Genomic DNA, 288358 nt, shown 5'->3' with positions numbered 1-288358 from the left:
ATCCCAATCTCTAAGGGTGGGGCTCAAAAATTTGTCACCACACATGTCACTTTTATCTTTTAACAAGCTCTCCAGGTTAAGGTCAAGGGAAGCTAGTGGGAAAAAGGAGCTTAAAGTTTGAGATACACCGATCTAGCCAATTTCCTTTACAGATATACAGATAACTACTCGGTTTTAAAGATCACTGGAAAGAAGGACTCCATTACTTCACTTTCCTTATGAAAAACAAATCCCGTGGTTTGTGAAACCTTCTTTCTTACTTAATAAACCTCTTGTCTAACATTCTGGTCCTACATGAGAGTGCACAGTATCGTTAAATATATTCTTCTGTCCTTTTCTAAGGCCATTCCAAGTGTTCTTTATTATCACTTAACGATCACTTAATGTCCAGAAGGAATCCTTGTCACAAGCTGTAGGACCTCAAAAGAACCACCTTGCAGTTCCAACGTGAATACTCGTGAATCTTTAAGAAAATCACTTGTCAAGTTATAACGTATCAGACACTATAACTGTATAAGAATTATGAAGCCTAGAAACAGAGAAAGAAAGAATAGTTCATCTGGATCACAGGAGAAGGAAAAACAGATGACAGCTTGGCATAAATAGGAGGAATTTGCTGAGTGAGTATGCTAACAGGGGCTGGGGTCAGGCCCCCCAATTTGTGTTCCCTTAAGGTTTTGTGTGACTTGGCCACAATCCATCTACATGGTTTGTTTCTATTCTGTTCCAGGACAGAAGGTTGCCCTCAACTCCAATCCAGCTTCTCATTGTCCATTTATTCTAGGCTCTCTCTTACTTCCCTTTCCCCTCATTCTTCCCCAGGGAGGGGTTGCCATGGAGATGAAATCATAGTAAGCCCGTTGGTAAGAAAGGCAGTGACAGAAGTGGAATGGGAGAGAGTGCATAGAGAAAAATAAAAGATTAAGGCAAAAGGAAAAGACATAGACACAGGTAAGACCTGATACCGTCCAAGGAGGAACTGCACAGGTGATAAGATGCCATAAACAACTTACTTATGGAAATGGGTGGAGACATACTGCCCAGTAAAAGGCACACAGTGGAGGTTCTAAGGCAACAGACATAAGCAAACCCAGGGACCTGAAATATACGTAGACACACAGGAGGGGAGGAGACACACAGTCAGGGGTTGAAAAAGATCATACAGGATTCTGGTGAAAACAGCTTCGCACAGAACTTTGCCGCGAATAACAACAATTCCACGAAAACGTTTATTTATCCTTATATGTAACCTCTTTGAGTCATTCCTATTTCCAAGGAAGGGACCAGTGGGAGGTTATACAGAGGACACCCTTACTTCTATGTTGTTTTTCACTTCCTTTTCTTGCCTGCACACAGAAAGGACCTCCCAAAGACAACCAAAGGCTGGGCTCTTTCTCTTAGACATAACCCTTTTAGTCTCTTGACTATTCCTCCTCCCATCTTTTCAATATTTGGATCTCAAATATTTGGACCTCAAATTTTCTACAATTCCTTCTCTTTCTTGCTCTCTTTTCTTTTCTTTGCATTTATCCCAGGTTATAAGCCATCTTCTTAATGCTCCTTTTGTCTAGCCCACCCTCTTTTCCAATATCTCCCTTCACCTAAAGTCAGACTTGTCCCCACACCCTAGCCAGAAACTTGGCCTCTTCCAATTTCACTCTTCTTTTTCGCTCATTAGCTGCATTCTTACTTGGACCTCTCCATCTTTGGATAAGACAACATCTAATAAAAACAGTAAGAAACAAAGGTTTTCTAAATACAGAAAAATTTTAATGAGTTTTTTTTTTAAATGCAATGTTGAGAAAAGTGAAGATATACACATAAACATGCATTGAGAGAGCCTACAAAATGCACGGCTGAGTAATGCAGAAGACCCAAAGTGCCCCCCCCCCCCCAGAAGTTGATTATGATCTGGCCACGGAGGGGACAAGATAAAAAAAGTTCTGAAGGAAGCCAAAGGATTCTGTTTGTGCGGGAAGAATCGAGAAAGTCTTCATGGAGTCAGAATTTGGAGTAGATCTTGAAAGACGAGTAAGGTAAGAGACAGGTAGACATGAGAGAAGGGCGTTTTGGGAAAATGGAATGGCCTTGGCAGAGGTATGGTGGTAGGAAGCTGGTGTGGAAGGTTGGGTAATAGTGCTTCGACCAGTTGAGCTGAAGAGCAGGATGCCTATAGGAGTCTAGTGAGAGAGAATGCTGGAAAAGCAAGTTCAGGCTACGCTGCTGGAGTCTTTGAATACCACACATGCTATTTTGACTGTAAGCCCTTGGGTGTGGAATGAAGTAAAATCTTATTGCATTTTTTCCTTTTTTTTTTTTTTTTTTACAATACTACCTGTAGTCCGGAGATACCAGACTTATCACTTTTTTTTATTTATTTAAAAAAAAATTTTTTTTAATGTTTATTTTTGAGACAGAGAGAGAGCATGAACGGGGGAGGGTTAGAGAAAGGGAGACACAGAATCCGAAGCAGGCTCCAGGGTCCAAGCTGTCAGCACAAAGCCCGACGCGGGATGAACTCACGGACGGGGAGATCATGACCTGAGCCGAAGTCGGACGCTTCACCGACTGAGCCACCCAGGCGCCCCACTTGTCACTTTTATCTTATATGCTTTGTCCCAACTAAAATATGGTCTCCTCATTCTGTTGCTTTTTCTAATCTCTTCTTTCCATTGCTTCTCTCAACCCCACCCCTGAACTCCAAATTCCGTTGTTTCATTTCACTTTCCTGTCCATTGTTGCAATCAGAAGGCTTTCTGGATAGAAACCAACCTGGGGTGGTTTTGCATTTTCTGTAAACAATCTTCTCTCAGTGCTATTTTCAGAGCAAAGACAAGGTTGAAAATTAGAAAATCCAGGTAGTAGTTCAGTCTATGGTAGTGACCTGCTGTGCTCCCACCGTCTAGGAATTAATTAAGTCATTCAACCTGTGTCTTGGGCCTCTCATTCTAAAAGATGGTCCAAGCTGTTTTATTCTCTGCAATCTCAAGAGTTCCACAAATAGACAGCCTATACAAATATTTAGTGGCTTATTACCATGGAAGAAAGGTGATAAGTTATAGGACTATTTTGACTATTAATGGGGTATTCACTTATCATTCTTCTTTCAAATATACACTTGAAATTTCCATATTTTTAGAAGCTTCCTTGGGTTCATTTAGGTACCTGGTACATATAGGCACATTCAATAAATATCTGAATGAATGAATGAATGAATGAATGAACTTCCAGCTCTAAACACAAAGATACTGGGGAAGGATGACTTTTGCCACTAGATTCTGAGTGGTAACACAGTTGTAATTTGAAAATTTAGAAGCATCCAAAAAGAACTACCTGGCTGTTGTCTTAGGGTATGGCTGAGGAAAGAATTTATTTCTTCCCTTTGACTTAAAAAAAATTTTTTTAATGTTTATTTCTGAGAGAGAGAGACACACAGAGACAGAGTGTGAGTGGGGAAGGGGCAGAGAGAGAGAGAGAGACACAGAATCTGAGGCAGGCTCCAGCCTCCGAGCTGTCAGCACAGAGCCCGACATAGAGTTGGAACTCACAGACCGTGAGATCACGACCTGCGCTGAAGTCGGACACTTAATTGACTGAGCCACCCAGGCATCCCTTCCCTTTGACTTTTTAGTTTCGATTCAGCCCTGCTCCTTTCAGGTACTCAGAGAATGAAGAATTTACTCTTGTCTCATTATTTCCCCTTTGATCTTGACACCTGCAGTCAATACCAAGAAACAAAACAGCCCCAGGAAGACTGGCATGTTCCCACGGCGGAGGACGTGCACCCAACTGCATTCTTCTGTCTCCCACACCTCTACCTCTAAGTACAACCAGTGACAGGACACTGACTTCTGCCGCCGTCTGACTCACTGGTAACAAACTAGTGAGTAGTAAGTAGTAAAGCCACATCCCAAAATAGCTGCGTGCCTCACTGGGGCACCCGAAAGATAAGGAGAACAAAGCCTCTAGTCCAAGTTGTATTGTATTTATCTAATATAAAGAGATGACAGAAGAAAAGCAGGGTGATTCCTCTTCTCAAGAACCACGACCTTTCTCCTGGAAAAAATGAACAAAGTATGGACAAGAGAAAGTAAAGGCCAGAAAGGGCAAGGAGAAAAGTGAGAGTGTAATTTTGCCTTAAATAAATGCACATAGAAATGCCCAGATTTGATCACTGACCACCTGTTAATATTCTAACAATTGCAGAGACTGAGAGAGGTGCCAAAAAAAATTGGAGGGGCGCCTGGCTGGCACAGTGGGAAGAGCATGTGACTCTTGATCTCGGGGTCGTGAGTTCGAGCCCCACGCTGGGAGTAGAGATTACTAAAAAAAATTAAAAAGTAAACTTAAAAAACAAAAGAAATTGGAGTTATGAATTTTTTTCAGTGAAAAAGGGTGGGGCTTCATTATTTTCCCCTTCAATTCTAGAAAGATTACTAACAGATAGTTGGCATGCAACAAAAGGAAGGAGTACTAATTAATTGGATGCAGAATTAATTTAAGTTTAAGTACATCATGTCAGTTTTTTTACCGAAGGTTTTCCTAACCTTTTTCCAATAAGGTTATTTAAAAAAATTCAGAGAGGGGCGCCTGGGTGGCGCAGTCGGCTAAGCGTCCGACTTCAGCCAGGTCACGATCTCGCGGTCCGTGAGTTCGAGCCCCGCGTCGGGCTCTGGGCTGATGGCTCAGAGCCTGGAGCCTGTTTCCGATTCTGTGTCTCCCTCTCTCTCTGCCCCTCGCCCGTTTATGCTCTGTCTCTCTCTGTCCCAAAAATAAATAAACATTGAAAAAAAAAAATAAAATAAAATAAAAAAATTCAGAGAAATACCACAGACCAGCGTTTCTAAATCTAGGTACTATTCTGGGCTTTGTCTTTGGGGCAGTTCTGTGCATTGTATGATGTTTACTAGAATCCTTGGTTTCTGACCACTAGATACCGGTAACATTCTCTTTGCCGCAGTAACAGCAACCAAATATGTCTGCAGAAAATACCAAATGTCCCTGGGGAGCAAAGTCGCTGATGAGTGAGAACCATCATTCCCTTGGAAAATCTCTAATGAGATCCTTGGGTGAAAGACCTCACCTATCTGGAACTCAATTATTTGGAATACTAACTTATTTTATTTTATTATTACTTTTTAATGTTTCTTTTTCGAGAGAGAGACAGAGCACAAGCAGGGGTGGGGCAGAGAGAGAAGGAGGCACAGAATCGGAAGCAGGCTCCAGGCTCTGAGCTGTCAGCACAGAGCCCAATGCGGGGCTCAAACTCACGAACCATGAGATCATGACCCAAGCTGAAGTCGGATGCTTAACCTTAAGCCTGTGCCACCCAGGCACCCCTCTCTCTTTTTAGATCACTGGAAAACATTGCAAACATACAACGCAAAATGTTAATCTCTGATACAGAGCGTAAGTTTTTTACCTGATGCCCAAAGCAGCAACATATTAGAAGAAAATTAGAAGAGATGTCTTATGCCACAGGAGGGGACCCTAACACGCTAATGATAGCAAGAAAAGAGACAAATTATAAAAAGTGAACAAACATATTTAAAAAAATTTTTTAATGTTTATTTTTTGAGAGTGTAAGTGGGGGAGGGGCAGACAGAGAGGTGGACAGAGGAACCGAAGTGGGTTCTGTGTTAACAGCGGCGAGCCTAGTGTGGGGCTCAAACTCACGAACCGTGAGATCACGACCTGAGCCGAAGTTGGATGCTCAATCAATGGAGACGCCCAGGTGCCCCATAAACGTATTTTTTAAAAAGATTTTATTTGGGGGGCGTCTGGGTGGCTCAGTCGGTTGGGCGTCCGACTTCCGCTCAGGTCATGATCTCGCGGTCTGTGAGTTCAGATCCCGCATCGGGCTCTGTGCTGGCAGCTCCGAGCCTGGAGCCTGCTTCGGAATCTGTGTCTCCCTCTCTCTCTGCCCCTCCCCTGCTCATGCTCTGTCTCTCTCGGTCTCAAAAATAAATAAAAACATTTTTTTAAAAATTAAAAAAAAAAAGATTTTATTTTTAAGTAATCTCTCTACCCAACATGGGGCTTGAATTCACAACCCCTAGATCAAGAGTTGCGGGCCCTTCCAACTGAGCTAGCCAGGGGCCCCAAACATAGTTTTGAAAGAACAGCAAGTCAAAAAGCTATTGGTCCTATGTTTGGGATATGTTATCCAGGTCACTTTAAGTCCTTGGCGTCCTACTTCACAAAAGGTGTGACCATGATGATGAAGTATTTGGAAACAAGGTAATGAAGAGAAGCTGAGGGAACTAGGGTTATTTAGCTTAGAGATGAAGACGATGGGTAGAACATGAACGTGTTCTCCAAATATTTGGTGTGCTTCCCCAAATATGTACTTTTCAGTATCCCGAGAGAAGTAGGCATCACATTTATATTACAAATATCATAGAAAGAACTTTCTAGTAATTAGAGATATTGAAAATATAATGAGCTGCTTTGTAACTGTAAGGCAGTAAGTTTCTCATTACTGACTTGCCTCTTGATTTCCAAAGTCATGAATCTATTGCCTGTCTCATCTCTCTACCTGAGTGGCTAAAAGGCAACTTGAGCTAAGCGTAGCCAAGATAGGAGTACTGATTCCTCTTCCAAATCTCCAAATGTTTTCCTTCCTTAGTCTTCTCCATCTTAGTAAACATGATCACCATTCGCCCTATTGCAAAAGCCAAATTGCTAGGGGCTATTCAGGATTTCTCTCCTTCTCACACCTTCCACGTTTCATACAGTGGCAAGTATTGTCAGCTTTACCTCCCAAATATCCCAGATTTTCTTCTACTCTCCCATCTCCACTGCACCACCCTTGTGAAAACCATCATAATTTGTCACTTGCTCTATTGCAATAAGTCCTTCTCCTTTTTTAAAGATTTTATTTACTTTTTAAAAGTAATCTCTACACCTAATGTGGGGCTCAAACTTATGGTCTATGATCCAGGACACTGTTCCATCCATTCATTATTCCCATTTCTGCCTTAAATTTCTCACCTTCTGCTTGTCCTTTCCTATTACCAATGAAAGTCTAAACATTCTTTTATTTTAACGTTTATTTATTATTGAGAGAGAGAGACAGAGCATGAGCATGGGAGGAGCAAAGAGAGAGGGAGAGGCAGAATCCGAAGCAGTCTCCAGGCTGCGAGCTGCCAGCACAGAGCCCGACGCGGCGCTCAAACTCCCAAACCGCGAGATCATGACCTGAGCTGAAGTCGGACGCCCAACCGACTGAGCCACCCAGGCGTCCCATTACCAATGCAATTCTAAAGTACCCGCTTCTGAAATACTCTCATCCTTCCTATACCTCAACTTCTCTAGCGGACTCTGTCAAGGTACTCTCCATTGTCAAATTCTTCCAAAGAGGACTCTATACTTCCTGTTTCTATTTCTTTCTCTCCTATTCAGCATCAACATAGATCAGAATAGCTAGTGGTCTGCATAGAAGTTCGGACCTCTGTATGAAATTACACACCTGCTACTTAGCGATGTCTTTGGTATGACTGAAACTTTTATTTATTTTATGGAAATAGGCTACGGCCTGTGCCTATGGCGACATACTTGTGAGAAGGTATGGTTTCCTTCAAAGAAGTAGACGTTCTTTTATCTGGAGAAAAGAGGTTAAGTCCAGAAAAAGGAAACCAGAGCTCTTACACATATGTACGAGGAAACTGGACCTCGTTCCCTGAGACTTTGAGTTTGATGTGTTTGAGGACCCTCCCAAGAGGTACAAGGGACAGTTGGCCTCTGATAAATGGAACGAGGCCAAGAGCTTCTCAGGAAGATAAGTCTTCAGTGAACCACTTCACTGAAAGAGAAGTATGTATTAAAAAAAATTTTTTAAGGTTTATTTTTTGAGAAAGACAGAGCGCGAGTGGGGGAGGGGCAGAGAGAGAGGGAGACCCCGAATCGGAAGCAGGCTCCAGGCTCTGAACTGTCAGCACAGAGCCCAACGCGGGGCTCGAACCCACTAGTCAAGAGAACATGACCTGAGCCCAAGACAGCCGCTTAACTGACTGAGCCACCCAGGCGCCCCAAGAGAAATATCTATTAATCGTAAGTTGCAATCTTCTTTTTTTCTTTTTTTCGTTCCTCGTCTTTGGAAAGTCTTGCTATGACATTCCAGGCTTATCTGAGCTGTTTTAAGTTTTGGAGTATAGGGACAGGATTAGAGCAAAAGAAAAGCACTCTGCCCTCCTTGTGCTCCTTCCTTGAGGCTACCAAGATGGTAGGTACAGTCTTTAGCAATAATTTCCAAAGGAAAAAACGTTTTTTTGCTTGAAGGTTCAAGCACTCTTCCCCACATTCCACTGCAACCTCTCTGTTGAAGCTTCGGGTGCAAAAGACATGAATAACCTAATGTAAAACCAGTGACCTTCCTAGCTATCGTCCAATGCATACTCTTTTCATCATTAAAAAAAAAATAATAATGATTATTTATTTAATTTTATTTTTAGGTTTATTAGAGAGAGGACAGGAGGGGCAGAGAGAGAGAGAGAGAAGAAATCCCAAGCAGGCTCCACATTGTCAGCACAGAGCCTCACGTGGGGCTTGAACTCACGAATCATGAGATCATGACCCGAGCAGAAACCAAGAGTCAGACGTTTAACTGACTGAGCCACCCAGGCACCCCTAATGTCTATTTATTTTTGAGAGAGAGAGTGCACAAGCTGGGGAGGGGCAGAGAGAGAGGGAGACAGAGGATATGAAGCAGGCTCTACACTGTCAGTTCAGAGCCCAACACGGGGCTCAAACTCACAAACCATGAGATCATGACCTGAGCCAAAGTCCGATGCTCCACTGACTGAGCCACCCAGGTGCCTCCTTCTTTTCATCATTTAAACTGTTAATGAGCCCCACCCCCCACAACCTCAATCTCTCTCAGCTCTCATACCATTTTCTAGGTAGTCTTCAACTTTTCTACTTTCTACTTTTTTTCTTTCTCCATTGGGCTCTTCTTCAATGACTCTTAAACATCAGGTTCATCTTTGAACCGATTCTCAAGTGGTCTCAACCTCACTCACAGAAGGGACTTCAAAATTTGGCTTTTACTCCAAACGTTCTTTTGATTTCCATAGCAAATTTGTAATTGCCTGCTGTGAATCTCCACCTGGATACCCTGTAAGTACCTCAAGTTCAGTATGCTCAAAACAGATCTTCCAAATCTGCTTCTGCTTTTCCTCCCCTAATTGATTTCTCCACTTTGATTAATGAAGTTACCATTAATGGTTAATGAAGTTAATGTTAGTTCTTAAACTAAAATTTCTGATGTTTCTGTCTCCTTCACTTTCCAACTGTCAAGTACTTTTAAGTCTGCTTTAAAAAAATGTCCCTAGGGGCGCCTGGGTGGCTCAGTTTGTTGAACACCTAATTTCCACTCAAGTCATGATCTTGCGGTTCATGAGTTCGAGCCCCACGTCAGGCTCTGTGCTGACAGCTCTCTCCCCCTCTCTCTCTACTGTCCCCCTCTCTCTCTACCCTTCCCCTGCTCATGTTCTGTTTCTCTCTCTCGGCAATATTAAAAAAAAAAGAAAGAAAAAGTTTTAAAAAATGTCCCTCAATACTGGCCTAGTTATTGATAAGATCAAAGTTTATTTTGAAAATGGTGCCGTTACAACTGGATATCCATGAACATAAAAATGAAGTTGAATCCCTTCCTCACTTAAAAATTAATTCAAAATGGTTCACAAATCTAAATATAAACACTTTTGACTTGGGTTAGACAAAGCTTTTTGTGTTATAATATCAGAAGTACAAGTAAGGAAAGAAAAATTTGATAAAGTGAACTGCATCAACATAAAACTTTTGTGTTTCAAAGAATACCATCAAAAACAAAACACCAAAGAATACCATCAAGAAAGTGAAAGAACAACCTATACAATGAGAAACTATAATTCATATATCTGATAAAGAACATAAACGGAATATACAAGAGATTACAACTCGGGGCACCTGGCAGGCTCAGTCAGTAGACCATGCGACTTGTGATCTCTTGGGGTTGTGAGTTCAAGTCCCACACTGGGCACAGAGCTCACCAAAAAGAAAAAGAAAGAAAAAGAAAAAAAAGAATTTACAACTCAACAAAAGATAATCCAATTAAAAATGTGCAAAGGACTTGAACAGACATGCCTTCAAAGAAGATGCACCAATGGCCAATAAGCAAGAAACATCTTTAGTCTTTGAGGGAATGCAAATTAAACTCATATTGAGATGCCAATTTATATGCACTAGAACAGCTATAATAAAAATGACAAAATAACAATTGTTCCAAGGATATGGAGAAATGAGGATCCTCGCATATGGCTGTTGTATATGTAAAATGGTGCACTGCTTTGGAAAATAATTAAACGCAGAATTACTGTATGACCTAGCGATTTCACTCCAATGTAAATACCCAAGGGAATTGAAAACCTATGTCCACAGAAAAACTTGCACATGAATGTTCATAACAGGGGCGCCTGAATGGCTCAGTTGGTTAAGTGTCTGACTCTGGATCTCAGCTCAGCCATGATCTCATGGTTTGTGAGATTGAGCCCCGCATCAGGCTCTGTGCTGACAGCCCAGAGCCTGCTTGGGATTCTCCCTCTCCCCCTCTGCCCCATTCCCTGCTTGCCATATACTCTCTCTCTCTCTCTGAAAATAAAAAAAAATATAATAATGTTCATAACAGTATCATTCATAAGAGTCAAAAATGGAAAAAAAAAAACCCAAGTGTTCATTAAGCTATCAATGGATAAACACGTGCAGGATTATCATCGTATAATCAAATATTATTTGTCCACAGAAAGGAAAGAAGTACATGTTACAACATGGATGAGCCTTGAAATATGCTAAGTCAAAGAGGCCAGTCCCAAAAGGTCTTGTACTTTATGGTTCCATTCATGAAATGTCCAGTATGGGCAAATCTAGAGAGACAGAAAGTACCTTAGTGGTTGCCAAGGGCTGGGAGAGGTTAAGGAGGAATGCAGAAAGACTGCTAATGGTTGTGGGGCCCCTTTGGGGGTGATGAAATGTTCTCACATTGATTAATGGTTGTGAATCTCTGGGAACATACTAAAAACCCTTGAATTGTAACACTTTTTTTTAAGTAGGTGAATTATATGCTATGAACTGTATCTCAATCAAGCTGTTATATTTAAAAAAAAATAAAAAAGATCCCTCAAATCTGTCTTCTATTCCCCACGCTCATAGTCAGTCACTGCTTCAATTTGCAGTGAATACCAACTGGTCCCATTTTCTTCAATTTCCCCAGGTATAATCATATACTTCATTATCACTATAATCGCCTTTTTAAAATACAGATCTGTTCTCAGCAAAACCTGTATCATGCAAGTTATAAAGAGTAAACCTTATAAACATGACCACAAAAAATTAAAACTTTCCATTTTTTTAAGTTTATTGATTTATTTTGGGAGGGGGTGAAAGCTGGAGAGTAGCAGAGAGAGAGAAAGAGAGACAATCCCAAGCGGGCTCCGCACTGCCAGCAGGTAGCCCGGTGTGGGGCCTGAACCCAAGAACCGTGAGATCATAACCTGAGCCAAAATCAAGAGTTGGGTGCTCAACCAACTGAGCCACCCAGGTGCCCCTAAAATTAAAATTCTCTATGTGATAAAACATGATCAAATTAAAAAAAAAAAACTGGGGCACCTGGGTGGCTCAGTTAGTTAAGCATCCGACTTGTCTCAGATCATGACCTCATGGCTGGCGGCTTTGAGCCCTGCATCAGCCTGGATAGGGTCAGTGCGCACCCTGCTTGGGATTCTCTCTCCCCTCTCTCTGCCCCTCCCTGACTTGCTCTTTCTCTCTCTCTCTCAAAATAAATAAATTAATTAATTAAAATAAATTAAGGGGCCCCTGGATGGCTCAGTTGGTTAAGCGTCCGACTTCGGCTCAGGTCATGATCTCACCGTTCAGGAGTTCGAGCCCCCGTATCGAGCTCTGTGCTGACAGCTCAGAGCCTGGAGCCTGCTTCTGATTCTGTGTCTCCCTCCCTCTCTCTCTCTCTCTCTCTCTGCCCCTCCCCTGCTCGCACTCTCTCTTGCTCAAAAATGAATAAACATAAAAAAATTAAAACTAAATAAATAAATAAATAAAATTTAAAAAAATTGGCAAAGAAGTGTGCAACTCATATGACAAAGGCTTAATTTTCATAATATACAAAGAGCTCTTTCATAGCAATAAAAGAAAGTGAACAATGAAAGACAATAACAGGCCAAGCACAGGAACAAGCACGTGTACAGGAAGATTCAGTAATGGCCAAAACAAAAAGACATCCAAACTTAGGAACAAAACAAATGAAAAGAAAAAGGGTTTTGTTTTTGCTTTTGTTCTCCCTACCGAGATTGTTAAAAACTACGATGACTGACAATCCCCAGGCCTGGCTAAGGTTTTGGAGAATAGACACTTGCAGGGTGCCTGTCTGTGCTGACAGCATGAAGCCTGCTTGGGATTCTGTCTCCCTCTCTCTGCCCCTCCCCTACCTGTGCTCTCTCTCTCTCTCAAAAAACAATAAACATTTAAAAAATTAAAAAAAAAAAAAGAAAATAGACACTTGCAATACATGTAAAGTTTGTAAACATTCATTTTATTATTTTTTTTTAAATGTTTATTTATTATTTCGAGAAAGAGAAGGAGAACGTGCGTGGGAGCCGGGGAGGGGAGAAGAGAGAGGGAGACAGAAGATCTGAAGCAGCCTCTGCACTGTTAGTGCGAATCCCGATGGGGGGCTTGAACTCATGAACTGTAAGATCATGACCTGAGCCAAAGTCGGACGCTTTACCAACTAAACCACCGAAGCGCCCCTGTATATGTTGTTTATTTTTGAGAGAGAGAGAGTGACAGAGTGTGAGTAGGGGAGAGGCAGGGAGAGAGGGAGACACAGAATCTGAAGCAGGCTCCAGGTTCTGAGCTGTCAGCACAGTAGAGCACACAACTCTTAATCTCAGGGTCCTGAGTTCAAGCCCTACATTGGGTGTGGAGCCACCTTAAAAAAAAAAAATGTTACCTATAATCTCACCTTGCACTATATATTCTCCCTAACACACCAGTCACAACTACATCGATATTATTTTCAATTCCCCAGGAAACACCAAGCTCTCTTGCACCTTAGGGCTGTCTATATATGTTCCCTCTGCCAAGAATGCTTTTTTCTCCCATGGCTAGCATATTTTTTTTTAGGTCCCAGGTTCCATGTCACTACTGAGAAAGGACTTCCCTACTCACTCTTCCTAAAGAAGACCCTTCTCTGTTAATTTGTTTTAAGTGCTTGTTGTTTCCTTCAATGCCCGGCTTGGTATCTGCCGTAGAGTAGGCTCTCAATAACTGCAGAAAGAATAAACAGTATAGATATCAATAAAATACTATGTCCTTATTAAAAAGAATAAAGTATAAGTATATATATGGACTTGAAAACTTGTCTAGGTAGGGGCGCCTGGGTGGCTCAGTTGGTTAAGCATCCAGCTGCAGCCCAGGTCATGATCTAGCGGTTCATGAGTTCGAGCCCAGAGTGCAGCTCTGTGCTGACAGCTTGGAGCTGGGAACCTGCTTGGGATTCTGTGTCTCCCTCTCTCTCTGCCCCTTACCTGCTTGCACTCTGTCTCTCTCTCTTGAAAATAAACATAAAAAAAAAAAAAATGGTTTTAAAAAAAGAAAAAAGGAAACATGTCTAGGTATATGCTTCTTCCCTGTATATATATATTTTAATGTTTTATTTACTTATTTATTTTTAAATTTTTTTTTTAACGTTTATTTATTTTTGAGACAGAGAGAGACAGAGCACGAACAGGGGAGGGGCAGAGAGAGAGGGAGACACAGAACCCAAAGCAGGTTCCAGGCTCTGAGCCATCAGTTCAGAGCCCGACGCGGGGCTCGAACCCACAGACCGCGAGATCGTGACCTGAGTTGAAGTCGGACGCTTAACCGACTGAGCCACCCAGGAGCCCCTTTATTTATTTATTTTGAGAGAGAGCATGCACATACTCGTGCACAGGAGCACAAGTGGGGGAGGGGCAGAGAGACAGAATCCCAAGCAGGTTCCATGCTGTCAGCATAGAGCCCGTCTCAGGACTCCGACCTGCAAACCGTGAGATCATCACGGTAAACCGAAATCAAGAGTCGGACGCTTAACCAACTAAGCCACCCAGGCGCCTCTCTCTACTGTATATTTTACCTTTTTTTCTTTTTTTTTCCAGGTAAGCTCTATGCCCAGCACAGGGCTCAAATTCACAGCTCTGAGATCAAGATCACATGCTCTACTGACTGAGCCAGCCAGGTGCCCTTCTTCACTGTGTATTTTTAAAATAACGTATGTTCATTTTTGTAAATGTATTTTTTTACTTAAAAATATGAAAAGCAAAAAGTGAAAGACACACTGCATTCCTGTTCAATTTCAAGATTAACAAGGGTTAAACTTTGGGGGTGTAATACACAACACATGAGCACACATATACATACACACGTTATAGACGAATGCATACCCATGCTTTCTGCTTGTCTAGATGTACGATTTTTAGAACGGTTTCTATAAATACATATACCATCTTACCACTCGGGTATTTTTTAACAACATACCAAAAACATTCTTTTTGTATCAGTGCATTTCGATATGCTACACAGTAGCCCATAATATGGTAGGGGACACCACAATTTATCGTTCCTTTAGGATGCACTTCTATCGCAAATAAGTCTGCAATAAACATCTTTGTGCATTTATACTATGAACGTCTCTCAGAGAATCTTATAGGAAAAGTTTATAGATACGACATTGTTATCTCAAAGGTAGATACAGATTTTTTAAAAAGTTTTGAAGCGTATTTATTTTGAGAGAGAGGTAGAGCACGCACATATGCTTGGGAGTGGGAGAGGAGCAGAGAGAAAGGGTGACAGAGAAGATGCCAAGCAGGGATCTGTGCTGTTAGCAGAGAGCCCGGTGGAGGGCTTGAGCCCACAAACCGCCAGATCATGACCTGAGCCGGAATCAAGAGTCAGATGCTTAACTGACTGAGCCACCCAGGTGTCCCTTAAAGGTAGATATACTTTAAATTCTGAATAGAATTGCTAGATTTCCCTTTCCTAAAGTCCTGATTCTTATTCCCACCACATCCATAAAGAGTGTCTTGTTATATCCCCGCCAAAACTAAATATTGATCATTCTTTTAAATTTGTCTCGTCTCGTAGGTAAAAATAGGATATCATTTCTATGTTGAATATTATTAGTGAAGTAGGATATAGTTACATATGCTCACGTTTTTGTTGCAGTTGATCATGTTTGTATGATCTGCCTCCTCATAGAAGATACTTATTACTTCCAAAAAGGCAGTGGCCAAAAGCATGGTTAGAATGATCTCCTTTCTGGGGTGCCTGGGTGGCTCAGTCAGTGGAGCATCGGGACTCTTGACTGTGGCTCAGATTATGATCTCAAGGTTTGTGAGACTGAGCCCTGCGTCAACCTCTGTGTTGACAGCACAGAGCCTGCTTGGGATTCTCTCACTCCCTCTCTTCTGCCCATACCCTGCTGGTGCGTGCACGCGCTCTCTCTCTTTCAAAATAAATAAACATAGGGGCGCCTGGGTGGCTCAGTCGGTTAGGCGGCCGACTTCAGCTCAGGTCACGAACTCGCGGTCCGTGAGTTCGAGCCCGGCGTCGGGCTCCGTGCTGACAGCTCAGAGCCTGGAGCCTGCTTCCGATTCTGTGTCTCCCTCTCTCTGACCCTTCCCCGTTCATGCTCTGTCTCTTTCTGTCTCAAAAATAAATAAACATTAAAAAAAAAATTAAAAATAAATAAATAAATAAATAAATAAATAAATAAATAAACAAACAAACATAAAAGACAGGAATGATCTCATTCTTAGGAATGAATGAGATAGATAAACACATGCACATGTGCACAGGAAAAATATGGAGCATTATACGAAATGGTTAACTCTAGTGAGTGGGATTATAGAGGCCATTTGCTTTATCTGATGTATATTTTTGTGGAACAAATGAAGAGAGAAAAAAAAGAATAGGTGTGCTTTGTTTGGTAGTAAAAAATAATAGTGAAAAATATTTTTAAACAGAACTAATTGTATCACTGGTTGTACTCAAACCTCTTCAATGACTGCTGCCTACAATATAAAATTCATATTGATTAATGAAGCACTCAAAACCCTCCACCATTGACTTTATTTCCAGCCTCCTCATTCACTCCTATCTAATCGGGTCACACAGACTACCTTTATGCTCTTTGTGTTATATTTTCTCTGTCTGGAACATGGTTATTTACCGTATCCGCCAGTAGCCATCCCTTCAAGGCCCAGCTCAAATGTCCCTCCACTTGTGCTCTTTCCAATGCCCAGAAACAATAATCTCTCTGGAGTACTTACACAGAACTTTTTTTTTTTTTTGACAGTTACAGTTCCATTATGGGACTATCCACAACCTTGTTATGTTTTAAAATTGAATATACACATTAATTTCTTTAGTTTCCCTTTGTTTTCTCCCAGCACTCAGTACAGGGCCTAGAATTATAAAGGAGCCCTCGTGTGGGGCAGAATGGCAATAGGCCATGTCACTACTGAATTATCAGACTTATGAGAGATGGAAACACGGGAGACTTAAAAGACTCATCAACTCCCATGATGACACCACATGACTGTGCAGAACGTGTCTGCACGCCCCATGTCACCATGCACAACAGAGTTATGTGAATAAACTCCCCCCACACCCTCAGCAGTGCATGACTTCCGGTCTTGCATGGGGGACTTGGGGAAGAAATACAAAATTCAGGCAGAAGGAAGGGCGTGGTAGTGACCAGGAAGGTTTCCTCTTTGAGAAGATAAGTTGAGAAAGACCTGAAGGCCTGACAATTTAGGAGGGAGAGAGATAGGAGAAAATAGTGTTCTAGGTTGAGGGTACCGTGTGAGAAAGAGCTCGAAGGATAGAGTATGGTATGTTTGTGAACCTGCCAAAATGTCTGCATGGCTGAGGTGTAGAGGGCCAAGGAAATGAGAAGAGGCCGGGAAGTTAAGTAGGGATCGTATCACAAAAGGCTTAATATGCTAGGTGAAGGAGTTTGGACTTTATTCTGAGTACCACAAAGACAGCTAGCAGGTTCAGCACTCTAATAACATGAACACAAATTTTAGAAAGATTACTAAGATTACTAAAACTAGTTAGGGGCTTTCATACTAACAGAGGGTGATGCCTGGAAGGTGGGCTCAGAATATCAGGTAAAGATTGGGAGCCTGGCTGGCTCGGTCAAAGGAGCACGCGACTCTTGATCTCGGGGTTGTGGTTCAAGCCCCACACTGGATGTAGAGATTACTTAAATAAATCTTACATGGGCGCCTGGGTGGCTCAGTCAGTCAAGCGTCCGACTTCAGCTCAGGTCGTGATCAGGTCAGTGAATTCAAGCCCTGAGTCGGGCTCTGTGCGGACAGCTCAGAGCCTGGAGCCTGGAGCCTGGAGCCTGCTTCGGATTCTGTGTCTCCCTCTCTCTCTGCTCCTCCCCAACCCATGCTCTGTCTCTCTCTCTGTCTCTCAAAAATGAATAAACATTAAAAAAAAATTTTTTTTTAGGGGCACCTGGGTGGCTCAGTCGGTTAAGCATCCGACTTCGGCTCAGGTCATGATCTCACAGTTCGTGAGTTCGAGCCCCGCATCGGGCTCTGTGCTGACAGCTCAGAGCCTGGAGCCTGCTTCACATTCTGTGTCTCCCTCTCTCTCTGCCCCTTCCCTGCTCACGCTGTGTCTCTCTCTGTCTCAAAAATAAACATTAAAAAAAATTTTTTTAAATTTGTTTTTAAATAAATGAAATCTAAAAAAAAAAAGAATATCAGGCACGAAAGGACTTAATACGTACATCTGATGTAAACCTCTATTTTCAAGTAAATTTCCCTGAGAGGCAGATGGTATGATTACTTGTTCGATTTTGTTTTTCCTAAACTACAGACAACAAAAATAATCCATAGAAATAGTTGTGACAAAGCAGGAAAAATAATACAGAACCTGACCTGGGGGTGTTTATTCAATAAACATTTACTGATCAACTATTATATATTGAGTCTTTGGCACTAATCTCTGTATACCCATAGAGATGTGTTATGGATTAAAGCCACTGTAAGCTTCTAGACATGTCCTATCTGATCATGGAGAAAACCCTTTCTGAGAGCTGGTGACCCTCCTCGTAGAAGAAAGCCTTTTAGAAAATATTTCAGCTAATCTCAGTTTGTTTCTCCACAACAAAGGCAACTTGGTTACATATTCATTAGAGATCAGGTGCTGACTAACTTGACATTTACTGTCCTTTAGCATTCACGGCCTTGAATCCCATTGGTTTTGGAAGAATAACCTCACGTTTAGCCACTACAAGGAGCCTGTGCAGACTGACCTTTCCCTGTCTCTCTCTCCCTCACTGGGAAGAACTATACTTCTTCAGGCCTGTCACAGTTTCACCAAGGGGATTATCTCATGTCTGGGGCATGTTTATTTTCATCTCTAATTGTTCCATATCACTTTCCTTCTCCTTTATCACTGCCACTTTGGAGCCATAGATAACATATTACAACCTAAGAACAAAAAACATTTGGAATGTTTGGTACTCAGACAGGGAGAGGTGTCTGGGAGGGAGCATAGGCAAGAAAAGGGGAAAGGTAAGGTGTGCTGACACTCCCTGGCAGTAGGCATGGGAAACCCCACCTGCAAAGTCCTGGAGACAATGGCTCTTGCTTAAGAATCAGAGTCAGGGGCGCGTGGGTGGCTCAGCCGGTTAAATGTCCGACGCTTGATTTGGCTCGGGCCATGATCTCATGGTTCCTGAGTTTGAACCCCATGTCAGGCTCCGTACTGACAGCACTGGGCCTGCTTGGGATTCCCTCTCCCTCTCTCTCTGCCCCTCTGCCACTTGTGTTTGCTCTCACTCTCTCTCAAAATACATAAATAAACTTAACAAAATAAAAAAAATAAATAAATAAAGAGAGAGTCAGAGCCCGGTTCTGGAAACTGCAAAAATTACATAATCTGTAAGGTCTCTTCCAATTTAAAAAATTTACAATTCTCATTGTAAGACTTCACCAACATGTCTATTCATCAGATTGATCGGTAAAGAGAAATAAATCATTCTCCACTGAAGTTAGGACTGAGGACTCGAGCCTCAGAAAAATCTTGGAATAGTAGAAGGTAAATTTCTGGGATTTCCTACAGTTCCCGCAGTAGAGTCCTGTAAAAGTTATCTAAAGCATTAACAACCCTCCGCCTCTAACTTTTGGCTCCTCTGCCAATATAATCGTCAGTAGGACAAAATTACAGGCATACCTTTTTTTTTTTTTTTAAATTGCATTTTGCTTTATTGTGCTTTGAAGATATTGTGTTTTTTATAAACTGACGGTTTGTGGCAACAGTGCGTTGAACAAGTCTATTGGCACCATTTTTCCAACAGCATTTGCTCCCTTTATATCTCTGTCACATTTGGTAATTCTCACAATATTTCAAAATTTGTCGTTATTACCATACTTCTTTTGGTGACCTGTGATCGGTGATCTTTGATATTACTACTGTAATTGTTCTGGGGTGCCCCAAACCGCGCCGTATAAGATGGTGAACTTAATGGATAAATGTGCGCGTCCTGACTTGCTCCACCGACTGACCATTCCCCCAACTCTCTCCTTCTCCTTGGGCCTCCCTATTCCCCAAGACACAAATTCCCCAAGACACGACAATATTGAAATTAAGCCACTTGATAACCCTACAATAGTCTCTAATTGTTCAAGTGAAAGGAAGAGTTGCACGTCTCTCACTTTAAATCAAAAGCTAGCAATGGCGAAGCTTAGTGAGGAAGGCATGTTCAAACTTCAGACAGGCTTCTTACATCAAAGGGTTATAAATGCAGAGGAAAAATTCTCGGAAATGAAAAGGAAATGGAAAGTGCTACTCCAGTGAACACAGAAATGACAAGGAAATGAAACAGCCTTCTTGCTGATAATGGAAAAAGTTTTAGTGGTCTGGATAGAGGATCAAACCAGCCATCACATTTCCTTAAGCCAAAGCCTAATCCAGAGCAAGGCCCTAAGTCTCTTCAATCCGATGAAGGCTGAGAGAGGCGAGGAAGCCGCAGAAGAAAAGTGTGAAGCCGGCAGAGGTTGGTTCAGGGGGTTTAGGGGAAGAAGTCATCTCTATAACATAAAAGTGCACGGTGAGGCAGCAAGTGCTAACGTAGAAGCTGCAGCAACTTGTCCAGAAGATCTAGCTCGGATAATTCATGAAGGCGGCCACGCTAAACAGCCAACCGATCTTCGGTGTAGACAGACGGCCTTCTACGCAGAGAAGATGCCACCTAGGACTTTCAGAGCTACAGAGGAGAAGTCGGTGCCTGGCCTCGAAGTTTCAGAGGACAGGCTGACTCTCTTGCAAGGGGTAATGCGGCTGGTGACTAAGCTGCAGCCAGTGCTCGTGCACATTCTGGAAGTCCCAGGGCCTCAAGAATTCTGCTAACTCGACTCTGCCTGTGCTCTGTAACTGGAAGAGCAAAGCCTGGACGACAGCACGTCTGTTTACGACATGGTTTGCTGAATATTTTACCCGCCGCTGAGACCTACTGCTCAGAAGAAAAGTCTTCTTTCCAAACACGACTGCTCATTGACAACGCACCCGGTCACCCAGGAGCTCCGACGGAGATGTCCGACGAGATTCCTGCTGTTTTCATGCCTGCTAGCACAACAGCCATTCTGCAGGGTGCGGATCGAAGAATAGGTCTACTTCAAGTCTTATTTAAGAAATACATTTTGGGGGCACCTGGGTGGCTCAGTCGGTTGAGCGTCCGACTTTGGCTCAGGTCACGATCTCGCGGTCCATGAGTTCGAGCCCTGCGTCAGGCTCCGTGCTGACAGCTCAGAGCCTGGAGCCTGCTTCTGATTCTGTGTCTCCCTCTCTCTCTGCCCCTCCCCTGTTCATGCTCTGTCTCTCTCTGTCTCAAAAACAAATAAAACATTTAAAAAAAGAAATACATTTTGTGGGGCACCTGGGTGGCTCAGTCGGTTAAGCGTCCGACTTCGGCTCAGGTCATGATCTCATGGTTTTTGGGTTCGAGCCCCGCGTCGGGCTCTGTGCTGGCAGCTCAGAGCCTGGAGCCTGCTTCAGATTCTGTGTCCCCCTCTCTCTCCGCCCCACCCCTGCCTGTGCTCTGTCTCTCTCTGTCTTTCAAAAATGAATAAACATTAAAAAAAGTAAAAGAAAAAAGAAATACATTTCATGAGGCTTTAGCTAGCATAGACAGTGATTCTTCTGATGGATCTTGGCAAAGTAAATTGAAAACCTTCTGGAAGGGATTTACCATTTTAGATGCCATTAAGAACATCTGTGATTCATGGGAAAGGGGTGAAGTATCAGCGTGAACAGGAGTTTGGAAGATGGTGATTCCAAATCTCTTTGATGACTTTGAGAAGTTCAAGCCCTCGGTGGAGAAGGACCTGCAGGTGTGGTAGAAACAGCAAGAGAACTACATCGGAAGTGGAGCCTGAAGCTGCGACCGAGTTGCTGGAATCTCAAGATAAACCTTGAACAGATGAGGAGTTGCCTCTCGCGGATGAGCAAAGAAAGTGGTTTCTCGAGATGGCATCTACTCCTGTTGAAGACGCTGTGAAGCCTGTCGAAATGACCACAACCGATTTCGAACATTACATATATCTTAGCTGATAGAGCAGCAGCAGGGTGTGAGAGGACTGGTTCCAATTTTGAAAGAAGTTGTACTGTGGGTGAAATGTTATCAAACGGGCATCGCATGCTCCAGAGCAATCATTTGTGAAAGGAGTCAATCAATGGGGCCAACTTCACTGTTTTCTTATTTTAAGAAAATGCCACGGGTGCCCATCTGGCACAGTTGGTAGAGTATGCAACTCTTTTTTTCCCCAAGTTTATTTATTTTTAGAGAGAGAAAGAGAGAGAGAGAGAGAGAGATCTAGAAGGGGAGGGGCAGAGAGAGTCGGAGAGGGCGAGAATCCCAAGCAGGCTCCATGCTGTCAGCACAGGGCTTGATGTGGGGCTTGATCTCACAAACACTGAGATATGAGCTAAGCTGAAGTCAAGACTCAGACGCTTAACCAACTGAGCCACCAGGCGCCCTGAGCATGTAACTCTTGATCTAGGATTCTTAAGTTCAAGCCCCACATTGGGCCTACAACTAGAAAGAAAGAAAGAAAGAAGGAAGGAAAGAAGAAAGAAAGAAAGAAAGAAAGAAAGGGAGGAAGGAAGGAAGGAAGGAAGGAAGGAAGGAAGGAAGAGAAAGAAAGAAAGAAAGAAAGAAAGAAAGAAAGAAAGAAAGAAAGAAAGAAACTGCCATAACCACCCCATTCTTTAGCAACCACCACCCTGATCAGTCATCAACATCAAGGCAACACCTTCCACCAGCAAAAAGCTCAGAGGATGGTTAGCATTTCTAAGCCATAAAGTACTTTTTTTTCTTTTTTTAATAATTTTTTAAACGTTTATTCATTATTGAGAGAGAGAGACAGAGCATGAGCAGGGGAGGGGCAGAGAGAGGGGGAGACACAGAATCCGAAGCAGGCTCCAGGCTCCGAGCCCGAAGCGGGGCTTGAACTCACAAACTGTGAGATCATGACCTGAACTGAAGTCGGACACCCAACCGACTGAGCCACCCAGGCACCCCTAAAGAACTTTTTTTCTTAAAATTTATTTTAGCGGGGTGGAGAGGAGCAGAAGGAAGAGAGAGAATCTCAAGCGGGCTCCACACTCAGTGAAGAGCCCAATGCAGGGCTCGATCCCATGACCCCGGGATCATGACCTGAGCCAATATCACAATTCGGACACTTAACCAACTGAGCCACCCAGGTGCCCTTACGGTATTAAAAAAAAAAAAAAAAAGCTGATTTATTTTCGAGAGAAAGAGCAAGCAAGCAAGAGTGCATGAGCCGGGGAGGGGCAGAGAAAGGGAGACAGAGAATCCCAAGCAGGCTCTGCCTGTCAGCCCCACGTGGGACTGGAACTCATGAACTGTGAGATCATGACCGGAACTGAAAGAGTTGGATGCTTGACAACTGAGCCCCCCAGGAGCCCTCTGAAGTATTTTTTTAGTTAAGGAATGTACATTGTGTTTTTCAGCCATGAAGCTGGCGCACACTTAATAGACTATAGTATTGTGTACGTATAACTTTTATATGCACCGGGAAACCATAAAATTCATCCGACTTAGCGGATTGTGATATATGCTTTACCGTGCTGGCTGGAACTGCACCTGCAGTATCTCGGAGATAGGCCTTTATTAGCTAGGCAATTCGTTGAAGGAGTGTAATGTGTTGCAATGTGTGGTTTTGTGTGTTTTTTTTGCAATGAGTTTTTTGAAGAAAAGTAATTCATTCTAAGCACGAGGGATAACAGAAACAGGGAAGAGTTGCCAGATTTAGCAAAAACTGAACAAACAGAATGCTGTTACCTCTGAATTTCAAATGAATAATGAATACTTTTTATAGTGTTAATATGCCCATGCAACGTTTGACACACACCTACACCGAAAAACTATTTTCTCTGGCAACAACCCTAACCAGGGAGCTGAAGTTCTGTTCCATCTCATACATTGTCAAGAGGATTAAATCGGAAAAAGTGGCAAAGTACCTAATGCAATTATCAGTAAATAAAAGCTCTCCGTGTCTTCTCCTTAGGCTGAGGAATATGATGCTATTAATTTTCAATTATCTGTGTCGATTACACGTGTACATTGTCCCAGTCACCCACCATACTTCTGGGTCATTCCCCGCCCCCATCCATCTCTCTCAGCTACAGCAATGAAAAATAGGAAAAAATACTTGGAAGTGAATGAAACATAATTATAAAAGAAAATCTGCTAGTGGATATCGAAAAAGTCATAAATCGTTATGTTTTAAGTATACAATAGCTTCCATTATGACAAAGAATTCGTTTTATACTTTGCAGCTTCAGATGTTTGAAAGAATTTATTGTATAAAGTGAAAGGGCCTATTACAAACCTGTATACCTTGGCTGATTTGGGCTTTATGGATTAGTTCTGTAGCATCAGAGCTAGGCATTGAGTTATTGAGAGGATTAAATAACCTATATTAAAGTGCTTTGGAAATCGTAAAGTTCTGAGCTGTTGGTGCCGAGGGCCACAAAGCCCCGGAAGTGAAGGTTCCTTGCCAGAGGTCAGTAGACAGTTCATCCCACAGGTGGACTTTCCTCAGGGGCCTTTCTCTTTGTTTGTAGCGTTGGAAATCAAAGAGTGTCATTTGCTCAGTAAAATGACTTCATCACTTCCTTGGGTAACCCCTTACCTCCCACTCTGGACACTAGGCAACCCAACATGGGTTACACCCTTTTAAGATAGTTGTGTCAATTGCAGTGCTTATTTATTTCCTGATGACAGGGCTTTTGGTTTGTTTTTTTTAATTTTCTTTTTTAATGTTTATTTATTTTTGAGAGAGAGAGAGGCAGAGCGCGAGTGGGGGAGGGGCAGAGAGCCAAGGAGACACAGGATACGAAACCGGTTTCAGGAAGCAGGTTTCAGTTGTTAGCACAGAGCCTGATGAGGGGCTGAATCCAAGAACCATGAGATCGTGACCTGAGCGGAAGTCCGACGCTTAACCGACTGAGCCACCCAGGCGCCCCTATTGTTTTTTGGTTTGTTTGTTTCAAGATCCATTACCAACATCCCTCCCCAGAATGTTACATTTGTTACAGTTGATGAACCTATAGTGGCACATCATTATCAGTCAATGTCCACAGTTTACATTAGGGTTTACTCTTGGTGTTTGGACAAATGTATAATGACTTGTATCTCCCCTCTGTATCATACAGCATGGTTTCACTGCCTCAAAAATCCCCTACGCAGGACCTACTCACCCCTTCCTTCCCTTCCAACCCATTTTTTTTCCAATATATGAAATTTATTGTCAAATTGGTTTCCATACAACACCCAGTGCTCATCCCAAAAGATGCCCTCTTCAATACCCAACACCCACCCTCCCCTCCCTCCCACCTCCCATCAACCATCAGTTTGTTCTCAGTTTTTAAGAGTCTCTTATGCTTTGGCTCTCTCCCACTCTAACCTCTTTTTTCCCCTTCCCCTCCCCCATGGGTTTCTGTTAAGTTTCTCAGGATCCACATAAGAGTGAACACATATGGTATGTGTCTTTCTCTGTATGGCTTATTTCACTTAGCCCTTCCAACCCATTTTTAATGAAATAATTTTCCTGATCTCCAACTTTCATGTGTTTTCTTTCACAAGACTGCTTTTCTTAAGAATGTGCGCCTAGTTTGGTGCACCTGGGTGGCTCAGCCTGTTAAGCATCTGACTTCGGCTCGGGTCATGAGCTCATGGTTCATGGGTTCGAGCGTCGAGTTGGGCTCTATGCTGACAGCATGGAGCCTGCTTTGTATTCTGTCTCTCCCTCTCTTTATGCCCCTCCCCTGCTCACACACAGGCTCTCTCTGTCTCTCTCTCTCAAAATACATAAACTTAAAAAAAAAAAGGTTTGCTCTTTTTTCTTTCCCACTTGTCACTACTTTCACCTACTCGGCAAGAGAAAAGCTAATCTCTAACCTATCTTAAATTTTTACAGTGGTGCAACAGGCAAAATCTGAGAGCACATCGCTCCTCAGGGACAGCACTCTGACAGTCATTATGGCATTGACGGGAAATATTAAAGCAGCCAATGCCTTATTTCATCCAGTGTTATTCAAAGTGTGATCATCCATGGAGGGACCACATGAGCATCTCCTGGGAGCTTGGTAGACAAGCAAATGTCCAGCTCCTCCCTAGACCTGCCGAGTCTCAGAATGCCAGTAGGGTGGGACCACGAAATTTGTATTAACAAGTGACTCTCCCAAGTGAGTCTTAAGGGTGCTAACGTTTTAGAAGCAGCAACTGGCAAAGAAACCCGAAGCAAAGTTCCACAGCATCTGTCTGTCTTAGAACTAAGTATGATGGTTGACACAGGGATATAAATTAGCATTTTTATTTGAAATGAAACAACTTAAGACTTTTTCTGACAGAACATAAGTGTGAGTGGGCTTCCTGGCTTTTCCATTTAGTCTGTATTTCTGCAAAGGTTTTTATACGCCAAAAAAATCTACAAGGCCGTGTGGATGGCTGTGTGGTTGAGCGGCAGGTGGAGGGTGAAACCTAGTTGTGCAGTTTCCTGGGGTAAGTAGAGGCTGAAATATAGTCTGCATCCCGCTGGCCAGGCCCTGCTCCTTGGCCAACAGGGGATGCGCCTTTTTTCTTTGCACAGGGCCCCATCCTTAGAAAATCTGCCCATTCTTTTTTTTTCCCCAGGGAATTCATTTCCAAATTTGCACAAAGGCACTGGAAAGTCCAGCATTGGCCCTGAAAGCACGTATTTCATATACTAGACAGCAGAAAAATTAATCCCCGGAAGCTATTTAAACATAGAAAATTTTTCTTAGCTGTTAACTTAAAAATGTGTAAGGGTATGTAGTTTTTCAAAACTGCTCCAAATTGTGAGTAAATAAGTAAAAAAAAAAAAAAAAAATTAGGAGGAGGAGGAGACCACTGCTTCTGTCTTTCAGTATTGCTCTGGTACCCACTTCCCGCCCTGTTACCACAGGTCCGCAAGTCTCTTCCCTTCGCTGTGCTTCCTTCTTTGGGACTTTACTTCTTTTTTTTTTTTTTTTAAGTAGAGTTGACACACAGTGTTACATTAGTTTCAGGTATACAACAAAGTGATTCCACAAGTCTGAATGACAAGCTACATTCACCACAGGAAGTGAAGTTCATCTGTCACCATATGACACTGTTATCATACCGTTGACTCTATTCCCCAAGCTGGGCCTTTCATCCCCATGATGGATTCATTCCATCACTGGAAGCCTGTCCCTCCCACTCTCCCTCACCCATTTTGCCCATCCTCGTGCTCTCCTCCCTTCTGGCAACCGGAAGTGTGTTCTCTGTCGCTGTGTGTCCACTTTCCCTTTGTGTGTTCATTTGTGTTTTAGGTTCCACATAGAAGTGAAATCATATGGTATTTGTTTGTCTCTGTCTGACTTATTTCACTTAGCATAATACCCACTAGGTCTATCCGTGTTTTCGCAAATGGCAAGATCTTTTCTTTTCTTACGGCAGAGTACTATTTCATTGTATATAGACACCACATCTCCATTTGCAAACATCCTCTCCCAGTCAGTAGGTTGCCTTCTCGTTTTGTTAATGATTTTCTTCTCTGTGAAAATCTTTTTTGTTTTGGTGTAGTCCCGAGAGTTTATTTTTGCTTTGGTTCCCCTTGCCGGAGGAGACGGATCTAGGAAAATGTTGCTAAGGCTGACTGATGTCAAAGACATGACTGCTTATGCTCTCCTCTAGAAGTGTTTATGGCTTCAGTTTCCACATTCAGGTATTTCATTCACTGAGTTTATTTTTGTGTATATGGTATAAGAAAGTGCGGCCTTTACTTCTGACACATCATACCTTTGTCTGGAGACCGCTTCCTTTCATCTTCTTCCTGATCTTTTGCCTAAATGTTCTCAAGTTTATTCTCTTGACGGCTTTGCCCCTTTAATGCTAAGACCGTGACAACACTTTGAAGCCTTACTAAATACACCAATCCACACATCACTTGCCTCCCCTCGGCAGTGCTGGGGCTAGATTTTCATTTCCAGCCTTCACAAAAACCCACAGTCCCAAGGAGGACTGTACATCCTCAAGGATATGCACTGCCACCTAGTGGCCTATTGACACCCTACCGCAGTTAACAACACAGCAACAGGCCCAAAGGCAGAAACACCAGTCATGGGCGGAACAGTCGGTGTTAACTCCCTCTTCTTTCGTAATAATATTTTCTCTGGCTGGTGATATCTTTCCAAAACGATTTCTCTCAAAATTCATTTCACCTTTCAAAGTCCCCCGTAAATGCCATTTTTTCCATGAGCCCCTTTCTGAACTTTCGAGTCAGAGTTTCTCACTCCCGTCAAAGTACTACGGCCCGGGTTAGCATTTCATTTGTAATTCTTAACGAAGCTCCACAGTGTCGCTTCCAAACTACTTCTCATCGTCCAGTTTCTCAAGACTCGGATCCTTTGAGGTACATGCCATCAGGATACTGTAATCATCTGCTGATCTCCTGGCTTACTTCCCCTCATTCCCTGGACATTTTAAAACCTGATTCACTCTCTTGGTTACACCCCTCCTACCATCATCATTCCTAGGCACTCTGTCATCCCTGGAAACAATGTGCTGGGCTCTCAGTTCCTTGTTTACTCATTTCCAGTCATTTTATTTTCCAACCCACCTCAGTCACTTAATCCCATGGTGACACCCCAGGCCTGGCCATTAATGATAGATGTATTCCTTCCAAAACCTCTTTCTGGCATCTCACACTGTCCATCACCTCCTCTGCATTCTTTTTTTTTTTTTTTTTTTAATTTTATTTATTTTTGAGACAGAGAGAGACAGTGAGAGCAGGGGAGGAACAGAGAGAGAGAGAGACACACAGAATCCAAAGCAGGCTCCAGGCTCCACGCTGTCAGCACAGAGCCCGATGCGGGGCTCGAACCCACAAACCGTGAGATCATGACCTGAGCTGAAGTTGGATGCTCAACCGACTGAGCCATCCAGGCACCCCATAAATTTTTTAGTGTTTTTTTTTTTTTTTTAATTTATTTTTGAGACAGAGAGAGACAGAGCATGAGCAGGGGAGGGGCAGAGAGAGAGGGAGACACAGAATCTGAAGATGGTTCCAGGGTCTGAGCTGTCAGCAAAGAGCCTGACGCGGGGCTCGAACTCACAGAGTGTGAGATCATGACCTGAGCTGAAGTTGGATGCTCAACCGACTGAGCCACCCAGGCGCCCCTAACAATTCGTAATGCAAGTAGGATCTCTAAGCCATCGACCCCATCAACTTTTCACTGATGAGCACTTTTCTGTTTTTATTTCTGACATCACCCAGCTTGAATCATTTCATTCGTCCCTCTACAGGCTCCTTTGCACAACCTGCGACTCTGGCACTCCTTCCCCTCCCGTTGTATTCCTTGGTAAGATCCCAGCCCTTGGTGAATTCCAACTCTACTTACTCTGCTTGCTTGCACTCACTAACTAAACAAATGGCTGGGGAAAAATCCACAACCCTGTTTAGGGGATTAATTTAGATTAGGTGATGATCTTAAGTGGGCTCTCAGCACTGCTCTGCAAAGCTTTCTTTTTTTAAGCTTATTTATTTTGAGAGAGAGAGAGAGAGAGAGAGAGAACACGAGCAGGGGAGGGGCAGAGAGACAGAGAGAATCCCCAGCAGGCTCCGTGCTGCCAGAGCAGAGCCAGACTCCGGCCTGAAACTCACAGACCATGAGATCATGACCTGAGCCAAAATCCAGTCCGGACACTTAACCAACTGAGCCACCCAGGCGCCCCACAAAGCCTTCTTGTCTGAAATCAGTTCACTCCCTACTCTGCAAGAAAACAAGTTCACACCTTTTCCTCACTCTTCAAATGATAATCTCCTTTCTAATTTCACTGAAAACCGGAGACGAGAAATTCCTCATCTTCCTACTTCACTACCAAGGCTACTAACTTGACCGTGTCTGAATCCAAACACTCAGCACCACCCCCCCCCCCCCCCCCCCCCCCCGTTGAAATGCTTGTGTCTCCTGCTCCCATCTGGTGAGGCCGGCCTCTCGGCTAGAGACCTAGATCCCTTTCCCTCTTACCTTACTCAAGAATTCTGACCTGAAAGTATTTCCCTTATATCATCAAATTTTCCCTTTCTACTATATTCATACCGTCATATCTCTTAATAAGACTTTCACTTAGACAGACAAAAATTCAGAAACATGGAGACGTCTAGCATGGTAAGAAGCTAGAGGAGACTCTTACGTTACCTGTAAGATTCTATTTCGCAAGCAGGGAGGTGGTTCTCAAGATGTTCATTTTAAAAAATTCTTGCCTTTTGGGGGCACCTGGGTGGCTCAGTCAGTTAAGCATCCAGCTCTTGATTTCAGCTCAGGTCATGATCTCAAGGTTGTGAGACTGACCCCTGCATTGGGCTCCACGCTCAGCCCGGAGCCTGCGTGGGATTTTCTCTCTCACTCTCTCTCTGCCCCTTCTCTGTTCGTGCTCTCTGTCTCTCTCCAAATAAATAAATAAACATTGAAAAAAAAAAATTCTTGCTGGGCACCTGGGTGGCTCAGTTAGCTAAGTGTCCAACTTTGGCTCAGGTCATGATTTCACAGTTTATAAGTTCGAGCCCCACGTTGGGCTCTGTGCTGACAGCTCAGAGCCTGGAGCCCGCTTCAGATTCTGTGTCCTCCCCACCCCACCCCCCGCCTCTCCCCCACTCACGCTCAGTCTCTCTCTCTCAAAAATAAATAAACATGAAAAAAATTAAAAAAAAGATTTATAAAGACGAAGTTTCATTATAACACAACCTTGCCGTGTTTGTTTATATAATGTCTCTGGCTGCTTTAACATATGACAGCAGAGTTGAATAGTTGTAACAGAGACAAAGGGCCTACAAAGCCTAAAATATTTGCTATCTGGCTCTTTACAAAAACTTTATGGACCCCCTGCTCTAATCTGCTAAGCCTTTTTACTCCAGGACCTTTACATCTAGTCTTCCCTCTATCTGAAACGCTTTCTTCAGATCTTCTCATGGTTCGCTCCTTATTGTCCTTCTGGTTTCTGCTTGAATTCATGCTGGACAGCCCTTCCCTGACCACAGTATTTAGAATATGCAACCCTACCCTCCTATTCCAACATCTATGTCTTTACCTTGCTTTCTTTTAATTTGTTTTAAAATTTTGAATGTATATTTATTTTTGAGAGACAGAGAGAGAGAGAGAGAGAGAGAGAGCATGAGCAGGGGAGGGGCAGAGAGAGAGGGAGACAGAATCAGAAGCAGGCTCCAGGCTCTGAGCTGTTAGCACAGAGCCCCACTTGGGGCTCGAACTCACGAACCGCTGAGCTGAAGTCCAACACGTAACCGACTGAGCCACCCAGGTGCCCTTGCTCATTTTCCCTCACAGAATGTATCACTTCCCGGGTGCCCGGGTGGCTCAGTCGGTTAAGTGTCTGACGATTGAGCCTGCATCGGGTTCTGTGCGGACAGTGTGGAGCCTGCCTTGGATTCTCCCTCTCCTTCTCTCTCTGCCCCTCCCCTGCTTGCATTCTCTCTCTCGTAAAATAAACAAATAAACATGAAAAAAAAAGAACTATGTATCTGATTCCCATCATAGTTTGTATAAGTGATGTTTGTGTACCTCCATACCTCCATGGTATTTCCTAACATAACAAGCTGAAGAGTTACATAGGGCTAGAGGGCAAGGATGTTTGACAGTCTTTAGATTTAGGTTTTGTTTTTTTTTAAGTTTATTTATTTATTTTGGAGAGAGAGAGCGCACGAGTGAGCACAAGCGGGGGAGGAACAGAGGGAAAGGGACCCAGAGAGAATCCCAAGCAGGCTCCTCGCTGTCAGTGCGGAGCCCCACGCGGGGCTCGAACTCACAAACCCATGAGATCATGACCTGAGCTGAAATCAGGAGTCGGTTACTCAACCGCCTGAGCCACCCAGGAGCCCCTAGGCTTAGTTTTCTAACTCCATATTCCTTCTCGATCTCCTCTTGAGCCTAAACTAAAACCCAGTGGGTGAATAATAATGTAGGTTATCTTTTTAACACTGTGATTGGTTTCACCTAATTGCTTTTGAATTCTGAACCTCTTGATCTGTCTACTAGAACAATGTAAAACAAAAGGAAAGAAAGAGGGTTATGGTATAAAGACACCGATCATAGGCCAGCTATAGCATGCTCTAGTTGTCTAGTTGTATGACCTAGAAAACTTATCTCTAGATAATAACATCTGCCCCACAAATCAATGTATTTAAATAACGGCAAGTTCCCAATTATTTAGTATTTCCTATATGCCCAGTCCCTGGCACAGAGTTCCTAAAACCTTTGTGATTTCCCAGGTGATAAGAACATTGCGAGCATCTATTGTTCTAATATTTGTCTTTGACCCTGTCCCTGACACGGAGATCTTAAAACCCTTATAAATTCCTAAGTGATGAGAGCACTCGGAACATCCTTTGTTCTAAAGAGGTGACTCTTCAGGTTAATGAGTGGATTCCGGATGGGGGCTGGTCACCAGAAAGACCAAGCCATGGTTAAAAGCTTGGAATTTTCAGCCCTACCCCCTCACCCTCCAGAGCAGGGAGAGGGGCTAGAAAAGGAGTTAATAATTGATCACACCTACGTGAGGAAGCTCCACACAATCCCCATAGTAGGGGGTTCAGAGAGCTTTCGGGCTGGTGAATACATGTCCACTGGGAGGGTGACTCACCCCAATTCCAGGGGGATAGAAACTCCTACGCTCAGGAACCCCCCAGACCTGCCCTATGTATCTTTTCATCTGACTGTTCATCTATATCCTTTATCATATTCTTTAATAAACTGGTAAACACAAGTGTTTCCCTGACTTCTGTGAGCTGCTCCAGAAAATTAGTCAAACCCAAAGAGGGGGACATTGGAATTCTGATCTACAGTCAACTGGCCAGGAGTACAGGTATAGGGGCGCGTGGGTGGCTCAGCTGGTTGAGTGGGACTTCAGCTCAGGTCATGATCTCATGGTTCGTGAGTTCGAGTGCCTGGTCGGGCTCTGTGCTGACAGCCCAGAGCCTGGAGCCTGCTTTGGATTCTGTGTCTCCTTCTCTCTCTGCTCCTCCCCTGCTCGCACTCTTGTCTCTCTCTCTCTCTCTCTCTCTCTCTCTCTCTCTCTCAAAAATAAATAAACATTGAAAAAAAAAAGTACAGGTATAACCAGGGCTTGACTGGTTTCTGAAGTGTGTGTGTGTGTGTGTGTGTGATGGGGAGGTCTAATGGGACTGAGTCCCTAACCTGTAGAATCTGACACTATCTCCAGGTATAGTGTCCGCATTGAATTAAACTGTAGGACAACCAAGTGATGCCACAGAAAATTGCTTGGTGTGAGGAAAAACCTCTACACATGTGACCAGAACTGAAGTGTTTTATGTGAGTAGTAATGAGACCCACAGGAGACAATCATAGTAGGGAAGAACTGGATGTTTCCCTCCATAGCCCAATGCCTTGCCGAGAGCTTAGAACATATGATCTAATTTAACTGTCACAATAATTGGCAAAGAGAGATGTCATGCAAGGAGCTAACTGTAGTGTAGCTAATAGATATGAAATAGGACAAACTTTCAGAGCCATTTATATCTGGCTATGTCAAAATGACCATGTCAAAAGAAAAGTCACTGTTTTTAATGCCAGTAACAACACAAACAACCATCTAAACCTTTGCTTATCCTTATTTACCACCAAAATTTAAGAGACTTTGTCCTTTGATTTCCATATTGTTGCAAGGTTTTGTGGGCATGTACTTCTTTTAAATTAAAACAACAACCATGATATATGGTATCTTTAAAAATTTTTTTTTAACGTTTATTTATTATTGAGAGACAGAGCACAAGCAGGCGAGGGGCAGTGAGAGCAGGAGACACAGAATCGGAAGCAGGCTCCAGGCTCTGAACTGTCAGCACAGAGCCCGACATGGGGCTTGAGCCCATGAACTGTGAGATCAGGACCTGAGCCGAAGTCGGACGCTTAACCAACTGAGCCACCCAGGCGTCCCCATGATATATGGTATGTTAATAATGACAAGATCAGCGTAAGTAGAAGCCCACAATTAACAGAGGTAGACAGTCCTGTGATTTTTGAAATGGAAAACAAAGTAAGGAGTCAAATCTAATTATTAAATTAAATAAATACGTGGCAGGGGGAGCTGGGTAGGGGTCTGGGATGGCAGGGGCACACTGGCTTTGCTCTTGATAGGTATAGAGGTTTTAAAAATAATTAAAAAAAAATAATCACTCTAATTTCTGTGTTTCATATCTTGCTGTTACAGAGCTTCCTCTAATGTCTTTCTAAAATAGTCCTAACAGGGACCTCTGGGTGGCTCAGTCGGTTAAGGGTCCAGCTCGACTTTGGCTCAGGTCATGATCTCTCAGTTCGTGGGTTCAAGCCCCTCACTGGGCTCTGTGCTGGTAGCACAGAGCCTGTTTGGGATTCTGTCTCCCTCTCTCTCTGCCCCCTCTCCCACTTGCTTTCTCTCTCTCTCTCAAAATAAATAAAAATAAACTTAAAAAGATAGTCTTAATAATTGTCATATAAATGCATCATCTTTTAAAATGGGTTGACTGGGGTGCCTGGGTGGCTTAGTCGGTTGAGCGTCTGACTTCGGCTCAGGTCATGATCTCGCGGTCTGTGGGTTCGAGCCCCATGTCGGGCTCTGTGCTGACAGCTCAGAGCCTGGAGCCTGCTTGGATTTTGTGTCTCCCTCTCTCCTCTGCTCCCCCCCCGCCCCGCTCATGCTCTGTCTCTCTCTCTGTCAAAAATAAATCAACATTAAAAATAAAATTAAAAAAAATGGGTTGACTTTAAAAATTTTCCAAAATGTTCATCTTTTGGAAAGTATGCTAAGGAAGAGCAATTGCTTCCCCAGGTTTTCTTCCCTTAGCGAGACTATTAAAAAGTTCAGGAGAAAATCTGGCAGGTTGAAATGCCAGCCATGCAAGGTACCAAAGAATTCCCAGAAGCAACCTTATTTAAAGTCTTTCTAGACGTGATCACACGCGGTAAACCACTCACTTCAAGCAGTATGTAATTTTAGCCACCAAATGATGTCTACCCTACCCCCATCTCATTCCAAAGGGTCAAACGTGACTTAGTACCTTTTTGGGGATTTTTACCGCGATGCTTTGTAACTGACAGGCTTCAGTTACACTCTAGAGCCTGCTCTATAAGAAGAGTTCTTATTATTGTACGTTCATATATCGTATCAGTCTTCACATTTACACAGCCACAGCTCTTTGCAAGGGCATTCCTCTAAGACTGCTTGCGTATAATTTTACCAAGGCCTATTTGCCATTACAATGCTGAAACGGATATTTTGTCCTTCTAATCGTTCTCGGTGACATCAAAGCACAAAACACCCCAAGTGGCAAATGCTCATTGATTGTGAGTAGAGAGGATGTGGGAACGGACCAAGTCTATGGGCTGCAATCGTCTCTCCCACCACCACTCGGGTGTGTCATACATGATCAAGACAACAAAAGTTTAGGGAGATGATCGGTATTAACATAACCACGACAAAACAGTTGGACACCAATCTGAAATACATTCTCAATACTCACATCCTGTTTGCTGCTCTCCATCTCTCTGCTACACTAAGAATTGACTCTCCCTCCACTTCCTCTTCAAGGTACTGCTTCCTGTAAATTGCAATTGGCTAGTTATTTATTCGCTCTCTCGACTTAAAACTCCTTGAGAGCTAAAAGTATGACTTAGCCCGCTGGCCATCGGGCATACCAATAAATAGTTGTGGAAGAAAGTGAAACCTCATGTGATTCTAACGATGTCTTAGATGAACTCCACTCTGGGGTCTTCAAACAAAGCTCTTTCCACTCGTTCGGCAGCCAGTGGGAAGAATTTTATCAAGTTAAGGGTTCCAGGGGAGAGAAAAGGGACAGAGGTGGATGTGGTAAAAATGGAACCTTTACATTTTGAGTCATTGTTCTGTCACCAACCAGCAGTTTCTCCATCAGCAAAATAAACGGGGGTTAGGTAATCTTGCTGTTACAAAATTCCTTGATTTAACGTGGCTTATTTTGCCATTTAATGTAAAATATTTGAAATGAGCCACCTTTGGCCTAAACTGCTCTAGTGAGCTGCGGTTGACTCATGTCTGGTCTGTTCCCTCCTCTCCTGTGTATAGTTGTGGGGATTGGCTGGGATGTTGGAGCACCACTATTTCCTGAGCTTAGGAGGCAGAGAATTAGGACAGATCATTCCCTTGACTCTCCCACAGCCTTCTTGTGACTTCTCCTTTCCATTTTGCTCTTCAGACTTCTTACCCCAGCCTCTTCTCTCTCCCTTCCCTTTGCTACTTATCTCTTTTGGGGAATGGGGCGCAGGGGAGGAAGTGGGAACAAAACCAGAAACAGAGGAACGCAAACAAAATTCATTCAGGTGATCTCTTCCGGAAAACAAATGGAAGTTCTAAATTTAGTCTATGCATTCCACTGGAACAAAATTATTAAGAGTGTATTGCCAAGGGCACCAGGCCTTACTCTCCTTCTCTCACACTTAAGGAATAAGGCACTAAATGAATGGATGACCCATAATTTTCTAAGAAAATTCCAGATTTCACCTGCAAAGCTAATCTCATCTGCATAGCAGTTAAACTCCTGGTAGACATCTTTCAAGGTCAACACAGTCCCCTCGGCCTGAATCATTCTTGGAGGCTTCCTCACTTCTTTCTGGTCTCTGGCCAAAAGACACTTCCTTGGAAAAGACTTCCCAGACCCACCCCATCATCTTCCTCTGACTTGACATGCGACCCCTTCTCCCTCGCCCAGGTTAATACACCAGTCCCCTCCCCATTCCTCACTGTGCATTTTCTTCATAAGATTTATCATCGTCTCTCTGTGTTTTCGTGTCTGTCCCTTCATTAGAATACAAGCTCCAGGAGGCCAGGGCCATTGTTCCTACCTGGTTCCCGGTAGGCTTCCTAGCACTTAGAGCAGGGACTGGGACATAATAGGCGCTCAGGAAATAATCAGTATTCTTTCCAAAGCTCTGAGACGACTTGCCAGTTTCTGCAGAGCCGCAGGACCCCCTTCTCCCTCAGCCCACCCAACTCTGGGTCACCACCCACCTTCACCTGGTCCCAGCTCGCGGGCCGGTCCTCCCACCTGCCGGCCACGGGGGCAGGGCCACTGGGACAGCGCAGCGCGCCCACCACCCGGACCCGGCAACTGCAGTTAGGCCCTGCGGCTCGGCTCAACCGCCCATCTTCAGGGCCCGCCACGCTTTCCCGCTGGTCCCAGGCCGCCGCGCCCGGGAGTGGCAGCGACGGCGACGGCGCCACCGCGCTTCCGCCGCGCTCGCTGAGCGGCCGTTAGGACGCCCGCGCTGCTACCAAATGCTAAGGATTCTTTTTGGACGGATCCGTTGATGTGGTAGTAAAACGTGACTCGTTTATCCGGCTCCCTCCGGAAGGAAGACGCATGCTTCCCCCCGCGGGAGGCGCAGGGGCCCCGCTCCCGAGCCCCAGCCTGGCCGGCCCCAGCCCTGCTTCTCACCTCCGCATCAAAACTGACCAGCCCGGGCCTCCGCCGCAAGCCCATCCCGCGTCTTCGGACGGAGCAGCAGGGGCGACCCTTTACGGGGAAACGGCGCTGGGCCCCCGCCATCCTCAATGTCGCCGTTAACAGGGTGTTAACATTTCTGCTTAAGAGATACCGGTTCCCCCCTCACCGCCCCCTCGCCCCGGAGATGATGCCCCCAGATATCCCTGCGGGGCGGGCCTGAGTGCTTGCCGAGAAGGCGGGGGTGGGGGGGGGGGGCGGCAATTCCTGGTAGTTCTTTTGGCCCCATTAGCTGTCTTCTGATGGGAAAGTCAACTGTCTACCTTGCCGCCTCCCAAAAGGACTTTTCAGAGTTTGGGGGTTAGGAGTAATAAATAAAGGTCGTCCCTGCTGCCTTTTTGTGGGGTGCTCCCAAGGGAGGGGAGGGGCCAAGAGACAGAACACAAAAGTTTTAGAGAGATTATTCTTCCCCGAACCTAACCTGGAATTATTTGGAGCTCCCCATGGTGGTTTGGCCTTTAGTAAAGAGGCGAGGCACATGGACCAGGTGGTTTTTTGGCTTTGGGGTTTTTTTTTACAGATCTACACTGCCCTTCTCAAAATAGACCGTCCTAATGAACAATAAACGCGTGAAAAAGTGTGCAGCTGAGTTGGTCCTCAGGGCACCCCAGATTAAAACTGCTTGAGAGACCACTGCACACCCACCAGAAGGGTTAAAATGAAGGTGGAGGAAAAGAGAACAAAGAGGAATGTCAGTCGTGGGAGGGAGGGTGAGGAATCAGGAACTCATACACTGTCCAGGGGAGTATACATTGATCAATTGGGTGCAATCACTTGGGGAAACTATTTAGCAGTATTTATTAAAACAGAACCTAGGCCTAGCCTATGACCCAACAGTTTCATTGCAAGGTATTTCGACATAAATGCATATACATGTTCACCAAAAAAAAACACCAGGTACCGAAGTGTTCATCTCAGCAGTGTTCCTAATAGCTTCAAAACTGGGAATAATCCAAATGTCATTGAAAGAAGAATGATAAGTACATGGTATAGTCACTCAATGAGAGTGTAATAGAGCCCTGAGAGCAAATGTCCTACAGTGGCACGCAGCCATATGGATGAGTCTCGCAAAGTTAAGTAAAAGAAATCGGGGTGCAAAGAATGTAGTCAATGATTGTGTGTATATAAAGGTCAAAAACAGCAAAACTATGGTGTCATAAATCTAGATTGTGGTTACCCTTTGGGGGATTTGGACTGGAAGGGCTTTTGGAGTATGTTCTGTCACTTGGTCTGAGTGCTGTTAACTTTATAAAAACAACCATCCAATGAAAAATGTTTCCTTACCTGCTTCACTTGTAAAAGTTTTCAATCGAGAACAACAACAAAAAAGCCTGGGGCGCTTGGGTGGCTCAGCGGGTTGAGCATCCTGACTTCCAGCTCAGGTCATGATCTCTTGGTTCCTGAGTTCGAGACCCACATCGCGCTCGCTGCTGTCAGCACAGAGCTCCCTTTGGATCCTCTGTCCCCTTATCTCTGTCCCTCCCCCGTTTGCGTGCACACTCCCCCCCCCCCCCCAAAATAAAACATTAAAAAAAAATGGCTGCTGCTAAAACACAAAGAACAAAAAAGCCTGACAAATTTCTTTGTCCAACTTCTCTGTTCAATTCAACATGCATCCCTTTTATTGTCACTATCTAAAGGCACTAGTAGGCACTGTGGAGTCTGGGAAGGATGTCTGGCTTCCAGGAGTCATAATCGGTGCTACAGACATAAAAGTCATTGCTTAGGAATAGTCTTTGATACTATGCTAATTGTTAAGGAAATCCCAAATAATTACTCTGGAAGAAAGTTGGGGGAAAGAATATGCATCTAGGCAGAGTGTCTGAGTTGGAAGGGGCCTTAAGAGCCTTATAATTTCTTGTGGACAGGGGCTAGGGTGATCAACTGTCCCAGTTATCCCAGGACTAAGGGGTTTCCCAGGATAGTCCTGGGCAACCTGGGATGGTGGTCACCCCACAGGGGCCTAGGCCTGATTCATTGCTAAACTTGAAGCTTCTAACACAGTCTGGTGCATGGAAGATCCGCAGTAAGCTCAGTGAGTATTAGTTGAAATAAAATGAGGGAAAATAGTAGCAAAAGCACCTAGTCAGGCGATACCAGCTCTTCTCTGAAGGTTAGGGAATTATGGATCACGTAGGGATTAGGATCAGGTTGAGGAAGGCCTTGAATGCCAAGCTGAATAGTGTGGATTATGTTTTATTGACAGTTGGTAGCTTTTGAACAAAAGAATGACATGGAAAAAAAAAATCTGTGCTTTTCTTTATTAAATCTAGGTCACTGAAGGGGATGAGTTGGCCTTAGTAGAGTCTACAAGCTGAAGTCCAGGGAGAGGGTAATTAGGAGTCCAGAAAAAAGTTCAATAATGGACTTTAGAACTCTAAGGGAACTAAGGGTTCCATTAGTCTAATGCCTTTTTAATTTTTTAAATTAACAATTTTTTCCTAGAATATGTTCCTCTTAGAAACTGCTCCTTCCACATCTTTTCTAAGTCTTTTTTTTTTAACTTAAAAAAAAAAAAGGTTTATTTATTTGAGGGGGAAGGGGCAGAGCGAGGGAGAGAGAGAGAATCCCAAGCACAGAGCTGTCAGCACAGAGCCCAGCTCCAGACTCCTCGTGAAATGTGGATCATGACCTGAGCCAAATCAAGAGTTGGAGGCTTAACTAACTGAGGCCACCCAGGCGCCCTAAGGTTGTTCGGTAAGTCCTGAACAGACTGGACGAGAAGCTAAGTTTCTTCTCTGCACTGGCAGTGACCTTATACTACTTCAGTGTCACACTGAAACAAGATGTTTCTTGGGAAAGGAAGGAACGAGGTAGTATTTCTTTTTTGGGGGAAGTGAAATTTATCCAGTTCTTAAATTCTGAGAGTATAGCCTTCCCGTCTTTTTTTTTGTATTAAAAATGTAAATTTCTCAGGGGCCTGGCTGGCTCAGTTGGTTAGGCGACTGATTTCAGCTCAGGGCATGATCTTCGAGGTTCATGAGTTCGAGCCCTGCATCAGGCTCTGTGCTGACAGCTCAGAGCTGGGAGCCTACTTAGGACTCTGTGTCTCCCTCTGTTTCTGACCCTCCCCCACTCACACTCTGTCTCTCTTTCATTTCATTAAAAAAAAAAAATTAAAGACGTGAATTCTCTTGTGAAATGATGGTATGTAGAAGATAGTTGGTAATGTTTTTTTTTAATTTTTTTTTTTTTTTTTTTGGGAGAAGACAGAGAGAGACAGAGAGAGAGAGAAAGCAAGGGAGGAGCAGAGAGAGAGGGAGACACAGAATCCAAAGCAGCCTCCAGGCTCTAATTGCCAGCACAGAGCCCAACGTGGGTCTTGAACCACGAACCGTGAGATCATGACCTGAGCCAAAGTCGGACGCTCAACGGACTGAGCCACCCAGGCACCCTGGTAATGTCTTTATGTCACTATATCAAAAGTTCTCTGTTCCCCCATTATATCCCGATTGGTTTATAAAATAAAAAAGTGTGAAACAGACTTTGCTTCCTTCTTTTGCTGGTTCTGGCTCAGAGTCCTTTCATTCTACTTATTTATTACCAAGCATGTTCTTTTTTTTTTTTTTTTTCCTTCACAGTTTTTTATTTGAGTAATCTCTACACCAATGTAAGGCTCAAACTCACGACACCGAGACCAAGAATGGCATGCTCCCCTGACTGAGCCAGCTAGTGCCCATTACCAAGAACATTTTTAAAATGTAAAGGGGGTGCCTGGGTAGCTCATTTGTTTGAGTGTCCGACTCTTGAGATTGGCTCAGGTTAATGATCCCAGGGTCGGAGGATGAAGCGGAGTGGAGCCCTGCATGGAGCCCGACCAGGGAGGAGCCTGCTTAAGATTCTCTCTTTCTCCCTCTGCCCCTCCCTATCTCATGCTCTCTCTCTTTTTTTATTGTTAAGTTTATTCTTGAGAAAGAGAGAGAGGGAGAGAATGGGGAAGGGGCAGAGAAAAAGGGAGACAGAGAGTCTGAAGCAGGCTCCCCAAGCCCAATGTGGGGCTCGAACCCACGGAATTGTGAGTTCGTGACCTGAACCGGAGTCAGGCGCTCCGCTGACTGAGCCACCCAGGCGCCCCTTGTGCTCTAAAATTAAAAAAAAAAAATTTTTTTTTTAATGCAGGTACATATATACTTGTGACAGGTATGGCTGACACTCATTCTCTCTCTTTATATCTTGCCCTGTACCTACAGAGGCTGGAAAACCAAAAACTCAATTTCCTAGATTTCCTTGCAGCTAGGGTTCTAGTTGTTAAGTTTTGATCTATCAATAATTGGCACATCCTAGAGACTTGAAAAGTGGAAGTGAGGCAGGGGCCATCTTCTGGCTGCTTTGGTTGTTGCTACTGGCCAGCACGGTCATGGGATGTAGGGTTTTTCTGCCGCAGTGTTCCAGTATCCACTGACAAGCTTCATGGTCCCTAAAGGCTGCTGAGGCAGTGTGAGCAACAGTAGCTTCCTGACTGCTGGGTCATAACCAAGGCACTATGTTCTTGAACTCAATAGTTTCAGCAACGGTCTTGATTCCTCCCCTTTCTGAAGGTTCCCTGCTGAGTGAATTTAGTAGTCTTGTTTTTGTTTTGGCTTTTAAGTTTATTTACTTTGAGGGGAGGGGGTGGGAGGAGCAGAGAGAGACAGAATCCTGGTGTGGGGCTCCAACCCACTAACCGCGAGATCACATCCTGAGGCGAAATCAAGAGTCAGACACTTAACCCACTGAGCCACCCAGGCGCCCCAGTAGTCTTGTTTTTGAAGCCACTTCTGGGATGCGGCAGAGGCCCTGCTCCTTTTAGGTCCTTCCAACAATTTTTGTAAGTACCCACGTTCCTGTATTAAGACCTTTTCTGCCTAAAATAAAGTGGTTTCTGTTTATTGTAGCCAACCCTGACAGATAGAACATCTAAGCAATAGTAAGTACTTTGTCCCACCTACACCTCTGCCTTCCCTTTTCCTCTTCTTTCCATAAATTCTAAGTGCAGCATAAGCTGGTGCTTGCTTTCTTGGTCTTTTGGAGCTTTGTAGCCATTCCTTGGACCTCCATGGAAAGAAACAAGATTACTGTGTTTCTCAAGGCAGGTGGTTGGAGAGGTGGGCGCAGTTAGGCTCCAGAAGGTTAAAGATTTTCCTAGGGCCTAAGATTCTATCTGACTCAGTGTCTTATATTCTCACCAATCAAGATGTCACTGGTTTATCTTTACGTGCTAGAGGGCTTGGATCTTTGATCAGGAACAATGCAAGTTTCTTTCTTTTCTTTCTTTTTCTTTCTTTCTTTCTTTCTTTCTTTTCTTTCTTTCTTTCTTTTCTTTTTTTTTCTTTTTCTTTCTTTCTTTCTTTTTGTTCTTTCTTTCTTTCCTTTTTCTTTCTTCTTTCTTTCTTCTTTCTTCTTCTTTCTTCTTCTTTCTTCTTTCTTTCTTTTCTTATCTTAGACTTGATGCTAGGCTCTATTTTCCCTCAGAGACAATTTCTGCTTTGATATATTGCACATCATCAAAAGGAAAGTGACAGACAGTGCTTAACTGTATGAATTATTAACCCCAAAGTAATTTTGTATGTTTCCACATAATTCATATAACATTACTAGGGGGGAAAATGCACTTTTATCTCATAAATATAATTCTTAAAAAAAATTTTTTTTTAACGTTTATTTATTTTGACAGAGAGAGAGACAGACAGAGCATACGCGGGGGAGGGGCATAGAGAGAGGGAGACACAGAATCCGAAGCAGGCTCCAGGCTCTGAGCTGTCAGCACAGAGCCCCACGCAGGGCCGAACTCACAGACTGAGAGATCATGACCTGAGTGGAAGTCGGATGCTCAACCGACTGAGCCACCCAGAGCACAGTTTTTAGATCATGTTAAAGCATTGATGAAATCTTGCTATTAACTTGCTGGAAAGCAAGCAATTCCATAATCTCTAGTATAGATGTTTATCTCTCAACACTCTCAAAGAGTTAAGTTCTTTCTATCCTCGAATCTCAGATTTTTCCATTCATTGGATGTAGAAGACATCTTTTTACTAATTCCATCTATCTTTTCAATTTTTCTAGAAATGCAGGTTAAGGGGAAATCTGCTTGCAAAATTTAAAGTCCTCAGGGTATTAAGGGGGAAAATGGTAGTGTTTTCACAGGTAGGTAGCTTCCCAGGTAGGTCTAGGAAGCAGATCTAGCTTTCATTTTATGGCTGGATTAACCAAGGTGGTAGGTGTGAAACATTTCTTCAGGATCATAAAATTGACATAAATACTTTAAAAAGTCTTATTCTTGTTTGGTTTAGATCACCTGCCAGTACCTGACGCTACGAGGCATCGGAGACAGAATGATGAATACCAAGCTTTCTTTTTGATTAATCCTTTTCTTCAGACAAATCGTTTCAGTTCTCTTCACCTCCGCCCACTCTCTTCAATTATTTTATGAATGCTTTCTTTAGGAACCCACCTGCTTGGATACTGTGGTCCAGGGTCCGTCCTTAGCTTTCTCTATTAAAGCCTCAGTTTCCCTAGCCTTCCCTTCAGGCAAGGTTAAACCCCATGCTTTTCCTTTCTCTGTCTCATTCTTGTAGGTAATGTAAGTAAATGGGAAGCCTGGGACCAAAGGCTCCTAAGAATGTAATTATCATGTGTATTCCAGAAAGCCAGGGTACGCGCTGACTTCTTCGAGTAAACAGGAAATTATCGATCCTATGCAGGAAATGACCTTGTTTGAGGGCAACGAAGGTGCCGCGGATTTCCCTTTTTCCTTCAGTTCCCTTCTAAACTCATTTCCGGGTTTCAATCAATTTGGTCCTTCAGTACCATAACAGAGTCCAGCTCGCTCTTCTCAGTCCCACCCCAGACATCGTCCCTGAGAGGATGGCCAATAAGCCCTTCACTGTAGTGGACATTTGTATGCCTTGTTTTTACCTCACTGCAAATCTCCACCATCAGTAGTGCGGTAGGCTGTACCAAATAATCTTCACTTCCTCCCCCAATAGCCACCCCCCTTGCGCGTCATCCTGATGGATTACTTATGTAGCCAATCAACAAAGCAAGCTTGGGCCCAGCCTACCTTAAACTCAATCAATTAAAACGAAGACGGGGAATTGGGGCGGAGAATGGAAAACTTGCCCCCTCTTTTGGAAATGGCTTGGAGGGGCGCGTCCGATTTCGGTGAATTTACAATTTTCGACTAACAATCACCGCATACTGTATACCTCACATGCCTCAGTTCTGTTGTCTTCGACCCCACCCCAAGATGAGCCCCACCCCTCACATATTCCTCCTCCACCCCCGCCAATTTCAGCCGGACACGCCCCCATCCTGAAGCCTCCGGAAAAGAACCAAACCCAATGGCCGGTGCTTTACACGTTCCTCCCGTGCGCCTAGAGTAGGGGAAGGAGAGACCCTGCGGCCTCGGGCGCCAATCTTTCCATTCAGTGCGTCTTTCCTCCCTTCCCCACGTTCCCGGGTCGGAGCTGACACGGGAGTGGGAGGAGCTGAGTGCCCGCTTGGCTGGGGGAGAGGCCAAAGCTTCTTAAGGTGGAACAGAGCTGTTGGGAGGCTGGGCCTCAAAACCACTGGGATGTGACGTCCTCCTGCCTTCCAACCTCGCTTCCTACAGTTTTTCATCCCGTAACCGTAGTTCTACCCTTGGTTTTAGGGAGAATAAACAGGTTAATAGAGGACATAAAGTTAGCATAGGAAACTTAAGGTAATAAACAGTTATGTATGGGAAAGAAACATAACATGGAGAGAATTTAATCCCCTCTGCTGTGTTCTATTCTGTGCTCCCGACATTACCCTTTAAAGTAGCAGCTAGAATTTTTCTGATGTGCAAACGTGAGCGCAAATTTCGTCTGTAAATATTTCTAAATTAATCGTTTGTATGTTCCTGTATTCCCTACCCACTAGATCTGACTTCAGCCATGAAAGGAAGCAAGAATCCTGTGCTTAGTGGCTTGTGGGTTACTTCCTACACCTTTTACCAGCAGGTCCCCTGGAAAACTGGAAGAGTGTAGGCGGTGTATGACACAGCCTTGCAGTCTGGCTCTGGTTCACTCTCCTCGGTTGTAAAATAGGGATAATAATAAAAGACACAGTGTAAATGAAAACGTTGTAATCTGAAAAGTGTAAGCAAACATTAGATAATACAGTATTATAAATACAAAGCATATAATTATAGGACATATTTACATAATCCTTGCTATCTTGCATTTTTTAAACAGTATTTAAAAAAAAATTTTTTTTTAAGTAAACTCTTCCCCCAATATGGGGCTGGAACTCAGTACCCCAAGATCAAGAGTCCCATGCTCCAGGGACTGAGCCAGCCAGGCTCCTCTTAAAAATTTTTTTGGGAAGTGGCACTTGGGTGGCTCAATCCCTTAAGCATTTAGCATCAGACTCTTGTTTTCTGCTCAGGTCATGATCTCCTGGTTTCTTGAGTTGGAGTCCTGCATCCAGCTCTGCTCTGACAGGGTGGAAACTGCTTGGGATTCTCTCTCTCCCTCTTTCTCTGCCCCTCCCCACTGGCACTGTTTGTGTCTCTCTCAAAAGAAATCAACTTAATCTTTTGGAAAATTTCAAACACATACGAATGTACAAAGGATAGTATTTATTTGTTTATTATTTATTTAAGATTTTATTTTTAAGTATCTCTAGACCCAACCTGGATTTGGAAGTCACAACTCTGATTTCAAGATTCCCCCAGCCAGGTGCCTTGAGAATAGTATTTTTTTTTTTTTTTTTTTAAACCATATTGGAGTGGTTCTGGCTGGCTGAGTTGGTGGCGCATTGACTCTTGATCTAGGGTTGTGGGCTTGAGCCCTATGTTTGGTGTGGAAATTATTTAAAAATACAATTAAAAAAATAAATATTTAAAAAAACCTGTTGTATAAGCAACGCTTGGTCAATCTTTTATCATCTGTACCTCTCTCACTTGATTATTTTGAAGGAAATTTCAGGCATTTCATGATTAAATGCTGCAGTATGCATTTTTAAAAGATAAAAATCCTTGGGGCGCCTGGGTGGCTCAGTTGGTTAAGCTTCCGACTTTGGGTCAGGTCATGATCTCATGGTCCATGAGTTCGAGCCCCGCATCGGGCTCTGTGCTGACAGCTCAGAGCCTGGAGCCTGCTTCAGATTCTGTGTCTCCCTCTCTCTCTGACCCTCCCCCATTCATGCTCCGTCTCTCTCTGTCTCAAAAATAAATAAAACATTAAAAAAAAAAACCTGAAAAGATAAAAATCCTTAAATAAAAACACAGTATCATTAACACATCTAATACAACAATAACTCTTTGATATCATCAGAGTCAAGATTGAAATTTTACCAGTTACTTCATAATATTTTTTCCAGTTGCTTTGTTCAAATCAAGATCCCCCCAAATGCCCATATATTGTATTTGGTGGATATGTCTCTTTATCCGTATACATTGCATTTAGTTGTTATGATTTTTAAGTCTCTTTCAATCTTCAGGTTCTTCTTCCCTCATGCACTTAACTGAGTCATAGTTTTTCCACAATACTGTGAAATAGGTATGAATATTATCCCCATTTTACTGATGAGGAAACCGAACAGTTAAGTGATTTAAGTTCTCACAGTTATTGAGAACCAAAGCTGGGATTTGGATACACAAATCTTATTATCCACTGTGTTTCATATAATACCTAGATATTTAATAAATGCTTCCAAAACAGTATTGTGACATATTAGTCACCAATATGATAAACTGTTTTGCTCAAGGTAGACTAACATTCATGCATTATGTAGTATGTGCTATTTTAGAAAAGGGTGGATCCTTATATTTTGGTTTCTTGAATGTTTTAGTGGCTATATATATATATATATATATGTAATTTTTATTTTTTAGTGAGCTCTACACCCAATGTGGGGCTCAAACCCACCACCTCAAGATCAAGAGTCACATGCTCTACTGCCTGAGCCGGCCAAGTGCCCCTCAGTGACTATATTTTTATTTGCTCCATATCATCCTCCTTAATGCAAAGTATACAAAGAATGAATGCAAGGGCTTCCTCTGTCTTAGGGTAAAACCAAAACAAACACAAGGTTATTTATCAGTTTTTTTTCTTTTAATTTAAAAATTACATAAGCAAAAACCATACAAATGCTAATTACAGATATAGTAGAAAATGATGCAAACGAAATAATCTTCAAGCTCACATCTTTGGTGTATATCCACCTGAATGTGCACATTGGCGTGTACATACTCAAATATACGCATACACATAAGTATATATTTTAAACAGCAATTATATAACTGCATTATACAAACTTTCTAAACATTATTTTCTCACTGGATTATATTCAGATCTATGAAAAAAATTGGTTCTTTAGGGGCACCTGGGTGGCTCAGTCGGTTAAGCGTTCGACTTCAGCTCAAGTCACGATCTCGCGGTCCGTGAGTTCGAGCCCCGCGTCGGGCTCTGGGCTGATGGCTCAGAGCCTGGAGCCTGCTTCCGATTCTGTGTCTCCCTCTCTCTTTGCCCCTCCCCCGTTCATGCTCTGTCTCTCTCTGTCCCAAAAATAAATAAATGTTAAAAAAAATTAAAAAAATTGGTTCTTTAAAATAATACATGCCTATTGCAAAATATCTAAATGGTAAAGAAGATATAAAAAGAAAATCAACTCCTCGCTAATCCTGCCTTCCAGAGTTCAACGTAATTACTCTTTTAAAAGGTAAATAGTATTCTATTATACAGATGCACCATTATTTATTTAACAGTTACCCTATTATGGTTATTTAAGCAAATTTTCTCATTTTCTACCGTTGCAAATAATGCTGCAGCAAATATCTTGTATATATCAAATAATTTCTTGAGCTTTTTTCTAAATTTCCAGGAAAAGAGTCTAATCCTTCCCTGGCTTTCCCATTTTTTTAGTACTTCTACCTTTCTACTCCTGCCCCCCAAATTCCACATACATAGAAAATGTTGTGGAATACGTAGAAATGGTTGATCAATAAAACATAACAGAACATCCAAAACATAGCAAGAAGCATTTGGTGCCAAATTATCTGTGTGTGGGAGAATGAGTTAATGTTTCAAAGAGGGGGAAAATACAGCTTTAAATCTGGAGAGTGGAAGGGTGGGGACAAAGAAAAGGCTCAACTGGACTCTACTTCCTTTAAGTTTAAGGATTTTTTTTTCTTTGTAAAATATATGCATTTGGTGAAAAATATATGTATGTGTACACACACACACACACACACACACACACACAAATATATGCAGAAAGGCATCCCAACCTTTCTGCTTTCTATTTACACAGAGGAAATGCCACCATTTTCTGTTTTATTTGAGTGTAGTTGACACACAATGTTAACATTAGTTTCAGGTGTACAACACAGTGATTGGACAAGTTTATCCATTGATCCATTGTAATGAACAATGCTATGTTCATTACAAGTGTACCTACCATCTGTCCTCATACATTGCTGTTACGGTAAGTTTAAGGGCGGTTTTTAATTCTGACAGTTCAGAGGAATGAAATAGAAGTTAAGAGTTGGGTCTTGGGGGTGCCCGAGTGGGTCAGTTGGTTAGGCTTGATTTCTGCTCAGGTGATGATCTCATGGTTTGTGAGATCAAGTCCCATGTTGGGCTCTGTATTGGCAGCACGGAGCCTGCTAAGGATTCTCTCTCTCCCTCCCTCTCTACCCCTCCTCTGCTCACGCTCTAAGTAAAAAATAAACTTAAAAAAAAAAAAGAGTTGGGTCTTTGGAATCACTTGGATTGTTAGTCTAAGTCTCGATTTTGCTAGTTACTAATCATGTGAACTCAGACATTGTCAATATCTCTAAGTCATCGTTTTCTCATCTACAAAATAGGTATTGTAATAGTAGTACCTTGTGGGATTGCTAGAAGAATGAAACGTGACAACACATGCAGAGTGCTTAGCTCAGTGCCTGGCACATTGTAAATACAACGTAATTTTATATAGGTATAATTTAGATAAAGTCTGATACATTTAGCCAGACGATAAGACTTGATTATCTAAAGGCGAAATGATGTCATCAAGCTACAATCTTGAATATGCAGTCTTTTTCTGAGCAATTCAAATATTTCATGGAAAATATTTTTTGCATTCATATTGTTTTATATGATAGAAAGTAGGACAGTTTGAGAAAAGTGTAACAGGCCAGAGGATGAAACATGTAAGAATTCCCAGAGGAAGAACGCGACTGGAAGAGGAAAGAAAAGCGGAGGTGGGCTCCCTGGTGGCATTTTCTGCCTCTGGGCGGGGGTTATTCTGGAAGGGGCAGAGAATACCATCCTATATTGTCTGACACTCAGGATAAGATATGTTATAAGACCGTCAAACGAGCTGAACGATAATCCTATTTTGCCTCCTTTGTATACTGTACCGTTTAAAAAGCATTTTCACACACCGTATCTCCTGTGATCCTTGCAACAGCCTTAGTGGGTAGGCAGGGCTGGTATCAAGGTCCCCTCCCCGCTGACTAAGATTCCATAGAAAAGGGGCCTTGCACAAGTTTACGCAGAGTTTAGTCTAGAGTGTTCTCCGTAACATGCCCCTTTATCCCTTGACACCTTCACTCCTTCGGCAAGCATTTCCTGAACTCCAGGATGAGGTCAGGCTAACACGTTAACCCGTCCACGCCATACCCGGCATGCACTAGCTCAGGGGACCGAGAAGCCCACGGAGACATGCCGGAGACAACGTCTCGGGTCCGCCGGGTACCGAAACCGACAGCGTGCGCGCCTTAAGCGCGGCTGACAGCGTCGGCGCCTACGAGGGACCGTCCGCTGGAGAGAGCAGGGGGCCGCCGTTCCCGCGCCGGGGCCCGGCGGCCGGGCGGCGGAGGTGAGCGAGCGGCGGCGCAGCCCCCGGGTCACCCCGCGCGGCGCACCCCGGCGGCGCTGCCCGCGGCTCGGCGCCGCACGCTCCTCCTTAACCCGCGACGGGAGGCGGCGGCGGCGGCGGCCGGGCGGTGCGGGGGAGGGGGAGGGGCGCGGAGCGCGGCGCGGAGGCCGGGGAGGAGCCGGGGCCTGCAGCGGAGCCGAGCCGAGCCCGAGCCCGAGCCGAGCCCTGACACTGTCCGTCCGCCTTCAGGCTCCCCGGGAGCCCGGACTGGCCGCAGCCCGAGAGGTGGCAGCGCCGGGGGCCTCACGCGCCGGAGGGAGCGGACCGGACGGGACGGGACTAGAGGAGGCGCTGCCGCCACAGTGGCCGGGGACCGGCGACGGGAGCCGCGGCCTCCCGGACCCTGCTGCCCAGGCCAGCTCAGGGAGAGCGGGGAGTAGGAAAACCCCACCCTCGGGGGCACCCCCGGAGCGGAGGCGGGAGCGGGGACGGGGAGCAGCCTCTCTCCCGGCCGGAGGGAAGACCCTCACCACTCGGGCGAGGCAAGGGGGAGACCCCTGGAGGGGAGACTCTCTCCTTCGTAGGGGCGAGGAAAACCCCCATCCTGGCCCGGGGATAGACCTCCAGAAGTAGAAAGGGGTGATCTTCCTAAAGGAAGCCGACCGAGTGCGACCGCCCCAGCGTGCCTCCACCCCTCCAAACGCACACTCTCAGCAGTTCAGGACTTTTCGAGGCGAAGAGAAAAGGGGGAAATGCCTATGGAGTAGGCGCCCTGCATCCTATCCAGTACTCACGGGGGAGAGGAGTCCTTGCATTGAGAAGCGGGGGACCCTCCAGGGACAGAAGAGGAGTCGGCTTTCAGCCTTTCAGGAGAGGGGAAGAACTGTCCCCTCAACTTCCTTGTACCTAGACAGTGGAACAGGGCAGAGCCCCTCCGCTCAGATCTCCAGCAGACACAAGGAGCCCTCCACTCCCGAAAGATCCACTTTGGGGGGGAGGGGGACTCCCCCAAGGGGGAGGAGACAACTCCTGGTTGGGAGAGGCTCCTCCCCTCCTCCCCAGGGGAACAGGCAGGGTGTGGGGGGTGTGCCACCTTCCCCAGGTAGGACCTCCTTCTCCCCCTCCCCCTCCCCCTCCTCCCTCCGCTCCTCACCTTCAGGGGACCCGGTTCCCCTCCCCAGCTTGGGATGCTCAGCCAAGTACGGGAAGAGCCACCGAGGATGACACGCTTCATCTGCCTTTGAAGAGGGGAGTCCCTCCAACCCCAAACTCCAGTACCAGGTGGTTCCCTCCCTTTGCTGGGGGCACCTTGGAGACAGGTTAGTGCTCTCTTTCACCTTCTCTGTCCTATTTAGGTACTAGTGGGTGTAGGGGCTGAGCTGGTGGCTCGTGACTTTCACTGCCGGGGAAGGTAGGGTAATAACTCAGAGAATCCTCGGGGCAATGTGTTCTGAGGAAGCTCTCGGATTCCAACTGACATCTTGCCGCCCAGGCTCTGGGAAATGGGCTTCTTTAGCGTTTGAGGACTAGACGGATGGGAGTCATTTGAGGTCCCCCCGGAAATGTACGTTTTCATGCTGACGGCAGAGGAAGATCAGCAAACACCTGCATTTTCACAACGCCATCCATACGGCGTAATAATGATGGACACATCCCAACCGGACTCCCATACCCTCCTCCGTTTGGGGGCTTTTTTCACCCCAGAGTGGGCCCACCCCAAAGTCATCGTGGCATCCCAGAGCCTGGACTTGACTAGCCTCCATTGGCATTGCATTTTCTTACCTTGGAACCCTGCCTCAGCTTAATGTCCAGCAGATCGTTTTCTCCCACCCCTGTGGTTACCGTCTCCTGGACAAGATGATCAGCCTGTTCCCACTCACCCTTCCTCGGACACCAGGAGGCCTTCTCTTGTGACATTCCCATTCCTGGATGGAATAAAATCTTCTGGCAATAAACTCCAAAGGGAAAAGGGACAGCCCTCACATCCCAAGGCGAGAAGAAAGGGTGTAGGGAAGTCTAACTCCTCGGTCGAAGTTCCTCCCTGGGGCTGGCCCCGTACCACTGCCCCTGTGCCCTCCGAAGCTCCTGCCCTACACTGACAGGTCCTCAGGAAAAGGTAGATCCCGGATAGGAAGAGAGGGGTGCCGCTGCCTAGCCTCCTTCCACTCTTCCATCCGAATCAGTTGACCACCAGGGAGATTTGACCTCTGATGAGTTTCCTTTCAGAAGAGCACCTAACAGCTTCATCTTGTCCCTTCCTGTTTCTTGTTCGGTTCCGTGTCTCTGGAAGCTTATATTGAAGTTTTCTCTCATGAGACGTGAGCAGGAATCATCAAAGCCCAGACTCTTCAGAGAAGGCAGGAGAACTGTGCCAGGAAATCCCGCTAGCTGAACCGGAGGGGGGCGCTGCGGTCAGCAGGGTGTCTTTCAGGCCGGGGTCGCTAGCTTTCCTGTTGTGCCATTAGCATCTACCTCATCACCTGCAGGCACCTCACAGCCAAACCAAGTGGGAGGCTTCATCCTACGTGATTTTGGTGTTTTCTTCTTCTTTCTCTGTCTGAGCTGTGGGGGGCTGCCTGAGTCCCTAAATGCACGTACTTGGTCCTGGAAGCTACCGGCTAGTAGTGTATGAGGCAGGGTTACGATCCGGCTTTTTACGGCTGTGCTATAGAAGGGTGTGCATGTGTTTCTTCATTCAGGTGAATGTGGCTCCTCTGTGTTTCGAGTGGTTACGTGTGTGTGGAGACAGTTATGCGTGTGCTTTTCACGTGAAACCTCCAATCACCCAGAATCCTATGTTTCTGGTAGGCCTCTAGAAGCAGGTGCTCCTGTGCAAGGACCTAGAGAAGGTGCTGGTCAGGATGCTCCGCTTGGAGAAAAGGCTCGGCCTGCCCTGGCCGGTGGGAACCCTCATGAATGGCTGCACGAAAGTCGTCTCCTGCGGCAGGGCAGCTCAGGGTCAGCCTGGGGGCCACTTCTTCTAGAACTAGCAGGAGAGTTTAATTCCTTTTTTTTTTTTTTTTTAATGTTTATTTATTTTTGACAGAGAGAGACAGAGCATGAGCGGGGGAGGGGCAGAGAGCGAGAGGGAGACACAGAATCTGAAACAGGCTCCAGGCTCTGAGCTGTCAGCACAGAGCCCGACGCGGGGCTCGAACTCACAGACGGTGAGCTCATGACCTGAGCCGAAGTCGGATGCTCAACCCACTGAGCCACCCAGGCGCCCCGAGTTTAATTTCTGATGTCTCTGGTCTCAAAAGCATGAGGATCCTTGGCTCTCAACTCTAGGACTCCCTCCCCCACCTCTTGAACGAGCCGACTGTGGTGTAATAGCAGCTCATTTCTTTACAAAGTGCTTTCCCAGACGCTGGAATGCAACCTGTTGAATGGCTCAGGGCAAACCACGTCCCAGAACTACCAGGTGTCCCACCACCGCACCGTGTAACGGCCTGGCCGGGACTGGGTTTCCCTAATTCTCCCTGCCTCTGTGGAATCCGTTAGAAGCAGATGGCTGTGGGCCTGGATTAAGCTACGATTCCGAAAGGGCCGTTTTCCAGATCGCGTCTTTTACGACGAGATCTGGTTCTTGCTGAAAAACAAGAGATGATATGCCCTCACTCCTTCATCTTCGGAGTTGACTTCATCCTGGCCTCGGTCAGCACCGGGGTGACACGATCCCCCAAGGAAAAGTTTGGGGTTCTGACATCCCGAAAGCTACTGCAAGCTCAGCACAGGTTTTGTAAACCGTGGCGGGCTTTGCTGCTTCCAGTCTTACCTCTCTGGTCTGTTTTCTAGTTTCTAATTTCTAATATTCTCTCCCCTCCTGCCCCATGTAAAAAAGAAAAAAAGCTATACTTACATAACACGTGCTAAATACTTTGAAAATATCAACTCGAGGCGATCGTCACAACAACCCTATGTAGGTGCAATTATCATCTCTATTTTATAGAAGAAACTGCAACACAGAGAGGTTAAGTAACTTGCCTGCGCTGGCACAGCCAGTGGGTTGTGGAGCCAGGATTGAAACCCAGGCGGCCTGGCTGGTAATTGGTAATGTGGTAAACTTAACCACTGCTCTGTTAGTTTTGGCATTCTGTACGTGGCAGGGAGTTATCGCTTCTTAATGCCTGACCTGGCACCATACAGGGAACAATTATTGGCCTTTCAGATAAAGCGGGAAGAAAACCGAGCCTCTTATTTGGGATCTTACATGTCTCATCCAGGATCAGTCTTCCGCTCCAGCAGAGTGTCTTTCGGTTTTTCTCAGCCTTTCCCCCAGTACTGTAGTGTTCCTTAGAGGTCCTGTGGATCTGATGGAGCTGCCCTCTGGCTGCCTTTCCCAGTTTCTATGGGTATTTCCTTTCAGTCTTCCAGCACGCAGAGAAGAATGTAGCCTGACTCAGGTTCTGCCCAAGCCCAGTGGCACGAGGCCCACCTGGAGAGAGAGGTCTGGGTAACTAGGTTGGTCGACTGAGACATGGAAGTACCTCTTGTTTGCTTTTCTAATAATAGCCCTGAACATTAGCCTCGTGCCATTATTTTGGGGAGCATGGAATGCGTGGCAGCCACGAGCTCGTTAAGCTTCATTCACTTCCCTCCAGGGAGGAAGCCTTGGCAGTGTTTATGACCCCATCCCTTTTATTGAAGGGGGAAACCGAGGCATCAGGACTTCAGGGAGCAAGGGGTGGTTCGGGACATTTAGTGTTGGTGAGTCAGTGTCAAGGTGGGGAATAGAACCGAGGAACCTCAGTCTCTGAGCTCCTATGCATTAGGCTGCCCTTCAAGAATGGGGAAGTGGCGAGGGCAAGGAAGTCAGATGGGTAAAGGGAGAATGGTGCGAAAAGATCAGAAGGACCTTTTGCTGCAAGCGTCTTGTAGCCGGTAAGGTTAAGATATATTTTGAGCGCTGGGTGGTATCTGGAGGGCTGACCGGGAGGCTGCTGCGGAGAGGTTAAATTTAACCTCTCCTAACCTGCTTGCCGGGTTGCGGAGAGGGCAGGGCACAGAACAACTAGCAAAAGGCTGAGAGTGCTTCCCCTTCTGGAATTCACGGTGATTGGCGTGTGCCACACGGGTTCTGTAAACCACTTGAAATTTACTCTGTAGATTGTCCCTGTCCAACGTGGGGAGACTTTCAAATGAAGCATCCTGGAAGTCTTCTGTGTTCTTAAGATGAGGTTTCCTAGGGATCTTGAGCAGGAGATAATGGGGGATTCTTTACAGGCCCCCCCCCCCATCCTTTCTGGGGAGGATCAGGGGAACTCTGGTCCTTGAGAACCTGCTGATTGTCATGTTACTGTTCAGCTGGGAAAACCCAGCTGTAGGACCGATTATTGCCCCAGGTGCCCTGCTTTATCCCAGATGTTACGGAGTTTTGACTTACTAATGTGCTAGGAGGTCTGACGCTTCCTGGAATGATTAGATGTCCCTATCAGTTCCCAAGTTTCCATGATTTTTTTTTTTAATATTTATTTTGAGAGGGAGGGGGAGAGAGAGAGAGAGGGAGGGGGAGAGAGAGAGAGAATCCCAAGCAGGCTTTACACTGTCCATGCCAAGCTCTATGCGGGGCTCGATCTCATGAATCATGAGATCATGACCTGAGCTGATATCAAGAGTTAGATGCTCAACCGACTGAGCCACTGAGGTTTCCATGATTTTAAGGCCAGATGGTAGTGGTGGGCTGAAAAGGAGGATGGTGGGGAGAGAAGCCGAGGGTGAAGGGGAAGCCCCTTCATGATGCTATTTATAAACATAACCTTTTTTTTTTTCCTTCCTCCTGTCAACAGTTCTTGGGTTTCAACTGGGTCTCTTGCTGCTCAGTCCCCTGAGGCACTAAGGTGTTTCCCTCAGCCTTGTGGAGTGGGTGTGTCGCTGGTGAGGCCCACAGCACGGGGGACATGTGTGTACATGCAAAGATCGCGTGGGCGGGGACCTGGGGGGTGGGGTGGGGGAGAGGGACACGAGTGAGAACTCTGACCCTGAGGAGAAAGGGTGAATCTCAAGGGGAAGGGTCACCGGTCGAAGAGTGAGCTGACGGCCTGAAGGGTGTGTTGGGAGTCCGGAGAGAGGGTTCGGCGGTCGTATCTGGGGTTGAGCTTTTTTACCTGCAAAGTGTGTGGATTTGTGTGTGCCATGCTTGTGCATATTATCCGGGTGCGGATTTAGAGTCACATACGCGATGTGTTTCTGCCCAGGATTCTGAATGCTGAGGCGCGCCAGCCCCGGCTCCTCGCGACAGATGCCCCGGTGGGGCTCTCAGCAGGGGCACGAGAAAGAAACACCGGCCCCGGCCCCGCATCTCCCGGGCCGGGCCGGTGCAGGCACAAACCCGTCAGGCAGCAAGTGCTCCAGGGGCTTGCCGGCATGGGCCGTAGGGGAGCGCCAAATGGCTACCAAGCGCTTCCTGCCAGCCTTTCTAGACCCTGCAGTACAGGCAGCACCCGGCGTTCTTCACCTTCCCCCGCGGAGACGTCACTCTAGCTACACCTCTCCGCCAGCAGGAGCGCCCAGGCGGTGTGGGTGGCGGCAGGGTGTGCAAACATCAGGCGTGGGCGGTCTGGCAGCGCCAGGAGTTTGCACGGAGGTGCAGCGAGCGTGTGTGTGTGTGCCTGGCTGGGAAGGAAGGAGAGAGGAGGAGGGCGGGAGAAGGGGAGCCAGCTCTTGGCCCCGGAGTGGCTATTTTTAGCCGGGCTATCTGATTGTTACCGGTGTGCACGCAGCCCGGTGTCTCCCGGGCTCCTTGAAGCCCGGCGGGCTGAGAGGTGGGAGGTCCTTGCTGATGCCTTCTTCCTGGTGTTGGTTTGGTGTCTGTGGGCGGGAGCTCGCCAGGGGTAGCCTTAAAGGTGCGAGGGCAGCCCTACTCAGGATCTGTTGCCTCTGTGTGTGACTCTGTGCTCTGCTGGTAATGTACGTTGTGTAGCCGATTGCGATCTCTGGGGACGTGGGCCACCGTTTGCGTGTGTGTCTCGCGTCCGATCTGTCCTTTGCTGGTTGTCATATGCAATTTATGCTTGGGATATACCTCATGTGCCTCAGGTGCGCATGTGTGGGAATCAACAGGGTGCGTGCTCAAATAGAGCTGATACAAAACATCGTTAGAAGTGTCGGTGTGTGCTTCGTTAGTGTGCATTTGTGTTTACTCAGACTGTTTTTCTTTACATGTTCACTTGTGCTATCTATCGGGGATGTTGTATGTAATCAAACAAGCGTCACATGATCGCAGAGTAGACTTTGGCTGATTTTACCTGGTATATGAAGTTTTTGTTTTGTTTTGTTTTTTAATTACATAGTTTAAAATGTTATGTTGCAGGGTTTCAAGTAAGGAGGATGGAGGGAATAGCTCAATTCCGTGGGTGGTTTGATATCTGTCTTAGTCCTGAAGGAAGGGAGGGAGTCCTATTGGCTTGTCCTACGTTAAGATGTAAGGTAAGTACCAATCTGTCATCCGATAGACGATTGGTGATACGTTTTTCGGGGGCTTTGGGAACACTTGGTTGAGGGCCTTCCCATGACAGTCTCCTGTGGGAATTATAGTGCGAAGAAACTCTACTTCCCTGAAAGCGCAAAGATTTGAATATTATTTGCCGCTAGTAAGCAGAGGTTACACTCCCCTATTCTATTTTCCTCTCCCCTTTGTTCTCTTCTGTGCAGAACCCAGAAGTACCATGGCTTCTGACCTAGAGAGTAGCCTCACCTCCATAGACTGGCTCCCCCAGCTGACCCTTCGAGCTACCATTGAGAAGCTTGGGAGTGCCTCCCAGGCTGGGCCTCCAGGTGGCGGCCGCAAGTGCCCGCCGGGCTCACCCACAGATCCGAATGCCACCCTGAGCAAAGACGAGGCAGCTGTCCACCAGGATGGCAAACCACGGTACAGCTATGCCACCCTCATCACCTATGCCATCAACTCCTCTCCTGCCAAGAAGATGACCCTCAGCGAGATTTACCGCTGGATCTGTGACAACTTCCCCTATTACAAGAACGCTGGCATCGGTTGGAAGGTGGGATGGCTTCTGTAGCCTGCGCTTATTTTCAGCCCTTGACAACCTTTTCCTCGACTTTTGTTTCTTCCTATAACCTGGTCCGGTTCGCTCCGACCTGTTGCAGAGATGTGCGAACTTAAAAATCTTACCATTTCCCATCCCCTGCTCTTTTTCAGAGTTGAACAACTTTCATAAGGTATATCAGGGAAACTCCAAGGGATACCGAGCTACTGAGTGTAGTTATGAGGACGGCAGGATGCTTGTTGCTCGTCATACCCTCTTATCTTCTGAGTCCTCAAAAAGGAGATTCATTCATTTCACAAATGCTTATTGCCACGCTGCTATGTTCAAGTCACTGTGCAAGGCATGGCATTGCTCCTTCCTACCTAGAGGTAGGAGCCTCATCAGATTTCCAAAGCTTCATTGCACATAATCGTCATCTTTTAAAGAATCGTATGCCACTAATAATAATAATAATAATAATAATAAGGTCCTTCACCAACACCTCATCCGCCAAGCAAGTCCTAAGAGGATAAGTTGTTTGGCTGGAGCTAAAGGAGGAAGGAAACTCCTCTTCCAGGCAGAGAAGGAAGACTGATGTTCTCAGTCTTTTAGAAGCGCAACTCATCTGCCAATTGTTGAGTAGGACTGGGACTCTAACGCAGTTCTTTCGCTCTGCAAATCACCAGTTAATGTACAAACCAGTTGATGAGCTGGAGACTATTAAAGGAGTTCAGGTTTTCCTTTATGAATATGCCCCCGCCACAGACCACAACCCCCAACCTCACCCAGCACACATAGGCAACGTGGCTTCTTTCCTCCAAATGTGAGCATTCCGTGGGCGGTTGAGAAAACAAAAGGTGGACCCGTGCCGTTGTTTTGCTCCTAATTTATGTTTTGTTTTTATTTACATAAACCGTTTTCAAGTGTTATTCTTTGACCACGGATAGAATGAATTAAGAAACTGGACAGACGTGATTTCAAAAAGCATTTTTTTTTAATGTTTATTTATTTTTGAGAGAGACAGAGACCGCATGTGAGTGGGTTAGGGGCAGAGAGAGAGGGAGACACAGAATCCGAAGCAGGCTCCAGACTCCGAGCTGTCCGTACAGAGCCTGACGCGGGGCTCAAACCCACGAACTGGGAGATCATGACCTGAGCTGAAGTCGGACATTCAACCGACTGAGCCACGCAGGCCCCCCTGGACAGATGTGATTTTGAGGCGTTTATAAACCTATTTTCAGTTGGGTGGAAAGATTGAAAAACTATATAATCAGATTATATATTTCTTTTATATACTGGAAGCACCTGGTGGTCAAGTTTATAGCCATTACCTCCCATCAGTTTGATTTCTGCATTTTCGTGTCTCATTGCTCTTGCTGTCTAGTAGGTAAGTTCCTCCATCAGTAAAGAGGTGCTCAGTTTGCTTGGTACTTGAACTTTATTGTGTGTTATGTCCTTTGGTGTCCCTCTGTGTCCTATTGGAAAATTTTCTGCTTTACACAATGCTCAAAGCTAACTTGCTTCTCTGTTTCCCTAGAATTCAATTCGGCACAACCTTTCTCTCAACAAGTGTTTCCGGAAGGTGCCCAGACCTCGGGATGACCCTGGGAAGGTGAGACACTCCTGTAAGCATTGAAAGAAGGGGCAGGAAGGAGAGAGGAGTAGTTGACAGCCCAGAGTCCTGTGGCTGTTTTAATTATCCAGAAGAGGAAATCATGTTAATTAGAGAAGCAGCTTTATTTTTTCTCAAAGGAACAGCGTGGCTATCAAGCTTGTGGGCCTCCACTGGCATGAGTGATTAAGAAAGATGCTGAAAGGAGCGCCTGGGTGGCTCAGTCGGTTGAGCGTCCAACTTCGGCTCAGGTCATGATCTCACGGTTCATGAGTTCGAGCTCCACGTCGGGCTCTGTGAGGACAGCTGGGAGCCTGGAGCCTGCTTCGGATTCTGTGTCTCCCTCTCTTTCTCTGCCCCTCCCCAGCTTGCACTCTGTCTCTCCCTCTCTCAAAAATAAATAAACATTAACAACAACAAAAAAAACTTAAAAAAAAAAAAAAAGAAAAATGGTGAAATCTTATTTTTAAATAGACTTATTTATGGTAAAGTTGACTTTAATGCTGTCTTTTTTAATGTGTGGTACTCTTTCTAGATGTAAAAAGTGGACTTCAGAACCTTTGTAGGAACTTTTCTGTACAAAAATCCCATGACTTTTATCTTTAAAGGGGAAAAGAGATAGACCAGTTTCTTCATTGGATCGATGTGGACACTAGAGTTCAGGAGAGCCTTGCCTCAGATCACACAGAAGGGAAGGGTTGTGTCTGGACATTTCCAGCTCTTTGAACTAGATACCAATGTTTTGGCCCTCCAGAACAATCCAGGCCTATGTTTGGACCACTGGGCATACCTCTGACATACTCGTTGGGCTTTTAGGACATATTTAGTCCTCAAAAATAGCCAGTTCCCTCAGGATTCTGTGTGATTCTCCATTTCTTTTCCTTTTGCTTTTCTTTTTTTCAAAAATTTTTTTTAACGTTTATTCATTTTTGAGAGACAGACAGAGACAGAACATGACCAGGAAGGGGCAGAGAGAGAGGGAGACTCAGAATCTGAAGCAGGCTCCAGGCTCTGAGCTGTCAGCACAGAGCCCGATGCGGAGCTCGAACTCACGAACTGCGAGATCATGACCTGAGCCGAAGTCGGACGCTCAACCGACTGAGCCACCCAGGTGCCCCTCCTTTTTCTTTTCTTTTTTTTTTAAGTTTATTTAATTATTTTGAGAGAGAGCGTGAGAGGGAGAGAGAGAATCCCAAGCAGGCTCCACACTGTGAGCGCAGAGCCCAATGCAGGGCTTGAACTCAAAACCCTGAGGTCGTGACCTGAGGCGAAACCAAGAGTCGGACGCATAACTGACTGAGCCACCCAGATACCCCTCTCCAGTTATTTTTCTTTTTTTTTTTTTTTTTTTAATTTTTTTTTTCAACGTTTATTTATTTTTGGGACAGAGAGAGACAGAGCATGAACGGGGGAGGGGCAGAGAGAGAGGGAGACACAGAATCGGAAACAGGCTCCAGGCTCCGGGCCGTCAGCCCAGAGCCCGACGCGGGGCTCGAACCCACGGACCGCGAGACCGTGACCTGGCTGAAGTCGGACGCTCAACCGACTGCGCCACCCAGGCGCCCCTCCAGTTATTTTTCTTAATATGACTTATTTGTTGGTGAAAATTCTCCCAAATATCTGCTTTACCAAAGGTGGGAATTTCCGTGTGTAATGATTTTGTTTTCTGTGGGGATGGGTTCTCCTTCCAGGGCTCTTACTGGACGATCGACACCTGCCCTGACATCTCCCGGAAGAGAAGACACCCTCCAGATGATGATGTGAGTCCCCACCTCGTGGGGAGGGGCTGCTTCTGCTCCACCTGCTCCTTCCGCATCCTTTCCCGTATTTTCAGTCCTTTTCTATGTTTGGGGCAAAGGAGGAATGCCCGCAGAGGTGAAACCATGGGTCTTGGGAGGATGTTTAGTTTCTACGTATAGATTTTGTTCTTCCACAATCCTTAGCTATCTCAAGACTCGCCAGAACAGGAGGCAAGCAAGAGCCCACGGGGAGGCGTTCCAGGGAGTGGAGAAGCCTCACTGCCTTCCGAGGGGAATCCTCAGATGTCCCTTCAGAGCCCCACATCTATCACCAGCTACAGCCAGGTAAGAAGTAGAGGTGTCAGGTGCCTAGGGATGCGTGGATGGGGGTGGGGGACAGTTGAGTGGTTTCATATATCTGCCAGTTCAAAACTATGTATTGGGGATTTGTGATGCAGTAGGAGATAAATTGGGAAGGAAGGGGAAAGCACAAGAGGGAAGCTGAGAGGTAGACGTAACAGAACTTGGAGAATGATCAGGGGGAGTAAAGTGGTAAGAAGAGAAGAAGGGGAGCCAGAAGGTTAGGAGAAGGGACGATGGATGGAACATAAGAAAAGGGCTAGAGGTAATCGTGGTAGGAATAAATGAGACAGAAGGAGAAAATGATGTTCATTCACTGAAAAGTCAGGAGAGGATGACGGCAAGCCAGGGAGCTTGGTGACCATTCAAGGGCTGTTTTGGTCCTTATTTAGGACATGCATCAAGTCTTTCTTACTCCTTTTTGCAGGGCACAGGATCTGTGGATGGCGGAGCAGTGGCGGCCGGGGCTCCAGGCCGAGAAAGCGCTGAGGGTCCCCCTCCCCTGTATAATACCAACCATGACTTCAAGTTCTCCTACTCAGAGATCAATTTTCAGGATCTAAGTTGGTCCTTTCGCAACCTCTACAAATCCATGCTGGAGAAATCTTCCTCCTCTCAGCATGGTGAGTCTGCACTTGGGATGAGAGCATGAACGTCTTCTGCTTATACTTGTACTTCTGAATGGGTGGTGACGTTCTCTTCTCTCCCATCTGTCTTATTTTTTTTTTAATGTTTCTTTATTTTTGAGAAAGAGACAGAACATGAGCGGGGAGGGGCAGAGGGAGAGGGAGACACAGAATCCGAACCAGGCTCCGGGCTCTGAGCTGTCAGCACAGAGCCCGATGCGGGGCTCGAACTCACGGACTGTGAGATCATGACCTGAGCTAAAATTGGACGTTTAACTGACTGACCCACCCAGGCACTCCTTTTTAGTTTTTTAAAAAGTGTTTATTTTTGAGAGAGAGCGAGCATGCAAGTTGGGAAGGGGCAGAGAGACAGGGAGACAGAAGATCTGAAGTGGGCTCTGTGCTGACAGCAGAGAGTCCTGTGTGGGGCTTGAACTCACCTGAGCCAAAGCCTGATGCTTAACCAACTGAGGCACCCTGGTGTCCCTTTTTCAACTTTTTAATGTCTATTTATTTATTCTGAGAGAGAGAGAGAGAGAGAGAGAGAGCAAGCACGAGAAGCAGGAGGGACAGAGAGAGAGGGAGAAAGAGAATCTCAAGCAGGCTCTGTGCTGCCAGCACAGAACCCTACATGGGGCTCGATTTCACGAACTGGGAGATCGTGACCTGAGCCGAAACGAAGAGTTGGACGCTTAATCCGCTGGGCCACCCAGGCGCCCTGGCCTTTTATCTTATTTTTAACACAAGGGGAGGGTGGTCACTGGTCAGGGGAAGCATCTCATAAAATAAAATTGTTTGTGGAGTCCAGCCCTTCTGGCTTAGTTCTGAAGGACAGCCGTTTCAAGAGGCAGGCTAGGTTATTAGCTTCAGAAAGTGAGTTGGAGGGATTCCCCTTTCCAGAACGAAGGGCAGTGACTTTATGGCTGAACGCAGGTCATTTAGAGGATGGCCACGAGGGGGCAGCAGTGGTATCCTTACCCTCAGAACTCCTGCTATGTTGTGAGACAATTTTTTAGCATTTTTATATTTATGTCGGTTTTTAGCAGGAAAAATCTCAAACACCTGCAAAACTAGAGAAAACTGTATAATAAACCCTTACGTTTCCAACTTTAACACAGCCCAGTTTTAACAGCTACCAATATATTTTTTTAGTTAATTTATTTATTAAAACATTTTTTTTTTTAAGGTTCTTTATTCATTTGAGAGAGAGAGGGGGCACAAGCAGGGGAGGGGCAGAGAGGACAGACAGCATCTGAAGCAGGTTCTGTGCCATCAGCGCAGAACTGTGAGTTCACGACCGCAGAACTGTGAGTTCACAGCTGAGATCAAGAGTTGAACGCTTAACCAACTGAACTACCCAGACACCCCTGTTTATTTTTGAGAGCGAGAGAGTGCGCATGTGTGAGCTAGAGAGAGGCAGAGAGAGAGGGAGGGAGAGAATCCCAAACAGGCTCCATGCTGTCAGCAAGGCTCAAAACCACAAACCACGAGAATCATGACCTGAGCCGAAACCAAGAGTCAGACTCTTAACCAACTGAGCACCTAGGCGCCCCTAACAGCTACCAGTATTTTGTTCAGCTTGTTTCGTTTACCACCCAGATTTTTTTTTTTTAATTGGAGTAATTTAATGAACTTCTCAGACATATCATCCCGCCTGTAGATACGATATCAGTATGCATCCTTAATGATGAAGACTTGGTTATTGGGGGAGGGGCAGGAGAGAGGGAGACACAGAATCTGAAACAGGCTCCAGGCTCCGAGCTGTCAGCACAGAGCCTGACGCGGGGCTCGAACTCACGGACCGCAAGATCATGACCCGAGCCGAAGTTGGACGCTCAACCGACTGAGCCACCCAGGCGCCCCTATAATTTACTTTTTAAACTCCACCTGATTTCTGACTTCTTTTGAGACCATGGTTCCGGGCCTCCTGCCAGGTCCCCGAAGAATAGCACAAAGAGGCACATGCTGATCTTTTTGCTGAAATTTCGGCAGTTGCCACGCTGTCGAGGCCCTCCCTCTGTGAAACCTGCAGAGGTGGGGGAGCGGTGGGAGGCAGACGGGGCCCAGGGCACCCTTGCTGTCCCAGAACGCCCGTACCCTTTGAAGCCTGGGGTTTCTGGCCTCCCACCTCCAGCCCATGGAAATCCCTCTTGGCCGAAAAACGCGTTGCCCGATTGGCTCTCCTGCTTGCTCCCGCTCTGCAGGCTTTTCGTCTCTCCTGGGGGACATGCCGCCCTCCAACAACTACTACATGTACCAGCAGCAGCCGCCGCCACCTCAGCAGCAGCAGCAGCCGCCGCCACAGCCGCCACCCCAACAGTCCCAGCCGCAGCAGCAGCAGCAGGCAACGGCCCAGGGCCCCTCGACTGTCGGGGGCGCGCCCCCGCTGCACACCCCGAGTCCGGATGCTTGTACCCCCCCAGGGGGGAAGCAAGCTGGGGCCGAGGGCTACGGGCCTCCCTCCGTGATGGCCATGCACCCACCCCCACTGCAGCACGGAGGCTACCGCCCGCACCAGCACCACCCGCACGCCCATCCTGCCCAGCCACCGCCTCCGCCGCCACAGCAGGCACCAGGCCAGGCTCCTGTCAATAGTACTGGCTTCGGTGAGTAAGGACGTGCCGGGAGGCCCCGCGGAGGGCCGACTGACCCCCCCGGTTCAGACTGTCGCCTGGAGATGCGGTCGGTTCGGAAGTTACGGTTCGCTCCTCCGAGTGAGCCGAACTTGCCACCTGGGGCTCCGTCTTCTGGAAATCTCGGACCAGCCGCGATTGCTGGACGTAGTCTCCGGCCTGCGCGAGAGGCTGCCCATCCCTAGAGCGCCGGTAGCTCTACCAGTCCTCAGTCTCCAGGGGGGGAGATTGCGAGATGGTGTTTGTGATGTGACTGAGGACCTGGCATGCGGGTGGCCCGCCGTCGGCTGGCTGCCGGCTTACCCTTCCCTCCGTTTCTTACCCACTTGCCCCTTCTCTCTCCAGCCTTTCCTCCTGACTGGTGCTGCAATATCGACTCCTTAAAGGAAAGCTTTAAGATGGTGAATCGGCTCAACTGGTCCAGCATTGAACAGTCACAGCTCTCAGGTTAGTGGTGAAAAGGTGGTGACCGGAGGGCAGGGGAAGACAGTGTTAGCGGAAAACCCAGTAGGAACCAGAACCAGAAGGGGAAGTTTGAGGGTGAAGGACTCCACTGCTTCCCCTCCGTATTTCACAGGGTGGACAATGCCGATTTTCTTTTCAAAGTAATTTTCATTAATTTTGCCTTAACGCACTCAAAGTATGGCGGTGTTTTTATCCTAGCCACTTCTGTCCCCGGAGAGGGAAGGCTGTCAGGAATTCAGAAACCTGGACCACCATTTTGCAGTTTTTTTGTTTGTTTGTTTATTTTACATTCATTTATTTTTGAGACACAGAGTGAGTCACAAGCACAAGGGAGACACAGAGCACAAGCGGGGGAGGGGCAGAGAGAGAAGGAGACACAGAATCTGAAGCAGGCTCCAGGCTCCGAGCAAGCGTCCAGCACAGAGCCCGACGTGGGGCTCGAACCCACGAACCGTGAGATCATGACCTGAGCCGACGGCGGTCACTTAACCGACTGAGCCACCCAGGCGCCCCGCCATTTTGGCGTTTTGTCACCGCTTACTACCAGCGGTGTAATTCGGCTACGGCTAATTCACTCACTCACTTGGAAATTTTCTTTTCTTTACCAGTACGATGGAAGTTATAAGAAGAATTTAGTAAGGAACAACTAGAAGAAGAAGAGTTTGAAAACATAGAGCCCCAAGAGATGTCGATTACTGCTAGCAATGAGTATAGCCAGTGGTGTTGACTTATGATGTGGCTGGAACAGTGACAGGGGGTAGATACGGTAGGGGCTTGGGGACCTCTGCAGAGGGTAGCATTTCTTGCTTCTCTGTTTGCAGAACTGATGGAGTGTCTGCGACAGGCAGAGCAGAAGAACTGGAGCCTCGACCAGCATCACATTGCCAATCTGTGTGACTCGCTCAACCACTTCCTTACTCAGACTGGTCACGTGCCCCCCCAGGGGGGCTCCCACCGGCCACCAGCCCCTGCCCGTATCGCTGACTCCTGTGCCCTTACCGGTGGCAAGCAAGAGCCAGCCATGAACCCAGGTAGTGAACAAAGCAAGCTGCCGAGGGGGTGGAGCTTGTAATGAGAAGGGAGGGGGAGGCAGAGGGCAGAGCGGAATTGAGAAAAACCGTCTGACGGGCGGTGACCCACACTGGGCGGTGACCCACACTGGGCGGTGGGACTAGTTTGGCTGCTATGCTGACTGACTGAACAGCTCTCCTGTCAGTAAAGTCCTATACGGAAAACCTGTGTGATTCCTTCATACACCTTAATTTGGGAGACTAGAATTACTTAAGGAAAGGGAAGGGAAAGGGCCCATTCCAAATTTGTGTCTCAGCAACCCCTACCCGCATCATATCAGGTGGAGTTGAGATTCACTAGTTACGTGAGCTTCAAACCAGTGAAATGAGGGATTCAATGATCACGTTTCTATATTGGGTCATGCTTCTAATAGCTATGATATTTCACAGTTTTAGGGACAATTAGGGTCCCTTTTCACACGGAGTGGGGAAGACTGATAGCTCCCGCAGAAAGCCTTTACGCCTGCTGGAGCTACAGAACAGAGTAGGGAAGGGAGAAGACATTCAGAGGAGGAAGCATTACTCCCTTTCCTTTCTCTATTGGGCCGTCCTTCATTGAGTATAGTGAAGCATATTCAAGTAACTCAAATAATTCTTGTCTTGCTTTGGCAGTGAACTCTTATGTGCACCCACAAGCCCCCCACCTCTACCCTGGCCCGTCACCAATGTACCCAATCCCCACCCAGGACTCAGCAGGATACAATCGCCCAGGTAAGAGCCAGGAACCTTTTTTCTCCAACAACCCAACGCTGTCTACCCTGACGAGTTGTCTTGTTTTCCTCTGGTACTGAGCCTGCCTTCTCTTTCCTTTTGACCTGCCCCTGCTGGGAGTGGGTGAGCCTTCATGATTTCCAAGGCCAGAGGGCAGGCCCCTTGCTAGGGAGGTATAGGTCCTGGAAGCCTAAGGAAGACTGACTGACTTTATTTATTTATTCCTTAAAGTCTTTTTAAAAATGCTTATTTATTTTTGAGAGAGAGAGAGACTGAGTGTGAGTGGGGAGAGAGGGAGACACAGAATGCAAAGCAGGCTCCAGGCTCCGAGCTGTCAGCATAGAGCCCGACGCGGGGCTTGAACTCATGAACCATGGGATCGTGACCTGAGCCGAAGTCGGACGCCCAACCGACTGAGCCACCCAGGCGCCTCAAGACTGATTTGCTTTAAACGTAACTTGTGCCTGCAATAACAAAAGGAAGTAAAAGCATCCATATAAACGAAAGATGGAGAACATTTATGTCTAGCTTTGTAATCTAGATGGGAGATATGCTCAGGCAGTTAAAGTGAACACGTTATACAGATGGACCTGCTTTGTGCCCATGTCTGCATTCCTGTCACCCGGCTTCTAGTATCAGGGGCCTGGGACTGAACTATCTCTGTTGCGGGTGGGGGCGGAGTGGGGGGGAGTTGAAGGAAGACCGTAACTTGCCATAAATAGTATAAAATTAACTGGTTGTTCACTTCAAATCACTATTATTTTCCCGCCTAACCCCAAGTGTTTTCAGTGTTTCGGGTGACATCTGACACTTTCTCCATGTGTTCCTTATCCATGTAGTACATATACAAATTTCTGTTCTGTGATTTCATGTAACAGTACATTCTGTGCATTTTTTTTTTCATTGCTACGTGGTCTTCATAAATATAATTCTTAGTGCCTGCCTACTATGACATTGCCATGCAACCCTGTTTACTCTGGTTTATTTCCTGAGACCCAGCCGGAGTGGTGGCTAAGCAACGAAAATAATTCGGGCTGATAAGGGCAATAGTTTCTCCAGCCCTTCGTGGAATTATTTGGGGCGGAGCACTGCCTGTCTAGGTTGCGAGAATAGCTTCCCATCCGCTCCCCTTTTAATTTCTTCCTGTCTTTCCGACAGCACACCATATGGTCCCTCGGCCACCGGTTCCACCTCCTGGTGCCAGTGAGGAGATCCCTGATGACTTCGACTGGGACTTGATCACTTAGGGCATCACGGAGTGTGGCCACGAGCCCAAGGCTGGGTGGTGAAGTCTGGCAGTGGGGCAAGAGCAGCCCCAGCCCATCCCTTCCTCCTTGCCTGTATATAGTTATATATTCTCTTTTTTTCTTGCTCTGTCAGAGAAGCCACCGCAAGATGCTGCCGAAGATAACCCCCCCCTTTCCTGCCTCCTTCTTCCTCTTTCTTCTTGTTTTTTTCCCCTAATTCTTTTATTATTATTCTTATTATGGTATTATTATTATTATTATTGTTATTATTATTATTGGTTATATGCTGTTCCCAGTCTCCTGTCCCTACTCCACGGACCATGTCCACCCCTTGCTAATTTAAAATCATCTGGCTGGAAGGGGAGGCCCCGATGGCTGCAGAGAAGGGTTTCCAACTTTGATTTACCTTTCTCTTTGAGAAACTCGATGCTAATCCCACCTTTTGGCCCTAAATCGTTTTCCTGTCAGTTCAGTCCAGTCCTAGAGAAGCCACCTTATCGAGTAAAAGGGATCTGAAACACTGCTTGGCAGCCGCGAATTTGCAGGTTTTACTCAATGGTGCTAATTTTGTCCTCCGAGCTCTTCCTTGTCCCTTTATATCTCCAATCCTTCCTTCTGCCGAGCCTCACTCCCCATCAAGGGCAAGAGCGATGGAGGGTGACGATAAAATCCTAGTGGAATAAGAGGTCTGGGGTGGGCCGAGTCAAGTACTGTAGAGGGGCGATAGAATATAAAACAGTCAGAAATTGGGTATATGCTACTAGAAACTTCCATTGGCTCGTTCTAGCCCTCTGTCTATTGGGGATAGATTTGGTCTTGGCCGGAACTCTGCTTCTGTGATAGGGACGAGGACAACCATTCAGTATAGGTTGGGCTTTTAGGAGATGGCTTCAGTTCAACCCTTCTGAGTTTTCAAACATAATTTCCTCTGGAAATCCACTGTGGCTCTTATTTGCATTTACAAATGATCCTTCAATCCCTTTTGCCCATTCGGCAAATTTTATTTTGTCCTCCTCCAGCTGTTTGCTCAGTTCCTTCCCTTTTATTTTTCTTCCCCCATTTTCTGGAACTCCCAAGAAAGAAAAGTGAGCCATTCTCGCCCTCTTAGTCTCATCCTATGCTAGGACAACATGGGAATCTCTTTCCCGCTGATCATAGCAGAACCGAACCTTTAGTGGTAGCGGTGGGAGGGTGGGGGAAGGAAATAGGAGTCGGCATACACATGGGTAGGGAATATTGCAGTTATTTAACTATGTGGGCAAATAACTTCTCTCAGAATCCAGATCACTGGGGCTGAAACTTTTGCGATTAGGCTTTTGAGGGGTGAAGGAGATAGGTTGTGGGGAGTACGTAATCTAGAGGGGAGAGTTTATGAGGATCAAAGGAGACTCCCAGAATAAGGTACGGGGACAACTTCTCTCCAACGAGGAGTGGCCATGAGTTACTGTTGCAAAGTACTTAATGTGTACTTAATGTTAATTGTTGAATATTAGTTATGAAAGGGAAAAACAATTTTACTTCTGTTTTCATTTCCCTGAATGTTCGCTTTCTGGAAGCTACAGGACAAAATGTAAGGAATGGACAAGGCCACTCTCTCTGTGATTTCTGCTTTTCGTTCACATTCTTTTATTTACCGATGATTTCCAGGAGATCTACCTTTCCGCTCCTCGGCTTTTCCCCCTCACCCACCCCTCCCTCTCTTTGTAAGGGGGTTATACACGAGAGCTTGTTGAAGAAGGCTGAAGCAAAGGGGCAAGAAAGGGCGGTTAACTAAAGAGCACTTTATTTCTGTGAAGTTCTTTGTAAGAAATGGGGGTATGAGTGGCTTGAATCCCCCGTTGTGTTGGAGGGCAGTCAGTGGGGTTGAAGTATGACATAATATTTCCCATTGGGGAAAGGAGAATTTCTCTCAGAGGGTGGCAAAATGCCTTTGCCCCGTGTTCCTATTCTAGGCATCTGTTCCTTATTCCTTCCAGTCAAGGTGCCTCCTACATACACCCTGCCATCTGTTCTCCCCAAGATTCCCCCTTTACAAGTGATGAGTGATGATCACTTCTCTTTTCTAAGCCTCTTTTCTACTCAGATCCACGCAGGATCTGCGAGGGTAGACTAAATTGTACATGTAAATGTTCCTTGTTTATAATTCATCTGTGTCTTCTGGAAACTAGTCTCATTAAGGCTCTGGCGGGCAGCTGGAGTAACTGAAATTTGGGACTAGGGCTGAAGATCGCCTCTCAGACCTCCTGAGATTTTTAGCTCCCTTCCATTGAACTCAGCCTTGCTAAATGGCACAGGACAAAGCTGACCCTCTTTGGGCCTCAGTTTCCCCTCCCCTCCATGCAATGGAAAGAATACTACTTTTTTTGGAGAGTCCGGCATTGCTGGGCTCCAAGTATAGTTGTTGTTGTATTGGGTGATGTGTGCAAAACCGCAGGAGCTCACTGCCTACAAGAGGAAATAGGGGAGAAATTCGGAGGAGAGGGACAGAAGGAGCAGTTACTTGGTAGAGGTCCACCCATCCTTGCTTTCCTCTCTTCAACCCCCATGTTTCTGGTTTGGTGAGTCCTTCATACCACCCATAATGCTTTGCATTGGTGCAGGCTGGCAAGGGGGTGTTTGGTCTCACAAGTTGTTGTTGTTTTTTGCATGCTTTCTTAATAAAAAAAAAAAAAAAAAAAAAAGGAAGACGAATGTTGACGCTTTTATCTTACTGGTGCCGGTCTCAAATGTCTTTTGGCCAGGGTAGGAAGGGAGAAAAGCGGAAACATTTGTTTTCAGCTGGCCATGTAGCCCTCCCCGCCCTCCCACCACTGGGTTTGATTGGTTGATTTTGAAATTTTTTGGTAAGATTCAGGGGGAAAGAAGAATCAAAACACATGCTTTTATTTATTTTTTTTATTATTACTTTTTTTTTTTTTTTAATTTTTTTTTTTCAACGTTTATTTATTTTTGGGACAGAGAGAGACAGAGCATGAACGGGGGAGGGGCAGAGAGAGAGGGAGACACAGAATGGGAAACAGGCTCCAGGCTCTGAGCCATCAGCCCAGAGCCTGACGCGGGACTCGAACTCACGGACCGCGAGATCGTGACCTGGCTGAAGTCGGACGCTTAACCGACTGCGCCACCCAGGCGCCCCTATTATTACTTTTTTTAATGTTTTTTAAATTTATTTTCAAGACAGAGAGAGACAGAGCACGAGCAGGGGAGGGGCAGACAGAGAGGGAGACACAGAATCGGAAGCAGGCTCCAGGCTCCGAGCTGTCAGCACAGAGCCCGATGCGGGGCTCAAACTCCCGGACTGAGAGATTGTGATCTGAGCCGAAGTCAGTCGCTTAACCCACCGAGCCACCCAGGCGCCCCACAAAAAACATGCTTTCAATACTGCTTTTTAAAAATGCTATTAAATGTAGTAAAATCTGGTTGGGAGAGGCAGTCACCCCTTGTAGCTTGGTGTGTGGACTAAGCGACCTTGCCCGTGTTCTGGGACATTTCAAAGATTAGAGGGAGGAGCTGGCTCTCCATGTGAGACTTCCTGTCAGTACTTACAGGTACTTGCCGAGTTTTTCATAAGAAAACGAGGGAATTCCAATTGTAGGATTTTTTTTTCAGACTACATTTCCAAGGATTGGAACTCTCACAAGGAACCCAGAAGTAGCAACTATTGAATCTTTATAACTGTGCCATTCCGCCCTAATATCCTATATACTAAATGCAGGAGTTTGGGAATTCTACCCACGGTCTCGTGAAATACGTTGGGACTTCCAGAAGCCTAGCTAATTGCTGTTAGAGCAAGCCTATAGCAACCCACTATGAGATTTATTTGTTGTTTATTTAGAGATTATGATATATATATATGTATATATCATATATAAAATATAAAAAATATATATTTAAATTTTAATATATTTATAATTATTTTATCAAATATATTTATTTAATATATATTTTTTAAATTTATAAATATATATTTATATATTAATACATTTATATATATTTTAGAGAGCATGCATGTGTGCACAGGAGGGGAGGGGCAGAGGGAGAGAGAGAGAATCTTTTTTTTCTTTTTTACTTTTTTTATGTCTATTTTTGAAAGAGAGGGAGAGACACATTGCAAGCAGGCGAGGGGCAGAGAAAGACAGCGAGACACAGAATCCGAAGCAGGCTCCAGGCTCTGAGCTGTCAACACCGAGCCCGACACGGGATTTGAACTCCACTAAACGGTGAGATCATGACCGAAGCCGAAGTCAGACCCTTAACCGACTGAGCCACCCAGGTGCCTCGAGATTATGATATATTCTGAGTGTCAGACAATTAAGAGGATCCACAAATCACAGCCTTGCAAGGAACCACAAGAAAGAAAGCATTTATTCATATCAATTAGGTCAGCAGATTACATTGGAAGGTGCCATTGCAAATCTTACATCACGTTAGACATTGTTACCTCACAATTGGGAGAATTGCCAGTGATTTGCAATTTTTCTGCATAGTATTTTATAACTTATTTGTAGTCTCGATCCTTACCTCAACCATTGAACAAATAACAGTATCTTGCAAGTCTAAAACATCTCATTTTCTCTTTTTTTTAGATTAAATAATTATATTCCACTTAGATGAGGCTATATTGTAGTACAAAGAAACCTGGAATTTTAGAGGTTGAACACATACAAGTTTATATACCCAGAAAAATGAGAAGGTGATAGAGTTAAATAATTTTTTTTTTTTAAAAGAATGAAACAAGGATGGAAGGAAAGCCATATATATGGTTGGAATGGATCCACAGAGGAGAAGAAAATGTGTGGTCATGAGCAAATTAACGTATGATGGTTAATGAATGTTAGGATGATGGATACACAAAAATGAGGAATGTGGTTAAAATGCTTCATCTTCCAAAACAAGAAGTCACTTTATCATGTATAAAAAACTAGCTGCATAAGCACATGACTTAACATGGTAAACATCAGAAGAAACATCTAAAATTGCTACAAGTGTTATTTCTGGGAGATGGGTGTAGGAGGAGGGATTGGTTCCGCAGAGTGGGGCAGGAAACTTTTTACATTTCAGTATAAGCTGGGAATGCTGTTTAAACTATGTGCATGTTTTACTTTGGAAAAGATAAAGAATAATTTTAAAAAGCCCCAAGAGACACATCCGGTGAATGATCTACACCTGTAGCCATGCTTTCCAAAGTGTGATGGTCTTCCCGGGGGGGGGGGGGGGGTACTCAGTCATCAGGCAATGAATTCAAGGATTCCTGCTCTGTCCTCTACCCTCTTTCCCTTTTCACTTGAAATGAGTTTGGCTGGGGGGTGGGGGTGGGGGGGTGAGGGTATTAGTTTCAAGCATTAGTTTCAAGCAAGTTTCAAGTTTGACTCTTATGAAATTAGAGGTTATTAGATGCACAAAGTCTAATATGGGAGAAGATTTAGAGGCCAGGGTAGGGTGGGATTAAGGGAATAGAGTTTAAGAAAACGAATGGAAGAGAGATGGTTCTCTCAATAGGGAGACTGAGTAAACAAATAGAAAACTCCACAAACCACAGCTCACGTGCCATTTCGTGAGGAAGTTTTCAGATGCCTTAGCAGCCTGTCCTTACACAGTAGATGCCTATTTAATTGGAATAATGGAAATTTGGAATTCCCATTGGAATTCCCATGTCCTATATCTGGAAGTATCGCACATAGCAAGCACCTGACATTGTACTCTGCTTCCAGACTCCGTCTCATAACTGCTTGTTTTCATAGACTTTTTCTTTCCTTTTGTACCTTCTTTTCATTTAAAAATATCACCACCACCACAACAGAGCCATAAATAGATGATCATCTTTCACTCAGGTAAGACTAGATGGAATGGTTTTAAATTGAATCTGGTGGGGAGGGATTCAGACAATACTAAAAAAAATTTGGGGCGCCTGGGTGGCTCAGTCAATTGAGTATCCAACTTCGGCTCAGGTCATGATCTCACGGTTCATGAGTTCGAGCCCCACATCAGGCTCTGTGCTGACAGCTCAGAGCCTGGAGCCTGCTTCAGATACTGTGTTTCCCTCTCTCTCTGCTTCTCCCCTGCTCATGCTCTCTCTCTCTCCCTCTCTCTCAAAAATAAATAACGATAAAAAAAAATTTCATGATGGAAAAATCATTTTGAAACAGACTAGGTTCTCGTTGGTTTCATTTAGCTTAGGTTGGGATAGAAATAGACTAATTTTTACAATTCTCAAATTTAGCATTCATTAGAAACAAGAGAGCTTGTTAAAACACTTTCTGGAGCCCCACCCCCAGACATTCTGGTTCAGCAAGTTTCTTGGAGATTCTAGCAAGTTTCCAGGTGATGCGGATGCCCCTAGCCTGGGCTCATACTTTGAGAACCTCTGGATTGATTCTTTGATGGTTTCTGAAATCCCCTGCTCACAATATCCCTTATTGTTTTAGAAAATGGCACACTGGGTGAATACCTAAGAACCTCTGCTGGGGTCAACCGCTCCGTATTTTCACACAGATGTACTGATACTATTTCTTTCCGTAAAGACTTTGCTTTGGGGACAGCTGGTAGAGTGTGTGAGGTCTTCACTGAAAGCTGCCTCCAGAATGCCCTTCATCGACTGCCTTGCTTTCTTCCTAAAATCTTTTCCTAGGAGGGCATAGAGGAAGGGATTAAAGCAACTATTGGCCGACGCGAGAGCGATGCACACGTGGTCCCAAGACAGCAGAGCTTCTCCAAGGGGAGTTTCTGAGTCAAAAAACAATGATAGGACCCCAACAATGTGGTATGGAGCCCAGCAGACGCAGAAGACAATCACCACAGCCATGGCCACTTTCAAGGTTTTGATCCGAGTCTTGGTGAAGCGGCCCCGTCGCATTCGGAAGATAATGAGGCTGTAACAGGCCACCATGACAAAAGAGGGCAGAAGGAAACCTACCACTAGTCTGGTGATGGTTACTGCCCCCCGGGGGGTTAGTACTTGATTGTTATATGAAAACTGGCCTAAATAATCACCCTGGAAATCTTGGAATAGCTCATACAAGTTTGAGAAATTGCTGGAAGAGTCAGAGTAAAGCTCTAAATCGAATGGGTTAGCTCTGTGATCTTCAATGGGAAACCCACTGGGGACTATAGGTGAGACCTCATTCGCAGGCTTAAATAAGTTATCATATGGAGGTTGACTAGATAATTTAGCTGGATCTATAGGGAGTGACTGTCCAGAAGGTCTTTGGAATGTTTGAGAATGGAAGATAGTGGTGGCTGTCCAAGGCAGATCATTGGTTCGTTCAGAGAAAGCCTGCAGCCTTGCATCCATTTCTCCAGGCAGCTGAACAATGGAGTTGTCAAGAGATCCATTTTCCAGTAGATCAATGGTGAAGTCTGAATAATCTAATGAGCCGTAGAAGCCAAGATCGTAGCCACACACGTCACGGTTGCCTATAGTGAATGTTTCCCGGTACACGAACACAGGTATGCACATTACAAAAGCCACCACCCATATACATCCACAGATAGTGAAGGCTGTCCCCACATTGCGGTGATTCTGGCACCAGATTGGCTTGAGTACCAAAAGGCAACGATCCAGGCTAATGACAGTCAGCAGGAAGACACTGGCAAACATGTTGAGGACAATGATGGAGGGGATGAGCTTACAGAGGAGCCAGCCGTAGGGCCAGTGTCCCTGGAGAGCCAAGTGAGCCAGGGAGAAGGGCAAGGAGAGGCAACAGAGGAAGTCCGCCAGCGTGAGATGGAGAAACCAAACTGTGTTCACCGTCCGCTGCATCTTTAGGCCAGCTACCCACAGCACCAGCCCGTTGCCTGGCAATCCCAGTAAGAAGGTGAGGCTGAGAATGACCATGGAGAGAATTATTTGGGGTTCATACCAGGGCTGTGAGGGTAGGTCAGTTGAATTGGTCTCAGCAGAGAAAGACTCCATTGCTGAACTTCTAGAAAAATATAAACAAAAATATTAAAACTACTCTTTTAAAAAAGCACATGCTTGGGATTGTAACATTCCCCCATTATGATATAGAACTACAAAAGTCCTCACACTGTTTTAGATTGTGTTCTTTCTTAATTTTTTTTTTTTTTTTGAGAGAGAGAGAGAGAGAGAGAGAGAGAGCATGCATACGAGGGTGAGAGGGGCAGCGGAGAGCGAGAGAATCTTAAGTGGGCTTCATGCTCTGAGTGGAGCCCAACATGGGGCTTGATCCCATGACCCTGGGATCATGACCTGAGCCGAAATCAAGAATTGGTTGCTCAGCCTACCGAGCCACCCAGACCCCCCTAGTTTGTATTCCTTGACTTCACACTGGACCACACAAAAACGTTCTGTGACAATTAGAATCTACTGTATCAATTTAAATGCGTATCAAAATCATAGTTTCATTTGGAAGTCCCTATCAATGTACATTTCTCCTCTTTCTTGCACTTCCACTTTCTCATTCTGCACTGGTTCCTTTCCTCACCTGGTGTCTCCTATTAAAAACAAATAAGCTAAATGACAAACAATAACTTCTGTTGTTTTTGAGAGTTAACGATCATGTTAGGAACTGAACTTCTAATTTTTTTTTAACATTTATTTATTTTTGAGAGAGAGAGAGAAAGTGAGCAGGAGAGGGGCAGAGAGAGAGGGAGACACAGAATCCGAAGCAGGCTCCAAGCTGTCAGCACAGAGCCCGACGCAGAACTTGAACCTACAAACCATGAGATCGTGACCTGAGCCGAAGTCAGACGCTCTACTGACTGAGCCACCAGGCGCCCCAACAAACAATAACTTCTAGACCAGAGGTTCCCAGCTTTATATCCACGAAAGGGCTTTGTGAAGCTCCATCACCACGTCAAATGGTATTTAAGATTTTAACTTAGTATATTCTCATTTCTTTGAGGGTTGAAGTTCCATCCATTCCCTCTACCAGATCTTTGAGGGACTCACCGCCGTAAAAAAGGTGCAGTGGATTCAGTTATGTCTTTAGATACCTCATCTTTCCCTTTTTGCTTTCAAATTTCTCAAGAGTTGTTTACCCTCTCTGCATTGATTTCCTCCTCACCCATCATTTCTGTCTTGTTTGTTAGTTTTTTTAATGTATAATCATAAATATGCATACATATACTCACATATGTATTTTTGAGAAAAAAATTTTTAATATGCACGGAATGATCTAATTTTGTCAAATTTTGATTAACAAAAAATATGCATACATATATACACATATGTATATGTATACGTATATATATGTAGGCATTTTTTTCTCAAAAAATTTTTTTAATGTTTATTTTTGAGAGAGAGAGAGAGAGGCAGAGTGTGAGTGGGGGGGCGGGGAGCGGAGAGAGAGGGAGACACAGAATCAGAAGCAGGCTCCAGGCTCTGAGCTGTCAGCACAGAGCCGGACGTGGGTCTCAAACCCAAGAACTGTGAAATCGTGACCTGAGCTGAAGTCGGAAGCTTGACCGACTGAGCCACCCAAGGCCCCCCCCCCCCCCAGTTTTTAAAATTGTGTTAAAATACTCATAATGCAAAATCTACCATTGTAACCATTTTTTTTTTAATTTTTTTTTTCAACGTTTATTTATTTTTGGGACAGAGAGAGACAGAGCATGAACGGGGGAGGGGCAGAGAGAGAGGGAGACACAGAATCGGAAACAGGCTCCAGGCTCCGAGCCATCAGCCCAGAGCCCGACGCGGGGCTCGAACTCACGGACCGCGAGATCGTGACCTGGCTGAAGTCGGACGCTTAACCGACTGCGCCACCCAGGCGCCCCTGTAACCATTTTTTTAAAGATTAACATTTTTTTAAGTTTATTTATTTGCAGAGAGAGAGAGTGGGGGAGGGGTAGAGAGAGAGGAAGAGAGAAAATCCGAAGCAGGCTCCATGCTGTCAGTGCCGAGCCCGACTTAGGCTCATCCCTATGAACGTGAGATCATGGCCCAAGCTGAAATCAAGAGTTAGACACGCAATCAACTGAGCCATCTAGGTGCCCCTGTTTAACCATTTTATGTATAAAGTTCATCAGTGTGGAGTATATTCACATTATTGTGCACTCTCTAGAACTTTTTCATCTAGTAAAACTGAAACTCTACACCCATTAGACAACAATTCCCCACTTCCCTCTTCCCCCAGCCCCTGGCAAAACACCATTCTACTTTCTGTTACTATGTATTTGACTACTGAGCATTTGTCTTTTGGTGTCTGGTTTATTTCACTCAGCATGATGTTCTCAAGGCTGATCCATGTTGTAGCATGTGTCAGAATTTCTTTCCTTTTCAAGGCTAAATAATATTCCATTTTACGTAAACACCACATTTTATTTATCCATTCATCTCTTTTTTTTTTTTTTTTTAAATTTTTTTTTTTCAACGTTTATTTATTTTTGGGACAGAGAGAGACAGAGCATGAACGGGCGAGGGGCAGAGAGAGAGGGAGACACAGAATCGGAAACAGGCCCCAGGCTCTGAGCCATCAGCCCAGAGCCCGACGCGGGGCTCGAACTCACGGACCGCGAGATCGTGACCTGGCTGAAGTCGGACGCCCAACCGACTGCGCCACCCAGGCGCCCCTATCCATTCATCTCTTGATGTGAAGTGCTCTCACCTTTTCGCTGTTGTGAATAATGTTGCTATCAACTGGCATGCATATTGTTTTATAAACTGCTTTCTTTTTTTTTCAGCTAGTCTCCATATCATACAGTAAGACTGTACCTTAAGGAATGTTCAGTCTTTAGCCAGTGTTTTTCCAATCATTCCCAAAATATCTTCCATAGCTGATTTGTCCACAATTATAGCCAATCTAGGATCACACTTTGCATTAGGACGAGAGGTTTGAATTGAGAGAGAGAGAGAGAGAGAGAGAGTACATGCGTATGCACGCGAGCGGGGGAGGGGCAGAGAGAGTGGGAGAAGGTGAGAGAGGACTGTCAGCACAGAACTCGATGTGGGGCTCGAACTCACGAACCGTGAGATCATGACCTGAGCCAAAAACAAGAGCTGGTTAACTGACTGAGCCACTCCGGTGTCCCAGGATGTTATGTTTCACAAGTCTCTTTTTTTTAGCAGTTTCTCTTTTTCAAGGAGACTAGCTTGTTTCAGGGTCTGTTGTTCCCACCATTCATTTTTTACCTTTTCTAATTTGTCTTCTGCCCCATCACTATGCTAAAATTACATATAAATAACAAATCCAGGGGGGCCTGGGTGGCTCAGTCGGTTGAGCATCCAATTCTTGATTTCGACTCAGATCATGATCTCAGGGTTGTGGGGTTGAGCTGTGCGTCGGACTCCGAGCTGAGTGTGGAACCTGCTTAAGGTTCCCTCTTTCTCTCTCACTCTGCCCCTCCCTCCACATAAAGAATGAAAGAAAGAAAGAAAGAAAGAACAAATCGCAACATCTTATTCTGTCTTCATCCACCAGCCCATTCTCTTGACCTCTGTGACATTACTCTCCCTTAATGCTGAAGACTCATAAATGTACCCTATCTTACAGCTTCCCTGAACAACTCACTATGCTGGCTCATGTTGTTTACTTCTGTCTGGAATTACACCCTTAACCTTAACCTCCTCGGTCTTGCATCCTTAATCTCTATCTGTTGAAATCCTAGACATTCTTCAAAAACAAGCTCAAATATTATTCTTCCTTGAAACCTTCTCTTACAGTCTCAAACAGAAATTAGTCCTTCAGCCTCTTAAATTTGTGTGTGTATGTGTGTATGTTGAATCTCCTTTCATATTATCTGTGCAATGATACATTTTGTCTTGTATTATAATTATTATCGCGGCTGTCTTATCTATTATGCTGGCCTTAAATCTCATGATGGTAAAGATGAACCCTCTTCCTAAGTACTTGTTCTACAGAATTTAGCACAATGCCTAAAAGATCAAAAATTACTTCAGTGGATGGATGTTCATTTGGGGGTTTACTTTTTTTTTTTTTTTTCAACTAAATTTAAAATTCTTATTCCTATCCATTAACCCATTAAAGACGCTGTCTCTTCTAACTTCCCTTTGGTTTTCCAGTTCCCGGTTCTTACTGGCTGCAATAGCATTTTGTGTTTCCTTTCATAGAGTCCCAAAATATTTTTGTGGCTTCGAAGTCATTCTGCTGACTTAACCAGATGTTTTCATAGGGCCTTACATGATTAGCAGAAGTTAAAATAACTGAGTCAACAAAATAATAAAAAAGAAGAAGTGATTCTCATTCCCCTCTCTGTAGCCTTACCCACACAATATTCAAGTCCTATCAAGAGCCCTTCCTTCCCTGCTGTGCACGGCAGGTACCTTGGTCCACGGTCCTACTCCAACACACATATTAATGCAGAGATCCATAAAATATTGAGAGAAGGGTGGAATCAGAGAAAGCTAGGGCTCAAGGGAAACTTAGCAATCATCTTTCCTTGTCTCTAGTTTTATTTTGCAGTTTTTGACGCTGACACTCAGCAAATTAGCTGACTTTCACACATTCACAACTAGGAGGGTTCTGAGATTTTAGGACCAATGTCTTTCACACCAATACTCCTTTTACTAGAGAGAATCACAGAACTAAAAAGTCTTTGGTATTGCTAATAAAGGCAAAGGTATGGAGAACTGCACCAACTGAAATAATAAAGACTGAAAAGAGGGGCGGCTGGGTGGCTCAGCCGGTTAAATGTCCGACTTTGGCTCGGGTCATGATCTCATGGTTCGTGGATTCCAGTCCCGCATCGGGCTCTGTGCTGACAGCTTGGAGCCTGGAGCCTGCTTCGGATTCTGTGACTCCCTCTCTCTCTGCCCCTCCCCTGCTCTTTTTCTCTCTCTGTCTCTCAGAAATGAATAAACGTTAAAAAAAAAAAAAAGTATTTCAGAACAAGATAAGTTTTTACATTTCTCCAAGTGCTTTGACTGAAAAATACCTCTACATTTAAGATTGGTAGAGCTCCTTTCTTTCTTTCCTTTCGTCTTTTTAATTTTCAACACTGAATTGGCTGAAAGTATTTAAAAAGATAAAGGAAATCCTGAAACTAAAAGTCAATTATGATAGGGAGAGAAAGCAGATTCCAGAATCAAATACTAGTGATAGGATGACAGAGTCGGTAACAATAAGGAACAAGCAAAAGAATAAAAGAAAAAAAAGAGAAAGTGGAATGAAAAAAAAAATATATATATATACATAAAGAAAAAATAGGTCACCGATTTAAGAAACAAAACTATTGATTTGGAAAGCTGGAATCATAGTTCAAAAAGAGAAAGGTAGCCAATGTAAGAAAGAAAAAAAATGGTATGAAAATTCACTATTAGTTCTAGAATGAAACTATTAAGAAGAAAAATAAATAGAATGTGGGATATTTAGAGAAAGAGAGGTGGATGTGGGGACACAACAAAAACAATACAAGCTGGGGAAGGAATGGGAGGGGGGAGGGAGAAGGTAACGACCCTCAAACCATTATCCGTAACAAGGAAACAAGCACCAGGGACCAGGTGGATGTAAGCTTTTCTTACCAAAAACCTGAGATGCTAGCTGAAGGTTTCAGCACCAGCCTGGAGGTCCCCACACGTCCAGCCTGGTCTTCACTCTTACCCACAATCAAGTTATGAAGTATATTTAGGAAACTTGCTGAACCATTCCTCTTTCCCCTCTCTCTTCGTTTTTGATGACGATAGACGGAATTCCTCACTTTTGACTCCTATTTGACTTTGGAGGATGAGTTTCAAAGTGAGTCATGTATGAATGTCTCAGATAAGGAGAGTAAAAGAACGGAAGTGGGAGGGCATGCCTCTCAGATGATTTCTGTGGGACAGAATACGGCTAAAGAGGGAAGTACTTCTGTAATCAGCTCCTTGCTTTGTAGGTTTGGGCTTGTGCTTTAGAAACGCACTAAAATGGCCCTGCCATCTGTGAGGGTGGAGGTGAGGAGTAGTTGGGACGAACGCCCCGCACAGCATCCCTTAACGCTCTCAAACAGCATCCCTTAAACGCTTAACATGTGGAAAGAAGCAAGCCATACCGAAGTCAGATTGAGCTATGCCCTAATCTTGAGAGATTCACAATCTGGTAGGAATACGCACCCATACACTACAAAACTGTAATACAACCCAGACTATAACGGCAGAGGTACCAGTAGAAGTAGAATAGTAGAAAATAACAGGGAAGGGTATATTTAGTCTGGGGCAATCTTGGAAAGTCTTAAGGCAGAAGTAAGAGCTGGGCAGGTCCTTAAAGACTTCTATAGACCCCAGAAGCGGGCATGCTGTTTAGAGTGTGTAAATGGAGCAAAAGGAGAGAGGCAGGGGGGCGTGGGAGAGTGCTTCCGGTATTGGGAATGGGCAGAAGAGTCAGTCAATTGGATCATTTCATCAGGAGGGAGTGCAGAAGATTGAAGCGGGACCTCGCGCAATGATTCCTGCTTGAAGTATACATTGGAAAGAATTCTCGCTCACGTTATTCCTTTACACATATGCATGTGAAATAAAGTTCATTTGGGTCAAATGTATTTGAACACTCTTGCCTATGGTAAAGGCTTCAGTCCATATTAATCAACTTATACCGTATCTGCTCCTCCTCCTGTTTGCAGAGAAATCACCATGGAATTTAATTAATTAATTAGTTAATTAATTAATGTATTTATGTATATTTGAGAGAGAGCACGCACGAGCGGGGCAGAAGAGCGGAAGCAGAAGGAAAGGGAGAACCTCAAGCAGGCTCCACGCTCAGCACGGAACCCAACTCCAGCTTGGTCCCACAACCCTGGGATCGTGAGCTAAACCAAAGTCAAGAGTCAGACGCTTAACTGACTAAGCCACCTAGGTGCCCCATAACAACATAACAAACCATCTTTGAAAAGGTGGTTTCAGGGATGCCTGGCTGGCTCAGTGGGTAGAGCATGCAACTCTTGATCTTGGGGTTGTGAATTCAAGCCCCATGTTGGGGATAGAGATTAGTTAAAAATCAAATCTTTAAGAAATAAAAATAAAAAGGTAGTTTCAAACAAAGATGGGATCATAATTTCCATGTGATTTTATGACCTGCTTGTCTGCTTAACAGTATAGCAGAACATATTTCCACGTTAGTGCATGCAATTCTATTAATTATATTGTTTTTTGATCTAGTATTTGGAAACGTTGAATAATGAAGGTATTCAGAAAGCACAAATACTAAGCATACAACAGGTAGACAGTATTATCACAAGTGTATGTATGTAGATATACACACACATATACATACACACACATGTATATATATATACACACACACACACATAAATACTTAAGATAATTCATTCCCATGGTAAAAAAACAAAAAACAAAACAAAAAAACCCCTCTAAATATAGAAGGATTAAAATGGAAACCAAAATTTCCAGAACATCCAGTTATCCTATATTCACTCCCTAGTGGTAATCTTTCATTTATATAAATGCAATTTCATTACACATGTGTCTTATTCTGCTTTTTCTATTTATCTTTTCGTATCAGGACATAGTAATCCACATCATGCTTTTTTTTTTTTTAATTTTTTTTTCAACGTTTATTTATTTTTGGGACAGAGAGAGACAGAGCATGAACAGGGGAGGGGCAGAGAGAGAAGGAGACACAGAATCAGAAACAGGCTCCAGGCTCTGAGCCATCAGCCCAGAGCCCGATGCGGGGCTCGAACTCACGGACCGCGAGATCGTGACCTGGCTGAAGTCGGACGCTTAACCGACTGCGCCACCCAGGCGCCCCCATATCATGCTTTTTAATTTGCTCCATATTATCCCAGTTAATCAATTATTCCTCTGTTGATGGATATTCTGTTTTTATGAAATTTTATTTTATTATTTTTTTAAAGGAGTATTTTAATTTTTTTTAACGTTTATTTATTTTTGAGACAGAGAGAGACAGAGCATGAACGGGGGAGGAGCAGAGAGAGAGGGAGACACAGAATCTGAAACAGGCTCCAGGCTCTGAGCTGTCAGCACAGAGCCCGAGGCGGGGCTCGAACTCACAGACCGAGAGATCATGACCTGAGCCGAAGTCAGACGCTTAACCGACTGAGCCACCCAGACACCCCATGAAATTTTAAAGCGGTTATAAACAATGCTCCAACGAATACTCTTTTATTTTACACATCTATGAATATTTCTGTAGAATAGGTTACCAGAGTTATAATTGTTAAAGCTGAGTTTGTGCATTTACATTTTTGAAAGATATATAATTTCCCATTAAAGAGATTCCATCAATTTACACTCCCACCAACAGTGGTGAGAGTTTTTTTTTTCCATTTGCAAAAGGTGAGGTCTTTATCATTAAGTTCAGTATCAAACACTACCCTGTTCCTACTATAGACACTATGCTTTTGCACTAGGTGATACAGAAGCAATGAGAGAGTTACGTAATTATTACATACTAAGGGCTGCTAGGAGATTCCCAATTTGCCCTGTAAACATGGAAGAGAGAAAGGCTAATTCTTCTTGAAGCAAAGAGAAAGATGACGCCCTGAAAAAGGTAGCACTTGAGCTGAACTTTAAAGATGGGTAGAAATGTTATAGGTGCCAGTAGCATAGAAAAAAATAATTTGTCTGTCTTACTTCCCTACTAGACCATGACTTTGTTTCTATCTCCAGTACCTGCTACGTGCTTGGTATAACACATGTTTGGGGCACCAATGAATGAAGGAAGGAATGGTTGAAAAGGATGTTGACTTTTAATTTTTTAAATATCTATTTATTATCTTTGAAAGATACACACACGCGAGCAGGGGAAGGGCAGAGAGAGAATCCCAAGCAGGCTCCACACTGTCAGTGCAGAACCTGATGTGGGGCTCAAACCCGCGAACTGTGAGATCACGACCTGAGCAGAAATCAAGAGTCGGATGCTTAACCGACCGAGCCATCTAGGCGCCCCTTGACTCCTGCCTTTCTAAAGATTACAAAGCAATTAAAACCAATTAGAGAACTTCCAGTTGTATTCCTTAGATTTTCAGATCGGGAAGAAAATTACTGAAAACATCTTGTAAATAGTACTCCTGTTTTTGGATGATGTCTGTCCCGTCTTATAACATGCTGGTGGTTTTGTGGTATAATGTGGAAAATTTGGGGAGATTTATGTGGTGATCTTCTGTTTTGTTTCTTTTACATACCTGATTATAAACATGTAAGCAGAGATTAGATGCATTCTTTAGAAAGAATGAAGGTTTGAATGTATATTTCAAAGTCAGTCGTATTAAAACCTTCCATGAGCTGCTGATAATTCTACGTCTTCGGTGATGGCAATTTGTACTCACCTGGCCAAATTGAACATTTTGGAGTCATAGAATCTCTAGCCTGTTTTGTCTGAGAGAATTAAAAATCAAAATACAACAAAGTTTCTGTCCTTAAGGACTTTGACGAAAACAGTTTGAATCCCAGCTCTGCCACTTAATTATGTGACTGTACAGAAATGATTTAAACTCTGTGATTTCATTTCCTCACCTGCAAAACAGGGATTGTGTCAGGTTTTACCTATCGAGACTTAAGCCCATTCCCATCCTTCCTTATCATCTCTCTGTTGGAAGCCTGGGAACCACATTCTGTAGACCTTCTCTCGGGTGGAGTTCTGGATAGGCTCTGCCGGAGGGGCATGCTCGTGTGCTAATGGACGGTGAAAAGTGAAGGGAATCAGATTTAATTCTGGAACTTAGTTTGTTCGCGACGACTGCAAGTCTATTTTATTATTTATTTATTTACGTATTTATTTATTAAGTAATCTCTAAGCCCGATGTGGGGCTCGAACTCATGACCCAGAGGTCAAGAGCTGCGTGCCCCACGAGCTGAGGCAACCAGGCGCCCGATATTGCAAACCTATTTTAAAGGTAAAAGGACAAAAATTGCACAATAGAATACATATTAAAACTATATATATATATATATATACATATATATATATATATATATATAACATACACACACGGAAAGAGATTAAAAGTGGAATCATTTAGATTGTGGCCGCCCTAGCAGGAGACAACTCTGGTGATTCTGGCAATGGAGATGAGAGGTGGGAGGCTGGCTGTGGCAGCTGCTGGCAGCCGTGGGCTCTAGCAGGATTACTGGTTCTTGCAGCAGTCTCAGGCCTGTCAGTTCCTACATTCCTGCTAAGCAGCACCAAGAGCCCTCAGCCTCAAAGACAAGTGCACACTTGCCCATTCTCGTAACACCCTTCTCCGTGTTTCTCTTCCAATTCTAGGGAATTCCATCTCCTGCGGTTACATCATTTTCTCCCTTTTGATTCCTCTACTCCTTCCGACACTTTTGTAACCAAGTCCTTATATCAAATACCCTGTTTGAAGTACCTACAATGGTCTGTACTTTACTGGCTGCGCAATGACCCATTGGGGGAATATTCCCTGTACTCTGTAGGATTGTTAGGAATAAATTAATACATGCACATAAGCTCTCAATAAATGTTAGCGATTATTATGCCAAAAAAAAAACCACATGGCTTCTAATCGTCTATTATATCACAGCCATTCTCCCATCTTGGATGTGTAACAAATAATTTACAGAATGTTCTTTTCTGATTGTTAAGTCATGTCCTTTCTGCCAAATCAAACCCTAACCTTTGGCCCTTAAGGATGTAGATTAGATGTACTCTCTTCTTCCTCTAGTATAACTGACAAATTATGCACATAGTTATAATAAAACCAAGTAGGAATACAATTTGAAGAACAAAGTCACCCAGAAATGAAAACAATTCAGTTGACAAGTAAACAAAACAAAACAAAAAACCAGTTTATCGCATCAATATATCAAATATCTGATGCACATAGTCGTGGGTCTTGAAAGAAGTCAGCCAGATTTGACATGGTAAGTCACTCAAATCTGAGTGACTTAAAGAAAATTAAATATTTTATTGATTTACCGGTTATTAATTTTCTTTTTTTTTTTTTTAAGTTTTATTTATTTAAGTAATCTCTACACCCAACATGAGGTTCAAACTCACCACCCCAAGATCAAGAGTCTCATGTTTTTCTTACTGAGCCGGCCAGGCAGCCCTATTGGTTATTAATTTTCTATCATAGTATGTACCGAGGAGAGCCAAGGAAGGGAGATTGAAAGGGAAGTAAACTGAGTGCAGCTGCATTTTTCAAGAACACCCTCTGTGACTTTAATTCCATGAACTGAAAGTGGACATGGGGGCAAGCCTTTCCGTTTGTGCTTATCTAATCTGATGAGAAACCATAGGGACTTTTTCTGGTGGGGACAGGACTCAGGACACTTGTGGGGTACACAGGTCTCTACACAATTTTGTGAGTAAATTTTGGTGGATTTTGTAGGTTAGTTATCCTACTTGTGCATTACTTAGAAAATGTCTTCCCCATTTCCTTTCTTCTTTCTCTTTTCTTCCCCATTTCGTTTTCACTAGGATGCAGGGGACAGAAGGTGGCGCTACTGAGTTGGGAAACCACCCAGCGTTCCCCTCCGTAGAGGGAAAAAACCCAATTCTCCATCTTTTGCGTGTCTCCTTTATTTTCATACAGCCGACATTTCACTTCTGACACGTCTGGCCACCACACTTGTGGGTTTTATTTTTCTTCCCACAACCAAACCATTCTGTGAGGCCAGCCGGTGGCAGTTTAACTCCATTCTGACGCTGTCTACCTGGATAGTATCGCATCCCGCAGATCAAGGACCGAGTCCCACAAGACCGCGCTTCACTTCGGGTGCCAATCCCAAGTAGGAGGTCCCCAGGTTACCCACAACTTCTGTCCCTCTTGGCTACGAGTCGGACGTTCCCATGACCTTCTCCCCCTTGGATTCCATTACTTACTAGAGCCCTCCCAGTGCGGATGTCTTCACCACCCTGGTAACTCTTTGAACCTCATACTTTGGGGATTTTTATGGAGTCTTCCTCACCTAGGCGAGATCAATTATTAATGCCTTCTCCCACTCTTTTACCTTCTCGAGAAAATGGGGGATGGGGCTGAACATTTCAAGCTTCTAACCATGGCCTCGGTCTTTCTGGAGCCCTCATCCAGGAGCTATCCGGGAGCCCACCCAGAGCTGCCTCATATGAACCCAAGACACCTCTATCACCCAAGAGATTACAAGAATTTCAGGACCCCTGTGTCAGGAATCAGGTTCAAAGACCAAACATACAGAACAAATGCTCTTTTTTTTTTTTTTTTTTTTTAATATAGTTTATTTATTTTTGAGAGCTAGAGACAGAGTGTGAGCAGGGGAGGGGCGGAGAGAGAGGAAGACACAGAATCGGAAGCAGGCTCCGGGCTCCATGCTGTCAGCACAGAGCCCGATGCAGGGCTCGAACCCACGAGCTCCGAAATCATGCCCTGAGCTGAAGTCGGAGGCTTAACTGCCTGAGCCACCCAAGCACTCCTAGAACAAACGCTCCCAATGCTCTTCCCACTTAGGAATTTACAAGGGTTTTAGGAGCTCTGTGTAAGGAACTGGGGGCAGAGATCAGGATATATATTTCTTATTATAAATCACAGTATCACACGTAGCCATTTCAGATACAGTGCTCCTTATGTACTCACCACTTTTGCCCGCCATTAAGGAAAAAATGATGTCAGAATGGTAACTCCCCTTTAGTTATTATGTTCTCTGCTGTGAAGCAGCAGAACTACTGATCTACTGAAAATAAACGCGTCAATGCTTATCTTTACCTAAACAAACATGAGAATTCTTATCTCAAACGTAGATCGGTATCGATAATTGTTAAGACCTTACACACTGAGAACACATCTACCAACACTGTGCTAAGCACCAGCACTCCCCAGTGATGCGAAAGATCCTAATACTAGTATCTCACTGTCAAAAAGGACACTGAGCTGCAAAGAGGCTGAGGAGTTACCCACGTTCACACTACTGTGTAAATGACCAGAACTAGAACCAGACAGCTGGCCTCCAGACCCCCTCCTCTTGGCCACCATGTTCCCTCGTGAATGCTCTATTCTTTTGGTATTAGTGGTAATTTATGCTGTATAGAGTCGCCAAGAACACTGAATTAGCAGATACAGAACGATTGCTGCTTGGGGAAATGAATGCAGATTTACATTCCGTCATCTGGTCACAGTATTTTGGTCAACAGATCCCTATACAGTTGATCGTTGAATAGCATGGAGGTTAGGGGTACCGACCCCTCACACAGTCAAAAATCCATATATAACTTTTGACTCTCTCTAGACTTACCTACTAATAGTCTACCATTGACCAGAAGCCTTGCGAATTAGCAGTAGACTAACACACATTTTGTATAGGTATTATATGCTGTATTCTTACAATGAAGTAAGCAAGAGAAAATAACACGTTATTAAGATAATCATACGAGGGGCGCCTGGGTGGCTCAGTCGGTTAAGCGTCCGACTTCAGCTCAGGTCATGATCTCGCGGTCCGTGAGTTCGAGCCCCGCGTCAGGCTCTGGGCTGATGGCTCAGAGCCTGGAGCCTGCTTCCGATTCTGTGTCTCCCTCTCTCTCTGCCCCTCCCCCGTTCATGCTCTGTCTCTGTCTGTCTCAAAAATAAATAAACGTTAAAAAAAAAATTAAAAAAAAAGATAATCATACGAAAGAGAAAATAAATTTATAGTACTGTCCTGTATTTATTTTTTTTCAAAACAGCCATGTACAAGTAGAACTGCACAGTTCAAACCCGTGTTGTTCAAGGGTCAACTCCATAAACTTGTTTTATATGTGTTTCTGTTGAAAGACATCTCATTTGGCGTACATCGTGTTTTTAAAAAAACTTTCTTAAATGTGTATTTATTTATTTTGAGAGAGAGAGAGAGAGAGAGCTGGCGAGGGGCAGAGAGAGAGAGAGAGAGAGAGAGAGAGGGAGAGAGAAAAATCCCAAGCAGGCTCTGTGCTGTCAATGCACGTAAAATCATGACATAAGCTGAAATCAAGAGTCCGATGCTTAACTGACTGAGCCACCCATGAGCCTCAGTATATGTTCTTGGTTTATTAACACTGACTTCTCTACCGGTAGCATTACAACTCATGCTTGAATGAAATTTACCTAACACATGTATTTTCTTTGTAAGACACATCACGGGTTTCTTGCACTTAGAAACATAGCACAGCTTCTGCACTATGCCTGGGGGGGTGGCTATTTTAAACAGGAAAACTTCCAAGAAAAAGCATGAAACATGCAAAAATCTTAGCACTACATAGACTGCGAGGGGCATTTGTTTGCAATATGAAAAGCGAAACAGGAAGGCATGGCACTATCTTGTTCAATCTCAGCTGTATATGTGCATTTCAGGTGAGTCTTTTTGTGTGTGTGTGTGTGTGTGTGTTTATTTATTTTTGAGAGAGACAGAGTGCAAGTGGGGTAGGGGCAGAGAGAGAGAGGGAGACACAGAATCCTAAGCAGGCTCCAGGCTCTGAGCCATCGGCACAGAGCCTGACACGGGGCTCGAACTCATGGACCTTGGATCCATGACTTGAGCCAAAGTCGGAGGCCCAACCGACTAAGCCACCCAGGCGCCCCTCCGGTGAGTCTTTTGCCACTCTGTGCCCGTCTGAGAGTGACTGTGGGAAGTTTGGTGAATATTAATCTTGGGGTTACAAATAAATTTAAGCAAATAGGCAAAGTCACAAACATGGAATTCGTGAATAATGAGGATCTACCATAACTGCTAAAAGTCTTGCATATTCTGCCCACCAACTGAATGGGGAGGTTGGAGGGAGAAGAAAAAATTACAGAGGCAGAGTTGCATGCTGGTTAAGCACCTACACTTGGGGGCGCCTGGGTGACTCAATCAGATGAGTGTCCAACTCTTGATTTTGGCTCAGGTCATGATCCCAACGTCTTGAGATCAAGTCCCATGTCAGGCGTGGAGCCTGCTTAAGACTCTCTCTCTCTCTCTCTCTCTCTCTCTCTCCCTCTGCCCTTCTCTCCTGCTCACTCTCTCTCTGAAATAATTTTAAAAAATTAATTAATTAAAAAAAAGAAGAATTAAACCTTTAAAAAAAAAAAAAAGGACCCGAGCTGGGAGACATTTAGATCTGTTTGCCAGTTGTGACTGTGGACAAGTTACTCAATCACATTGTACCAGTTTCTTCACCTATAAAACAGGCAGGATAATCATAGTACCTGTCTGTTGCGAGGAATAATGATAGAAAGCACATAAGCATGGAGAATAGTACTCAGTACTCAATAAATGCCACTCATTACTATAATTCAACCAGAGACACAGTATTACTAATAATACATGTAAACATATAAATTATAGGCAACTGTTGTGTTGGTATCAGAAATTTAAGGTTTTCTTTTCCTGACACTTAACTATTAAATGAGCAACTCACTAGAGCTTTCTGTATCTCAGCATATTTAAAATAAAATTTTTTTTTATTTAAAAAAATTTTTTTTCAACGTTTATTTATTTTTGGGGGGACAGAGAGAGACAGAGCATGAACGGGGGAGGGGCAGAGAGAGAGGGAGACACAGAATCGGAAACAGGCTCCAGGCTCTGAGCCATCAGCCCAGAGCCTGACGCGGGGCTCGAACTCCCGGACCGCGAGATCGTGACCTGGCTGAAGTCGGACGCTTAACCGACTGCGCCACCCAGGCGCCCCTAAAATAAAAATTTTTTAAATGCTTATTTATTTTTGAGGGAGACAGAGACAGAGTGCGAGAAGGGGGGGGAGAGAGAGAGAGAGAGAGAGAGAGAGAGAGAGAATCCAAAGCAGGTTCCAGGCTCTGAGCTGTCAGCACAGAGCCCCATGCCGGGCTTGAACTCACGAACTGTGAAATCATGACCCGAGCCTAAGTCGGACGCTTAACCGACTGAGCCACGTAGATGCCCCATCTCAGCATATTTTTGATGAAAATTGGGTTAATACTATCTAGCAGCCAACAGTGTTGTGAGAAATAAATGAAATAGTGTATGCGAAAGCATTTTGTAACTTTAAAGGTGCTATATAAATACCAGGTAATATTATTGTTTTTTTTTTTAATTTTGTTTATTTATTGATTTATTTGGAGAGAGTGGGGGAGGGGCAGAGAGAGAAAGACTCCCGAGTAGGTTCCTCACTAATAGCACAGAGCCCGATGCTGGGGCCTGAGCCCATGAACTCAGAGATCAGGACCAGAGCTGAAACCAAGAGTCAGATGATCAATATCATTATTCTTTTTTTTTTTTTAATTTTTAAATGTTTTTATTTATTTTTGAGACAGAGACAGAGCATGAGCAGGGGAGGGGCAGAGAGAGGGGGAGACACAGAATCGGAAGCAGGCTCCAGGCTCTGAGCTGTCAGCACAGAGCCCGACGCGGGGCTCAAACTCACGGAGTGTGAGATCATGACCTGAGCCGAAGTTGGATGCTCAACCGACTGAGCCACCCAGGCGCCCCTCAATATCATTATTCTTGTTCTACTGATTATTTGTTGTTGAAATCAATAACTGACCACTTGCTTGCTTCCTATATCACTGTTTAAATGTTACCGGGAGGTATATAACCCATTTGAAAGAGTCTGTAATGAACATGTACGTTTTAAACAATAATGAAATGACTACCATGAGCTTATCATCCGGTTTTATTTTTTTTTTATTTTTTTTTTTTTTTCAACGTTTATTTATTTTTGGGACAGAGAGAGACAGAGCATGAATGGGGGAGGGGCAGAGAGAGAGGGAGACACAGAATCGGAAACAGGCTCCAGGCTCCGAGCCATCAGCCCAGAGCCTGACGCGGGGCTCGAACTCACGGACCGCGAGATCGTGACCTGGCTGAAGTCGGACGCTTAACCGACTGCGCCACCCAGGCGCCCCATCATCCGGTTTTAAAAGCAGAATGCTGGCCAGTATCACTCAAGCAGCCTCTGTGTACATCCTGATCGTCCTCCTCCCTTCCTCCTCCCCACTATCCACAGTTGGGAGTTTCGTGTTCAGCATTTCCCTTCATGTTGAAAATGGCTTTGCCGCCTAAATGTATTTGCCAAAACCATACGATTTTAGGTTTGTTTGTTTTTGAATATTGTCCAAATGGACAATCTTGTTGTTTCTTAACTCACTTTTCTCCCCAGTCAACATTATGCTTTTGTGATCTATCCCTTTTGATGCACGTGGTGAGCAGTTCACTCATGGTCACCGTTTACATTACCCTATTGTAGGAATATACCCTAGTTGATTTGTTCTAGTGATGGACATTTATTTCCAATGCCTTGCTGTCACAAATGGTAAACAACGCCGCGATAAGATTTTGTGCAATTCTCCTAACAACCTCCAACCCCTGGTTGTATGTTTGCACCTGGGGGACATATGCAGGGCTTGTTCTGCTTCAGTGGAGAACTCCTGGTAGGAGCACGTTCAACTTTACTAGATATCGCCAAACTCCCACCAGTTCCATTGCCCCATATCCTTGCCAACATTGGATGTGGACCGATTTTAAAAATGTTTGACTCTCTGGGTTGTGAGAAATGTCACCCCAAACTCTTCATTAAATAAGGAGAGTCCTCTGGAGATCAACTGTTTCCTTAGAAAATGGCGCCTGGGTGGCTCAGTTGGTTGAGCGTCTGACTTCTGCTCAGGTCATGATCTCACAGTTCGTGAGTTCAAGTCCTGCACCGGGCTCTCTGCTGTCAGCACAGACCCGCTTCAGATCCTCTGCCTGCCCCCCTTTGCCTCTCCCCTGTTCATGTTTTCTCTCTCTCTCAAAAATAAACGTTAAAAAAAAAAAAGCATCTACAGACTCTAGTAGCTATAGGAGGGACTAGAAATTGCTTCCGTTGGACTTGCATTTGGAAGTGCAGTATAAGATAACAGAGTTGGGAGGAAAATCAGACATCTTGAGCTGTCGTGTCGGGGCCTTCTCCTAATTCCATCCCATACCTGCCACATGCCTCATGTCCTTGAGATGGAATGAAGATTCTCAAACGATGAGTTATTGCTACAAACCTCCGTGGGGCCAAATCATTTTCCACCTTCTGCAGCCGTTAAGGCTTGGACACCTAGGAAGAAACAGGCATTTTTCTTAAGTCAGAAAAAAGAATCCTAACTCAAGAGTTCTCATCTGGAACTTCAAGTGAGACATAGCCTTTGTTTTTCAGGGTTGTAGGACCTGGTAGAGCTTTCTCTACAAATGCTAGGGTGGCTTGGATCTTAAACTCTGTAGTTCTAGGACTTGCTCAGTCTTCTTCCCCCCTTAAGCCTCTAGGTCACTCCCATTCTAACTGTAGATGTTGATGGAACTCACCGTGTGCCAGGCATGTCTCTTGTGTGGGGGATACAGAGTAAATCAATTGGACAAAGTTAGAATTCGTTACCTTTCAGATTTAGAGACTGTCAAATTCACAAACTGGGCCAGTTTAACTTGACCCAGTAGCTACAGCACCACATTGGGAAGCAAGGAGTAGGAGGAGGTAGATTTAGGTGAATGACTGGCTTTATTTACTATTTAACTAAAACATCACGAAATCATTGTAAAACCAGTACAGTGTTTCTAACTTTTAACAATGCTCATTTTTGAATTATACAACTAATATGTGCTCATTGCAAAAAATTGAATGCAGACATGTTGAAAGTGAAAGTGAAAATTCTTTCTCTACTTTCTCCACTTCCCAAGTCCATTTCCCAAGAAGTTGTTGCTATTAAATATACCCTTTTTCAGGGGCACCCGGGTGGCTCATCCGGTTAAACATCCAACTCTTGATTTCAGCTCAGTTCATGGTTTCACAGTGTGTGAGTTCAAGCCCCACATCGGGCTTTGTGCTGACAGCACAGAACCTGCTTTGGATTCTTTCCCTCCCTCTCTCTCTCTGCCCATACTCCGCTAGCACTCTCTCTCTCTCTGTCTTTCTCAAAATAAATAAACTTTATTTTTTTTAATTATTTTTTTAAATTTATTATTTTTTTCAACGTTTATTTATTTTTGGGACAGAGAGAGACAGAGCATGAATGGGGGAGGGGCAGAGAGAGAGGGAGACACAGAATCGGAAGCAGGCTCCAGGCTCTGAGCCATCAGCCCAGAGCCTGACGCCGGGCTCGAACTCACAGACCGTGAGATCGTGACCTGGCTGAAGTCGGACGCTTAGCCGACTGCGCCACCCAGGCGCCCCAAAATAAATAAACTGTAAATATACCCTTTTCAAAGTTTTCTACATACCTGGAAGTATATGTGAAGTATATGTGTATGTGTGTTTGAATATTTCACATACTCACTTTAAATTATACATATAATTCAACAGCTCACTTATAGCACTCAGTAATTTACCACGTCATTTCTTCATTACTTAATTAAAAATTTTTAACTCTTGGACTCCCATTCTCTATTTTATTATAATCACATATTTAAAACAGATGTATAAGGACATAAAAAATAGGATCAGTATCAGCTTTATCAAGTTGTGACTATTCAGCTTTATTAAGGTTTTAATATTTATTTCAGATATATATATTTATTAATAAAAAATGTTTATTTACTTTTATTTATTTGAGAGAGAGAGAGAAGGAGCATGAGCAAGGGAGGACAGAGAGAGAGAGAGAGAGAGAGAGAGAGAGAGAGAATCCCAGGCAGACTTCACATTTATCACAGAGCCTGATGAGGGGCTCAATTTCATGAACTGTGAGATTATGACCTGAGCTGAAATCAAGGGTCAGATGCCCAACTAATTGAGTCACCTAGGTGCCCCTACTTCAGATATTTTTAAAAGATATATACTCTTTCCCCAAATCTTTTATCTCTCTCTTTTCCCAGAGATAACCACTTTCTCCCCAATTTGCTTTTATACTTTTATTACATATACATGACTTCATCAGCAATATGTAGCTTTATTTTCATGCTTTGAAATTTTATATGAATAGTTCTTGACTTACTATTACAAGTTAGTTATTACAAGAGTAACATAAGGAAGGGAGTAAAATGAGGGGCCCCTGGGTGGCTCAGCTGGTTAAGCATCTGACTTCAGCTCAGGTCACGATCTCATAGTTTGTGGGTTTGAGCCTTACATCGGGCTCTGTGCTGACAGCTCAGAGCCTGGAGCCTGCTTTGGATTCTGTCTCCTTCTCTCTCTGTTCCTCCTCTGCTCTCACTGTCTCTCTCTCTCTCTCTCTCAAAAATAAATAAAGATTTAGGGGCACCTGGGTGGCTCAGTTGGTTAAGCGCCTGACTTCAGCTCAGGTCACGATCTCGCGGTCCGTGAGTTCGAGCCCCGCATCTGGCTCTGGGCTGATGGCTCAGAGCCTGGAGCCTGCTTCCGATTCTGTGTTTCCCTCTCTCTCTGCCCCTCCCGCGTTCATGCTCTGTCTCTCTCTGTCTCAAAAAATAAATAAAGGTTAAAAAAAATAAACTTTAAAAATTTTATTTATTTATTTTTAATTAATTTTTTTTAATGTTTATTTATTTTTGACAGAGAGAGACAGAGCATGAGCGGGGGAGGGGCAGAGAGAGAGGGAGACACAGAATCGGAAGCAGGCTCCAGGCTCCGAGCTGACAGCACGGAGCCGGACGCGGGACTCGAACTCACAGACCGTGAGATCATCACCTGAGCCGAAGTCCGCACTCAACCGACTGAGCCACCCAGGCGCCCCTAAAAATTTTTTTTTAAATAAAATAAATTAAAAAAAGGAAGAATATAAAATGGAAAAGAGTTTCCCTTTCTTTACTTTCCATTTACCAGATATAATAGCCTGTATTAAGCGTCTTGGCTATAGTTCCATAAATATTTTGTGCCTAGCAAGTCTAAATATTTTATAGTTCTTTACTTATTTATTTTATTATCATTTTTTTAAGGAAGTGCTAGACCCAATGTAGGGCTTGAACTTAGGACCCCAAGGTCGAGAGTCAAGAGTCGTATGCTCTACTAACTGAGCCAGCCAGGCATCCTTTATATTTAGTTTTTTATACAAATGACCTAATATTACACTTTTTTTTTATACTTGCAGTTTTCCACTTATTTAATTCACCTTTTCATATCTGAGCATATAGGTCAACCTCAATTTTTAATAGGTGCGTATACTTTATCGATAGATGTACCGTAATTTATTTATTTATGGAATTGATCAATTCTAAATGGATGGGTGTTTAGATTATTGCCATTTTCTAATCACAAAAATTTTGCAATGCATATCCCATGTATGTTATGTACTTGCGAACTTATCTTTATGGTTTATATCAAATGAAAAGAATAGATGTGCATACAAAACCAAATGAGTGTACTATTTTTGAACCAATATCTTTTTTTTTTCCTTGAACCAGTATCTTAAGTGCTTCTTGTATTAAATAGTATGGTGTGGTGAAGAGAATGTTGATTTGTAAATCATGAGGCATGAGTTTTCAATTCTGACTGCATCACCAAATGTGTCTGGACAAATGACTTAATAAGTCTGGGATTCAAGTCTGTCATATGTAAAGTGCAAGATTTCAACTACAAGGTCACGAAGGTCTATTCTAAGTTAGGAAGATTTGTAAACTATGATTGAATGCTCATTACAATTGTTATCAGTGCATTTGTAGCAATCCTAGGATTTAGGAAAGTTATACTTTAACAAGTACCATTTCGTGATAGACAACAGTACCCTGAGCAAAGGTAAAACGGAATTGAAAACCCTGTGATAAACTGCTTTTTGTATGCGCACAAAGAATAAAGAGCTGAGAAATATGTTACTGGTGGAAAAGAGTCAAACTCTGACTTTTATTTTCATGTTTAAAATATATCTAAAAGTAATAAAAATTTGAGTTGGATGAAGCCTCTGTCATTTCTAACAAAAGTGCTTTTGTTGAACTTGGTTAAATCACATACACTTGGAAAAATCACACATACGAGAAAATTCGCTTGATTTCTAGGAGAGCCTCCAGTCCAGAATTTTTAAATTGTGTAGCTGCTGCCCCCTACTGGTAGTAAAGGTGAATTGCAGCCAAGACATTTAACATTTTCTTGATCAGGGCAAGGACAAATTATCCCAGTAAAGATGGATAGAAATGATCATTCATTTAACAACAACGAAAAAATATGGCGTTCTTGCTACATTCTGAAAGCTGTGATAGATACTGGGTAAATACAAATGGGTTTCTTGCCTTTGTAAAATAGATGTACCTATAAACAGCTGAATGCAATGTGGTAAGAATTAAAACTAAGTATAAGTAAGTCCAAGTATAGATTAGTATAAATAAGTGGGAGCATAGAGCAGGGAGTTACTAGTTTTATTTAGGGAAGCTAAATAAAAGAGAGAATAACTGCTCAGATAAATTGATATTTAAATTACATCTGAAGGCATTTTACCAAGGAATGAATGGGAAGGGCATTTCGGTCTATGCAAATATGTGTAACATGAACAAAGACGTGTTTGGAAAATTACAAAATTAGCAATGCGATTAGGTTAGAGGGGACACTGGGAGTGAGAGGAAGACAGTATGAGAAAAGAGGCTCTCTGTGAGCCTGAAAAGCAAGGTTGGGGCAAGATTATGAAGAATCAACTAGCTATGAAAATTCGACTTTATTGTACAGCTGGTGGAGAGTTTATAAGACAACTCTTTAAAAGGCAGAGTATAATGTACATAATAATCTTAGTATATGATCTAATTATCAGAATTATTCTTGGTCTTTTTCCATTACTTTTTTTTTTTTAACCTGTAAAATGATGAGCAGAGTTAGATCCCTTTTTATTTATTTATTTTTTTACTGTGAGTCAAGATGTACTACTCGGTATTAAAATCAGTTATGTGGGTTGAGAACAAAAATATAAAATAGAACAGAGCAAAATAAAAATTATAAACTGCCATCATGTTTACTAAGGTTATCATTTTGGGAAACCTTTGTTTCAAGTATACATGTGTGCATTGGGTTCTAATATAAAATGTGTTCTTACTGTGGGTCATAGTAAAAAAAAAGTACAGAAAAGTCTATTTAAAAATATCTAACGGTCTCTCCTAATTCAAATTTCCTATGCTTCTACTACCTCCTATTGGCTGATTCTTTGGAAGTAAATATTATTAATTTAATTTCAGGTAGTTTGAAAAGATTCTATACTGTATAGATAAATGGAACTTTATATATAGATAAATGGAACTATATAGATAAATAAACTTTTAATGGAATGCATAAAATGCTAAAAAGTTTGAGGTCTATCCAAATATACTGACACAAAAAGGTGTTTTGATGTATATTGTTAAGTAAAAAGCAAAATGTGGACAAATATGTATAGCATAACTCCATTTGTGTGAATTCATACACTCATACACACACATACACTTATACACGCACACATATATACACATACACTTATAAATTGGTAATGCACATAAAATACCAGAAAAAATTAACAGTAGTTAATTCAATGAAGAATGAAAGAAGAATAGATCTTGAAGAGCACGGAGGTGATTTTAATTTTTTTTAAATAAATTTTATTTAGTTCTAATTTACATACAATAAAATGCATGCATTAAAAACATACTTTCTTGAGTCTTGATTAATATATATGTTTTGTGTAACCAACAAATCTTCTGGAATTTCATATAAATGAAGTCATATGGGGGGCGCCTGGGTGGCTCAGTCAGTTAAGCGTCTGACTTTGGCTCAGGTCATGATTTCACGGTTTGTGAGTTCGAGCCCCGCGTCAGGCTCTGTGCTGACAGCTCAGAGCCTGAAGCCTTCTTCGGATTCTGTGTCTCCCTCTCTTTCTGCCCCTAACCCACTCGCATTCTGTCTCTGTCTCTCTCAAAAATAAATAAATGTAAAAAAAAAAAAATGAAGTCATATGGTATGTATGGGGCTGGCTTTTTTGTTTGGTATAATATTTTCGAGATCGATCTATGTCATTATGGGTATTAGTACTTCAAATCTTTTTATTGCTATTACTGAGTTTAGTTTGAGGCTATTTATTGCTATCCTTCCTAATACTGTTGAATATCCATATGACAGTATTTCATTATATGGATACACCACAATTTGTTTATCCATTCTCCTATTGACGGACATTTGGTATTTTTTTTCAGTTTTTGGCTATTTTAAACAAAGCTGCTATGAATATTTTCCTTTCTGGGGATCTACGTTTTGTTTTTAGTTTTTAAAAAAAATTTTTTTTTTTTTTTACATTTATTCATTTTTGAGAGACAGAGAAACAGAGTGTGAATAGGGGAGGGGCACTGAGAGACACAGACACAGAATCTGAAGCAGGTTCCAGGCTCTGAGGTGTCAGCACAGAGCCTGATGTGGGGCTGGAACACACAGACTGTGAGATCATGACCTGAGCTGAAGTCAGACACCCCACCCACTGAGCCACCCAGGCGCCCGACTGTGGATCTATGTTTTAATTTCTCTGGGGTAAATATTTTGGAGTGGAATGATGGGTGATGTGATAATGTATGTTTAACTGAAAAAAATATTTTAAAAATGTTTATTTATTTTGAGAGAGACAGAGAGAGCGCGCGTGGGCGCAAGAGGGAGCGCATGAGCAGGGAAGGGGCAGAGAGAGAGGGAGACACAGAATCGGAAGCAGGCTCCAGGCTCCGTGCTGTCAGCACGGAGCCCGATGCAGGGCTCTATCCCATCAACTGGGCACTTAACCAACTGAGCCATCCAGGTGCCCCCCTCCCCATCCCCACCCCCATCCCCGAGTCAAAGCAGTTTTCTTTCTTTCTTTCCAATGTGTATACTTGTATTTCTTTTTCTTACCCTATTGTAATGACGAGGACCTTTAGGATGATAATTAACAGAAGTGGTGAGGGCATAAACTTGCCTCGTTCTTCACTCGTTCTTGATCTTAGCAGAAAAGCATTCAATATTTCATCAGTAAGCATGATGTTAGTTGTAGGGTTTTTATAGATGTCCTTTATGACACTGAGGAATTCCTTTTCTATTCCTAGTTTGGTAAGCGTTTTTATGAGTATTGAAGTTTTTCATATTCTTTTTTCTGCTTCTGTTGGGTTGACTATGTGCTTTTTCTATATAACGGAACCTTAAATTCTTTGGAGTAAATCCCAGTTGGTCATGATGCATTCTCTTTTTTTACACATGGTTGGATTTGATTTGTTAGTATTTTGGTAAGAATTATTGCTTATGAGGAAATATTGGTCTACAGTTTTCTTATAATATCTTTGGTTTCAGCATCAGGGTAAATGATTGTCTCATAAAAATTAGTTGGGAAACATTTTTACTACTTATTTTTTTATTTTTGAGAGAGAGACAGAGCACGAGCAGGGGAGGGACAGAGAGAGAGAGGGATACACAGAATCTGAAGCAGACTCCAGGCTCTGAGCTGTCAGCACAGAGCCTGATGGGAGGCTCGAACTCAACGAGCCTTGAGATCATGACCTGAGCTGAAGTCAGACGCTTAACCGACTGAGCCACCCAGCTGCCCCTTCCTCTTCTATTTCTCAGAAAGCTTGCATAGGATTTATATTATTCCTTCCTAAAATGTTTGATCAATAATGAAGCCATCTGGGCCCGGAGTTTTCTTTGTGGGAAGGTTTTCAGGTATGAAGTCAATTTCTTTGTTATAGGACTATTCAGATTTTCTATGTCTTCTTGAATAATATTAGGTAAGTTTTTGCACATTAATGACCATTTCATTTAAGTTATCGAATTTGTTGGCATAAAGTTGTTTATAATACAGAGATGTGGACTTTTACTTTTCATTTTATACCTTTCTACACTCTGAATATTTTTTTTTAAATTTTTTCTTAACGTTTTATTTATTTTTGAGACAGGGAGAGCCAGAGCATGAACAGGGGAGGGTCAGAGAGAGGGAGACACAGAATCCGAAACAGGCTCCAGGCTCCGAGCTGTCAGCACAGAGCCCGACGCGGGGCTCAAACTCATGGACCACGAGATCATGACCTGAGCCGAAGTCGGCCGCTTGGCCGACTGAGCCACCCAGGCGCACCAACACTCTGAATATTTTGAAAACTATATGAAGGCGCCTGAAGTTGAAAAATGTTGGGAAGTGGCGAAAGTAATAAGTTAAATGATTATAGTTAAAGGCAAATCGTCTGTTATTTAATAATAAGTATTGCCTACTATGTGAACGACATTGTGCTGGGTGCTGAAAAAGCAAAGTTTTTGCCTTTATGGAGTTTGTGGTATAGTGGGAGATATTTGAAGTATTATGTATAATATAATATACACCCATTATGTATAACAAAAAGATATAACAGAAACAAGAGTAAGCATTAGAGAAAATTCATTTGAGGTAAGTACCTGGTGAAAGTCAGTCAGAGAAAGACAAATACCATTTGATTTCACTCTTAGGTGGAATTTAAGAAACAAAACTAACAAAGGAAAAAAAAAAAGACAACCCAAAAAACGGACTTTTTTTTTAAGATTTTATTTTTAAGTAATCTCTACACCTAACGTGGGGCTCGAACTTACAACCCCAAAAATGAGAGTCACATGCTCTACTGACTCAGTCAGCTAGGTGCCCCCCAAAACCGGACTCTTTAACTGTAGAGAACACATAGATGTTACCGGAGGGAAGGTGGGTGGAGGGGTGGCTGCAATGGGTGAAAGGGATTAAGGGCACACTTACCTTTTTTTTTTTTTAATTTTTTTTTAATGTTTATTTATTTTGGGGACAGAGAGAGACAGAGCATGAATGGGGGAGGGGCAGAGAGAGAGGGAGACACAGAATCGGAAGCAGGCTCCAGGCTCTGAGCCATCAGCCCAGAGCCTGACGCGGGGCTCGAACTCACGGGCCGCGAGATCGTGACCTGAGCTGAAGCCGGACGCTCAACCGACTGAGCCACCCAGGCGCCCCAAGGGCACACTTATCTTGATGAGCAGTGAGTAATATATGGAACCGTTGGCTCACTATATTGTACACTTGAAACTAATACGACACTGCATGTTAACTACACTGGAATTAGAATTAAAAAAATATGATAATTGGTGAAGTCACAAAGGAGGTAATATTTGAGCAGATATGTGAATGTATCAGTTTGCCAAATTGACAGGCGGGGGGGGGGGGGGGGGGGTTCAAGATAGTAGGTTTAAGCGCAAGTAAGTGTTTGAAGAATATGAAGAACAGAATTCCGGAATGAGAAATAGTTGAGGATTACTGAAATTTTAAGTGAAAGTTTGCTGTTTTTCTTTTTGTCTGTTTTTCTATCTTAAATATTTTCCTATGGTTCTAATATCAAGACATATTTTAAAAAATTTTTATGTTATATATGTTTTAAATATATTTTTTTTTTCTATTGATAGACATTCATGTTGTTTCGTAGTTTTCACTATTACAAACAATGCTGTAATAAACATTGTCCCTACTTTTCTGCACGTGTAAGAATGTCTCTAAAATAAGTATTCGTGGATTTACTAAATTGAATGTTATTTACAATATTTTGATCAATTCTGCTAAATTTCACTTCATTCTTGGTACCAGTATTTATTTGACAGTAGCTGATTTCCCACATCCTTGACAGGGATACATCATAAGGCTTTTTGAATTTTAAGATTATCCCTTAGCTACGTAGACAATTAAGGACCCATTTTCAGGGGCGCCTGGGTGGCGCAGTCGGTTAAGCGTCCGACTTCAGCCAGGTCACGATCTCGCGCTCCGTGAGTTCGAGCCCCGCGTCGGGCTCTGGGCTGACAGCTCGGAGCCTGGAGCCTGCTTCCGATTCTGTGTCTCCCTCTCTCTCTGCCCCTCCCCCGTTCATGCTCTGTCTCTCTCTGTCTCAAAAATAAATAAAAACGTTAAAAAAAATTAAAAAAAAAAAGGACCCATTTTCAACCAGTCAAGATAAGGAAGTGGTTAAGACCACTCTTGTATTGTAGTCACAGTTGAGTTCGTATCTTAGTTTTGACATTTGCCATCCACGTTGAACAGTTTCTAAGCGATAGTGTTGAGGCAAGTTTACCTGTGGAGTGTACAAGAAACATATTTATGGAAAGAATTCAGTTGGATTTATCATTATAGGACTGGGAGCAAATAGCGGGCATTAAATAACAGTTCATCATTCTTCGCGAATTTGTCAGGAATTGAGGGTCCCATTTAAGAGTTTAAGAGGTTCACATTTTCCAGAAAGATAACCAGAATGCACATCGGAAGTGCGGCAAACTATTTCAACAAGTGCTTTTAATCCGAGATTAAAAGGTGCTATCAGGGAACTCATCAGGCTGGGCATTTTAAACGTTGAGACGCTGGAGGATTAAAATCCACCACGTCTACGACTGGGTCATACATTCACCATAGGTACCCAGTTTGAGATTACCGACGGGCAGATACCCCTTTTTTGCCAGGAAACTACGGCTAAATAGTGACTTCTGTCAGAAAAAAAATCCTCCAGATTCCAACACAGTCCGCCTCCTTCCTAAACACTGCGGGAACCTGCCAGTCGCAAGATGGCGATTACCCCAACCACCTTTCCGAAACGGAGATTTCCATAACGCGAATCGCCGCGCCCTGGAAAGGAAGTTTTGCCATTACCCAAGATGGCGAACTGCGCAGCTTCACGGTTTCCAGCTTTCAATATGGCTTCCCCAACCCGCACCACCGGAGGTTAATCTCAGGAACCAAACTAAACTCGCGCGGAAGTAGCGTCAGCGGAAGTTGCGCCTGGCCCAACTTCCCACCCCCCCCTACGTCCGCCCCCGTTCCTACGCCCCGCCCCCGGTGGCGCGGAGTGCAGAGCCAAGATGGCGGCGGAGTTGGAGTACGAGTCTGTTCTGTGTGTGAAGCCCGACGTTAGCGTCTACCGGATCCCTCCCCGGGCTTCCAACCGCGGTTACAGGTACTAGCCCCGAGGCTCTGCAGTACACGCATACCGGGTCGGGGATGACAGTGTCCTCCTCAGGTGGCACGCTGCGAGTCCCCGCCACTGCCACCTCTGAGTTGTCACTTTGCTAGCCTCCCCACCAGGGTTGTTCTCGCCCCGTCCTCCTGTTCTTTTCCCACTGTGGCATGCCAGCCTGGTTTCCGCCGCTTAAAAAAATTTACCATCTGCGTCTTCCCACCCCTCCTCCCTTGGGCCCCTCGGGGTTACCCATCTGCTCCCCATCATACCCATCCCGTCGTGCCTGCTCCATCGCCTGTCACCTTTGGTTCGTTCTTTCTTGCGTCCTTCGGTTTCTCCTCCTCGTCGTACCCCCTCCCGACCTCCCTGTCTTCTCATAAACATTTCCAGTACCCCGTGCATAATGGTGGGTAATCATCGTGTCGGCCGCTCTCTAGGTGATGCGATTTAATCTTTTGTGCCAGTCTTGCCACCAAGCATGATCCGCCGTTTGGTTTTCCTTTCACTTCTTTTGCTAGTGGGCAAAGGTTATGATGGTAGGTTTTCCAGTGGTTGTCCATTCTGTTTTTTTCCAGTACATTTTTTTGATGATTACATGGTATTTTCTATTTTCCTTTCCTCCCTTCTTAATCTCTCTCATAGCCTTTCTCTCCAAAGTTAATGCAGCATTTTCTCTGTAGGGCTAACCAACCACCGTGTGATCGCGTGTCGGTGAGGTTTTGAGGATGCTCTAGGCAGTCATGAAGTCATGTAGTGGAAGGAGTTAACACGTTAACCGGGTTACATATTCAAAAATACGGGTATGAACCCTGACAGTTTAACAGCTGTATGATTTGGGACAAATCGCTTAATCTCTGCAAGCCTCAGTTTTCTCATCTGTAAAGTAGAAAAAAAAAAAAAAGTGATCAGAAAACCTGCTCTGGTTCTGTACCTCAGAGAAGTTTTTGGAGGGTTACGTGACATAATATAAGAAATGTGAAAAAACTTAGGAAACAGGAAAGCAGCATATTAAATACAAGGCACTGTTCTTACCCCTCTCTCGTCCACCTCACCATCATGATTTTCCTCTTGGCATTTATCATTGCTTTGGCTCTTGTCCTCCTCCTGTGGCCATTAGCTTGCCTCCTTACTGGGGTTTCATTCATCATGGATCACTCTCTTCGTGCTTGCTGACCTGTGCACTGGACATTGTGGGTTGCACGTTTTGGCGGAGGTGGTCCTAATTCCAGTTTTTCAGTCAGGCCCCAAATCGACCACGAATAGGAATCTACGTGCTTTTCGATGGTAGTTACTGGTAGTGGTGTGTGAGTCAGCAGGGACATCTGCTGCTTTGGGCTTCCCGAAGGAGTGACCCTGCCATTCTGGCTTAGGTACGCTCTGTGCGGGCCTCCGTAGCACCACTGCTGATCTCTGTCCTAGTGCTCTTCCTTCTGTATTGTAATTGATTGTTCCGTCTGCTGTTTCTCCAGGCTAGCTGTGAACAACTTGAGGTCTTTTCTAAGTTTATAGTATCAGGGTCTAGTACAGTGTCCTGCACATAGCGGGCACTCTGTAAACTTGGGAGAAATTAGTAGATTCCACTTCATCACATAAATTAGCAGTGATTGAACTGTTCAGTAGTTAAGACTTCCGAAAGGGTATGATACATCATAAAGTGGGGTTCTCTTCTCTTTCTTCTACTTTAAGCTTTTTCAACGACCTTCCTCCTCTCACCCACCTGCATTCTCGACTTTCACTTCCTAGTTTATCCACAGCCTTTTATCTGCATGTCAGTTAACTGCACTGAGCCATCAAAACAATTTCTTAATTTTCCTCTATTTCTTGTTGTCTGTGTTTTCTATGCTTGTTATTGACATTTCTTATCCTCAAGAGGCATTTTATCATTAGCCACTCTTAGTATAGTGAGTGAAGAGAGCTGAACTAAGTGTGCATCGAGATTCCCATTTATTTGCTGGGTTACTCTTGGCAAGACACCTAACTCTTTTTAATTTTTTTTTATTTTTTAATTTTTTTAATGTTTATTTATTTTTGAGAGAGACAGAGATGGAATGTGAGTGGGTTAGGGGCAGAGAGAGAGGGAGACACAGAATCCGAAGCAGGCTCCAGGCTCTGAGCTGTCAGCGCAGAGCCTGACGCGGGGCTCGAACTCACAAACCATGAGGTCGTGACCTGAGCCGAAGTCGGATGCTCAACTGACTGAGCCACCCAGGCGCCCCACACCCCTCTTGAACTGTAGTTTCCTCATTTGTAAAAATGGATATCCTACTACTTACCTTGCAGTATCCTTTCACTTAATTTTCATAGGAATAGGCATAATGCTTGGCACGTAATAGGTACTTGATAAATGTTACTTTTATGCCTTTTTGTCTGCCTAATCTTGTTTACAGAACCCACTTTACAGTATGAGCATGACTTATTCTTTAGGCTGCCTTTAAAGGAAAAATTGGGATTTTTAGGAAGCAGGAGGGAATACTTTGAGTGATTAGTAAGATTGAGGGAATGAATGACTTTGATTCACGTAGTGTAAGCTGTTGCTTCCCAGACTTTCTCTGACAATTTAGATCGATGAGAATGTTACAAATGATTAGAAAATGGTTTCCCAACCTATGAAACTGTTGTTATATTCATCACTGCCCTTCTCCTCAGCTAAATCATTAGTAAACTCAATAGTCTGTTTAATGTAATGAGAAGAATGCTGGACTTCGAAGTTAGGCATTACTTCCTGTGTTACTATTCTTCATTGAGACGGACAGAGATGGTAGGCTTTCCATGCCTATTCCAGATGGTTGCTGTAAGGGTTTATTACTGACGTCAATGAAAATTTGTGAAGTCAGTTCAGAAGACCAGCGAAACCAAGAGCTCCTCGGGCTAGGTCTTGGGAATGGGAAAGCAACGAAGGCTCAGGGCTGAGGGAAATTGCTGCTGGGGATATCCATTCACTTACTGAGGATTTGTTAAATATTGGCCACTAGACACGCAAGGTAAATAAGTCAAGGAACCTGTCCCAGGAAACACATCTAGTAGGCTTGTTCCTGATATATTCACTACACAGTGTTTAGCTCATGGTGTGATGGTAGAATAAGTAATGACTCCTTAAAAAAAATTAAAACTCAGGGACCTTTAGAGCATTATAGTGTGGATCAGATTCAAGTACTTGAGGCACGGCATTAAGAGATGAGGGCATGACAAGGATTTATAAATCCTGTTCAAAACCTGTGCTAATTTTCATTTTTTTTTTCCTTTCCACCTTTGCTTCTTGTTTAGATATATTTTACTGTTACCTTTCTGCCTTGCAAGTATTAGTCTTCAGGTTTCTGAGGGATAAGGTTTTTTATTTAAAGATTTTATTTATTTATTTTTTAATTATTATTTTTTTAAGTTTATTTATTTTTGAGACAGAGAGAGACAGAGCATGAACGGGGGAGGGTCAGAGAGAGAGGGAGACTCAGAATCAGAAGCAGGCTCCAGGCTCTGAGCCATCAGCCCAGAGCCTGACGCGGGGCTCGAACTCACGGACCATGAGATCGTGACCTGGCTGAAGTCGGACGCTTAACCGACTGAGCCACCCAGGTGCCCCAAAGATTTTATTTTTTTTAAATTTTTATTCTTTTTGAGAGACAAAAAGAGAGAGAGCACGGGATAGAGGCAGAGGGAGAGAGAGAATCCCAAGCAGGCTCTGCCCTCGGTGTGGAGCCCCATGCGGGGTTCGATCTTGTGACCGCGAGATCACGAACGCAGCTGAAATTTAGAGCCTGGTGCTCAACTGACTGAGCCACCAAGGTTCCCTGAGATCTTATTTTTATGTAATCTCTGTACCCAACACGGGGCTTGAACTCACAACCTCGAGATCAAAAGTCACATGCTCTAGGGATTGAGCCAGCCAGGTGCCCCATGATGAGTTGCTTAATAACTTTTACTTTGCCCTCTCTTTTCCACACGCTGACAAAAACAAACTCACAAATTCAGAGCTTTGTAAAATTGGTCATATTTAAATAATGTCTTAGATTTCCTTCAAATTCATGTATCACACAGATTATAAGTATTCAGTGTTTTGTAATGTTTCCACGGACATCTGTATCTCTAGCCCACATGTTTTTCCTGAACTCCTGACTCATATTCAAATGCCTTCTCTGTATCTTCACTTGAGAAATCAATTTGACGTCTCCAACTCAACATATTCAAAACTGAACTCCTGAGCTTCTCAGACATGCTCTACCTATAGCCTTTCTGTCTCAGTTATTGGCAGCTCCTTTGCTCAGGCGAAAAACTTCAGTCATCCTTGACTCCTCCTACCTCACATTCAGTCCTTTAGAAAACCCCGTTTCTTGGCTTTAAATGTATCTAGAATCTAGCCGCTTCTGCTCCTGTCCCTTCCTAGTCACCGTCATGACTCCTGGATTGCGGTGGTAGTCTCTTAACTATAATCCCCCTGCTTCAGTATTTACATTGCTTCTATGTACAACAGACAAGGTGATCCTTTTAAAGTCAAAGGAAGATCATGTTTCACCTCTGCTTAAAACTGGTACTGGCTCCTTTTTCACTCAGTAAAAGCTAAAGTTCGTATGAGGCCTATAAAATTTGCCCCTCTGTTACCTCACCCCCACCTCATCTCTTATTTTATTCCCGCTGCGGTGGCTTTCTTTTTGAGGGCAAGCATTCCAGGTACACTCGTACCTTAGCACCTTTGCACTACTTGTTTCAAACCTGGAGCTCCTCCGCCCCTCCCCCCAATATCTGCATGAGTAACTCTCTTGCTTCCTTCACATTTTTGCCCACATTTCACCTTGTTTAAAAAAAAAATTTTTTGGGGGGGCGCCTGGGTGGCGCAGTCGGTTAAGCTTCCGACTTCAGCCAGGTCACGATCTCGCGGTCCCTGAGTTCGAGCCCCGCGTCGGGCTCTGGGCTGATGGCTCAGAGCCTGGAGCCTGTTTCCGATTCTGTGTCTCCCTCTCTCTCTGCCCTCCCCCGTTCATGCTCTGTCTCTCTCTGTCCCAAAAATAAATAAACGTTGAAAAAAAAAATTAAAAAAAAAAATTTTTTTTTAATGTTTATTTATTTTGGAGAGAGACAGAGACAGAATGCGAGTGGGTTCGGGGCAGAGAGAGAGGGAGACACAGAATCTGAAGCAGCTCCAGGCTCTGAGGTGTCAGCACAGAGCCCGACACGGGGCTCGAACTCAGGAGCTGTGAGATCATGACCTGAACTGAAGTCAGACGCTCAACCAACTGAGCCACCCAGGTGCCCCTCGTTTCACCCTGTTAATAAGGCCTCCCCTGACTACCCTCTTGAATGCTGCAACCTGTTTACTCTCCCACTACCCTCCCGATTTCCCTTTTCTGCTTCTTCATTTTCTTTCTGCTTTAGCACTTACCATTTTCTGAGATACTAATTATTTTACTTATTATGTTTATTTTTTATTGTCTATTTTCTATTAGAATATAAACCTCACGAGGGTAGGAGTCTTTGTTTTGTTCCTTCACCTAGAACAGTGCCTGTGACTTAATATGCATCCTGTAAGTATTGGTTGAATTCAGTGAAAGATGATAATACATTTAGGGATTTGGGAAGCCTTCTGTTACCCAGTATAGTTCATTCAGTAGACTCTGTTATTACTTGATCAGTAAAACACTATTATATAAAATATCATCTGCAGTGTGGCAGTATAGTACCATTATGAGAGTTAGTTTTAATTGCTTGTATTTGTACTTTTACATGTTTTTATTGATGCTTATTAGACTCCAGAATTCTTAAGAAGTAACACTGTCTTTTGTTTGCTTTGGATTATATGTCATATGAGGCATCTGGGCAGCAGGGATCATGAGTTATTCTTGTTAATTATTTAATAGGTAGAATAAGCAAGAAGGGAAATAGAAATGCGGCAAATGATTCTGTGTAGGTTTTTCGTAATAAAAGCCATAGACTTGAGGCTTCCTATTTTCCTGTCCTAGGGCATCTGACTGGAAATTAGACCAGCCTGATTGGACTGGTCGCCTCCGAATCACTTCAAAAGGGAAGATTGCTTATATCAAGCTTGAGGATAAAGTTTCAGGTAATCTGTGCTGGTGACCCTCTAACATATTAAGGGTATTAGTTTGGTGTGCCTTTTCTTTTCCTTTTTCTTTTTTTCTTCTTCTTCTTCTTTTTTTTTTTAATGTTTATTTATGTATTTTGAGAGTGAGAGAGTGAGCAGGGGAGGGGCACAGAGAGAGGAGAGAGAGAGAATCTCCAGCAGGCTCTGAGTTTTCAGCGCAGAGCCCAACACGTGGCTTGAACCCACACACCATGGGATCATGACCTGAGTCGAAATCAAGAGGCAGATGCTTAACCGACTCAGCCACCCAGGCACCCCATTTTTGGTGAACTTTTATAAATACATTTAAGTTGGAGACTGGAATGGAAATATTTGTTAGAGTTCTAGATTTTTGCTTCTTTAGCTCAAGGAAGTCCTTTTCTTACCTGTTAGGGGAGCTCTTTGCTCAGGCACCAGTAGAACAATATCCTGGTATTGCTGTGGAGACAGTGACAGATTCCAGCCGCTACTTTGTAATCCGGATCCAGGATGGTACTGGTAAGGGATCTGGGATTTTGAATGGGTGAGGTTAGGAAAATAGGTGATGCCTTTCAATAAAGTGCGTCTCAGTTGCATTTATCTTAACTTCAGTTTACTAAATTTTTCCACCCCTTGCTCCACAGTTAACTATGGTTGCTAAAGGACAAGGATTAACATGTTGTTTGTAATAAATAAAAACAAGTTCAAGATATGATAATTAATAGGTGGATATAAATAAATGTCTATCCAACCAAAGAATTCATACATATTGCCCACTCATTCGTTGTTTGTGGTGGGTTTTGGTGGGACTGTCTTAAATCATCTATGTCTAGGGCATTTTCTATCTTTTCTCCATAGTCTATATCAGAGGTGGGCAAACTTTCTGGAAAGACAGATGGTGAATATTTTAGATTTTGCAGGCCAAATGGTCTGTATTGTAGGTACTCAGTTCTGCTGATGTAGTATGAAAGCAGCTATAGATAATATGTAAACAAATGGGAATAACTGTGTTCCAGTAAAATATTATTTAAAGAAAAAAAATTTTTTTTTTTTAATGTTTATTTATTTTTGAGACAGAGAGAGAGCGAGCATGAACGGGGGAGGGTCAGAGAGAGAGGGAGACACAGAATCCCAAACAGGCTCCAGGCTCTGAGCTGTCAGCACAGAGCCCGACGCGGGGCTCGAACTCACGGACCGCGAGATCATGACCCGAGCCGAAGTCAGCCGCCCAACCGACTGAGCCACCCAGGCGCCCCATTATTGACAAAAACAAGTATGGCAGCATTTGTCTCTTGGGCAATATGTAGGGTGTGGACCCCTGGGCTGTGAGAAATGTTTCACATTCACAGACTTTATCTAGTTAAGGTAACTTTTAATTTTCATTGGGTGGAATTTTCCCTAAGGGACACTTCCTGTTCTGAGTATTCCTGTCTTTTTCACAGGGCGTAGTGCTTTCATTGGCATTGGCTTCACAGATCGGGGTGATGCCTTTGACTTTAATGTCTCCTTGCAAGATCATTTCAAGTGAGTGATTCTTGTCCTTAACCAAGTTAAACCTTGGCTAAGTTAACCCTGAACCAAGCTAAAGGGTTTTGGAAATGCTCCTCCTCAGTTGAATGGATACTACCTCTTTTACCTGCTGGTTTCTGTATTTGATAAACTAGTTTGTTACGAATTTGAATCTTCCCATTCACTGTTTCCTTACATCATCTTTGTGTCTCTTCTGTCCTTTCCTTATAGCCCAGGATATGTTTTTGGTCCTTTGTACGGTGTTTTGAGATGATGCTTTTGCTTATGCCTCTGGAGGAATTGACATTTGCTCTCTTAAGTGGCCGAGGGAGGCATATAGTCACAGCAGGACTGTATGTGAGAGAGGAGGAGTTACATGCCAGTTTTGTTGCTTTGTGTAGCTGACGTGTTGTATGTCTCCTGCAACGACATTGCTTCAGTTTTGCCACAGCTGTGGTGGACAGCGCCATGCACTGTCAGCTTCCTACTTCAAGGGCAGGCATAAGTCTGCTTTTCTGCCTCAGAACTCTGAAATTGTGGAAGTGCACTCAGTTGGCACAGGGATGCAGCCCGGAAGGACGGAGGAATTAACGTCCCCTCAGGGGCAGCCCTCACCCGTGGCGGGTGGAAATTGGCGGCTAAATGCCCTCCTTTGGAGGGACAAGTTAAATATGCATTCTGAATGGCTCCTCGGTGATATTGAACCCTGTTGCCCTGTTTTGGCTTTTCTTCTTTTCCTTCCTCACTTTTCATGTTCCTTCACTCTGCTTTCTGGAGTTCTGTTTCACATAAGCCAGTTACACTCAAATTTGTGTGTCAGCTCTGCTTTCAGGTAGTCCCAAATTGAGCTAATTTACTCTTTTACTGAAGGTGGGTAAAGCAGGAATCTGAGATTTCCAGAGAATCTCAGGAAATGGACACTCGTCCCAAGTTGGATCTGGGCTTCAAGGAAGGACAGACCATCAAGTTGAGTATTGGGGTGAGTATGGTTTCTTTCCTCCCGCTCCCTGAATTTCCATAATAAGCTTGTGACTTTTTCTTTCTCTTTCTTCTCTGTTTTCTTTTTTATAGAACATTACAACTAAGAAAGGTGGTGCTTCCAAGCCCAAGGCTGCGGGAACTGGGGGCCTGAGCCTGCTCCCGCCCCCACCTGGAGGCAAAGTCACCATCCCCCCACCATCCTCCTCAGTTGCCATCAGCAATCATGTCACTCCACCACCCATTCCAAAATCTAACCATGGAGGTAGTGATGCAGGTAAATCTCTCTGTTACTTTGAACTCAAAACCCTGAGAACAAGAGTTGCACATTGCACCCTCTGAGCCAGCCAGGCGCTCCGTCTCTGTTACTTTTAACTTTGAGAAATCATCTTATCTTTTCTTTTTTTTTTTAAATTTTTAAATTTTACTTAAATCCAAGTTTAACATGTGGTGTAATGATGATTTCAGGGGTAGAATTTAGTGATTCATCACTTACACATCAAGAAATCATCATATCTTAAGTTTCAGTTGGGTACCGTACCCCTGTTTGCCAAGGAGAGTATTGATGTTTTTGCTATTAATGACACTTGGTACTGAAAGGTGATTCTGACAGCCTTTAGCAAGGAATTTAAGCTTTTCTATTGAACCGAGAGTCATGGTATTTGGTAGGTTCTTTGTCACAAAATGAGTGGATATTGGGCACCTGGGTGGCTCTGTTGATTAAGCACCTGACTCTTGAGTTCAGCTCAGCTCTTGATCTCACAGTTGTGAGATTGAGCCCCGCATCAGGCTTCAGGCTGGGTGTGGAACCTGCTTGAGATTCTCCCACCCGCCCAAAAAAAGAAAATGAGTGGTTATTAAGAAAAAGACTATTTCCTTCATTGTACCTTGGTTAGATGCTAGTAGGCCTGAGAGTCAGATGCACTCAGATTTTGGTGAGAGCTCTGCTTTTTTTTTTTTAATTTTTTTTTAACGTTTATTCATTTTTTGATAGAGACAGAGCCTGCGTGGGGGAGGGGCAGAGAGAGAGGGAGGCATAGAATCCAAAGCAGGCTCCAGGCTCTGGACTGACACAGAACCCGACGCGGGGCTCGAACCCACGGGCCATGAGATCATGACCTGAGCTGCAGTCAGATGCTCAACTGACCGAGCCACCCAGGCGCCCTGAGCTCTGCTATTTTATATCTGAGTGTACTTGGTGATATTATTTATATTTTCTGTCTTAATATCCTTATCTACATAATGGAGACTTAAAACTACACCCAGATTGTGAAGGTGAGGTGGCCTGACGCCACCTAGCACTGTCCGTGGCGCAGAGCAGCCACTCAGTAAACGTGATGTTTTCATTTTTCCTGTTTCTTCGCTAGGGCAGCTGGGAGACCGTTAGACAGCATCTGGGTTCGTGAATACATTTTCACTTTTCTGTACCATATAATGGCAAAAAAGAATAGATCTAGTTCTTTCCATTTCAAGAATGAGAATATTAGGGGTGCCTGGGTTTGACATCGGCTCAGGTTGTGATCTCGTAGTTCATGTGTTCGAGCCCTGTGTCAGGCTCTCTGCTGTCAGTGCAGAGCCTGCCTTGATCCTCTGTAGCCCTCTCTGTCTGCCCCTTCCCCTCTCTCACATGCGTATGTATGTGTGTGCTCTCTCAAAAAATAAACATTAAAAAAAAATAAAAGAGTGAGAACATTAGAACGTGAAAAGGAATTTTCCTGAGATTATTCATATAATTGACTACTAAGAGTAAACTTTTTCTTTCTGGAATTTTGAGATAAAAATGGTTGTAACCTACTTCTTTTCATAAGTGTCTCCAGAAGGCACTGGGGGGATAATGTCTAAGATTTATTTTTAATTTTTTTGAATGAAGCTTTTTATTTTAAGATGATTGTAGGTTCACATGCAGTTGTAAAAAATAACAGAAAGAAATCCTGGGTCCTCTTTACCCATTTTCCCTAAATGGTAACTGTTTGCAAAACCGAAGTGGAACAGCTTAATCAGGAAATTGACATTGATACCGTCTACTGATCTTATGTAGATTTCACCAGCTACACGTGTTCTCATTCGTGTGTATATGTGTGTTTAGTTCTCTGCACTCTGATCGTGTTAGGTTCCTGGATCTGTTACCACGGTCAGGATACAGAACAGCTCCCTCAGTGCAAGGATCCCTCACATCATCCTTTTATACCCACACCTCCCCCCGAGTCCTGCCCCACGCCTCCTCTAACCCTTGGCGATCACTAATCTGTTTGCCGTCTTTATAATTTTGTCACTTCGTGAATGTTATATAAATGGAAGCATACAGTACATAACCTTTGGGGATTGGCTTTTTCCACTCAGCATAATTCCCTTGAGATTCATCCAAGTTGTGTACATCAGCAGTTTGTTTCTCTTTCTCGCTGGGTAGTATTCCATGGTATGGATGTACCATAGCGCGTTTAACCGTCGTCACCCACGGGGAATCATCTGGCTCATATCCAGTTTTTGGCTATTGCAGATAAAGCTGCAAGGAACATTTGTGTATAGATTTTGGTGTAAGCGTAAGTTTTTATTTCTGAGATTTTTCTTACGCCTCCCCTTTTCTTTTTTGTTCTGTCTGCCCTGTATTCAGATATCCTTTTAGATTTGGATGCTCCTGCTCCTGTCCCGGCACCAGCACCAGCTCCAGTGTCTGCAAGCAATGACTTGTGGGGAGACTTTAGCACTGCTTCCAGGTATGAGCATAGTGAAACCAGCATACTGTCAATCAGGGTACAGGGAACGTTACCGTCCAATGAAACCTTGATGTGGGAAGGCAGGGCATTTCCAGATCATAGAGTCTTAGGCAGGAAGTTTAGGTAAGGAAGTAGAGTTCGTGCTGGGGATGGTGGGATAAGAAAGCTGTAGGGTGAAGTTTGACTGGGATGTTTCAAGCCTTGATAAGTAGAATTTCTGTGAGGTATAGTTTCAGAAATTCTGGGCAGTGATTTCTTGGAAACTATTAAGTGAAGAATGGAGTAGCTGTCCTAATTCCTTTGGCTTTCTCTCTGTTCTCCTGTCTTACAGCTCTGTTCCAAACCAGGCACCACAGCCATCCAACTGGGTCCAGTTCTGAATAGCATTAAGGACAGACTTGAAGAAAAAAAAAAAAAATGACCTTGAGGGCACCAATCTGTGAGGGAAGTTAGGAACCCCTTCTCTTCCCAGAACCAAAATTACTGGACAATCTTTTTCATAGCTCCTCCATTGCATTCAAGCTGGATCACGTCACCCCCCTGTGTTGTTACTTGCGTACAGCCGAGGAAGAATCTCTCATCTCCTGTTCACTGTTAAGGCAGGGGAGTGGTGGGTCTTCTCATACTTGTGGCTGACTATGCAGGGCCCCAGAGGCCAGATCTCTTTGAGGGAGAAGTGAATTCTAACATCTGTAAAATTGTTCTTTTCAGTTCTTCAACTTATTTCAGAATCATCTCATGACCCTGTGTGCCTCTTTGTGAAGCCCTATTTAGCAATTTCAGGGGAGACAAAAACCTTGACATTTCCTTTCCCACTAGCCTACGACCCTCCAAATGGACTGGCCAACCTCAGTGTTTACAGATTCAGAGTTTTGACGGGGATAGGTGTGAAGAAAGACCTGTTTCCTGGGTCTCTGAGATAGACCCTCCTGCAGGCTTATCCTGTCCAGTGAACATCCAGGGCGGGGGGCAGCTCCATCGCCCTCGTGTGTTTACATGGTTTCCTCCTGTGCTCAGAGGGTTTGTTGGTGGCACCTCCACTGTTCTTTTATTTGTTGAATAGTGCGACATCTTTGATCAATGGGTGTCTCTTGGATGAAGGAGGTTCAAGGGGCTGTGTTTTCCAAGTTATATTGTAGAGAAGCATTGACTTTCTTGCAGCTCCATCTGGTGGCTGCATTTGAAGCGCGGCATTACTTTGCATTTGCCCCATTATTTGACCTGGAGTTGAAGGGTTTAGAGTTTTTAACCTGATCTGTAGAGCAGACGGGTTGAAAAGCACGTAACTCTTTTTCAGTACCCACATTGCCTTGCTGCCTGGGTATCTGGCCCCTTGCGTGAACATTTCGTTTTCAGTGCATCTAGCCCTTTCATAGAAAGCTGCTATTACATACATTGTCACTTATGAAGGAAGCTGGAGAGTCCATGGCACTAGCCGTCCTGGGTTCTGCCCGAGTGACCGCTTCGCCAAACCATCACAGAGGGTATCTCAAAAGCAAGTTGCTCTCCCACCACTTTCCCTTCCCTCTACCCCACCATTCCTTTTACAGTGCTGTGAAGACAGTTCCCTTTCTCAAATGAATGGGCACTATCAATTGTGTTTGTTAATGGGCAATTTTGAGGGTGAAACGGGAAGATCTCGTTTCTTCCCTCAGCACTTCTTTGGATGTGTACACTTTGGGAGGCTCGTGTTTAGTTTCAAAATATAGTCTCTCTCCTGGATTTCCTTCTTGACTCTTTTTAACTTTGGGTCCATTTTTTTCTCATTGCCTCCTGTTCCAGGCAGCTCTATTCTTACAGAGCCATGGCAGGGCTTTTTAAAATTCCAATAGAAAACACTAAGTGGAAAGTCTATAGAATCACTAGTGACTGACTACTGGGAAACTATTTTCTCAATCTTCCTCCATGTTGTGTTCTTTGTATTCTCAAGATGATAATATATTATGTATTTGAATTGCTGAAAAACTGAAAATGAAATTTAAGATATATGTATATAAAGCGTATGCTGTATTGGTGCAATAATGGTAATTAAAAATATGGAAAAAGGTAGTGTCTCCTTTATCTTTAATTTGCCTATTTCAGTGCCTTTTTAATTCAACTGACCCAATATAAACGGGCCAGTAGGTAATAAATGGACATTTTATATCTATTACTCTTTTTCAAGAAATAGGGTTTCATTCAGCAGTTCAGGCTAGACTTCGGTACTCATGGTTCTAAACCTACAGAGCACTCCACTCCTTATAGAGATCGTATAAATTATTTATTTGCTGGTACAGTTCATTTCTTTTGCTTCAGATTATCTTCATGATCGAGGCCACCACTCACGTTCCAGAACTATAATCAGCATCAATGAGGGGGATCTGTAAGACATGGAACTAAAGACAGAGTTATAGACTTTGGAAGCCAGAAGGATCTTGGAGTTCTCATTCAGTGCTTTTCACAGAAGGTGAATCAGAATGATACGTGTGCTTGCTTTTTTAAATAAAGTAACACACTGCTCTCTGTAGAGATTCTGATGTACCTCCTAGAGTAGGGCCTAGATGTCTTTCCCACCCACGGCCTTTCTTATCATTACTGAGGTTGTGAGGCACTGTCACTGATAGAAGTGTATCATAAACCTCAGGTTTTGTTTGGGGAAGAAAGTGGACAATCTTTTTGTTTTTGTTTTGTTTTGTTTTGTTTTGTTTTGTTTTGTTTTGTTTTGTTTTTAGCTCAACCCCCTCAGTTGTACATTAGAATCTGCCTTCACAGTTGTAGTGTGAACTTGTATTACTCCACTTCATCCTGATAACCTTCTAGGCAGTTGGCCTGCCTCTAGCTTTCTTTTCTTTTCCTCTAGCTCCAATTCACCTTCCCTGTTGCCACCGGAATCACCTTCCTAAATCAAGCCGTGCCCATGCCCTTTCTTCCCTGACTCATTGTCTTTAATGATTTTCCTTTGCTTAGATCATAAAGTCCAAAGTACCATTTCATCCTCAACCTTGTTTTCCCTTTCACTCAAAATATGCTCCTGAAACCAGGATACTAGTCATTCTTCAAATGCCATTAGCACCCTGAACATTGACTGCTTGCTAAAATTCCCTCTGCCTACAATACCTTCCTGCCTATTGAAATCCTTCCCGTTTCGTAAAGCTGGCGCGAATAATACTTCATGAAATGTCACCTATTCTTTCAGTCTGAAAAATGATCTCCTTTGTTTTGTTTAGGTTGCTGTTGAAATTCTCTAATAACATTACTTTGTAATATTAATTATGCTAATTAATATTAGTTTGTAATATTAGAATATTAGTTTTTAAGCTCTTTGAACATAAGGACCATGTCTTCATTTTTATCTACAAACCATACTTCCCTATACTTTTGTGTTATAGTAGATGCTCATTAAATACTTGTCGAATTAACAGTGATTTCAGTGAAGATGGATTAGAAATCAGTAAGTTGGGTATTTTCCTTCTTTTACTCATTCTCAGGGTTGTTCCTAGCTACATGATGTAAGTGTTCTTTGTATGCTTTGTCATAGTTGCAGAAAATCTCATTTATGTGCTCCAAAATCCATCACTATTAGGGAATCAAAAAGGCAGTGATGAAGAAAAATTTTACTTTGGTACATAAACCCTGTGACCTGGGAAAAGAAAAATGGTATTGTAAATAAAGCACAGCAGATACGCTTGGTAATTTACGGTCTCATTTTGATGACCATCACTGTCTTAAGATGACATTGCACTTTGGTTATGTTTTAGTTATCTTGTAGCTTAAAAAAACACACCATTTCTGTTATTGCCTCTTAACTTTGCATGACACACACATATGGTATGTGACTATAGAACTCCCACTTGGGGCAATGGGGTAGCTCAGTTGGTTAAACGTCCGACTCTTGATTTCATCTCAGGGTTTTGAGTTCAAGCCCCATGTTGATGCTAGGTGTGAGGCCTACTTAAAAGAAGAAAAAAAAACAAACAATAGCTCCTACTCAAGAGCTCCCCATCAATCACACACATATTCTCTCTTTTTTTTTTTTTTTTAATTTTTTTTTCAACGTTTATTTATTTTTGGGACAGAGAGAGACAGAGCATGAACGGGGGAGGGGCAGAGAGAGAGGGAGACAAAGAATCGGAAACAGGCTCCAGGCTCCGAGCCATCAGCCCAGAGCCTGACGCGGGGCTCGAACTCACGGACCGCGAGATCATGACCTGGCTGAAGTCGGACGCTTAACCGACTGCGCCACCCAGGCGCCCCTCACACACATATTCTCTTGAGAAAGAAAGGAAAAATGAGAGTTATCTTGATTTTCAGGTCCCTTAACCCTGGGGGACTTACATATAGGCTTGTGATTGTTTTGGGCATTTATTTCAGATTTTGCCATTATTGTCATTTTCAGTCCCGTTTTGAAAGATATCAAAGTAGAGCGGTAGTTCGTTTTTTTGAAAAAGCTCTGGTATAGTTGAATTGGCTACATCTGAGCCAGGAGTAACGTAATTGTCCACAGTGCCCTCCTGTTCTGCCTTATCGGTCTACTCAGTCTAAGCACAGTGTCATCAGCTCAATTAAAACACAGTAACGCGGGGGGTGCCTGGGGGGCTGAGTCGGTTGAGTGTCCAACTCTTGATTTTGGCTCAGGTCATGGTCTCACAGTTGGTGAGATCGAGCTCCGTGTCCTGCATGGGATTCTCTCCCTCTCTCTCTGCCTCTCCTCATGCTCTCTCTCTTTCTCTCTCAAAGTAAATACACATTAAAAAACCCACAATAATGCGTTAAGACCCATTGTGGATTACTTGCTTTTTAATATTTTCTTCTCCCTTACATGTGTTCTGCCACTGAACCTATACTAGGAAAGAATGTCATTGAAGCACTTTCTGTGAATGCTACCTCTGGCTGTATATCAGCATGGGGCCACTAGAGGGCAAGCTCCCTCTAGCAACTCCAGCAACTGTAGGAAATACTGCTCATACATCCTGGTGACGGAAGGTGTTTAAAAAGAAAGACATACATGAAGACTGTCAAGGGACATATCTATGGAGTCTAACCATGCATTTGATGCATTTGTTGAGAATGTAGAAAGGTAGCTCTTTAGGTAGGCAGAAAATGAAGTACAGAATAATACTTTCTTCAGACTTTAATACTTAAATAAATATTTGAATGAGGAATGTACTTATTAATTTTAATGACCCTTCCCCTGATCCTATCAGAATAGATGACTAATGGGTAGTAAAGTGTAGTCGTGGTTATGACCATGGATTTCGGAGGGAACTAATTGCCACAGTGCAAAATTTTCCTGTGCCACTTACTTTTTTTTTTTTTTAATGTTTATTTATTTTTGAGAGAGACAGTGCATGAGCAGGGGGAGGGACAGAAAGAGAAGGACACAGAATCCAAAGTGGGCTCCAGGCTTTGAGCTGTCAGCACAGAGCCCAACGTGGGGCTCGAACCCACAAACCATGAAATCATGACCTGAGCCGAAATCAAGAGTCAGACACTTAAACGACTGAGCCACCCAGGCGCCCCATTGGTTTTTTAACTTTGGACAAGTTACTTAACATTTGTTTGCCTTGGTTTATTCCTATGTGATATGAATATAATAGTTCCTACTTTCTAGAGTTATTGTCACAATAATATTTTTTATTTTTATGTTTTTACTGAAAAATTTTTTAGTTTTTTTTTTTTTTAATACAATTTATTGTCAAGTAATGGCTAACATACAGTGTATATAGTGTGCTCTTGGTTTTGGGGGTAGAGTCCCATGATTCATCGCTCACATGCCACACCCAGTGCTCATCTCAACAAGTGCCTTTCTCAATGCCATCACCCATTTTCCCCTCTCCCCCGCACCCCCTCCCATCAGCCCTCAGTTTGTTTTCTGTATCTAAGAGTCTCTTATGGTTTGCCTCCTTCTCTGTTTGAAACTATTTTTTCCCCTTCCCTTCCCCCATGGTCTTCTGTTAAGTTTCTCAAGTTCCACATACGAGTGAAAACATGGTATCTGTCTTTCTCTCTATGACTTATTTCACTTAGCATATTGCCCTCTGGTTCCTTCCACGTTGTTATAAATGGCAAGATTTCATTCTTTCTCATTGCCAAGTAGTATTCCATTGTATATATAAATCACATCTTCTCTATCCATTCATCAGTTGATGAACATCTGGACTCTTTCCATAATTTGGCTATTGTTGATAGCACTGCTATAAACCCTGGGGTACATATGCCCCTATGAATCAGCACTCCTGTATCCTTTGGATACCTTCTTAGTAGTGCTATTGCTGGGTCATAGGATAGTTCTATTTTTAATTTTTTGCGGAACCTCCACACTTTTCCAGAGCGGCTGCACCAGTTTGCCTTCCCACCAACAGTGCAAGAGGGTTCCTGTTTCTCCACATCTTCGCCAACATCTGTTGTTTCCTGAGTTGATTTTAGCCACTCTGACTGGTGTGAGATGGTATCTCAGTGTGGTTTTGATTTGTATTTCCTTGATGATGTGTGATGTTGAGCATCTTTTCATGTGTCTGTTGGTCATCTGGATGTCTTCTTTGGAAAAATGTCTGTTCACGTCTGTTGCCCATTTCTTCACTGGAGTACTTGTTTTTTGGGTGTCAAGTTTGGTGAGTTCTTTATAGATTTTGGATACTAACCCTTTATCCGATATGCCATTTGCAGATGTCTTCTCCCATTCCGTTGGTTGCCTTTTAGTTTTGTTGATTGTTTCCTTTGCAGTGCAGAAGCTTTTTATCTTGATGAGGTCCCAATAGTTCATTTTTGCTTTCATTTCCCTTGCCTTGAGAGACGGTGACAATAACATTTTAAAGTGCTCAGTATGGCCTGGCACATGGGACTACTACTGCTGCTTAATGGCTATTCTAATTCTGGCTATCAGGATGTGCAATAAAATGGTAAGTGTAAGGACATAATGATGGGAGTTCTTTTCTTTTTTAAAATATAAATTTTTATCGAGATATAATTGACATATGTAACATGACATTAGTTTAGGCATGTGCCACATATTGATTTGATACATCTATATATTGTAATATGGTTACTACCATTGTGTTAGGTAGCACTTCTATTACATCACAGAATTATTATTTCTTTTTTCTGGTGAGAACAGTTAAGATTTAGTCTCTTACCCCTTTGAAGGTTATAATACAGTATTGTCTATAATCACTATGCCATGCATTAGATGTCCAGGACTTATTTACTGGTGGCAAGTTTGTACCCTTAAACCACATCTCCCCAACTCTCCTACGCCCTAGCCCTTGGTAACCACCAATCTACTCTTTGTTTCTGTGAGTTTGGGTTTTTTCAATTTCACAGAGAAATGATAACATATATTTGTCTTTCTCCGTCTGACTTACCTCATTTGGCATTGTCCCTCAAGGTCCATCTATGTGGTTGCAAATGGCAGGTTTTACTTCTTTCTTATGGCTGAATAAGATTTTTTATGTATGTGTGTACATATATGTACATATGCACACACATATATACACCACGTCATAAATGGACACAGGGTGTTTCCATATCTTGATCTTTCTGAGTAATGTTGCACGAAACATTGGAGTGCTTCCATCTCTCCAGTATCCTATTTTCATTACTTTTGGATGTATATCTAGAAGTGGAATTGCTGGACCATATCGTAGTTTTGTTTTTAATGGTTTGAAAGACCTCCATACTGTTTTCTGTAGTGCTGTACCAATTTGCCTTTCCATCAACAGTGTACAAGGGTTCCCTTTTCTCCACATCCTTGCCAACTTTTGTTAACTCTTGTCATCTTGATGACAAGGTGTGAGGTGATATTTGATTGTGGTTTTGATTTGCATTTCCCTGATGTTTACTGATGCTGACCATCTTTCTTGTGAATGGGCCCCAAGCATCACTCCTGCCAGGCTGGGCCCTAGGGCTTAGAAGGGAGTAAAGTAGAAGTAGTATCTTTGTGGTCTTGAGTCACGTTGAGACAGTCAACCACTTGTGACTAAATAAGCCTTTTGTAAATGAAAGAAAAAAAGAGCTGTTGGCCATTTTGTCTTCTTTGGAAAAATGTCTATTTAGTTCCTCTGCCCATTTTTAATTGGATTGTTTTTTTGTTACCGAGTTGTAGGAGTTCCTTAAATATTTTGAGTATGAACTCCTTGTCACATATATGGTTTGCGAATATTTTTCCCCATTCCATAGGTTGTCTTCATTTTTTTTCGATGTTTCTCTTGTGCAAAAGCCATTTAGTTTGATACAGTTCCACTCGTTGATTTTTGGTTTTGTTGCTTGTGCTCTTTGTATCATATCTAAAAAATCATTGCCAAGACTAATGTCAGGGAACTTCCTCCCTATGTTTTCTTATAGAAGTTTACTATATCAGGTCTTAAATTTAAATCTTTAACCTATTTTGAGTTAATTTTTGGGAGTGTTGTAAAAAAATGTGGACATTTTAACAATACTAACTCTTTCAATCCATGAACACAAGATGACTTTTCATGTTTTGTTTTCAGTTTTTTTTTCATCAAAGTTGCAGTGTTTGGGGTATAGAAATTTCACCTTCTTGGTTGAATTTATTCCAATTTTGTTGTTTTTGGTGCTATTGTGAATGGGATTGTTTTCTTTATTTCTTTTTCATGAAATGAATTTGGGAGTGTTTTTCCCTCTTGAATTTTTGGTCGAATTCTCCTTTAAAATCATCTGGTTATGGACTTTTCTTTGTTGGCAGGTTTTGGATTTCTGATTAAAAATCCTTACTTGTTATTGGTCTGTTCATATTTTCTGTTATTTACTGATTTAGTCTTGGTAGGCTGTATGTTTCTAGGAATGTTTTCAGTTTTCTAGGTTATCCAGTTTCTTGGCATATAATTGTTTATAGTAGTCTCTTACTATCCTTTGTATTTCTGTAGTACCAGTTGTAATGTCTCCTCTTTCATTTTGTAGTGTACTTATTTGAGTCTCCTTTTTCTCTCTGTCTTGCTAAAGGCAAGGCAATTTTATCTTTTCAAAACACCAGCAGAGTTTTGTTGATCTTTTCTATTGTTTTTCTGGTCTCCGTTTCATTTATTTTCATTTTGACTCTTGTTATTTCATTCTTTGCACTAACTCTGGGCTTAGTGTGTTTTTCTTTTTCTAATTTCTTGAGGTGTAGTGAGGTTATTTATTTGAGATGTTTCTTTTTTCTTAATGTAAGAATGTACCGCCAGAAACTTATCTTTTAGAATTACTTTTGTAGCCTTGCATAGGTTTTGGTATGTTGTGTTTTTACTTTTGTTTCAAGATATTTTTTGATTTCCTGCTTGACTGCTTTGATGTATTGGTTATTCAGGAATGTGTTAATTTTCATATATTTATGAATTTTCTAGGTTTTCTTCTATTACTGATTTCTAGTTTCATACTATTGTGGTTGGAGAACATTTCAGTCTTTTTAAATTTCCTAAGACTTTTTTTTGATCTAACATACGATCTGTTCTGGAGAATGTTATGTTTGCACTTGAGAAGAATGTGTATTCTACTGGTGTTGGATGGAACGTTCTGTATATGTCTGTTAGGTCCCTTAGTCTGAAGAGTGGCTGCAGTCCAACATTTTCTTGTTGATTTTTCTATCTGGGTGATCCATCCGTTGTTGAAAGTGGTATACTGAAGTCTCTTGCTATTACTGTACCATCTATTTCTCCCTTCAAATCTGTTAGTATTTACTTAATATATTTAGGTGCTCTGCTGTTGGGTGCATATATATTTGGGGTTGTTATATCCTCTTGACATTATTTAATGACTTTATTTTTTTGTTACCATTTTTGGCTTCAAGTCTGTTTTGTGGTATATGGATCGCCATCCCATTCTCTTTTGGTTTCTACTTGTGTGGAATATCTTATCCCATCCGTTCACTCTTCACTTACGTGTATCGTTCAAGCAGAAGTGGGTGTCTTATAGGTTATATATAGTTGAGTCTTGGTTTTTTTTATCCATCTAGTCACTTTATATCTTCTCATTGGGGAATTCAATCCATTTACATTTAGAGTAATTGACAGGTAAGGATTTACTAATGCCATTTTTAAAATTGTTTTTTTGTTTTGTAGTTCCCTTGTTCCTTTCTTCTTCTCTTGCTGCCTTCTTTTGTGAATTGATGATTTTCTGTAGTGGTATGCTTTGATGCCCCTCTCTTAATGTTTTTGACTCTACTGTAGGCTCGGAAACTTCCATAAAGCACCATATATATGTATGTATGTGTGTGTATACACATATATGAAATAGTCTTTTATGCTGATAACAATTTAACTTTGCATACAAAAACTCTACCCTTTTATTCCCCCGTTTATGTTTTTGATGTCACTATTTACCTCTTGTTATATTGTATATCTATTTAATTATTCTAGCTATAGCTGTTTTTAATGCCTTTGTGTTTAACCTTTATGCTAGAATTAAGTGAATATAGCTATAGGCTTATCTTTACCAGTGTGTTGAATACTTTCATATTACTAACTTGCAATTTTTCATTTTAGCTTGAAGAATTCCTTTCAGCATTTATTATAAAGCAAGTCTAGTAGTGATGAGCACCCTCAACTTATGTTTCTTAGGGAAAGTCTTTCTCTCACCTTCATTTTTAAACTTTTAAAAAAAATTTATTTTAGAGAGAGGGAGAGTGTGTGAGTGGGGCAGAGGGAAAGAGAGAGAGAGAGAGAGAGGAAGAGGGGTAGAGAGAGGGAGAGAGAGAGAGAGAGAGAGAGGAAGAGGGGGAGAGAGACAGAGAGAGAGAGAGAGAGAGAGAGAGAGAATCCCAAGCTGAGCATGGATCCTGATGCAGGGCTTGATCCCATGACCCTGGGGTCATGACCTGAGCCAAAATCAAGAGTCAGACACTCAACTGACTGAGCCACCCAGGTGCCCCTCACCTTCATTTCTGAATGATAATTTTGGTGGGTAAAATATTCTTGGTTGACTGTTTCTTTCTTTCAGCACTTTGAACACGAATATATCACCCCATTCTCTCCTGGCTTGCAAGGATTCTACTGGCAAATCTGCTTATGGCTTTGTGTGAGAGAGATATTTTTTCTCTTGCTGCTTTTTAAATCCTCTCTTTGTTTTTGATTTTAGACAGTTTTACCATAATGTGTCCTGGAGAAGATAATTTATTTTATTAATTGAAGTATTAACACACAGTGTTTTATTAGTTTCAGGTATACCTCGTAATGATGCAATAGTTGTACATATTACTCAGTGCATGAGAAGTATAGTCACCATGTGTCTCCAAACCACGTTATTATAATGTTATTGACTGTATTCCTTGTGTTGTACTTTTCATCTCTGTGACTTATTTTTTTTTTTGTAGCTGGAAGTTCATACTTTTTAATCCCCTTTATCTATTTTGCTTATCCCCCCACCGACCTCCCCTCTGGCTACCACCAATTTATTCTCTGTATTTGAGTCTTTTTATTTTTTATTTTTTGTCTCTTTGTTTGTTTGTTTTTCTTAAATTCCACATGCGAATAAAATCATATGGTATTTGCCTTTGTCTGTTTGACTTACTTCACTTTGCATTATATGCTCTAGGGCTATCCATATTACAAATAGCAAGATCTCTTTCTTCCTTACAGCTGTGGGATATTCCATTATACACACACACACACACACACACACACACACACCCCACATCTTCTTTATCCATTTATCTATTGGTAGACACTTGGGTTGCTTCCATTTCTTGGCTACTGTAAACACTGCTGCAATAAACATAAGGGGTGCCTCTTAAGGGGTGAATTAGTGTTCTTGTTTTTCCAGTGGTGGAATTACTGGATTATACACTATTTCTAATTTTAATTTTTTTGAGCAGCCTCCATACTGTTTTCCACAGTTGCTGTACCAATTTGCATTCCCACCAATGGTGCATGAGGCTTCCTTTTTCTCCCCATGTTATTTCTTGTCTTTTTGATTCTAGCCATTCTGACAGGTATGAGGTGATATTTCATTGTGGTATTGATTTGCATTTCTCTGGTGAAAACATACATATGTCTTCTTTAGAAAATATTCAGGTCCTCTGCCCATTTTTAATAGGATTTTTTTGGGGGGGGTATTGAGTTGTAGTTCTTTATATATTTTGGATTTTAACCCCTTATTGAATATATCATTTGCAGATTTCTTCTCCTGGTCAGTAGGTGACCTTTTCATTTTGTTGATTTGTTTCCTTCATTGTGCAGAAGTTTTTTATTTTGGTGTGGTCCCAATAGTTTATTTTTGCTTTTGTTTTCCTTGCCTCAGGAGACATATCTTGAAAACCGTTTCTATAACCGATGTAGAAATTATTGCCTATGTTTTTTTTTGTGGGGAATTTTATGGTTTCCTGTCTCATATTTAGGTTTTTATTTATTTAAATTAAAACAATTTTTTTAATGTTTATTTATTTTTGAGAGAGAGCGAGAGAGAGAGTAGGAGAGAAACAGAGAGAGAGGAAGACACAGAATCTGAAGCAGGCTCCAGGCTCTGAGCTGTCAGCACAGAGCCCGATGCAGGGCTTGAACCCACAAACCATGAGATCATGATCTGAAGTCAGATGCTTAACCAACTGAGCCACCCAGGCATCCCTATTTATTTTTTATTTTTACTTTTTAAAAATTTTAAAAAAATGTTTATTTTTGAGAGACAGACAGAGACAGAGAGCGAGCAGGGGAGGGGCAGAGAGAGAGGGAGGCACAGAATCCAAAGCAGGTTCCAGGCTCTGAGCTATCAGCACAGAGCCTGACGTGGGGCTCGAACCCATGAACCATGAGATCATGACCTGAGCCAAAGTCAGATGCTTAACTGACTGAACCTTCTGGGTACACCTTTCTTTTTTTTTTTACTGGTTGGTTATTTTTGAGAGAGAGAGAGAGAGGAGCAAGAGCGAGAGCACAAGTGGGGGAAGGGCAGAGAGAGAGGGAGACAGAATCCAAAGCAGGCTCCAGGCTCTGAGCTGTCAGCACAGAGCCCCATGTGGGGCTCGAACTCACGAATCGTGAGATCATGACCTGAGCCACAGTCAGATGCTTAACCAACTGAGCCACCCAGGTGCCCCCCTTTTATTTTTACTTGTAAAGAGAGAAAGCACAAACCGGGGAGAGGGGCAGAGGGAGAAAGAGAGAGAATCTCAAACAGGCTCCCTGCTCAGCACAGAGCCTGACATGGGTGCTCAATCCCAGGGCCCTGGGGTCATGACCCGAGTGGACATCAAGAGCTTGACACTCACCCAACTGAGCCCCCTGCACCCCCACACTTAGGTTTTTAACCTGAGTTTATTTTTGTGTATGGTGTAAGAGTGGTCCAGTTTCATTCTTTTACATGCAGTTGTCCAGTTTTCCTAGCACCATTTGTTGAAGAGATGGTCTTTTACCCACTGTATATCCATGGCTTTCTTTGTCATAAAGTAATGGACCATATAAGTTTGAGTTTATTTCTGGGCGCTCTATTCCATTTCATTGATCTACGTGTCTGTTTTTGTGCCAGTACTGTACTGTTTCTTTCTTTCTTTCTTTTTTTTTTAAGTGCCACAGAGAAGACTGCATATTTCTTCTCTGTGCTTTTTTTTTTTAATTTTTAAGATGTTTATTATTTACTTTTTTTGAGAGAGAGAGAGAGAGAGAGAGAGACAGAGCATGAGCAGGGGAGGGGCAGAGAGGGAGGGAGACACAAAATCCAAAACAGGCTCCAGGTTCTGAGCTGTCAGCACAGAGCTGGATGTGGAGCTCGAACTCTTGAACCGTGAGATCATGACCTGAGCCAAAGTCAGACGCTTAACTGACTGAGCCATCCAGGCACCCCAGTACCCTACTGTTTTTTTTTTTTTTTTTTTTTTCAACGTTTATTTATTTTTGGGACAGAGAGAGACAGAGCATGAACGGGGGAGGGGCAGAGAGAGAGGGAGACACAGAATCGGAAACAGGCTCCAGGCTCTGAGCCATCAGCCCAGAGCCCGACGCGGGGCTCGAACTCACGGACCGCGAGATCGTGACCTGGCTGAAGTCGGGCGCTTAACCGACTGCGCCACCCAGGCGCCCCAGTACCCTACTGTTTTGATGACTACAGCTTTGTAGTACATCTTGAAATCTGGAATTGTGATACCTCTACCTTTGTTCTTCTTTGCAGAAGATCATTTTGAATTGCATTTTTGTGGTGATGTCTTCCTTCGTGAATTTGAATGTCCAAATCTCTCTCTAGGTTTGGGATATGTTTAGCCATTATTTCTTTTCTTTTTTTTTTTTTTTTTTTTTATGTTTATTTCTGAGACAGAGAGAGAGACAGAGCATGAGTGGGGGGGGGGGGCAGAGAGAGAGGGAGACACAGAATCAGAAGCAGGCTCCAGGCTCTGAGCCGTCAGCACAGAGCCTGATGCGGGGCTTGAACTCACAAACCATGAGATCATGACCTGAGCCTAAGTCGGTCACTCAACCGACCGAGCCACCCAGGCACCCCTAGCCATTATTTCTTTAAAGAGCTTTCTTTATTTCTTTAAAGAGCCATTATTTCTTTAAAGAGCATTATTTCTTTAAAGAGGTTTTTGTATCCTGGGACTCCAATGATGTGTGTTTGTTTTAATGGTTTCCGATAAGTCTTGTAGACTTTATTCCTCTCTTTTCATCTTTTTTCTTTTTGCTCTCTAGATTTCATTTGATCTATCTTCTAGATCAAAATTCTTTGTTCTACTTGGTTAAGGCTGCTGTTGAAGCTTTCTGTTGAATGTCTTCAGTGATAATTCTTCAGCTACAAAATTTCTGATTTTTTCTTATGATCTCTGTTGGACTTCTTTTTTCTTGTATTGTTTTTCTTATATGAAATTGTTTCTCTCAGTTCTCTTACAGCTCTCTGAGCATCTTTAGAACAATTATTTTGAATTCTTTGTCAGGTAATTCCTAGATCGCCATTTCTTTGGGGCTAGTTACTAGAGGTTTACTGTACTTCCCTGCATATTTCCCTGATTCTTCATTATCCTTGTAGCCTAGTATAGTTGTCTGAATATTTGAAGAAACAGCCCCTCTTCTAGACCTATGGCCTAACTTCCCTAAGGGAAGGCATTTGTCTGTGGGTGGGCATATGCTAGAGCATGCTGTGACCCCAGTTCTAGTGGTGCAGGGTGCCAACTGCTGGGATGTGTAGTTGTGCCATAGATGGGGTGGGGCATGATGTGTCTTTGGCTCAGACCGTTGGGGTCCACGGCATTGACACTCGTTTTTGACACTTGTTTTGGAGACCCCAGCAGTTTGGGCCAGGGCAGGCAGTGGTGGTGGCTGGGGCTTGTGGTATGCACACACTTGGCTGTGGGGACCAGCTGCGAGAGCCAGTTAAGCAGCGAGGACCAGTTGCAGCCACATAGAGTAGTGGGGACCAGGGCAGGCCGCAAGGGTGGAAGCCAGCTTTGGGCTCACCGGCAACAGCCTGGGCCGTTGGTGCATTCTCCTCTAGTTGCATGGTCTCCCCCTCTGGGTGTGTGCACGGTAGTGGTGGCCAGTGATAGGCATCAGGCTGGCCACGTGCAAGTGTATAGCTGGAGAAGCTACACTTCAGTGCACACATGACGTTTGGGGTAATCCTCTGGGGTCCATGCTAGCATCTTGTATTGGAACAGCTGCAGAGGCCATGGTTGACTGCTGGTGTGGTTCAGGGGCTCTGGTGGGGGGTGGGGGTGGTGTGCACGGAGAGGTGTTGGAACGGGGAGGGACTCGGATGTCTGGTGTCAGCAAATGTGAGTATCTGTGAGGCAAACGCTGGTGAAATCTACAGGGAGTCTGCCGCGGTCGTTAGTTTTTGCAGTGGCACAATCTGGGTTTTCTGCGGATCATGTCGCCGAGCTGTGAAATGTGACCTGTGACCATGTGTGGCTGCTGTTGGTAGTTTCTGCTTTTCTTCCTTGTTCCTAGCTGATGCTATGCAACTCGGCTCTGCCAGTCTGGGTGGGTTGAAACTGAAGTGAGACCTTCTTGAAGCGCTCTGAAAGGCTAGGGAGGCTGATCATTCACCCCATTTTCCCTTTCCTGGTAAGGAGAACTCTTTCCAGCTGGGAAGAACCCTCTTGGTGCTGAGCAGTGTTGCCTTGGGTGGTCCGGGGTGGGAGGGTGGGAAAGTGCAGGCAAAATGAAGCTGTTTGTTCTCTTCCTGTGTGGTTATTCTCAGGTTTTTTGTTCCACCGTGTTGCTAAAGTTTCTGAAGTAGACTTCACAGCTCTCCTAGAGCAGTTTTTGTTCATGGATAGCTGTTGATCTTTGTGGGGGGACCGAGGCTGGGAATCTCAACGGGTCACCCGTTTTGGTGATGTGAAAAATAATTATTCAGTTCCTTTATATCTGATGGAACAAGATATTCCAGATTCCTCTTGTTCTTAACTACTGGTTTTTCTTTTTTGATCTAAAGCCCGGAGAGAGGTATTACTGATGGGTGGTCTGTGCTTTGCTGTGTCGAAGCTTTTTAGTTTGCTGCAGCCCCACTTGTTTATTTTTGCTTTTGTTGCCTTAGCTTGTGTGTCAGATAACATTATTGTGTTATATACCTGGCAGTTGTTAAGAGTGTAGACCAGTCACGTGAAGGGATGGATGTGTTAACTAACCCTATGGTAGTATTCATTTTCCAATATATATGTGTATCAAATCATTACCGTATACATCTTAAACTTACATTTTTTATATTTCAATAGTATCTCCACAAAGCTGGAAAAAATGACAGATACTGTATGATCTCATTTATATGTGGAATCTAAAGAAACTGAACTCATAGAGTGAATCATGGTTGCCAGGGCCGGGAGCCAAGGGAAATAGAGAGATGTTGGTCACAGGGTGCACACTGCCAGCTCTAAGATTAACAAGTTCTGGAGATCTACTGTATAGCATTGTGAGTATAGTCTAATATTGTCAAATACTGTGTTATATAATTGAAATTTGCTAAGAGAATGGATTTTAAATGTTTTCACTACAAAAAAAGAAAGGGCAATTATATGAAGTTATGGAGGTATTTACTAACTCTGTTGTAATAATTTCACAATATATCCATATATCAAATTATCACATTGTACACCTTAAACTTACACAAAGTTATATGTCCATTTTTATCTCAATAAAACCTGAAGAAAAGTACAAATAAAGGTGACTTATTACATTAATCTATGCTCAGGAGCTTAGACATAGCTTGGTGATGTTAATCAGATGTGTCTTTGCTGTTTATGTATTTATTTTTGTGAGAGAGAGAGAGAGAGAGAGAGAGAGAGCGAGTGCTCGCATGTGCACAAGCAGGGGAGGGACAGAGAGAGAGGGAGATACAGAATCTGAAGCAGGCTCCAGGCTCTGAGCTGTCAGCACAGAGCCTGATATGGGACTTGAACCCCCAGACTGTGAGATCATGACCTGAGCCAAAGTCGGATGCTTAACCGACTGAGCCACCCAGGCGCTCCAAGGTTGTTATTTCATCATTATTTGCTATGGAAATATGATGTAGAAAAAAGTACAGATATTGTTTTGAGATGTCTTTAACAGTCCTTAAATTTAGTGAGAAACAAGTACACAGTAAATTCAATCTGTAAGATAAGCGACTTACTGGCAAGTTAGCTGGTTAAAAAATTTTTTTTAAAGTTTATTTATTTTTGAGAGAGAGAAGGAGAGAGAGTGTGATCAGGGGAGGGACAGAGAGAGGATCCCAAGCAGGTTCCACACTGTCAGCAAGGAGCTCGACGTGGGGCTCCATCCTATGAACGGTGAGATCGTGACCTGAGCTGAAATCAAGAGTCGGACGCTTAACCCACTGAGCCACCCAGGTGCCCCAAGTTAGCTGCTTTTTTCCAAGAGTATGCTTCACATTTGGTGGTTGAAGGTCAGACTGGAATTATTCAGGGGGAAACTCTAAGGGGCTGATTCTGAGATATTTTCTTGGCAGGAGGAGTATCTTTGAGTCATTGGCAGGTTGCCACAACCTATATTTAGTTGCATGGGACTTCTGCAAAAATAGTATTCAGCAATAGGGGGACTGGAGACACACATTTTTTCCATTTCTCACCAGCCACCACATAAACTCCATCTTTTTAGAATCCAAATCCTTAATATTTTTATAGGTTCCAAGGAATCAAAATTTTTGATTCGAAAGAGATTTAATGACAGTTTTATAGAAAACATCCATAACATCTTTGAAAGATAGTTATCCAATATCTGCTTCAGTAGCTCACTCTTTGAAAGATAACCTTTTATGTATGTATGTATGTATGTACATATGTATGTACATATGTATTTGCAAGAAGTAGCAATTTATTTTTATATATGTATTTATTTTTTAAAATATAATTTCTTGTCAAGTTAGCTAACATACAGTGTATACAGTGTGCTCTTGACTTTGGGAGTAGATTCCCATGATTCCTTGCTTACATACAACACCCAGTGCTCATCCCAACAAGTGCCCTCCTCAATGCCCATCACCCATTTTCCCCTCTCCCCCGCACCTCCCCCCCCATCAGCCCTCAGTTTGTTCTCTGTATTTAAGAGTCTCTTATGGTTTGTTTGCCTCCCTCTCTGTTTGAAACTATTTTTTTCCCTTTACCTTCCCTCATGGTCCTCTGTTAAGTCTCAAATTCCACGTATGAGTGAAAACATATGATATCTGTCTTTTTCTAACTTATTTCACTTAGCATAATGCCCTCGAGTTCCATCCGCGTTGTTGCAAATGGCAAGATTTCATTTTTTCTCATTGCCAAGTAGTATTCCATTATATATATAAACCACATTTTCATTATCCATTCATCAGTTGATGGACATTTGGGCTCTTTCCATAATTTGGCTATCGTTGATAGCACTGCTGTAAACATTGGGGTACATGTGCCCCTATGAATCAGCACTCCTGTATCCTTTGGATAATTTCCTAGTAGTGCTATTGCTGGGTCGTAGGGTAGTTCTATTTTTAATTTTTTGCAGAGCCTCCACACTTTTCTGGCTGCACCAGTTTGCATTCCCACCAACAGTGCAAGAGGGTTCCCTTTTCTCCACATCCTCGCCAGCATCTGTTGTTTCCTGAGCTGTTAATTTTAGCTGCTCTGACGGGTGTCAGGTGATATCTTAATGTGGTTTTGACTTATATTGCCCTGATGGTGAGTGATGTTGAGCGTCTTTTCATGTGTCTATTTGTCATCTGGATATCTCCTTTGGATAAGTGTCTATTCATGTCTTCTGCCCATTTCTTCACTGGATTACTTGTTTTTCGGGTGTTGAGTTTGGTAAGTTCTGTATAGATTTTGAATACTAACCCTTTATCTGATATGCAATTTGCAAATATCTTCTCTCATTCCTTTAGTTGCTCTTTAGTTTTGTTGATTGTTTCCTTTGCAGTGCAGAAGATTTTTATCTTGATGAGGTCCCAATAATTTATTTTTGCTTTTTTTTTCCTTTGCCTTCAGAGATGTGTGGAGTAAGAAGTTGCTGTGGCTGAGGTCAAAGAGGTTGTTGCCTGTTTTCTCCTCTAGAGTTTTGATGGTTTCCTGTCTCACATTTAGGTCTTTTATCCATTTTGAGTTCATTTTTGTGTATGGTGTAAGAAAATGGTCCAGTTTCATTCTTTTGCATGTTGCTGTCCAGTTCTCCCAGCACCATTTGCTAAAGAGACTGTCTTTTTTCTGTTGGATACTCTTTCCTGCTCTGTCAAAGATGAGTTGGCCTTACATTCGTGGGTACAATTCTGGGTTCTCTATTCTATTCCATTGGTCTATGTCTGTTTTTGTGCCAATACCATACCGTCTTGATGATTGTAGCTTTGTAGTAGAGACTAAAGTCCGGGATTTTGATGCCTCCTGCTTTGGTTTTCTTTTTCAACATTACTTTGGCTATTCAGGGTCTTTTGTGGTTCCATACAAATTTTAGGATTGTTTGTTCTAGCTCTGAGAAGAATGCTGGGGCAATTTTGATTGGGATTGCACTGAATGTGTAGATTGCTTTGGGTAGTATTGACATTTTAACAATATTTGTTCTTCCAATCCATGAGCATGGAATGTTTTTCCATTTCTGTGTGTCTTCCTCAATTTCTTTCGTAACTTTTCTATAGTTTTCAGCATACAGATCTTTTACATCTTTGGTTAGGTTTATTCCTAGGTATTTTATGGTTCTGGTGCAATTGTAAATGGGACCAACTTCTTGATTTCTCTTTCTGTTGCTTCGTTATTGGTGTATAGAAATGCAACTGATTTCTGTACATTGATTTTGTATCCTGTGACTTTGCTGAATTCATGTATCAGTTCCAGCAGTTTTTTGGTGGAGTCTTTTGGGTTTTCCATGTAAAGTGTCATGCCATCTGTAAAAAGTGAAAGTTTGACTTCTTTTTTGCCAATTTGGATGCCATTTTGTTTTCTGATTGTTGAGGCTAGGACTTCCAACACTATGTTAAACAACAATGGTGAGAGTGGACATCCCTGTCGTGTTCCTGATCTTAGGGGGAAAGCTCTCAGTTTTTCCCCATTGAGGATGATATTAGCGGCGGGCTTTTTGTATATGGCTTTTCTGATGTTAAGGTATGTTCCTTCTATCCTGACTTTCTTGAGGGTTTTTATTAAGAAAGGATGCGTTTTGTCAAATGCTTTCTCTGCATCTATTGACAGGATCATATGGTTCTTATCCTTTTTTCTACTAATGTGATGTATTGATTGAAAGTGTTGAACCAGCCCTGCAGCCCAAGAATGAATTCCACCTGATCATGGTGAATAATTCTTTTAATATACTGTTGAATTAGATTTGCTAGTATCTTGTTGAGAATTTTTGGTTCCATGTTCATCAGGAATATTGGCCTGTAATTCTCCTTTTTAGTGGGTTCTCTCATTGGTTTGGGAATCAAGGTAATGCTGGTTTCATAGAATGAGTCCAGAAGCTTTCCTTCTATTTCTGTTTTTTGGAATGGCTTGAGAAGGATAGGTATTAACTCTGCTTTAAATGTCTGGTAGAATTCCCTTAGGAAGCCGTCTGGTCCAGGACTCATTTGTTGGGAGATTTCTGATAACTGATTCAATTTTCTTTGCTGGTTATGGGCCTGTTCAAATTTTCTATTTCTTCCCATTTGAGTTTTGGTAGTATGTGGGTATCTAGGAATTTGTTCATTTCTTACAGGTTGTCCAGTGTGTTGACATATCATTTTTCACAGTATTCTCTAATAATTGTTTGTATTTCTGTGGTGTTGGTTGTGATCTCTCCTCTTTCATTTGTGATTTTATCTTTTTTGGGTTCTCTCCCTTCTCTTTTTGAGAAGTCTGGCCAGGGGTTTATCAGTTTTGTTTATTCTTTCAAAAAACCAGCTCTGGGATCCATTGATCTGTTCTGCCGTTTTTTATATTCTACATTATTTATTTCTGCTCTAATCTTATTATTTCTCTTCTTCTGCTGGCTTTGGGGTTTCTTTGCTTTCTGCTTCTAGCTCCTTTAGGTGTGAGATTAGGTTTTGTATTTGGGGTTTTTTTGTGTGTGTCTTGAGGTAGACCTGGATTGCAATGTATTTTCCTCTTATGACTGCCTTTGCTGCATTTGAAAGTTTGGATTGTCATGTTTTCATTTGCTTCCATATATTTTTAAATTTCTTCTTTAATTGCCTGGATGACCCATTCATTCTTTAGTACGATGTTCTTTAACATCCGTGCATTTGGAGGCTTTCCAAATTTTTTCTTGTGGTTGATTTCGTTTCACAGTGTTATGATCTGAAAATATGCATGGTATGATCTGAATTCTTTTGTATTTATTGAAGGCTGTTTTGTGACCCAGTATGTGATCTATCTTGGAGAATGGTCCATGTGCACTTGAGAAGAATGTGTATTCTGCTACTTTTGGATGAAAAGTTCTGAATATATCTGTCAAGTCCATCTGGTCCAGTGTATCACTCAAGGTCATTGTTTCTTTATTGATTTTTGCCTACATGATCTGTCCATTGTTGTAAGTGGAGTTTTAAAGCCCCCTGTAGTTACCGTATTCTTATCGATAAGATTGCTTATATTTGTGATTAACTGAATTATATATTTGGGTTATCTCCAGTTGGGGGCATAAACATTTACAATTGTTAGCTCTTCTTGATGGATAGACCCTGTGATTACGATATAATGCCCTTCTTCATCTCTTGTTACAACCTTTAGTTTAAAGTCTAGTTTGTCTGATATAAGTATGGCTACTCCAGCTTTCTTTTAATTTCCAGTAGCATGCAAGATTGTTCTCTGTCCCCTTACTTTCAATCTGAAGGTGTCCTCAGGTCTAAAGTGAATCTCTTGTACACAACATATAGATGGATCTTTTTTTTTTTTTTTTTTTTAATCCATTCTGATACCCTATGTCTTTTGACTGGGGCATTTAGTCCATTTACATTCAGAGTTATTATTGAAGGATATCGATTTAGTGTCATTGTGTTATCTGTAAATTTCATGCTTGTGGTGATGTCTCTGGTCCTTTGTAGTCTTGGCAGCATTCCATTCACAGAGTCCCCTTTAGGATCACTTTCAGGGCTGGTTTAGTGGTCATGAACTCCAGTTTTTATTTGTTTGGGAAAGCCTTTATCTCTCCTTCTATTCTGAATGACAGGATAACCTTGCAGTTAACCTTGCAGGATAAAGGATTCTTGGCTGCATATTTTTCCTATTCAGCACATTGAATATTTCCTGCCACTCCCTTCTGACCTGCCAAGTTTCAGTGGACAGGTCTGCTACTACCCATATGTGTCTACCCTTGTAGGTTAAGGCTGGTTTGTCCGTAGCTGCTTTCAGAATTCTCTATCTTTGAATTTTGCTAGTTTCACTGTGATATGCTGTGGAGAAAACCTATTCTTGTTAAATCTTAAGGGAGTTCTCTGAGCCTCCTGGATGTCTACTTCCTTCCCTAAATTAGGGAAGTTCTCAGCTATAATTTGTTCAAGTAAACCTTCTGCCCCTTTCTGTCTCTCCTTCTTGAACTCCTGTGTATGGATATTATTATGTTTCATTCAGTCACTTAGTTCTCTAATTCTCTCCTTGTGATCTAGTTTTTTCTTATCTGTCTTTTTCTTGGCTTCATAATTTTCCTTAATTTTATCTTCTATTTCACTTAGTCTCCCTTCTGCTTCTCCATCCTTGCTGTCACTGCATCTAGTTTATTTTGTACATCATTTACACCATTTCTTAATTTGTCATGATTATTTCTTAGTTCCTTGATCTCTGCAGCAATAGATTCTCTTCTGTCTTCTATGCTTTATTCAAGCCCAGTGATGAATCTTATGACCATTTTTGTAAATTCTTGCTCAATTATATTGTTTATATTTGTTTTAAGTAGTTCTCTAGCTGTCATTTCTTCCTGGAATTTCTCTTGAGGAGAATTCTTCCATTTCATCATTTTGGCTAGTTTTCCATCTTTTACATGTTTTAATAGCTTGTTATGTGTCCTGCAGCTGTGAGCACTGATATATTAAAAAGAGATCATACACTGTATAGGGCCTGGCTCTTCAGGAGGTGTTTTCAGAGTGTGCTGTGCGTTGTCCATTGTTGTGACTTTGGTTGCTTTATCTCCCAACTTGTAGTGGTGGTTGGGACCCTCCACCAGGTATGCTTTGATTTGTTCATTGAAGTAACCCTAGAAAAAATTTTAAAAGGCAACGGTGCTGGAAGAAGCCTTATCCCATACAAAGAGAAATGACAGAGGCGGGGAAGAAGAAAAGAAAAAAAAAGACCAGGCAGAGAATCAGAGAAACTATATAGCTTAATACAGAGAGAGAGAGAGAGAGAGAGAGAGAGAGGAAAAAAAATAAAGGAGATACAGAAGAGGTGTAAAAAGAATAGATTAAAAATGTCTGCTTAAACAAACCAACAACCAGAATAGAGAAGGGAAGAAATAAGAGGAAGAAAAGGAAGAAAAAAACATATATATAATAATATATATATGTTATATATAATATATATTATTACATATTTTTATTATGTATAAATATACAATATGTATTAATATATATAGGTATATAGATAGATATAGACCAAGAATCAAATCAGAAAATGCAAAATCGTTGGACTGATGTCTGATGGTGCCTTGGAGCCAGTGGTCTGGAGGAGGGGCTGTCTGGTTTGGTCAGTGTCAGTCTGGCTCCTAGATACGCAGTTACCAGGCAGGGAGGGGTGTGGTTTGGTGTAGGCAGGTCCTGCCTCCACCGTGGGCCCATTGTCCTGTTCCCTGAAGCCCCACCTTGTTGGTGATAGGGAGAAAAATGGCGACACCCCAGTCTCTCCTCCATGGACCGGGTGTCCCAGACCACTCTGTTCAGGCCATCCTCACAGTTCTGCATGGGAGTGAGTGGGACAGGTTTGTCCTGCTCTAAGTCTCCCGTGCCTCTCTGGCGGTCAGCTGGGATTCAAACCCCGATGTCTTAAAGGATCCTGCTCTGTGTGCCCGGGGTTCTGGGGTAGAGCCGGAGCCACTCTGTCCAGCCAGCTGACAAAAGGCCTCCGACTGGTGGGTGCTGCGGGGTTTTGCGCCCTTAGAGTGGCTATGTACCTTCTTCCGCACTCAAGGGAGGGGACTGCTCTCTGACTGTGCCTTTGAGCACACGACCCAGCCCAGGGCTGGCTCTCCTCCCTGCGAGGTGCCAGTGCAGGGCAGCCCGCCCCAGTCGGGAGAAAGACCCACAATCCTGGATCGTGTTAGAAATTGGTGCTTTCTCCATTTTTTCCATTCTCCAGTCCGTAGTGTTTCTCTTGTCCACATACAATCCTACACTTCTACAGCCTCTCTTTCTCTTCCTTTTCTCTCTCCACAGAAGGGGATCTCTCCCCTCTGTGCCTTCGCCACCCGTTGTATCTCTCCCAGTTTGCAATTGAGCGCCGATGGCCCACCAAGTTGTCCCCGTGGGCCCCTAGAGATGTTTCTGTGCTGTTTGAGGGACAAGAGAACTTTGGTGCCCCCTACTCCTCCACCATGTTGAAGCCACTCCGAAAGATAACCTTTTAGAATACAAATTTGGGAATTAGGCCTGGATTCAAATTAATTAAAAGTCTAATTTTGTTGGCTCCGTGGCCAGTTTAATAACTTGTCAAACTCTCAGTTTTCTCATTGGTCAAATGGGGAGTAACAATGCATATTTTTCAGGATTATTTTGAATATTGAAATGAGAAAAGCAATATATTCATCGCAGCACAGGGCGTGGTAAGTTCAAATGCCTTAACCATTATTGGCATTCTTTTTCACTGCTGATGACTAATAGCAGGACTGGTCGCTTTTAAGGAGAGGAAACCCAGGTTGAGTCATAACAACAAATAACTAAATAAGCAATAACCTTGCCAGGAAAGGCAAGCATGAAGATGGTCTTTAGAGTGATTGGTGCTACGAACTTCTTTATAGGTTCGCACCAGTGCAAGGATTGCTTTTATATGGCTGTGGTGTCCTATGAATTCATAGGAGCCTTATTATTTTAAATAAGCCTCCATATTTAGGAGCCTTAGGACTCTTGATTGTTACACTTTGTGTAGCTTCGATGGAAGTATCATAAACCTGCAATGGAAAACCAACAGGTTTATTTTTCCCAAAACTGATATTAACTTATCCCTCTTTTTATTTATTTATTTTTTTATTTTTTATTAAAAAAATTTTTTTTAACGTTTATTTATTTTTGAGACAGAGAGAGACAGAACGTGAACAGGGGAGGGGCAGAGAGGGAGACACAGAATCTGAAGCAGGCTCCAGGCTCTGAGCCATCAGCCCAGAGCCCGACGCGGGGCTCGAACTCACGGACCGCGAGATTGTGACCTGAGTTGAAGTCGGACACTTAACCGACTGAGCCACCCAGGCGCCCCTTATCCCTCTTTTTAAAGGTAGGGTCAGAAGAAGAAAAATATGGCAGTCCAGGCTTTCTTAGTTCTTTTCAGTGCACATCAGTGCTTTCCAGTCATCGATTATCTGATCTTGTAATTAAAATGTCACTTTGAGGGCCTATCAGTTGCTAGTCACATGTAAAACTGTTGATGTGTGTTTGTTTTCCTGCCATACTTTGTGGGCTTCCATTTTTAAAAAGTGGTTGGTGTATTAATTGTCTGCTTTTCGTGTGTGTTGTCCTTCCCCAGCTCCAGGTTATGATGGCCCCTCAGACAGGGACCTCTAGTCTGCATTCATTGATCACATCCCACGCCTTTTTGGTATATTTCTTTGTATTTAAATGAGGCGTCTCGCAGTCAGCCTTCTTTTTGACACCCCTTTTGATCATTAGTGTCCTTAGTACCATGTGTCAGGAGTATTTCTGAGTCTCTTTCTTTGCTGTCTTGGAACAAAGGATGGTTTATGTTTTAGGATCTATCACTATCATTGTCTCAACCAGAGCACTTATGTGAGCATCAAACCAGGAGAAATCCCAAGGAGAATTGGTACCGCATCTTGTGATCCAGATTTATTTACCTCTCTGAACGAGACTGAATGTAGCAGTGACTCTAATTTGTCCACACCTTCTTATAGTTTTTGTATTGTAGCATTTGCACTGGTTCTGGGCTTGATGGTGCAATGCTTTGGCCAAGCAAAGACTACGTGATGTGAGGCAAGCAGGGATTATGTGCACTGGACCTGCTCTCTTGCTGCTCTTGGAACCCTGCTTAGTCGGCTGGAGGATGAGAGACCACACAGAGCAGATATAAGCTGTCTCAGTCGGGGCCATCCTAGATAAGTGCCTATCAATCTGGTATCTGACCAGAGATACGTGAATAGACTGAGCTGAGATGTGAATAGACTGAGCTGAGATCGGCCACACTTGACTCAAACCAGAACTATGCAGCTGAGCCCAGCCCAATTTGCCCAAATCAGGAATTTGAGCTGAATTAATGGTTGTTGTGTTAAACTACTAAGATGGTTGGTTATACAGATAACTGATGCTCTCCTGAGCAAGTCTATTATGTATATTATAATAAAAATGAAAGTTAAGGATGTGGTAAAGGCAAAGTAAATAATATTTTCAAATGATTTTAAATTTAGTGTTACTTGTTATGAGAGCGAAGTATCTGATTAGTTATAAGTTTGTTTATTTCAGCTCTTGCTTTTAGTAACTATCAACTGTGAAACATACCTCATAACGATACATGGCTCAAAAGGGATGTGTATTATTAGCTGTACTTAACAAGTTGTGATTCTTGTTTTTCAATTTTCTTTATAAGTCTTTCTGTTAAAACCAGCTAGTAAATATCTTTTTTCCTGTTATTAATCCAGGTGTTCTTGCAGACTAATGAGAGTGTTCATTTTAAATTCATTGATAAATGAGTTCAAAACCCACTGAAACCAGATTTTGAAGATTTCAAAAAGGAAGATGTCTAAACCATGTCCTTATATAATTTTTGGCAAAAGGAAAAACATCACAACATGGTGGAACTAATTTTTTTCTAATTATCAATTTTCCATCCGCTCTCTCCATAACATAGTTCCTTTTTTGAGGTAGTCGTCTTCTCACTGTTGAAACATCACCTTTACCTTGAAAGCACAGGTTAATTGTGTGTGTATGTGTGTGTGTGTGTGTGTGTGTGTGTACGCATGTACGTGTGTGCTCATATGCCTTGATATCTGCTAATTAGCATACCACCGGAAGCTATTACATAGCACTGAAAAAGTGAGCAAAATTGGAACGCGTCTTTTTTTTTTTTTTTAAGCATAGCAATATTAAGTAAGTTTCCCAATTCTTTTAAGTCATTTGCCAAAGTGAACAAGATGGTCACTTCCCATCTTGTTAAAAAAAAAAAATCACAAATATTCTAATATCTTGTTTTATGAAACTAATCATATTGTGGTCTTGTAATGATTTATGATACCAACTGCCTGGAGTTAGGCCAGATTTCACAGATTAAGGACATAGTCCTGTGTAAGACTGCTCTCATTTCAGACACCAGTCACAAGTTTGGGGGTTTCTCGGGCTTCCCTTAGTTCTTATCAACCTCCTACAAATTTGGGGATTCCCATGACTCCCTCAGGTTTGATAATTTGCTAGAATAAGTCACCGGACTCAGAAGACTGCCAGCTATACTTACAGTTTTATTATAGCAAAAGGATACAAATCAGAGTTATCCAAAGGGAGACACGCATAGGGTGAGATCTGGGAGGGTCCCAGGTGTGAAGCTTTCATTGTCCCTGTGGATATGTCACCTTCCTGGCACATTAATATGTGACAGTACACACAGTATTGCCAGACAGAGGAGCTCACCTGAGCTTTGGTGCTCAGAGTTTTATCGGCATTTGTTACATAGGCATGCTTGGTTGTGTCATTTGCCATGAGGCTGAGCTCAGTCTCCGTCTCTTCCCTGGCTGGACTGGCATCTCATGGCTCAAAGCCTCAACCCTCTAATCCCGTGGCTTTTTTCTGACTTGGTCAGTCCCTATCTTGTTAGCGTCATCTTGTTAGCACAAACTAGGGGCTCACAAAGACTGACTTCATTACCATAAAGTGTCAGGGCTCATCATGAATAACAAAGACATTCATATTACTCAGGAAATTCTCAGGATTTAGAAGTTACCTTCCAGGAACTGGGTACAAAGGTCAGCCAACTTCTTAACTATACAGATATTTAAACTATAATATGATGCAACATGCAGAGAATGAATGAACAAGTATAGGTACAACATCAACTTCTTAAGAGTTGTGGAACCTTGGGGCACCTGGGTGGCTCAGTCTGTTTGGCTCAGGTCATGATCTCACAGTTCGTGAGTTCAAGCCCTGTGTCAGGCTCTGTGCTGACAGCTCAGAGCCAGGAGCCTGCTTCGGATTCTGTGTCTCCCTGTCTGCTCCTTGCCTGCTCACATGCTCTCTCTCTCTCTCTCTCTCTCAAAAATAAATAAACATTAGAAAAAAAATAAAAAAAGAAAGTTGTGGAACCTCCACTCTTTCCTCATGATAGATCCTGTACCAACATGACATGCAACCAACACTAAACTCATATGATAGTAATAAAGCTTATTTTACTTAACATTTTAAAGCTTATTTTACTTAACATTTTAAATGTCTAAAAATAGATGTTCTAGTATGTTATTTCTGTGCCCTAGAGGATCCTTTTAAAAGTTTTTTTTTTTTTTAAATGATTTTGTTTTATTTTTGAAAGAAAGAGACAGAGTGTAAACAGGTTAGGGTCAGAGAGAGAGAAGGAGACACAGAATCCAAAGCAGTCTCCGGGCTCTGGAGCTGTCAGCACAGAGCCTGATGCAGGGCTCGAACTCACAAACTGCGAGATCATGACCTGAGCCTAAGTCGGACACTTAACTGACTCTAGGCGCCCCTAGAGGATCCTTTTTTTTTTTTTTTTTTTTAATTTTTTTTTCAACGTTTATTTATTTTTGGGACAGAGACAGACAGAGCATGAGCGGGGGAGGGGCAGAGAGAGAGGGAGACACAGAATCGGAAACAGGCTCCAGGCTCCGAGCCATCAGCCCAGAGCCTGACGCGGGGCTCGAACTCACGGACCGCGAGATCGTGACCTGGCTGAAGTCGGACGCTTAACCGACTGCGCCACCCAGGCGCCCCTAGAGGATCCTTTTTTAATACCAGCGGGGGTATTGTGCCCCATTTTGGAGATCACTGCTCTAGAGATCCCTTGGCTAAATTATTTAAAGTGTGCTAGGGGTACCTGGGTGGCTCAGTTGGTTAAACGTCTGACTTTGGCTCAGGTCATGGCTCATGAACCATGAGTTCAAGCCCTATGTGGGCTCTGCTGTCAGCACAGATCCTCTACCCGTCTCTCTGCCCCTCCCCTGCTCCTCTCTTTCTCTCTCAAAAATAAACATTAAAAAAATTAAAAAAAGTAAAGAGTGCTATAGCCTGAATGTGGCCCCCCTCAAAATTCATACGTTGAATCCTAATTCGTGATGTGATGGTATTAGGAGATGGGGCATTTTGGAGGCGATAAGGTCATGAGGGTAGAACTCTCATGAATGGTATTCGTGTCTTTATAAAAGAGACCCTAAGGAGCTCCCTCACCTCTTCTGCCATGGGAGGACATAGTGAGAAGATGGCCATCTATGAACTAGGAAGGGGGATCCTCACCGGATATCTGATCTGCTGGCACCTTGATCTTAGACTTCCCAGCCTCCAGAACTGTGAGAAATAGATTGTTATTTAAGCCACTTAGTCTGTGGGAATTTTGCTGCCCTTGACATGTCTCCCCATAGGTAGAGTGTATTTTCCTCTTCATATCAAGGCCAGGTGACTTCCACTGGCCAAAGGAATCATAGTGGATGTAATGTGTCCCTTAGCTGAATAGAGGATTTGAGTGTTACTGTATGTTTCAACTTATAAAGAGCTGCTCTATGATCCTAGGTTCCAGAATGAGAAAATACTAAGAGAAGAGCCAAGCACAGTTACAGTCAACCTTATGCAGACCATAAGCCTACCCGCGATGTGAGTGAGACATAAATGTCATTGTAAGCCATTCAGGTTTTGGGATTATTTGTGATATAGTATAATCCAGTTATAATGTGATTTACCCCAGGGAAACAGAGATACCTTTGGGAACTTATTTATTTATTTATTTATTTATTTATTTATTTATTTATTTATCTTTACAAACTTACGTTGTTGAGGCTCTGATCATCAGTGATTATTCTCGGGAGGAGGGTGTAGGCACGCACACGGGCAAGTGTGCAAGTACTTGTTGAGTCTAGTAATTTGCTAGAAAATTTGCAAGAATTAGCTCTTCCCCTCTCTTACCTCTTTTCAGAACCCTTTCCTTTTCCTTACGAAACAATTCAGTCCTAAATGAAACATTAGGTAGAGCAGAACAAGGTAGGTGTCTGTTGTAGGGTGGGGTGGGAGAGCAACAGTGGTCTGGTGCAGGTTGTCAGAGCTCAGGCCGGGTGAGAAGGGTGACTTTGCAGGGGGGTTGGCTTGATGGTGGTGCTGGAGCCCGAAAGAGTGAGGAGAACATCCCTGCAGGGATTGGAAAGTGTTTCGGGCATCAGACCCTTTGCATCCCGAGGAGAGTGTCCACATGTGGCAACGGCCTGGTGTAGGGTGTCAGAAGCAGCCTGGTCTGGAGTGCCAGGGCCTGAAAGGTGAAGAAGACATCTATGTGGTGGGGAGGCCAGATGCAGGGAACTCAAGCAGGATGGTCCTTGCTGGGAGGTGGGGGACCCGGCACGGGTCAGGAAAGTGGCAGACCCGGTGTGGGTTTCAGAAGCCGAACGGGATGAGGAAGCCGTCCACATGGTAGCGTAGCCCCGTGTGGGGACTCAGAGCCCAGGGAGGGCGAGGAGAGCTTCCACACGTCAGGGTGATCTCGTGTCGGGTTTTAGAACCTGAGTAGGGTAAGGATGGGTTCCAGGTGGGTGTTAGGGAGCCGGCATCAGAAGTCAGAGTCTAGGCAGAGTGAGGAGGGATTTCCTATGGAGGATGGCCCGGCGTGGGGTCAGACCTGAGCAAGTTGAGGATGAGGTCCGTGGGGATTGGCTGGCTCTGTGCAAGAACACCCAAGCAGGTTAAAGGCCCCGGTAGTAATGTTGGCCTGGATTGGCAAGTCAGAGCCCCGTCAGGAAGAGAAGAGCATCTTAGAGGAGGGAATGGCAAAGATAGAAAATTGACTAAAAGTGTTTATTACTCAAATAACCAAAATAAATAAGTAAGTAAGTAAGTAAAAGACAATGGAAGCTGGTTTCTTACTGTAACAGAAGGGAGTTAGAAATATGGAAGGGAGAAAACTAGAATGAACTCCTTAGCGTTGGATTGGAATTAGAGGTTATTAGTGTGAATGAATGGTTTTCAATGTACCTTGATATGGAAAGATAGAAGTAAGTGTGTGTGTGTGTGTGTGTGTGTGTGTGTGTGTGTGTGTGTGTGTTATGCAGGAGATGGAGGAGTTTGGTACAGGAGATTAAAAGAAGGAGGATCCTTTGGGGAGAGCTGAATCTAGGGAGTGAGCTTTCAAGAGCACATCTCGGAAGATTCTACCTGAAGGATTCAGTTTTTGGAATGCTTTCCTCTTGTCCTTTGGAAAAAGTCACATTTGTCACTGACTTTATCTCCTAATTTGTGACTCTATTAAATTATCTTAACTTGTTAAAAAACAGTCACATTGGCCTGTAGAGTCTTTTTGTTGTGGTGGTGTAAGGGATTAAAGGGATGGAGAAGGGTGGTGTGCAGGCTGGCCTATTCCACTAACATCCAGCAAAGAGAGCTGCTTTCAGGAGCTTCTGGAAGCGACTCTAGCAAAATGAATGGAGATCCATGAAGGAGTCAGTTAAGAACAGGGAAAAGCAGAGAGCACTGGGGAGCAGCTTCAGAACATGTATGACGTAAGCTTTGACTTCCCTCCTACATACACTCTTGAAAGTGGGGAGGCTGACACGTGAGTTTTTTGTCAATGATCCTCTTAGAATGTGGTCACCAAAAGTTGCCTGATCAGCCACACATGATGAGAATACAGCATGAATGAATCTATGCCCAGATTGGTCTATAAATAATTATGTTTGCATACAGATGTACACAAATACATGAAGTTCATTCTTGGCTGGTGAGCTCAGATAATACAGGTCTCAGAAAAGCGTTCTCTAACTGCTTAGTTTCTCTGTGTCTTTCCTTCCTATACATATTTTTAAATCTATGCTTTGAGTTCCTACTTTCCATTTCCTTATTACATTTATAAATTTATGAGAAGTTCCTTATTACATTTGCTGACGTACGTTCAAATGCTATGATTCTCATCGTGCTGATCCTAGAGATTTGGCCTCTGAGGTTTCTAATTTTCATGAGATTCCTCTCAGAGTTATTTGCCTACATGGGGCCCCTGTTCTTGATAGGAAGTATGACAAATTGCCACCATGTTTGGGTTTTATTTTAAGATGTTTTAAGGAAGAGATGTAAAGGATTTTTTGAAGAGCAGATTTCTTCTCGATATGACTTCAGAGGCCACTTATGCTGAATTGAGTTTCAAAAATGAATCGAAGTCCTCAGGCACCAAAGAAAGGCCTCCTGCAGGTAAGCACATTTTCTGGTGGTCAGAGTTAGTGATGAGAAGAAGGATGAAGAGAGAATATTGTAAATGAAGCATGGTAGTGTTAGTTGCTGGTTCTCTGGCCACAGGTGGGGCACCTAGGATTCTCAGAAGATTGAGTTATCTGAAGATAAGCATTAAGGGCTTGTGTAGTTATACGCTAACCAAACTGAGGTGTGACAAGTCCACTAAGGTCCTGAGCTAAGGAGAATGCTAATTATGCTGAGGTTATTCTCTTGTGCCTTCTGAGGCTGAGTGAGACTGCAATCAAGAGACTGGGTACAGGAGCGCCTGGGTGGCTCAAGTCACTTGAATGTCCGACTCTTCATTTCAGCTCAGGTTATGATCCCAGGGTTGTGGGATCGAGCCCCAGGTTGGACTCTGCGCTGAGCACGGAGCCTGCTGAAGATTTTCTTTCTCTCTCCCTTTGCCCCACTTGCATACGCTCTCTCACTCTCTCTAAAAAAAAAGAGAGAGAGAGAGAGAGATTGGGTACAGGTCTTGAAACCATCAGCCCAGATACAGAAGATGTTGATGAGTCCGTGGACTCAGCCTCGGTTAGAGGGGAAGAGTTTGGGTGGAGAGCGTTGTGGGCGTCTTTGTTACCGCGGGACTAAAGTGTAACCCAAGACCGTTGCAGAAGAAGGACTAGAAAGTTGCAAAGGGAGTCTTCCGTGAATTCAGGAAATCCATTGCATCCTGCCTCCCCAGGATGGATTTAACTGAATTTGGGAGTAGATAAAAGGTAATATGGTTATCATTTATGATATATCAGATATAGAGCAAAAGAGAAAAAAAGCATGTGTATTATAAGAAGCTGTGAGTGGGAGGTCATGATTGCGCATGCTTTCCAAAACACTTCCGTGGAGATAGGGAGAACACTCAGGGAAACTGTTTTTTCCCCTTAAAAAGCTTTTTTTTTTCTTGCATATTTTATTTTATTTTATTTTATTTCTTTTTCTTTTTTTCTTATTATTTTTTATTTTTTTATTTTTTTAATATGAAATTTATTGTCAAATTTGTTTCCATACAACACCCAGTGCTCATCCCAACAGGTGCCCTCTTCAATGCCCATCACCCACCTTCCCCTCTCCCCCCACACCCTCCATCAACTCTCAGTTTGTTCTCAGTATTTAAGAGTCTCTTATGGTTTGGCTCCCTCCATCTCTAACTTTTTTTTTCCTTCCCCTCCCCCATGGTCTTCTGTTAAGTTTCTCAGGATCCACATAAGAGTGAAAATATATGGTATCTGTCTTTCTCTCTATGACTTATTTCACTTAGCATAACACTCTCCAGTTCCATCCACGTTGCTACAAAAGGCCATATTTCATTCTTTCTCATCGCCATGTAGTATTCCATTGTATATATGAACTACAATTTCTTTTTTTTTTAATTTTTTTTTTTAACGTTTATTTATTTTTGAGACAGAGAGAGACAGAGCATGAACGGGGGAGGGGCAGAGAGAGAGGGAGACACAGAACCGGAAGCAGGCTCCAGGCTCTGAGCCATCAGCCCAGAGCCCGACGTGGGGCTTGAACTCACGGTCCGTGAGATCATGACCTGAGCTGAAGTCAGACGCTTAACCGACTGAGCCACCCAGGCGCCCCTGAACTACAATTTCTTTATCCATTCATCAGTTGATGGACATTCAGGCTCTTTCCATAATTCGGCTATTGTTGAGAGTGCTGCTATAAACATTGGGGTACAAGTGCCCCTATGCATCAGCACTCCTGTATCCCTTGGGTAAATTCCTAGCAGTGCTATTGCTGGGTCATTCCCCTTAAATTTTTTTATAAAACTTCCTTATTAAATGTTGAAAGGGTCATTAAAGAAAAAATTAAAAACTAGAGGCATACACGAATTTATATTTATTTTACCATCTAGAGATCACTATAATTTACATTTCAATGTAGATCTTTCCAGATATAAATACTATATCTAACTGTATTTTTTCTAAAGCCGAGATTATGTTATACATTATTGAGGATTTTGTCCCCCTGCTTGTCAATACCTCATAACTTTGGGAAAACTATTCTTTATTTTTTTGTGGAGGTACGATTGACATAAAACATTCTGCAATAGTCCCCTCTTATCTGGGGGGATATGGTCCAAGAAATCCAGTGAATGCCTGAATAGTGGATAGTACCAAACCTTATATATTGTGTTTTTTTTTCCTATACATATATATCTATGATAAAAGTTTAATTTATAAATTAGGTACAGTAAGAGATTAACAACAATAACTAATAATAAAACAGACCAATTGTATTAATATACCATAATAAAAGTTATGTGAATATGGTCTCTCTATCTCAAAATATTGAACTGTATTCACCTTGCTTGTGATGATGTGAGATGATAAAATTCTTATGTGATGAGATGAAGTTAGGTGAATGACCTAGGCATTGTGACCTAGCCTTAGGCTACTATTTACCTTCTGAGGATACATCAGAAGGAGGATCATCTGCCTTCAGACCACAGTTGGCCACAGGTAACAAATTGTGGAAAGCAAAACTGCGGGGGTGGGGGCGGGGAGGGGGACTACCGTGTTAGTTTCAGGTATACAATGTAGTGATTTGATTTTTGTATATATTGGTGAAATGATTGCCACAATCAGTCTAGTTAACATTTATCACCATAGTCACTCCAATTTTTTTCTTGTGATGAGGCCTTTTGAGATTTAATCTCTTAGCAACTTTCAAATATGTAATAATATTTAATAGTTGATAATACTATAATAATCTATAGTATTAACTATAGTCGATATGCTGTACATTACATCTCCATGACTTCTTTTTTTTTCTTTCGAGTTTTTATTTAAATTCAAGTTAATTAACATATAGTGTAGTATTGGTTGCAGGAGTAGAATTTAGTGCTTCATTGCTTATATATAATACCCAATACTCATCCCAACAAGTGCCCTCCTTAATGCCCATCACCATTTAGCCACCCCCCCCCCCCACTGCAACAACCCCTGCAGCAACCCTCAGTTCTCTATAGTTAAGAGTTTCTTATGGTTTGACACCCTCTCTGTTGTTATCTTACTTTATTTTCCATGACTTCTTTATTTTATAACTGGAAGTTTGTACCTCTTAATCCCTTTCACCCATTCCCCACCACTCCTTACCCCACCTCTGGCAACCACCAATCTGTTCTCTGTATCTGTGAGTTTCATTTTGTTTTTTGAATTCCACAGATAAGTGAGATCATATGGTATTTGTTTTCTCTGTCTGACTTATTTCATTTAGCATAATGCCCTCAAGTCCCATCCAAGTTGTCACAAATGACAAGAGTTCCTTTTTTTTTTTTTATGGTTGAATAACAATCCATTGTATATAAATATCACACTTGGTATATCCATTCATGGATGGATGGACGCTTAGGTTGCTTTTCCTAGCTACCGTAAATTATGCTGCAATAAACATAGGGGTGCATATACCTTTTTGACTTAGTTAATTAAATGTCTTTGTTTTCTTTGGGGAAATGCCCCGTACTGGAGTTAATAGATCATATGATGTTTCTATTTTTAATTTTTTTAAAGTTTATTTATTTTTTAGAGAGAATGAGTGGGGGAGGGGCAGAGAGAGAAGGAGAGAACCCTAAGTAAGCTCTGCACTGTCAGCACAAAGCCCGATGCAGGGCTTGAACTCACAAACTGTGAGATCATGACCTGATCTGAAATCAGGAGTCGATGCTTACCTGACTGGACCACCTGGGTGCCCCTCTATTTTTAAATTTTTGAGGAACCTCCATACTGTTTTCCACAGTGGCTGCACCAATTTACATCCCAACCAACAGTACACAAGGGTTGCCTTTTCCCCAAATCGTCACCAACACTTGTTATTTGTCTTTTTTTTTAAGCTTTTATTTAAATTCTAGTTAGTTAATATATAGTGTAATATTGGCTTCAGGTATAGAATTTAGTGATTCATTGCTTATGTATAACACTCCGTGCTCATCACAAGTACCCTCCTTAAACGTTTTTTCTTTTTGATACTAGCCATTGAGAAAAGAATTCTTTTTATTTATTTTTTAATGTTTATACATTTTTGATAGAGACAGAGTGTGGGGGGCGGGAGGGGCAGAGACCGAGGGAGACACAGAGTCTGAAGAAGGCTCCAAGCTTTGAGCTCTCAGTGCAGAGCCCCACATGGGGCTCGAACACACTAACCGTGAGATCGTGACCAGAGCCAAAGTCAGAAGCTTAACCCACTGAGCCACCCAGGCACCCTGAGAAAATAATTCTTAACCATGAAATAGTAACTAGAAAGGTCTGACCTTATTTTAAGAATGTGATGAGGGATGACCATAATAACGATTTATCTGCTATGGCATTATTTATAGTAGTTGAAATTGGAAATAATCTGGAAGATTATTTAAATACATAATGAAATTCTATACAACCACAATAGACAGCGTTAAAGAAAACATATGGTTGTATGAAAAATGTTCATGGTCTAGTGTATAACAATATAGTAGGTCTGAAGCTAGTGCCTATGGTATGTCAATCATGTGGGAAAATGTGTACTTATGTATATACACTTTGAAAATTACTGGAAGGATATATATCAAAACATTAGCAACAGTTCCCCCAGTGGTAAGAGGTTGTGTTTTTATGTAGTTTCCAACGTTTCTACAGTGAACATTTTTTTTCCCTATTTTACTATTATTTCAGATGTCATATTCTTGGCAATAGTATGTCATCCTAGAAAAGGGAGAAGAGGAAGGGGAGGAGAAGGAAAGTAAAAATCAGAATTTGTTACTGATGAAACTCCTTTGATTTCTCGTTCAGCTCCCAAAGAGAAGACCAGCCTGAACAAAAGTAATCCCGGTTTTCCCAAGCTACTTTTTGCCTCATTGCTGGTGCTTCTGCTGCTGTTGGCAATCTCATTTTTTATCGCTTTTATCAGTAAGTATCCAACTGAAGCTATATGGAATGTCTGCCTTCCATGAAGAGATGGCATCCATTAGATACTGACATTTAATAACGGGTCTATCCAGAAGTCTGGAAAAGAAGTCTTCTTTGGGAGGGAGAGACACAATTAATGGGAATCTGTTAGAAATTTTGTTACTTATTTGAATTTAGTTACTTCCTTATAAAAATAATGGTATCCACCCTATAAAGAAATTGAATATATGTGTGTGTGTGTCTTGTAGAGGGACATATATTAGGTACTATTTCTACGCTAGACAGTTGTGTAAGTGAGGACAAATCTATGTTTGCCTATTAGTGTTTATAAGGCCAGGTTTTTTTGACTGCACAGACATATATTTTGAGATGAGCAGGTGGACAAAAGGCAATGGGAAGAGATATTCCAGGAAGAGTTTCCATTGAAATTTCACCTTAATCATGTCTTTCCTGCCCAAGACTATGTAAGATCTAAAGCCAATTTGGCAAATAGGTGGATTTTTTCGTATCTCTGGCTTTAAGAACATATCAAAATTTAAAAAGGCATAAGAAGTAGTGAAGCCAGCATATAGTGGGGCAGGGAGCAAATGGGAGGTAAGGAGGAAAAAAAGAGAAAATTCACTTTCTGGAGGAAGAGGTAAGTTATTTTTAAGTTGTGACATATTTGAGTATATTGGTGTGCTGAAAAAAAAGCCAGTTGAGAGTGGATAGAGTAAAGGAAGAAGGAGGAGGAAAATAATGCCCATATCTCCTGATCAATGTTGGCTTAAAAAAAAAAAAATCTCACTTTACAGGTAACCCAGAACTCAGAATTAGCTCAGTCTGCAACGCCCCCCCCCTCCTCCGCCACAACAGACCTATGCTGTGTACATCCTTAGAACTGTTTGCTTTCACTCCATTCTCCCACCTTCAGGGCTCGCCTTCTGCATTTAGTATTGAAGGGAAATATGGATAAATCCCTTTGCACTCATTATAATGGAACCATCATGTCTCCCTTCAACTACTGATCTTTTGGCTATTCCTGGAGAAATCTATGGTTTCAAAATCAGTGGGATTAGGATTACATTGAATGTGGGGTGATGAGAAATCTTTTCCATTGTCAGGAGCCTTCCACTCAAGCAATTGGACATTTGTAGATTTTGTTCCTATAAAACAGAATGTGAGAAAGTAACAATAGAGAGCAAAGTCACAACACCAGAAAATGAATGGCCTTTTTTTTTTTTTTTCAGTTTTCTTCCAAAAATATTCTCAGCTCCTTAAAGAAAAAAAGACTGCAAAAGAGCTCCCTCACACGGAATTGGAATGCCTGAAAGAGAATGTGACCATGGAAGGTAAAAATGAATGTGCCTATAATTCAGTGGTTGACTACACTATGTAAGGATACCAAGTTAATATTTCCAGTAAGATTCACAGGCAGATCATAGTAAGAAGTTGAGTCTCATGATCATTTCAAGCTTCAGGTGTACAAAGAAATAAGACTTAAAATTCTTTTTTTTTTTTTTTAATTTTTTTTAACGTTTTATTTATTTTTGAGACAGAGAGAGACAGAGCATGGACGGGGGAGGGGCAGAGAGAGAGGGAGACACAGAATCGGAAGCAGGCTCCAGGCTCTGAGCCATCAGCCCAGAGCCCGACGCGGGGCTCGAACTCATGGACCGTGAGATCGTGACCTGAGCTGAAGTCGGACGCTTAACCGACTGAGCCACCCAGGCGCCCCAAGACTTAAAATTCTTATATGCGTATCTTTTTTTTTTTTTTTTTTTTTTATGAAATTTATTGACAAATTGGTTTCCATACAACACCCAGTGCTCATCCCAAAAGGTGCCCTCCTCAATACCCATCACCCACCCTCCCCTCCCTCCCACCCCCCATCAACCCTCAGTTTGTTCTCAGTTTTTAACAGTCTCTTATGCTTTGGCTCTCTCCCACTCTAACCTCTTTTTTTTTTTTTTCCTTCCCCTCCCCCATGGGTTCCTGTTAAGTTTCTCAGGATCCACATAAGAGTGAAACCATATGGTATCTGTCTTTCTCTGTATGGCTTATTTCACTTAGCATCACACTCTCCAGTTCCATCCACGTTGCTACAAAGGGCCATATTTCATTTTTTCTCATTGCCACATAGTATTCCATTGTGTATATAAACCACAATTTCTTTATCCATTCATCAGTTGATGGACATTTAGGCTCTTTCCATAATTTGGCTATTGTTGACAGTGCTGCTATGAACATTGGGGTACAAGTGCCCCTATGCATCAGTACTCCTGTATCCCTTGGGTAAATTCCTAGCAGTGCTATTGCTGGGTCATAGGGTAGGTCTATTTTTAATTTTCTGAGGAACCTCCACACTGCTTTCCAGAGCGGCTGCACCAATTTGCATTCCCACCAACAGTGCAAGAGGGTTCCCGTTTCTCCACATCCTCTCCAGCATCTATAGTCTCCTGATTTGTTCATTTTGGCCACTCTGACTGGCGTGAGGTGATACCTGAGTGTGGTTTTGATTTGTATTTCCCTGATAAGGAGCGACGCTGAACATCTTTTCATGTGCCTGTTGGCCATCTGGATGTCTTCTTTAGAGAAGTGTCTATTCATGTTTTCTGCCCATTGCTTCACTGGGTTATTTGTTTTTCGGGTGTGGAGTTTGGTGAGCTCTTTATAGATTTTAGATACTAGCCCTTTGTCCGATATGTCATTTGCAAATATCTTTTCCCATTCCGTTGGTTGCCTTTTAGTTTTGTTGGTTGTTTCCTTTGCTGTGCAGAAGCTTTTTATCTTCATAAGGTCCCAGTAATTCACTTTTGCTTTTAATTCCCTTGCCTTTGGGGATGTGTCGAGTAAGAGATTGCTACGGCTGAGGTCAGAGAGGTCTTTTCCTGCTTTCTCCTCTAAGGTTTTTATGGTTTCCTGTCTCACATTTAGGTCCTTTATCCATTTTGAGTTTATTTTTGTAAATGGTGTGAGAAAGTGGTCTAGTTTCAACCTTCTGCATGTTGCTGTCCAGTTCTCCCAGCACCATTTGTTAAAGAGGCTGTCTTTTTTCCATTGGATGTTCTTTCCTGCTTTGTCAAAGATGAGTTGGCCATACGTTTGTGGGTCTAGTTCTGGGGTTTCTATTCTATTCCATTGGTCTGTGTGTCTGTTTTTGTGCCATATTTTTGAGAGAGAGAGAGAGAGAGCGAGCTTGTGAGTGGAGAAGGGGCAGAGAGAGAGGGAGACACAGAATCTGAAGCAGGCTCCAGGCTCCAAGCTGTTAGCACAGAGCCCAATGTGGGGCTTGAACTCATGAACCTGAGCCAAACCTGAGATCGTGACCTGAGCCGAAGTCAGAGGCTTAACTGATTGAGCCACCCAGGGGCCCCTACCAGCAGCCCTTTCAAGGCAATCTAGGCTTTTTCTAGCATGCACCTCAAAATTCTTCCAGCCTCTACCCATCACCCAGTTCTAAAGCCATTTCACGTTTTTAGGTGTTTGTTACAAGAGCACCCCACTTTGGAGCCAAAATCTGTATTAGCCTGCTTGAGTGTCATAACGAAAGAGGGGCAAGGCCTTTCTTCCTGGCTTGTAGACAGCTACCTTCTTGCTGTGTCCTTACATAACCAATTCTCTGTGTGAATGGGGAGGGAGAGAGAGTTTTCTAGTGTCTCTTCCTCTTAGAAGGGCACAAGTCCTATTGGATTAAGGCCCTGCTTTTATGATTCATTTAACCTTTATTACCTCCTTAAAGGCTACCACTGTAGTCACATTGAGGGTTATAACTTCAGCACATGACTGTTGGGGGAACACAATTCAGTGCAAAACAAGTTTCTATGTAGTTTACTAGAAATTCTTGTGCATTTGATATTTGTTCTACCCTGTTTATTAATTTATTCAGTCATCTATTTATATCTGTATATACTCATGGATATTTATCTTACACTTTGGGTTATAATCCAATACTGTATTTATTTTGTTGCTCAAATTGTTCTGCCTTTGCCCCTGGGAGTCTTTCAGTTGGCTCCCATGGCCCTTTGACATGCCCCCATCACTTTGTTGTTTTACTTGGTTTTTGAGCACTTCCTTACTTTTTGGGATTGTAATATTCTCTGGGCTTATATTGTATATTTCTTGCCTTAGTCTTAGAATCAGCTATTTCTCTGTGGAGTCCTGGCTCCTGTTATTGAAGAATGGTATTAGAAACCAAGATTTGAATACTAGGTATGCTCACTGCTGCTGAGGTGTTCTTTTAGCCCTCCCAGTTCACAGGACAAGGAAATCTCTATGTGTGTACTAACCTGTGCGTGTACATATATTGACAAATATTTCTATAGGCAACTATGTATTTCTATAATAAGGTATACATCAGTTTTTACTGATGTCTGAAATGTTTCTCCATTAACACATTGCATCATTCTAGCCTACTTCCCTTGATATCTTTAGTGACTACTCCAACAGAGAGAAATCTGGTCCCGTTAACTTGCTCAGTACATTTCCTTAATTATTCAATTCCAATGAACACATATAGTAGTATCGGAATTGTAAACTCATACCACCATGGGAAACAACTTTATCAACTAGAATACACTGCTGGTGTGCGGTGTCCTTTGTCTTTATTCTTGTAGACTCCATTTCCAAAGTCACTTAGGTCATCATCCTCTTCCCACCCCCTTCAGTGTGTTGTGTCTGACATTTGTAATACAGTTAGATTCTCTTGTCACAGTCTTCATTCTTTCATGGATTCTCTGACTTCCTAAATGGATTTTTAAAGCTTTATACAACAAATATGTAAAGTTCTGTGGATTTTGACAAATGCGTAATGTTCTGTATCTATTGTTAAACAGTATCATACATGGGGCGCCTGGGTGGCGCAGTCGGTTAAGCGTCCGACTTCAGCCAGGTCACGATCTCGCGGTCCGGGAGTTCGAGCCCCGCGTCAGGCTCTGGGCTGATGGCTCAGAGCCTGGAGCCTGTTTCTGATTCTGTGTCTCCCTCTCTCTCTGCCCCTCCCCCGTTCATGCTCTGTCTCTCTCTGTCCCAAAAATAAATAAACGTTGAAAAAAAAATTAAAAAAAAAATAGTATCATACAGAATAACTTCACTGCCCAAAAAGTCCCCTGTGCTCCATTCTCCTTTCCAAACTTTTTTTTAAAATCTTTTTTTAATGTTTATTTATTTTTGAGACAGAGAGAGACACAGCATGAGCAGGGAAGGGGCAGAGAGAGAGGGAGACACAGAATCCGAAACAGGTTCCAGGCTCTGAGCTGTCAGCACAGAGCCCGACGCGGGGCTCGAACTCACGGACCGTGAGATCGTGACCCGAGCCGAAGTCGGACGCTTAACCAACCAAGCCACCCAGGCGCCCCTCCAAACTTTTGGTAACCACTGAAATTTTTACTGCCTAGTTTGTCTTTTCCTATCATTGGAATTACAGTTAGGAGGTAGTCTTTTCACTGGAATTACAGTTGGTAGTTTTTTTTTTTTACTTAGCTTATTTTATTATTTTATCATTTAAATATTTTTGTTGAAGTATAATTAACATACACTGTTATATTAGTTTCAGGTGTATAACATATTGATTCGACAATTCTATATATTGATGCTCACCTTGATAAGCATAGTCACCATCTGTCACCGTACAATGTTATTACAATGTTATTGGCTGTATTCCCTATGCTGTACTTTTCATCTCCAGGACTTATTTATTTTATAATTGGATGTTTGTACCTCTTAATCCCCTTTACCTATTTCATCCATTTCTCCGGTAACCTCCATCTGGCTACCACCAGTTTGTTCTCTGCATTTAAGAGTCCGTCTATTTTTTGGTTTTGGTTGGTTTGTTGTTCATTTGTTTTGTTTTTTAGGTTCTACAAAGTGAAATTTTATGGTATTTGTCTTTTTCTGTCTGCCTTGTTTCACATAGTGTAATACTCTCTAGGTCCATCTGTAACAAACAGTAGGATTTCCGTCTTTCTCATGACTGAATAATATTACATTGTATATAAATATCGCAGCTTCTTTATCCACTCATCTATCAATGGACACTAAGGTTGCTTCTGTTTCTTGGCTACTGTAAAAAATACTGCAATAAACATAGAGGTACATATATCTTTTCGATTTTGTGTTTTGGTTTTTTGGGGGGGTATATAGTAGTGGAATTATTGGATTATGTGATTATTTTTAATTTTTTGAGGAGCCTCCATACTGTTTTCCACAGTGGCTATACCAACTTACATTCCTACCAACTATGCATGAGGATTCCGTTGTTTCCACCTCCTAGCCAACACTTGTTTGATTCCACGTCTCTGATTCTAGCCATTCTGACTGGTGTGAGGTAATATTTGATTGTGGTTTTGATTTGCATTTCCCTGATAATTAATGGTGTTGAACATCTTTTCATGTGTCTCTTGGTCATCTGTATGTCTTCTTTGGAAAAACATTCAGGTCCTCTGCCCATTTTTAATAGGATTATTTGGTTTCTTGGGTGTTGAGTTGTTTAAGTTCTTTATATATTTTGGATGTCAATCCCTTATTGGATATATCATTTGCAAATATCTTCTCCCATTCACTAGGTTGCCTTTTTTTTTTTAGTGGTTTCCTTTTCTGTGAAAAGCTTTTTATTTCAATATAGTCCCAATAGTTCATTTTTGCTTTTGTTTCCATTCTCTGAGGAGGTATATCATAAATATGTTGCTAAAGCCGATGTCCAAGAGATTACTGCTTATGTTTTCTTTTAGGAGTTTTATGGTTTTAAGTCTCAGATTTAGGTCTTTATCCATTTTGACTTTATTTTTGTGTATGGTGAGAAAGTGGTCTAGTTTCATTCTTTTGCATGTAGCTGTCCGGTATTCCCCACACCATTTATTGAAAAGACTGTCTTTTTTCCCTTTTATATTCTTGCCTCCTTTGTCGTAGATTAATCGACCATGTAACTTTGGGTTTATTTCTGGGCTTTCTATACTGTTCCCTTGACTGATGGGTCTATTTTTGTGCCAGTACCATACTGTTTTTATTACAAAAGGTTTGTAGTATATCTGGAAATCTGGAATTGTGATACCTCCAGCTTCGTTCTTTCTCAGCATTGGTTTGGTTATTCCAAGTCTTTGTGGCTCCATACAAATCTTAGGATTATTTGTTACAGTTTTGTGAAAAATGCTGTTGTTATTTTGATAGGAATTGCATTGAATCTGTAGATTCCTTTGGGTAGTATGGACATTTTAATGATATTAATTCTTCTGATTCATGAGCATAGTATATCTTTTCATCTGTGTCATCTTCATTTCTTTCATCGACATCTTATAGTTTTCAGAGTATAGGTTTTTTTACCCCTCTGGTTAAATTTATTCCTAGGTAATTTATTGTCTTTGGTGCAATTATAAATGGGATTATTGTCCTATTTTTCTTTCAGTTACTTTGTTATTAGTGGGTAGAAATACAACAGTATGTATAATATAATATATTAATTTGTATCCTTTAACTTTAATGAATTTATTTATCAGTTCTAATTTTTTTGGTGGAGTCTTTAGGACTTTCTATACATAGTATCATATCAGCTGCAAATAGTGAGGGTTTTACTTCTTTTCTTACCAATCTGGATGCCTTTTATTTCTTTTCCTGTCTGATTGTTACAGCTAGGACTTCCAGACTATATTGAATAAAAGTGATGAGAGTGAACATCCTTGTCTTGTTCCTGATCTTATAAGAAAAACTGTCAGTTTTTCGTCATTGATTATGTTGTTAGCTGTGGGTTTGTCATATGATCTTCATTATTATTATTGTTATTTCTAAATATAATTTATTGACAAATTGGTCTCCATACAACACCCAGTGCTCATCCCAACAAGTGCCCTCCTCCATGCCCATCACCCACTTTCCCCTCTCCTCCACCCCCCATCAACCCTCAGTTTGTTCTCAGTATTTGTCTCTTATAGTTTGCCTCCCTTCCTCTCTGTAATTTACCCCCCCTTCCCCTCCCCCATGGTCTTCCATTAAGTTCTCAAGATCCACCTATGAGTGAAAACATACGGTATCTGTCTTTCTCTGAGGTTCCTCAAAAAATTAAAAATTGATCTTTGTTATTTTGAGATATGTTCCCTGTAAACCCCTTTTGTTAAGAGTTTTTGTTATGAACAAATGTTATATTTTGTCAAATACTTTTTCTGCATCTATTGATATGATCATATGGTTTTTCATCCTTCTTATTAATGTCATGTATCACATTGATTGACTTGCTAATATTGAACCACCCTTGCTTCCCTGGGATAAATCCCACTTGATTGTGGTGAATGAACCTTTTAATTTAATGTTGAAATCAGTTTTGTGATATTCTGTTGAGGTTTTGCATCTGTGTTCATCCAAGATATTGGCCAATAGTGTCTTTTTTTTTTTTAAGGTAGTATCTTTATCTGGTTTTGATATCAGAGTAATGCTGGCCTTGTAGCGTGAATTTGGAAGTTTTCCTTTCTCTTCTAAGTTTTGGAATAGTTTGGAAGAATACACATTAACTTTTCTTTAAGTGCTTGTGGGAATTTACCTATAAAGCCATCTGATCCTGGACTTTTTTTTCTTCAGACTTTTTGGTTGCCAGTTCAATTTTGTTATTAATAATTGGTCTGTTCAAATTTTCTATTTCTTCCTTGTTCAGTTTTGAAAGATGGTATGTTTCTAGGAATTCATCCATTTCTAGGTTGTCCAATTTGTTGGTCTACATTTTTTTATACATTCTCTTATAATTCTTTGTATTTATGTGATTTTGATTATTTCTCATCCTTTATTTCTTTAAAGAAAAAAATTTTTTCAATGTTTATTTTTGAGAGAGACACACACACATACAATGTGAGCAGGGAAGGGCAGAGAGAGGGAGACACAGAATCTGAAGCAGGGTCCGGGCTCCAAGCTGTCAGCACAGATCCTGATGTCGGGCTTGAACTGCAAGATCATGACCTGAGCCGAAGTTGGATGCTTAACCAACTGAGACACCCAGGTGCCCCTCTCATCCTTTGTTTCTGATTTTATTTATTTGAGTCCTCTCTCTTTTTTTTCCATTGGATGTTCTTTCCTGCTTTGTCAAAGATTAGTTGGCCATACATTTGTGGGTCTAGTTCTGGGGTTTCTATTCTATTCCATTGGTCTATGTGTCTGTTTTTGTGCCAATACCATGCTGTCTTGATGATTATAGCTTTGTAGTAGAGGCTAAAGTCTGGGATTGTGATGCCTCCTGCTTTGGTCTTCTTCTTCAGAATTACTTTGGCTATTCGGGGCCTTTTGTGGCTCCATATAAATTTTAGGATTGCTTGTTCTAGTTTTGAGAAGAATGCTGGTGCAATTTTGATTGGGATTGCATGGAATGTGTAGATAGCTTTGGGTAGTATTGACATTTTGACAATATTTATTCTTCCAATCCATGAACATGGAATGTTTTTCCATTTCTTTATATCTTCTTCAATTTCCTTCATAAGCTTTCTATAGTTTTCAGCATACAGATCTTTTACATCTTTGGTTAGATTTATTCCTAGGTATTTTATGCTTCTTGGTGCAGTTGTGAATGGGATCAGTTTCTTTATTTGGAGTCCTCTCTCTTTTTTTTGGGAAGGCTGGCTGAAGATTTATCAGTTTTGTTCATCTTTTCAAATAACCAGTTCTTGGTTTCATTGATCTTTTCTATTTCTTTAGTTTCTATTTCCTTCCTTCTACTAGCATTCGGCTTTATTTGTTCTTTTTTTCTAGTTCGTTTAGGTGAAAAGTTAGGTTATTTGAGATTTTTCTTGTTTTTTTGAAGTAGGTCTATATCACTATAAAGTTCCCTCTTAGAACTGCTTTTGCTGCATCCCAAAGATTTTGGACTGTTGTGTTTTCATTTTCATTTGTCTTCTTGCATTTTTAAATTTCCTCTTTGATTTCTTGGTTGGCCCATTCATTATGTAGTAGCATGTTGTTTAGCTTTCACATGTTTGTGCTTTTTCTAGTTTTTTGTTCTTGTAATTTCTTGTAATCTTTAGTTTTATACTGTTGTGGTTGGAAAAGATGCTTTAGTCTTCTGAAATATATTGAGTTTTGTTCTGTGATCTATCCCAGAAAATGCTTCATGTGCACTTGGAAAGAATGTGTGCTCTGCTGTTTTTGGATGAATATTCTGTATATATCTACTAGATCCGTCTGGTCTAATGTCATTTAATATATGTGCTGCCGAAGCGAGCACTGGTCTAATGTCATTTAAAACCAGTGTCTTATCCTCTCACTTCTCCATGCTTGTGATGTCCCTACCATTTGTGGCTAGTTGTGCCAGGGGGTTGGTTCCCAACCGTGTCTCTGCCCCTCCTACCCTTTTCGATGTGGCCCTCTCTCTATGACTAGTTGTGGAAGATCTATTCTGTCAGTCTTCAGGTCATTTTCAGAGTTGGTTGTATAGAGATAGTTGTTACCTTGGTGTGTCGATGGACAAGGTGAGCTCAGGATGCTCCTACTCGTCCATCTTACTGTTTTCCATTTTTCTGTTACTGATTTCTAGTTTATTTAATTTTTTTTTTCAACGTTTATTTATTTTTGGGACAGAGAGAGACAGAGCATGAACGGGGGAGGGGCAGAGAGAGAGGGAGACACAGAATCGGAAACAGGCTCCAGGCTCCGAGCCATCAGCCCAGAGCCCGACGCGGGGCTCGAACTCCCGGACCGCGAGATCGTGACCTGGCTGAAGTCGGACGCTTAACCGACTGCGCCACCCAGGCGCCCCTGATTTCTAGTTTAATAAGCCTTGTTGTCTGAGAGCAGACATTGTATGATTTCTATTCTTTTCAGTTTGTTAAGGTATATTTATGGCCAGTATGTGGTCTGTCTTGATGAATGTCTATGTGAACCTAGAAAGAATGTATATTCTGTTGTTGTCAGATAGAGTAGTCAGTAGATGTCAGTCATATATGGTTTATTGGTATTGTCGTTGAGTTCAACTATATTCTTACTGATTTTGTGCATCTGGATCTGACCGCTTCTGATAGAGGAGTGCTTAAGTCTCTAACTGTGGTAATGGATATGTATTGAAGTTCTATTTTGTTTCACTTTTTGATGCTGTGTTTTTAGGTGCATACACATTAAACAATGTTATGACTTCTTGAAGAATTGACCCCTTTATCATTATGCAATGACCATCTTTATATCTGGTAACTTTACTTGCTGTGCACCCCGCACTGTCTGCAATTAATATAGCTACTCCTGCTTTCTTTAGTTCAGTATACCTTTCACTACCCATTTACTTTAAAAAAAAATTTTTTTTTTAATTTATATTTATTTATTTTTGAGAGACAGAGAGAGGCAGAGCACAAGTGGGGGAGGGGCAGAGAGAGAAGGAGACACAGAATCCGAAGCAGGCTCCAGGCTCCCAGGTGACAGCACAGAGCCCGATGCGGGGCTCCAACTCACGAACAGTGAGATCATGACGTGAGCCGAAGTCGGACACTCAACCGACTTGAGCCACCCAGGTGCCCCACTACCCATTTACTTTTAATATACACATGTCTTTATATTCTCCTCCTAAAGTTTTAATGTGGGTTTCTTGTAGACAACATATAGTTGAGTCTGGTTTTTTTTTTTTTTTGATCCACTCTGATAATCTTTGTGCTTTAATTCGTGAATTTAGACCACTGACATCCCAAGTGATTATTAATATGGTTGTATCAATATTTATCATATTTCTATTGTTTTCTATATCTTGCCCTTGTTCTTTGTTCCTTTTTTGTCTTTCACTCTTCTGTGGTTTTGAGAATTTGATATGATTCCATTTTCATTGCATTCTTAGCGTATCAATTATACTTCTTTTATACTGGTTGCTCTAAAGTTTGCAATATACTTATCAACTAATCCAAGTCCACTTTCAAATAACTATACAGCTCCATACACAGTGAGAGTATCTTAAAATAGCAAAATGATCCTAATTCCTCCCTCCTGTCTCTTGTGTTAATACTCTCACTTATTTCATTTACATCTTTGTATACATAATCTAATACATTGTTGCCATTATTATTTTGAACAAATGAAAGATCAATTATGAATATAGATCAGGGGTGCCCGGGTGGCTCAGTCATTTGAGTGTCCGACTCTTAATTGTGGTTTAGGTTATGATCCAGGGGTGTGGGATTGACCTCTACATTGGTCTCCATGCTGAGCGTGGAGCCTGCTTGGGATTCTCTCTCTCTGCCCCCTCTCCCCTGCTTGCACACATGCTCTCTCTCTCTCAAAAAAAAAAAGAATATAGATCAATTAAGAATATAAGAAATATGTTTTTATTTTACCTTCACTTATTCTTTTTTTGATGCTCTTACTTTATATAGGTCCAGGTTTCTGACCTATAATATTTTTCTTCCCCCTAAAGAACTTCTTTTAACATTGCAAGTTCCACTGGCAACAATTTCCCTCAATTTTTATTTGTCCAAAAAGTCCCTATTTCATCTTCACCTTTGATGGTTAATTTTGCAGGATAAGAATTAGGGTGATAGTTTTTTGTCTCTGAACACTTTAAATATTTCACTACATTCTCTTCTTGTATCCGTGGTTTTGGAGAAGTCTGATGTAATTTCTATTTTGCTTCTCTGTAGATGTGTTTTACCCCTTCTAGCTTTTTTTTTATTTAAAAAAAAATTTTTTTTTCAACGTTTATTTATTTTTGGGACAGAGAGAGACAGAGCATGAACGGGGGAGGGGCAGAGAGAGAGGGAGACACAGAATCGGAAACAGGCTCCAGGCTCTGAGCCATCAGCCCAGAGCCCGACGCAGGGCTCGAACTCACGGACCGCGAGATCGTGACCTGGCTGAAGTCGGACGCTTAACCGACTGCGCCACCCAGGCGCCCCAGCCCTTCTAGCTTTTTAAAGGATTTTTCTTTATCTTTGATATTCTGTAGTTTGAATATGATATATCTTAGGTGTAGTTTTCTTTGGCATTTATCCTGCTTGGTGTGCTCTGAGCTTTTTTGAATCTGTAGTTTGGTATCTGTCATTAATTTGGGAGAAATTCTCAAATGTTATTGCTTCAATATTTCTTCTGTTCTTTTCTCTTTTTATTGTTCTGCTATTCCCATCATGCACATATTAACACTTTTTGTAGCTGTCCCACATTTCTTGGATATTCTGTTTGTTTTCCCCCCCAGTTCTTTTCCTTTTTTTAGTTTTGGAGACTTCTATTGAGACACCCTCATGCTTAGATTTTTTTCTGCGGCTGTGTCCAGTCTAATAACGAGATCACTAAAGACAGTCTGCCTTCCTTTTTTTTTTTTTTTTTAATTTTTAAAATGTTTATTTTTGAGAGAGAGAGCGCACGTGTGCGTGTGCATGAGTGGGGGAGGGGCAGAGAGAGAGAGGGAGACACAGAATTCAAAGCAGGCTCCAGGCTCTGAGCTGTCATCACAGAGCCTGATGTGGGGCTTGGACTCACGAACCACGAGATCATGACCTGAGCCAAAGTCAGAGGCTTAACTGACTGAGCCACCAAGGCGTCCCATTTCTTTTTTTTTTTTAAGTGTATTTATTTATTTTGATAGAGCAAGTGGGGAGTGGGGGAGGGGCAGAGAGAGAGAGAGAGAGAGAGAGAGAGACAGAGAATCCCAAGCAGGCTCTGTGCTGCCAGTGCAGAGCTGAGGCTTGGTCTCATAATCTGGGAAATCATGACCTGAGCAGAAATCAAGAGTCGGACGCTTAACGGACTGAGCCACCCAGGCGTCCTAGACATTCTTTGTTTCTGTTACAGCATCTATCATGTTTCCTTTTGTTTCTTAGAATTTCCATCTGTCTGATTACATAGTTCATCTCTTCTTGTATGCTGTCTACTTTGTTCATGAGAGCCCTTAACATATTAATCATTGTTGTTTTAAATTTCTGTTCTGATAATTCCAATATCCTGCTACATCCGAGTCTGGCTCTGATGCTTGCTTTGTCTCTTCAAACTGGGGCGCTTCAAATTGCTATGCTTCTAGCAATTACCCATTTACACCTCAGGTTTCCCTACCCTGCAGCTGGTTCCCACAAAATTTTGGCTCCTGGGTTTCTGCTTCAGTAAGTTGTGATCCTCTGTATTTGCCTGCCTGCATAATTTTAAGAGCAGCGGCTTCGCTTGTGAGGAGTTGTTGATTTGTGGTTTGTTCAGCTTTTTACTTCTTAGGTTGGTATGGTAACTTCCAAGATTCTTGCGTGCCAGCCTGGAAAAGGGAAGTCTATTTATTTATTTGCTTTTGTCTGTTTTGGCTCTGTTACTTGCTTGAGTAATTTCTATATTTCAATTCTGTCTTTCAATTCCCTGATTTTTCTGTCTTCTCTGCTTTTGAGCCCAGCCACCGAACTTTTTATTTTGGTTATTATATTTGTTAGTTATACAAATTTGTTTGTTCTCCTTTATATCTCTAATTTGTTGGCTGAGATTTTCTTTCTTTCTTTTTGGAGAGAGAGAGAATACATTGGGGGCAGGTCAGAAGAGAGAGAGAGAGAGAGAGAGAGAGAGAGAGAGAGAGAGAATCTTAAGCAGGCTCTGCGCTCAGTGCCGAGCCTGATGCGTGGCTCAGTCCTACGACCATGACCTGAGCTGACATCCAGAATCAGACCCTGAACCAACTGAGCCACCCAGGTGCCCCTGTTGGCTGAGATTTTCTATTTCTTTTCTGAGGCATTGTTTTGTTTTGTTTGTTTGTTTTTTTATTTGGTCCAAACATGTTTGTACTTTCTTGTTGAGGCATCTTTGTCATGGTTTCTTTAAAATCTCTGTCAGATAATTCTGGTATTTCTGTTCTCTTGATATTGGCATGTATTTATTTTCTTTTTAAAAATTAACTTTGAGGGGTGCCTGGGTGGCTCAGTCGGTTGAGCGTCCGACTTCGGCTCGGGTCACGATCTCGCGGTCCGTGAGTTTGAGCCCCACGTGGGGCTCTGGGCTGACGGCTCAGAGCCTGGAGCCTGCTTCCGATTCTGTGTCTCCCTCTCTCTCTGCCCCTCCCCCGTTCATGCTCTGTCTCTCTCTGTCTCAAAAATAAATAAACGTTAAAAAAAAAAATTAACTTTGAGAACTTGTAATTCATGGTATGATGGGTGATTTTCCACTGAAACCTGGACATTTGGTATAGTAGTCTGGATCTTATTTAAGACCTCTGTTTTAGCTGGCTTTTCCAGACACCACTCTGGCAAGAGAAGGGGGGCCCTGCCTTGTTACTGCCTGGTACAGGTAGACTTGATCCCCTTGATACCTGGTGGGTGGCTTCTTTTCACCTCTGGATGAAGATGCAAGTTCCAGTTTCCATGGGGTCTTCTTTGGTCCTTAATTTTAATAATACACACACTTAAAATTTTTCATTTATATTGGACATCTATGGCCTTTCTGTCAATACAGGGAAAGATTGGAGCTGCTGCCCAAAGGATTGGAAGCCATTCAGTTCCAACTGCTACTTTATTTCTAATACAATGAGAAATTGGACGGAGAGTGAGAAGAACTGCATAGCAATGAAGGCTCACCTGCTGGTGGTCAACACCAAGGACGAGCAGGTGCTTTCTAATAGATGGTGGAACCAGGAGTCCCATCTGGTTGTTGTTTACCTCTCTTGTCTCAGAAGGAGGCTTTCACTGTTTGGGGATATTGGTGGTGTGGCAGAAGGCTTTTAGTATAATTGATAAGAAAGGCTATACCTAAGCCATTACATGCTGCACCTTCTTCCTGTTTCCATAAAACGAATCTCTCCCAAAATAAATTGGGGCATTTAAAATATAATATGTGGGCTTGGAGTGGAAGAATGGAAATGTCTTAGCCTGAAATACTAGTTTATTCTTTCAACCTGTAAATATTTTAGAAAGTATTAGCTATCTCATGGAGAAGGGGTATTATATCAAATAGAGAAACAGAGTTCGGTCATGAAGAGTCACGGTCAACAATCAGAAATGAATGAAGTTGAAGAAGTTATGAAAGGAGAATGATTTAATCTGCAAAAATTTTCTAATGCATGATTTTGAAGAACACTACTTAAGTGGAGAAGGGAAGTGAATCTGAGATGAGAATTCATTATGATCGTGGATAGAAATGGCTTCCATTTATATTGAACATCACTATGTTCTAAATGTTTATATCCCCACCAAACTTCATATGGTGAAATCTTAACCCCCTGAGATGGTGGTATTTGGGACGGGTCTTTGAGACGGGTTTAGGTAATGAGGGTGGAACCCTCATGAATGGAATTCATGTTCTTATAAAATAGTTCCCTTGCCCCTTCTGTTGTGTGGATACACAGTGAGAAAAAGCTGTCTATGGATGAGGAGGAGGGCCTCTACCTGACCTTGCTAGTACCCTCATCTGCGGTTTCCAACCTCCAGAATTGTGAGAAGGAAATTTCTGTGGTTTATAAGCTACCCAATCTGGGGTATGTTGTTATAGCAGCCTGAGCAGACCAAGATAAACATCATGGTCACAAGTGTTATCTTTGATCTTGTACTGCTCAGCCAGAGAAGACTGCGGCTCCTGGGCAGGGGCCCCATGTGGCTCTTCCTGGATCCTTTCTTTTTCTTGTCTTCTAAGGCTACTGTAAAGAACTTAGTTCTACCTGAATACTTTAAAAGCTATAACTCCTTTCTTTTCTTCCCTTAGGATTTTATCATCCAGAACGTGGATATGTCTCTTGCTTATTATATAGGGCTGTCAGACCCAAAGGGAAAAAGAGATTGGCAATGGGTTGATCAGACACCCTACAATGAAAGTGTCACGTGAGTACAGAATTCGATACAGGAATCCCGGGCCCTGGATCATGCACGGATTTTAGAATGTTCCAACTATTAGCTATGAAAATAAAAAAGCTCACTCTTAACTCTTGGGCACTAGGTTTAAATAATTTTCTTTATTATCTCATATGTAGTCATCACAAGAACTCTGTGAGGCACACGTTATTATTTTTCCCACCGTAGATTTGAGGAAATTGAGTTTAGAGAGTTTAGACAGCTCAACAAAGGTTATCCAACAGTGGCGACAGTGATCCTCAAATCCAGCTCTATTTGACATCAAAGTCTGTACTTTTAACTACTACATTATATCTCTAAATATAACAAAAATTTACGTCAGTTAAGGTCGTGGCCAGTTATTGATTTAATATTTCTCATAAAGCAAATAAGCAAAATTGTGATACTTATAATATCTCATATTCATATAGGTCTTTTAAAACTCTTAAATCCTTTAGTGCATTTTAGGGTAATACTACCTTTGATCCTCATATCATAAAGGAATATGACTCTAGTCTCTATTTTTTAGATATGGAAATCAGGAAAATGAAATTATATGTCCAAGATAACAGGGATGTTAGCAGATTTAGGGATTTTAACTAGTTCTTCAGACACCAAAAGCAATATATATTTAAAAAAAGGAAACACACTACAGTGATATTTGGGACTGGGATGAAATCTTTTTTTTTTTTTTTTCTTCATCATTTAAGGGAGCTTATGGACTGGTAGTCCCCTGGGAACAGGACATAATGATGGACAAATAGAAGGGCTATCTGCTAGGAGAACGTTTGATGCAGTGAAATGACACAATATCGGGTGATGCATGCACCGTTTCTGAGGGAAATGCCAGAGTTTCAGGCGGAGGAGAAACTGCATGAGAAATGGAGAAGGAATGATTTGGGCATATCCACCCTTGACATCCACACAGTTCAACCTCAGCCCCCTTCCTCGCTGTCTCTAACCCTTTTCAAAGCCCTGTGTGGAGAAACAACCTCATCCATTTTTTTCCCTTTCAGATTTTGGCACTCCAGTGAACCCAATAATCTTAATGAGCGTTGTGTTATATTACATTTTCGTCACGGACCGAGAGAATGGGGCTGGAATGATGTTCCTTGTAATGGACATCACAAGTCACTTTGCAAGATGACGAAGATCTACTTATGAATGGGACATTCTGCATGAACATGTGGTTGAATTGGAACCCACCATTACAGAGATAGCTAATTTGCTCTTTTTATTCATGTGTAAATCTTGTGGAAGGAAGCTCCATAGAAGTTTTCCATAGGCTGTCACCTTTTCCATTTATGAGAGAATCAGTATACGCATTCATTCATTTCTTCCTTCTCCATGTGCAGAGATCATATTTCTGCAGACAGATGGAGGAAGCATGAGCCTCCTTTCCTAATTTTGAGGAGTTAGGCATTGACGTAATTATACATGATATTGGTATAATTATATGATGGGGTTCCTCTCTCTGTCTGGATTTTTTTTTCCACGAGAGTGATCAAAAGCAGAATAATCCCAACTATTACTTTCCATTTCTCTCAGACATTTATCAGCTTTAACTGAAGCATGTTATGTGCCAGTTGGAATATGATACACATCAATGGAACTTAGTTTCTGGCTTTGGCCCAGTAGACCATTTGGGATTCTTAGCATTCTCTGCTCATTCTTGGACTGTCACTTAACATCAGGGTGCACTCAGAGGGAAATCCAAAACTGAACATTAGAGATTTAGAAGTTATTATTAGTGAGTTGACATAGATGTATAATCATTAGGTATTCTGATAGTTTTTTTTTTTTTTTCCTTAAGTTTTATAGTTTCTGTGTGTAGATTGCCACTCAAAATGGCTCCTGGTTTATTTGTATTCCCCTTTGCACTGAATTCTTACAGATCATTTTATTTCAACTACAACATAAAATAGATTTATAATGAAGCCTGTTATTCATTGCTTTCATATGCTAATTATAATTGATCATAGTAAAGCTGATTCTAGCCATGGCTATCCAAGTATGACTTCTTGAGATTATGCCCCGATTATCTTGATACAAGTGAGTAATTACATTTGCCACTCATTTCCTGACTGTATCTAAAAAGGAGTTGTTTTTATACAGGTCTGATCTTATCCATAGTATGTAGAACTTACCAGTTTACTCCTCGGAGAGCAACTTACAATCATGGAAGAATTCCAGGGAAGCTTTATTGACAAAGAGTTTTCCTCACTATTATTTCAATAATAAGGGGTTGGAATGAAGAGCAAAAAGAACCACTTTACGAAATGCTTTTGATTTTCAGAATAGAGGGTGTGCTTGAACTGGAGTGCAAGGAGAGTGGTGACATTAGTCATTGCTGGAACTTTCTCTGATCTCCACCTTATATCTTATGAATGTGGTTCAGATCCTATTTTCTTTAAATTTCCATAAAGCACCACTAAATCAAGATTGTGGGTAACAGAGTTTATGTAAGATTTGTGTTTAAATTTTTTTTTTCAACGTTTATTTATTTTTGGGACAGAGAGAGACAGAGCATGAACGGGGGAGGGGCAGAGAGAGAGGGAGACACAGAATCAGAAACAGGCTCCAGGCTCTGAGCCATCAGCCCAGAGCCTGACGCGGGGCTCGAACTCCTGGACCGCGAGATCGTGACCTGGCTGAAGTCGGATGCTTAACCGACTGCGCCACCCAGGCGCCCCGTAAGATTTGTGTTTAAAGAGTGATATTAAAGTGGAGAGGCATCCAGCTGACTTCAAATCAGTGGACAGAGTTTTGAAAAATAGAGTTGCTTTAAGCCACTAAAGTTTTGGGGTGGTTTATTATTTAGCAATGTATACCTGAAACACCTGTGAATTATATTGCGGATTTGAACCAGATTCTGCAAAATAATGAAACATATTCAATCACGTTGCTGTGTCTGAAAAGATTGACAGTTTTGGGGCTTTTTTTGTGGGTTTTTTGAGGGAGAATATCTCGAGAACTGGTGGGCACTGCCTTTTTTGCTGTGACTCTCAGCCATTCTATGCTTCTAGTAACCCACCCTCAAACTCGAGCCATTTGTGAAAGCAATTTTTAAAAAATTTTTTAAATGATTATTTATTTTTGAGAGAGGGAGAGAGAGAGACAGAGTGTGAGCAGGGGAGGGTCAGAGAGAGAGAGGGAAACACAGAATCTGGAACAGGCTCCAGGCTTTGAGCTGTCAGCACAGAGTCTGACACGGGGCTCAAACCCACCAACTGGAAGATCATTACCTGAGCTGAAGTCAGACGTTTAACTGACTGAGCCACCCAGGTGCCCCAAAAGATTGACAGTTTTAAAGTGAGAGTAGGTTAATTTTATCATTAAGTGAATAAAATGCAAAATTAAAGTGTTTGTTTTTTATACAATTTAATTCTTACTCTTGTGTTGTAGGCATATTGTATTACATCAGAGGTATGTGGTTCTTAAAGTTCAATATATTAAGTGTGCATATATAATTTTTTTCAAATATTAAGTATGAGCAAACAAAAATTGTTTTCAGACCACTATTCTAGAAGATGGATTTGAAAATGCTTGATTGGGGGCGCCTGGGTGGCTCAGTCGGTTAAGCGTCCAACTTCAGCTCAGGTCATGACCTCACAGTCTGTGAGTTCGAGCCCCGCGTCCAGGCTCGGAGCCTGGAGGCTGCTTCCGATTCTGTGTCTCCCTCTTTCTCCGCCCCTCCCCTGCTCACACTCTGCCTCTCTCTCTCAAAAATAAATAAACATTAAAAAATTTTTTTTAAAAAAGAAAATGCTTGATTGAAGTTTAGGTAATTGTTCCATCGGAGGTAAAAGAAAAAGAAAAATACAAGCTACAAACAAAACTATTTGAAGAAAGTTGTGTTTATGTTGGTTTATTAAGAAGATACATTTAAGCCTATGAATGAAATATACTTAGAATTTTAGTATCTATATTCATTTTTATGTTGCTATTAAAAACAAACATATAAATAAATAAATCTACCAACACCTAAAGCCCTTTTAGTCAACCTGCCACTTAGTAAATGGAAAAGGAAGCAGAAGCTGTGGAATATTCAGTGCTGGGAAAATACTTTTGCTCAGTGGAGTTAAAATGATCAGCCTGGATGATTTTTCTGAAGCTGGGCATCTGCTGACACAGGACAAACCCTTCTGAGCCTGTTAATATTCATTTTGTCTTGATGATAATACCGAAACATGAATTAATAATAGTTTTGTCTTTGCCAATATGGAAATCATCAATGGTACCCACTTTGTCAGAGATGAATTCAGTGACTCGGGCGGGGAAAAAATAATGTCACAATTCAAATGTATGTTCAGTATGTGTTTAATTAAATCAACCACATTTTCTCTACACAATGGAATGCTCTGCATTAGTGAAAACTGTTGCAAATGGAAGCACATAATAAAGAACCAGTAGTTAGGAGTGTGGTGCATGTTGTTGGTCTGTACGTTTTCCTTAGAAGCAAAACTTTGATTTTCTTTACAGAGAGTCATTTTCTTTCATGCAGCCCAGGTGACCTCACTTTCAGCTCTGTGAATGGATACTGATTAACTCAAGGCAATCAAAATAATCACCCTAGTGGTTGGTTTAGGAATAGGCACACATTGCAAGGTAATCCAGTGAATCCCCTCCCCTTGTTCTCCAATGAATCCAGGAGCGAATCTCCCTCTCCCAAAGAATGTGAACAGAGAAGTATGTAGCCTGCCTGCTACTAATAGTCATTCTATCACCATGTGGGGAACTAGCTTTAGAATGACAGAAACACCATGGGGTAGGACAATGGAAAGAATCTGGTTTCTTAAGGGTATTGTTGAGCCACTGAATCAGCTTTTCCTGAAGCATATTCTACTCTGAATTTTTAATCAAAACTAATAAGTTTTCTAATTTAAGTCTGACTGAGTCATGACCGATATAAAATAGTATATTTTTAATTGACCTAACTTTATTGGGATTCAGTCGTCTAAGGAAAGAAGCTAACATTTTTAGAGCACAGTTCCATGAGTTTTGTTTGTTTTAGATTCCATTTATGAGTAGAATCACATGGTATTTGCCTTTCTCACTCTGACCTATTTCACCCAGCATAATACCTTCTAGGTCCATCCATGTGGTCTCAAATGGTATGATCTCATTTTTTTAATGGCTGCATAATATTCCAGCGTGTGTGTATACCACGTTGTCCTTATCCATTCATCTATCAATGGGCAATTGGGCTGCTTCCATAATGTGGCTATTGTAAACAATGCTGCAGTAAGCATAGGGGTGCGTATATCCCTTCAAATTAGTGTTTTCGTTTTCTTTGGCTAAATACTTTGTGGTGGAATTACTGGATCATATGATATTTCTGAGTTTAAAATTATTGAGGAACTGGCATACTTTTTTCCACAGTGGCTGTAGGAATTTACATTTCCACCAACAGTGCATAAGTGTTCCTTTTTCTCCACATTCTCATCAACACTTGTTATTTCTTGTCTCGTCGAGTCCAGCCATCCTGAGAGGTGTAAGGTGGTATCTCATTGTGGTTTTGATTTGCATTTCCCTGATGATGAGTAATGTTGAACATCTTTTGATGTGTCTGTTGGCCAAGGGAAATTAATTCTCAATAGAAAGATGCAATTTTGGGGGTGCCTGGGTAGCTCAGTTGGTTAAGCGTCTGACTATTTCGGCTCAAAAATTTAAAAAAAAAATTTTTTTAAGTATATAATTTGAGGCACCTGAATGGCTTGGTTGGTTGAGCCTCCTACTTTGGCTTGGGTCATGATCTCGCAGTTTGAGAGTTCAAGCCCCACATCCAGCTTACTGCTTGCTGTCGGCTCTGAGCCCAATTCGGATCCTCTGTTCCTCTTTGTCTCTGCCCCCCTCCCTTGCTTGCTCTCTCAAAAATAAATAAACCTTTAAAAAAATAAAAAGTATGCAATTTTTGTTACTGCATTTATGAAAAAATTCTTTATTTTCTAATTTTTTAAAGTTTATTTATTTTGAGAGAGAGAGAGGGAGCATGCATGTGAGTAGGGGAGAGGCAGAGAGAGAGGGAAAGAGAGGGAGAGAGTGAATCCCCAGCAACTGACAATGCAGAGCCTGCAGGGCTTGAACTCATGAACAGTGAGATCATCACTTGAACTGAGAACAGTGAGATCATCACCTGAGCTGAAACCAAGAGTCCGATGCTTAATTGGCTGAGCCACCCAGGCGCCCCTATGAAAAAATTCTTTAAGTGGATCTGAAGTTTTCATCAGAACTTCAAATGGGTTAGTGGCCCAGAAGAGTTTCATCATTGTTTATCTGGTTGATTTCAACTTCCCAACATCTTATCTTCACGACTACAGTCCTCTGATAAGGGCTAAAGAAAAACAAAATCATTGAAGGTTACACAAATAAACTGTTCTCCTTCTGGTAATGGGGAACTATTTTGTTGTAGACCAACCCTTGTAACAACAACAACAATAACAACACTAGCAAGAGGAAGTTGGTTTCAAAGCATTGGGGAGGTATCGTGGCACTGAACATTTGAGGTACATGAAGGTAACAACATAACCATGAACAGTGATCATCAGCAGTTCTTCCTCTAATTTCTTGGAATTAGGTAATCCCTAGAATCTTGATGTAATCCCAAAGGACCATCTGAAGAATGACTTATATGAAATTTCTTATCGTCCAGTGGTATTACAGGAAACAACAATAATAATCTCTTGAGTTGAAAATAATGAGATGCTATATATTTTGTATTGTGAGTCTGTAGACCAAAAATATCTTTTTTTTTATTTTTTAAAAAATTTTTTTTTCAACGTTTATTTATTTTTGGGACAGAGAGAGACAGAGCATGAACAGGGGAGGGGCAGAGAGAGAGGGAGACACAGAATCGGAAACAGGCTCCAGGCTCTGAGCCATCAGCCCAGAGCCCGACGCGGGGCTCGAACTCACGGACCGCGAGATCGTGACCTGGCTGAAGTCTGACGCTTAACTGACTGCGCCACCCAGGCGCCCCTGTAGACCAAAAATATCTTAAACACATTTGTGTGGGAAAATATCGGAGTCTAAATATCTCTTAGAAGGTAGTGCTTGCCTCCACCTATTGATTAAGTTGTCTTTATCTAAATTCTTAAACAGGAGAATCAAACTGGGTCTGCTTAGTTCAATCATGGACAGTAATTTTCAAAAGGGCAACACAGTGCTGCTTTCTTAAAAGCATTTGTTTCAAATTGTTGATTGACTCCTGATGTCCCCTTCCAAAGAGTTCAAGTCAAAAGGACAATATGCATTTTGACTCTAATGGTATGTGATTTTATTTTCAATCCGTACAAGTTATTATCTTTTCCATTGCTAGTGTTTGCACGACTCCCTTATTAGACTCAAATATCCCATATTTGTGTGTACATCTGACCTGAACCTACCACAAGTCTCCTTTTGATCTAATCTCCCATTCTCCCTATTAATTTTTTATTTTGTTTTTTATTTTGATCCTGTTTGCCTTTGCTCATATCATCTCAGCGCTCTATTCACAGTCTTGCTACTGTAATCTAGAAATGTATAAGGAATGAAAAGAACAAAAGAAAATGGAACACAGGGCTGCCAGTGGTCAACAGCAGAAAGTGACTTAGGGAGCACATACTGGAGATGGGCAATGAGCAAATAGGTCTTTAAACTGATTTTCCTACATATAAAGTTTACAAATTTTCTTTGGACCATCTCATACCTTGGGTTTGTGTTTCTTGATCTCTGAGGGGAACTGGAGGCAGATGCATATGTTTTATAACCACTTCTCCTTCCCCTCTCACGACTTGTTGTATCTCTCTAACCAACCCCAGGGAGAATTTTCTGGGCTTTTACTACTGTTCTCAATATCTATTTTATCATTCACTGTAACTATGCCATCACTTTAAAAGCTTGTTGAGTACAGTATGCACCTATTCATATTAGGATTTTTTTTTTTTTGTATTCAAGACTGCTCACTTGAGAATGTGGAGATATTTGTGATATTAATAAAGAGAAAGGTCTACATTCTAGAGACTGTATGTTTTGAAGGATCCCCAAGCTCCTGAGTAATTAGAAGAAATTAATGAAGGCTGTCTTTGCTGTTATACCACTTCAAGCTCCCCCTTACCTACTCAGGGAGATAAGAAAAGATGACTAACCTTGGGGTGCCTGGGTGGCTCAGTCGGTTGAGCGTCCGACTTCGGCTCAGGTCATGATCTCACAGTTTGTGGGTTCGAGCCCCGCATCAGGCTCTGTGCTGACCGCTTGCTCAGAGCCTGGAGCCTGCTTCGGATTCTGTGTCTCCTTCTCTCTCTGCCCCTCCCCTGCTCACGCTTTGTCTCACTCTGTTTCTCAAAAATAAATCAATGTAAAAAAAAAAAATTAAAAAAAAAAAAAAAGATGACTAACCTATGCCCAATATTGGTCTTGATGCAATAAGAATGTTTCATCGCTTTGCAGATAGATTCCAGAATCTTCCATTTTACGATCATATTCCTGAGCAATGTCTATAGATCTTTATGTAATTTCTATATTAACCCTTATTATTGAAGCCATATCTAGTCAGTCAGACTTTTGCTTACTTCTAAGACCCTCTTCAATACATGGATTAAAATTTACATAAAATCCAATTTGGCTTGGGAGCACTTAAATTAAGGCCTACAAATAAATTTCTTTTAGGGCATATGAAATTTTCTATTTTGCACACCAGAATAGGAATCAGAAATCTTATGTCAGGAATTGACACATAATCTGAAATTCATGTCAAAGTTCCAATGAGCAGTTTGGGATATGTTTCTCAATTTCCTCTTATTTTTCCCAGTATTTTTAAAATAACTTGAAACTTATCCAAACCACAACTTCTTCAAGACACAGTTTTTACCAGAAGTCCCTTAGCCTCATAAGAGTGTTTAGCAGTTTGTCTCTGAGCTCTGATCTCTTTGACTGAAGCAGAGCTCTGGTGACATCTTCAGAGCAAGTGGTAAAAAAGAGCCTCCCGAATCTTCTGAATACAGAAGATGATGGTACGAGAAGGGCAACCTCAAGATAGAGGTGAGCATTCCTTTTCTCAGTTCCAGAGAGGAAGGCAGAAGTATACGATGAGATGATAAAGGTCATTGGGAAACAAGGGGTAGACCACAGACTGATGGGACCAAGATTGGGCCACCGTAGTAAGAGTGATGGGAAGTTGAAAGAAAGAATAATTCGTCAGAGCCAGAAGCACTTCAAACAGTAAGAAACCAAATACTAATACAGTGGTATGGGAAGAGGGAGGCAAAGTGATGTTTTCAGCAAGACAGAGACTCAATGGATTAGCATAATATTTAAGAAGAAAGAATAAGGAAATGGGAATTATGGTTGGCTGAGGGTGAGTTTTGCCCAGATCATTTAGGACTACAGAGCCACTACTTGCTTATTTATTCTGAAAGAGTCTTCCCCGCCCCGCCCCCCCCCCCCCCCCCCGCCGCCCTTATTTTTTAGACAGGGCATGAGTGGGGGAGAGGGAAAGAGGGAGAGAGGGAGTGAGGGGGAGAGGGGGAGAGAGAGAGAGAGAGAGAGAGAGAGAGAGAGAGAGAGAGAATCCCAATGCAGGGCTCAATCCCATGACCCTGGAATCATGACCTGAGCCAAAGTCAAGAGTCCAACACTCAACCGACCGAGCCACCCAGGAACCCCTATTCTGAGGGAGTTTCTAAGCTCTCTCTTGTTTTAGGTTTTTAATTACTCTGAGATTCTTCATCTGGTTTCTTCATTGCTCTAAGCTTCCTAAAAATTTTCACTTCCTGTCTTCTTGATAACTGCTTTTGTCTTGCTGGTCTGACAGAGAAAGCAGTATGGCGGTCCCAAGTAAGATTCTGGTCTGTTGCTGTGATTTCCATAGCACTCCTCAGTGCTTGTTTCATTGTGAGCTGTGTGGGTAAGTTCTTCACTCAGGTGCCACTTCCCTTGATTCCTTTTCCTATCATGGTCTATAAAGATTTCCTAGGGTATGTTTTTTGTTTTTGTTTTTTTAAATTTCATTAATATGTTAGCTCTTACTTGGAATACCATATTTGATTTCTCCTCCTCCTCCTTCCTTCCCTCCTCTTTTTCCATCTTTTGATAATTGACTCTGCTTCCGGATCTACTTTACCTGGTTTTATTAACACGATCCCCACTATGGCCTCACATATGAATGTGTGTTAGTTGTAGACATCCTTTAAGACATATCATTCACTACCGGGTTCCCTAGTGATCACTGTTCTCTGGGCAAAAAGTCCTCTATTTTGAGACTTCAACTATAATTACTTTTATAATCATAATATAGATTAGGCTCTTTGATTTTCATATGGGAGTCTTTCCCAGTATGAGACGAAAAAGTTTTCAAATGCAATCTTGAAGACATAAGGGAATGAAGTTTTGTTTTCCTTGTTCAATTTACTTGCAAGTAAATATTTCAAGTTCATTTTGTGAGAAGTTTCAAAGATCTGTTTGCTCTTTAAGCTACAATTTGGTCCTCTTTTCATTGATAACGTAATTAAAAATAATATTGAATAGTCTGGGAGGGAGTGAAAGTGACTACCTATGTCAAATGGGCCATGTTTGAAATTCCTTCTGAGATGTAAACCAATCTCACAGCCTTTGTTAAAACACGGTTATCACCTAAGTTAAAATCTGCTTTACTTTTCATGGTCAAGTGCAAAAGAGAAGGAGGTTTAAGAATAGTTATTTCATTAAAGGAAGCAGATATTCAGGACCCAAGGTAGAAAGTCTTGACTGTATTGAGCTTCAGTAGTAGAAGGGCAAGAAAAAGTAAGTGAAGAGTCATGGCAGAACCTGAGAGAGAACAGGTCTTATGTTTAAGGCACACACCCTTGAGCATAAAAGTGAATGTTTATCTGAGACATTTAAAATGTCTAAATGTTTAAAAGTTCCCCTTGGTTGTTATTTACCCCATACGTTTATCTGTAGCTACCAACAGTCAGAAATTTTAGAAAATATTAAAATAACCTGCAAGCTTGCTTCAGGATTATTAACATTAAGGAGAAACAGACAGCCAGTGAGTCAGAAAATATCTATTGATTACTCTGTGACCATCACTGTTCCAGGTGTTTGCGATCGATTGATGTGGAAAACAGACCAAATCTCTGCCCAAGAATATAGAACTTAAATTCCAGTGCGGAAAGAACCAAAAAATAAACGGGCAGGCATATAAACAAACAAAATTAATGAATACAAACAAGTCGTAATTCAGCATAGTGTTTATGAGCTTGCCTAGAGAGAAGAGATTGGTGGGGGTTGGAAGCAAGCCAGCTTGGCAAGAGATATAGAGCATGACTCTCTATAATAAAAACAAATGATGAATACTAATCCTTCTCCTTCCTTCACAGTGACTTATCATCTTACGTATGGCAAAACTGGCCAAAGGCTGTCTGAACTACACACACACCACTCAAGTTTAACCTGCTTCAGTGAAGGGACAAGCATGAGAGGTAAGGTGTTGCAATGCCTAACCAGACTTTCTCTTTTCTCAGAGAGAGGTCAAGGTCAAGTTCAACATTGGTTTATTCCATTTTTTTTTTTTTTTGAAAAAATAAAGTCTCTGCTTTAAGATATCTCTAAATTTACATGTTCATATCAGGCTTTAGATTCATCCTCCAAACAATTTTTCCTCCAGACTGCTTGATCTCAATAAATGCTACCAACACATACCATGTACTTTGCTCAAGCTAACACTGGAAGTTATTCATAGCAGTTCTCCTTTCACATTAACCGCATCCTTATCAAATGGATAAAATCTTCTTTTTTTATCTAAAGTTCTCAGTAATAGCCATCTGCATGCCAAGCATCAGCTTTATTACTGGTCAGTGTGAATCCTGGAACGTGGCTCAGGATGAGATTGCCCTCACTGTAAAATATAGTCCTGGTAACTTCCTATGTGAAGAGCTGGGGCAGTTGAATTCAGAATCATAATTTGCCCCACACTATATCTAGTGAAGAAAGTCAAAAAAAGGTAAAGTACATGTTTGTAGTAGTCTTTATGGCCTTACTCTTTCCAAGAAAAAAAAAAAATCCAAGTAGATTTCAGACTCTTGCTACTTCAAGAACTGAATAATCTAATCCTCTGCTTCTATGCGGAAACCTATGAGGGATAAAAAGAGGGCAGATGTTTCTTTGTATTTCTATGAGATGTTGGAATTTTCCCTTTTATGTTATTTGGCAACAATATGGTACATGGGGTGGTTAGGGAGGATTTTCTTTACTCTCCCTGACTTCTGGTTCTCTTGTCACCTTGGGGTTCTTTTGTCAAACAATTGTGGAGCTGGCCCTTCTGAGGAGGGAGACAATTCTATCAGGAGGTAGGCACTCCAACAACTGGAGTTTTAAAGAATGCCTTCTTGGAAGCAGCCATGGGTGCTTTGCCTTCAGAATGTTCTGAAATGAATGAGACAGAGATGGATATTAATGAAATGAACTCTACATTTGCAGAAGAGACTGCAAATTTACTCCTTAAAAATACCCAACCTGGTGGCGCCTGGGTGGCGCAGTCGGTTAAGCGTCCGACTTCAGCCAGGTCACGATCTTGCAGTCCGGGAGTTCGAGCCCCGCGTCGGGCTCTGGGCTGATGGCTCAGAGCCTGGAGCCTGTTTCCGATTCTGTGTCTCCCTCTCTCTCTGCCCCTCCCCTGTTCATGCTCTGTCTCTCTCTGTCCCAAAAATAAATAAATGTTGAAAAAAAAATTAAAAAAAAAATACCCAACCTGGTATTATTTATGGTCAAATAAGCTCATCAATACAACTAATTCAAGTTACACGATTCAAGCTTACATGATAAAATTATTTTACTTAATACCATATCAGCAAATAAAAAGGGCTCCAATGTTAACAATATCTTTTCAAATTCTTATTACAATGAAGAGGAAGAGCAAAAGTCTAAACACAAAATTTTCATTTCAATTACAGTTAAGAAATAATTGATAGTCTCAGTGTGTCTTCTCCAATTTGTTTCCCCCTGAGTCCCAGTCAGAGTGTTGAGATGTTCAGATGCCCGGATAAAGTTTCTTCAGTAGGGCTGAGCTCTACCTAGACCTGTAGTTTTCAAATTCAGGTCCCAACAAGGATTTTGAAAAACTACATACCCTCTTATACAATTTATTTTGACATTAAATTTTTTTTTTTTTTACCAAGTTGTAGAAATGAAGGGTTTAAGTTCTAAAATATAAGTATTGGGGCGCCTGGGTGGCTCAGTGGGTTGAACGTCCAACTATGGCTCAAGTCATGATCTCGTGGTTTGGGAGTTCGAGCCCCGCGTTAGGCTCTGTGCTGACAGCTCAGAGCCTGGAGCCTGCTCCGGATTCTGTCTCCCTTTCTCTCTGCCCCTCTCCCGCTCACACTCTGTCTCTGTCTCTCTCAAAAAGAAATAAACATAAAAAAAAATAAAAATAAAATATTGTAAGTATTGACATTTAAAACACAAAACTCTTGCAACTCCTTTCAAAATCTCTCTGCTGGTGTTGAAATACTACCATCATTCATTAAAAAAAAAAAGTATGTATTCTTTAACAGTTGGATGTTTTACATTATTCTTTTTCCCTCTTCAACTAATGTTTACATCACACTTCCTTGATTTTCTAAAATATGTACTATATGTCTGATATTTTCATTTCCTGAGGGCCATTAGGCTTTACATGTTATAAAATTTCTTCCAGATTGACTTATCATTACGTATCATTGACTTATCCACATTATGAGGATACAATATTCAACACATCACATTTATTACAAATTTTGACAAATTATTACCAATAAAATAAAACTATTAGAAACGCACCTCTCTCTCTTTTTTAATTTAGCTTAGAGAGGGAGAAAGAGCATGAGCTGGGGAGAGGGGCAGGGGAAGAGAGAGAGAATTGCAAGCGAGCCCCGAGGTGGGGCTTGATATCACAACCCAGGGATCATGACCTGAGCTGAAATCAAGAGTCAGATACTTAACCAACTGAGTCACCCAGGTGCCCCAGCTCATCTCTCTCTCTCTCTCTCTCTCTCTCTCTCTCTCTCTCTCTTTGTGTGTTTTGTTTTGTTTTGTTTTGTTTTGTTTTTTTAGAGAGAGGGCGCAATTGAGCAAGGGGCAGGGAGAGAGAGTGAATCTCATGAAGGGCAGAAAGAGACAGAGAGAGAGAGATGGGCTCACCCAGAGCGGGGCTCGAGCTTACCCGAAGCACCACAACTCATCTCTTAATGAGTTCAAAAAAAAATCTTTTAACGACTTAAAAAAAAATACAATCAGTCGGGTGCCTGGATGGCTTAGTTGGTTGCATGTCTGACTTTAGCTCAGGTCATGATCTAACAGTTTGTGAGTTCGAGCCTGGCACCTGGCTCACTGCTGTCAGTGCAGAGCCAGCTTTAAATCCTCTGTTCCCCCCTCTCTCTGCCCCTCCATCCGTCTCTCTCTCTCTCTCTCTCTCATAAATAAATAAACATTAAAAAAATTTAGAAAAAACAATCAGTTGTATCCTAATATTACTAGAATGAGATAGAATTCAACATCAGTTCTGTTCCTATTTTTCAATTTAGTGACACATACCAATAAATCTTACTTATATAAATAAGTAGGAATAGAAGGTGATTTGTTAGAATATCACCAGTTTTTAAACTTTTTAAAAGTTATTTGCCAAAAATCATCCAGTTTTCTGTTATCAAAAATTATTTTAATGGTGTGTTAACTGAGAATTGATTAGATTATTCTTCAGTGTTGTTGAGAGTAAAGAATAATAAATGGGATAATTTGCAAAAGGTTGTTATTTCTTAGTAGTCATTTGCTTTCTCAATTTCAAGGTAGTACACTAGAAAAGGTTTTAGTAACTCTTGTCAAATGACTTCTAATTACACCTGCTTTTTAATAGGTACCTTAATAGGTACTGTTTTTTAGTCAAAGTACTTGATCAGTCCATTATTCTCAGAGCAATTGGGAACACAAAATATTATTAATGTTAGTGTACCTTTTTGACAAGTGCTTCTATTCATCAATATTCTTGTCAACCCCAGAGCTAGAGATTCAGCACATTCATCATATGCAAAATGTTTGCCGTATATAATTTAGTTGACCAAGACGGTACCGACCATCAAAACAGTCAGCCAAATCAGACTTTTAAAATTGAAATAATAACATTAATACATGCTTTGAGGAGTGCTGTGAAAAGCAGTCTTTAATAATGAACAGAACACAGGGGCGCCTGGGTGGCTCAGTTGGTTAAGCATCTGACACTTGATTTCAGTCGTGATCCCACAGTGTATGGGTTCGAGCCCCATGTGGAGTTCTGTGCTGGCAGTGTGGAGCCTGCTTGGGTTATCTCCCTCTCCCTCTCTCTCTGTCCCTCCCCTGCTCGCTCTCTGTCTCTCAAAATAAATAAATAAACTTAAAAAAAAAACTAATGAACAGAATACATACTTGAGATAGATTTCTACAAGTGGCTAATATTAAAATGATATAGGGGCACCTGGGTGGCTCAGTCGGTTAAGCGTCCGACTTCAGCTCAGGTCACGATCTCGCGGTCCGTGAGTTCGAACCCCGCGTCAGGCTCTGGGCTGATGGCTCGGAGCCCGGAGCCTGTTTCCGATTCTGTGTCTCCCTCTCTCTCTGCCCCTCCCCCGTTCATGCTCTGTCTCTCTCTGTCCCAAAAATAAATAAAAAACGTTGAAAAAAAAATTTTAAATGATAGAGACGTGGCCTATTTCATCCAACTTATAGTATTATAAAAGATAAAAAAGCCTGTACATTGTTTGTCATCACTTAATGATGTAATAACATACAAAATAAATAAAATAGACCTATATGCAACACAGATGAATCTTAGCAATGTGGATCAAAAAATTAAGCCCGAGAAGACCAGATATATTAAAATAGCTTTCAAAACACTCAAACCTCAACAAATCTAAATGACTTGTTATTTATTTATATATATGTATATATATACACACATATATATGTATCTTATATATGTATGTATACTTATCTGCTCAAATTATTCACCTGCGCAGGTCATTTGAAATCCTGAGAGACCTTGATGTTTCTAATGTATAAAGGATTTGAAGGACAGGGAAAAACAATGATAATAGCTTTTTTTTTTTTTTTTGGCAAGAAATCCAGAGCAATTATGCAGGTAAATTTTAGGTCTTAAATATTGTGGGCTTAATGCTAAACAATGTTTATTTAAAAGCAGATCTATGGCTCCAAGCTATATAATTCAGGGAAACAGTAAATACGTGAAATAAGAAACCCATCTCTAGAAAAGAAATGCAGATTCTTGGAATTTTATGTGTATGAAACATACCTCTTTAATCTTATTCATGCCGTCTCGCGCTCATTCTTCTCTTTCATGCAACACAGGGAATGTCTGGGCATGTTGCCCATGTGCTTGGAAGTCATTTGGTTCCAGCTGCTACTTCATTTCTACTAAACAGAATTTTTGGTCAAAGAGTGAACAGAACTGTGTTGCAATGGGTGCTCACTTGGTGGTGATCAACACAGAAGCAGAGCAGGTACTTGTGTTTATTTTTCATTAAATTGTTTTTAATTGTGGAAGAAAATACGGATGTTACCATCTGAACTGGTTTTAAATGTAGAGTTCAGTAGTGTTACCCATATTCATATTGTTGCGAAAAGATCTATCTCTACAACTTTTTCATCGTGCAAAAGTGAAACTCTATACCCTTTTAACCACAACTTCCATTGCCCCCCACCTCCAGTCCCCGGTAACCCCCCTTCTATCGAACTTCAATGAGTTTGACTCCTTTGGACACCTCGTATAAGTTGAACCACACAGTGTTTGGTTTTTTGTGACGGCCTTATTTCATGTAACATAATGTCCTCAAAGTTCATTCATGATGTAGCAGTAACAGAACTCTCTTCGTTTTTAAGGCTGACTAATATTCCATTGTGCATATACCACGTATCATTTATCCATTCAAGTGTTGATGGACATCTGGGCTGCTTTTACCTCTTGGCTATTGTGACTAATGCTGCAGTGAACATGGGTGTGCAAATGTTTCCATGAGTCTTGCTTTCAGTAGCTTTGGATATATACCCAGAAGTTGGATTTCTGGATCATATAGTAATTCTAATTTTAACTTATTTGAAGAAACTGCACTGTTTTACATTGTGTCTGTACTATTTTACACTCCCACAAAGAATGCACAAGGATCCCAATTTCTCCACATTCTTGATAGCACCTGCTATTTTCTTCTCTTTTTTATTAAAAATAATTTTTTTAAATGTTGATTTATTTTTGAGAGACAGAGACATAGACAGAGCACAAGTCGGGAAGTGGCAGAGAGAGAGAGCAAGAAGGAGACACAGAATCCAAAGCAGGCTCCGGGTTTTGAGCTGTCAGCACAGAGCCCAATGGGGGGCTCGAACTCACCAACCATGAGATCATGAGCTGAGCTGAAGTTGGCTGCCTAACTGACTGAGCCACCCAGGTGCCCCTCTTCTCTTTTTTATTTTGATAGCGGCCGTCCTAATGGGTGTGAGGTTATATATTCCATTATGGTTTTGATTTTCACTTCTCTAATGGTTAGCAATAGTAAGACTCTGTCATGTACCCTCGTGCACTGTTGGTGGTAATGCAAACTGATGCAGCCTCTGGGGAAAACAGTATGGAGGTTCCTCAAAAATTAAAAATAGAATCACCATATGATCCAGCAATTGCACTATTGGATATTTACGTGAAGAATATGAAAATGCTCATTTGAAAGGATATAGGCACCCCTATGTTTACTGCAGCATTATTTAAAATAACCAAGATATAGAAACAGCCCAAATGTCCATAGATAGATGAATGGATAAAGAAGATGTGGTATAGATATGTATGTGTGTGTGTGTGTGTGTGTGTATCTCAATACATACATACATACATACATACATATACATACACCATGGAATATTATTCAGGCATAAAAGAGAATGAAATCTTGCCATTTTCAACAACATGGATGGGGCTAGAGTATTATAATGCTAAGTGAAATAAGTCCGTCAGAGAAAGACAAATTTCACGCATATGGGACTTTAAGAAAAGCAAAATAAATGAACATTGGGGAAGGGAAAGAAAAGGAGAGAGGGAAGCAAACCATTGGAGACTTTTAACTCTAGAGAACAAACTGAGGGTTGATGGAGGGAGGAGGGCGGAAAATAGGTTAAACGGGTGGTGGGTATTAGGGAGGGAGCTTGTGATGAGTACTGAGTGTTGTATGTCAGTGATGAATCACTAAATTCTACACCTGAAACCAGTTTTACCATATGTATCAACTAATCAGAATTTAATTTTTTTTTCAAAGTTTATTTATTTTTGGGATAGAGAGAGACAGAGCATGAACGGGGGAGGGGCAGAGAGAGGGAGACACAGAATCGGAAACAGGCTCCAGGCTCTGAGCCATCAGCCCAGAGCCTGACGCGGGGCTCGAACTCACGGACCGCGAGATCGTGACCCGGCTGAAGTCGGACGCCCAACCGACTGCGCCACCCAGGCGCCCCTCAACTAATCAGAATTTAAATAAAAACTTGGAATTAAAAAAAAAATTGTGTCTCCTTTGATTTCTTTAAAAATGTTGTGTAATTTTCAAATTATAAGATTTCCACTTTCTTTGCTAAGTTTATTCCTGAGTATTTTGTTCTTTCGATGCTACCGTAAGTGAGGTGGCTTTCTTAATTTGCTTTTTATATTGCTTATTGTTATCGCACAGACACGCAACTGGTTTTTGTATGTATAGTCTGCATCCTCCAACTTTCCTGAATTTGTGTATTAGTTCCAACGGCGGTTTTCCAGCTTTAAAGAGATATAATTGTCATATAAAATTATATGAGTTTAAGGTGTGCAATGTGAGGACGATGTATGTATGTGTTGCACAATGATTCCCTCAAAAGGTTAGTTAACACATCCATCAATTTACGTAATTACCATTTATTTTTGCGGTTGGAATATTTAAGTCCTATTCTCTTCTCAGCTTTGCACAGCATTGTTAACTATAGTCACCGTGCTGAACATTACAGTTCCAGAACTTGGATTCATCTTGTAACTAGAAGCTGGAACTTTATGATTACCATCTTCCCATTTCCCCCGCACTCCAGCACCTGAACCACTGTTATAGTCTATTTCTCCCATCCAAGTACTAACCAGGCCCGACCCTGCTTAGCCTCTGAGATCAGACGAGATCGGGCGCGTTCAGGGTAGTATGGCCATAGACTGTTATAGTCTATTTCTATACGTGGCTTTTTAATTGAAATGAAATAAATGTAATTTAATTAATTTACTTTTTCTTTGAGTACAGTTGACGCACACTGTCACATTGGTTTCAGGTGTCAACAAACATAGTGATTTGCCAAGTTTATATGTCATGCTATGTCGGCACGAGGGTAGCCACCGTCTTTCACCTGACAATAGTGTTGCAATACCTGTGACTATATTCCTTATGCTGAGCCTTTTATCCCTGTGATTTATTCATTCTGTACGTTTGGCTTTTTTTAGAATTCACGCGTGAGTAAGATCATACTGTACTTGTGTCTCCCTCACTTATTTCGCTTAGCTTAGTGCCCTTAACATCCATCCATGTTGTCACAAAGGGCAGTATCTCCTTCATTTTTATGGCTGAGTCATGTTACACTGTATATTCCCCACACTTTCTTTATTCATTCATCCATTTATAGACTCTTAGGTTGTTTTCATGTCCGAGTTTGGTAATTAACGCCGCAATAAAGATGGGGTTGCAGCTATGTCTTGAAAATAGTGGTTTCATTTCCTCTGGAAATCCCCAGAAGAGGGATTGCTGGATCATATGGAAGTTTTATTTTCAATCTTTTGAGGAACTTCCGTATTGCTTTCCCTATTGGCTGTGCCAGTTTACATTCTCATCAACAGGGCACATAGATGCCCTTTTTTCCACATTCTTGATGGCATTTATTATCTTTCGATATTAACATTTATTTTCTTTCGTATCTTTTGAGATTAGTCATCCTAACAGCTATAAGGTGATATCTCCTTGTGGTTTTGATTTACATTTTCTTAACAATTAGTGATATTGAACATCTTTCCATACCTAGTGGCCAGTTGTATGTCTTCTTTGAAAAAATATCTATTTGGGGTGCTGGGGTGGCTCAGTCGGTTAAGCATCCGACTTGGCTCAGGTCATGATCTCATGGTTTGTGAGTTTGAGACCCGCATCAGGCTCTGTGCAAACGGCTCAGAGCCTGGAGCCTGCTTCAGATTCTGTGTCTCTCTGCCCTCCCCTGCTCATGCTCTGTCTGCCTGTCTCTCTCTCTCTCAAAAATAAGTGAACATTAAGAAAAAAATTAGAAAAGAAAAAAATGTCTATTCAGGCCCTTTGCCCATTTTTAATTGGATTTAAATTATTTAATTTAATTTTGTTGTTGAGTTGTGTAAGTTCTTTATATAGTTTGGATATTAACCTTATCTGTAGCTGGTTTGCCAAAATTTTTTTCCCATTCCATAGGTTGCCTTTTCATTTTGTTGATTGTTTTTTTGGTTTTGTTTTGTTTTGTTTTTTTACTGTGCAGAACTTCTAAATTTGATGTAGTCCCACTTCAATTTTGTCTATGCTTCTGGTGTCATATCCAAAAATTCATCGTCAAGACCAATGTCAAGGAGGTTTTCCTCTACGTTTCTTTTTCTAGAAGTTTGTTTCAGGTCTTGCATATGTTTTCAGTCCATTTTGAGTTGATTTTTGTAAGTGGAATAACATAATGGTCCAATTTTACTCTTTTGCAAGTGATTGTCCAGTTTTTCCAATACCATTTATTGAAGAGACTATCTTTTGAGTATTTTTGGCTCCCTTGTCATATATTAGTTTATTGTATGTGCATAGGTTTATTTTTGGACTCTCTATTCTGTTCCACTGGTCTATGTTCCTGTTTTTATGCCAATACGATAATGTTGTGATTACTATAGATTTGTAATATAGTTCAAAATTAGGATGTGTGATGATTCCACCTTTATTCTTTCTCAAGATTTCTTTAAAGTATTTGGGGTGTTTTATGGTTCTATATCAATTTTAGGATTGTTTTTTCTGTTTCTGTGAAAAATGCTATAGGTATTTAATAAGTAGAGATTAATTACATTAAATCTACAGATGGCTTTGGGTAATCTGGGCATATTAACAACATTAGGTCTTCCAATCCATGAACATGGGATATGTTTCCATTTATTTGTGTCTTTCCCAATTTCTTTCATTAATGTATTATTCTTTTCAGTGTACAGATTTTTAATCTCCTTGGATAAATTTATTCTTAAGTATTTTATTATTAGTATTATGTATAGTATTTATTATGCTATTGTAATGGGATTGCTTTTTAATTTCCTTTCCAGGTAGTTCATTGTTAAAAACACAACTGATTTTTGTATTCTACAACTTACTGAATTTGTTTATTAATTCTAATAATTTCTTGGAATTGTAAGATTTTCTATATATAAGATTATAGCATCCGCAAACAGAATTTCACTTCTTCCTTTATAATTTGGATGTCTTTTATTTCCCTTTCCTTTCTTCCTCCCTCCCTCCCTCCCTTCCTTCCTTTCTTCCTTTCTTCTTTCTCTCTCTCTTTTCTTTTCTTTTCTTTTCTTTTCTTTCTTCTTCCTTTCTTCTTTTCTTCCTTTCTCTCTCTCTTTCTTTCTTTCTTTCTTTCTTTCTTTCTTTCTTTCTTTCTTTCTTTCTTCTTCATAATTAACTCTGGCTAGGACTCCCAGCACTATGTTGAATAGAAGGGGTGAGAGTGGGCATCCTTGTTTTCTTCCTGATCTTAGATAAAAAGTCTCAACCTTCCACCACTGACTATGATGTTAGTTGTGGGCTTGTTGTATATATGGCCTTTAATATATTGAGGAACATTCTTTCTATACCCAATTTGTTATGAGTTTTGTTTGTTTGTTTTTTGTTTTTGTTTATTTGTTTTATGGCAGGATGTTGAATTTTGTCAAATGATTTTTGGCATCTAGTGAGATGATCACATAATTTTTATCTTTCATTCTATTAACATGGTGTGTCACATTTATTCATTTGCATATGTTGAACCATCCTTGCATCACAGAGATAGAGCCCACTCAATCATGGTGTCTAATCCTTTTATGTATGTATGTATGTATGTATGTATTTATGTATATGTATTTATATACTTATGTATTTATTTATTTACAGTGAGTGGGGGAGGGGGCAGAGGGAGAGAGAGAGAGAGAGGGAGAGAGAGAGAGAGAGAGAGAGAGAGAGAGAGAGAGAATCTTAAGCAGGCTCCATGGTCAGTGTGGAGCCTGACACAAAGCTTGAGCTCATGATCCTAGGATCATGACCTGAGCTGAAATCAAGAGTCAGACACTGAACTGACTGAGCCACCCAGGTGCCCATCCTTTTAAAGTGCTGTTGTATTTGGTTTGCTAGTATTTTGTTGAGAATTTTTGTATCTATACTCATTAGGGACATTGGCCTGTTATTTTCTTTTCTTGTGGAATCCTTGTCTGGCTTTGTATCAGGATAATGCTGACCTCATAAAATGAATTTTGGAATATTTCCTTCTCTTCAGTTTTTTGGAAAGGGTTCAAGAAGGATTGGTATTCATTCTTCTGTCAAGGTCTGTTAAAATTCACCAGTAAAACTATCTGCTCCTGGGCTTTTCTGTGTTCTGAGGTTTTTAATTATTTTTCAGTCTCCTTACTCATTATTGGTATTTTAAGATTTCTATTTTTTCATGATTCAGTCTTTGTAGGTTATATATTTTTAGGAATCTTTTTGTTTATTCTAGAGAATCTAATTTTTGGCATACAATCATTCATAGTATTCTCATGATCCTTTGTATTTCTGTGGTATCAATTGTAATGTCCCCTCTTTCATTCTTGATTTTATTTATTTGAATCCTCTCACTTTTTTTAGTCTATCCAAAGGTTTGTCCATTTTATCTTTAAAAAAAAAAAAACCCAGCTCTTGATTTCATTTGTCTTTTATGGTCTCTATTTCATTTATTTCTGCTTTGATCTTCATCATTTCCCTCCTTCTAAGCTCAAACGAGCTTAGTTTTTTTTTTCTCTTTTTCTAAGTGTTTGAGGTGTAAAGTTAGGTTGTTGTTGTTTTGTTTTTGTCTTTTTTTAGTGATCTTTCTTTTTTTTAGTGTAGATGTGTTCCTAAAGTTTCTAAGTGGTGTAATAGCAATTTTAGATGAGTAATATCTTTTTTAGAGGGTGAGGAAGGAAAATAAAGAAAATAAGAGAAAGAAAGCAATTTGAATGCAATTTCTCTTTTCTTTTAGGGCTTTCTGAGCATATTAAGAGCAATTATTTTGAATTCTTTGTTAGGTAATTCCTGATCTCCACTTCCCTGGAACTATACTAGAGGCTTACTCTATCCCTTTGGTGGAAACTTTTTCCACACATTTGTGATTCCTGTACTTTGCCTAGGTGTCTGCACATTTAAATAAGCAAAAATCTCTTATCCAGACTTTATGGGTTGATTTAACTAAGGGAAGACTTTCACCTCTGGGTAGAGACACACTGGAGTGTGATGTGACCTAGGTCTAGCGGGCAGGGCATCAAGGATGGGGGCTTGGGAAAGCACAGGGTCTGGGGGTAAGGAAGTTTCTTTGGCCCAGATCACTAGGCTACACAGCAGACAGCTCTGTGGTCCTTAGAGAGCACTGTGGGAGGTCCACAGAGGGTACAAGGACTCATGGTGTCTCAGTGGTAGTTTCAAGTCCAGTGGGGATTAGGGCGAGCAGCGGTAGTGACTGGAGCTGGTTGTATGCACAGACTTTGCTGTGAGGGCCAGCTGCATTTGCCTATGTTGTGGCAGGGACTAGTTGCAACACACATAGCGGTGGGAGCCAAGGCAGGAAGTGAGTCCCAGTACTCCCACTCAAGCAAGGCAAAAACTAGTCCCTCCAGCACCCCCTTGAAAAGCCAGAGCATTGGGCGTATTTCCTTCCCATGAGAGAAGCTGCGGGCTGGCCGTTTTCTCCTGATGGCTTTGTAGTCTGCCCATGAAGTGGTGGGTAAATTCAACAAACTTTCATACCCACTTTGATGCAGCCCCGCTTGGCTTCGCACTTGCCTTGGGCCCTGCAATGTCTTGACTGGTTTCTTGAGTTCTCATAAAGGCAAGTTGGTCTGTATATTGTTGACTTTGGTGTCTACCTGGGGGAATGAAGACCTGGGGTTTCCTATTCCACCATCTTGCTAATGTCAGTGGAGCAGGTACATTTTTCAAAAGACATTTTTCATTTTGTAAAAGTAAATATTTATTTATTTTACATAGAAAACTATCAATCTTTCTTTATTTTCAGCATTCACAATAGAATGATGAAATCCGTATGGTCCTTCCATTTTCTTTCTGCTGAATGAATGAATGAATGAATGGAACATGTGTAATGAAATCTGGTTCCACATAATTCTCTGTATTAGGACTTTCCCAAGCAAATAGTTAACAATTTCTGTTTCAAAATTCTGTTTTTCCCCATACTCAGATTCTCAAAGGAGTGTCAACATTTAATCATACAATCAACAAGCATTTTGATTTGTTTGGTGAAATGGCAATCATCTGGAAGGTCAATATTTTTAAGGGCGAATCATCTCTAAAACAAAAACATAGCAAATTATCAGATCTGATTGATAAATAGAAACATGCTAAATGTAACATAATAAGTAATAAGTATTATATGTTCCAGGAAAATTTTGTAAAAAATGTTTATAAAGCTCACCTTAATGTTCAGAATTTCGCTTGCTTTTCTACCAGACATATATATAGTTCTCAGCTGACAAAATGAAAAATTTCAATGTAGTAAGACTCAATCTAACTTTTACTTTAAATATGCATGCATGTTAATTGTAAGGCATTGGCTGGTAGATATAAACACCTCAAAAGCATCCTCTATATTTGAGGAATGTCTGTTTTGACAATGTTAATTTATATTATAGTGAAACAAAAGTAAATGTCCACATAGAATATTGCAAGCAGCATTCTCAGTATTTAATAAAGCTCAGGAGAAAATATTGCCAAATTTATTTGACTATTTTTCAGAATCTATTATAAAGCACCCTGTTTTCTGTAGAGTTCCATAGCATATTTTTGCACACAAAACAAAGGAATATTTCTTTGTATGTATAGCAAAATTCAGAGCCCTTAAAGAAAAGAGAAATTGCATTCAAATTGCTTTCTTTTTCTTATTTTCTCTTTGTTCCTTCCTCACTCTCTGAAAAAGGTATTATTCATCTCAAATTGCTATTATACTATGTAGAAACTTCAGGAACACATAAATTACGCTTCGAAAAGTATTGAGTTCAGGGGTGCCTGGGTGACTCAGTCAGTTAAGTGGCCAAGAAGAGCTCAGGTCATGATCTCACGATTCATGAGTTTGAGCCCCGCATTGGGCTCTGTGCTGACAGCTTGGAGCCGGGAGCCTGCCTCGGATTCTGTTTCCCTCTCTCTCTGCCCCTCCCCCGCTCATGTTCTGTCTCTCTCTCAAAAATAAATAAACAGTAAATAAATAAATAAATAAATAAATAAATGTATTGAGTTCATTTGAAAGCATCATATTCAGTTTGGCTCTCAGTAAACGAAACCATGTCTTCATTAGATACTAATTTTGACAGAGCACGACTTGCATGCATTGGATGTTGTGATAAAGTAAGTTCAAGTAAGAGGTGTTTGCTTTCAATAATAAAGTGATATGGAATTAAAGTACAATATGTATATCTTCTGGATAAGTGATTTAAGCCATTATGGGTTTTTTTTTTTTTGTCTTTTTAGAAGTCTTTAGAATTAATATTTTAAAAATTACTCCTTTTATCTGGTACTTGGTCTATTCACTGGAATAGAGGCATGGAAAACATTCTCCTGCTAAGATTAATACATTCATACAATATATGGCTAAGCTGAAACGAAAAGTTCGAATATCTGCGAGATAGTGGCATTTGCAATCGTGAGTTGTTTTCAATGGAGGAAACTTCTAAGGTTGTTTTAGCAAAAATCCAAGGAAAACCAGTCTTGGGCAACGAGTGCCAGCCTATTTTATAACAGTTAGTTAACAATCCTAGCTCTTTGCAAAAGGATGCCATTTTATTTTATTATTTTTTATTTAAAAAAAAATTTTTTAACGTTTTATTTATTTTTGAGACAGAGACAGAGCATGAACGGGGGAGGGGCAGAGAGAGAGGGAGACAGAGAATCGGAAGCTGGCTCCAGGCTCTGAGCCGTCAGCCCAGAGCCCGACGCGGGGCTTGAACTCACAGACCGCGAGATCATGACCTCAGCTGAAGTCGGACGCTTAACCGACTGAGCCACCCAGGCGCCCCTTTTATTATTTTTTAAAGTTTATTTGTTTATTTTGAGAGGGAGAGAGTCAGAGCCAGCAGGTGAGGGGCAGAGAGAGAGAGAGAGAGCTAATCCCAAGAGAAACCTGCTGGGGATTCTCGCTCTTCCTCTTTTTGCCCCTCTTCCACTCGCATGCACTCTCTCTGTTAAAAGCACGACTGTTAAAACCCAGTCAGCACTCCTTTATGTTTAACTTTTACAGATAGTTTCCCGCTTCCTAGAGAAGTACTTCTTAGGAGAATAGGGAAATGTAAAATTTGATAACCCAAATGCGATTTCACTGGTAAACAATCAGAAATGAGATGAAACACCTCTGAACTTACAAAATTAAACAATGACTAAAAGTACAAAAACTGACATGTAATTTTAAAGGAATTCCGTCTCTTGGTTAAAAAAAAAAAAAGAATAAATTCTGCCCGAGATGGGTGGGTTAGGAGTCGTCCCCTCCTGTGATCTTGTTGGTGTTTTGGCTTGTTTTCTTGGCCAACGTGCTGTCATGTGACTGTTCATCATGCCTCACATTTTCTTTTCGCTTTAGAGTTATAGGAAATTGCAGTCTGTGACTCCTTCTTTTCTTCATGCAGAATTTCCTTGTCCAGCAACTGAATGAATCATTGTCTTATTTTCTGGGACTCTCAGATACACAAGGGAATGACAATTGGCAATGGATTGATCAGACACCTTACAAGGAAAATGTCAGGTGAGTGCCGAATCAGATGAATGACCCATAGGGCCTTGTTTAGGTAGAAAAGTTAGGGGAATTCTGTTGGTAGCGATCACTAGTGCTCATATTTACAATTGTAACAGTGATAACAGATTCTAACAGTAAGCTCTTACTAAGTACATGTATTACATCACTTAAACTTCATGAAAGCTTATTTTTTAGAACTCATCTTATGGGTTAAAAAATTGAATAACTTGCTCAATGTCAATAAACTAGTAAGATGAAAAACCAGGTCTCAACTTCATGTCGACCTAACTCCAACGATGGTGACGCTCTCAGCCATTACATTTTACTGCCTCTAAACACATGGAGACACTTCAATCAAATTTTTCTCCAGTTAATACGATTTAAAATATCCAGGGAAGAACTATGTTCAGTTCTGATGGGATAATAATATAATAATACTATTTATTTGTGGCTTAAAAATCCATTTAATTGTACATTGTCTCATTTGATTTTCACACAATCTTGTGATCCATTTGGAGACCTTATTGTGATTCCTATTTTTTTTTAATTTTGAAGTTTATTTATTTATTTTGAGAGAGAGAGAAAGAACAAACAGGGGAGGGTCAGAGACAGAGAGGAGAGTGTGCGAATCCCAAGCAGGCTCTGTGCTGCCAGCTTAGAGCCCGATGTGGGCTCAATCCCACGAACCATGAGATCATGACCTAAGCCAAAGTTGAACGCTCAACTGACTGAGTCACCACGTTGCCCTTGATTCCTATTTTTAATAGATGAAGAATCTAATACCTGGGAGAGTAAGTTACTTCTCTAAGATCAAAGTAAGCCAGCAATAAAATCCAGTTTCTTCATTCCAAAAATAAGGTCCTACCCACACCCTCACCTCCTACCACAGACTGCAGTCCTTGGAAGCAGGGTAACTTCTTATTTTCAGACTCATTCTCCCTGACACTTGTTTAGTGTTGATCCATGAGAATAGAGAAACTAACTTAGGAACGTGATAAGAGTACACAAACTTTAAGCGTACACAAATGATAAGGCAGCCCCTTTATTACAGGCCACTAAGAGAGGAACTTAGGTTGGGATAAGGGCTCTGAATAGATGAGAAAAGTGAAGATCAGAATCTGGGGTGGGGGGGGAAGGTCCAAGGACACTCTATTGCATACAAATGTTGCCAGGGGAGTGACAGAGGAACAAGAGTAAAGGTATGTATCCACACTTGAGGTTTTTGAGGAGGGCAATATGAGAAGAGGAGAGCAATCATTGGGATGTTCTGTCACTCTGAACCTCATTGTTCAACCCTGACCCTACATACTTTCTAATCAATCGCAATGCATTCATTGAAGAAGACTTTTGCCTTTTTGTTTCTCTTTAGATTATGGCACCAGAATGAGCCCAATTTTTCTGCAGAGGAATGTGCTTCAATAGTTTTCTGGGAAAACAGAGGATGGGGCTGGAATGATGTTTTTTGTGATACTAAGAGAAACTCAATATGTGAGATGAAGAAGATTTATCTCTGAGTGGAACTTTATTCACTGACACCTTTGAAGTTAAGACCTATCATAAAATGATAATTTCCTCTTACGCTTATGTATAATCTTTGTCACAGAGGTTCGTGGAAATATTCAGATACCCTTCTGCCTTCAATCATCCCTCTTCTAGTTTCCTGTTTTTCACTAATGATAAGATGAACTCTTCCTTCGTTTTCTTTTTAATTTGTTCTTCATTCTTTCCTTTCTTCATATTTCTTTTTGCAAATACTCCTTGGGCCAGAGGCTGTACTATTTTGTCTGTTAGAAGACTCATAGGGAAGTAACTTTTGAAAATTATGAATTTCTTTCACCAAAATGCCGCTTAAAAGCCCTTTTGGCCAAGGTGGTGACTGGGACTGCAGTCATTGGAATCCCTGGCAAGAGCTGAAGGATTTGGTTCCTAGAAAGTTCACTCACATGGCAATTTCATATTGGCTATTGGTAGAAAGCCTCAGTGCCTCACCACAGGGATCTCTCCTTGGGGTTATTTGAGTGTCCTCACAATATGTTGGCTGGCTTCCACCGGAGCAAGTAATCCAAGAGAGCAACTGAGAGCAGCAATGTCTTTTGTGATCTAGCTTCAAAAGCCAAACACCATAATTCCATTGGTCACACAGACCAAACCTGATATAATAAAGAAGAGGGCTGGGGCACGTGGGTGGCTCAGTCGGTTGAGTGTCCAACTGGCTCAGGTCATGATCTCACGGGTTGTGAGTTCAGGCCCCGCCTCGGGCTCTGTGCTGATAGCTTGGAGCCTGGCACCTGCTTCAGATTCTGTGTCTCCCCCTCTCTCTGTCCCTCCCCTACTCATGCTCTGTCTCTCTCTCTCTCTGTCTCTCCAAAATAAATAAACATTAAAAATTTTTTTTTAAATAAATAAGAGGACTATGCAAAGGTATGAACACCAGAAGGTGAGAATCATTGAGGAAAATCTTGGAGTCTGGCTGCCAGAGTGGAATTTCCTTATAAAGATACAAAATGTGTATTCCAAGAAGCAAAATAATTAAAAATTCTTCTACAATCAAAATATGAAACTCATGTTCATCAAAACACTATAAAGAAAAATTTTTAAAGTTGAACTGCAAGAAGATATTTTATTTTATTTCCTTAAAGATTTAATTTTTTTAAGTAATCTCCACACCCAATGGGAGCTCGAACTCACAACCCTGAGATCAAGAGTTGCATGCTCTGCCAACTGATCCAGTAAGGTGCCCTGAAGATATTTTAAATACTTGTCACTAATACAGTATTAATACTGCATAAGAACATATAAACAACTGTCACAAATCAATTAGAAAAGACAGAATTTGGGCAAAATATTTAAACATTTTACAGGGGCGCCTGGGTGGCTCAGTCGGTTGAGCGTCCGACTTCGGCTCAGGTCACGATCTCACAGTTCGTGAGTTCGAGCCCTGCATCAGCCCTGCGCTGACAGCTCAGAGCCTGTAGCCTGCTTTGGATTCTGTGTCTCCCTCTCTCTCTGCCCCCCCACCCCCACTTGTGCTCTGTCTCTCAAAAATAAATAAATTGTTAAGAAAATAAAAAAAAAAACAAAATATAAAAAAATTCATATTTTACAGAAGAGGAAATACAGAATCCAATAAATGTGTTTTTATAGAGATGCTCGGCTCTACTAATAATTTGAAAACTGTCAATCCAGACCACAATAATATACTATTTCATATCCATTTTAATGGCTAACGTTAAGAAACATAACACCAAGAGTTGGAAGAGATGTAGGTAAATGGTGAGCTTATACTGTTACAACCATATCGGAAAATAAATAAATCTACATTTTTCCTATGAAACATCACCTAACAAATGCTGTGTGGAGTGAGATCTCAGTCTATGAAATGTGGGTACTGGAATGAAGAGTTATGCTATGGGGATAACTTTAACTAGGGAAACCTTCTGCATTGTATGCTTACGTTATTTAGGCACGTACCCGGTAAAAGTGAAAACAAAACAAGGGTTAGATAAACATAATTCTCAATGTAATGGTTACAATTGGATGGTAGGCCGGGATTGGGAGGAACACTTAGGCACGTGATAGAGTTCCAGGTTTTGTATTGGGCAGTGGTGTTTATATAATAAACATCAAGCAGGGGCACCTGGGTGGCTGGGTTGGGTAAGTGTCCAACTCTTGGTTTCTGCTCAGGCCACGATCTCATGGTTCGTGAGTTCAAGCCTCACATTGGGCTCTGTGCTGACAGTGCAAAGACTGCTTGGGATTCTCTCGCCCTCTCTCTGCCCCTCCCCTGCTCTCTCTCTCTCTCTCTCTCTCAAAATAAATAAATAAACTTAAAAAAATTAAGAAAAAAACATGCAAAAAACCACAGCAAAATAAAGCAAGAATATCAAGAAGGTAGTGTATTATGAATCTCCAATTATGATTAAAACATTTTTGTGGACCCAAAGTCCAAATAGAAAAATAATTAATGAAAGTCTAGATTAATGAAAGTTGGGAGTTCTTGACTGATACCTTTGAATTCAGGATCACTTTGAAGTAGCAGTGGTCCCAGATTCCAGAAGCTCTTGCTGCCATGCCACTGTCACCACAATTGTCTCTCCACCCACAAGAGGCCACACATTGGCATCCTCAATCTACCCCTACCAATCACATCTGGAAACGCATCATTTATGACCTTGATTATCGGCAGAAACAGCCGCAGGAAAATCTCTCCTGCTTTATGTTTACTTCCAAGTCTCACACTGTTTCATCTAATTGGTGGTGAAAAATTTTCGTGAAGACAAGTCGGAAGGGAATCTGAATAATGTAGTTCATAGCTTTGGGTAAGGTTACCTGTACTGTAGTGTTTAAGTCTGTTTGGGCAGCTCTACTAAAATGCCAGAGACTGGGTAGCTTATAAACGGTGGAGGTTTATTTCCCACTGTTCTGGAGAATGGGCAGTCCAAGGTAAGGCACCAGCATGATCACATTTTGGTGAGAGCCCTCCTCCTAGTCATAGCCTGCACCTTATCACTGTCTTCACGTGGTGGAAGACATGTGAAGTCTCTCGAGAGCCTCTTTTATAAAGCATTCATCTCATGCAAAAGGACTCCATTCTCAATACCCAAGCACTTCCCAAAGGTCTCATCTTCTAATACCATATGTATTTCAACCTATACATTTTGTGGGGACACAAACATTCAGACCGTAGCAGGTAGGTAGATGTTTCTTAGATGTTTGGTGTAGATTTATCCATAAAGTTCTCCGGGCTTGCTGCCTATTTAAGACTGTTTATTTGGACTACATTTTCCTTTTATTTTCCCCCTACGATTTTTAGGCTTGATCAATTTAATTTCTATTTTCTAGAAAATCATTTATCTCACCTTAATTTTTTTTTTTGAGCAGAGAACATACTTTATTGAGGAATAGATAGGGAATGGTGCTACCACATGTGGGGAAGGGTTAGCTTCAGTAAAGTTCCTTTACCCTTAAGAAAACCCCCAGTGAAGTTGCTTTTAGACAAACTTTAACAGTGACACTGAAACTCGTTAAATATGCTTAAAATTAGCTCCCCCCAGACTGCAGTGGGTGTGAGTAGTGACAGAGATGACTAGAGAAAGGCACAAATGACCCGACTCAGGAATGTGAGGGTTCCACATGCAGTGGAGTATTGTAAGACACCAGGTTGGGAAGGGTGTCATGTCATATATCAAAAGCTATCCATCAAAAAGTTGGAAGGGCCCCCATGTTTATAACAGCACTACCAACAATAGCCAAAGTATGGAAAGAGCCCAAATGTCCATCGATGGATGAATGGATAAAGAGAATGTGGGATATATATATATATACACACAATGGAGTATTGCTGCTCAGCAATCAACAAGAATGAAATCTTGCCATTTGCAACTACGTGGATGGAACTGGAGGGTATTACACTAAGTGAAATTAGTCAGAGAAAGACAAAAATCATATGGCTTCACTCATATGAGGGCTTTAAGAGACAAAACAGATGAACACAAGGGAAGGGAAACAAAAATAATATAAAAACAGGGAGGGGGACAAAACAAAAGAGACTCATAACTATGGAGAACAAACTGAGGGTTGCTGGAGGGGTTGTGGGAGGGGGAATGGGCTAAATGGGTAAGGGCCATTAAGGAATCTACTGAAATCATTGCTTCACTAAACACTAATTTGGATGTAAATTTTAAAAAATAAAAAAGAAAGTTAAAAAAAAGAAAAGAAAATGGAAGCCATTAAAAAAAAAAAAAAGTTGTAAGGGGCTGGACAGAAGTTAAAGGCAGCATCTCTTGCTTTGCTTGAACACCAAAAATAGGAAACCAGGGGATAGGGGGGAACGGTGGCAAACCCCAAAAAAGGAAATGGAGGAGGAGTTCTTGGAAGGGCATGGGCACTTCTGTTCAAGAAGGAGGGTGAGGCACTGTTAAAGAGAAGCAAACCTTGGCGGGGGTGGCCTGCTGAGTCTTGGGCAGAGATCTGGAAATCACTCGCGGTCATGTCCTACCTCACCAAGGATGTTCAGACAAAAATCGGTGCAACTGAGGTGTGCTACATCAGACTGGTACTGGGGAGAAGGTTTCTGCAGTCTGATGAACCTGTTCGCCTGCAGCATGAAGGAGAACTGAACGTTATCTTGGCACCTGCAAATGTAAAAGGGGCCAGGGAGTTAAGAGAGAAGAAAGCAGTTATGACTGGGTACTTTCTGGCGAGGCAGAAAGAAGTATTTGCTTCCTTCTGCCAAGACACTGCCCACAGGTGAACTCGGAGTACTGAATCGCCACCTCTTAATTGCCCTCTCCATCTCGTTCTGATAGATTATGTGCTGTTAGCAAGACTCGTCCTTGGACGAGTCTTAAGAAAATATTGCTCTCTGGCCAGCTTGATACTGATTATAAGCAAGGCTGTCAATAAAAATGGAGGAAAGAAATCAAAGTGAGGTAAAATCCAAAGGGAACGGACCCCTCCCAGTGTGCACACGCTCACAAGTGTTACCTCTTCCCTGCTGTTCCAAAAAAAAAAGTAAACACATGTAAGGAGTGATTGGAAAGGTCCTTGTGGCAGCAGCCATTATTTGGAAGTCTGGTGACCAGGCAGGAAGAAGCATTATTTCAAAGTTTAGAAGATGCAACACAAACAAGCTCATGGGGCTACAGGGCAAGAGGGGACCCGGTGACTGGACAGGTACGGTGCCAAACAGAACACCATGGATCAGTGCTGTGAGGTATCTGCCTTCAGGGCTACTAGAGATCCCATCCAGGCAACCTCACTGAGGCCGAAATCACAGTTCCTCAGAACTAACGTGTGCAACATACACCAGGGTCGGAGCCGGGACAGTCCTGAGGAGGTTGGTCTTCCCCCCAAATACTGTATTTACCAACCACAAGAGCCCCAGAGATGACAGACGGATCCCTAGGGTAGAGACTCCTGCTGCCGGGGTTCGCAGGCTCAGAGTAACAGGTCACTTTAAGTGGGAGGGGCACATTGTAAAAAGCTTGGGTCCATGGTTTGCTTTTTTTTTTTCAGAGGGGATCTTTGACCTCTTTGGCTCTCCACTCATCTATCAGGTCCCGTGTCTTTAAAACTAAGTGTTTTCCTTTCCAATAGTTGAACATCTGAGGCTCTGTAGAGGGCTGACAATGTCCACAGGATTCACAGCTGTCTCCTGGCTAATTTCTTTGGTAGAAATCTCTTTCCCTTGGAGATAACGCAGGTAGCGGAGAAGCACTTCTTTCCAGTAACTGCAGTAGCTTGTGAGCCTCTGATTGGAGAGTGGACGTTCTGAGGAACCAACTTTTTCTTCCGCTTTGGAAAGCAAATAACTGAGATCAATGAGCACCTTGCCATAGTCCTGTCTCCTGTACTGAGGCGTGCTAAGGATACTACGTTGCAGTTGAGGAACGAATTCTTTTCCTTGGAAAAATATCCAATCAGGTGACAGCCGGTGTTGTCCACTTCTGTCATAACGTGGAACATAAAGGGTTCCACGTCATAATGTAATATCTTGTGGTCCAGAAAAAGCTTGGCCAACAGGCGTAGGTTTGGGCAGTGGACTTTGTTTTTCTTGCTGTCTACTTCAAACGTGAAGATTGAGCCTTTCTGACATATCTCATCACCGGGTGGCTGTTTCCATACACGTTTTTAGCCGTGTGTTAGCTGAGTATCATTTGGCCTTTCATGTATTTTAATCAGAATTCACATATGTAGAGATGTCCCGGTCATGCATATTCTTTGGGATAGGAAGAATGGTACCAGGTAATGAGCTCATAACCACCAAAAGCAATGGTTTTAATCATGTTGCTCTCCTCTGTGCTTTGGTCTTGCGGCCTTAACTTGTCCAAATCCTCTGAAGCCTGGGCTCACGCTCTTCGGAAAAGATCTAAGTCATACTCACTATTCAGGTTTTCCAAGAGAGTTTCTCGAGCGTTCCCATAGGTCTGTCTGTGTTCCATGGCAGTGATTACGAATGTCCTTTCACAGGACAGCTATCTCATATTAATGTTTGTTAGTTAATGTTGGTTTGATTAATTTGCTAGAGCAGCTCACACAACTTGGACAAACAGTTTATTTACTGATTACTTGTTTGTTACAAAGGATATTAAAGGAGGTGAGTGAACAGCCAGTTGAAGCAACGTGTAGAATGATGTCCAGAGGGTCCTGAGCATGAAATGTGAGAGACTCCAGCCTCTTGGCATATGGATGTGTTCTTGTTCACACACACAAAACAAGAATATCAAGGGGGAGCTCTCTAAACCCTGTCCTTTTGAGTTCTTACAGAGGCTTCATTATGTAAGCATGATTGAGTAAATCATTGCCCAATGGTAATTAATTAAACCTCCATCCCCTCTCCCCTCCCTGGAGGTGAAGGGGGGGACTGAAGTTCCAACCTCTAATCACTGGCAACCAGCCTCTATCCTTAGCTTATCAAGGGGCTTTCCAAAAATCATCTCGTTAACATGAATTCAGATGTGGTCGAAAGGGGTTTGTTATGAACAACAGAAGTCGTGTAGTTAGAAAGCACTAGCTTTTAGCTATTTCTAAAGTTGAGCTGAAAATACCTTCCTGAGACACTCACACAGTTGAGTTCAAGTTGCTTGCCGAAGAGACATTTCACTACGTAAAACTCCCAACTAAATACTCCACTGCGCTTTGAGCTGATCTCAGTGTGAGATATTTTTTTCTAGTTTTCGTTATCTTTGCCTCTGACCTGAGTTTGAAAGCAAGTAGATTTGAGTCACGTAATGCCCCTCAGTTTGAATTTCTGAAGTTGAATCCTCTGAAAAATGGGGCAGCTAGATCACATCAGTGTCTTCTAATCCAAACTGTACTGCAGAGTAATTATCAATGACAATAGGTCAGAGGAAGTAGGAAGAGACAGCCAAGAAAGAAGTGAATGGAGATCTGGGTACAGGTGCTAACATTTCAACTTGGTGGGCCTTAGACCAGACGGAGGACCACTTCTAGTTCTAGAAGTTGGTGATTTTGTAAATTCCACCTTGAGCTCTTTTAAAACAGTTTTGGTGATTTATATGATCTTGAGATAGTGGTATTGAAAATAAACTTCTCAGTATCTCAGTGATACAAAAGACAGGTAAAGTTAAAGATTTGTTTGTCTTTAGAGGGGGCAAATGTTGAAATACGCATCTCTACTTTGAGTTTTCTCTTTCCTTTTAGAAATGTCTATTACTTCCAAAGTAGTTTTTCAGGGCAATGATGAGTTTGTACCAAAAGCTGAGAAAATTATTCAACATTAGATAACTCATGTTAAAGAAATCCCCCTGAATGCAGTGACTGTTCACTATTAAATTACTGCATTCTTTTATAAAGATTACATTTTCCTTTATAAAATTTCCTCTTAAGGAAATCAGTGTGGCAAAATTTCCTGTAAGTGCTCATTCCTTGCCTTGCATGATAGAATTCATGCTAAAGGATATCCTCAGCTCAAATATCTCTTTTGAAACTTCCTAAGTAGGACTGGTCATTGTGTTTTTTTATGTGCATATAATATTCTGTTCCTAATTTTATATGGCATGTGTGCTTGCATTAGGATTATTTGTTTGTCATTTCTACTAGACGACGTGGAAGGATAAAGCCTTATTTACTTTTTCCGTCTTTATTTTGTGTCAGTTTTTTTTTTTTAACGTTGTAGTTAGTTAACATATAGTGTAATATTGGTTCCAGGAGTAGAATTTAGTGATTCATCATTTACATGTAACACCCAGTGCTCATCACAACAAGTAAAGCTTCTCTTATTGTTCTTTTTTTTTAATAATTAATTTATTTTGAGAGAGAGAGAGAGAGAGAGAGCATGCATATGTGAGTGGGGGAGGGGCAGAGAGAGTAGGAGAGAGAGAATCCCAAGCAGGCTCTACTCTGTCAGCACAGAGCCTGACGCAGGGCTTGATCCCACGATCCTGGGATCATGACCTGAGCCAAGATCAAGAGTCAGCCACTTAACTGACTGAGCCACCCAAGCACCCCAATGTTCTTAATGCTCTCTAATCACTTGGGGGAATTACAAGGATTGGGGGAGCTGTGAGTCAGGAATGAAGGATGTAGACCTTATTTCTTATTATAAATTACTATATCACAGTGCACAAAGGATTCCTGCATCATATATCACACTAATGAAACAAATTACTAATCTTTTGGTACTTATTGGTTGATACATTTATATGTAAATGTTGCACAATAGGCATTATGTTATCCTTCTTTGCGATGAAACTGCTACAATGTCAGAAAAAAATCATCCATCTAAATTGAGCCTGGATGAATTAGACCTCACGGTGTCTAGAAGAAGAAAGAAAGATTATAAACAGCTAAACAATTGGAGAAAGGACTGGAAAGTTAGTACATTTAGTCCTTTTCGTACATGGTACATTTCGCCAGGGTTTATGAGCAACCTGAATTAGTTTTTGCTATGCTGCATGCAGATTCCGGCAAGTTTTCCCTTTGAATAGAAATTTTGGGTAAGAATTTTGTAGGATGCTTTAGTAAATATTTAGTAAATATATTGGAACTGTATATAGGAAGAGATGCCTGTATATTGAAGTCACGAATTAGTCAATACAAGTTAAAGTTATTATTTTATTTGGCAAATTAAACCTTTTATCTTTATGGCATCACTTTTTAAAAATGTTTATTTGTTTATTTTGAGAGAGAGAGAGGGAGGGGCAGAGGGCCAAGAGAGAGAGAGAGACAGAGAGAGAGAGAGAGAGAGAGAGAATCCCAAGCAGGCTCTATGCTGTCAGCGTGGAGCCCAGTGCGGGGCTCGATCCTATGAACTGTGAGATCACGACCTGAGCTGAAATCAAGAGTCAGATGCTCAAATGACTGAGCCACCCAGGTGCTCCTAACTATGCATGTTTATGTGCCAGACATTTTATTTGAGAAATAATTGAAGCCCAGAATTGTCTTTAGCTTAAGATATGTGTAGAAAAAAATAGGCAGCTGGGAGAGAGCAGGTCTTGTATATAGTACCTACTTATTCATTTTGCTTCTCCTGTTTGTGAAAAACCGTTTAATATACAACCCCAAATCTCAGTAGCTTTTTGGATATAGGCAAATGCTCCATGGGGAAAAAAAAGTGGCCCCCAAATTCTGCATTTCGTCTCTGTACTTCTGGCAAATCTGACTTTGGCCGAGTAATTTCACACTTGCGCAAGTATACCGCATTATACCGGTAACACTTAAATGTTGAAAAATTAAAAAAAAAAAACTTTTGATAATTTTTCATTGTGGTAAAATACACATAGCATAGAATTTATCATCTTAACTATTTTAAGCATACAATTCAGTAATATTAGTACATTCACATTGTTATGCAACCAATGTCCAGAACTATTTTTATGTTGCAAAACTAAAACTCGATTCACTACACAACTGTCCGTTTTCCTCTCTTCTTAATCTCTGACAACCACCGTTCTATTTTCTGTCTCTGTTAATGCCTTCAACTACTCTAGATGCCTCATATAAATGCAGTCATATGGTGTTTGTCTGTAATGACTGGCTTATTTCACTTAGCATGAGGTCCTCAAGGTGCCTCCATGTTGTAGCCTGGGTCAGGATTTCCCTCCTTTTTAAGACCTAATAATATTCCATTGTGTGTATATACCACATGTTGTTTATCCATTTATCTGTTAGTGGACCCTTGAGTTACTTCTATGTTTGAGCTATTGTAAATAATGCTGCAATGTACGTGGGTATACAAATACCTCTTAAAGACCCTGATTTTAATTATTTGGGGTATATATATCCAGAAGTAGAATGTCCAGATCATATGGTAACTCCATTTTTTGAGTTTTTGAGAAACCACTCTACTGTTTTCTCTAGGGGTCGCACCATTTTGCATCCCTGCCATTCAGAGTCAAAGGTTCTAATTTCTCTACATCCTTGCCAACGCAATTTCCTATCTACCTTCCTTCCTTTTTTCTTTCTTTCCGTTTTCCATTTCCATTTTCCTAACGATTAGCGTTGAGCATCTTTTCACGTGCTTGTTAGCCATTGATTTTAAGTTTTTATTTAAACGCCAGTTAGTTAACATACAGTGTAACATTAGTTTCAGATGTACAATATTCAACACTTCTATACGATACCTGGTGTTCACCATAACAAGTGCACTCTTTACTCCCCATCACCTATTTAACCTTTTCCTCCACCCACCTGGCTTTTGATAACCATCAATTTGTTCTCTATAGTTCAGGATCTGTTTCTTGGTTTGCCTCTCCCTCTCTCGTTTTTTCTCTTTGCTCATTTGTTTTGTTTCTTAAATTCCACATAGGAATGAAATCATATTGCATCTGTCTTTCTCTGACTGACTTATTTTGCTTAGCATAATACTCTCTAGCTTTTTCCATGTTGTTGCAAATGGCAAGGTTTCATTCTTTTTTATGACTAATATTCCATTGTATGTATATATATATATATATATATATCTACCAATATATTTGGTGTGTATATATATATATATATATATATACCAATTCTTCTTTATCCAGTTATTGGTCAGTGGACACTTTGGCTGTTTCCATAATTTGGCTATTGTAGACAATGCTGCTATAAACATTGGGGTAGATGTATCCCTTTGAATTAGTATTTTTTTTTTAAATTTTTTTTCAACGTTTATTTATTTTTGGGACAGAGAGAGACAGAGCATGAACAGGGGAGGGGCAGAGAGAGAGGGAGACACAGAATCGGAAACAGGCTCCAGGCTCTGAGCCATCAGCCCAGAGCCCGACGTGGGGCTCGAACTCACGGACCGCGAGATCGTGACCTGGCTGAAGTTGGACGCTCAACCGACTGCGCCACCCAGGCGCCCCTGAATTAGTATTTTTGTATTCTTTGGGTAAATACCTTATATTGCAATTGCTGGATCATAGGGTAGTTCTATTTTTAACTTTGTTGAGGAACCTCCATACTGTTTTCCACAGTGGCTGTATCAGTTTGCATTCCCACCAACAGTGCAAGAAAGGTCTCCTTTCTCTATTTCCTTGCCTACACCTGATGTTCCTTTCTTTCTTTTTCTTTTTTTTTTTTAAATTTTTTTTTCAACGTTTTTATTTATTTTTGGGACAGAGAGAGACAGAGCATGAACGGGGGAGGGGCAGAGAGAGAGGGAGACACAGAATCGGAAACAGGCTCCAGTCTCCGAGCCATCAGCCCAGAGCCTGACGCAGGGCTCGAACTCACGGACCGTGAGATCGTGACCTGGCTGAAGTCGGACGCTTAACCACTGCACCACCCAGGCGCCCCCTTTCTTTCTTTTTCTTATTCTCCTTTGAGAGAGAGAGAAAGAGAGAGAGAGAGAGCCTGACTCGGGACTTAATCTCATGAACCGTGAGATCGTGACCAGAGCTGAAATCAAGAGGTGGACACTTAACTGACCGAGCCACTGAGGCACACCCTCTTGTGTTTTTTTTATTTTAGCCATTCTGACAGGTATGAGGTGATATCTCATTGTGTTCTGACAGTGAATGATATTGAGCATCTTTTCATGTGTCTGTTAGCCATCTGGGTGTCTTCTTTGGGAAAATGTCTATTCATGTCTTCTGCCCATTTTGAAATTGGATTATTTGTTTTTTGGGTGTTGCGTTTTCTAAGTTCTTTATGCATTTTGGACACTAATCCTTTGTAATTTGCAAAAATCTTCTCCCATATCGTAGGTTGCCTTTTAGTTTTGTTGAATGTTTCCTTAGCTGTGCAGAAGCTTTTTATCTTGCTGAAGTCCCAATAGTTTATTTTTGCTTTTGTTTCCCTTGCCTCCGGAGACGTATCTAGAAAGAAGTTGCTGGGTGGATGTCAAAGAGGTTACTGCCTGTGTTCTCCCCTAGAAGTTTATGGTTTCCTATCTCACATTTAGGTCTTTATTCCATTTTGAATTTATTTTGTGTATGGTGTGAGATAGTGGTCCAGATTCATTCTTTTGCATGTTACTGTCCAGTTTTCACTATACCATTTGTTGAAGAGGCTGTGTTTTTCCCATTGGATATTCTTTCCTGCTTTACATTAAAAAGAAAAGTGAAAGGACTCAAATAAATAAAATCATAATGAGGGGTGCCTGGCTGGCTCTGTCGGTTGAGCATCCGACTTTGGCTTAGGTCATGATCTCATGGTTTGTGAGTTCGAGCCCCACATCGGGCTCTGGTGCTGACAGCTCAGAGCCTGGAGCCTGCTTCCGATTCTGTGTCCCCCTTTCTCTCTGCCCCACCCCTGCTTGTGCTCTGTCTCTCTGTGTCTTTCAAAAATGAATAAACATAAAAAAAATAAAAATCATAATGAGAGGAGAAATAACAACCAACACCACAGAAATACAAACAATTGTAAGAGATTATTATGAAAAACTATAAGTCAACAAATTGGACAACATGGAAGAAATGGATAAGTTCCTAGAAACATAGAAACTATCAAAACTGAAACACGAAAAAATACACAATTTGAATAGGCTGGTAGGCTGCAAAGAAATGGAATCAGTAATCACAAACTCCCAACAAACAAAAGTCCAGAGCCAGATGGCTTCACAGCTGTATTCTACCAAACATTTAAAGAAGAGTTAATAACAATTCTTCTCAGGTGATTCACAAAAATAGAAAAGGAAGGAAAACTTCCAAACTCATTCTAAGAGTTCAGCATTACCCAGCTTAAGACTCCACTAAAAGGGATAACTACAGGCCAATATCCCTGATGAACACAGATGCAAAGTTCTCAATAAAATACTAGCAAAAAAAAAAAAAAATCCAACAATACATTTAAAAAGTCAGTCACCATGATCAAATGGGATTTATTCCTGGGTTGCAAGGGTGGTTCAGTGTTCACAAATCAATCAATGTGATACACCACATTAATGAAAGAAAGGGTAAGAACCATATGATCCTTTTAATAGATGTAGAAAAAGCATTTGACAAAGTACAACATCCATTCATGAAAAAAGCCCTCAACAAAGTAGGTTTAGAAGGAACCTACCTCAATGTAATAAAGACCATATATGAAAAACCCACATCTAGCATCAGACTCAATGGTGAAAAACTGAGAGCTTTCCCCCTAAGATCAGGAACAAGACAGGGACATCCACTCTCACCACTGTTCTTTAATAGAATACTGGAAGACCTGGCCTTAGCAATCAGACAAGAAGAAATAAAAGGCATCCAAATCAGCAAGGAAGAAGTCAAACTTTCACTATTTGCAGATGACACGATACTTGATGTGGAAAACCCAAAAGACTCCACCAAAAAGTTACTAGAACTGATACATGAATTCAGTAAAGTTGCAGGATACAAAATCCACATTCAGAAATCTGTTGCATTTCTACACACCAATAATGAAGCACCAGAAAGAGAAATTAAGGAATAAATCCCATTTACAATTGTGCCAAAACCAATAAGCTACCTACGAACAAACCTAACAAAGAGGTGAAAGACCTGTACTCCGAAAACTATAAAACACTGATGAAAGAAATAGGAGACGATGTGAAGAAATTGAAAGACATTCCATGCTCATGGATTGGAACCACAAATATTTTTAAAATGTCTATACTACCCAAAGCAATCTACACAATTAATGCAATCCCTATCAAAATACCAATAGCATTTTTCACAGAGCTAGAACAAACAACCCTAAGATTTGTGTAGAACTACAAAAGACCCTGAATAGCCAAAGCAACCTTGAAAAAGCAAAAAGCAAAAAGCAAAAAAAAAAAAAAAAAAGCTATAGGCATCACAATTCAGAGTTAAGGTTACACTACAAAGCTGTAGTGATCAAAACAGTATGGTACTGGCACCAAAATAGACATAGATCAATGGAACATAATAGAAAACCCAGAAATGAACCCACGATGACATGGTCAATTAATCTTTGACAAATCCATTGAGGTTTTAAGACATTAAAACTACATTGCATTTGGCTTTTAATAGTTGTCTTCCTCGAAAGTGTTGGTCTAATTTATCAACTCTGCAAATGACTGGATATGGAAGTCTAGATAGCTAATATTTTACTGGGGCAAGAAGGTATTTTGAACCTTTCTGTAGTGGGCTGAATAATGGGCCCCCAAAGACGCTCACAATCCTAAACCCAGGAACCTGTGAATATGTTACAATTCTATAGGGTAAGGGGTTTTGCAGACATTAATAAATTAAGGATTTTGAGACAGAGAGATTATCCTGGATTATCTGGGTAGGCCTAATGGACTCAAAGTGGTCTTTACAAGAGAAAAGTAGAGGGATCAGAGTCAGGGAAGAAGATGCGATGACAAATGCAGGGGTCAGAGTCAGAGAGAGAGAGAGAGATTTGAAACTACACGACTGGATTTGAAGATGGAGGTAGGGACCATGGACCAAGGAATGTAGGTGGTTTCCAGAAGCTGGAAAAGGCAAAGAAATGGATTCACTTCTAGGGCTCCCGAAGGAATACAGCCCCGCCAACTCATTCTAAACTTCTGATCTTTAGAGCTATAACATAAAAATTTATGTTGTTTTAAGTCACAGAGTCTGTGATAATTTATTACAGCAGCATCAGGGAACTAATATACTTCCTTTGAATTTTGCCTTGAGTGCTGTTAAGGGCTCAGCAGAGCTGACGAGAGAACGGAGCTGCCAGGTGTTGGAAGAGCGGAGTAAAACAAGTCAAAATAAGCATAACAGCCAAGCATTAGTCACTTGCTGTGCTGGTATAAACAAGAGAACGAGGGGCGCCTGGGTGGCGCAGTCGGTTAAGCGTCCGACTTCAGCCAGGTCACGATCTCGCGGTCCGTGAGTTCAAGCCCCGCATCAGGCTCTGGGCTGATGGCTCGGAGCCTGGAGCCTGCTTCCGATTCTGTGTCTCCCTCTCTCTCTGCCCCTCCCCCATTCATGCTCTGTCCCTCTCTGTCCCAAAAATAAATAAACGTTGAAAAAAAAAATTAAAAAAAAAAAATAAACAAGAGACCGAATCAGAGTAAGTGCTGAATACCCCGCGTCCCATTTTCTCTCATGTAACAGCACACTGGTTGAGGATCAGGTGTGTGAGCACAGATGTGGGAGGCATCCTAGTGTTGAGAGAGCCTAGAGACAAAGGTTCCTATAGTTTTACAGACCTGGGGACTAAGGAGAGTTTGAGGGACAAAGGCTAGTAGTGGAAAATACTGGCGACTGAGTCAGGGTGGAGAAAAGTATCTTCAAAGTCTTCTCCTCCCCTGATCAGGATGTCCTGGCAGAAATATCTGCAGAAGAACTGGGATGAAGACCCTTGCTATAGAGACCTAGAAATGAAGGTCGTCGGGCCAGGAAGGCAAATAAGCGTAAGAGCGTGGCCAGCCTGAGGGGACTGAGTCCTTGACTGCGACTTCCCTGGATGTGCACCAACTCTGCTGTGGCAAGAGCTGCTTTTCCTCATGAGACCTGCCAGGTAAAGTCTTTGTGATTGCTTATGGTCAGGCCTGAGAAAGTACACATGGGCTTTTTTGGCCAGGAAGCAGACTCTTCAGTTATGGTGCTTATCTTGAGTTATAGTGAGCTCTTAGTTATGGACAAGTATTACTGATTAAAAAGTCCCATCTGGGGCGCCTGGGTGGCTCAGTCGGTTAAGCGTCCGACTTCAGCTCAGGTCACGATCTCACGGTCCGTGAGTTCGAGCCCCACGTCGGGCTCTGGGCTGATGGCTCGGAGCCTGGAGCCTGCTTCCGATTCTGTGTCTCCTTCTCTCTCTGCCCCTGCCCCGTTCATGCTCTGTCTCTCTCTGTCTCAAAAATAAATAAACGGTAAAAAAAATTTTTAAAAAGTCCCATTTGGGGGAGACTTGTTCTGACCTTCTTCGATATCTTGGCACTGACCCACTAGAGGAGACTTGATACGTCTTCTGCAGCAGAGATCTCAACATAACCAAGGTCACATTTCTTCCAGTCCAGTCCAAAGCGATGTGGATAAACAGTAAAGGTAAATTGATTTAGACAGAATATTTAATATTTATTGTACAACCGCGTATTTGGACAGCAATTTAAGCTTTCTGAGTATTTCTTAAGCTCTAACTTATGACACTAGAAGATTTTCTAGAGACAGTTAGTTCCAGACTTGTTACTGTCAATTCAAACGCCGGAGCAAGAAAATTTACTCTTTCCTCTAATTAGCAGACACACATCTTTATTAAGGAATCCAGAGATGTTTTCTGAGAACAGAAGCTCTGGGTAATTTAATTTAGTGATTCATGGATTACCCTTGAGAACAGCAGAGGTGTAACTAGGAAAGAACTCTTACCCTTTTAAAGGAGGTCAAGTCACAAGGAACACTATTCACTGTTTGAACATTGTATACATTTTTCCCTCCATACTTGCCAGTCTACCTAGGATTTTCTCTCCTGTTCTTTTGTTTTTGTACTTGTGCCTGGTCAGAGTCAAAACATCCTTTGCTGTCTCCATTTGTGGCCTGAGGCCACGTCTAAATCTGCTCTTGCTTTATATTAATTTGGCACCCTGCCCGTGTTTTTATGTTGTTATTTATTTTAGTTTTGTTTATTTATTTATTTTTTTATTTATTTCAAAAGAGAGAGAAAGAGAGAGAGAGAGAGAGAGAGAGAGAGAGAGAGAGAGGAATAGGGGCAGAGAGAGAGGGGAGAGAGAATCCCAAGCAGGCTCCACACTGTCAGTGCAGAGCCCAATGCAGGGCTCGAACTCACGAATCATGAGATCATGACCTGAGCCGAGATCAAGAGTTGGATGCTTAACCGACTGAGCTACCCAAGTGCCCCTGTGATTTATTTTAATTTATTTTCACTTTGGCATCTCCCCTGTTTTTAGTTTTTCTCCTCCCCTCAGTACCCAGAGGGCAAATCGATACCTGAAACTAATGTCACGTTGTATGTCAACGATACTCAAAAAATAAAAAATAAAAGAGCATGAAGAATAGGTAAGCAAGTTGCAAAATGGGACTGTTAGTTGGTCTATAACTTACATGACTTGGAGAGATGCCTTTGCTCTTTTGTTTGGACCTTAAATTAGTCTCGAGCCTTTGGTTTATTGCATCCTCCATTATCAAGGGGAACTGAAAACTGATGGTGACGTTGCAGAGTCTGCTCTTCCTTTTTCCTGTATTGCTGTTGACTTCACTGAACCCTTCGGGAATTTGTACTATTTCCAGGTTGTTTCTGAGTTTTCATTTAATCAGTAACTCTTCTTCCATTTGACAAGTCCCACTGAGGAAAAAAAAACTCATCTTATTCAAGTTTCTGTATATTCAATACTACTCCCCTGAGAATGTGCTTCAGTCAATGATTTGGGGTGAGAAAAAGGGCCCATAAGTTAGAGAGCCCCACCAAGTCATTGATACTGAAGACAGGGGACCTGCCCCTGACATTCCAAAACTCTTGTGTCGCCCTTATTTGTTTTGGTAATTCTACTGGTCGTTAACCAAGGAAATCATGAAATATTTGTCCAACATGTGCTTCACCTTAACCTTGACTCATGAATACTAATTAACAATCTTCTCAGGTTCTTGAAACTTTAAGAACTCTGTTTTTGCAAGAACATCCCACACTACAAAATATTCATGGATCCATGCTGTTTACTATTTCCTTCCTTAAACTCTAACTCACATCTGTGAAATTGAACTGTTGCTTATCTTTCTAGAATGAGATGACTTATGTTTCCTCCTAAGGCATTTACTTCATGGGCACAACTTCCGATGGAAATTTATCATGAAGAAAATGATAAGAATAGCAACAGACGTGAATGTTTGTTCATACATGGAAGATATATAAGCTCTCTCCCCGGTATCTCACCGCTGCGTCAGTGCAGTTAGGCATCAGCAAATTAATGAGAGGAGAGAGGAGGCCCCTGCTCTTGGGCACCCGCAGGAACTTACTCCAGCTCCAGACACACCGTAAACACTTTCATCTAACGGAAGATAAGCTGTGAAATCGGATATCTGAACCACAAGACAAGAAATCACAGAATTTTCCGGCTGAAAGGGAATAACACACTTCTTAATTGAAGAGTGGTCAGGAAAGAAAGCACATGGAGAGCAGTGCCCTGTGGCAGCTTGTGTAAAAACTGCATTCCATGCCAGGCCTGAAATGTTCCAAAGCTCAGTTCGCTATCAGCATCCCAGGTGGTGCAATTAATAAAGAGCTAGCGTGGGGCCACTGGCACCAACAAGGCAGCTCCTTAGAACCTGAACTTCCTGTTTGTTCCATTCCTTGGGTAGATAACGCCTGTTAATTACTCTGGAGAAATTATTTTGGCGAGGAGAGAGGGAAGATGGCGGCGTAGGAGGACGCTGGGCTCACCGTGCGTCCTGCTGATCACTTAGATTCCACCTACACCTGCCTAAATAACCCAGAAAACCGCCAGAGGATTAGCAGAACGGAGTCGCCAGACCCAAGCGCAGACGAGAGGCCCACGGAAGAGGGTAGGAAGGGCGGCGAGGCGGTGCGCGCTCCACGGACTGGCGGGAGGGAGCCGGGGCAGAGGGGCGGCTCGCCGGCCAAGCAGAGCCCCCGAGTCCGGCTTGCAAAAGCGGAGGGGCCTGACGGACTGTGTTCCGACAGCAAGCGCGACTTAGCGTCTGGGAGGTCATAAGTTAACAGCTCTGCTCGGAAAGCGGGAGGGCTGGAGGACAAAGGGAGGGAGAGCTGCTGAGCCCCCGGACGACAGAGCTCAGTTTGGTGGGGAACAAAGGCGCTCGCCAGCGCCATCTCCGCTGCCCATCCCCCAGCCAAAATCCCAAAGGGAACCAGTTCCTGCCAGGGAACTTGCTCGCTCCTCCGTGCAAACACCCAACTCTGTGCTTCTGCGGAGCCAAACCTCCGGCAGCGGATCTGACTCCCTCCCGCTGCCACAGGGCCCCTCCTGAAGTGGATCACCTAAGGAGAAGCGAGCTAAGCCTGCTCCTCCTGCCCCCGTGCACCTTGCCTACCCACCCCAGCTAATACGCCAGATCCCCAGCATCACAAGCCTGGCAGTGTGCAAGTAGCCCAGACGGGCCATGCCACCCCACAGTGAATCCCGCTCCTAGGAGAGGGGAAGAGAAGGCACACACCAGTCTGACTGTGGCCCCAGCGGTGGGCTGGGGGCAGACATCGGGTCGGACTGCGGCCACGCCCACCAACTCCAGTTACACACCACAGCACAGGGGAAGTGCCCTGCAGGTCCTCACCACACCAGGGACTATCCAAAAGGACCAAACGGAAGAATTCCCCTCAGAAGAATCTCCAGGAAATAACAGCTAATGATCTGATCAAAAAGGATTTAAATAATATTACAGAAAGTGAATTTAGAATAATAGTCATAAAATTAATCACTGGGCTTGAAAACAGTATAGAGGACAGCAGAGAATCTCTTGCTACAGAGATCAAGGGACTAAGGAACAGTCATGAGGAGCTGAAAAGTGCTTTAAACGAAATGCAAAACAAAATGGAAACGACGACAGCTCGGATTGAAGGGGCAGAGGAGAGAATAGGTGAACTAGAAGATAAAGTTATGGAAAAAGAGGAAGCTGAGAGAAAGAGAGATAAAAAAAATCCAGGAGTATGAGGGGAAAATTAGAGAACTAAGTGATACACTAAAAAGAAATAATATACGCATAATTGGTATCCCAGAGGAGGAAGAGAGAGGGAAAGGTGCTGAAGGGGTACTTGAAGAAATCATAGCTGAGAACTTCCCTGAACTGGGGAAGGAAAAAGGCATTGAAATCCAAGAGGCACAGAGAACTCCCTTCAGACGTAACTTGAATCGATCTTCTGCACGACATATCATAGTGAAACTGGCAAAATACAAGGATAAAGAGAAAATTCTGAAAGCAGCAAGGGATAAACGTGCCCTAACATATAAAGGGAGACCTATAAGACTCGTGACTGATCTCTCTTCTGAAACTTGGCAGGCCAGAAAAGAATGGCAGGAGATCTTCAATGTGATGAACAGAAAAAATATGCAGCCGAGAATCCTTTATCCAGCAAGTCTGTCATTTAGAATAGAAGGAGAGATAAAGGTCTTCCCAAACAAACAAAAACTGAAGGAATTTGTCACCACTAAACCAGCCCTACAAGAGATCCTAAGGGGGACCCTGTGAGACAAAGTACCAGAGACATCACTACAAGCATAAAACATACAGACATCACAATGACTCTAAACCCGTATCTTTCTATAATAACACTGAATGTAAATGGATTAAATGCGCCAACCAAAAGACATAGGGTATCAGAATGGATAAAAAAACAAGACCCATCTATTTGCTGTCTACAAGAGACTCATTTTAGACCTGAGGACACCTTTAGATTGAGAGTGAGGGGATGGAGAACTATTTATCATGCTACTGGAAGCCAAAAGGAAGATATATAAACGAATTACCTGTATGTCATATACATGCTTATCTTCTGCAAGATCCAACATGGTAATTGAATAGACAAACTTAATGGGAAACACCAGGGAATGTGAACATATTTGGAGAAGTCCTTAGCATTCTTTTATTTTTGAATGTTTTTATGCTTATATTTTTCTGAATATAAAGAAAATGCTTTTAAATTTTGGAAGCGGGGGGACTTTAGCCCTTACTTTATCTGTGGTGAATTTTATATCTGAAGTTCCCTTTAAGAGTAGGACGACAAAGGTCTAATTTTTCTGAACAAGTCCTGGGTTCCTGGATAAAAACGTCAGAGAAACAGACATAAGAGGTTCCTGGTATGCCTCGCCAAGTGGGTGCATACAAAGTATTTCTAGAAAAATAACCTCAGAGTGGAAGTGAGAACTTACTTTCTTTTTAGTTTCAGAGGAGGGGAGAAGTAAAACTGAGAATGGAGTATTAGGAAATGGTGTTGATTCTGAGAGTGATGTTCTATTAAGCGAGCAAACGAGTGAAAGAACTCTAAGATTGGATAATTCTGGTACTGTAATGGAGCTCAGAGCATGACACTAGGTTAGAAAAAGATGAAATTAGAGAAATAACTGAGCCTTCTGAGCAATTAGGAGGGTTAAAAAACTCATAATTCTGGGAGATTAAAAATTGGAGCAAGTATTATATTTGGGGAGAGTTAAGGCAGCAAAGGGAGACTGCCATTCAAGAAGAGAGAATAGGAAGATGGGCAGTAGGGACTTCTCAGTACCGCCTAAGTTCGGCCATTTGTTCAGGTGTTTCTAGGATTCTCCCACCTTAAATTTTACCCATTATCATTAATCTTAGGTCGTTAATTATTTCTTTCCATGCTCCAGACTCCTAGGAAACTGGGTTCCTGAGCTCTTAGCTTGAGGGGATTGTTACTTTCTGCCTTTATTTTGCATATCTGACAGAAGGACGACCTGGTGGTCCCAGGAGAAACCTTTGAGTACCTCTATGGTTTCTTTTTTTAATTAATTAATTACTTTTTTTTTTTAATTTTAGAAAGAGACTGCAAGTGGGGCGATCACAGGGGTGGAGAAGATAGAATCCTCAGCAGGCTTCACTCCCAGTGTGGGGCCCGATGCGGGCCTCAATCTCATGACAGCGAGATCATGACCTGAGCCCAAATCCAGAGTTGGATATGCCTGACTGAGCCACTCAAGCATCCCTCTATGGTTTTCATTCCACCCTTCAGTTGTTTCATTGTAGTCTATTGTATAAATTCTTACTTGAAATGGAGATATCTCTTCATTACTTCCAATACAGCCTGTTGAACAAATGTCCCTCAAAATATTTTTCTCTTTCCGTCTTAATATGTCAATTTCTACTGTAACTTCCTCCTTTGTTTATCGAATAGAATTCAAAACATAATTTACAGATTTTATTTTCCTTCTTTACCTTACAACAGCTCTTAAAATACTAAAATATGCCTTTCATTTATTTAAAAAAATTTTTTTAACATTTATTTATTTTTGAGAGACAGAAAGAGACAGAGAATGTGCAGGGGAGGAACAGAGAGAGAGGGACACACAGAACCGAAGCAGGCTCCAGGCTGTGAGCTGTCAGCACAGAGCCCAATGCGGGGCTCGAACCCACTAACCGTGAGATCATGACCTGAGCCGAAGTCAGTTGCTTAACTGACTGAGCCCCCCAGGGACCTAAAATATGCCTTTTAAAAATTCATTGACTATCACTTTCAATCACTTTGCCTGGTTCTAGCTATGTCCCCAGTTTGGATTCTTTTCTAAAAAAAAATATTGAGAAATAATTGACAAGTATAATTGTATATATTTAAAGAATACAATGTGATGTTTTGATATACATACACATTGTAGAATGATTACCAAGATCAAGGTAATTAACACGTCCATCACCACACATAATGAACCCTTTTTAGTGCGGGTGGTAAGAATGCTTAAGATCTATTCTTAGCAACTTTCAAGTATATAATGCTGGATTATTAACTATAGTCACCAACCGTACATTAGACTTCAGAACTTATAACTGAAAATTTGTACCCTTTGAACTGTATCACCCAAGTTGCCTTCCCTTCAGCCCCTGGCAACTACCATTCTATTCTCTGTTTCTATAAAATTGTGTTTTTTTTTTTTTAAATCCACATATAAGTGATAATAAGTGATACCAGACAGTATTTATCTTTCTCTATCTGGTCTATTTCACTTCTTTCACTAATGCATTCCAGAGTTATCCATCTGTCGCAAATGGTAGGATTTCCTTCTTTTCCATGGTTGAATGAGATTTAATTGTATATATACCACATTTTTCTTTGTCCATTTATCCAATGAAGGACATACCTCGGCAATTACAAATAATGCTGCAATAAACATAAATGTGCAGATATCTCCTTGAGACACTCATTTCAATTCTTACAAATATGTACTTAGGAGTGGGATTGCTGGATCATATTGTAGTTTAATACTTAATTTTTTGCCATACTATTTTCCATAAAAGCTATGCCAATTTGCATCCCCACCAACAGAGTACAAGGATTCCCTTTTCTCCATATCCTTGCCAATGCTTGTTATTGTTTGTCTTTTTAATAATAGCCAACCTAACAGATATGAGATGATATCGTAGTTTTGATTTGCATTTACCTGATAATTGGTGATGTTGAACACCTTTCAGATACCTATTGGCCATTTGTATGTGTTTTTTGAAAAAAAATGTGTATTCAGATCCTTTGCCCATGTTTAAATTTGCTTTTTTGATATTGAGTTGTATGAGTTCTTTATATATTTTGAATACTATTCCCTTATCAGATATATGTTTTGCAAATATTTTCTCTCATTCTGTAGGTTTCCTTTTCCCTTTCAATTCTTTGCTGTTCAAAGCTCTTTAGTTTGATGTAGTCCCACTTTTTTTTTTTTAATTTTTTTTTCAACGTTTATTTATTTTTTGGGACAGAGAGAGACAGAGCATGAACGGGGGAGGGGCAGCGAGAGAGGGAGACACAGAATCGGAAACAGGCTCCAGGCTCTGAGCCATCAGCCCAGAGCCCGACGTGGGGCTCGAACTCACGGACCGCGAGATCGTGACCTGGCTGAAGTCGGACGCTTAACCAACTGCGCCACCCAGGCGCCCCCTTTTTTTTTTTTTAAATTTTTTTTTTCAACGTTTATTTTTTGGGACAGAGAGAGACAGAGCATGAACGGGGGAGGGGCAGAGAGAGAGGGAGACACAGAATCGGAAACAACCACTTGTTTATTTTGGCTTTTGTTACCTGTGATTTTGGTGTCTTATCAAAAAAAAAAAAAACCCAATTATTGCGAAGGCCAATGCCAAGGATCTTTTTCCTTATGCTTTTTTTTTAGGGGCTATATGGTTTCAGGTCTTACATTTAAGTTTTTGACCTGTTTCAAGCTAATTTTGTGAGTGTGTAACGTAAGGGGCCGGTTTCACGCTTCTGCGTGTGGATATTCAGTTTTCCTAAGGCCATTTATTGAAGAGACTATCCTTACCCCATTGTGTATATTAGTTAACCATATATACATGGGTTTATGTCTGGGCTCTCTATTCTGTGCCACTGGTCTATGTTCCTGTTTTTATGCCAGTACCATACTGTTTCTAGCTGTGGTTTTGTACTATAGCTAGAAATCAGGAAGTGTGATGTCTGTACATTTTTTCTCCTTTCTCAGGATTGCTTTAGCTGTTTGTTTTTTGTTTGTTTGTTTTTTTTTTTGTTTTTTGGTAGCTTTATACAAATTTTGGAATAGTTTATTCTCTTCCTTTGAAAAATGCCATTGGGGGCGCCTGGGTGGCGCAGTCGGTTAAGCGTCCGACTTCAGCCAGGTCACGATCTCGCGGTCCGAGAGTTCGAGCCCCGCGTCAGGCTCTGGGCTGATGGCTCAGAGCCTGGAGCCTGTTTCTGATTCTGTGTCTCCCTCTCTCTCTGCCCCTCCCCCGTTCATGCTCTGTCTCTCTCTGTCCCAAAAATAAATAAAAAACGTTGAAAAAAAAATTAAAAAAAAAAAAAAGAAAAATGCCATTGGAGTGTTGATAGAGAGTGGATTGAATCTGTAGATCATTTGGGGTAGTATAGGCTACAGACCATTTTGAGGTCACTACCAAGATTAATTTTTCTGATCCAAGAACACAGTATATCTTTCCATTTATTTGTCCTTTTTTTTTTTTTTTCCACTTTCTATCATCAAAGTCTTACAGTTTTCAGGGTAGGTCTTTCACCACTTTGGTTAAATTTCTTCCTAAATCTTATTGGTTTTGATGTTATTGTATATAAGATTTCTGTCTTAATTTGTTTCAGATAGTTGGTTGTTATAGAAATGCAACTAATTTTTGTATGTTGATTTTGTATCCTGCAACTTTATTAACTTCATTTTTCAGTTCTAACATTTTTTTGGTGAAGTCTTCAGGGTTTTCTATATAGAGGATTATGTCATCTGTAAAGTGATATGATTTTACTTCTTCCTTTCTGGTTTGGTTACCTTTTATTTCATTTATTATTATTATTGTTATTATTACTATTACTATTACTATTTTGCCTGGTTACTTTAGCTAGGAGTTTTAGTACTATGTTAAGTAGAAATGGTAGGAGTGGGCATTCTTGTATTGTTTCTGATCTTACAGATCTTACAGGAAAGTCCTTTAACCTCTCACTGTTAAATATGATATCAGCTTTGGGCCGGTTATACATGCCCTTTATTATGTGGAGGAACATTTCTTCTATATTTAATTTCTTGAGAATTTTTATCAAGATACCATGTTGAATTTTGCCAAATGGTTTTTCTATATTGATTGAAATAATGATATGATTTTTTTCCTTTGTTCTGTAAATGTATTAGTTACATTTCTTTAAAAAAATTTTTTTAACGTTTATTCATTTTTGAGAGACAGGGAGAGACAGAATATGAGTGGGGAAGGGACAGAGAGAGAGGGAGACACAGTATCTGAAGCAGGCTCCAGGCTCTGAGCTGTCAGCACAGAGCCTGACATGGGGCTCAAACTCATGAACTGCGAGATCATGACCTGAGCCGAAGTCGGACGCTTAACCAACTGAGCCACCCAGTTGCCCCTGTATTAGTTACATTTCTTGATTTGCATGTGTTCAAACATTCTTGCACCCCAGGGGTGAATCCCACTTGATCATAGTGTATGACCCTTTTAATGTGCTCTTAAATTTGGTTTGATAGTATTTTGATGATATTTGTATCTATGTTGATCAGGGATATTAGCCCATAATTTTGTTTTCTTTCAGTGTTCTTATCTAGCTTTGGTATCAGGGTAATGCTGCCCTAATAACACGAGTTTGGAAGCGTCCTTTTGTCTTTAATTTTTTGGAAGAGTTTGAGAAGGGTTAATGTTAATTCTTCCAAGATTTGGTTGATTTCACCTGTGAAGCCATCTGGTTCTGCACTTTTATTTGTTGGGAGATTTTAATTTTTAAGTTTTTCAAAAAGTCTTATTTATTTAAGCAATCTCTATACCCAAAGTGGGGCTTCAACTCATGACCTCAAGGTCAAGAGTCACATGCTCTTGTGACTGAGCCAGCCAGGAGCCCCATGAGATTTTTTTTAGAAATTTTTTAACATTTATTTATTTTTGAGAGAGAGAGAGAGAGAAAGAGAGAGCACAAGCGGGGGAGGGGCAGAGAGAAGAGTGAGACACAGAATTGAAAGCAGGCTCCAGGCTCTGAGCTGTCAGCACAGAACCTGATGGGGGGCTTGAGCCCATGGACCGGGAGATCATGACCTGAGCCGAAGTCAGACACTTAACCAACTGAGCCACCCAGGCGCGCCCCCATGAGATTTTAAATTAATGATATAATCTCCTTGCTTATTATTGGTCTGTTAAGATTTTCTATCATTTCATGATTGATTCCATTTCATTTCATGATTCTTATAAGTTGTGTGTTTTAGGAACTTATCAATTTCTTCTAAGTTACCTAACTTTTGATGTATAATTATTCTGGATAGTCTCGTATGATCCTTTGTATTTCTGTGGTATCAGTTATAATGCATCTTCTTTCAATCATAATTAATTTTAGTCATCTGTCTTTTTTTTTTTTGGTAATGTCAACTGTATCTTTTCAGAAAAACAACTCTTAGTTTCATTTTTCTATTGTTTTTCTAGTTTCTATTTAGTTTATTTCTGCTATAATCTTTATTATTTCCTTACTTCTGCTAACTTTGGATTAGTCTCTTTCTAGTTCCTTAGGTATAAAGTTAGGTTGTTATTTAAGATTTTTGTTTTTGGGGCACCTGAGTGGCTCAGTTGGTTAAGCGTCCAACTCTTAGCTTCAGCTCGGGTCATGATCTCATGGTTCATGAGTTCAAGCCCCACATCAGGCTCTGGGCTGACAGTGTGGAGTCTGCTTGGGATTCTCTCTTTCTGCCACTCTCTCTCTCTCTCTCTCAATAAATACATACACATTTAAAAAAAACATCTTTCCTTTTTCCCTTAATGTAAGCATTTTTCATTATAAACTTTCCTCTTGAAACTACTTTTGCTGCATTCCATAAGTTTTGGTATACTGTGTTTCCATTTTTCTTTGTCTACAGATATTTTTTTGATTTCCCTTTTGATTTCTTCTTTGACCCATTGGTTGTTCCAAAGTGTGTTGATTAGTTTCCACGTATCTATACATCTTGTTTTCCTCCTGCCACTGATTTCTACTTTCACACCACTGTGGTTGAAAAAGATACTTGATATGATTTCCATCTTCTCAAATTTGTTACAGCTTGTTTTGGGACCTGGCATACGGTCTGTCCTGGAGAATGTGCCATGCACACTTAATAAGAATGTGTAGCCCGATGCTGTTGAATGAAATGTTCTAGACATGTCTTTAAGTCCATTTCATCTAAAGTGTAATTGTGATGTGATTTACAATAAGAAATATATGGTTGGTCTTTTTCTCCTGGAACTCTTGAATTTTCCTGAGTGATGAAAATGATATAGGTGTCTTTTGGTATATTTAGAAGGTGATTTTTGGAAAGCACCTAAGGATGGACACTGCTTGCAAGGAAAACCAACCGTGTGATTAGAAAGCTGAAAATTTCAGTCTCCCCCCGGGCCCCCCATCCTTGAAGGAGGGGAGAGGGTCTGGAATTTGAACTAATCACTAATAACAAATGATTCCATCAATTGTGTCTGCATAATGACATTTCCATAAAAACACGAAAGGATTAGGCTCAGAGAGCTTCTGGGTTGGTGAAAACATGGAGATTTGGAGAGAGTGGTGTGCTTGGAGAAGAGCATGGAAGTTCTGTGTCCTTTGCCCATCCCTTGCCCTATGCACGCATCTCTTCTGTCTGGCTTTTCTTGAGCTCTATCTTATTATAATAAACTGGTAGTCTCATAAGCAAAATGTTTTCTCTGAGTTCTGTGAGTCACTCTGGCAAATTAATCAAGCCCAAGGAGGGGCTCATGGGAACCTCAGATCTATAGCCAATCAGTCAGAAGCAAGGTGACAACTTGGACTACCACCTGCATTTGAAGTTTGGGGCTGGGGCGGGGAAGGGCAATGAGATCTGATGCTGTGTTCACTTGGACAGTATCAGACTCGAGTTTAGTTTTAGGACCCTCAAATGCTGTTGGAGAATTGCTGTTTGGTGTGGGACTCACCTCCCCATTTTGGAATTTCATGCAGAACTGAAACTGGTGATCAGAAGGGAAATCAGAATCTAAGTAGTTTAAGTTAATTATTTCCTTAGTGGGTTTTTGTCTGGATGATCTATTCAATGTTGAAAGTAAGGTATTCAGTTCTCTACAATTATTACATTGCTGTCTCTTTTTGCCTTCATTTTTAAAAAAGTTTTTATTTATTTCCTTTGAAAGAGTGGGGGGAGAGAGAGAGAGAGAGAGAGCACAAGCAGAGGAGGGGCAGAGAAAGAGGGAGAGAGAGAATCCCAAGCAGGGTTCATGCTGTCAGCACAGACCCTGGTGTGGGGCTCAATCTCACAAACTGTGAAATCATGACCTGAGCCCAAATCAAGAGTTGGATGCTTAACCAACTGAGCCACCCAGGTGCCCCTATTTTTGCCTTCAAATACATTTATAATTGTGTAATCTATTTGGGCACTCCGATATTAGATGCATATAATTCACAATTGGTATATCCTTTTGATCAATTGGTCCCTTAATCATATATAATGACTTTCTTTGTCTATTTTTACTGTTTTTTAAATTAATGGGTATTTTGTTTTATATCAAAGTATAGCTACCCTGCTCTCTTTGGGTTACCATTTTCATGGAGTATTTTTTTCCATCCCTTTACTTTCAGGCTATTAGTGTCCTTAAAGCTTAAATTAGTCTCTTGTAGGCGGCATATAGTTGGGCTTTGTTTGTTTGTTTGTTTAATGATTATTTATTTTGAGAGAGAGAGAGAGAGAGAGAGAGAGAGAGAGAGAGAGAGCAGGGGAGGGATAAAGAGAGAGGGGGACAGAGGATCCAAAGCAGGCTCTGTGCTGACAGCAGAGAGCCTGATGTGGGGGCCTCAACCCACGAACCATGAGATCATGACCTGAGCTGAAGTCAGATGCTTAATTGACTGAGCCACCCAAGCGCCCCTCTCTTTGCCATTTTTATTTTCACAAGGCATGTCTAGTGGTGATAAATTCCCTCAGGTTTTGCTTGTCCAGGAAAGTCTGTATCTCTTCTTCATTTGAAGGACAACTTTGCCAGGTCAAGTATGCTGGGCTGACAGGGTTCGTTCATTCGTTTGTTTGTTTTTCCTAGCATTTGAGTATATATTATCCCAATCTTTCCTGGTTTTGCAAGATTTCTGCTAACAAATCTTCTAATAACATTACTGGGAATTCCCTAGTATGTGATGAGTCTTTGTTTTCCCTTGCTGCTCTCAAAATTCCCTTTCTTTGATTATTGAGAGCTTTATTATGATGTGTCACAGCAAAGATCTCTGGGTTGAATCTGTTTGGGTATCTTTGCACTTTTGGTACCTGAATGTCCATGTGGCTCCCCGGACTTGGGTAGTTTAAACTCATTATTTCTTTAAATAAATTTTCTATTTCTCCTTATCTTTTCCTCCTGGGACTCCCATAATGTGAATATGATTTCTTTAGAAAAGAAACATAGAAACATAGGTTTCATTTTTCATTCTTTTTTTATTAAAAATTTTTAATGTTTATTAACTTTTTTTTAATTTTAATTTTTTTTGAGAGAGAGAGAGAGAGAGAGAGAGAGAGAAAGCAGGGGAGCAACAGAGAGAGAAGGAGACACAGGATCCAAATCAGGCTCCAGGCTTTGAGCTGTCAGCACAGAGCCCACGTGGGGCTCAAACTCACGAACCGTGAATTCGTGACCTGAGCCAGAGTCAGACGCTCAACCGACTGAACCACCCAGGCGTGCCTAATGTTTATTTATTTTTGAGAGAAAGAGAGAGAGAGAGCAAGTGAGGGAGGGGCAGAGAGAGACACACACAGAATCCGAAGCAGACTCCAGCCTCTGAACTGTCAGCACAGAGCCCCTGTTGCAGGGCTCAGACTCATGAACCACGAGATCATGACCTGAGCTGAAGTTGGCTACTTAACCGACTGAGCCACCCAGGCACCCCTGTTCTTTTTCATTCTAATTTCTTCTCCTCTGGATAATATTAAGAGGCCTGTCTTCAGGTTCTCAGAGTTTTCCTTTTGCCTGATTGGGCCTGCTGCTGAAGCTCTCTGTTTCATTTCTGATTTTATTCATTTTATGGAGCTTCAGCTCCAGAATTTCTGTTATTTGATTTGATTTGATTTTTTTTATTTTTAATGATTTTTATTTTTTTGTTTACTTCTAGTTTGTGCAGCACAGTCTGGGCATGCTGGTCAAAGTCCAACTCTTTCCCCAGGGCAGTAACAGGACAGCAGCTGCACATCCCTTGTGGTGGTGGCCTATTAGAGACATGTCAGAACCCAGGGGAGTCCCTGGGTCTCTCGGGATGGGTGGCAGAGAAGTGACAGCTGGCCCTGGCAATGACTGGTCAGAGCTGAGAACTGGAATCCCAGGGTGGAATCCGGACAGCGGCAGCTCACCATTATAGTGGCATTGGAGGCATGACTTGGTACCCAGTGGGTGGAGCCACAGTCGTTCTGCTCTGTATATAGCAAGGTGCTGTGGCATCCTGGTCCTGGAGAATGGGGCACAGCAGTGACTGGGGCCCCTGAGGACAGGTGTCATCACAGTGGACATCTCATCTTGGGAAGGAGATGTAACAGCAGGGACTCTGGGCTGTTCCATCATCTGGGATCCCCGTTGGTGAAGGCTGTGGGGTTCCTCCGTAACAAAGGCTGCACATCTCCATGGTGGGGAAGCCTGCTGGGTTTCTCCCATTCTCTTTTTCCCTGGGTACGGGGTGGTGATGAAATTCCTCCGATGGGATCTTTTTTGGCACCAAGATTCTCTGGCCTGGGGGATGGAGTGATGCCTTCTTATCTGAATTGGGAACATGTTAATTTGGGCAACCTGAAATTTTCTCGAATGTTAGAAAAAAAAAATCTCCGAGACTTTAGTATAATCCAAAGAAATAACATCATCACCTAAGGTAGCTCCATTTTAGTTTTTCAAGGTCAAGTGCTAGACAGAAAAATTTGTTTAAGGATAGGTATTTCATTAATCAGTTTGAGTCTCCACAAATGAAAAATAACAATAATAAATACAGGAAGCAAGAAAATGAAATGAGGAACTGAGACAGATCAGGGTATCTTTTTGCCGAAGAATAAAGAGAGAGTTTTTATTGTAAGACTTTAAGACATCTCAAAGCATTGACAATTTTCCTTCCTTGTTAGTTTATCCCTTATGTTTCTTTGTAGTTACTAGTTAACTGAAAACCTCAGAAACTCTCAAAGAGCCCACGAGTTTTTTTTTTTAATTTTTTTTTAATGTTTATTTATTTTTGAGACAGAGAGAGACAGAGCATGAACGGGGGAGGGGCAGAGAGAGAGGGAGACACAGAATCTAAAACAGGCTCCAGGCTCTGAGCAATCAGCCCAGAGCCCAACGTGGGGCTTGAACTCGAGGACCGTGAGATCGTGACCTGAGTTGAAGTCGGACGCTTAACCGACTGAGCCACCCAGGTGCCCCATAGAGCCCGAGTTTTCACAAGGAATAATAAAATACAGAGAAGTAGACAGCCTGTAAGTGAACACATTTTTATTGAATATTTACTATTTTTCTGGTGCTGGGGAAACAGTGGGGCACCTAAGAGTCCCTGATTTAAACCATAACTCCAGGGTGCCTGACTAGCTCAGTGTCTAGAGTGTACAATTCTTGATCTTGAGGTCATGAATTCAAGCCCCATGTTGGGCAGAGAGCTTACTTAAAAACAAAAAACAAAAAACAAAAAACAAAAAACAAAAAACTGTAACTCTTACCTGTTAATGAAATGGACATTGAAAACATACATAAGCCTATAAATAAATTAATTAAACAAATATAAGCAAGCTCTGAGATAGCAAAAGTTTTCCTTCTTAAGGTTGATCACAGAGAAGACAATATATTTAGGGTTGAAGAGAGTTATTATTAAACGGTTAGAGTCATGCTGGCAGATTTGAATCTTAAAACACATGAGATGGAATAAATGTGGGAGAACAGGGGTAAGGTGATCTGTGAGAGGGTTGTGTTCTGGTGGTTTATAAAAATATGAAACTTTCTAGACTAACATATACTGAAGTGTAACAGAAATAAACCTCTTCTTCTTTTCCCATGATTCATCGAAGTTCTGCATAATGGAAATTTGACTTTTTCTTTTCTTTTAAAGTAGGCTCTAAGCCCAACATGGGCTCAAACTTGTGACCTTGAGATCAAGAGTTCCATGCTTCACCAACTGAGCCAGCCAGACACCCTTGACAAGGGTATTTTTATGACTCACTTGTGAAGTGCAATCCTATTGAAAGACGCTGCTTTGTCATGCGTAATCAGACTTCTTGTTCTAATGTATAATTTTCATTTAGTTTGATCTCCATACTGAGTTCCAAATAAGTAGGTCCTGCTGTTTCACTTAGAGATCTTAAATAAGAATTTAAAACTTAACAAGTTGAAATAAGGCCCTAGATTTTACCAAAAAACTGCCTCTTCTAGAGCTCCCCTCTTAAGTAGATGGATTCAACATAAACCCAGGTGCTCAAAATTATAAATCTAAGACTCAGTTTTCAATAATTTTCCTCTTTTTACCCTCTGTTTTGTGCTGGTCTCAGCCTATCAATAGTGGTGCTATCAGCTAGACATGCCTGGGGAGTTGACAAGGACCCATGGCAAGTCCCCACAGACATCTATCTCCCCTTTTGGAATCAATGTTGTCCTGACCAGCCTTTGTGGTTCTTCTTATGATTACAAGATGCCCCCAGCAATAACCATCAGGAAACTTAAAAAAAAAAAAAAAAAAAAAGCGTTTATTAGTTCAAGTCCTGGCATGCCTGGGGCCACACACTGAGGTCAGAGGAAGAGACAAAGAGAGGCTGTATAAGCCTAGGGTTCTGCTTTTATTGGGGGTGAGGGTGGGGAGGTTTTAGGGTTTTGTGAGTTAATCTCTTTACTGATGAATTTAAAACTGAAGAGTGGTATTTGAAGTGTAGAAGGGGAAAAACAAGCAGCCAAATGGTCAGTTATCTAAGTCAACCAAAGGTCTCTAAAGCAAAGGAAACGTGGTGGTGGTTGGTGGTGGTGGGGGGGGTGCTTGCAATATTGGAGGAGGTCATCAAGATGTGACCACTGATTGCCCTGGGAACTGGACCCAGGCAATTGGAAATCCTCAGTCCCTCTCCTGTCCTCGGAGTGTATGTTCTGCCTCTTATTCTGCATTTGGGGTCATTTTAAGGATGTAGTTCGGAGTGAGTAATGTGTTTTTGAGACCATCTGGACTGAATCCGTGATTGAACCCCGCTAAGGACTCTATACAAACTTTCAAAATCTGGGGGGCAGATGTGGTGATTTACTAGTAGCCAGCCTAGACAAGCCTCATTTGTAAGTTCTCTGGCTTCTTGAAACCGCCCCCTACCAGTCTGGAGTGGTCTGCTTCTTTCTTCAGTCTCTCCTTGCCCTCTGTGTATGAGGGTCAATCTCAGATTTCATCCAGGGAACTCCTGAGATTGTGGCCAAAAGAAGGCCTGCCTCTTTAGTTACGTTGTTGGCAAGGTGTTTGAGATAGCCATCTTTGAGGTGGATGGTTTTCAGTCAAAAGCTTAAGTCAGCCATTTGCATTACCATAAAAATAAATTGTCAGGTGCTTACACTACACCCTCTCGTCTATTATCAAATCCTATTTCTTAGAACTTTAAGATGATTATTAGTGACACCCCTCTACTCTCTGGGTTTTAGGGAAATTATGAAATAGACCAAGGAATCAGGAAGGGATCCGAATACCAGCTTTATCTCTGGTAAAGCTGTACTGGAAAATGTGGATCGAATTTGCAGCTAAAAAGTGTTTCCTATTACTGTCTCAGCTTCAGGTCTGAAATGGAAATCTGTTTTGGGAGAGGGGTATAGGCTGGATGCAGAAAAAGTCCTCTTTTTCACCTTCCTGCAGAGAGCCCAGAGAGAAAAGGGACACTTGAATCCTGGTTTTTAATTAATTCTTCACAACGGAAATAATGAAAGCATCAAACCCCATCTCAAGAGTCTAGGGTACTGTGAGAAATGAAGAGACCCAGAAACGTATTGGAAGTATTGGTGGAAATTCTTCTTTAGGGATTAAGGACAAATACAGAGAAGAGAGAATGGTTTTTACCATGCTGTCTTCCTTGTTTTGTTTTGTTTTGTTTTGTTGTTTTTTTAAATAATGTTTTAAAATGTTTATTTATTTTTGAGAAAGAGAGCATGAGTGATGGAGGGGCAGAGAGAGAGGGAGACGCAGAATCTAAAGCAGGCTCCAGGCTCTGTGCTGACAGCTCAGAGCTTGATGAGGGGCTCAAACTCATGAACCATGAGATCATGACCTGAGCCGAAGTTGGCAACTTAACTGACTGAGCCACCCAGGCACCTCTGCCTTCCTTGTTTGAATCAACTTTATTGAGGCATAACTTATATAATAAGATACACCTTAGTTCAGGCTGCTAAAACAAAGGACCAAGGACTGGTGGGTTATAAACAACAGAACATATTTCCCCGCAATTCTGAAAGCTGGAAGTCTGAGATCAGGGTTCCAATGGTGCAGGCTGACTGCGTCTGAGGACCCAGACAGGGTCCCACAGGATCAGTCAAGAGGGTCCTTGGCTTTGTGTGGAATAGAAATCAAATGTGAGCTGAGAGAAAGTGAGAGCAGAGTTTATGGAAGACATAGAGTGTAGACACAGAACATCCAGGACCTTGGAAAGGAAAAAAGTGAGTCTTACCTTAGTTTGGGGTCTGGGGTTTTTATGGAGGCTTGTGTTATGCTGCATGTGTCTTCTCAGGCATCCAGGAACAAAGACAAGTGTTTAGGTGTCCTTCAAAAGTCACTTATGCCCCAGAACCAGGGTGTTGGAGAACTTCATGGCGACCCACCCAGTAACTTTTTAGATGTTACTTGTTGTGCCAGAAGACTCCAAAGAAATCATTAACTCCTTGATCTTTACAAGGAGGACATACATTATCTGTTTCATAAGGCTGTGGAAGATCAAAGTGTAGATTCTAGCAAGAATAGAAGCTGGACAAGGAGCAGCAAAAACCATTTTTCATGGTGTCCTTTTAGCTGTCCTGTCTCGCCAACATGGTCTGGTTCTGGTGAGAGCCCTCTTTCAGATGGCAGACTGCTGTCTTCTCACTGTATCCACTCCTGGGGTCTCTTAGGAGGCCACTAATCCCATTCAAGAGGGCTCCTCTCTTATGGCCTAATCAACTCCCAAAAGTTCTGCCTCCTAATACCATCACATCGGTGTTAAGATTTCAACGTATGGATGAACATTGAAACGTGCATTTCAATGACTTTTGACAAATTTTTACACCCTTATAAATTCTAACACAGTCGTGATAAAACATTTGGGTTACACCAAAATTCTCTTAAGCTGCTTCTTAGCCAATTCTACTCTCAACCCCAGCCTCAAGAGACCATGGATCTGTTGTGAATATAAATTAGATTTTTCTTTCCTGGATTGTCATGTAAACAAAATTATACAGTGTGTATTCTTTTTGTCTATGGCTTCTTTCACTTAGCATGCTGTTTTTGAGATTCATCCATATTATTGTGCCTATCAGTGTTTAATTCCTTTTTATTTATTTTATTTTTTTTTCAATTTTATTTTTTTAACTTACATCCAAATTAGTTAGCATATAGTGCAATAATGATTTCAGGAGTAGATTCCTCAATGCCCCTTACCCATTTAGCCTATCCCCCCTCCCACAACCCCTCCCGTAACCCTCAGTTTGTTCTTCATATTTAAGAGTCTCTTATATTTTGTCCCCCTCCTTGTTTTTATATTATTTTTGCTTCTCTTCCCTTATGTTCATCTGTTCTGTGTCTTAAAGTCCTCATATGAGTGAAGTCATATGATTTTTGTCTTTCTCTGACTAATTTTGTTAGCATAATACCCTCTAGTTCCATCCACATAGTTGCGAATGGCAAGATTTCATCCTTTTTGATTGCCGAGTAATACTCCATTGTATGTATATATACCACATCTTCTTTATCCATTCATCCATCGATGGACACTTGGATTCTTTCCATACTTTGGCTATTGTCGATAGTGCTGCTATAAACATCGGGGTGCCTGTGCCCCTTTGAAGCAGCACACCTGTATCCCTTGGATAAATGCCTAGTAGTGCAATTGCTGGGTCATAGGGTAGTTCTATTTTTAGTTTTTTGAGGAACCTCCATACTGTTTTCCAGAGTGGCTGCACTAGCTTGCATTCTCAACAGCAAGTTTAATTCCTTTTTATTGATGACTAGTATTCCACCGTACAAATGTAACACAAATTGTTTATCCATTTTCCTGTTGATGAACATTTTGGTTGTTTCAAGAATTTAGCTATTATGAATATATTTGCTATGAATATTTATGTGCAAGTTTTTTTTGTGAGCACATGTTTTCATTTATCTTGAGTAAATTCTTAGAAGTGAAATTGAAGATGTCTACGTAAATCTTTTGAAACCTGCCAAATTTCTGATGAGAAGTCTGTGGTCTTTCTTTACTTTGTTCCTTTGTACATAATGTATTTTCTTTCTTTCTCTGCTTTTAAGATTTTCTTACTATTGCTTTTTTTTTTTTTTAAGTAATTTGGTTACACTGTACCTTGAATTTGTGTGTGTGTGTGTGTGTGTGTGTGTGTGTCCTGCTTGGGGTTCATTAAGCTTTTTGCATCTATGTGTTTATAGTTTTCAGCTACTTTGGAAAATTTTTAATTATATTTTCACTCAAATAGTTTTCTGGATCCCTTTTGTGGGACTCCAAATATATGTATCAAACTACTTGATATTATGCCACAGGTCTCTGACATGTTCATTTTTTCACTCTTTTTTTTCTCTGAAAAATATTGGATAAGTTCTATTGCTGTGTCTTCAAATTCACTTAACTATTCTTCTTCAGTGTCTAATTTGGTATTAATTCCATCCAATGAAAATTTTATTTCAGATATTTCATTTTTTTAATCTCTAGAATTTCCATGTTTTTAAAAAATGTCTTCCAATTCTCTCAGAATGATCATGTTTTCCTTAGGACACTTTTATCTGATATCTGTTAAATGTTTTCTACTTCATCCTTTCTCCTCTACTTAAGATTTATGTGTAGAAAATAAACACATTATTAGTCTGATAGAGTTTCCTTTGGATAACAACGGTATACCTTCCCTTTAATGAAAATGGGATTCCACCAGGTAGGTTTTCTTTCCCATGAGTCATGAGTCCTCCCTTCCTCTCAGGGCTGACACACCCAATGTTGTCTCTCCTGGTGCCCCATTAGCATAAATTATCCTTCTGTACATTTTTTTCCTTGGAGTTGTGGGTCTCAAACTTACCTTGCCCTTTGGAATCTCAGGAGATTTAAACAATTCTGAAATTAAATCAGAATCTATGGGAGTGGCACCCAAACACTGATATTGTTTTAAAGCTGCTCACTTATTTCCAATATGAAACCCATACTTATTCCCTCAGGACACGTGCAATGTCTCCATACCCTTGAAATATATATAGCCTTTGAAATTTCCCCTTGTAATTTTAGAAACATTCTATGCTTCTCTTTTCAACTTTGGTAGGGCATTTCCATATCTATCCATTCACATTTTTTTATATGTATTTGCATTGATTTTAACATCTTTATTTGCCTAAGAATTTTTCTATTTCATCTATTTAAAAAATATGTTAGCAAATAGTTACTCCAAAGAGATTTTGTTGTTTTGAAATCTCTATTTATAGTTATTTCTTCCTGTTTATTCTATTTTTTAAAAATGTTTGTTTATTGAGAGAGAGAAAGAGAGAGAGAGAACATGTTAGCAGGGGAGGGCCAGAGAGAAGGAGAAAGAGAATCCCAAGCAGTCTTTGCACTGTTAGTGAAGAGCCTGACAGGGGGCTTAATCTCATGAACCATGAGATCATGACCTGAGCTGAAGTCAAGAGTCATTGTTTAACTGACTCAGCCACCCAGCTGCCCCATGTTTAACCTATTTTTTATTTATTTAAAAATTAGTTTTATTTTACTTATTTGAGAGAGACAGAGAGAGGGCACAAGCAGGAGTGAAGGGCAGAGGGAGAAAGAGAGAGAATCTTTTTTTTTTTATTTTTTTTATTATTTTTTTTTTAATTTTTTTTTAAATTTTTTTTTTTAACGTTTATTTATTTTTGGGACAGAGAGAGACAGAGCATGAACAGGGGAGGGGCAGAGAGAGAGGGAGACACAGAATCGGTAACAGGCTCCAGGCTCCGAGCCATCAGCCCAGAGCCCGACGCGGGGCTCGAACTCACGGACCACGAGATCGTGACCTGGCTGAAGTCGGACGCTTAACCGACTGCGCCACCCAGGCGCCCCAAGAGAGAGAATCTTAAGCAGGCTCCAGACTCAGCACAGAGCCCGACTCGGGGCTCAATCCCCCAACCCTGGGATTGTGACACGAGCCCAAATCAAGAGGCAGACGCTCAACCAACTGAGCCACCCAGGTGCTCCTATTCTATTTTTTAAATTTAATTTTTTATTTTCTTAATGAGTCTTGCTGAAATTTGTATATCTTTTTAGTCTTTTGGATAAGTAACCTTTTAGTTTTGTTAATTTCTCCATTTTTTATTTTCCATTTTATGGGCTTCTACCTTTATCTTTAGTATTTTTCTTTCCTCTTCCCTCCCTCCCTCCTTACTTCCTTCCTTATTTCCTTTTTTTCCCTCTTTCCCTCCTTCCTTCCTTTTTTCCAATTGCTAAAGAGAATAGTTTACTCCTTTGAGTTTCTTGATGAATATATTTAAAGCAAATTATCCAGTGTAAAGCTAATTAGAGTCAAAGCCGTCCAATTAGTGGCTGTTTAGTGCCAGATTTTTTCTTTACTTCATCTTAGCCAAAAGGCCGAGAAGTGATAGTGCCAGATTATTTTCTTAATCATTATGTTTTTTTTAAGTTTATTTACTTATTTTGAGAGAGAGAGAGAGAGAGAGAGAGAGAGAGAGAGAGAGAATTCCAAGCAAGCTCCACACCATCAGCCTCAAAGCCTGATGTGGGACCCTTACTCACAAACCACGAGATCATGACCTGAGCCAAAATCAAGAATTGGATGCTTACCCAACTGAGCCACCCAGACACCCCAATCACTACGTTATGAATTTCTCTTAATGAGCACTTTAAGTACTTTAACAATTTTCCTGTACGTGCATTTTGGCTTTCTCTGATAAATTTTGAGATGTAATTTAGGTATGTTTTTTTTTTCCAAAAAAAAAAAAAACCACCAAATTTTAATTGTGGCAAAATATATATACAGAATTTAGTCACCTTAACAATTTTCAAGTGTACCATTCAGTCGTATTTAGTACATTCATATTGTTTTGTTTTGTTTTACACTACCACTATCAATCTTCAGAACTCCTTTTATCATCCAAAATTATAAGTTTATACTCATCAAACCACAACTCCCCATTCCTCCCATTTCTCAACCTTTGGCAACCACTATTCTACTTTTTGTCTCTATAAATTTCACTACTCTAGGTCCCTCACATAAGTTGAATCAGACAGTGTTTGTCCTTTTGTGACTGGTGTATTTCGCTTAGAATAATGGTCTCAAGCTTCATCCGTGTTGTAGCATGCGTCAGAATTTTCTTTTTTAAGGCTCAATAATATTCCATTGTATGCATATCCTACAATTTATCCATTCATCCACTGATGAACATTTGGGTTGTTTTTACTTTTTGATTATTATGAACATGGGTTCTTATGAATATGGGTATGCAAATGTCTCTTAGAGACCTAGTTTCAATTCTTTTGAGTATATGCTCACAAGGCATAATAGGTGCATAATATGGTAATTCAATTTTTGATTTTTTGAGGAACTGCCATATTTTCCATAGCAGCTGCAACAATCTACATTCCCACCAATAGTGCCCAAAGTTTCCAATTTTTCTGCATCCTTGACAACACTTATTATTTTCCATTTTTTTGGGGGTGTGTGTGTGTATGTGTGTATGTCTGGCTTTGTTTTGTTTTGTTTGTAGTAGCTGTCCTAATGGGTGTAAAGTGTCTCATTGTGGTATTCTTCTAATGGTTAGTGATGCTGAGTATCTTTCCATGTGCTTGTTGGCCATTTGTATATCTTCTTGGGAGAAATGTCTTCAAGTCCATTGCCATTAAAAAATTTTTTTTTAATGTTTATTTTTTAGAGAGAGAGAGAGAGAGAGAGAGAGAGAGAGAGCAGGGGGAGGGACAGAGAGAGAGGGAGACACAGAATCTGAATCAGGCTCCAGGCTCTAAGCTGTCAGCACAGAGCCTGACACGGGGCTTGAACTCACAAACAGCGAGATCACGCCCTGAGCTGAAGCTGGATGCTTGACTGACTGAGCCACCCAGGCACCCCAGCCATTGCCCATTTTTAAATTGGGTTGCTTGTTTTTGTTATTCAGTTGTCGGAGTTATTTATATACGAACATATTAATCCATTTATGAGGTAAGTGATTTGCAAATATTTTCTCTCATTACATAGGTTGTCTTTTCACTGTGTTGATTATGTCCTTTGATGTACAATAGTCTTAAATGTATGTATTTTTACTTCTGTCGTTTGTGCTTTCAGTGTCATGTGCCCAAAATTGTTGTCAAATACAAGTCCTACAGCTTTTCCCCTTTTATTCTGAGTTTGATGGTTTTAGCTCTAATGTTTAGGTCTTTCACTCATTTTGAGTAACTTTTGTGTATGGTGCAAGGGTCCAACCTCATTCTTTTTTTAATTTTTAAATTTTTTATCGTTTAGTTATTTTATTTTATTAAAAAAAATTTTTTTTTATGTTTATTTATTTTTGAGACAGAGAGAGACAGAGCATGAATGGGGGAGGGGCAGAGAGAGAGGGAGACACAGAATCGGAAGCAGGCTCCAGGCTCCGAGCCATCAGCCCAGAGCCAGATGCGGGGCTCGAACTCACGGACCGCGAGATCGTGACCTGAGCTGAAGTTGGACGCTCAACCGACTGAGCCACCCAGGTGCCCCTCGTTTAGTTATTTTATTTTATTTTATTTTATTTTATTTTATTTATTTTTTATTTATTTTTTTTAACGTTTATTTATTTTTGAGACAGAGAGAGACAGACCATGAACAGGGGAGGGGCAGAGAGAGAGGGAGACACAGAATCCGAAACAGGCTCCAAGCTGTCAGCACAGAGCCCAATGCGGGACTCGAACTCACGAACTGTGAGATCGTGACCTGAGCTGAAGTCGGACGCTTAACCGACCGAGCCACCCAGGCGCCCCATCGTTTAATTATTTTAGAGAGAGAGAGAGCAGGAGACGGGCAGAGAGAGAGGGAGACAGAGGCTCCAAAGCAGGCTCCATTCTGAGCCAAAATCAGACACTTAATTGACTGGGCCACCCAGTTGCCCCAACCTCATTCTTTTGCATGTGGATATCCAGTTTTCCAACATCAGTAGTTGAAAAAAAATTTTTTTTCCATTGAATGCTTTTGGCACCATTGTTGAAAATCATCTGACTATATATACAAGGACTTATTATTGGGTACTTTCAAAAATAGTTTGAAATTCTCTTACAAAGTTACACAGAATCCAGTAACTATATACTCCAAGCTATATGCTCAAATAAGTTGAAAACTTATGTGAAGACAAAAACCTGCACATAACTGTCCATAGTAGTTTTGTTCATACTCACCCAGAACTAAAAGCAGCCAAGACAACCCCTCAGTATGCAATTGGATAAATGAACTATGGTACAGCCAGACAATGGAATATTATTTAGAGCTGAAAAGAAATGAGCTATCGAGTTATTAGAGGGTGTGGAGAAAACTTAAAGTCATATTACTAAGTCAAAGAAGCCAATCATAAAAGACAGTGTACCTAAAAGACAATGCACTGACTTTGTATAGTGATTCCAACTATATGACATTCTGCAAAAAGCAAAACTTTGAAGGGAGTAAATAGATCAGTGGTTGTCATGGTTTCAGAGGGGCGGGAGGGATGAGTAAATGGAGCATTGAAGGGCAGTGAAACTATTATGTCTATTCTTGGTTGATACACATCATTATGCCTTTGTCAAAACATTATAGTGTAACACAAAGCGTGAACCCTAATATCAACAATGGGCATTGATTGATAATAGTACGTCAATGTTGATTCATTGATTTTAATAAATGTACCACACTAGTGCGAAATGTTCATGGTGGGGAAGGCTGTGTGTATGTTTCCAGAGGGAATATGTGGTAACTCTGTATTTTCACTCAATGTAGCTGTGAAACTAAAACTATTTAAAAAATAATGTCTATTGAGTTATAAAAAAAAAAAAGATTAGAGAAGTAAAAAAAAGAAGAGAATTCTTTGCGTGTGTGAATAAGAATGGCTTAACTGATTAATTGGATTGTTGAGATATGTGATCTCTCTGCTTACTTTTAGTGTGCTTAATGTGCCAGTTCAGAAAAATGTGCTAATATCTCCAGCTATAAATTTTGATTTACCCATTTCCCCCTCTACATCTGTCAGTTGTTCTTTCATATATTTTTAATCTCTCTCCACTATTATGATTAAATCTTCTTTTATCGTTCCTTTTAACAATATGTAATAGTCTTCTTCACTTATATTATTTTGCATTGAATTCTATTTTATTAGAACTTCAAATTGATACTCAAGCTTTCTTTTAGTTCATATTGCTTGAATCTTTTTTTTCTTTTATCTTTTTTTCTTTGTTTCGTTTTTGATGTCATTTCATTGTTTCAAATTTTTTGATTTTTCTGCTTGTTTTCTGTATGTCTCTTGTAGACAACAGCCTTTGGTCCAACTAGGTTTCTTTTTTTTGTTTTGTTTTGTTTTGTTTTTTGGTCTCTGTTTTTTTTTTTTTTTAAGTAGTAAGTTTAACCCATTCTTATTTATTGTGATTATTTTATACACATCATTGTCATCTTATTTCATATTTTCAGCGTACTCTGTTTCCATTTTATTTCTTTTTAACAATTGCTTCCTGCTTTTCATTAGATTAATCAAACAGTTTTCTTATTTTAAAAAGTTACGTTGTATTTTTGTCTTATGGTGGTGGGTACTCTTAACCTCAGATTCATACTTGTGATTATTGTGTTTACTAATTTGTTTTTATTTATTTATTTATTTTTAACGTTTATTTATTTTTGAGACAGAGAGAGAGAGAGACAGAGCCTGAATGGGGGAGGGGCAGAGAGAGAGCGAGACACAGAATCAGAAGCAGGCTCCAGGCTCCGAGCCATCAGCCCATAGCCCCACGCGGGGCTCGAACTCACATACCGCGAGATCGTGACCTGAGTTGAAGTCGGTCGCTTAACCGACTGAGCCACCCAGGCTCCCCTGTGTTTATTAATTTCTTAGACATTGTATTGGGATAGACTGTATTAAACTGTGAAAAACAGTTATACCAAAACAAAACAAACATGTTTCTTTCTCATGCTGCATTTCAATTTCTAGTTGACTGGGCTCTACCTGACACATGGAGCAGCCAGCCACAACGTGGAAAAATGTCAATGACCCTGGAGGAAAGAGCGCTCTGGAGGGTCTCTCATCAGTAGTACATACCTTGACCCAAAAGTGACACATGTCACGTATTACTGGCCAAATGAGCCGCAAAGCTCTACTTCTCTTCAGTGACTAAAAAGGAAAATCGTCCCGTATGATCAGAAGACAGTAAACCTAGAATATTTGACAAGCATAAGTAATAACTAACACGCTTCTCAGTGTCTATCTCTACTTCTCCTAAAAGAGACAAACAATGTTAGCACATTCTTTTTTTTTTTTTTTTTTTTTTTATGTTTATTTTTAAGAGAGAGACGGAGTGTGAGCGGGGCAGGAGCAGAGAAAGAGGGACGCACAGAATCCAAAGCAGGCTCCAGGCTCCTACCTGTCAGCACAGAGCGGTAGGACACAGGGCTCCAACCAAACCCGGAGATCCTGATGCTTGACTGACTGTCCACTCAGGTGCCCTTTGGTTGTCGCGTTCTTAGTTGCTTTTTTGTTTTTGTTTTTTTTTGTTTTTTTTTTTTGCTTTTTACCTCTCTGTGCTCCATGTTGCTATGGTCTGGAGTTAACTTTTAGACTGTTACAGAAATTCTTTTAAGAATTTCTTTGGGGGGCGCCTGGGTGGCTCAGTCGGTTGAGCGTCCGGCTTCGGCTCAGGTCATGATCTCACAGTCTGTGAGTTCAAGCCCCACGTCGGGCTCTTGGCTGACAGCTCAGAGCCTGGAGCCTGCTTCTGATTCTGTGTCTCCCTCTCTCTCTGCCCCTCCCCTGCTCATGCTCTGCCTCTCTCTGTCTCAAAAATAAATAAAAACATTGAAAAAATTAAAAAAAAAAAGAATTTCTTTGGTCTTAGGTTTTTCAAGACAACAATGAACTTCACTAAAGGCCTTGGGTCATTTTATAGAACAATAAATTTTATTAAAATGTTTGATTCTCCTCTCTCCTATCTCTGGCAGCACTTGGCTGTATTTGTTCATATGTTTAAGGACCTCTTTGTATTTTCAGTGATAGATTTCTTGGGGTACAATATTCTTATAATGTTCTTGTATGTAAAAGACCGTTTGGCTGGATATAAATGTTAGATTCCAAATACTTTTTTAATAGGTAAAAAAAATATATTATTCCACTGTCTTCTTTCACCCAGTGTTACTATTGAGAAAGATGAGGTAAATCAGATTTTTCTTTCTTTGTAGGAGATTTGTTCTTTTTCTCTGAACTCTTTTTTTTTCATTTTTTTTTTAATATTTATTTATTTTTGAGAGACAGAGTGAGACAAAGTGAGACTGGGGGAGGGGCAGAGAGAGAGGGAGACACAGGATTGGAAACAGGCTCCAGGCTCTGAGCTGTTAGCACAGAGCCTGACGCGGGGCTCAAACCCACAGACTGTGAGATCATGACCTGAGCTGAGGTCAGACGCTCAACCGACTGAGCCACCCAGGCACCCCTCTCTGGACTCTTTTAAGATACTCCTTCTACCTTTGGTATTCTTAAGTTATGGTAATTTGTCTTAATATGTAATTTTATCTCCAGCTTTTGTTATGCTCTGAATCCTTTCAACAGCCAAAATTCTGTTCAAAATGATTCATCTTGTGACTTATTTTTCTTTTCATTAGTAAGAACTTCATTACCCAGAAGCTACACAACTCCATTACGGTTTTTCTCTTTTTGTGATGCTGGTGGCCACTGGTGGGGTATTTGATGACTAGATTCATTAATTCACTGGGTCCCAAAATGCTGATATTGTGATTGTATAATTTCCTTGTCATTTACCTGCTGGGATACTTTTAATAAGAGATTCTTCCTCTCAACTATTGTACCAGTAACATTTCATCTAAGAAACACAGGTTATATACTTGATTCTTTCAATTTACTTACTGATTATCAAACATTAGTGCATTTGTTCTCTGTAACTCTGGTAAGGTCGTTCAATTAATTCTTTTTTTTTTTTAATTTGTTTAAATGTTTATTTATTTCTGAGACAGAGAGAGACAGAGCATGAGAGGGGGAGGGGCAGAGAGAGAGAGAGGGAGACACAGAATCCGAAGCAGGCTCCAGGCTCTGAGCTGTCAGCACAGAGCCTGACGCGGGGCTCAAACTCGAAAACTGTGAGATCATGACCTGAGCCGAAGTCGGTCGCTCAACTGACTGAGCCACCCAGGCGCCCCTCAATTAATTCTTATAATGCCATTATAAACTCATGGATTTAAATATCGGATGGGTGGCAATACATTGGAATTCTTCTTTTTTATTATTTTTTGATTTATTAAAGATCAAATAATATTATTTTTGACCAGAGAAAGACTCTTCAAGTTGACTTCTGAGTATTTCAGACACAATCTTGGAAGTATTTGATAACTTCCTTGCTATTTGGAGTGATTTGAGGTTCATTCCAGATTCCTTCCCCCAGACATGAAGTCATCTGTTTTTATGAGAAACTTGGCTTTCTCTTAGTGGAAAATAGCATTTCAAGACTACAGTCACCATGTTAAGGATGGTCATTGCTCAGCTGGAAGAAGCTGATTTAAAATTTTTTAATTTTTAAAAATTAATATGTTATGGATATATACTTTAAAAAATTTTAAATGGTAAGTATTTTTTATTACATGTCATTGCTAATAAATAATATGTGCTTACTAAATACAGACACAAGCCAAATCCCTACTGGATACAAGAAACACTTTCTTTCCCTTTGTTGAGAGACACCTTCACTGACGCCATGAAACCTTGATAATATTACTATTTTCTGTTGTCATCCTTAGGCAGTTCTCTCCATTACCTGAAGGCTTCTAAAAGTAATTCTAGGAGAGAGAAAAGTAATTTGAAGAGAAAACAGAATCTGTTTAGGGAGTGATAAAAACAAACAGAAAACTTTCAGTGAGGATCAATACTTTATTTATTTATTATTTATTTATTTATTTGGGGAGTGATAAAAACAGAAAACTGTCAGTGAGGATCAATGCTACATTTGACTTTCTTAAAAACAGTCTTACCCTACAGCTAAGATATGAGGTCATACTGTTTGGCTTAATAAAATATTACAGCTTAAAAACAATTATCCTAAGAAACTGAATCCTTAATCTCTGAAGAAGGTCAAGGAAGAAACCCTGTGTCGGTCTCAGAGCGTGGCAGGAGGAAATGAGCAAATGTGGATACCCACCCCCAACGCAGCGCTGAGGACTTCGACTTCACTCTTGCCCTACTTCTCTCGCCTGGCTTTCTCGACTCTCTTACCCTTGTTCAAGTTCAACAACCGGTTGCCACTATTTGAGATACAGCCACGTGAGTCTCCCATCCTGGTTTGTTGGTGTTCTGGGCATCGCCACAATATGTGTGGTGCTTCAGTATGTCGGGTGGGCCAGCAGGTCGGCACTAATGGGGTCAGCGGAGGCTCCGACCAGGAAGTCATCTATTTCCAGCCACCTGCCACCAGATGGGAGCAGGCTGCGGTACACGCCCTGTTTTTCCCTAGGAGCGTCAGGCTCTTTGGGATGCCTGGGTGGCTTAGTGGTTAAATGTGTGACTTTGACTCAGGTCCATGATCTCAGTTCGTGGGTTCGAGCCCCACATCAGGCTCTGTGCTGACAGCTCAGAGCCTGGAGTCTGTGTCTCCCCCTCTCTCTGCCCCTCCCCCATTTGTGCTCTGTCTCTGTCTCTGTCTCTCTCTCTTTCTCTGCCAGACTCTTTCGGCACAAACCTGGCCCTCTTTTGCCAGTTGCCTTCCCTTTCCAGGAAGCTCAGGTAGCACTGCTCAAGGGCTGCAACTATCTCTTGCACAATCTGAACCAGTTCCTCTTTCAGAAGCTTCTCTTCTTCTACCAGCTTGCCCCCCCCCCCCCCAGGATGCAGGCTTCTTATTAACTTGTCGTTCTCCTTCTGCTCCTCTTCAAGTTTCACAGACCAGTGAGCGACTGCATGCCTGCTTTCTGAGATCACGGCGTGGTACTTGGCTTCAAGATCCCGATGGAAAGCGGTCATTCACTGACGGTATCCTTCTCTCTCTTTTTCTCTTTCTGGGATTACCTGGACCAAATCCAACGAAAAGCAGCCAATCACAGCATTGGAACCAACAGGGCATGATTTCATCTGCTTCCATTACCTCCATCAGCCCTGAAATTAGGCCAGATATTCCAGTCTGGGGGGGTCATTTAAGTTATTCATCGAGATGAACCCTCGGGCCGGAGCGCCGGCCCTGGGTCCCTTTGCACCACTGTCCGTGGGGTCCTGGATACATACTTTTAACTCAAATTCAGGTCTGACCCTGCACTTTAGAATTGTGATGCAAATGTATTTTATTAGCATAACCATATTAATTCTTTCTTCACACCTTTGTCGCTTACACTAAACTTATCCAACAATAGTTGTGCTTAAATTGTTTTCGGAAAGCGATTTGCTATTCATCCGTGTGACTGATTTTCTGTGACTCTGTGCAAAGAGGCTATCGGCAAATGTAGGACCAAATACTTTTTTTTTCTGGAGCATTTAAAAATACTTTATTTTTATTTCCATAGTCTCTTTCCTCAAAAAATTAGTTTGTTAATTAATTAATTATTTAGAGAGAGCACAAGCAGGGGAGGGGCAGAGAGGGAGAGGAAGAGAGAGAATCCCAAGCAGACTCCGCACTATCAGTGCAGAACCCGATGTGGGGCTCGAAACCACCAACGGTGAGATCACGACCTGAGCTGAAATCAAGAGTCAGACGCCCAACTGACTGAGCCACCCAAGCACCCCCAAAAATTACTTAATACTGTAAAATTAAGCTTATTAAGTAATTTAATTAAATTGGGATGTTCCTAGCGTTCTATATAGTCCTTTGTTCTTGTTGCCATATGCAGCCATTCAACTTGGGGCCAGTAAAAACCAAATCGGAGGCGTGGTCTCCAGGTGACCCATAGCTAGTGAAGTCTCCTTTATTCCCTGGGGAATGAATCGTTTCGGTTCCTATCTCCCATCTCTGTGCTGAAATTCACAGAGACTGTGTCAAGTTGAAGAGAGTTGATACAGTTGATACAGTAAACTGTGGCAAAGACGCTGGTGGTGCTTGGTGTTAAGTTTTTTGGGTCTTATTTCTGTGAAAAGCTGTGAAAATGGGATCTTTCTTGCCTCCGGAGTCAATATAATAGATATTAGATACCCGAGTGTGAAACTGAACCCTTAATGAGTGTTTTTGAAAATGCTAAGATCTTCACATGCATTATTTCATTTCAAAGTCACTTCTGTATGAAATGTGAAATATGTACATTTTACTATTACGAAAAAAAATAATGCCAAAGTGTTGATGTCTTGCCCAATAGGTCCAGCAAATTCCTGTCCATCTTCAGGCCTTAGCTCGAACACCAGTCTCCATAATTTTATGATGACTGCTATCTTAGACAGGTGCTCATCTGCTATCCTCTTTAATAGGAGGAAATAGAAGAGAAATGGTGTGAACTATGGAGTTAGCATATAAAAGTCCTGGAAACACTCCCTGGGGATGCTGAACTATCACATCTAGAAAATTGTTTTCATAATTATTACAGTAAAAGAAAGGAGAGGCTTAGACTTCAATCTGTTATGTGGATGGGGGCTGAGGGTTTTAAATAAATCAAGATGATGAGAACTCATCAAGATGATTAGATGATTACGCGATTCTTTTAAGGCAGTGTGGTTTCTCTGAGTCATGCGTTTTCTTACTACAAGTGATGTTCAGAGTTGTGGAGAGTCTCTTGTTAATATCATTTGTTTTCTGAGAATACAGAAGATGGCCAAAAGTAGAATACGGCTTCAGTTCCCCACATGGTCAATCTGGAATATAATGAACAGTGATACATTTCACTTCAAAGAAATCAGATCACGTGTGGGTGGGAGGAAGTGAACACATTTTAAAGATAGCTTTTTGCCTGCCTATCTGCAATATAAATGATCTAGTTGTCATGTTCCCCCTGCAATTTTAACTTAATTACTAAGATGATTGTTTGACTCTTCTTTGTGAATTTCCTGACCAATTCAGAAGGGCTAGGTTGGTTCTTTTTTTTTTTTTTTTTTTTTTAAGGTTGGTTCTTGAAACACTGCAACCATCAGTGGAGTTCAGAGCTGAGCTCACCAGGGTATCAGTGAGTTCTCACTGCTTGGGAAACTGATGGCCTAACCTGGGCCTTATGACCAAAACTTTGGTGGTTTGTTGAAGGCAGCTCTAAAGGATGCAGTTATCACCAGGTGTACCAAGAAAAAAGTGTTCACCATTCAAATTAATTTCAGAATGGTGTCTTATTCAACTTTAAGAGGAATGTATGGAAGAATCTCAGGACTCTTCTTTATGGGACCACCTGCATCGTGAATCTTCAGAGTGGGGTAATTGTAGGATATGCAGGGTTTTTCCAACTAATTTTTGGTGGTACTTCTTTGTATTCATTTATTTATTTTATTTTTTAACTTGCATCCACGTTCCTTAGCATGTAGTGCAATAATGATTTCAGGAATAGAATCCAGCGATTCATCCCCTACGTATAACACCCAGTGTTCATCCCAACAAGTGTCTTCCTTAATGCCCTTGTCCATTTAGCCCATCCCTCCCCCCACAACCCCTCCAGCAACCCTCACTTTGTTCTCTATATTTAGGAGTCTCTTATGTCTTGCCCACCTCCCTGTTTTTCTTTTTGCTTCCTTTCCCTTATGTTCATCTGTTTTGTATCTTAAATTCCACATATGAGTAAAGTGATATGATATTTGTCTTTCTCTGACTAATTTCACTTAGCGTAATACCCTCCAGTTCCACCCATGTAGTTGCAAATGGCAAGACTTCATTCTTTTTGATTACTGAGTAATACTCCATTATATATATATATATATATATATATATATATATATATACCACATCTTCCTTATCCACTCACCTGTCAATGGACATTTGGGCTTTTTCCGTACTTTGGCAATTGTCCGTAGTGCTGTTATAAACATTGGGGTGCATGTGCCCCTTCGAAACAGCACACCGGTATCCTTTGGATAAATTAATTTTTGGTGGTACTTCTTTTTTTTTTTTTAATTTTTTTTTTTTTAACATTTATTTATTTTTGGGACAGAGAGAGACAGAGCATGAACAGGGGAGGGTCAGAGAGAGAGGGAGACACAGAATCGGAAGCAGGCTCCAGGCTCTGAGCCATCAGCCCAGAGCCTGACGCCGGGCTCGAATTCATGGACCGCGAGATCGTGACCTGAGCTGAAGTCGGACGCTTAACCGACTGAGCCACCCAGGCGCCCCTGGTGGTACTTCTAAGTAACTGCCACAATAGTATTTTGTGATCTGTTCAGCAAATACTCACGTAGGCTGCAGCGCTTGGACGCTCAAGCTTGTATGGCAATACAGAATTTAATGTGTAATTCAGAAAACAAACAAGCGTTGTTGATACAAACTATGTCTAGCCCGTGCCTCATCTAATACTCATTCAGAAAACCTATGTTGCATGTTATGTGAACGTTTTCTCCTAGGGGGGTATAAAGTAGCGAAAAATCAGAGTTCCTGTTCTCGTACATATTATATTCGAATGGGATGAAACAGTAATTAAACAAATAAATACATCATGTATCATATGATAAGTGCTTTGGAGAAACATAAAAACGGGATGAAGAAATAGAGGGTAATGGAGGGATACTGATTTACATAGGTGCTTACTTAGGAAGCCTCTCTGTTAAAGTGACATTTGAGCGGCACCTTCAAGGAAGAAAAAAACTGAGCCAGGCAGACATCCGAGGGGAGGGTCCAGGCTAAGTCATGTTGAAAACAAAGACTCTAAATCTTGAGGATTGCTTCAAATAAAAGGCCACTGTGAGTGGATGTGTTTGCAGGGAGAAGGTCCCTGAAGTAGAGGGGCCAGATCATGTGATACTTTGTAGGCCATGATGAGGAGTTTTAAACGTTCTTCTCGGTGAGATAGAAAGCCATTGAAGGCTTTTGAGTTGAGGAATGACAAGATTTCAATTTACCATTAATTTTTTTTTTTTTTTTTTTTAGTTTTCCGGATATGAAGAGACCTGCAGCATAAGACTATTTCAGACAGGACACCAAGAGCTCATTTTTGGACATTGTAAGTACGAATTCCCTATGAAGTTTTCAAGTACAGGTATCAGGACTTAATTCTATAAAATTAAGGCAATGCTCTGCCTTGCAAAAATAAGAACTCAATCTGTATTTCTGGAATGGATAAATAAGTAGATAAGTATTATTTCTCTCTTTATTTTTATTTTATTTATTTTATTATTTTTTAATTTTTTTTTATTTCTCTCTTTAAAATACTAAAACTTGTTTAAAATCATCAGTGTGCATGGCACTCCACTCAGGAGGAGAGAAGGTTTAGATATACAAATTTTAGAATAAAATGTATACTAGTTTTTGTTTTAATTTTTTTTAACGTTTATTTATTTTTGAGACAGAGCATGAACGGGGGAGGGTCAGCGAGAGAGCGAGATACAGAATCTGAAGCAGGCTCCAGGCTCTGAGCTGTTAGCACAGAGCCCGACACGGGGCTTGAACTCATGACCGCGAGATCATGACCTGAGCCGAAGTCGGACGCTCAACCGACTGAGCCACCCAGGCGCCCTTAGTAGTTTTTAACAATGACTCTGCTCGTGGATAGAGATTATGAAATACAGTGATTCCAAGTGGAATAGTTTTTATGTTGAATAGGTGACCCTTGATGGCAGTGACTATACTGTATAAATCTCCATACAGTGCCTGTCTTATAGCCAAAACCTAGAACTTTTTGCTAAGTAAGTGAAATAAATATTTTCCCTAACTTGTGCTTTTCAATTTTTCAGAGAAACTTTTAGTATTCTCTAAAATAATCCCCGTTTTATTGGCTTTCCATGCATGAATGAAGCAATTTTTAAAATTTTTAAAATTTATTTTATTTTTAAGAGTTTCTTTAGTTATTTTGAGAGCAAGAGAGGGCATAAGCAGGGGCAGAGAGAGAGGGAGAGAGAGAATTTCAAGCAGGGGGCTTGATCTCACCAGCTGTGAGATCATGACCTGAGCCCAAGTCAAGAATCAGATGCTTAACCGACTGAGCCACCCGGCACCCTGAAGCAATTTTGTTTTTAAATGCAATTTTGGGTTTTTTTTGCCTTCTAAAATTGAGGTGTTTCTGTAATTTAGTTTGTACCTATGAGGTTTAAAAAAGGGGAATATTCGGGATGCAAATCACTGATTTTATTCTTTGTTATCAAATACAAAACAGAATTTATAAGGAGAAAGGTGTAGCTTGATTAAACCAAGAATCCTTACTTATTTAAACATTTTAATTGTCTTTTGTGCAAAGTGATTCAATCGAAAGATTTTGAGGTATCTATAACATAATGCCAGGGTGGGTATATGTAGGAAACAATGTGTTTTATTAAGATTTTTCTTTGTTTTCATATAATTTGGTGTTTATAGTTATAATGTACAGGGTTTTTTTTTTTAAATTGAATTATAAAGATAAAATTAGACCACTCTCCAGTAAAATCCAATAAAATAAAATTGCCACACATTAAAGAGATGTATGATCCAATGTTTAATTGCTCCCTAAAAGATTTCATGTTGGGGGCACCTGGGTGGCTCAGTTGGTTGAGTGTTTAACTCTTGATTTCAGCCCTGGTCCTGATCCCAGGGTCGTGGGGTTGAGTCCCATGTCGGCTTCCACACTGGGCATCGAGCCTGCTTAAGATTCTCTCTGCCATTCCCTCTACTGATTGAACACTCATTCTCTCTCTCTTTAAAAGAAAAAAAAAAAAAGATTTTATGCTGCCTTTGTCCAACTGGCTAATAATACGGATGTGCAGGGGCTTAAGCTGAGCCTTTTCACATATCTAATTAGGCTTGTCTTTTCTAGGACAGAATAGATTCAGAATACGTAAATATGACATATGTGTTTATTGAATAATAAAAATAATTTTCTGCTTTATCATTTTTATGTAATTTTCTGCTCTATGAGTTTATATATTTTATAATCTCTATCTCCATGGCACTTGTGAAGTGGAAATGAAGTCAACCCGATTGCGAATAGGTATGGTAGCAGAGCCTTGGATGTGTTGAGGATGTTTTCCCAAAGCACTGTTTACTGTGACAATTACATCTCTGGACACAAATAAAAATTTTATTATTATTACTATTTTAAATGTTTATTTATTGGGGCGCCTGGGTGGCTCAGTCGGTTAAGCGTCCGACTTCGGCTCAGGTCATGATCTCGCGGTTCGTGAGTTCAAGCCCTGCGTCAGGCTCTGTGCTGATGGCTCAGAGCCTGGAGCCTGTTTCCGATTCTGTGTCTCCCTCTCTCTCTGCCCCTCCCCCGTTCATGCTCTGTCTCTCTCTGTCTCAAAAATAAATAAAGGTTAAAAACAAAATAAATAAATGTTTATTTATTTATTTTGGGGGTGGAGGGACGGAGAGAGGGAGAGAGAGAGAGAATCTCAAGCATGCTCTGCATTCTCAACATGGAGCCTGACGTGAGGCTTGAACCCACGAACCGTGAGATCACGACCCGGGCCCAAATCAAGAGTCTGACACTTAACTGACTGGGCCACCCAGGTGCCCCACAAATGCAAATTTTAATATTCCTTCATGCTCAGTTACTTCTTGCTACTTTCGGCCCACCTAGCGGACCTTTTGGGATTTTGATACCTGACTCTGTCGTAGAAAGATTAACCTTTTCCAGTCCACTTTCTGGCATCTCAAAAATCTGACTAGTATACACTACAGCCAAGTAAATAAGCGAACTGTAAGCTGTGCATATTTTCTAAGACGATCTTTGGGCAATGGGAAACACGGAGGTGAGATGGGATGTTCAGGGCTATCCTCCTTAGCTCTCTGCTGTCTCTTTTCTTTTCACATTTGTCCACCGAGAGCTTGGTAATCACGTTTGTGAATACCCAACTCTCTCTTCCTTTGTCTCTACTTGGTCTAGGCTGTACAATCCAAGTCTGTCTCAAGGATTCGGAGTATGAACTGTGAGACACACGGCCTGGTTTTAGGAATCAAACCTTATTGACCGCAGAGCCCTAAGTTTAAGATCCGAATACTCTTGTGTCTGTGATCCCCCCAAGCTATCTTGGTTCACACTTAGGGAAACCTGCTTGTTCATCTCCTTCTTGGATTCTGTGAAATGCATGAACAGCCATCTTATACACTTATTTTTCTCTGGGAGTTTTTAGTAGGATTCTTTCTATCATTGGCAAATGAACAACCTTAACCTAATATACAGGTTATACAGACAATACAAAGTAGGAAAAGACCAATCGAGGAAGGATTAGAATGGAATATAAAAATATACAGTGGTTTGGGGAAATAGTTACAACCTGAAAATGGAAATTAAGTGTGTGCTACACTCTGAAAGAAATATAAGTGTAAGTGTCTAATGTCTGTTTCCAGTGGATTTCATCTTCCGGTGGTAGACCACAGCACTCATGGGAAGAAAAGTGGTTTTTACTGTTGGTCTAGGCGTATTCACTCATAACCACTTCTGGTTTACTCTGGCCTGTCTGACCTCCAAGAAGCACGCTGCCCCAGATTAGTGCTCTTTTTTTTTTTTTTTAATTATTTATTTCCTGCTTAAAAAAAATTTTTTTTTAAATGTTTATTTATTACTGAGAGACAGAGAGAGACAGAGCATGAGCAGGGGGAGAGCAGACACAAAATCTGAAGCAGGCTCCAGGCACAGAGCCTGACGCGGGGCTCGAACTCACAAACCGCGAGATCATGACCTGAGCCGAAGTCAGACGCTTACTTAACCGACTGAGCCACCCATGTGCCCCCAGATTAGTGCTCTTTACTTACTCCACCAAAGAGGAAGCTGCGGGTTCCCATTGAGTCATTGGATTGTTGCCGTTGTTTCCATCCTGTTTGCCCATGTTGGTTTCCTCATCATCATTGTTGGTGTACATCGTTCCTCTCTCTGCCTCTTGCGCACTCTTTTCTTCTCCTTCTTCTACTCCTCCTCCTCCTCTTTCTTCTTCTCCTCCTCCTCCTTCTTTTTTTATGATTCCCCTGTTTGATTTTCATACTAAACATGTCCTTATTTCTTGTTAGTCTTTTTAAAAAAATTTTAGTGTTTATTTATTTTTGAGAGAGAGAGAGAGAGACAGAGTATGAGCAGGGGAGGGGCAGAGAGAGAGGGAGACACAGAATCCGAAGCAGGCTCCAGGCTCTGAGCTGTCAGCACACAGCCCAACGCGGGGCTCCAACTCATGGACCGCAAGATCGTGACCTGAGCTGAAGTCAGACGCTTAACCGACTGAGCCACCCAGGCGCCCCCTTTTATTTATTTATTTTTTTATTTTTTAACGTGTTGACATTCACTTTCTATGTATACTACAGCTATGATCAAGTGCCCATGTTTTGTACAGAGGTCAACCCTAGTCAACAAACTTTTACATGATCACCACTCTTTTGGGCCAAAAGATGGGCTAAGATTATGTTTCCTTCTCTATAGGTCCCATGTCTTGATTCTGATTTGTTTAGAGGGGATTGCTCCTTTCACTAAGGTCAAATGGATTCTATTTGCTTAGATCCCATTAGGTATTTTTTTTTTTAATGTTTATTTATTTTGAGAATGAGAGAGAACGAGTGGATGCATGAAAGCAGGGGAAGGACAGAGAGAGAGGAGAGAGAGAATCCCAAGCAGGATCCGTGCTGTCAGCGCAGAGCCCGATGTGGGGTGCCACCTCCGGAACCGTGATATCATGACCTGAGCCAAAATCAAGAGTCAGACCCTTAGCTAACTGAGCCACCCAGCTGCCCCACCGTAAGTTATTTTAACTCAAGCTGCGTGTTAATTTGCTTCCTAATTGAACTCTAGTTTCTCATGTAGCTCCCCCACTCCCGGCATTGCCAATTGCTTTTTCTTGGATAACCTATTTCTTTTATGCCCTTATTTTTCAACCCTTCTAATTAACATGTCTCTTACACGGCACTCAGCTTTAATTTGGTTTTCTCAGCGCCCTTCTTCTGCTGCCCCATAGTGGACCCGTTCCTCTTCTCAGTAACCACCCAAGGACTTCCCTGGCTGACTCTCCTGGTTACAGCTACTGTTTCTTGTATACAGCGTCTTTCTCTTTGTTGCTGTGGGTATGTCTCTTTGTCTGCCAACTTAAATGTGCAAATCACTGCACATTTTTCAGTAAAAATAAATCTGCTTCTGAGACTCTGGTGCCCAGCCTGGCGGGTAGGAAATTTGGTCTCCGTCGTGTTGGGCCTTCGTTCCCCCTACTGCAATTACAGGAAGATCCAAGAAGCTTATGTGTTGTCAGTAAAAGAGAGAGGGACTCTTGATCTTCAGTGCATCTTCAGTGGGGTCACCAATTCTTGTCCCAATGTTCCAGCCTGTGTGGGATCTGGGTGGTGGATGGCATCAGATTTTCTGTGACAATAGTCCAGTTTCTCTGGATGAACTCAACCGTTATTCTTCTCTGAGGTCTATCCACTTTGGAGATCTTTGTCAGGAGGCAGTGTCTAAGTTCTCAGGGTTACTGGAATTTGACAACTTTTGTTCATGTCAAAGTCTTTGAAAATCTTCCTAAGACTCTACCTCTTTATGTGCCCTTTAATTTTTTTTTAATGTTTTGTTTATTTTTGAGACAGAGAGAGAGCATAAGCAGGGGAGGGGCAGAGAGAGAGGGAGACACAAAATCCGAAGCAGGCTTCAGGCTCTGAGCTGTCAGCACACAGCCCGACGCGGGGCTCAAACTCACAGAACGCAAGATCGTGACCTGAGCTGAGGTCGGCCCGTTAACCGACTGAGCCACCCAGGTGCCCCTTTATGTGCCCTTTAGATTAATCACTCCAAGTATCACCATCTTCCGAAAAACAAAGGGGAAAAGGGATAGTGTTCGTTACGAGGAACTTTTTCTTTTTGGCCCCGTAGCACAAACCTTCCCTGAGGTGAGAAAACCTAGGCCTGCTGGCCAATGAAGGTATAATTTCATTTATTTCTAGCAAACCAGTTACAGTGATAAGAAGTCACACCGCAGTTTCATTTCTTTCTTTTTTTTTTTTTATTTCTTTTTTTTTTTAAATTTTTTTTTTCAACGTTTATTTATTTTTGGGACAGAGAGAGACAGAGCATGAACGGGGGAGGGGCAGAGAGAGAGGGAGACACAGAATCGGAAACAGGCTCCAGGCTCCGAGCCATCAGCCCAGAGCCTGACGCGGGGCTCGAACTCACGGACCGCGAGATCGTGACCTGGCTGAAGTCGGACGCTTAACCGACTGCGCCACCCAGGCGCCCCCATTTCTTTCTTTTGAGGAGATCTGTATTTTGTTTTTCTCTCTGGAAGAGTGTAGGTTCCTTTCTTAATACTTTGAGTCTGTGAGCGTGAGTTTGTCATTTTTATCTTCTCCCTTTCATAACATTGTCTTAGAACAGGGAAGGAGAGAAATATCTTGTAAAATACCGAGTCTCTGTCACATTCGAAAGGGACTCTGTGTCATCTAATTGGTGAGTCATTTACTGACTATGCAACCTCATACTGTTCTCTGAATCTCCCAGCACGTGGTGGGAAAATGGTGGGGCAGACAACTCCTACTCACCTTCTAAGTCATTCCTTCCTTCCTTCTCATCCCTATGCCAGCCCCAGACTGGGTTATGTCCTCCCATTTTTCTTCTTTATGATCCAGGAATTCTTCGTAGGCAATATTCATTAAATGTATAAGTATTTGTTGAAAATGATTTTCCGTAAGGCAAGGTCAACACTAGGAAGGCGGGTAATTTGGACCTATTTTGCCCACTGCCTTTTCCCCAGGGCCTGGGGAAAGTCCCTGGTACATAACAGCCACATTGTGGAATTAGTGAAAGGAGTAGAGGCTTTCTAAATATTTGCACCTAGGGGCGCCTGGGTGGCTCAGTTGGTTAAGCATCAGACTCTTCTGTGTGTGTGTGTGTGTGTGTGTGTGTATTTAATATTGGTTTTTTAGAGAGGGGGACTGAGGGAGAGAGAGAGAGAATCCCAAGCAGGCTGTCAACTCAGAGCCTGCCACATGGGGCTCCAACCTCCAAAACTGTGAGATCATGACCTGAGCGGAAATCAAGAGTCAGAGACTTAACCGACTGAGCCACCCAGGTGCCCCAAGAGTGGGACTCTTTGTTTCTGCTCCGATCATGATCTTACACTTTTTAAAATCGAACCCCCGAGTTGGGCTCCATGCTCACAGCCTGGAGCCTGCTTGGGATTCTCTCTCTCTCCCTCTCGCTCTGCCCCTCCCCTGCTCTCTCTCTTTCTTTCTCAAAATAAGTAAATAAACTTAAAAAAAAAAAAGATTTACGACTAATCAAGTGATTCATTTTTATTTCCATCTCCTTCCTGGTTTCTTCCTGAGGGATTTCCCTGGTACGTTTATTTCCTATATATCTTTTTCAGGTTCATCTTTAGGATGAGTCCAAATACGTTGAAGGCAACGAACTGTTTCTTTGCTAAGTTTTGACACAAGATTTGAGGCTGAAATGTTTCTTTCACTTTAGGGCAATAGTTCATCTGTGAGATACTGCCTGACAAAAGCCATTAAAAGGAAAATGGCAGAACCCAGAATCCCGTGGTGTGGAGGAGATGGAATAAGGCAAAAGCATGCACGGCTGAGAATCTTCTCAACTAACAGGCTTTGCAATAGAGCGCTGTGAAGTTTTGAATAGTGCGCTATCCTGGATCCCTCACTCTAACAAACCTTTCAGGTTTACATTCCATAGAATCATTTTCATTTCTGGGCCTGGTTGCTGCGTGTTAGTTTGCTAATGTGAAAGGGTTCTCTGACCAACATCCTTTTTTTTAAATTTATTTTTAACGTTTATTTATTTGTGTGTGTGTGTGTGTGTGTGTGTGTGAGAGAGAGAGAGAGAGAGAGAGAGAGAGAGAGAGAGAGAGAGAGACGGGGCAGAGAGAGAGGGAGACAGAGAATCCTAAGCAGGCTCCGCACTGCCAGCACAGACCCGGACGTGGGGCTCGAACTCACGAACCATGAGATCATGACCTGAGCCAAAGTCAAGAGTCGGTCAGCTTAACTGACTGAATCACCCAGGCACCCCTATTTTGATTTCTTTTTTGACTCATTGGCTAAAACATTATTTTATGGTATGTGAAGTATACCACAATAAAATGATAATGATAATTTCTTTAAATGAAATGGACTATATTCTGCAATCAAAAGACGTACAGTGGCTCAATGAATAATAATTTAAAAACTATATGCTGTGTGTAGCATGTAGTATGTATGTATACAGGAGCATGTTGTTTAACCTCATACATTTGTGAACTTTTCAGTTTTTGTCTTGCAATTGATTTCTAGATTTATGCCAATGTGGTCAGAAAAGATGCTTAATATGATTTCAATCACTTAAATTTATTAAGACTTGTTTTGTAGTCTAACTTATGCTCTTTCCCGAAGAATTTTCCATGCACACGTGAGAAGAATGTGTATTATGTTGTTCTTGGGTGGAGTGTTTTGTAAAATGTGTGTTAGCTCCGTGTGTCATTTAAGTCCAGCGTCTCCTTGTTCATTTTCTGCCTGGATGATCAATCTGTTGTTGCAAGTGGGGCGCTGAAGTCTCCTCCTATTATTGTATTGCTGTCTGTTCCCAGAAGTTTGTGTGTACCCTTTGGCCAATATCTCCCCACTCCCCCCCCTTCCCAGCCCCTGGTAACCATCATCCAACTCTCTCTGTTCCTCAGTTTGTCATTTTTTTTTTTTAATTCCACAAACAAGTGATATCATACAGTATTTATCTTTCTCTGCCTGACCTGTTTCATTAGCCTAATGCCCTCAACGTCCATCCAAGGGGTTCCAAATGGCAAGATTTTCTTCTTTCTCATGTTTAAATAATATTCCATTGTATGTGTATACCCTATCTTCCTTATCCATTCGTCCACTGACGGACAGTTAGGTGGTTTCCATATCTGGGCTATTGTAGTAATGCTGCAAGGAACATAATAATGCAGATATCTCTAACGATATCCTAATTTCAATGTCTTTGGATATAAAACTGGAAGCGGTGTTGCTGGGTCATGTGGTAGGTCTATTTTTAGCGTTTTGAGGAATCTCCATTCTATTTTCCATAGCGGCATCACCAATTTGCATTCTTACCAACAGTGCACTAGGGTTCCCTTTTCTCCAAATCCTTCTCGACACCGGATATCTCTTGTCTTCTTGACATAATTGTCTTACCAGGTGTGAGGTGATATTTCTTTGTGCTTTTGATTTGTATTTCCCTGATGATTAGTGATGTCAAGCCCCTTTTCGCGTGCCTGCTGGCCATTTATCTGTCTTCTTTGGAAACTGTCTATTCACTTCTTCTGCCCATTTTTAAGTCTGGTTGTTAGGGTTGGTTGGTTGGTTTGTTTGTTTTTGCTATTGAGTTGTAGTAATTCTTTATACACTTTAGATATTAATTCCTTATATGTGATTTATAAATATTTTCTTCCATTCTGTTGGTTACCTTTTCATTTTATTAACAAATGTTTTTGCATGTCTGGAAAAAAAATCTGTTTTAAAAAGCAGAAAGCAGGGGTACCTGGATGGCTCAGTCGGTTAAGTGGCCAACACTTGATCTTGGCTCAGGCCATGAGCTCGTGGTTCCTGAGTTCAAGCCCCACATGAGCCTCTGTGCCGTGGTGTGGAACCTGCTTGGGTTTCTCTCTCTGACCCTTCTCCACTCCATGGTGTTCTCTCTCTCTCTCTCTCTCTCTCTCTCTCTCTCCCTCTCAAAATAAAGAAATAAACTTAAGGAAAAAAGCAGGAAGCTTTTAAGTTTGATGTAGTCCCACTTATTTATCTTTAATTTTGCTGCTTGTGCTCTTGCTCTGATAGCCAGAAAAATCACTGCTGACACCAACATCAAGTTTTATCCCTATGTTTTTTTTCTAGGAGTTTTATATTTTCAGGTCTTTTTAAAGTCTTTAATCCATTGGGGCACCTGGGTGGCTTAGTCAGTTAAGTGTCTGACTTCGGCTCAGGTCACGATCTCAGTTCTTGAGTTCGAGCCCCACATCAGGCTCTGTGCTGACAGCTCGGAGCCGGGAGCCTGCCTTGGATTCTGTGTCTCCCTCTCTCTCTGCCCCTCCCCTGCTTGCTCTCTGTCTCTCTTTCTTGAAAGTAAATAAACGTTAAAAAAATTTTTTTAAGTCTCTAATCCATTTTGATTTCATTTTTATTAGTGGTGTAAGTTAAGGGTAAGAACCACATTCTCCCACATGTGGTTATATTTTCCCAACACCATTTTGAAAGGACTATTCCGTCTCTGTTGACTATTCTTGGCTCCCTTGTGAAACATTTGTTGACTGTATATGCAAGAGTTCTGGGCTTCCAATTCTGCTCCATTGATATGTGTGTCTATTTTTATCCCAATACCACTATTTTCATTACTATAACTTTGTAGTATAATTTGAAATCAGGGAGCGTGTTGCTCTGGTTTTGTTCTTTTTTTCGCAGGATTGCTTTGGCTCTTTAGGGCCTTTTGTAGTGTCATACGAATTTTATTATTGTCTTTTCTATTTTTGTAGAAAATGTCATTGGAATTTTGATAGGGATTGCATTGAATCTATAGATGGCTTTCAGTAGACTAGACATTTTAACAATATCAATTATCCGGATCCGTGAATACAAAGTATCTTTCCATTTGTTTGTGTCCTTAATTTTTTTCATCAAAGTCTTGTAGTTTTCAGTGTATGGGCATTTTACTTTCTTGATTAGATTTATTCCTAAGTGTTTCAGTGGTTTTGATGCTATTGTGAATGGAATTGTTTTCTTTGTTCCTTTTTCAGATGTTTTATTGGTAGTGTATAGAAATAAAATGATTTTCTGTATGATAATTGTGTATGCGGCAACTTTATTGAATTTGTTGATTAGTTCTAGAAGTTTCTTGATGGAATTCTTAGGATATTTTGTATATAGGATCGTATATACAATCAAAAGCAGTTTTACTTCTTTTATCCCTTACATCCCAGGGATAATTCCCATTTAATCAGGGTGAATGATCTTTTTAATGTTCTGCTGAATTTGGTTTGCCATATTTTGTTGAGCATTTTTGTATCTATATGCATCAGGGATAATGATCCGTAATTTTCTTTTCTTATAGTATCCTCATCTGGCTGTGGTATCAGAATACTGCTATCATAATATAAGTTTGGTAGTATTTCCTCCTTTTCAATTTTTTGGAAAAGTTTCAAGATTGCCATTAACTCTTTAAATATTTGGAAGAGTTCACCAGTGAAGCCATTTGGTCCTTGGCTTTTCTTTGTTGACAGGTTTCTCATTACTGTTTCAATCTCTTTACTGACCTTGGTCTGTTCAGATTTTCGATTTCTTCATGTTTCTAGGAATGTATTTCTTCCAGGTTATCCACTTTGTTGGTGTATAATTGTTCATAGTAGTCTCTCATGATCCTTTGTATTTCTGTGGTATCAGCTATAGTATCTCCTCTTTAATTTCTTGTTTCATTTCTTTGAGTACTCTCTCTCCATGTCTGTGTTACTCTAAAAGTTTGTCAACCTTTGTAAAAAAATTTTTTAAATGTTTATTTATTTTTGAGAGACAGACTGTGAGTGGGGGAGGGGCAGAGAGAGAGGGAGACACAGAATCTGAAGCAGGCTCCAGGCTCCAAGCTCTCAGCACAGAACCGGATATGGGGCTTGAACTCACGAACTGTGAGATCATGACCTGAGCTGAAGTCCGATGTTTAACCGACTTAGCCACCCAAGCGCTCTGTCAACTTTTTTAATCTTTTAAAAAATCAGCTCTTAGTTTCAATGATCTTTTGTATTTTCAGTCAGTCTTTATTTCATGTATTTATCTGGTCTTTGTTAATTCCTTTCTTCTGCTAATTTGGGTTCAGTTTGTTCTTTTTCTAGCTCCCTTGAGGTATAAAGTGAGGTGTTTGAGCTATTTCTTGTTTCTTGAGGTAGAGGCTTGAATCACTATAAACTTCCTTCTTAGAACTGCTTTTGCAGTCTCCCATAGGTTTTGATGTGTTGTGCTTTCATTTTCATTTATTTAAAAATGTTTTTTGATTTCCCTTTTGATTTCTGTGTTAAACCATTCAGGACCATGATGTTTAATCTCCACATATTTATGTTTTTTTCCAGCTTTCCTCTTGTTACTGGTTTCTAGTTTCGTTGTGATTGGAAAAGATACTTGGTGTCATTTCAATCTTAAATTTGCTTAGCTTGTTTTGTGACTGTCATGTGATCTATCCTGGAAAATATTCCATTTGCACTTGAGAAGAATGTGTATTCTACTGTTATTGGATGGGATATTCTGGAGACGTCTGTTGGGTTCATTTGGTCTAAAGTTTGTTTCAGGTCCATTGTTTCCTTAATTGATTTTCTGTCTCAATGATCTATTTGCTGTTGGAAGTGAGGTATTGAGATCCCCTACTATTTTGTATTGTTTCCTATTTCTCTCTTTAGGTTTGTTTAGATTTTCTTGAAACATGGATGCTCTAATGTTAAGTGCGTATATATTTATGTTTGTTTTATCTTCTTGATGTATTGACCCTTTATCATCATATAATAACTGTCTTTGTCTCTTGTTACCATTTTTGGCTTAAAGTTTATTTTGTCTTCTGTTAGGAAAGATTTTTGTTTTTGCTTGCATGGAGTGTCTTTGCCATCCTTCACTTTGAATCTCTGTATATCTTTTGAGCAGAGGGGAGTCACTTGTAGTCAGCATATAGTTGGGTCTTGGGTTTTGTTGTTGTTGTTGTTTTTTAAACCATCCAGTCATTCTATGCCTTTGATTGGAGAATTCGATCCATTAATATTAAAGTCATTATTGATAGGCAAGAACTTGCTAATTATATCTGATTAATTGTTCTCTGGCTGTTTGGTCATTCCATTTTATTTTATTTTTTTCTTCCTTTCTTACTGTCCTCCTTCGCAAATCAATGCTTTTCTGTAGTGGTACGCTTTGTTTCCTCTCTCTGTATCTTAGCGTATTTATTTTAGAGTTTTACTTTATGGTTCCCATGAGGTTTACATAAAACATCTTGTGGAGGTAACAGTCTATTTTATGCTGATAACAATTTAACTCTGCTTGCATGCCAACTCCATCTTTTACTCTCCCCCTTTTTATATTTTTGATGTCCCATTTGCATTTTTATTGCGTCACCATCCATTAACAAGTTAAGTTATAGCTATTTTTTTTAATGTTTATTTATTTTTGAGACAGAGAGAGAGAGACAGAGCGTGAGCAGGGGAGGGGCAGAGAGAGAGGGAGACACAGAATCCGAAACAGGCTCCAGGCTCTGAGCTGTCAGCACAGAACCCGACGCGGGGCTCGAACTCACGGACCGCGAGATCATGACCTGAGCCGAAGTCGGACGCTTAACCGACTCAGTCACCCGGGTGCCCTTGGAGTTTTGTCTTGTTCTTCATTTTCTTTGGCTCTGCATTGGTTTCTGGTGGTCTTTTCTACCAGTCTTGGAGGAATGGTAGCATGTAGGAGATGAACTTTATTGGTTAGCCTAACCCTGGCTCTTGATTGTCCCTCAAGCCTTTGTGATTGTCCCAGTTGTCTTTTTTGTTCTTAGTGGGTCCCAGTCATTGAGAGTGTACCAAGACCTGTCAGTGTCTCAAAAGGGAGGATCTCACTCAGCGCCTAGATCCAAGCCAGTTGGAAGCTGGACCCTAAGCAGTAGCTTTGAAAGTATGCAAGTAGTTTTCTTTCATGGAAAGACTGGAAGCTAGTTGTTTCTTTTCACTGTCTCTGTGCTGAGCCCTGAGGGGATAGCCATGCAAGTCCTCAAGAGTCCCTTAAGAACTGTTTCTTTGTGGGGTCCCTGGGCGGCTCATTTCGTTGGGCATCTGACTTCAACTTAGGTCATGATCTCTTGGTTTGTGAGTTTGAACCCTGCATTGGGCTCTCTACTGTCAGCACCAAGCCTGCTTTGGATCCTCTGTCTCTCGCTCTCTGCCCCTCCCCTCTTCTCTCTCTCTCTCTCTCTCTCTCTCTCTCACTCTCTGTCTCTTAAAAATACATAAATATAAAAAAATAAAAAATTTAAAAAAAAAAAACCTGTTTCTTTGCTACAGTCTTGTGAGTCCCCTCGATACAAACCCCATTCACTTTCAGAGATAAGTATTTTGGGGGCTTAACCCTCATGTAACAGTCTTAAAAGCTGGGGCGGTAGATATTGGGTCCAAACTCTTTGCTCCTTAGAGAGAGACTGAGAGTTGTGAGTTCCCTCCTGATTGTGTGTTGCTATGCCAGCGGTGGGGTTTATGGTGAGCGTGTGTCTCAGCTTTCCTACCCATTTTGGTTTTTTCTCACTTGCCTGATGTGCAGGGGTCACTCATCTTTCTGGATTTCTTTCAGAGGGATTTATTCCACAGGTAGCTATAGATTTGGTGTTTCCATAGAGGAAGTTTCAGGAACCACCCATGCCACCATTTTGGATGGGAACCCGATAATGATGTTCATGCCCTTTACTTGTGACATCAGTTTATTTTAGTCTGTACTTTTCATACGGTTTATTTTTTTGCAACCCGGTGTCTCCCCCAGAAATACTGTGCCTCTACTATCTTTCTGGCTAGCGTTATATAACTCACTGGCTTCATCTGTTAATGTTATTCCAAAACCATGTGGTCCTTATTTTTTCAATCAGTAAGCCCATGTTGGAGTTTCACCTTTTAGGATATAAGTGAGTCAATGCTGTGAGTTCTTTCGCTTAGTTTTATCTGACTAATTCATAGTTTTGCAGCACACTATGAACCCTCTATCTACTCAGCTACTTTGTACTGATGAACTCTTGGTTTCCCTTTTTACCTGGCTATTAAATATAACAACAGGTGCACACTGGTCCGTCCTGTTGTTGGTAAAGAGTTGACTTTTTTTCCAGGATTACTTGTCTTACCATTTCTGGTATCTATTATTTAGTCTTACAAACAAAGCAAGGAGATACCTGTGCTTAGAAATGTATACATTCTTACAGGAAGAAACAAACATATATATCAATGTACACATCATAATAAAAACTTTGTCTACCAAAATCAATTAAAAATCAACAAAGCTGTGGAGAAAAACAATTAAAAATAAACAAGGCGATCATATTTATTCATATTTTGTATTACAAATGTAAATGATTTCCTTTTGGGTCATTGTGAATTCATAAACTTTTATACATTCAGGTAGTTCTAATTAGCCATCATAATAAAAATATATTTATATAGAAATTGTTTAAACTTGTCCTTAGAGTCCTTGCAAGTAAACTGCTTTATCTTTTTTAAAAAATTATTTTAATTTAATTTTGTTTTAGAGAGTGTGAGAGAGCACAAGTGGGGGAGAGGGCTAACAGGAGAGAGAGAGAGAGAGAGAGAGAGAGAGAGAGAGAGAGAGAGAGAGAGAGAATCCCAAGCAGGCTCCATGCTGAGCATGGCTCCCAACATGGGGCTTGATCCCATGACCCTGGGATCATGACCTGAGCTGATACCAAGAGATGGACGCCCAACTGACTGAGCCACCCAGGTGTCCCAAATTCTTTACCTTTTAATAGAGTTTTCTGTGATAAAGATTGTGTCTTTCCCACAGGAGTTCACACTTCCTTTTTCTTTGCCATAACAACCGTGCTTTGTCTTATGCAGGAAAATCTTGGAGATTAATCGAGCTCTATTACCTCTTACCCAACTCCAAAGCAAAGGTTAATATAGCATTTGCTCATTTTCATATTGTCTTTTCATGATCTTAACTATATGGTGGACACAGCTTTTCATTTGGCTCAGGAAACTTTCTAAAACAGACTATCTCTCATGTGTTTGAAATCATGTTTGTTTTCTGGAAGCACAGAATATACCAGGTGCACTTTATTTTCTCCTGCCCTAGGTGGGATTTATATATCTTCTAAGACTCCTAGGTGCTTTAAAACATTTTTCAAATGTTTTTTTATTTTTGAGAGAGAGAGACAGAGTGTGAATGGGGCAGGGGCAGAGAGAGAGGGAGACACAGAATCTGAAGCAGGTTCCAGGCTCTGAGTTGTCAGCACAGAGCCCGACAGGGGGCTCTAACTCACAAACAGGGAGATCATGACCTGAGCCGAAATCGGACACTTAACACACTGAGCTACCCAGGTGCCCCACTAGACTCCTAGATAATTTTGATAAAGAACACACATTGGGATGCCTGGGTGGCTCAGTTGGTTAAGCGTCCCAACTCCTGATCTCAGCTCAGGTCATGATCTCATGGTTCATGGGTTTGAGCCCCATGTTGGGCTCTGCACTGACAGCACAGAGCATGCTTGGGATTCTCTCTCTCCCTCTCTCTCTGCCCCTACCCTGATCACACACATGTGTGCTCTCCCTCTCTCTCAAAATAAATAAACAAACTTTTAAAAAAAGAACACATATTACTTTAGACAAAGATCTAGTTTCTAGGGTTGCTCGTGAGAATTTGTGGGTAGGTAATGTTGTTGCTCTGGGAATACTTTTGGTTATGACAGTGTTGAAAAATGTGTTGTCAAATTTATAATTTTACTTCCTTCACTCCCAACTTAACATAGCAAAGTAGTCTTTCATTCAAGATCACTAAATATATATGTATATGTGTATGTGTATGTATATGTATATGTATATGTATATGTATATGTATATGTACATATACTTAAAGTAATATTGTAGCTTAAGGAAGAATGCAGGTGGATGGCCATATTTTGGAAGCTAGAATTTAAGAAAGATCTCTAAGTTGCTAGATACTTGTTTTTGTGATCTCAGGCTGCTGTAACAAAATACCATAGGTTGGTGGCTTAAACGACAGACATTTATTTTGGACAGTTCTAGAGGCTGGAACATTTGAGATCGTGATGCTGCAGCTTGGGTGGGAGGGGACCTAAACATTCAGTCCATGACAGTACTGTAAATGAAGCCAGGGACCCTGATAGTGTCTCTGTCACAGAATGTTACATTTCCTTTTCCTTTGCCTTAACAAGCTTATTTTCTGTCATCTAGGAAGATTCGGGGAATTAATCAACAGCTCCACCATTCCTTCCTTAACTTCAAAACAAAAGTTCCTGTGTCTTTACATACAGCACACATGCACTGTGTACATTAGAAGCTTTAACTCATTGCACACATTGTCTTTTGCCATCCTGTACACAACTAACTGAGCTCAGAGAACGTCTTAGGGGAGAATCTACCTCAAACATGTAACTGCCTTTGAAAAAGAAAAAAGATGAGGGAATGTTTATTAAATTTTTATAAGACATAATAATGATTCTTTTTGGGGCATTACTAAACATTTTGTGTGAATGAATAAAAACAAATTGAGTAATTTCACGTGACATGCTGATAGTGATCTCAACATACTTCTGGAAATTTCTACTGACTGTTTTTGGGTGTTGCTTTCCCAATTTCCTTTTGTCTTTGCTCTGTGTCCCAGAGTGAATCAAAGGAAGCCCGTCTTTGAAAAGACTTCTTTTGACTTATTTTTTATACAGGGAGCTTTCTGATCTTATTTGGAATAAGTAAGATTAATGTTCACTCTCAAGTATTTCTGAGGGTATACTCCCTTACTCACAGGACTACACCCTTGTGGAAAAATACAAGAGGTTTCTGGTTCTCCCAACCACTGGACAACAGAGAGTTAATACACAATGAGCCAAGAACCTCAAAATAAACGTGAGTACATTCTCTCCTTTCAATTTGAAAGAGACAAATGTGATTATGACTAAGATTTTTTTTTAAGTTTATTTATTTTGAGAGAGAGATAGCAAGTGAGGGAGGGGCAGAGAGGGGGGAGAGAGAGAGAATCCCAAGCAGGCTCTGTGCTAACAGCACAGAGCCCAATGAGGGACTCAAACTCATGAACCATGAGATCGTGACCTGAGCCGAGATCAGGAATCGGACATTCAACCCATTGAGCCACCCAGGCGCCCCATAATTAGGACTAGGATTTAAAAATACAAATTAACAAAATTATAGTTATGAAATTGAAGATGAGGAGGAGGAGGACATTAAAGGAAATGACAATGACTTTGGTGAAGAGGAAGGTCATAGATAGATTCGATTATGTTGGGAAGGGAAGCTTCTTTATGAAATGCAAACTGGGCTAAAAGAGGAGGTAAAGTATACAAAAGAAAAATAAGATGGGAAGAAAGAGAGCAATTCGGGAAGATTCTTTTAAAGGCAAGAGGAAGAAGGAAGATCTACAAAACACGATGACCAAGGCTCACAGTTTACCTGGGGGCTCTGCCGTTATCCCCTTTTATGCTGCACTTAAGTGTCACAATGTATTTGCTTTACAAGAATATTGAGTAATATTTTTGAGAAAGAGAACAAATGCAGAAATACATAATTTAAAAATTAATTTTTTGCTTCACCTCATCAACCCAAGCATGGCAAACTTCAATGGAAGCACAGAATACACTGGTCTTGAAATTTTTTATGTAACAACACATCTTGAAGACTTCTGTTGATACTTACTGATGTATATGATTATTTTAATCACTGTGCAGAATTCCATCATAGAGACTCGCCATAATTTAAAATCTGCACTAATACACAAGCAAGTGTTGGTTTCTGGTTCTGGTACTGCAATGAATATCCTTTCCTATAAATAAGTTCAGTTATTTTCATACGACAGATCTCTAGGATTGAAATTGTCGCGGCAAATGTAATGCATTTAAAAGCTGATTAAGGGGCGCCTGGGTGGCGCAGTCGGTTAAGCGTCCGACTTCAGCCAGGTCACGATCTCGCGGTCCGTGAGTTCGAGCCCCGCGTCGGGCTCTGTGCTGACTGCTCAGAGCCTGGAGCCTGTTTCTGATTCTGTGTCTCCCTCTCTCTCTGCCCCTCCCCCGTTCATGCTCTGTCTCTCTCTGTCCCAAAAATAAATAAACGTTGAAAAAAAAAAATTTTAATAAAAAAAAAAAAAGCTGATTAAGGCTGCTAACTTGGTCTGTCTGAAGGCTTTCTAATTTATATTTCGTCAGTTGCATTTATTTCCTCACCAAGAGAGTTAATTTTCCCCCCAACCCTACCAACACTGCATTTTTTTTGTTTTCCTCTAAAACTCTCATTTGTGAAAAAGTATATCATTATATTTTAGTTTACATTTCTTTGAACATCCTTTTTTTGCTTAATGGCCATTTATAATTTCAGAAAATTAAGTTTTCAGCAAATATCCGGATCCGGTTTTTGCTTAGTTTTTGAATTGACTTTTGAAATTCTCTACACAGCGTAGACAATAATATTGTGACAAAATTTTCTTTCATATGGTGCTTGTGTCTTAACATTATTCGTGTTATATAGATGTTTAAACCTTTATGGACCCACATTATCAATGTTTTATTACTTGGGGGTTTTGTGTCTTGCTTATAAAAAGCCCTTCCTATTCAAAAAAAATGTTTATATTTTTATGCATGTATGTGTGTATCAGTAAGCTCTAAAGCTGACTTATTCAGGAGGAAATCTTTAAGCTCTCTGCTAGATCTAAAATATTTTGGATGATCTCATGTTTAGCTTGCTCCTCAGTAGAGTATTTTCCTTAGTTCTTAGTTCTTGTGGCTGAGAAGACAATCTATTTATCTTTCTTTTTGTCCCTGTAGAAGAAGGCCAGCCTTCCCACCTGATCCCTTGGGCCATTGCTATTTTTTTCATCTCACTCCTCAGTGCTTGTTTTATTGCAAATTGTTTGGGTAAGTTATTACCAAAAGTGGAACTCTTTGTGAATTATTTTCTCAACTAAACTTCATAAAGTTGCTCTAAGCCTTTTGTTATCTTGATTTTCCTCCAACATTTCAATTCATAATATTTTTCAAGGTCTTGAATTTAAAATCCAGAGCTCTGTACTTAACCTTCTATTCTTGATGGTGCTGTCTTGTGTAAGGGAACAAAATATGGAAGTTAGAGTCCCTTTTCTATACATATGAAGGGTGGTGACTATAGTAAATCATACCCCATTTTTACTGAGATTACTAAGGGCTGCATGTTGTCAGTAAAGAGTAACCAGCAAAAACCGAACTTTCTGATGGACCGTAGTCTGGCTTTTTTTTTTTTTTTTATTTTTTTGATGTTTATTTATTTACGAGAGAGAGAGGGCATGAACAAGGGAGGGGCAGAGAGTTGGAGACGCAGAATCCAAAGCAGGCTCCAGGCTCCGAGCTGTCAGCACGGAGCCCAACGTGGGGCTCGAACTCATGAACCGTGAGATCATGACCTGAGCTGAAGTCTGGCGCTTAACCGACTGAGCCACCCAGGCGCCTCTTTGAAACAAAGAACAATGAAAGATTTGTTCTTTCTAATAGCAAGACCGTGTGTAAAGTTATTATAATTACACTAATATAGCATAGGTGCAAGTATGGATGAATAGACCAGAGGAAAGATAAAGAGAGCTTAGTTACAGATCCTGCCTATATGAATTTCTATATAAAACAGAAGGGGATATTGCCGTTATAGGGAAAGGACAGATTTGTTCAGTTAATGTGCTAGAGGACCATTGGTCATCCTTATTCAAAAAATGAAATCAGTCTCCTGTTTTATACCTTGTACAAAACCAACGCAAGCTGGATTATTGGCCAAAATGTGAAAAGCAAATCGATAATCCTTTTTAGAAGATACATGGAGAATATGTTCATATCTTCAAGGCTGGGAATAATTTCTTTTTTTTTTTTAATTTTTCTTAATGTTTATTTATTTTTGAGACAGAGAGAGACAGAGCATGAACGGGGGAGGGTCAGAGAGAGAGGGAGACACAGAATCTGAAGCAGGCCCCGGGCTCTGAGCTGTCAACACAGAGCCCGACCTGGGGCTCGAACTCACAGACTGTGAGATCATGACCCGAGCCAAAGTCGGACGCTCAACCGACTGAGCCACCCAGTCACCCCAAGGCCGGGAGTAATTTCTTAAACAAGTCACAAAGTGTGCTAGCCAGTGAAGAAACTGTTGACCAATTAGACTATATTAAAGTAAAAATTACTCTACAACAAAAACACCAAGAAATAAAACAGCCATTGGAGACGGTGTTTTTAATATATAAAAAAATGGATAAAACAATTTAGTGGATAGTATATATAAACAATCCTTTCAACCCAATAGGAAAAAATACTGACAATACAGCAGAAAAATAGGCAAAATTTCGAATAGCCGTTATAGAAAAGAAAGCCTGAAATGTCTAATGAACACATTAAAAAGGTCAAGTTTTGGGGGAAATGCAAATTCAACTCACAGTGAGGTACCTTTGCAAATATACCAGGATGGCAACAATGGAAAGGTCTGGCACTATTGACTATTTATGGTGTGGAGGGACTGGACCTCCAATGAATTGCTGCTAGTGGGAGCGTAGAACAGTACAACCACTTTGGAAAAGTTTGCCACTATCATAGTTGGCAATATGCATATCCTATTACCAGCAATTCTCCTAGGCGTGTAGCATCCTACAGAAAGGCATGCTTATGTGCTCTAGGATGCATGGTCAAAAACTCTCCAAGTGGTACGTATAGCTCACAGGAGTCAACATGGCAAGCGATGCAAATATTTACCAGAAGACGAATATCTAAATACATTTTAGTGCATTAAGACAACAGATCACTTTATAGCAGTCAAAATTAATCGATTATAGTTGTGTGTAGCAATATGGACAAATTTCAGAAGTTAACACTGAACGAATGGCCGAAGGAAAAGAATGCATATTTTAGGATTTGATTTATATAAAGCTCAAAAGCAGGCAAATCTAATCTGTATGGTTTAGGGATATGTCATTAAGGGGTACGATTGTGAGGCAAAGCACAAGGCGATTACTTTAAAAGTGGCATAGTTACCTTTAAGAGACTGAAAGTGGGTTGTATGTGGGATGTGACTCATAAACCTTAGCAGGACGATCCCTGTGTTTACTAAAAATCTCCGCCTAGCACAGATTGTGAGAAAAAACAGAGGCTTGCAGGACTACTGCCATAAAGCACAGAATGGATAATGTGCTAATAAAAAAATAATTTTGGGGGCACCTGGGTGGCTCAGTCGGTTAAGCGTCCGACTTCAGCTCAGGTCATGATCTCACGGTCCGTGAGTTCGAGCCCCGAGTCGGGCTCTGTGCCGACAGCTCAGAGCCTGGAGCCTGCTTCGGATTCTGTGTCTCCCTCTCTCTCTGACCCTCCCCCGTTCATGCTCTGTCTCTCTCTGTCTCAAAAATAGATAAACATTAAAAAAAAAAATTAAAAAAAATTTTTTTTTGCAACTCCTTTCAACCAGTTCACCCAGAGCTGGAACAAAGGACTGCGTAGTAAGAAAAGGGATAGTTACCTTAACTCTTACGGGAAGAGAAAGGTCAGAGTGACCAGCCCCATTTCCCTACTTCAGGGGTTTTACAGGAAAAGAAAACTAACTTGTTTTCCTCCTTGACAGTGACTCATTACAGCTTTCTACACTGCAGGAGACGCATGGGAATGTTCAAGTTACCAGAGTATTACAAGAAGATAACATGCACCAAAGAGGAATCAAAACTGAAAGGTACAGATAGCAAAGGGCATAGGAGAATTTCTGTCTTACTTCCATTTCTATTCAGGTTCATAATCTGATTTAAATTTTTTTAAATGTTTATTTTATAAATAAAGGGGAGGGGCGCCTGGGTGGCTCAGTCGGTTGAGCGGCCGACTTCGGCTCAGGTCACGATCTCGCGGTCCGTGGGTTCGAGCCCCGTGTCGGGCTCTGTGCTGACAGCTCAGAGCCTGGAGCCTGTTTTAGATTCTGTGTCTCCCTCTCTCTCTGCCCCTCCCCCATTCTTGCTCTGTCTCTCTCTGTCCCAAAAATAAATAAACATTAAAAAAAAATTTTATAAATAAAGGAGAGAAGCGGGGAGGAGCAGACAGACAGAGACACAGAATCTGAAGCAGGCTCCAGGCTCTGAGCTGTCAGCACAGAGCCCGATGTGGGGCTTGAACTCACAAGTGGTGAGATCATGACCTGAGCTGAAGTCAGACGCTCATCCGACTAAGCCACCCCGGCGCCCCTCATAATTGGATTTAAAGGAATCAGTAGTAAACCAGGAGAGATTAAAAAACATGAGCATCTGGTGCAAGAATGAACATCAATAAATAGAAACAGATTTCTCACGACTGTAGTCAGTTGAATAACTGAAGAATATAACAATACATTTAGGGTCCATTTTTGGCATCCAAAACATAACATTAACTTAATTCCATTTTCTTTTGATTCAGACATATCTTAAGGACTGTTTCCTTCTAGAATATGCAGCTTTGCTGAAGGGACTTTATCTCTTTTATCATTCTAGAATTTGTAAAATCTCATCTGGGAAAATGGGGAAATGCTTGACAGTTCTAGTAGGTTCTCTGCTCCCTTTACATATAATTTCCTACAAAAGGCTTTATTCTAGAAGATACATGTAGGGACATGGAAAAATGATGATGTCTTCTAAGAGAATATCTTCTAATTTTCTCACAGTCACGATGTGATTCAGACAGTTTTGTTTAGAGAATATTTAGAATGTAGTTTTCAGGATTTTTTTTTTAAAAGGGGAATAGGATGATTTTGGTAATCATGGTATTATTTCCCAAAATGTGAACTGCATAGTTAGCAGAAAAGTTATGCAATCTGTTACAGATGATAGGCTCCTTGTAAGTAATTTTCATGTCAATTTCCTCACGAGGAAGCACCTGGAATTGCTGTCCTACTGGTTGGAGATCCTTCCAGGACAGTTGCTATTTACCTCTGAATGACAACAAGACATGGGCAAAGAGCGAGAGGAACTGCACGGACATGGGGGCTCATCTGGTCACCATCACCTCAGAAGCTGAGCAGGTATGTTGGGAGGCTCACATCAGTCTCTCTGCTGGTTTGAATCTTTTGGCATAGACAGGAATTTCTTTGCTCTGTCTCTGTGCCTTTGCTTTGTCTGTTTCCTCTTTCTTCCTTATTTTTCTTCATCTGGCCAACTTCTGTTCTCTCCAGATTTGATTCATGTATTATTTCCTCCAGAAAGTGACCCTGACCATCTTCCCTACTCCATCCTCCCTGTTCCCGTTTGGAGATACTTCCGTGGTACTTTGTGTATTGTGTGATCATGGCTCTTGCTTCGCTAGTGTTAACTGGGAGGTTACCTGTTCACTGCCCCATCTCTTCCAATGACTCTGACTTTGTAGAGGGCTGGGGCCATGCTTTCCTCACCTCTGCATCTCCAAAGTCTTGTGCAGCGCTAGGCACACTGGATAGGACCTGATACATGTTTGGTGAGTAAGTGAATACGTGAATGGTTAATCATGACTGAGTAAGTGAATATGTGAATGGTTAATCATGACTGAGATAGCTTCTCAGGATAAAGCATAGGAAAAATAATTCAGCTGTCTGGTTGTAATTCTAAATAAAAAACAATTCTTAAGTTTTATTCAGTTTTTTTTTTAAAACCAATTTATTTCGTCATATAATATACTTCCAGAGATGTACCATAACTCCTAATCTACTCTTTTCTTTGTGAAGGGGGTTTCCTGGAGAATTCTGTTCCAATGGTTTTGCAATCTACAGGTTCATTGACTCTTTGAATAAAATGGAACTTAATTTAATATGCAAGCCATTGAAGAGACAATTTTATTTTTTTTATTTTTATTTTTTCAGTATATGAAATTTATTGTCAAATTGGTTTCCATACAACACCCAGTGCTCATCCCAAAAGGTGCCCTCCTCAATACCCATCACCCACTCTCCCCTCCCTCCCACCTTCCATCAACCCTCAGTTTGTTCTCAGTTTTTAAGAGGAAGAGACGATTTTAAAAACAAAAGTTAAAAAAAAATCCGATCCTACTAAGCATTGTGCTAAGTGATTTGCAAGTATGATCTCACTCTTCACGGTAATTCTTTGAAGTCATCCACTTTTGGAGATGAGAAATCTTGAGTTTGGAGGGGTATAAGCACTTATGACATTACACGATATATGGCAGAGGCAGGATTGAAAGAGATCTGTCCGATGACAGTGCTTCTGTGCTTAGCTAGCAGTAATCCATCTGACCTTTCCCCACATTTCCTAACATAACAGCTACTAAATGACAAATGCAAATATACTTACAAAAGTTTACCTTTTTATGCAGAACTTTATTGTTCAATTTTTGGATAGACGGTTTTCATATTTCCTGGGACTTACAGATGAGGACCATGAAGGCCAGTGGTCCTGGGTGGACAAGACACCATTTGACCCACATATTGTGTAAGTATATTGACTGGGGTGAAAACTTTCTAGGCAAAGACAAGAAGATAGCAAGGAGAATTCATTTGCCCCGAGGCATACCGATATAGAAATGCCTGCTCAGAGAGGACTGTTATGTATTGAGCAACTTCTCTACTAATAAATGACTATATTTCTATTAGAGAGTGCAGCTCTAAATTTTTCACCGGAGGCGTTTTCTCTACATGTCTCCTGATCTACACACACACACACACACCCACACAAATACAGATATAAAGATATGCATATATATTTTTTCATTTTAGATTCTGGCATGAGGGTGAACCCAACAACTATAAACAGAATGAAAATTGTGTTATCCTTGTTAATGTCCAAGACAAATGGGCCTGGAATGACTTTCCTTGTAACTTTGAGAGAAGAAGAATTTGCAAGTTACCTGGAACAACATTCAACTAGAAACCTCCAAAGGAGTCCTTATGATGGCAACAGAAAAGGGGAACCAATTAGACCAGGGCAGAATGTACCTGCACCATTGGAGCAGAGAAAACATGCTGAGAAAATAGAACATTTTTCAGTTACGATGGCCTTACTTTTGTTTTATTCATTCAAGACAATGTGCTTTTGTGTGGTTTGGTGGCCAGAATCATCTTTTCTGTGAGAATCCATTTTCATGAACTTTGCTTTCTTGATAGTGTATCAAAGTATTTCCTTTTCGATTGGTGTGCATTGATTATATGTCAAACAGAATGGCTCAAATGAGGTGATCTCTTGGTCATTGTTCTCCTCTGCTCAAATTCTTAGCTCTTAAAATTCAAAGGCGGGGTATTCCAACTGATAGAGGCATGCCACTTTTTTTCAAATATGACAAACCCTTTGAAGTTTTTAAACAACATTCTTATTGTTCAATGTCTCGTTCCCAGACTTTTTAATAGTATCAGTCATTAGATTGACATTCCATGAGCAAAATATTTTCTGAACAGGAGTGTAGGAGTTCTGAATTGTAGTATTGCCAAGATGGAAAAAAAAGAAAGTCTATCTACCTTTAAAAACATTTTCTTCTTATTCTACCTTAAATGTCTTCCCAAAGCAGGGAGTCCCAAGCTGACTTAGTTTCTTTTCAAGCGGATAAATCCCTCATAGGCCACCTTAACCAAACTGCCTTCAACTCTGTAGCTGAAGAAACTGAACCCACGGGAAGGCAAAGAGCTCACCTGGAACATTGCTAGTTCATGAAGAGAAACAGGACTGTGGCCCAGGACTACTTTTCATGAGCGGCAAACTGTGTTGCCTTCGGTATTACAGGAAAGTTACTGGGGTGACTTGGCCTCTTGACTAATGGATGAAAGTTCTAGCATTGTATTCGTGTTACTACATTTTTAATTTGAATCAGGAAAAAAAAATCATATTTTCAGCCCATTTATGTTAGCATGTCTTTTTAGAGCTATAAAGCTAGAGTTCAAACTAGAAGGGAAGTCCTTGTCTTAACAACATGACATGACACTGTTATGATATCACTAGTGTTAACTGTGGAGCAGTGCTATCCAATATATGGTGGTCTTTCTTAAAATTCTCAATTTGCTGATGTTTCCTGAATCGAAGCTAAACAATTCCAAGCAGTGGCTTTTTTTGAAGTTGATTTTATTTTGAGAGAGAGAGAGAGACAAAGAGTGAGCATGAGCAGGGGAGGGGCAGAGAGGGAGGGAGAGAGAGAGAGAGAATCCCAAGTGGGGTCTGTTCTCTCGGCACAGAGCCCTATATGGGGCTCCATCTCACAAATGCGAGATCGTGACCTGAGCCAAAGTCAAGAGTCAGATGCTCAACCACTCAACTGATTTGGCCATCCAGGCCAAGCAACGGCTTTTTAACCTAACTGCCTTAAAGCTATTTTTGAAAACAGCATTTATTTTGTAAATTACTTAGTGATTTTCTGTGTTAGGAAGATTAGTGTTTGATTGATTGTGTGTGTGTGTGTGTGTGTGTGTGTCTGCATTTAAAGCTGATACTTTTAACTGAAGGAATGCTAATGATTTTAATTGTTTGCCATTCACTAGTTACATAGCACAAAATCTACAAAACTTGTGGAAATAATTTTATGTATATGCTAAAAGGCTTTGTGTAGTTAACATCATCCATTTTCTCTACCGTATATAGGTAGAGATTCAGTTGCCAATAAAATGTGATCTCTATGTGATTTTATACATCTGTGTCGGCATCTATATCCTTAATCTCTTTTCTCGCAGTCTGATCATTTTTCATTACCTCCGTGGTGACCACCAACAGACCATCTTTCTTACCCGGATTATTGCAATGGCCTTCTGACTGGTCTCCCTATTTCCACCCTCGGGCCCTTTCAATCTATTCCTAACTCTCATGACACTTGTATTCCTCATAATTTCTTTAAGACACCTGATAGTAATTTCATAAAAATAAATGCAAATTTTTTAGGGCATTGTGGTAGTCTTAGAAATTTGAAACACTTAAAAAATTTAAGTATTGGTTTTGTGTTTGCTGTATGTGTGTGTGTGTGTGTTTGCCACACACACACACACACACACACACACACACATCTCAAACAGTAAAAATGTAAATAAAAGTATCAGTTAAATCTTCCATCCCGAACTTCAGTCCCTTAAATGCCTCTTCAGAGTAGATATGATTATGTTTCTTATATGTATTTCCATATATGTTTATATGTGTTATATAAATATATATACATACATAACCTTCTGTTTTTATACTAATAGCAACATTATCTACATTGCCTTAAACATCTTACAATTTTTTCCCCACAAATCTAAGGGGTTTTTGTTTGTTCGTCTGTTTTCATCATGACAAGTGTATTCTTTGATCCCCGTCACCTATTTCCTCCTTTTCCCCACCCACCACCCCTCTGGTAACCATCAGTTTGTTCTCTATAGTTAAAGAGTCTGTTTCTTGGTTTGTCTCTCTTTTTTTCCTTTGTTCCTTTGTTTTGTTTCTTAAATTCCACCTATGAGTGAGATCATGTGGTATTCGTCTTTCTCTGTCTTATTTCGCTTGGCATTATACTCTGTAGCTCCATCCATGTTGCAAATGGCAAGATTTCATTGTTTTTTTTTATGATGGAATAATATTCTGTTGTGTATACACGGCTTCTTTAAGCTTCCATAATTTGGCTATTGTAGATAATGCTGCTATGTACATTGGATGCATTTATTCCTTTGAATTAGTATTTTTCCACCCTTGGAGTAAATACCTCATAGTGCAATTACTGGATCATAGGGTAGTTCTATTTTTAACTTTTTGAGGAACCTCCATATTTCTTCCACAGCGGCTGTACCAGTTTCCATTTCCCCTAATGAATACAGGAGCGTTCCTTTTTCTCCACATCCTCCCCAACACTTGTTTCTTGTGTTTTTTTATTTTAGCCATTCTCACAGGTATGAGGTGGTATCCCATTGTGGTTTTGATTTGCATTTCCCTGATGCTCAGTGATGTTGAGCATCTTTTCATGTGTCTGTTAGCCATCTGGATGCCTTTGGAGAAATGTTTGTTCACGTCTTCTGCCCATTTTTATTTTATTTTATTTTCAATGTTTATTTATTTTGAGAGAGAGAGAGCAACATGAATAGAGTAGGGGCAGAGATAGAGGGAGACACAGAATCTGAAGCAGGCTTCAGGCTCTGAGCTGTCAGCACGGAGCCTGATGCAGGGCTCAATCCCACAAACCGTGAGATCATGACCTGAGCCAAAGTCAGACGCTTATCCGACTGAGCCACCCAAGCGCCCATTCTTCCCATTTTTAAATTGATTATTTGGTTTTGGGGGGAAAATATCTTGCATTTTTTACTTAAAAATATAGTTTGGAAAATGATTTATACCTTGCCCCATATAAGTAAATAGTGTTTCATTATATTGGTATATCATAATCTGAGATAACTTTTGAGTGACAAAATATTTCCTTTATATAATAAAAATCAACAAAACTACATATTGTCACATATATCTAAGAGGAAAGAACACTTTAAGGAAAACTAATATAGATAAACCTTGGTTTGCGAGCATAATTCATTCCAGAAACATGCTTGTAATCCAAAGCACTTGTATATCAAAGTGAATTTCCCCATAAGAAATCATGGAAACTCAGATGATTCATCCCACAACCCCAAACTATTCATATAAAAATGATTACAATACTGTAATATAATACAAAGTAACAAAGAAAATATAAAATATAAAGAAAAATAAACAAATTAACCTGCCCTTACCTTTGAAAACCTTCGTGGCTGGTGTGAGGGAGACAAGAGAAGGAAGGTTATTGTGTAGGGCGACTTTCACTATCATTAATGGAATCACTGCTATCTATTGGCTCAATGAAATCTTCTGCATCGGGGCCATTGTATACACTCTCACGGATGTTGACTTCGGTACAGTATTGATAAACTCTTGTCACATGCTGTATTTAATGTAATTGGCAATAAGGCAGCAGAGGAAAGGGTCTATATTGGCAGACAGCCTGACCTAGAATGAAGCAAAGCATTCCTAAGCTTACTCTTGTATAGAAAAGCAGAGGACTGTCCATAGGTGCTTCGAAGTGACAAAAAATACACTAGTGCCTATTGTGGGCATCTTCCAACATTCTGAAAAATCACTGATTTTTCTGCCAAACACCACAGTCTGAGACTGAGCATCTGAACATGGGAGATGATCACCCACAATCCCACACAGAGAGAGAGAGAGAGAGAGAGAGAAGAACCATTGGCTCAGTTGTGATCATATGACATTCGGTGTCACATACTACTTGTGTTGCAAGACATTGCTCTTTTATCAAGTCAATATTTATTAGAAATGTTTGCTCGTCTTGCGGAACACTTGCAGAACAAGTTACTCGCAATCCAAGGTTTTACTACATATTATATTCACTTACCCAGTTGAATTTTCCCATCTAATGATTACACATTAATTTCAGTGTATGAATTTTGAGGGTCTCTGTGTGGTGCCGTGTGCAAGAAGTGTGATTATTCAAGGTACCAAGATATTTAAATATTCTTGAATAACCATATCAGCATTGATTAAAATATTATGCACGTTAGTGGATAGGCTTGAGATAGAAAGTTGTCAAGCTGAATGTTCTCTTAGAACAATCTAGCTATTGGACCCTGGCCCTAGCTGAGCAATAGCCACAAATCCAAGTGAGATTCAGTTATGCAGTGGAGCCATTTGCAACAACGTGGATGGAACTAGAGAGTATTATGCTAAGGGAAATAAGTCAGTCAAAGACAAATATATGATTTCACTCATATGTGACATTTAAGAAACAAAACAGATGACCATAGGGGAAGGGAAGCAAAAATAACAGAAAAACAGAGGAGTCAAACCGTAAGAGACTCTTAAATACAGAGAACAAACTGAGGGTTGCTGGCGGGGTATTGGGGGTGGATGGGCTAAGTGGGTGATGGGCATTAAGGAGGACACTTGTTGGGATGAGCACTGGATATTACATGTAACTGATAAATCATTAAATTCTATTCTTGAAATCATTATTACACTGTATGGTAACTAACTTGGATTTAAATAAAAAAAAAAAGAAATCTTCTATACCTATATTGAGTTTTATTCCTAGTAAAGCTATTTTTCTCAGGATGTTAATGAAATTATAAATCCTTTGGCATTCTGAAATGTTTTGCTATCCTATAGGAAAATATAAAGGCGTTTCTGCTCCATTGCAAATTTATGATCTATTTTATAAAAGTCGTTAGTATATTTCTTGGAGAGTTCATATATATCCACTTAATAATATAGCATTGGATAGCTTCTACAGAGATGAGTCCAATGAGGTAGGTTTTAAAGTCAACAGTTTGTCTATATCTTAAAAATAAATTGGTTCTTTGAATTGATCTCTGCGACAACTACTTGGCTCTAAGCTTTGTCAGCGTTGGGCCAGCTCGTGGGTTAATGATAACCAGCTAATGTAATGGATTAGTTAATGGGATTCTTAGTCCCCCTTATCTGACTTATGGATATATGGCTTTGTTATTTGGAATTACAATTAAGTCTCTGATATAATTGAACTTTGACATACAAAATAAACACAAAATGTAAAATAAAAGAAAAGAAAAATAAAATCCTCTTCTTTGCTGGGCTCTGTACTTGCTGTATGTCTCTATATGTTCATATAAATATTCACAAACAAAGCAGGAGTATTCTTTACTTTTCCCAGCATTTGTTAGAGAATTGCTTGGTAAATTGGGAGAAGTCTTGAGACTAATATAGAGAAAAATGCATGTCAATCACGATCATAAATTATATTGTTCAAAACTACTTATTTTATTTAAAATCTTTTTTAAAAAATTTTTCTTCCATGTTTATTTTTGAGAGATAGAGACAGAGTGCGAGCAGGGGAGGGGCAGAGAGAGAGGGAGACACAGAATGCGAAGCAGGCTCCAGGCCCTGAGCTGTCAGCACAGAACCTGATGCGGGGCTCGAACTCACGAACCTCGAGATCATGACCTGAGCCGAAGTCAGACGCTTAACCGACTGAGCCACCCAGGCGCCCCAAAACTACTTAGTTTATTTATATCAAAAGCGACAAGTCCTTATGAAGTCTCTAGGTAGTCCTTATAAAGTGCAGTGCACAGTTTTCTCGTGTTGGTGTTGTGTTCATGCTCTTGTGCCTCTGTATTTATGCATTTCAGTTGTGCTCTCTGTTCTCAGAAGATTTTTTTGTTATTCAAAGCACTTATTTCAGGCATTTCACAAATCCGAAACACATTGAAGAAACAGGGCACGTCATTCCAATTTTTCCTCGGATTTGAAGAGTCTCGTATGGTAGCACAGTCCTCCACTGTAACTAAATTATTGGGCTCCCCTTCGTCCCAGAAGCTGGAAGAGAGCAAGTGCAGAAGATTTTAAATCCCAGCTACACGAAGCCAAGTGACCTCGTATGCTAGACCAGTTGCATCTGTGTTGTGCTCCCTCGCAACAATTTTGTTGCGCATTATAACCTCCATTAGGCATTATAGTTAGGCATTAAACCTCCATTTTATTGAAGAAAAGGAATCCCGGAAAAACCAACCCACTTGTCTTAAGTCTTAGAGTTTGCGAGTGGCGAAGCCCAGCTGGATATTCCTGACTTTCTGGTCTGTCAAGCTTCCTCAGCTGTAGACCCATAATGAGAAGTTACAGGAAGCACTGATGGTCATGAATTTGTTTCCTTCACGCTTGTGTCTCATCTTACGTTTAGTTCCCTTTATTCTGCACCGAGTTTGTATTAACCTAGGTGCATACTTTAGTGGTGTTACGATGCTGTAGAGAAGCAACCTTCTAGAGTCTCAGTGCATGGCAGCTGTACTCTTAGAACTGAGCCTTTGGTTTCCTCAAATGCTAAATGAAGATTAATATCGATGTGTCTCAGAAGGGTGCAATTTAGGTAAAATGAAATAATTAATGAGATCAAACCCATGAAAACTCCAATGTGCTGTGCTCTAAGGGTGTAAGGTCACTATCAAAGAGAAAAGAGACCTTATCAAGGGAGTCCCCACTTTCACTCCATAAATCTCCTTTCTCAAATCACTACCCTCGAATCATTTACTAGTTTGGGCACAAGACTCTGAATTTCACTCTTTGTCTCTGCTGCATTTCCGATGAATTAGTCTTCGATTCTGATTCCCTCCTCACATTCATCTGTTATCTCCCCTTTATTCTTCAGATGGTCTCAGGAAGCGAGAGCACGAGATCCTCGTGCTTCCTTCGACTATCTTCTTGCACATAAAATCACCAAGGATTGACCTGAAAATATCTCATGGAATGGAAGGAGGTTCTGAGAACTCCCCTCAACAATGGTCTAACTTTGGGACTTGAGATAGTGTTAAAATTGTCCTGTAAGAAGGAAATTACCTCAGAGCTTCGGTGAAAGGTGTGCCATCTACCCATTGCCACTGACCCTCAATCACCTGGTCTGTCAGTCCAATATAAAACTCTCTCCTTTTCGGTTTCGCGTAGAAAAGAAATTCCTAGAGGAGCAACACGATAGAAACACAAAGTAGATCAGTCATTTCAATTTTGGACAAATGTTGAAGGTAATTGTTATTAAAAGAGGTAAAGTGGATTATAGGTGACAGATAAATGGCTCTGAAATCCTAAGATCATGGAGGAGTATCTCCTGATTTTTTTTTTTTTTTTATTGTGGTAAAAATATACGGAACATAGAATTAAACCAACAAAAAGAGAATCTTTAAATTTTTTTTTCAACGTTTATTTATTTTTGGGACAGAGAGAGACAGAGCATGAACGGGGGAGGGGCAGAGAGAGAGGGAGACACAGAACCGGAAACGGGCTCCAGGCTGCGAGCCATCAGCCCAGAGCCCGACTCGGGGCTCGAACTCACGGACCGCGAGATCGTGACCTGGCTGAAGTCGGACGCTTAACCAACTGCGCCACCCAGGCGCCCCCAAAAAGAGAATCTTTAACAGAGAAGGAGTTTCTTAATATCTCATTCAAAGCTGATCTACTGTTATTTGTAGCAAAAGCTACTTATATATCCAGCATGAAAGATTATTAATCACGGCTTAAAGATAACGGACATATCTTGGGCATATCTGACATAATCATCTGATGTGTTCATCAACACAATAGTCATTCTAAAATGAACTGTCAGCGTCCCCCCCCCCCCCCCCCCCTTTTTTTCCCTTAGTAAGAAAGGCATTGAACATGGAAATTCCCCTTTCCTCCCCCCTCAGGCTCTTCTAGTGATGACAATAAATTAGAGTAGGTATCGACTTACAGAAATAGTAGGAACAGCATGCATTTTAATACATTCACTTAACAAATAGTAATTTTGGACCAAAGAGTGCATACACGTATGGAAAGAGGGATAGATCCTGGAAAGAATGTTACATTGACACTGGAGGTGACTGTGCTCCAACTACCTGCTCCTCCTGTGTGTTGATAACAACCAGATGTGCTCCCATGTTTGAGCAGTTTTTTACGCTTGATGCCCAGGACATGGTGTTAGTAGAAAATAAGTAGCAGCTAGATTGAAAATGGATCCAGCTCAACGGACAACAATTCTTGACTGAACCTAGGAGGAGAGAAGTTTCCATGAGTGTCATATATCAACTAAGTAAGGAAACAGAAAGCTTCATCTGGCCTCATGAAGTTCATCATTACCAGTCTTCTGACTGGTACCTTGGAGCCCCTTGTCCTTGCCCACTCCCCAACCTACTATCTAAGACTTTAGAGAATTCCTATGTCAGTAAACACAAATAGCAATTGTCTTGTCTTTTGAGACATAACCCTTATTTTCTAAATTAAAACAAATTTTTTTAAACGTTTATTTATTTTTAAGAGACAGAACACGAGTGGGGAAGGGGCAGAAAGAGAGGGAGACACAGGATCCGAAGGAGGCTCCAGGCTCTGAGCTGTCAGCACAGAGCCTGATGTGGGGCTCGAATCCATGAACCATAAGATCATGACCTGAGCCTAAGTCAGATGCTTAACTGACTGAGCCACCCAGGCACCCTGAGATATAATCCTTATTTTCTAAACTTGCCAGTAAATGCAGTCATACATACAATCTATCTCTGTTATGCTATTGATATAGAGCCTTATTAACTATTCTTAGAACGCCAAGGTGAGAGAAGGTTATGCATTTTATCTAAGCAACCATCTCTCACGTTGCCCAAGCAATATGCCCTCAACAAAGTCTCCAAACTGGTTGTGGAGATGGGCTAAACTTCTTAGAATTGTAGAATGTAAGTCTTTGAAGTTTATTAAAAAGAAATAGTCCAGTGTTTCTCAATTTAATGGTGAGGAAATTAAGTTCCAGAGGAGCGTCATGTAGCATTTTGCTAAGACTTAGAACAAAACTATTTATATAAGAGTGTAGAGAATATATTTCTGAGATATCTCCAAATTCCCTATTCTCTCTCTATTTTTTTCTTCTTCACCTCATTGGGAAGCAAGTGAGGAATGAAAAGAAAGTGCACTCCTGGAGATAATACCTTCCACTTCTAGATTTTCTGTTCAGACATACCTCAAATTTCTTCTAAAAGTTTGCTATGATGTCCCCAGGATTTCCTGTCCAATGCTAATCACGTTTTCAAAGTCCTAGACCTGTCTTATCAATTCCTCATCATTCTCTGGTAGTACAGGCAAGATTTTACGTTTTGTTTTTGAGACACAGGACACCATCCAACTCCTTGTCCCCAAATCAATCTAGAAGCCAAAAAGTGTCAATATGTAAATGTTGATGTTCAAATTTCAGGACCATTATACCCGATACATCTTTGTAGCAGGAGAAGTCCATTAAATCCTCATATGGCTGGAACTTTTTCTCATCACAGAGTTGAAAGCTATGATACGTCACTGTAAGGAAAGGGGCAGAGTGTATGTTCATTATTCTTGATAAAAAATTAAGTTTATCATGTGTGTATTTGTAACAAAAGTACCAGCAATCATCATGATATCTTTTTTTTACTCTCTATTTGTCCTTCCACGCGGAGAGGTACCGAGATTTACTTACCCAAAGAAAAAAGGATTCACATTTCACGGTTTTTGCTGATTTATGAAGATGAATGTGCTTTACTTCAGGTCCAAAGGCCCAGAGAAAACAAATATGCTTTCACTTTCTCTTATGCCCACCCTCCCTACCCTTGTTCCAAAACACAGTTTGTCATGTCTCTGGCTAGGTTCCCGTGGAGAAGTTTACACTCATGACAGACGTACAAAGGCGAGGACTCAAGGCCACCAAGGAGATGAAAAATGTCTATCATGAAAAATATGTCAGAGGTCGCTGCAATTTGGTAACCATTCTGTACTAGTTGGGGTTCTAGTTGAGGAATAACCTGGAGATAAACAGGGAAGAAAGTGGAACAGAAATACCCTTTGGGGGAGAAGGGAACCCACAGGCAAGAAGAAGGATTTTACTCTTAATATTCACCAGGGAGATTAAACTTGACCTTTAGAACTCACCAACACATCTGGTGATAAAACAGACACTGAGCAGTAGAATGCAGACCCCAGCAACAGTCCATAAGAGCCTTTGGGAAGAGAAGTGTCCTTTCTCTGTAGAAAGAAATATGCAAACATGGTCAATCTTCCCAAAGCAAGATACAAAAGACATTCTTATTCAACCTTACTTATCTCCTTCCACTTGTGCTGTCTGTATGGAGTAATTCTTAGACTTCAGCATGCCTCAGAATCATTTGGAGAGTTTGTTTAAACACTGATGATGGGGCCTCACTTCTAGAGTTAACAATTCATTAGAGCTCCTATGGAGCCAGCAAGTTCCTGGTCTGGGAACCAGCTTTTAGAACCACTAGAATAAGCCATTGCTGATCTTAAGACTCGTGAACTGAGACAGATGTGCTATTTTTCCTTCTTAAGTCTCTCAGGCTTTCCGTCTTCTTTTCCTATCTTTGTCTTTCCCTTTCTCTCACCCTCTCTGTTTTGTTTTTTTTAATCTCTCTCCTGCCCTCCTCTTTCTGGTGTCTCATTTCCCAAGCCCTTTGTAAACCAATTCATATAAAACGTGAGCAATGTTCTTATAGTTCCTCTCCGCCTCCCACCCGATAAACATTTTACAAACAGGAAAAGTGAGTTCCAGAGAAGGGAGGTGGCTTGCCCAATGCGACACAGTGAAAGGGTGGGAACAGCAGTCTGATTCAGTTCTCCCCAAAACCCAGCCCAGCAACCCTCAGTACAACATAGCGTCTCCTAACCACTGCCTGTTTTCCCCCTTGCATTCTGTCTCTGTCTCCCTTCTTTTACTTCAGTGGAGACATTTCTAGAGTCCTATCCCCTCAGCATATTTATCACCGCTTCCCCCCAAAAAAAGATCTATGAAAGAAAGGGAGAGTTGCAAATTTTACCTGTGCCTTGTGATGTAGATGGTTGGGATGAATTCATTCTCTCTCTCTCTCTCTCTCTCTCCTTCTCTCATCAGTTTCTGAGTCCAGTACTATTTTGTTGCTAAGATCTAAGGAAAATGAATCCATTTCTGGTTTTTTTTTTTTTTTAAGGAAGTTCAGCCCGAAGGCATAATAATATTAATTTGTTCTGCGGCTTTGTGTTTCAGCCAGGGTTTCCTTTCTTGCATAAGGAGGACAAGGGAGTTTACCGGGCAACGAGTCTCCTCACTTAAGGAAACAACAAAGTGGGGAAATGATGATAGTGGTAAGTACCAACAGAAATGGGCTGACCGAGGGGAAACATCAGGGGCTTAAAAATACTGTTT

General features: G+C 41.4%; 7 protein-coding genes, 1 long non-coding RNA gene and 1 pseudogene across 19 annotated transcripts in view; 5 read left to right on the top strand and 4 right to left on the bottom strand.

The window, feature by feature from the left end:
- Positions 1-37261, bottom strand: part of LOC115518221 — a 52715-nt gene extending 15454 nt beyond the window's left edge. The window contains exons 1-3 of one of the 3 annotated variants that reach the window (XR_003970196.1): positions 37101-37261; positions 35151-35228; positions 21148-21613 (exon numbers count right to left, since the gene is read on the bottom strand). This is a non-coding gene — a long non-coding RNA (uncharacterized LOC115518221). The other 2 variants (XR_003970195.1, XR_003970197.1) reach the window with 2 other exon arrangements.
- A 12899-nt stretch (positions 37262-50160) lies between these two features.
- FOXJ2 (forkhead box J2) lies at positions 50161-71106 on the top strand. 2 transcript variants are annotated; one of them, XM_030321611.1, is made up of 11 exons: positions 50161-51295; positions 57627-57973; positions 59496-59570; positions 61262-61330; positions 61514-61654; positions 62097-62292; positions 64500-64901; positions 65274-65375; positions 66215-66424; positions 67076-67174; positions 68333-71106. In XM_030321611.1, the coding sequence occupies exons 2-11, from the start codon at positions 57641-57643 to the stop codon at positions 68419-68421; spliced, it is 1716 nt and encodes a 571-aa protein (XP_030177471.1). In that variant the 5' UTR covers positions 50161-51295; positions 57627-57640; the 3' UTR covers positions 68422-71106. The 2 variants fall into 2 exon arrangements, with proteins under 2 accessions (XP_030177471.1, XP_030177472.1); XM_030321612.1 differs by lacking the exon at positions 50161-51295 and adding an exon at positions 55956-57401.
- A 1658-nt stretch (positions 71107-72764) lies between these two features.
- C3AR1 (complement C3a receptor 1) lies at positions 72765-82081 on the bottom strand. Its single transcript, XM_030321938.2, has 2 exons — positions 81863-82081; positions 72765-76343 (listed from the first exon to the last, which is right to left on the bottom strand). Exon 2 carries the CDS (start codon positions 76331-76333, stop codon positions 74906-74908), a length of 1428 nt encoding a protein of 475 aa, XP_030177798.1. The 5' UTR covers positions 76334-76343; positions 81863-82081; the 3' UTR covers positions 72765-74905.
- A 22792-nt stretch (positions 82082-104873) lies between these two features.
- On the top strand, positions 104874-149032 carry NECAP1 (NECAP endocytosis associated 1). 2 transcript variants are annotated; one of them, XM_030321609.1, is made up of 8 exons: positions 104874-104998; positions 110950-111050; positions 111465-111569; positions 112493-112574; positions 113430-113538; positions 113631-113814; positions 116149-116251; positions 148954-149032. In XM_030321609.1, the coding sequence occupies exons 1-8, from the start codon at positions 104904-104906 to the stop codon at positions 148973-148975; spliced, it is 801 nt and encodes a 266-aa protein (XP_030177469.1). In that variant the 5' UTR covers positions 104874-104903; the 3' UTR covers positions 148976-149032. The 2 variants fall into 2 exon arrangements, with proteins under 2 accessions (XP_030177469.1, XP_030177468.1); XM_030321608.1 differs by lacking the exon at positions 148954-149032 and adding an exon at positions 116583-118300.
- LOC115518217 (C-type lectin domain family 4 member A-like) lies at positions 148987-172645 on the top strand. Its single transcript, XM_030321610.1, has 6 exons — positions 148987-149089; positions 153898-154014; positions 155244-155345; positions 169342-169493; positions 170584-170699; positions 171725-172645. Exons 1-6 carry the CDS (start codon positions 149008-149010, stop codon positions 171870-171872), a joined length of 717 nt encoding a protein of 238 aa, XP_030177470.1. The 5' UTR covers positions 148987-149007; the 3' UTR covers positions 171873-172645.
- A 6410-nt stretch (positions 172646-179055) lies between these two features.
- LOC115518898 (C-type lectin domain family 6 member A-like) lies at positions 179056-199925 on the top strand. Of its 2 annotated transcripts, XM_030322483.1 has the most exons (6): positions 179056-179726; positions 180499-180591; positions 182045-182146; positions 187041-187192; positions 197593-197708; positions 199069-199925. In XM_030322483.1, exons 1-6 carry the CDS (start codon positions 179693-179695, stop codon positions 199211-199213), a joined length of 642 nt encoding a protein of 213 aa, XP_030178343.1. In that variant the 5' UTR covers positions 179056-179692; the 3' UTR covers positions 199214-199925. The 2 variants fall into 2 exon arrangements, with proteins under 2 accessions (XP_030178343.1, XP_030178344.1); XM_030322484.1 differs by lacking the exon at positions 180499-180591.
- A 4787-nt stretch (positions 199926-204712) lies between these two features.
- On the bottom strand, positions 204713-220035 carry LOC115518640 (annotated as a pseudogene).
- A 26886-nt stretch (positions 220036-246921) lies between these two features.
- Positions 246922-284369, top strand: CLEC4D (C-type lectin domain family 4 member D). 6 transcript variants are annotated; one of them, XM_030321602.2, is made up of 8 exons: positions 246922-247037; positions 251054-251110; positions 268542-268640; positions 270566-270655; positions 273357-273461; positions 274618-274769; positions 276050-276165; positions 283832-284369. In XM_030321602.2, the coding sequence occupies exons 3-8, from the start codon at positions 268616-268618 to the stop codon at positions 283908-283910; spliced, it is 567 nt and encodes a 188-aa protein (XP_030177462.1). In that variant the 5' UTR covers positions 246922-247037; positions 251054-251110; positions 268542-268615; the 3' UTR covers positions 283911-284369. The 6 variants fall into 6 exon arrangements, with proteins under 6 accessions (XP_030177462.1, XP_030177464.1, XP_030177458.1 ...); XM_030321598.2 differs by lacking the exon at positions 283832-284369 and adding an exon at positions 276450-277545 and having other exon boundaries at positions 246926-247037; XM_030321599.2 differs by lacking the exon at positions 283832-284369 and adding an exon at positions 276450-277545 and having other exon boundaries at positions 246926-247037; positions 268460-268640.
- On the bottom strand, positions 282653-288129 carry CLEC4E (C-type lectin domain family 4 member E). Of its 2 annotated transcripts, XM_030321596.1 has the most exons (6): positions 287994-288129; positions 287095-287187; positions 286399-286488; positions 285051-285202; positions 284020-284135; positions 282653-283005 (listed from the first exon to the last, which is right to left on the bottom strand). In XM_030321596.1, exons 1-6 carry the CDS (start codon positions 288028-288030, stop codon positions 282834-282836), a joined length of 660 nt encoding a protein of 219 aa, XP_030177456.1. In that variant the 5' UTR covers positions 288031-288129; the 3' UTR covers positions 282653-282833. The 2 variants fall into 2 exon arrangements, with proteins under 2 accessions (XP_030177456.1, XP_030177457.1); XM_030321597.1 differs by lacking the exon at positions 286399-286488.
- Between the last annotated feature and the right edge of the window lie 229 nt (positions 288130-288358).

Source organism: Lynx canadensis, chromosome B4, assembly GCF_007474595.2.
Source record: "Lynx canadensis isolate LIC74 chromosome B4, mLynCan4.pri.v2, whole genome shotgun sequence".
NCBI lineage: Eukaryota > Metazoa > Chordata > Mammalia > Carnivora > Felidae > Lynx > Lynx canadensis.
The sequence above is the reverse complement of the archived record's forward strand: the minus strand, read 5'-3'. Positions and strand labels throughout refer to the sequence as shown.

Coding starts and splice junctions, on each gene's coding strand:
- LOC115518217 (XM_030321610.1), top strand. CDS start 149,008: ATGACTTCAGAGGCCACTTATGCTGAATTGAGTTTCAAAAATGAATCG. Junction 155,346..169,341: donor AGAGAATGTGACCATGGAAG/GTAAAAATGAAT, acceptor CTGTCAATACAG/GGAAAGATTGGAGCTGCTGC. Junction 169,494..170,583: donor TCAACACCAAGGACGAGCAG/GTGCTTTCTAAT, acceptor TTCTTCCCTTAG/GATTTTATCATCCAGAACGT.
- CLEC4D (XM_030321601.2), top strand. CDS start 268,616: ATGAGCCAAGAACCTCAAAATAAAC. Junction 274,770..276,049: donor TCACCTCAGAAGCTGAGCAG/GTATGTTGGGAG, acceptor CTTTTTATGCAG/AACTTTATTGTTCAATTTTT. Junction 276,166..276,449: donor CCATTTGACCCACATATTGT/GTAAGTATATTG, acceptor TTTTCATTTTAG/ATTCTGGCATGAGGGTGAAC.
- NECAP1 (XM_030321608.1), top strand. CDS start 104,904: ATGGCGGCGGAGTTGGAGTACGAGTCTGTTCTGTGTGTGAAGCCCGAC. Junction 104,999..110,949: donor GCTTCCAACCGCGGTTACAG/GTACTAGCCCCG, acceptor TTCCTGTCCTAG/GGCATCTGACTGGAAATTAG. Junction 116,252..116,582: donor GACTTTAGCACTGCTTCCAG/GTATGAGCATAG, acceptor CCTGTCTTACAG/CTCTGTTCCAAACCAGGCAC.
- C3AR1 (XM_030321938.2), bottom strand. CDS start 76,333: ATGGAGTCTTTCTCTGCTGAGACCAATTCAACTGACCTACCCTCACAG.
- FOXJ2 (XM_030321611.1), top strand. CDS start 57,641: ATGGCTTCTGACCTAGAGAGTAGCCTCACCTCCATAGACTGGCTCCCC. Junction 59,571..61,261: donor CTCGGGATGACCCTGGGAAG/GTGAGACACTCC, acceptor TTCTCCTTCCAG/GGCTCTTACTGGACGATCGA. Junction 64,902..65,273: donor TGTCAATAGTACTGGCTTCG/GTGAGTAAGGAC, acceptor TTCTCTCTCCAG/CCTTTCCTCCTGACTGGTGC.
- CLEC4E (XM_030321596.1), bottom strand. CDS start 288,030: ATGAATTCATCCCAACCATCTACATCACAAGGCACAG. Junction 286,489..287,094: donor TTTTATCACCAGATGTGTTG/GTGAGTTCTAAA, acceptor CTTTCCTTACAG/TGACGTATCATAGCTTTCAA. Junction 285,203..286,398: donor CTGCTACAAAGATGTATCGG/GTATAATGGTCC, acceptor CTCTCCTCCTAG/GTTCAGTCAAGAATTGTTGT.
- LOC115518898 (XM_030322483.1), top strand. CDS start 179,693: ATGATGGTACGAGAAGGGCAACCTCAAGATAGAG. Junction 179,727..180,498: donor AGGGCAACCTCAAGATAGAG/GTGAGCATTCCT, acceptor CTGGTCTGACAG/AGAAAGCAGTATGGCGGTCC. Junction 197,709..199,068: donor CCTTACAAGGAAAATGTCAG/GTGAGTGCCGAA, acceptor GTTTCTCTTTAG/ATTATGGCACCAGAATGAGC.